Below are 264131 nucleotides of genomic sequence, written 5' to 3'. Positions count from 1 at the left end.
TTTGATGAGTTCCTAGTTTTATAGTGAATCAGCCTGAAGGTTATACAGATCTCCTGCTGTCCTAGACAAACATGCAACCAGCAGCAATGTGGTAAGGGCACTAGGGGAAAGGAGTTCACTGGAGTGACACATCACCTGGAAGTAAGGAATGTGATTTTACTCCCCTTAGGCTGCTTCAGAGGAGCTGAGACTGACCCAGGGTAGAAGGCTCCCATTCATCCCTGCAATGTAACATCACACTGAACATCCAGCAGTGTCTTGTGATTGAAATGGGCTCAAGCTGCAGCAAGCTCAGGATATACGGTTCTTCCTGTGAAATCTGCATTTCTGCATGTAGAACTGACCAGATTGCTGCCCTAATGGGGAGGGATTTGCAATTACCACACAGACTGATGGGGAAAATATGAGAGATGACAGGAAACAACCCTTCCCAGATACTCACTCTGCACAATCCAAATGCATCTGAGCTCAGACTGTAACCTAGACACCAAAGAAGAAGCAAAGAAGATAAAGTCACCTGCCAAGCAGAGCAGGTCAGACCTTAAGCTACCCTAGTTACACTGAAATTAATGCAGAACAGCTGTGCTCACAATAGTCTTTGGTAGTTCTCACCCGGACAACGTGCTGGCCACAAAACATACAGGAACCTGGTGCGATCTTGCAGGGTTCCTGCTCTCCCAAGTGATATTCACAGAGACAGTGCAGAGATCATCTGTCATCCATGGACCCAATGTGTGTAGCCCGTAAGAACCCAGAACCTGCAAGTCCGCCATCCTGCCCGAAAAGAAAAGGGTTGCATTTCAAGCCCCAAGGATCATCCAGATGTGAGCCTGACACTGTAATCATGCACAGAATTGAGAGGGCAGATCATGTCAGTGCAGCAGATAATGACATAGATGCAGTACCGATTGCCATCAGGCTGGATTTATTAATTCAGCTGCATGCCTGTGCCTTCTGTGCAGGGTCATGAATAATGCTGTGCAAAACTTGTCTGCACTGGTACTGCCGCTATCCTACAGGTCTCTAAGGTGGGCATAAAATACCAGGCATATTTAGTTTATCTTGCAGCCCATGCACTGGGTAAGGTAGGGTTTGCTTTTCAATAAGTGCTAGAGAATATCATTTTGAATGGCCTTTCCAAGGCATTCAGGGCAAAGTTACAGAGCCCAGCACCCCTCTGCAGAAAGGAATAGAAAAAGAATGGGAGCTCCCACTTCCACTGCAGTCAATGCTGGCTGATCTGCTGCCCCAGCTCTGCCCACAAAGCACCTATAATCCCCCAGGGTAAGATGTCATTACATGCAATCCAATCGCTGCCACAGCAGATGCAGTACAAGAAAGAGAGAGCTCTAACAGCATGTTATTAACAGGCCTGATGAAGAACTAACAGTCTGAGCATCACCCCACAAGAAATGTACTCAGGAAATGTAGGGTCTGATTTAAAGCCCCCTGAAGTCAGTGAAGAGACTCCCATTGACCAGTGAGTTTTGGATCAGGCCCTACAGATGCATAACATCTGTCTATGCTCACCAGATAGGAAATAAAAAGGTGGTCAATTTATTGTCAGTGTATTGGATCAGTAATGGTTGAGAAGGGAAAGGCCAATTAGATCATCCATCCAAACTGTTGGCCAGGGCACAATATAGTCCCTGTATTAAGTAGACATCAGATATTGAACTGATACTGCACGTTAGTCACAGTCACAAAGCACTGTCCTACAGGCATTACAAACCAGAAATCAAGTTGGCACATCAGTGTATGGCATTTATTTATCCCCTTATTGCAGAGCAACTGGTCCTGTGGAAGGTACCGAGCTGCTAGCCTTGGAGAATGAAGTCCTCCTCTACTACCCACAGAATAAGTGGCTGCAGTGCAGTTTTCCCCAGTCTGAGCCATGCTTTAACATGTGTTAACTCTCAACACTAAATTCTAGTGCAGACCTGCCACACATATTGGTTTGCTGAGTGTGGCTGCAGATCCTGTAAGGTTCTGGTGCCTGCAGAGCCAGTGGGAGTTAAGGACACTCAGGTGCCTTGCAGGACCACGCTATGAATGCGCATCATGTTAGTAATGATGAAGCCTGAAAGGGCTGGCGTTGTGTTCTCTGAGCTTGGAAGGCCTTGGTCCTGTTGTGGGGTTCAGTTTAACTGTGCAGCCTCTCTTCCATTTCAGTCACCTTTCTCTTGCGCTGACAGCCATCACTGTGAAGGAAATGTCCTCGTAGGGCAGCACACTGATCCTGTCCCCATCACTTGGGGTTGGGCTGATAAATATTGGCCTTCTAATTCCAAAGGCACAGTCCTCTACTGGCTTCTCCACTGGGAATCAAAACAGGAACATGTTATCTTAAAGCCACTTCCTTTCTTCTACTGAGACCCTTTTCATCCCCCTCCCAACACACTCACATCCCAATAATTCCTTTGATCCATTATAGGAGAGGACATCTATGTCTTCCCAACCCCCATCCTTAAAGGTGAACACCCTTACTGTATCATGGGAGTTAGGTACCTAAACACCTTTGAGGACCTGGGACAGCCTACCTACAGTAATACAGACATCTCCAATATCCTCCTTCCATTCTCCATCCTGATGGGCATCCTGGCTCATCTGAATATAATTCAGGATGAACACCAGAGGATATCTCTGACAGAGGATATAGGCTGACAGGAATGCTGAGCTATTGCTCTAAGTTATAACAGAAATAGATTTATTTCTATTTCAATTATTTTAGTACATAATTGATCTCCCCAAGATCCAGTAACTGATTTGATGTTTGTTCCTCAAATCATTAAACTAGTTTCTGAGATGAATGGCAGACCTTGATTCCCTCTCCCCCATACAAATTTTCTCCTCTTGTTTAAAAAACCTGAAGTGGACAAACCTGTGACATCATCAGGTATTAATAGTAACATATAATGTCATAGGCAGAAGGTGATGACATCTTAACTGGTTATTACAATAACTAAGATGTTATGAATGCCTTTGAGGTTACCTAGGGCGAGTTACCTAGGGAGGTGGTAGAATCTCCTTCCTTAGAGGTTTTTAAAGTCAGGCTTGACAAAGTCCTGACTGGGATGATTTAGTTGGGAATTGGCCCTGCTTTGAGCAGGGGGTTGGACTAGATGACTTCCTGAGGTCCTGATATTCTTTGAGTCTATTCTATGATTCTAATGTAAAATTTTGATACCACAGCTCTGCTAACAGTTCTGATGAAATACAAAGAAGATGTGACATCACATTGTGAGATAAGCAGAAGGAACTAATCGTTAGGGAGACAAATTCTGTTTCCGAATAAGATTTCCTAGTAAGTCAATGTTTGTCTGAGAAAATTCCCAATAGATAGATAGACACAGGAAAGGTGTATATATATTTATTTATTTCACAACTTGGATAGGTGATGGGAGTTAATTGGGGAAGAAGTTCCCTGGGATAACACTTCAATCCTTAGTGCACATACTTGGGACTGGCACTGTTACCTGTTAAGGTGAACTGAAGTGGGACAGAACTTAGGGCTTCGTTCCCACCCCCTCCTGAAGCATTGTATGGATGAATCTCATGCATCTCATCCTCAAACTTCAGGACCACCATTTTCCTGGGGAAATCCTCCGCCATCAGCTCCACCGGGTGGGTGCCTTCGGAGCCCATTCCATCATACATAAGGGTGCATCCTTCCTGAAGCCAAAAAAAGATCAGTCAGAAGTTGTGCAGGCTACAGAGCCTCAATTTTAGCCCTTTGGTGCCAGTCTCAGCTCACATGAAGCAATGTACACGGTGGATTGGAGCAGTGAGCATTGTGGCTGCTGCGCCTTGTGTTCATCTCTGCAATGGAGCCCATTTCAAAGACATGCAGACTAGAGCAGAAGGCCCAAAAACAAGGCTCTCAGTATGAATTCAAAGAAGTGAGAACCTGAAGGAGTGGTTAGATTTTGGGTGCTGGGCAGCGGCATTAGAGTAAACACTTTAGGGCGGGCAGTATCTTTGTGTTCTATTTGTACAGCATCTTGCACAGTGGGGTCCTGGTCCATGGCTGGGGCTATTCAGTGCATTGTAATAAAAATTAACAAATAATAATAATAGTAGCGCCTCAGACAGGAACTCTTAAGCTAAGGACTTGGCTGCTTTTTACTGAGTATATTAAAAGGCTAGTGCTATTTCCTGATGGACTCTTTTTTTAATTATATTACTATCAAATATTTAACTGCCTGAGAACTGCAATTAAAATACCATTTTAAAATGTGCATATAGAGAAACTAAAATATTAGGTTATCAGATTATTACTGTATTATTATTATTTTTTTAATTTTGTACTGCAATAACAGTCAAAGGCCCCAGTTAAGGTCAGGGCCTTGTTGTAGTAAGTACTGCACGTGTTGGACGTAGGAAGACACAGCCACCCTGCTTCTGCTTGGTACTTGTCACTTGAATGAAGATACCAAGAAAATCTTCCCCGGTTCCAACTTTACACTTTTGTCACACTTGGCCAGAATTGGCATGGAGATCTCTGGGACGTATTTCTGCTCTCCAGATGTGAACAGGGGTACCTCCTAGACTTGCCAAATGAGCTGCCACGTTGAGATGTTGTCTCTGTTCAGAACATGGACTCATCCAGCTGAGAGATGGATAAGACCAACAAGAGCTTGGTGTGTTCCATCAGAAACACTGCCTATTGCTGTTAGAAGTACTTGGTCCTGCTAGGGAAGGCAGGGGGCTGGACTCAATGACCTCTCAGGGTCCCTTCCAGTTGTATGAGATAGGTTTATCTCCATATGATAATTAAAAAAGGAGTGAACAGGTTCAGAGAAAAAATGCTCTCGAATCTCAAACCAAGCCTCTTTTGAGATTTAAACAAAGTTAAGGAAGGACCCAGGAGATCTGAGTATGATTCCTGGTGTGGTTAAGGCACTGTGGTAGGACCCATGAAAGTGGGGTTCAATTTCTGGCTCTATTACTGGACTCTCAGAATGACCTTGGACAAGTCTCTTAGAACCAGATTTGTCAAAAGTACTTAGTCACCTAAAGTCGTAGATGGATGCCTAGGGGTGTTTTCAACAGTGATTTCAAGTCCCTAGGCAGCAGTTGTGTGCCATCTGTGTGTGCAAGGCATGCATTTCATACCCTACATTTCCCCAAAATGGGGTCCAACTGGCAGCCCTCAGGCCAATCCTGTTTGGCCCCCCAAAGTGCATTGTAGAACAAAATGGTCTCCTCTGCCCAGCATGACCTCCCATGCACCATTCATGTGAGGTCATAGTGCATGGTGAATGCCATTTCGGACCCCCCTAGGGCACGCAGATGCTGGAACTAGAGTGGGGAGTGCTGCCACACCCTGTGGCTTGAAGTGGTTTCTATCATATACAGGGTTTACAGTTTGGTTCAATGGCTCTCAGCACCCCCACTATACAAATGGTTCCAGCGCCCCTGCTCGGGCATGCGAATGTAGCACTGCATGCCTTCCTGAAATGTCATGGCATGCCACTGCTGAGCATTTTGAAAATCCCACCTATCAGCACCATTAGGCACCTAAATACCTCTAAAAACCTGGCTCTTAATCTCTTGGCACCTCAGCTCCCCAGGTGTAAAATGGGGATGATGACAAGGCTTCCTTTGCCTGGCTTGTCTATTTAGATCACACAGTTTGGAGCAGGGGCTGTCTCTTACTCTGCGTGTACAGCACCCAGCGGCATGAGGCCCTGACATAGGCTGAGGCCTTTCAGTGCTACTGTACCTAATGCAACAATGATAATGTTTTGGCTGAGTGTGATAGCAGGAGCTGGCCTTTTAAGGGAGGGAGCTCCACCAGTGTTTGGTTTTCTCACGAATCATGAGACTGAGTCCCCAGGTGATGCCACTGTTCAAAGGGAGCAAGCTGATTGGGCAGGCTCATGGACTGCGGTCATGTGACTGCAGGCTAGAGGCAGGGCCTGCTATAAAAGCAGATGTCTTCCTTTCACTCTCAGTATGTGTAGGGGTAAAGTAGGGTCAGTGGTGGGGCTTGCCATAGTGTCCAGGCAGCATTGCTAGCCCCAAACATTCAAAAAGCCTGAGATTGGTTTAAAAGTGATAAATCTGGGGTGCTGTTAATTTGCCTTCTGGCTCGTGAGCCTGCAGGGTGCTTCCTTCCCATTGCTGCGTGCTTCTGCACAACTACGAAGGCTAAAAACTTACCCTTTAAAAAAAAAAATAATGAAAACTGAGAGTCTCACCTAATCACATGATTCCAGGGAGCTGGGGCTTCTGAAAAGCCACCAAATACCGTGACAGTTAGCAGCACTGCAGGAAGCTTGGGAAATGGCTGAGAGGCTCTTCTAGGCTGACTTCAGAGGGACCCAGGGAACAGGGGGCTGGAGGAAGAGATGTGGGCAGTATAGTGCAGTGTGGGGCTCAAGCCTGAGTGGCTGCCTGTAGGTAATGGCCCAGGCTGGGGCTCCCTGTATTGGTAGGAAGATGCCCTTTTCCTCTGGGCCTGAGTCAACAGCGCTGGGAAGGCCTTGGAAACAGCAAGAGGCTAGGTGGAAAATTGGTTTTTGGTGGACTTCTTGTCCCACCTCAGATGGGGTGGACTTTGTGACTTAGCTAGGTCATCTCCCTGCTCCAAGTGCACTGAAGATAGCAGCCTATAAAACAACCCAAGGTGCTGGCAGAGGGAAACCGAGGCAGCAATGAACGAAGGTAAGGGAACTTGTTACAGTGAGTATTCAAACTTCAGATAAATCCTGCTCACTCTGCACATTCTTGACTCCTCTCAAGGCGGACGGCTTGTCTGTTAGTAAGAGGAGTTGGAGTTGACCACTGATATTGTCTAAGCTGAGACAAACCTCTGTACTTTTTGCTGCTTGCCTATTACTAACTACTGTGGACTTTTACTACTGGGTTAAACAAGGTTTCAGCTGCATTTGTGTCAGGCTGCAATGACACCTCACTACTGACCACCTCAAGTTCTCTTATAAGTATATCACATCACTGGTCCCACTATTGCCTGGTTGCTTCTGCTGCTGGGTGTGAGGGCACAGGACCTACATACTTGCCTCATCCAAATGCAGAAAAGGGTACTTCTTGCAGAAAGCACAGGCAAGCTCCTCTCGACGCCCATATCGGCACCTCACTACATCCCCATCTTGGTCTGAGACACTCAGATTATACACTGTAGCACAGTTTTGGGGAACTCTGTGAAAACAAACACCATGGTTTTGAAGAACTCTCTCTACCTGATTTTGTATTTAGTTCTCCATTGAGCCCTTTTGTTTTTGCATGGCTGCCTGTGTTGGGGTTTTGGTTTTTTGAAAGTGAATGTTTTCAGTGAGCCTTTTTCAAAAATGGTCCCTATTATCTGACTAGCTGTAGTTACATGTGTATGAATGTGTGACATTAATGTGCACTGTTAAATACTTGCCACTTCCACTCCCAGAAGCGGCTGCATTTCAGTGGTGAATGGAATGATACTTCTATGTATAGTTTATAGAAAAACTTAGTAAAGCTCTTTGGGATCCTTTGAAATGGAAAGTATTATATAAATATGAGCTATCAAAGTTCTGTGTTTATGGGCCTGCCTCCTATAATAACTGTACACAGGTCTTATATAGCACTCTTAATCGGTAGATCTTCAAGCACTTCACAACTGCCAATATCATTCTCCTCATTGTACAGTTGGGAAAACTGAGGTACAGGGAGGTGAAGTGACTTGCTCAAGATCATCCAGCAGGCTTGTGACAGACCTGGAAATAGAACCCATGTCTCCTGAGTCCCAGTCTAGTGCTCTATCCATTACACCACACTGCCTTCCTATGGGTACTGATGCCTTCTTTGGGTGAAATATCAGATTTGATCTGGTGTGTCATGTCTCCCTCTACTGGCTAAATACTGCTCCCTAGCCTCCAGGGCTGACACATCTACCATGTGTGCGCACATATGTGTGAGATCTTGTAACTAGTGCTTCAGCCTACAGAGGATACACATCCTAATGCTACTAAGGAAACATGAGAGCTTTGTGGCGTGTTGGCAGCTTATCATGATGAATGCTGCTGCCAGTGTCCTGTGCTGAGATCAGAATTTCTCACCCTGTTGTATTAGTGTTATAGGAAGAAACATTTGAAAGGGGGGTGTCATGGTTCAGGGCAACTGCACCTGTATTCCCCCGCCATGGTGTACCAAAGGCACCCACTCTAGTCTCCCTGCTCCTCAGCCATCACCTGTCTTGGGCAGAGACCTGCCTTCCCCCTCTTGACTGGGGGTTTTCCAGGCTACACAGTTCCCTGCCTACACTGGTATCCCCAGCAAGCCAGACTGCCTAAGTAGACCAATGTCTGTGCTTTTGGTTTCTCTTCAACAGCTATGAGCAGTGTAGTTGCCAGTGGTTCTGAATAACGACACAGCTCTTCCTAAGCAAGCACATTTATTCTTAAGGTGAAAGCATACAGAGAAAACATACTAAAAACAATAATACGAATGCCAAAAAGCTTATCAGAGATCACCCCAACTCCAGCCTTGGGCTTGGGTACATATCAGTCCTTCAATACCCACAGCTGAGTTTTTGCTGTGGCACAAGTTCATAACTGTCTCAGATTCAGAACAGGATGAACTATCCATGATTTTCCTTTATATAGCTTGGGCCTCTGATCTGGGCTTGCTGTAACAGGGGATCAGCAAAGGTCCACACCTCAGAGCATAGCTTCAAAACACTGAATTTTTGCATGACCGAAGGTGGGGGATTGCATTAACCTCCCCCTAGATATTTCTTAGAAAATCCATTTCACACACATTATCCCAAAAGTCCATTCATGCCTGGCACACTGTTCAATACAGTCCTTTGAACATCCAGGCCTTATATCCCATCTCCTGCCTAGAGAGTTTACGTGCAATCCTGGCCCATAATAATACATAATCTTTGCATTTAGTGCAATGGACCTCAAAGAGACCTAAACTTAATTCCATATGTTGTTTCCAAGGATATGGCAGGAAATGGCCATCTCTGTCACAGGGCACAGCTGAGGAAAGCATTAGTAGATTGGACTCTGCCATTCTTAGTACCGCTTGTAGCTGACATGCGGTGTACTGAATGGAAGGGAGTTACCTGAGAGGAGGCAGAAGCGGAGTCTGCGGAGAGGTGTTTGTTGATCCTGTATCAGAGCGGGCACCCAGGGTATAAGTCATCACCATCTCAAACTGGACACTGGAGTTGTTATCCTGACTGGGAGAGAGCACAGTCTGGGACCAGCAGCAGCTGGAGAGCCTAGAGGAACACAGAGGAATGTACAAGGTGGAATATTTGAAAGCATCTGCATGATTAGCTGTAAATCAAACAACAATTTGACTTGTCCATTCCTGGAAAGTGATCTTTTCCCCTACTACTGTGTCCAAACTCCTCCTCATCATCATCATCATTGAACCATGGGGAAAGCTGTCTACATGAGAGAGAAACCTTGTAAAATCTAGTTCAATTATGTTTCCATTTCCTGTTGGGGAAAATTCTCTACAACTCTACTGACCAGTGGCTTAAAATATGTGCAAAATTTGGCCCTTCCTTTTGAAAAGGAGATTTGACCTACTTTAATATTATTTGAGTGTACTGAGTTCTCCAGACTCACTATGGTTTCTTTTCTTATTGCATTCCCGTGTCTCACTGCTGAGATGGTGTGAGCTGCTTTTGTGATGGGTCCTACAAAAACCCATCTTTCTCTGCTGCCTCTTCAGCAGCAGTGAACTAACAGGGCAGTTCTGGGAACAGCAGAAGTTAACAGGATGGGATACAAACCAAATTGCTTTGAGGTGAGATGGCTGTGGCATATGTTGGCTCCACAACAGATTGGCTGTGTTAAATTCAGCTTCATTGTAAATGAAGGGAAAAGAAACTAGGGTTTTTTTCACAAATGAAAAGGGATGTGATGGTTTTATTTGAGTTCCCTGGAGAGAGGATTAAAATCAGCTGAGTGCTCAGTTCAGTGCTACTTTAAAAATACTAGCTATGCCCATTTTCTTCCTATGATACTAGGGCCTGATCCTGCAAGCTGCCAAGGCCCAGTTATTTAAAGGTATTTAGGCTTTGCTCTGCTTTTGAAAAATTGGACTTTGTCATCTAAAAGTGTCTTAGGCCTGAGGATCTGGACCTTACATCTTGCAACGCTGAATGAAGAAATGCCTAAATACCTTTTAAAAATCTGGGCCTAAGAGCCCTCAACCCTCACTTGGGGGTTGGGAGCCCAACACTGGCTGGGCATCTCACAGCATCAGGCCCCTAGCACATAGCTGCATTAGAACTATTGGTCTCAGTACGAGACATTTCCTGGGGAATTAATATGTGATGGGCTGAGTGGTACTTCATTTCATTTCAAGCTATCCTGATGTCCAGACGGTTATTAGCCACCAGGAAGTGCTTTGGGCCCAGGGCTATTAAATGGCCATAATTTAGACTTCATCCGTATTAGAGGCAATATCTATTTATAGGAGGATCATTTTTTGTAATTGTTTCTTTATTTAGCATCGTCTGCTATCAATTATCTAGGGAGTCTGTTTGCGTTATTGCTTTAGAGTAACCTTATCATATAATAACTTTAAATTATTCTGCTGGTGACAGAGGCCAGCTCTGGAGGAGGATGTCTGCTGATTCCCAGAACAGGCAAAGTGTGGGAGACAGCAGGCAAGCATCTCCCAGCAGTGCCCTGTCATTGAGTCCCAGCTGTGCTAAAGGAAAGTGGAGTAGGAGAGGCAGCCACTCAATGCCACACCCAAAGAAGCAATGGGGGAGTGCTGGGGACCCAAGCCAGGGAGCAAAGGGGGAGCTGTGCTGCCTCCGGTCCTCCCTCACTTTATCCTTTGCCTGCCATCACTTCCCTGGGTGACTGGTTCAGTCTCTAGAGCCTTGCTGATTCTTGGCATCTGAGCTAAGGCTGCTAATTAGAGCCAGTCATGGGAGTGGGTGTTGTAACCTCTTTAGAGAAGGGACCATCTTTTTGTTCTGTTTCTACAGCACCTAGCATGGTGGGGTCCTGGTCCCTGCCGGGGCTCCTAGATGCGAGGGCAGTACCCCTGAAGGCCTGGCCTGAGATCATGATCTTGCTTTATGTGGGTCCTGGAATGGCTATTGGCAAATGGCTGCAAGTCACTATTGACCAATGCCCTAGCAGTGCAAGGGTCCAAAGTGGCTGTTGACAACCTCCTGAGCCACCCCCGGCTTGAGCACAGATGTTTTGGGGGTGTCACACTCCTTTAACACTGAGGATCTGGAAACCCTTGTCTAGGGGCTGGAATTACCTGTCTGGAAGCTGGAGGCAGTTAGTAAACCCTTTAGATTTGTCCAGCGTTAGGAGCATTTCAGGGTGTTTACTGGGGGAGTGAGTTCTCTGACATTGGATTGGAGAGAGCAGGTGGTTCTGCACTGGAAATGATTAATTTTGGTCTTGGACATTTGGAAAGCAGCTGGGAGTCCGTGGTGTGGAGATGAGAATGCTAAGATGTCACCCAGGGTTAGAGCAATAGTCAAAGATATCCTTCCAAGGTACATTTTTTGTTGCTTCTGTATTTCTTATCTATTCTAAGGCCAGAAAGGACTATCAGTCCATGTAGTCTGACCTTCTGTGTAACACAGGCCAGAGAATTTCACCCTGCCCCTCCTGTACTGAGCCCAGTCACTTATTTGGCTAAAGCCCATCTTCCAGAAAAACCAACTCCTGATTTGAAGATGACAGAAGGGGAGGAGCAGGGGGGAAGCCTAGGGCCAGGTCCCCAGTTGTTGTAAGTCTGTGTAGCTCCACTGACTTTAGCAGAGGCAGGATGACTGAAATCAGTGGAGGATCTGGCCCGCACTGTCAGAACTCCTGTTACATGCAAATCACCCCACCTCGCTCTTTAATCCTGCCACACAGTTGTACCAAGAGGAAGTGATACACAATTAGCATTCATCCCTGTCTGAGTCCCTCACACCAATTTCCAGGGAAGCTGTCTGCTTCAGCTACTCCTGGTTAAGATAGTTACTAGGGACCTTGACTTAAACCTTACTTCAAATACGAGTGACATTAAACCTAGTCCAAGTGCTGAACCCTTCCAGAGTAGCTAAAATAAAAAGTCAGTACAAGAAATGCAGTGAACCTGAACAGCCAACAGAACCCATCATGCCTTTGGACAAATATGCAAATGACAATGGGCCTGCCTTGGAACAGCTAATCACTACAATGGCCCTTGTGGCTGCAACTAGCTGTCACTCTGTGGGAGTGGAGTGGCAGTGTTTCATGCGAGCCACATTGGCTGATCATATTGTCAGTTGTCCATGAGATCCTGTAAGTGAATGGTGCAATCGTGATCTCTGTTGCCTTGTAGTCACTGTGCTGCTGTTTGGTGTCTCAGTGGATATAGGATTTGCCATCCTGCGAGTGGGGAGCAGTGCCTGATGCACCAGAAGAAGGTGGTTTGGGAGAAGGAGGGAGGGGCATATTGCTTGATATCACTGTAGCAGAATGCTGGGCACTGCTGTTTTGTATTACAATAGCACTTGCAGGCCCCAGCTGAAATCAGAGCCCCGTTGTGCTTGGCTCTGTACATACACCTAGTAGGAGAAGGGTTTACCATTTAAATAGGGAAGACAGACAGTGGGAGAAAGGGAGTATTATCAATTCCATTTAACTGGTGAGGAACTGAGGAATGGAGAGAGCAGGGTCTAGACTCAAAGACACTGAGATGTGGTGATGCTCAGAGTTGCCATGCCAAACTTTTAAGCTTGTGGAAAATAACTGCAATTCACAAAAGAGGGCACCTAAGATAACCAGTGGGAAGAGTGCTAAACCCTGTCCCTGTCACGGAGATAGGTACTCAAGTTTTGGCTGCGAGAGGCACCTCCCTCTGCTTGGGATTCTCAGCTGCAAACCCTCACTTGGAGATAGGGGCCTCTTTTTGCAAGAAGCCAGACAGGTGCAGTGGGTTCAGGGGAGGCCTTCCCTTGTAACTTTTAGCCCAGCCGTTAAGGCATTCACTTGGGATATGAGAGACCCCCATTTCAAGTCTCCCCTCTGCCTCAGGGGGACAAGGGATTTGAACACATCTCCCACCTCTCAGGCAAGTGCTCTAACCTCTGAGCTACAAGATATTCTGATATAGCCTCTCTTGACCACTTCTGTTGAAGCTGTTCCACTGAGTGACAAACTGATTGGACCACACAGAGAGAGAGAGACCAAGCATGAGAAGGCCTTTGTAGCCTGCTGATCAGAGCACTCACCTGCGACATGGGAAATGCACAATCCAGTCCTCTGCTCCAAATGGCTTCAACAGGAGAGACTGAGGGAGTGATTCCATACCCTTGATCATCTTTGTTGCCCTTCGCTGAACCTTTTCTAGTTCCACTATATCCTTCTGAGGTGGGCCAACCAGCTCTGGACACAGTATTCAAGATGTGGGCTTTGGGCTCCACGGATTTATATAGTGGCATTATATTTTTGTCTTATTTTCTACCCCCTTCTAATAGTTCCTGCCATATTGTTTGCCTTTTTGACTACTGCTGCTATGCATTGAGTGGAAGTTTTCAGAGAACTATCTGCAGCAGTGGTGGGCAACCTGCAGCCCGTCAGAGTAATCCACTGGTAGGCCACGAGACACTGTTTACATTGACCATCCACAGGCATGGTCACCTGCAGCTCCCAGTAGCTGCAGTTCACCGTTGGGATTATTTTTTCCAATGTTCATTACTTTGCACTTTTCAATGCTGAATTTCATTTGCTATGTTGTTGTCTGGAAACCCAGTTGTATGAGATCCCTCTGTAACGCCTCAAAGTGTGCTCTGAATTTCACTATCTTGAAAAATTTTGCATCATCTGCAAATTTTTCCACTTCACCATTGACCCTCTTTTTCAGATCATTAATTAATATGTTGAACAGCGCAGATCCTGGGGGGTCCATGCTGTTCACCTCTCCATTTATTCCTTTCCTTTGTTTCCAGTCTTTCAACCAGTTACTGATCCATAAGAGGACCTTCCCTCTTATCACATGGCTACTTAGTTTCCTTAAGAGCCTTTGGTGAGGGACCTTTTCAAAGGTTTTCTGAAAATCCAGATACACTATATCAACTGGATCACCCTTATCCATGTGCTTTTTGACTCCTTCAAAAATTCTAATAGATTAGTGAGGCATGATTTCCCTTTACAAAAGCCACATTACTCTTCCCTCAACATATCATGTTCATGTATTTGTCTGATAATTCCGTTCTGTGGTATAGTTTCAATCAATTTGCCTGATACTAAAGTTAGGCTTACTGGCCTGTAATTGTCAAGATCTCCTTTGGACCCTTTTTTAAAAATTGGTGTTACATTAGCTATACTCCAAACATCTGGTACAGAGGCTGATTTAAGTTACATACCACAGTTAGTAGTTCTGCAATTTCATATCCGAGTTCCTTCAGAACTCTTGGGTGAATACCATCTGGTCCTGGTCACTGTTTAATTTATCAGTTTGTTCCAAAACCTCTTCTACTGACGCATCAGTTTGGGACAATACTTCAGGCTTGCTGCCCAAACAATAGCTCTGATGTGGCTATCTCTCCCCACATCTTCAGCAAGTAAGGCAAAGGCTGTTCCTGGCTCGCATCACAAACCCACCTACCCACCCCAATCTGAGCAGAGAAGCGAACGGCTGGATTTGGCTTTTCCAACCCTCAAAGGCTTGCCTGAAGGTCTGGCTGAGGCATGCTGGTGGGGCAGTGTGTGGGCAGCTGGCCCTGCCATGCTCTGTACCTGTCAGCCAAGCACTTTTCACCAGTGCTACATTCACCGAAAACGTTAACACACACCACCCACCTTACCTCATGGGGAAGGATCCAGGGGAAGCGGGGAAGATAGCCGCCTCTCCCTCTAGCTGGCACAGGGCTGTGGAGTTCTGTAAACCTGTGGAAGGGACCCTGGAAGTGCAGTTCACAGCCCTGCAAATCCAATCTTCGGTACTGGAACACGGAGAAGCAATCCTTTGGTAATATAAAAGTACCTGGCAATGGCATGTGAACAATTAATAAAGCATCCCCTGACAGCATAAGAGACTCTTACAGCACTTCATTCCTTCACTTCCAATCTCGGAGGAATATTTGCAGAGTGGGGAGCGGGATCCCTGCCCTATGTGAAGTTAGCCAGCTATAAATTCAGAGATCTGCTGTAGCTGAGTTTTGGTTAGCAGCAGGTTGTAGATTCAGGGCTGAATTTTCTAAGCCAGAGGGCAGAGACTGGCATGTGCAAATACAGTAACTGGTTGCAGATGGGGTAAACACACATGCATTTGCCTGCAAGATGCCCATCTGGTTGTTGGCACTGGCTGGTGCCCAGTTCATGAGTGCACTTGTGGTACTTGTGCTAGCAAATGCAGTTGCCCAGGCAAATGGGCTTCTACCTTTTAGAGATCAGGCGCACACTGAACAGTCAAATGTTCATGAGATGTCTTTAAAGCAGAGGTCCCCAAAGTGGGGCATGGCCCCCCAGGGGGCACGGAGGACTGTCTGGCGGGGGCGCAGCAGGGAAGGAGCATCACTCAGCCCTTCCCCACCCCCAGCTCTGCTCTGGTCCCTCCCCCGGCTGTGCTCCCAGCTCTGCGCCTGGCCCAGTCCCCAGTCTCCGTGTGGCTCCGCTTTCAGTTCTGTGCCAGCCATGGCCGCTGGCTGCAGCGCCATTCCCGGCCCGGGGCTGAGGCTGGGGGAAAGGTTGGGAGCAGAGCCACACCTGGCCGCAGGCCCAGCTGCCAACCCCAGACTCAGCCTCAGCCCCCTTGCCCCTGTCTGTATCTTCCCCTCCCCCAAGCTGTGGCCTCATTTCTGGCCTCAGCTCCTACGGGTGGGAGGGTGCGTGGACAGGGGTGAGGGGGGTGTGACCCTCAAAAGTTTGGGGATCACTGCTTTAAAGTCATGCCATGTGCTACTGGAAAAGTTGATACATGTTCTGCAAAGTATCAGAGGGTAGCCGTGTTAGTCTGGATCTGTAAAAGCAGCAAAGAATCCTGTGGCACCTTATAGACTAACAGACGTTTTGGAGCATCAGCTTTCGTGGGTGAATACCCACTTCCTCAGATGCATGTAATGGAAATATCCAGGGGCAGGGATATATATGTGTGCTAGCAAGCAAGCAAGAGATAACGAGGTCAGTTCAATCAGGGAAGATGAGGCCCTGTTCTAGCAGTTGAGGTGTGAAAACCAAGAGAGGAGAAACTGGTTCTGTAATTGGCAACCAGTTTCTCCTCTCTTGGTTTTCACACCTCAACTGCTAGAACAGGGCCTCATCCTCCCTGATTGAACTGACCTCGTTATCTCTTGCTTGCTTGCTAGCACACATATATATCCCTGCCCCTGGATATTTCCATTACATGCATCTGAGGAAGTGGGTATTCACCCACGAAAGCTCATGCTCCAAAACGTCTGTTAGTCTATAAGGTGCCACAGGATTCTTTGCTGCTTTTACATGTTCTGCAAAATCATCCTCCAACTATGAATAATCCCCTCTGGTCACACACTTACCCCATCCCCTCCACAGCCCAGTGGGCACCGAAGCCCAGATCCTCAAAGATATTTAGGTACCTAACTCCCATTGATTTCAATAGAGCTATTCTGACATACACCAGATGAGGATCTGGTCCAGTATATTCACTGGTGCTTCATGCGTAATGTGGTTTCTCTTGATTTCTGTGCTTCATAAGCTCGGGCATCAGTTAATATACACACTGCAGCAGGAGATGCGACAGAGCCCTGCACTATTTAAAACATAGGGCTGGATGCTCAACTGCTGGAAAACAGCTTTGCTTCACCGAGACCCAGTTACACCTGGCCAAGAGCTTGTAACTCTTAAATAGTTTTGCTGTTCAGCTGTCTTCTGCTTTAAAATGACACCTCCTGCTCTTGCGAGCCCTGTAACACAGCCAAGATGATGGCTTTGTATCTTCCAGACTGGAAGAAGAGACTAAACAAACACCCATGAGAATATCAATCAGTCAGGAATGCTTCCATCCTGTTCCCAAATTGATCTTTCTAGGAGCTTATGTGACGTGGGTGTGCACACTGCTCAGTACTGGCAACTGGGTGAAATTCTGGAGGGTTGAGGTGAGCCATGTGGATAATGGATTTTTTTTCCTGTAAACAGCACAGTACAAGAGCATAAGACAAGGTGTAGAAGTGGAACAGAGGGACTCCTTTAGGATCAGTAACTAGACTGATGGGTAAATAAAGAAGATGAAGACTCCACCTGCTAAATAGAAGAAGCCTGAAGTAATGAGAGCTGGCTAAAGACAAACTGGGGCAGGCCAGGGCTGTGTGAGATAACCCTGGGAAGATGGGACCTAATCCACATGCTCCTTTTTAGGGCTGGGAGAACTTGGTTAAATTCTGGATCTAGCTGCAAAAGTCATCAAAGCTGATTTGAGCCCTGCTGTGACACAGTGATCATTACATCACAGCACTACATTGTGGTGTCAGCACCCCAGCCCAGCCAGTCTGTGCTCTGGGGTTGGGCGCCAGAAGCAGAGGGTTCTCCTTGAGTTTCTGTTTCCTCATATGGTCAGCCCAGATGGGCTGGGAGACTCTTGAGTCTGGATTCCTGAGTAGTTGCTATATTCTTCCAACTGAAAAAGCTTCAGAGCTGTGGGAGCAGCACAGTGCAGCTCTGTAATTAATCTTCCCTGGGCAGGGTCTTTTAAATCTATTACATCATTTGCATAAAAACTGCAACCTTACCAGGTATGCAGCCTGCTTCTGCCACCTGTGCTCTGGGAATGGAAGACATCACCTGGCGTTACATACTTTGTTGCACAGTATTCACTGCATAACTGATTACAATTATGGATGGGGTTTTTGAAATCCAGCCCCTGGTAATATGTATCAAAGGGGATGAAATCTCAATGGAACTTGAGCTCCTAAGACATTTTGAGTGCTCTTGAAAATCCCACCCTAAAGCTCTATGTACCAGCAAAACACAGGGTTTGATTAGGCAGCCAGTTAAATAGTAACATTATAGAATAAAGTCCCAGGAACCCCAACTGGGTTTTTGTTTAGTAACAAAAGATGCAAAATGCACTAAATGAGAAGGAACCCACCTGTGTTGTGTTCTCCTGGAAGGAGGACTGCAGGCTCAGGGAGGATCCCAGGTAAGAGAAATCCACAGAGAGAACCCTTCCAAAGGACAGCACAGTTATCCAGAGGGAAAAGGACTCAGACCTTCCCAGAATCTCCATGCTCTGTGCTGTTTGTGTGCTGGCCAGAGATATTGAGCATACAACTTCCAGATGAAAACAACAGGGACCAAGAGACTCTGGTGAAGTGCACCACTGTTGTGACAACAAAAGGAGAGAAAGGGGTCTGGCAGGTGAGCTTATGGCAGCCTCTCTGATCCATGGACCTTAACAGCTGTTTCCTTATTAAAGAGCTATTTAAGGGCTCGAGCTGAGCTCCAGCACATGGAGGCTTTTGAGTTCTGATTGGAGCAGAGGCAGTGCACGCAGCTCTGGGAAGTGAGGAAAGGAGACTGGATGCCAGCCAAGCTCAACTTATGATTTTGTTTAATTGTAAATGAGAGATGATCCAGACACCCCCATGGTGCACCACGGCTCAACAGAAGAGTCCTAGCACTGTCTATGGTCATTATCAAAAGGCAGGCTAAAGATTTTTGTGTATGAGCTGTATGATGGATGTAGCTCATGCAGCGGTGGCTTTCACGTGTCCTGGTACTGTAAAGGCGGGAGGAGGCAGAGAGAGGACACAATCCATGGTGTTTATTTCCATACAGTGCCAATTCCACAGTACACATGGTACACTGGAATAAGTATATAGCAAATCTGAGAGCAGCTTCCAGAAATCCACAATAGTAGAAGAGGGCCTGGAGTTTGGTAGGGAAAAAGAAAAGAATTGACTAGAGATTAGCCCAACCCAGAAGCTGGAAATGTGACTCTAAGGCCAAACATCACAGCTCATGTTTAGCTTCGTAACAGGCATGTAAGGGGTTAGCTGTCATGATCATTTGATTGCCCAACATATGATACAGTGACTTTGCAAAAGCTAAATTACTTGTAATGGAAAAAACATTCCTCACTCTGTTTGAAAGGACTGCAGCAATCTATCTGCAGGCTGCAGGTCAGATCTGTCACCTGAGATTTTTCTGTTCAATGTCTATTTCTATTTGAAAGAAGGGCTTAGTCATGTCCATGTGAATCCCTCTATCCTACTTTACAATGACCTTAACCCTTCTCATTCTGAAGAGCTGCATGTGATTTGATAAACAAGCCCAATATTCAGCAAGTTTAAATTGTAATCACTACATTAACTTCAACGGAGTTCTACCAGTTTTGACCAGCTGAGCCCAGGGAATGTTACCAAGGCCATTCAGTGCTCCTGTTTACCCTGTCCTACAATGCAAGGACGGTCAATGAAATAGAAATGCAATACACTGTGAACAGGGAAGAAAGAGGGAGGGGACTGGAGTGCTAAAGCTTATGGGTAACGGGGTTTCTCTCCCGACCAGTTTGACAATGACCAAATGTTCCTACATGATGACTCTGGTCTAGATGAAACACATTAGTGATTTTAATCCTGTTCTCGATGGTAAGGTGTCACACAAACCATGATGCTAGCTGGTCCAGGCAGCAGAGAACCAAAGAATGGGGTGGATGTGGAGAAAGAACTACCATTTTGTGTCTCAAGATGGTCAAAGATGAAATGCATTGTTGGGGCAGGGCCAGGAAACTTGCACTGCAGTTGTTTATGCTGTACCTCTTCCGTTGTCAGGCCCCAGGGCTCAATCCCATTTTAAATTCATTGATACATTTCTTTAAAACCATATAAGTAACCTGTGGAATCCACTGGCACAGGAACATCAAACAGGGCCTGATTCCCAGCTCAGTGTAATCAATGGTATGATTCCTGTTAACATCAGTGGGATTTGGATCAAGCCCATGGTGAGCTAGGTTCAGAGATGGATTACCCTGTTTTATGAGCATGAATAGCTCTCTCCCCTCCAGAGGAAGTAACTTGTGGAGTGCTCGGAAGGGAACTCTTCCTTCTTTTGGAAAAATGTCCATGTGCTTTATAGACTTTCTCTAAAAAACATTACTGGAGACAGGATACTAGATTAGCTGGATGAATGGTCTCTTCCAGTGTAGCAGTGTCTCCATCCTTAGTGACTTTAGAGGTAACAAGAAGGCCTTACCCTGTATGCCTTCCATACCCAAACCTCCCACTGCGTTCAAGGGTGTTAAGGCAGGTCAGATTGCATTGTGATAGTGTACCACTGTGCCCACTGGTAGGAACCAATGATTTCTTACTGCTGTGGTGCCATTAGTTTGCATTGTTTAGGTTTGTAGAAGGTACATGAAGGAATAACAGCACCATATTGTCAAGTCCTTAAACCAGTGCTCCCAAACTCTAAACCTCCCCCCCCCCCAATAGCATGGGATTCCTGGTTTGCTACTAATGGTGTGTATTGCCACTGCTTTGCTTTATGTAAATAAGACCCTCACAGCAAACACTGGTGGCTCTCAGGAGGAAGCAAGAGGAAAAGCACAACTATGATTGTGTATTTGCTCACATCTAGCTTTTAAAAATCTGTGGCCAAATCCTCAGCTTTGCTGAGCATTGTGTGTGAACAAAGGCCTCTGTCTCTTGTTGGAAGAAGTCATAATGTACTGTGTACCTCATTTATCATGTGGCCTAAGGCTATGTGTTTTAGAATCATAGAATATCAGGGTTGAAAGGAACCTTAGGAGGTCATCTAGTCCAACCCCCTGCTCAAAACAGAACCAATCCCCAGGCAGATATTTGCCCAGATCCCTAAGTGGCCCCCTCAAGGATTAAACTCACAACCCTGGTTTTAGCAGGCCAATGCTCAAACCACTGAGCTATCCCTCCCCTATATCTATCTATCTATATAAATTAAATAAAAACATTTCAGAGTTTACAAAGTAGCTTAGTAGGAACTGAGCATTACTCCCTCAATGTATATTCTAGAACTGAAGTAAAAAAACCACTTGATGAAGGAACTACATCAAAAGCAGGAACCTACTGATTTGTTTTCTGAAGATTCTCCCTCACTATAATTTAGGTTCAGCTCACTTTTTAGCAGAGGATAAACTCCATAGGTTTGCAGATGCCTAAAACCTGTGCTAGCTCTCAGAAAGTTGTCTACTTTTTTACATGACCTGCCCTGGCTTTGGTAGGCAGTTAGTTCAAGCTTGGTGCCTCTGGAACTGTGGGCTGGTTCACAAAAGGCCTGAAAGTTGTGTGTCTTGACTCAGAGGAAAACCTCATTGTCCTATTTTCTTTGAAAGACCTTGTTGCAGTGACGCACATCTCTGGAAGTATTTCTAGTGGTGTATTGTGGTAGTGTTCAGGAGCCTGAGTTATGGACCAGGACCCTATTGAGCTAGCTAGGTTCTCTACAGACACACAACAAAAAGGTGGACCCTACCCCAAGGAGCTCATGTTCTGAAGAGACCAGACAGAAAAATAATTTTTGTGTCCTGCATAAAACCTAAGTGGCTTGCCCAAGGTCATCCAAGGGAGGGGAGTGGCTTTGGTAGAGAATGGCAATAGTTCTGGGGCTTGGGAAGCTTGTTGCTTACTGTCCTGTGGGAGAGCTAAATTCCTGGGCCTTGGCTCTTGCTTGCAGGTGTCTGCCATTCTGAAATCTATGGGACTGCCCTGATTCTCAAAGTACAACCTGCAAACCTAAGGCCTGCATGATAAGAGTCCTAAATGTATTTTTAATGTTTAAGTACAAGCAGTTTGCAAACTCTCCTTTAAAAGCTTAGCTAAGCCTTCAGTTGGGAAAAGCAGTAGGATTTTGCCTTTCAGGGGCTTGGTTTTTCTCTTTTTAAGGTGTTGGCTTTTGACCTATTTATCCACAGAAAAGATACAGCAAGGCAAGCTTAACTATGCCTAGAATAAAGCTGGGATACTCAATCCTTCATCTCATGCTGAAGGGTGGCTGAGAAGGAATGCAATTTTTCCATGCAGCTCTATATATCCTCAGTATAGGCATGTGGACACCTAGGCTGAGCAGCCACTGCTTACTGCAAAGTCTCTGATCAAAGACACAGGTGCACTTGAAGTTGAGTACCCATTCTCTGCACCCAAACTAATTCATATAAGTTAATGGGAGTCTTACTATTAAGTCTCAATGGGAATTGGAGCTGCCTCTAAAAACATTAATGGAGATCAGCAAAGGCTCTAGGATTCTGAGTGTGGCTGAATTACAGAATGCAAGGAAATTACCAGTCAGCCTTCTTTGTCCATAGTGCTAGCACCTGAATGCAGATAAGGCCCAGTGAAGTTAGTGAGTTACATGTACACAGTCAGTGGAAAAATTTGGGCCCTTGCATGTCTTGTGCTGTTAGGGGTGCCTGAGCATTTTCTTCTCTAGCAGAATTGTGCTAACACCAACATAAGAGGAGCATTCCCTGCTCTGGCCTTAGCTAAATTAGGTTGTCAACCTTTTGCACAGTCACCTAATGACAACAATGACTAGTCCTGTTACTCATTGGTTTTTTTCCCCCTTGTACTGTTCAATGTGAATGCATGGGTATAACAGAGCAGAATGTTCTTGACATACAAGTTTAGTGCTGCTTCTTGGGAGGCTGAAAGTTCAAATACAATTTACTGTGTTATCAGTTTAATCAGGGAACAGTTAACCTAGGGCCACATCCTCCTGACATAACTGGACCCCTATAAACTAGTAAGGCAGGAGGCAGATTTAATTATGAACCAGAAGAGAAAAATACAGCAAAAAGGACAGGTGTTAAGCACTGATTGAGCTCCACTGAGCATTCTGCAGAGAAAACAAGAGTTTAACAAGTGTTGTAGTAGGAACAGCCCTTTCTTTAGAAGAATGGGAGTAATGCTCTTCTATAATGGCTTCATTTTTGTGGAAGGAGAGGAAATAACAGGGAGCTGTTCAAAATGGAAAAAGGAACCTTACTGAGATGGAGTAGTTGGAACTGTTCACTCATTATGCAATAGCAATGAAGTAGTTTGTTCCAGAATTTCAAGTTAATAGAAAGCTGTAAAATGAGCAGGTTGGAGTGGTGTTTGAATAATTTCAGCAGCTTTGGGGGCCTATCTTGATTGTTTAGAGTTGCATGGATTTTGAGTGTCAAGTCAAGGTTTCTGTGTACTTATAAAAAGCTTTTAAATATTTTAAGCTGTACGCAGCATGGACTGATTCTGATAACTGACCAAAAATTAGACAGAGGTAAAGTGGTAGAGTGGGACTAAACATTTGTGCTAGAATACTTGTACTGGAGCAGCAGAAGTCAAGCTTGCAACTTCGATTTAACTGACTTTCACTGCTTTGTACCATAAAATGCCTGCTCTCTTTCTGCAGGCTTCTAGTGCCTTACTGGGGTAAATCAGAGCTCTGTGTCAGCTAAAAAGCTTGTCTGAGTGACAGTAATTAGTCCAATACATAAGGAAAGGGGGTGAGGTAATGATTAGAGTCAACTGCAAATATCAGTGGCTTTACTGAATTGCTATGTAAGATTTCTTAACAGCAAGTGGGGAAAGGTCTGAGATACCACCACAGGAGTGCAGATGTTTAGGCCCTGCATTATACAGGGCCAGGACAACTGCACAGGCTGCCTCAAATGTTTGCTAGAGCTAGGGCATGTACACAGTGCAATGGAAAACTGGCAGTCTCAAAATACCCCCAAGGAATAAAATACTTGCTCTTACTGCTTCTATACCTAGCTCTGCTAATTCATTTAGGTCTGAGTGAGTCTTAACCCTATTCTTCAGCTATAGAATGGGGTAGCACCTCAGAACTGTTACCTTATACTTCTAAGTGCTTTTAGATCAGTAGTTGAGTGTAACTGTCATTTTCAGTGGAAGGAGTGAGGAAAACCTAGAGGCTCAGCTTCTACATAATTCTGAAGCTGCTATTCCATGCTTACTTTCACAGCCACATGTTCTAAGAGTACATCTCTTGGTTTGTTTCTTTAAGTCCACTTACAATAAGAGGTATTTGGACAGGCTGCTGGACTGGGATTCAGGAAACCCAGCTACAAGTGACAATTTCACCCCACTTCCAGAATGATACAAAAACAATTCATGATCTTACTGAAAATCTATTGAGTATGTGTTTGATCTTTAAAACTTAATAGATCTTCCTAGCCTGGGGCAGTAAGTTTGATTAGTTATTGTACTGGAAAGGCACTCATACATACTGTGATTTTGAAGGCTGTGTAAGTACTTCAAGGATAAAATACTTGTTTCCCTAGGATCCTCTGGGAGGTACATTTAAGGGTTTAAAAATTGTTAGCTACTTGCTGAGAATTCTAGTGAAAGTGAGTGGCTTAAGTTGAAAAGCAGCAGCAAGGAGTACAGCAATGTAAATATTGATCTAAATAAGTGTACAACAGTGAAATTCATTACATAAAGTATTTTAATACATTGCCAAAATTGCTACATATTGAAAGTCTTGTCCCTTTGCGAATTGATAAAAGCATGGAATACAGAACTCTCCATACAAAGCATAAGACTTTACATACAGATATTTGTATATCCATTTTTAATAATTCCACTCAGTCTCCACAATACAGCAGGAATTTTCGTTTCTCTACTTTCCATTTTTAGTACTGAACATTCGTTCCTAGGAAAAAGAATAATCTTCAGTTAAAATTTCCAATAGTCCTAGATAAGTCTGGAAACTGTAGTGCTTTGACACTAGACTAAGCCAGCACAATAGTAATTATGCAGTCAACATTAGCAGTGTCTACAACTGCTATGAAAATATACATGCAGATTAAGTCAAGATGCTATTAAATTCACCTAATTATTTCAACTGGTATTTTAAAATAGTTGAGACTATATAAAAATGGACCTTAGTCAACATTTTCCCCTATGCATCCTGTAAATCATAAGTGTTTTACTGCCAAAGTTACACTTAATCACTATGGAAGTACTGCATTTTAGTGTACCTCAGACACCAATACTGATATAGAATATTACTGATTTGAGGCAGAAACTTAATTTTCAGATTCTATGTCAGGAATTTCTGACAGCCATACAAACTCCTCAGAATGTCACCTGCTGACTCATCTAGCCGTAGTGCAGTCTAAATACTGCTGGGCACTTGGGATAACATTCATGTTTGTTTACATCTTGCATTAGTCAGTGCTCACAGGAAGAACAACAAGACAATTACATATACTGGGTATTCTCATTCCAATGTATGTGTTTCATATGCTATCTAGGCAGCAAACCATCTTTGCACATAGGAATGGTGACAATACTTATCACAATTTGTATATAACAAACACTGTTTTAAGAATAAAGACAGCACCACATTTCACTTGTGGGTCAGCTGGTGTCATTCTGAAAGGTCTGGAAAAGGGGCATATAAATTGTTGAATTCTATGCTGAATTACCTTCAACATTCTCTCCAATTTAACTGCATCAGCAGCAAATTTCCTGATCCCATCTGATAATTTCTCCACAGCCATTTGGTCTTCATTATGTTCCCAGCGGAATGTCTTCTCATCCATGTGAATCTTCTCAAGGTTAGATGTCTGAGCTATACAAAAAAGGGAGTTGTAACAATCTCAAAAGGCAAAATCCTTCATTCAAATACAAGATTGCTATCCAAAAATAAATGTTCCTTAAACTCCCTGATGTAGTCCCCCCTTAGCTGAAGTTTGAAATTCTCCTCCCCCTCCCCACACACACTGCTGACAAGGTTGTCAGGTTGTCTGAGACACATTTTGGGGAGTAAATCAGATATTGTTGTTTCTGAATTCTTATCTTAAGGGAAGTTATCCTGCTAGTCTAAATTTTAGGCTAGGGCATTTGTTTCTCATGTTTGTATCTGGCTCCTAGTGGCACTAAACTTTCAGCCCACAGTACAAAAATGTTACACAAGACACTGTGGGCGTGAGCAAGGACTCAAGCAAACAATTGGTTCCAATTATTCAGCAGATGCCTAACAAAAAGCTCAATTGATAACAAGCCTGCCCACTGCTTAGAGCCTTTAATAGAGCTCATGATTGCAGCTGTGCACAATTCCCAGTCTGAATTTTGTAATTTACTATTTGTTTATAAAGCTAAGAGGAAGGAAAAATGAGTGGTACAGCTACCAGGACCACATGCAAGAACCACCACAGCAAAACATTGCTAAACCAAGTAAGCTGCAACACTTTAGTACCATTTCAAGAGACTGGTTTTTAAAAACTCTGGGTTTCAAATGTTGACTGTTGTATAGGGGTATGATCTTTTCTAGCCTTACCTGAAGTCCTTCAGATGAACTCCATTCTTGCAAAATTAGTGTTAGTTTCTTGCTGGAAGGATTTTACAAAATCCTTCAAGTCCCAGGATACAAATTAGAGGTGGTTTCTCCCTCCCACCCCAATTTTTTTTTTAAATTGAAGTATCACTGTTTAAACTGAATCAGACATCTTGACTTTAATCTGGGGTAGTTACTGGCTAATGCATGCAAAAGGACCCAAGATATTAAGTAAACTGAATATAAATGGCTACATACTAGATCAAAAAGGTATGGAAAAGCCTTGATTCCCTCAACAGCAGTGCCACAAGGACTGCTGATAGCCATGGTGGTCATGAAGACAGTACAAGGCAGTTACTGTAGATGAGCCAAGTCTTACCCCTTTAAAAGTGTTTGGATGGAGGCAAGAAACATTAAGTTTAAGCTGAAGTTATGCACTACCACTTACCAAAGCTGGCTTCTTCCATATATCAGCTATGTTCAGTAGTAAAGAGGAGTCTTGGGATTATGGAACAAGTCTGTATTATACAAGGAAAGAAAACTGACTTACCATCTTTAGCACTGAGTGTGGGAGTTAGCTTGGTGTTCTCTTTACTGAGCTCTCCCAGAAGCTTAGGTGAAATGGTAAGATAGTCACAGCCTGTCAGTGCTTTAATCTCCCCAGTGTTTCGGAATGAAGCACCCATCACAATAGTTTTGTAGCCAAACTTTTTGTAGTAATTATAGATTTTAGTGACACTCTTCACCCCTATGAAGAAAACACTGGTGATTTTCAAGACAATAAGTTTTAAAATGCAAAGATTCTTAAATCAGAGAAGTTTTAGTACCCAATACTGTGTTTTCTAGAGGAGCATTCGTAAGAGAAGATTTAAAAAGTAACTTGTAGTGAATTTTCCCCAATTACATTCAGAGGCAAGCTTACCTGGGTCCTCTGAGGGCTCAAAAGTCTTCTTGTCTGTGTTTGCAACATGCCAATCCAGGATACGCCCTACAAAGGGGGAAATTAGGGTGACCCCAGCTTCAGCACAGGCCACTGCCTGAGCAAAGGAGAAGAGTAAAGTCATGTTGCAATGGATCCCATACTCCTCTTCCAGAACCCTGCAAAAAAAAAAAGGGTCACCTTTGAATGGAGGGGGAGGACAGACTCCATTCTATCTACAATCAAATTAGTTTAATAACTTCATAAAGTTAAATGTCACTAGTTAATTACTGAACTATAACATGTTATTGAGCTCAAAAGCAATGATCTAGTACTAGAATGAGCATATTTGTTCCATGAATAAAAAAAGTCTTGCTCATGTTAGATTTAACCCCACTAACTGAATTTACTGGTGCATGGTTCTCAAAACAGTCACACTGATAGGATTTTTTAAAATTTTTATGGACCAGCCATTAGAAGCATTATATAAATTAAAACTAAATGCCAGCTATAGACACTTACTTGCCTGCCTGAATCCCCTCCCACGTTGATGACAGTTTTATGAGAATGCGATCTTTACCAATTCCTGCTTCCTTATAAAGGTCAATGAGGCGCTTAGCTCTCTTAATCATTCCTTCCTTATCAAAGGACAACCTTTGAAACAAAGACATTGATTCAAGTCAAACATTCATCATCTTGTGTCTATCCCAGATCCATCTTTTTCTAGCTTCCACCAACAGATAATGGTAGACAATGATGCATGCTCTCACATGGAGTAACAGTGGCTATCAGTGTCTCTAATTTAGCCATAATAACCAGAAGAACTATCCTGCCTCCTGTATTTAAATTTAAGTCCCAATAAATAGCTTTTCTATTTGGGGCTGTAGTTAGTGACCCAAATTGTAACAGATTCTCTAGGATTAAGTGGGCCCAGAGCTCAACAAAACCAAAGATGTTTCTCAGGGAAAATTAAAGTTATTGCTTTAATTTTCATAAAGAATTTAGATGCTGAAAAGGCAGAAAAGAATCAAGGAAGTTAACAGGCCTTACCCCTTGTGCATGTTAAAAACAAAAGCCATAGTGTACCATTTTGTACATTTTGGTGGGAGAAGGGCAAAGAAAAGAAACTCAACTCTTATGTTTAAATCAGATGCCTGAATTTCTTTAAGTCCAAGAATGGTAGATAGATTGAGAATGTGATCTGTGCCTTAACTACGTCGAAGGTGAACCCTATTTACAACTGCCTTGAAGATTAACCCCATTTCATACTTAGTTGTGTCTAGCATGCAGTAAAAACCTAGACAGGCAAATTGTGACTTCACAGTTCAATTAAACAGAAAAGGTAGCGATTTAAACTCTGAACATTTCACTGTTCCTAATCTGCTGAATTTGTAACACCCTAGTTACAAGATGCCTACAAATCTTGCTCTGGTTCAGAAAAGCCAAACCTTGCATCTACTTCTGTGGACACACGACCTGGTATCCTCTTCAGTATTTCTGCCCCAAACAACACAAAAAGTTTGTCACTCGCATTTTGGACCTGTTCGTCTTCTGACCTGAGAGAATGAAAATGTAATTAGTGAAATGTGAGAGACTGCAGCTAGTATCTTAAGTCTGTCTCCCTCCACATACAGTTCAAGCCTTTAAATCAGAGTAATTCTCCCATTCCTTATTTATCCACTCTGGTCTTTTGTCCCATCTATGCTTCACCAATACTACCAGAATCCATATGCCATTTGTTTCTCCCACAAACATCTGTGCTTTTTCATGATGTTACCTATTCATGGAATGCTTTCCCTGAGCAAGCCCACAAAGCTACTTCAAAAGGGATCTAAATTAGAATGAAGACTCACTTTGCTTCACAGGGTACGTCTACACAGCATCTGGACACCCACGACTGCTCTGTGCCAGCCAACAAGCTCACACTACAGGGCTGTTTCATTGTTCTGTGGGCTTCTGGGCTCAGGCTGGAGACTGGCCTTCAGGATCCTGCGAGTCCCTCTCACCTTTCAGGTTCCTGGAGCTACTGGGCTCCACCCTGAGCCTAGAAGTCTACACAGCAGTGAAACAACTTCATAACCAGAGCCCCATGAGCCAGAGTCAGCTGGCACAGGCAAGCCATGGATTTTTCTTTGCTAGGTAGATATACCCATAATGTTTACCAGAAACTACTCATTGGGGTAGTCTTTACAGTGCTGAGGACAAAACCTCACACTGGGTTATACACCTATCACATGTAGCCTGTCCACATCTTTGCTGATGTGTATGTTGCATCCCTTTACCTACACTTTGTTAGCTAGTCTTCTAGACTAAGTTCTAGGAGCAAAACTCATGTGTTTGCTTAGGTCATGAAAAGGCCAAACACTATAGCTGCTACTGCAAATAGTTATATAAGGCATCAGCTGTCATAACTGTAAGCCCAATTAAATTAACGGTCTTACTTACCCACCAAGTTTTTTTCCATACTCAATAGCATCCTCTACTAATTCCTGGTAAGCTGGCATTTGAGCTGCAGCTAGTATCAAGGATGGGTTTGTAGTAGCATCCAGAGGCTTGTACTGATCAATTGCTACAAAAATAAAGATTGCTAGTTTAAAACAGATTACCCAGCCTGACCAATCAAGTATGATCCTACTACTGTAGGATCAGTTAACATGCCTCTTAAGCAATAAAATCTGTATCAGAGTTAAATGTTTTCTTGAGGCAGGAATGGTGCAGTTAAGAGGCTGCCTGCAAGTCTGGGGAATGGTGCCAAAAAAAGAGAGTCTATACCAGAGGGTCTCAAACTCAGGGGGTCATACTCAGAGGCTTGCTGTGTGAAAGTGGTCACCAATACAAAAAGTTTGAGAACCACTGTACAAAGCGATGACTGAAAGCTATAGTGAAAAGATCAAGCAAGGTTTATTTAGTACTTAAGCTCTACTGTTTCCAAAGAGTAACAAACCATTGGTCAAGACACTGTAGAAGTTACTTATCTATCTTAACTAGGTTTCAGGGGCCGCCAAGCAGGGGAAGCATTAGACTCACTGGGGCACAGGGCAGAAAGCCAAAGCCTGGGATTGAAACCTGGGCCCTGAGCCCCACCACCTGAGGCTGAAGCCAAAGCCTGAGAAATGTAGCTTTGCAGGGGCTCCTGGGGCATGACAACCCCAGGCAATTGGCCTGCTGGCTACCCTCTAATGTGGTCCCTGGCTTTTACATGCAGAAAAGCCATTATGACAATACAGGTGGGCCATGGAGTTTAATAGCATGTTGGGGGGGCGGGCCCTCAAAGAAAAAGGTTGAGAACCTCTGTTTCAGATGACATATGTTTACCACAAAGTGGTTTTTACTGTACACTGTCTGGTTCTAACATGCCTGAGTAGCTGAACAGTCTGGCATGCAATGTTTGACTCAAATAGCTTTATAAGCAGAGGTCACTGTAGAGGACATAAGGTATCTTGAAAAAGCTAAAATGTCAAAATTATGAAAAAAATACCAATTTGTTTTTCTGAACACTTTGCATTCCAAGAGGAAAATTTCATTTTAGAAAATTCTACTTAATTTCTACAGATAATGCTCAGAAACATTGTACAGAAAGCTACATTTTCCTAGCAGCTTCCTTTAAGTAAAGATCTTGATTCTCTGTACATGTTCATCTTACACATAGGTCCTTCATTATCTTTTTTCCAGTTTTACGTTCATCGTCTATGCTTTATCTGACAACACAATGCAACTCCAAGATGGGTAAGTACTGATAAAGCTCATTTATCCTCTTCAGCATCCTATGTATTTGCAATACACTTCTGGGTAAAGTATCTTACAGGACTCTAGCAACATATATACTGCTTGTCATGTGTTACTGAAGTCTGTACAACTCAGTTATGCTAAAGATTACAAGCAAACATATGACACTTCTGACATGTCATCTGGATATATGATAAGGACTGACTTTTCCAGTATCCCCTACCTATAGAAGCAGTGTCATTTGGCACTTTCTAGTCTCTAATTATGATGTCAACACAATTGAAGGTAGAGTTCAAAAGTTCGCTCCCTATAATAAGGGGTTACATTTCAGCCTTCCAGAACAAGTTTTCAGCAAAGATTTAAATGCGGATTCTGAATCCTGCTCACTGCTACAAAATCTGTTTAATGTTGACTGGCTGGAGAACTGTGCAGAAGAATAAGTACGTGCTGTTCTGGCCCATACTGCCACACCAACAAGAGCAGCAGACTGAAACTAGGGGTATGGCTACACTCGAAACTTCAAAGCGCTGCCACGGGAGCCGCAGCACCAGCGCTGGGAGAGAGCTCTCCCAGTGCTGCATGTACTCCACTTCCTCATGGGGATTAGCCTGCAGCGCTGGGACCTGCAGCACTGTTTACACTGGTGCTTTACGGCGCTGTATCTTGCAGCGCTCGGGGGGGGGGGGGTGTTTTTTCCACACCCCGAGCGAGAAAGTTGCAGCACTGTAAAGCGTCAGTGTAGCCAAGGCCTAAGTTTCATAATTTATCAGGTGTTCTTTGCTTTTGCTGGGAACACTGCTTTTCTGCAGATGGAGACAAGAGGCACTTGGCCCAATGTTTCACTGGAAGCACACAGATGGTCAGGACTAGAATGGTCCTTTGCTCCTTAGACCAGAAATTTTCCCTACTATATAGTGCAATAAATATTTATCTACACTTTGGAAAAAAAAAATACACACTGCTGGTGACTGGTGTCAACAACAGCTGCAGCTGAACCAGTACCAAGCACTAACCGCAAATGTAGCCAAGGACAAACTACAGAATGGTTTTAGAGTGCATGGTTAAAACTTGCAGCTAGACTGTGCTCAGCACCTGTTGCTGACTACAGTATGAAATACGTATTATCTGTTGACAAGGCTACAGAGTCAATGTTTTAAATTCCCGTACCCTCAGACATTAGATCCTAGACATTCTGTTAATGGCCACCACTAGCCATACTTGATAGTGCTGAAGATTCAGAAATCAGCAGATATTCAAGTTAATTCATGAATTATTCATGTATTAATGTAAAATATATGGGTTACATCTGGATTCAGAACACAGCATCATTGTAAGAATTAACTTTTGTACAAAGAAAAATTATGAGACTGACTTGGCTACCTCCTTGGGACTTCCAAGGCTCAAGAGAGTTAATCCCTTGTCCCCATAGCACCTAGACATCTCCTTGAGGACTGTGGCTTGTATAAAAAAGCCAAATTGGTTCAAAATTTTACATGCATTAAAGTTTTGTCCAATTAGACAAAACCAAGATATCAGGGGAATTAAAGATCTCATGTGGCTCTTGATCACCTCTGGCCAGGGATCAGAGTGGACTTGTGTCCTGGCCATCAGAGCCTGAGAAATCCTCCCTTAAAATCCTTGTGGTCACAGTAGTTGCCTTCCCCTGAAAATTGTTATGAGCCTGTTCCACTTAAACTTCTACTGCTCCCTGCTCATATTTGTACCCACTGTTCACTGCTCGTATTTATTTACTTTTAGTAACCATTCCCATCAGCAAAGTCTGCTCTCTCAGCTACCTTCAGCACTACTGAGTTCATGCTGCAGGAACCTTGCTGTGGCTGCTCTTTCTATATTCTTTTGCCCTATGGTCCTCTACCACACAAGGCCTACTCTTGGGGTCAATTAAGATGCTCAGAAGCCAGTACCCCATATCTGGAGTTAACAGGTTTGTATAACCTACTCTAATGCCTTCAAAATACTCAGTGTATTTTTACTTTGTCTTTATGACTTTGGGTCACCAATACTGAATTCCACCAATTACTTGGTCCCCTACTTTTCTGAATCTTAGGTGAAACCCAAGTACTGTACCAAAACTACTGTACTATACTCTTGGTCTTAATAGAATTCACTAAATATAAGACTCCCATTACTAAAGACCTTTGGACAAAGCTAAAACATGATTCAAGACTAAGTTAACTAAGCCTGCATATACAGATAGCCTTGCATAAATTGGGGGTTTTCTGGAATGGAACAATTGCATAACTCAAATTTTGCATAGTCGGAAACATACATGTACATTACATAAACATTTCCGCAACTTGAAAATCCTATTTCTGGCTTATGGAACTTTTTCCATAAGTGCAAATTTGCACAAGTCCAGTCTTGGCAGAGCATCTGTATGTCACTGAAGTTGGTGAAGCAAATCCTCAATTTTAAGTGTACTGAGTACACTATGTTATACAGTTTTCCTTAAATCCTGTAGCAAAACCATTTGTTTAAGATCTCTTGTACAGAAAAAATCTAGCCCCACCCTTTTTAAATTAAGCAACAAGAGTGTTTACTCATTTTCATGCTAAGTGAAACAAAATTCCTCTTACATTAACTCCTCTCTGCCTCTCCACTGTTTTGTTTCACCATGAGAAAACTATACAGGAAGCCATTAAAAAAATCAAAACCAGCCAAGTAAATAAAATGTAACAGCTTTCTGAAGAGAAATGAAGACAGCCAGTCTTGTAAAAATAAGCCTTGTTTATAAACCTATTATAAAAAATTAGAAATATTTCCAGTTAATTTACCAAACCCTGATTTGATCAGGAATGAAATATTTGAATCAGAATCAGGGTGTTAAAAGTACTTAGGGCCATTAGTTTCCCAAATGGATAATTTAAACAAGATTTATGGTACATATAAAAATTAGCTACTTGTTGATGGTAATAAATGCTAGCTCAGAGCCCTTCACTTGTTTCCAGTATCAATTTAAAGATAGCTGCACTCAGGAGTTCTGCTGCTAACAGTAACTAAAAGAGTAGAGCTACAATTGTTTACACCTTGAAACAACCACGTTTTTACATTTTAATAATGCAAACAACTTTTCAAGATCCTAGTTCAAAGGTCAGTGCTAGTAGGTCATACTTATGACATTTGTTTATAGGAGCAGTACACAGGTTATTGCAGTGAGGCCACATATTTCCAGTAACACCTGTACCCACACATACTGCTAACCATTTCATATTAGTACTTTGGATTTCTACAGTCCCTTCCATCCAGAGAGCCAGAATTATTTTACAAAGCTAATTATCAGCATGAGGCAGATATTACCCTCATTTTACATGTAAAGCATCTGGATCATAGGAAGGCTGACTTCCCAAGTGAGTCAAAGGAAGTGGGTAGAAAAGACAGTATTAAGCATGTGTGATTTCTGCTACTAGGCTGGTATTGTGGTGAAGGCCCTTCTCCTGTTGTGAAGTCTTCAATTCCTGATGCATTTATATAGTTTTGTTCTGTGTTCTTGCATTGAGTCCAACTTCTCTGTACTAGCAAATTGCACTGCCATATAACCATAGGATCCCACTGTGTCCTGCAAGACTGACCACAATTTGCAGAAGGCTCTTATCCTCTCTTAATCTGCAAACTCACCACCCCATCACACATTAAGCAACTGGGACATTTCAGTCTTTCATAACAGCACACAAGTGACAAAACAGCTTTAGGCAAAGAACTTAGCCAAGTTTAACAGAGGGTTTTTTTATTATGAGGTTATGTTCTCCAAGTAGATTACAATTTAGACCAAAATACTTAGATTATGTCTACTCTAGAGAGCTGCCACTGGCACTGCTGTACCTATACTGTAAGATCTCTTGTGTAGCTGCTCCCAGTGACATAATTAAGTCACTCCCAAAGAATAGCTATGCCAGGGGTAGAAGTTCTCAATGACATAGTACCGTGCACACTACCACTTATGCAGGTGTAATTTATGTCGCTCAGGGAGGTGGGATATTTGCTGACATAAGTGGTAGTGTAGACATAGCCTATCCTAAGTCTTCCCTTCCATCAGGGAATGATTAATTCCCACTCAATATTTCATTCTGACTACATGCTATCTCCCATTGTGAAAGTTCAGTGTTCCATTTATGTTTCGCTCACTTAACACCTGAGGCTGTTGGTGAGTGAACCAGTATTTCCATATTCACTAAGACCCCCAAACTCAATAGGATGGTTACACTTTGCCAAACAGGGAGTCAATGCGAGGAAGGGGCTATTAGTAACAAGTGACCAGGACCTTGCTTCCCCTTACAGGCAGCACCAGTTAAAGCAAAGCAAGGCCTCCACCTGCCTGCCAGACCCCGCCCCCCCATGAGGTATCCCCTGCCCTGCTGCTGCGCTCCCAACCCCCCACCACACTTCATACTGAGACCCACGATCTGAGTAGGGGGAGAGGCAGAGGCAGCCCCACCCTCCTGCCCTGGACACGGGGGAGGGAATGAGCCGGAGGGCCTGGCCCTTACAGAGCGGGCGCGCACCCTCCCGCGGCCGCGGACGAAGGACTGGGTCCCCAACCGCCTGCCTCAGGAGGGGCGGCGGCCCCCAGTGGTTCCGGGGAGCGCGCAGGTCCTGCCCAGCGATCAGACCCCTGGAGCAGCCGCCTTCCCGCCACGCCTCCCCCTCGCCAGAGCCGAGCCCGCCAGAACTGCGGGCTCCCCCCGCCCCGCGTGTGGGTGTGTGGGGAGGAGGGGGCGGGCTCGCCCACTGCCCCTGTAAGGGGGAGAAGGAATCAGCCATGGGGGACTGGGACCACCCCCCGCCCTAATGGGGGTAACGGGCCCCTCATGCCTCGCGGGGGCGGGGTGTGATCTCACCATGGAAGTCGCCGGTGTCCGCCACCACCGTGGTGTGCTGCTTAAGCTGCTCCAGCGCGGACTCCATCTTCGGCCGCTTCACGGGGGACACTGACATAATCCGCCAGGGGCACCGGCCCGGAGACCCTTTATATACCTGCCAAAGGCCACCCAGCGCGCGCCCGCCGCAGCCGACGTCCAACAGTAGCGCCAGAGGGAGGAGACGGCGCCCGCGAAGGGCGACTCCTGCGGCGACGCGCGCGCCCCCGCCCTGACAGCCATTCACGACCGTGGGGGGGGGAGAGGCAATAGCCAATCAACAGCGAAGAGAGCGGGAACTAGCCAATCAGGACAGGGGAGGGAAGAAGGCATCTGATTGGGTGAGTAGGTGGCGTGTGACAGTTAATACATCCTGGAGGCTCCTGAGCACGAGATGGTGACGGTTCACCTTATCAGACGGGGCAGGGGGGACTGTGGGGGCGGGGCGAGAGGAGAGCTACACCTGTCCCAGGAGAGGAGGCTGCGGGTCATAAGGGCGCGCAGGGCTGTCCAGGGTCTGGCCTCTGCCCGAGGGTGTCACGTGGGTCCTCCCGTAAGTGACGGGTGTGACACTGTGTCTGCTGGGGCTGCGGCTGGTGCGTGAGCAGTTACGTAGCTGCCCTGGAAGTTACCTGTTAAGGGCTGTGGCTGGGCCCTGGTCAGCAGGAACGGACAGAAACCCTGTTTTCCCCACACCAGGAAGGTTCACCTGGCTGGCTGGTGACGTGGTTGTGTGTTTCACAACGGGGCTCAGCTCACCAGCCTGAACTGGATGCTCAGGAAGGGTTGTGGAAACTTCAAAGAGGAAACAGTAACAGGAAGAACTAACCGGTAGGGGGGAGGGAACCCTACCTTGAGATACACATCAACTTTTCATGTAGTTAGGGGACAAAGAAGACACCCTGGCATCCTTCACCTACAGCAGTGATTTTCAACCTGTGGATGCCGCAGTCTATGCCCAAGATTTCCAAAGGGTTCTGCACCTCCATTAGAAATCTTTTAGGGGATCTGCAAATGAAAAAAGGTTGAAACCTACAGATCTAAGAAGTAAACAGTATGTTTACTTCATGAAAGGGGGTGTCAACCAGTGTTGGCAGAAAAATTTGGAAAGAACTCTCTGTGAAATCAGATCCTTTAGACAGGAGGATAGCTTGTTAGGCAAGGTTAGTCTCTAGAAAGTGTGTTATGGTTTTGTTTTATAGCTAACCATTTGTTTCCAATATTCCTACAATCACTTGGATCTCTGTTCTTTGACAATAAACTTATTCTTGTTTTCATTGTAAATATATCTCTGTGCAGTGTCGTAGCCAGGTGGAGGGCACAGCGGGAGCGGGAAAAAAAAAAAGGCGCCTCCTCACTGTGGTGCTTTTACTGACGGAGCGGTGCTCTGGGTCTTCAGTGGCATCTTGGCGGCGGGACCTTCACTCGCTCCGTGGGTCTTCGGCAGCATTTCAGTGATGAAGCTTCAGTGCCTCTGAAGACATGCGGAGCTAGCGAAGGGCCTGCTGGCGAAGTACCTCTGAAGACCTGGAGCACCGCCCTGTCAGTAAAAGTGGGTGGTGCCCTTTTTTTTTTTTTTTTTGCTCCTGGGTGAGAAATTAAAAAGGCTCCACTTGTGCTCGATGGGGGAGTGGCTGCTGCCCCGCTCCCCCCCGCCAGCTACGCTCCTGCTGTGGTGTTAACCAAAGTGGTGCTCCTGAGTTGAATCTTACAAACTGGTGTGCACTGCTGTTTGTTTGGGAATAGCAGGCCTGGCAACTATGTGAGTGTTCAGTGGATAAGGGGCTGGACACTGCCAGAAATGCTCCAAGGACATGAGGCTGGAGTGTACTTATCGCTACCTGTACAGCAAGAGGGAGGCCTGAAAGGCAGTGCTTTTACTGCCAGAGGCTGGGGGTTTCAGGAAGCTGATCCACTGCAGTCATGGACAAGATTTCTTACACTAAAATCAGGTGGTGGTGAGTGTTACAAACCCTCTGTTTTATTGAGATGAAAGCAGATGCTCTTCTCGATAGAGGAATGGGGAATTTGGCTTCCCATTGATGTGGAGGGAAAAGTGGTGCTCCTCCCTTCCCTGGCACCAGGGTGGTTGAATGTCCTTTTATGGGACAGGACAAGATGCCCCTTCGTTGGGGAAGATGCCCCCACCCTGCTGATGGGAGAAAGCTGGTATGCCTATGTTAGGGGTAGTGGGTAGCTAATTCTTGAGGGGATATATGGGGAAAGAATAAAGATCTATCAAAGGACTCAGAGTTACTATGCTGTTAATAACAGGTGAAGTTGCATTGGGCAATTAATCAAGTGCTCCTGTGTATTTGGTAACTTCAGGCAAGAGTGAGCTGGCATGGTGAAAGGAAGCAGATTGTAGGGAAGGCCTGTTTCAGATATCTGCCCCTTTTACAGCTGGCCCTTTCTGTCTGGCTCTGGGGGTTTGGAGCATCGCCAAGATGCAGATGGGCCATCCCTAGCCATTTTGGTGCCCTACGCAGCCCTCCTTTGAGGGGGCGGGGTTGCCCCAGGCCTCGGGGGGCAGAAGCAGGCTTGGGGGGCAGGGGCAAACCACCCCCCAGCACAAGCTGGCGGCGCATCTGGAAGCCACGGAGCGGGCTGGGGCCGGGTTGCTCCATTTCCCACCACCCAGTGAGTGCAGGGTAAGCTGGACCCCTTCTGCAGTCCTCAGGGGAAGGGGTGGAGTGTGGGTGGGGCAGGGATGGGAATAGCTGGGACTGGGGCAGAGCAGGGGTGGGGGTCATGGGGAAGAGGTGGAGCAGCTCGCAGCCTGCAGGTGCCGCCCCCACAGTTCCCATTGGCTGCGGTTCCAGGCCAATGGGAGCTGCAGAGCCGACACTCTGGGTGGGGGCAGCATGTGGAGCCCCTCTGGCCACGCCTCCACCTAGGAGCCGAGGGACATGTCGCCGCTTCCAGGGAGCCGCACAGAGCCAGGTAGGGAGTCTGCCAAACCCCTCCCCCCCAGCAGCAGCGGGGGTCCTGGGCTGTGTGCTGCCCTCCCTAGTACCAGTGGGGGTCCCAGGGTCCCCCCCCCGCCAAGCACCCAAGTTTTAGTTAGGGGTATATAGTACAAGTCATGGACAGGTCACAGGCTGTGAATTTTTGTTTACTGCCCATGACCTGCCCATGACTTTTACAAAAAATACCTGTTACTAAAACATAGCCTTAGCAATGGAGCCTCTCTTAGATACTTTGATCATACCTTTCCCTTGATTTTATCTTGTAATGCCTCATCTGTGAGAGTTGTGACAGTGATTTCCCATAATTTGCTTGATGTGTCAGAATACTCCACTGCATAAACCTCCCACTCCTTGTCCAAGACAGAAAAATGATATTGGTGAAAGAAACATTAGTGTTTTGGGATTCTCATATTTCATGATTATTGGTAGAAAACTTATACTCCTCATTGGCCACAGACTCTTTGTCAGAATCTGCAAGCTCAGGACAGGGATACCTCTCCACTGCCTGCTGTGCTCCTCTAGGTTTGGGCATCATTAGCATCAATCTGCTTGTATGAAATGCAGTACATCTGAAGCTCTGCACTTACAAATACAGCTATACTCTCCAAATGGCCTCTTCTGGAGGTGAAAGAGGTTCTTCCCTCCAAGTATCAGAGGATGCAGTTTGGATCCAGATCCTAATTTTCCCGCAGTTTGGGCTCTTTCAGAAGTAGGTTTTGCACCATTTCTAGTTTTGATTGATCATTATGCTGAAGTGGTCTCACTTTTGATCATTACTTGCTGACAAACAAGAAGAAACAGGCTACCCACAGCTCTACTGTTGCTGTACATCGACAGGCTTGCTGCAACAAAACGTTTGAAAAACCAGCCATCTGCTCCCAAATTCTCCTTTTCGCTCATATCAAGTTAAGAGCAAGAAAGCATTATAATTTAACTATTTTAATAAATCTTAAAACAGTGCATGGTTATATCATTTTATCCTTAGTTCAATCACATTCATGTACATTATAGTTTTATCTGCAGACAGTACAAATATATCAGATGCATAGTTCATATGGATACTAAACCTATGATGTGGTTTAGCATTTTAATAGTTGCTGTCAGCTTTGGCAACAATTCTTTACAGAACTGTTGAATGGACTGCTAATATAAATCCAAATAATTGTAATTGTGGGTAATTTTGTTTCCTTTATACATAAAGAGAAAAATGGTGTGTTATGGTTCTTAGCTCACCTTTTAGTTTATTTTTGTTTTTTTAGAATTCATTTAACCTGCCATCCTTAAACCGCTGTTATCATTTTCCAGTATTAATGCTTGCTTTCCCTCTACCCCAGTCAAAAGCTGATGGTTCTCTAGAAGAATGATCTCTTTCATTCCTCCCTGAACCAAATCAGTGCCCTTTTCAAATTCCAGCTACCTTGGTAAGTAACTGCTGATGTGGGAAAGAATATTATCCTCACAATCTAGTGTCTTCTCTGCACTGGTGATTTTCTCTAACTGTTGCTCTGTCATTATTTTATCCCCACTGGTGCTTATGATTGTATTGTCTAAGGCTTTATTTAAAAAAAAAAATCATCCATTTAGAAACATGTTACAAAAAACCAAATAATGCATCGGTATTCTTTTAATATCGAAACCAACTCCCGCACTTACTCCTCCATTTACAGGTACATACAGTTCAGTATGATGAATCATTCTGTATTTGATTAAATATACAAGCATGGGCCCCTTCCTGCAAAGGCTTATGCGTGTGCTTAACTTAATGCATGGTGAGTATTCCCACTGAAGTCAATGTGTGTAAACTCAGTGTAAAGTCCACACTAGTGTAAGTCTTTGCAAGATCAGAGCGAGAATTTCCATTAACCAAAGTTAATGTGGATAAAGGAAAGAATAGATCAAAGTTACTCCAGTTTTATTATTACCATCTCAGACAATGAGCAGTACCTGTAAATTTATGTATCCTTCCCACTTTGTAAGGCTGGTGAAAAAGTAAGGAAAAGGTGTATATGTTTGTTGACTGGAAATGTGCCAATTTCACTGTGCATGCTAAAATCCAGGAAATGTATTTTATACTTGCTCTGATTTTTAAAATGTGTTGTTAATTTATCACTTCACAATTACTTGATTATACGTTACTTTGGGCAGGGACCTTGGCTTCGTCATTTATATATACATAATCTCAAAGCCTGTCAGTGCAATATAGATATTTAACAGCATTAGGAAAAACAGGAAGTAAAGTACTAATAAATGTATTTGCTAAATTAAGCAATTTTTCAGACTTTTTTTCCAAATATTTTTTTAATTGTGTGTGAAATGGCCATCCCAACTTCCATTTAATTTCCTAGATGTTCACTCTTTGTGCCAGATTGTTATATTAATAAAGCAGAGCACAGGGCTACATGGATAGGGAATGGGGAGTAAGTTTTATAGGTTTATCTTCTGATTGTTGAAGTCTTGGGTTTGACAATATTGTGGTTTGCTGGTTGGGATCAATGCCAAGTCAAACTGCTGCATAGTCGCACTAGCCCGCATCCACTGGTAGCCATTGTGTGGGTGAATGTAGTTGGACACAGCTTCCCAATTGGCAAATTCAAATTATTTAAGGGTACTACTCACTGCTCTTTAGTGTTTAATTAAAACACTCCCTGTCCCTCAAAGAAAGCAGTAGCTTTATGTATATATATTTAAACAGGGTGATCCAACCCTAAAATCTGTTACACACTGTTGTAATTTCATCTTCAGATACAGACAGGCCCAGCCCTTGTTTTAAAATGTTTAAGGTTTGAGAGGAGCACAGGGGTAGAAGTGTGGGAGGAAACTTAACTGCTGCTGGGCTTTCATGAACAGGGAAACTCGGGATACTGTTGCTTAGTGTTTCTGCCACAGACAAGAAGGAAACAAGGGGAAAAAAAGCTGTAGCCTTTATGGTACAGAAACTCTAAGCATTCAAGCAGTTCTTTGTTGGGAGAATTATTTCTAGCCTTCTTTTTAGAGCTTTATCAGATCAATGGAGAGCCATATAGCAGTATATTATGAGGTTCTGGGTGTGTGTGTGTGTTTTTTTTTTAAACTTGAATCCAGCCTTGCCTCGTACATTTAGAATCCCATGAATTCAGATCCTGCTCATGCTCTGGACTGCATACACACAAAATTTCTGTATAAAATATATAGATATAAAAATAATATTTCATGCAATACTAAAACTTCTCTCCCAGCATGATAGCATATTGGTGAATGAGTATCCTCCTTATCAACAGTGTTCCAGGAATTGTCAGTTTGCTGGCAGTTATTCTGGTAGGTGATGGTCTGTAGTCTCTTTCATTTTGATCAGGGATCGGTGCTGTTATTCCCTTTTTCTGCATGACTATGACTAATAGTTGAAAAAAGCAGATAGAACTTTAAAGAGCAGAATCACTCCTCTCTTGGCGACGTTTCATAATTTCTTGAAGCTCTGAATCCCCTCCGCATTTCTGGAAGGGCAACAAAGCATAAAGAGTTTGAACCTCAAAAAGCAGCTTACAGCTTATCCTAAATAAGTGATATAGAATGCTGTCAAAGTGGAGCTGCTTTCAAGGAGATAGGGTATAAGTTAATAGGCCAGATCTTTCCATTAAACTAGGTTGATTTGCACCAGCTGAGGATCTGGCCCAGTGTTTCTAAATTGTAGTTTTCACAAGATTTCTATTGTTTTTATGCTAAAACGAGTGTTCAGCAGGCCTCTTATCTTGGTTAATATAACCGTGTTTCTTAAAATGCCGTTTTAATAGAGCTTGCTAGTATTTTGTGCTACTGGGTTCCATACTAATAGGATTTTGTGGGAAAACTTCTTACCTCCAGGAGAGATTTTTGCACTGTAATTTTACTGTATACCCTGCCTCCTTCATGACACACTTTCTTCAATTCCTCCTTATTCAGAGAGAAAAGCTGGGCCCCTGTAAGTATGCCAAGATGTTCCACAGTCCTAGAAAAACACAGGTAATGAAAGGCACGTAATACAAATGGGTCAAAAGGAGAAAAATGGAGTGAGAAGTCTATGAAAGTTTACTCTATTATGGCAGTGTCCACTCCATGAGTAGTCAACACATGAGATTAGGCTCTGTCTCCATATATATTTAATATTATTATGAAAAGTTAGCAGCCCATATTTAGTTATTATATACTTAATTATAATCTCTAGGTAAGAGGTGTTTAGGAATTACAGCCCAGACATGGGATCCAGTTCTAACCCTAGTTCTTATATTGACTCGCTCTGCAGTCTTGAGCAAGTCACTTGAGACCAGATTTTTAAAGGTACTTAGGTACCTAAAGGTATAGATGGGATCTAGTGAGATTTTCTGGAACTACCTAAGCTACTAACTAACTCCTATTGATACTAAATAGAGTTAGGCAACTGAACTTTTTCAATATCCTGCCAGGTGCCTCTCTATCTCTATGCATCTAAATACCTTTAAAAATCTGGCCCATAACTTTTCGGTGCCCCAGTGTTCCCATCTGTAAATTAACTACTTTTGCAAAGTCCTTTTGGATTCTCAGCAGTAAGGGTTAGTTAAAAGGAAAACACCTGTCATCCAGGGTCGATCCTACTGGGAGATGCTAACTGGGTTCTGCTAACCACAGGTGGCTTGCTTGATCCACCTTGGATATAAGGGAGGTGGGAGTGCTCCCCTGAAGAGGTGGTGTAGAGATTGAACAGTCCTCAGGGAGGAACTTTAGAAGTAGTCACATCTAGAGAGAAGACACCGGCTGGTATTTGTGTTACATTGATTGTCTCTTTGTCAGCAAAACAAAACCCCTGGGAGTAGTTTGGACTCTGTACTGACTGTGCGTACTGACTGTGTTAAGAGCAGGGTAGAAGTGTCGCTTGCTCACAGGCTTTATAAATTAAACAAACATAAGCATCCTGTAATCCAGTAAAAATGTCAAAAGCCTCCTTCTTCCCCCCTTTCAATGAAAGTTCAGCATCTCACATAGCAGCTGTGCAGATTTACCCTTTGCTGAAGGAATTTGCTTCCAGCCATGCTTTGACCTCTTCAGCGCTTGACTCAAACGTCAGGGGCACGCCAACTTGCTGCGTCTTCTCCACCTTAAAGTTTCTTTGGTGGGGCTGAACTTTACTAGTTGTGATCTTCTTCAGCAGCTCATCATTCACCTCATCCATATGATGGATAAGTTCTGGAAAATGAAGCACACTTTCAGGTGACAAATTAGAGACCGGAGGTGAAATTCTGTCTTAAATCACAACTAGTGAAAATCAATGGGGTTGCATAAGATGTAAATAAAGGCAGAATTTGACTCTGCAGCTCTATTAACTCTGTAAAAAAACATGCTCAAGATAGGAAATCAGGAAAACTTAATCATGTGGTTAACTTTAAAGAAGGTGCTTAAGTGCTTTGCGGGGTGGGCGAGACATGACATTTTGATCATGAAACCTGCTTCAGGAACAAAGTGTAAAGGAAACATTTGATGTGCCATCACTTTAGTAGTAACATGCTGAACCAACTGTAGGGTTCTCTCATGCCCCACAGGCCCCAAAGCTGGCGCCTATCTTTTCAAATTTCTTTTTCAGTTTTTGAGGTCTGAAAACCTTCTTCCGTGCTTTTAAATGCTGTATTTCCACAATATCTCTTCCGAGGGAGGGAATGCAAAATAACAGCCAGACACAAGTCCTTGTAGCAGTTTTAGGCGAATTTTAGTTTTCAGAAAGCTAATTGAGAACCAGTCATAGGGTCACTTGCTCCTAAGATGAGTGAGTGGTTGGGTGCAGGTATTGTGTCCATGAATCCTGCAATGCAAAATCCTAGCCTAAGTTCTAAAGCAACTCCTGGAGGGCTAATTGGAGAGTCTTGGAATAGTTGGTGATCCTGAGAGCAAGGAGACAGACAGCAGAGACGGCATTGTGTTATGTAGTTACTAGCCACCATATCAGGACTGGACATTAATGACATGGACATAGGGTAAATCCATCCTCCTGTGTCTTACCTGTCTCTAACTAATAACTGAGGGATCTGTCTCTTTTTTTTTTTTACATGGTGGTAATAATTGAATGGCGTGTATTCAGTTCTCATTGGAACAAATTGTTGTGATGAGATTTCTAGTTCACAACATGATTGTCATTATTAAAGCTGTATAATTTCCAGTTGGTAAAGAAACTCTTCTCTTTCATGGTACATAATGACAAACTTGATGGGGAACGATTAAATTTTATTTCATAAGTGTGTATTCTAAGGGGCAATATAAACCGGGGCAATATAAACCAAGCCATGATTTGTAAGGCGTGAGAAAAATGAACACATACCCGTAGACCACCTTACTTTTAGCTGGCTGGAGCTTTACTTTACTAAAGTCAGAACTGGTTGGGAAACTATTACTGAAAAGTGCTTGGTGGAAAATTCCAAAGAGCAGGATGATTCCTTTTGGAGCCAGAAGTCCAGCACGCTTTTAAAGTGATGACATTGTACATATATGACAATTAAAGAAGACCGGGGTTGTTTATTTTGCAATAACCACACACAGAATGCATGGGAGTGTGATGAGTACTACAGTTTTAGTACAGTAGAGAATATGTAAAAGAAAAGCTAAAGAAAAAAACAGTGGGGGAAGATATGGTTTCTGTAACATATAGTAGTAGGTACCTGAATGGCCACTTAGTAGGCAACTAAACACAGGGGGAGTGAGATTGGTGCAGCACACACCTTACGGCGCAGGGGGAGGAGAGGTTAAGGTGGTTTTAAGCCACTCCTCATTCGGGGCTGTTGTGGGGCCCACAATATAGTTTGCACAGTCTTGCAGGCCTGTTTAAGTTGCAGCAGCTTCCTCAGGGCTGCTCTGTGGGCCACAGCATAGCCCAGAATCTCAACAGTGTTGTGACCCTGCCTCATTGTGCCTCTTATGGCCACAGCCCTGACAGGCCCCCTAGACCAGGATTTGTACAGGGAGTCTCAGAAAGCAGCTTCCTGGCTGTCTTCCATAGTGACTGCACTAGGGGAATCCTCCCCTGGCCAGAACTAGAGTTCTTATAGCCCCTGTGTGCTGCACTGGCCCTTTTATATGGTATAAAGAGGCCTGAGTGGAGATGAAGATCTTTCCCCTTTTTCTGCTGCCTATGTCATTTTAGGTATTTAAATATGGATTTAGGTGCATAGATTTACACCCATATACACAGTGACTAATAAAAATAAAATAATAATTGGAGATATCCTATCTCCTAGAACTGGAAGGGACCTTGAAAGGTCATTGAGTCCAGCCCCCTGCCTTCACTAGGCAGGACCAAATACTGATTTTTGCCCCAGATCCCTAAGCGGCCCCCTGAAGGATTGAGCTCACAACCCTGGGTTTAGCAGGCCAGTGCTCAAAACCACTGAGCTATCCCTCCTCCTTAAGGATACTATGGAAACTAAGACAGATGAACAGTTTTAGAAAAGTAAATAAAGAAGGAGAGTGGTGAAGCACTGGAATGGGTTACCTAAGGAGGTGGTGGAATCTCCTGCCTTAGAGGTTTTTAAGGTCAGGCTTGACAAAGCCCTGGCTGGGATGATTTATTTGGGGATTTGGGGGTTGGACTAGATGACCTCCTGAGGTCCCTTCCAACCCTGATATTCTATGATTCTAAGAAGAAATCCACTAGCACCCAACACAAACAAAGGAGAGAACACACTGGTGGAAGCTTCTCAGTTTAAATCTAAGTTCCAGAACTGCAGTGCCAAGTTCTGTGGACTGTGTATTGTGAAACAATATACATGTCTGAGTTGTGGTGAACAGTAAGAACCCTGATACTATGCACTTACGTTCTTTGGCATTGTGAGGAGAGTTCCCGGCTAACATTTCACTTCCCCATTTATCACCAGCGTAGCTACCAGGAATCCTGTGGGTAGGGCTGGCAGGGCCAATTCCTCTCGGACTCAAGTCTCCTTTGTACTTCTGGTTAGAATAAAAAATAAAAGGGTTTTTATTAAGTAAAATATTTTTTCAGCATTATTGAATATTTGTCCACCCCACAACTATAGTAGATTAGAGCACAGTGGCCCAGATCCTCAGCTGTTCCGTAAACTGGTCTAGCTCTATTGAAGTTAACATGTAATTATGAGAAACTGTACTTGACCAGCTTCCATTTAATTCTGTGTTACACCATCCAGTGAAATTGTATCAAGGATCTCCATAAGCCAAGGCGTGAATATTCACATGGTATTGTCACCTGCTACATTTCTACCTCGATACAATGCTGTCTTTGGGAGCCAAAAAATCTTACCACGTTATAGGTGAAACCGTGTTATACTGAACTTGCTTTGATCCACCAGAGTGCACAGCCCTCCCCCCCGGAGCACTGTTTTACCACATTATATCTGAATTCGTGTTATATCAGGTCATGTTATATCGAGGTAGCGGTGTACCTCAGGTTGCAAGAAGGCCTCACCATTGTGTTGCGAAATCATGCCAAGCTAAATGTGATCATGTACTGTTGGCTCTGCAAAGCCCAAAGTTCATTGCTTAATGACTTGCCACAGAGCTTTTTAAAATATACTAATTTACAGTGCTGCTAACTCTCAGGATTTTATCATGCACCTTGCAATAATGAATAATTTTCTGAAAGTCTCCACTCTAGCTGTTTTGTGAGATTTTGTGAGAATCTCACTTTTTTTAAATGAAAGGTTAGTCTCCTGCACTTATGACTGTGTTGAAAAGCCAGAAAATGTGACATGAGTGGCCCCTAAGGCTCAGAATCCATACAGCAAAGAAATTGTATGATATCTTTAATAGCTCATGATTTTTAAATCAATCTCACTGCACCCCAGTCTATCTCATCTTGCACTCCAGGGTTTTTTAATACCTGGGACTGACAATACTGAATTTATTGTCTGCCCAGACCTTCCACTCCCATTTTAGATAAATAATTCATCATTTACACTAGCTTGGCAAGAGCCTTTCATTAGTACATGAAGTTCTGTGACATGGCCATATAAACACAGAAAAAAAAATCATTATGCTTAAAACTCAAAAGCATGTGAAATTCTACTGCCACTCATTTGTAAGAGATGGCATTAGATAAGGTAGGCAGGTGGCAATTTGTGATTTCTGATTGGCTAAGAATTGCATGCCTCCTATTATCTTTTTTATCCTAATTTCGCCAACCCTGACTCACTTGTGTCACTCATCTGTTCAATCTTGTAAACTCTTTGGGACAGGGACTATCATTTTGCTATATATTTATACTGTGCCTAGCACAACGGAGCCCTGACATGGTTGCTCTCATGGTTACCACTGTATAAAAGTTAATTAATAATTAGTAATAACAGAAAAGAGAACAGATGACCATGAGGATCTTGACAGGGAGTGATATAATCTAGTGGTTAAGCCACAGGACTAGGAAGTTGGAGAGCTAGATGCTATTAGCAGCTCTGTCACTGACTTGGTGAGTGACCTCTTTCTTTCAGTGGGACCACTCACAGTAGTAAAGTTAAGCACCTGCATAAGTATTTGTAGGATTGGGGCCTAAAGACCTGATTCTCAGAAGTGCTGAGCACCCACTGCTCCAGGTCAAATCAATGGGAGCTGCAGGACCTTAGTCCCCAGGAAATCAGACCCTTAAGCACCTTGGCCCAGTTTCTTAATGGTATTTAGGCACCTAATTCCCACTGATTTCAATGAGAGTTGTGTGCCTAAATCGCTTTGAGAATCTGGGGCTTTGTGCCTGTTTCCTCATGTCATTATGCCTATGATGGTCATGATAATGACCCACCCTCCCAGCAACATTACAAGGGCTAGTTCATTAACATCTCTAAATTACTTTGAGATCCTGGAATGGAAGCCTAGAGATGTGCAAAATGTCTGCAAGCTGGTGGAGGGGGCTAGCTGGCTCAGGAACAAAACCAAAGGCCTGATTTGTTATTGCCTTGCAGCTTGCACAGGCATTTCAACCAGTGCATGGTGGTTGCAAAATGCCATTGAGTCACAGCTGGTAGTGTTTTACTCCCACATTGCAATGGAATCAGTGACAACATAGTGCAGAGCAATGATGACTCAGGCCTTTTGCTAAGCGAGTATGGCTTCTCTGAAGTTTTTCTTGGTGATGTGAGACAGTGGTTCTTAGCTAGAGGTCCAGGGCCCCCGAGTAGGTTTCAGGAGGACCTCCAAGCAGGGCCAACATTATACTCACTGGGGCCCAAGGTGGAAAGCTGAAGCCCCACTGCATGGGTCTGAAGCCCAAGTCTCTGAGCCCTGCCATCCACGGCTGAAGCTGAAGCCTGACCAATGTAGCTTCATGGGCACCCCTGTGGCATGGGGTCCCAGGAAATTGCCCTGACTGCTACCCCTGAACATTGGCCCTGCTTTTATATGCAAACAACCAGTTATTGTGGCACAGGTGGGCCATGGAGTATAGTATATGGGGGGAGGGGAGCTTAGAAAGGAAAAGGTTGAGAACGTCTGGTGTAAGGCACATCTATGAAAACAAAGAAACTACAGGATTGTACATAAAGAGAAAAATTCTGTCTCAAGTTATAAGCTAATCCTCTAGGAGCTGAGTGTGGAGCTGTATCTCCTCCAAGGGCCCAGAAGCTGTTTTCACAGAGGTTTCTGGCTTTCTGCTGAACACCTAATTGGGTCTTCATTGTTTAGCTTTACTTAATCACTTCACCTTCTACACCAGCTGTGAGGTGTCTAAATAGAGCATTAACTTCCTAATAACATTTAGTTGTGAAGACAGCACAACGCATGAAAACCTATACAGACAGGGAGAGGGTGTATTAAGAGGTCTACAGGTATCTTCCCCACCCCCTCTTTTTTTTATGCCTACTGAAGCTAGCCATAAACAGAGGCTGATTATGCACTGCAGCTGATCACCAATAAAACATCACCTGACTATAGAGCTGTTCATAATCTTCCAGTTTCACCACATCCAGGATGTTATAGGGGACATAACCAGCTTGCCCACTCCGGTTTAGCAGTTTCCACCACTGCTTATTATCTTCCAACACCTGTGAGGGGAAAAAGTACTTCAGCCATTGAGCCCATCAGGCATTCATGACAAGTGCAAGGTAACAAAAGTTTCATCTTCACATGGGCTTGCAGTGGAAAAAACATACAATTATATTGGAGCTTTGTAATACAGGCAAGGAAACCACAACAGATTCATGTAACATTAAATTCCAGTGTCACATTAATAAACACTCCCTGAAAAGGATTGATAAAACAATTGTAATAGTGGTCTATTGGGCAACAATGCTGAGGAAAAATGTATCTAGTGTCCGTAGGAACCCCTAGCTCCTGCTTAACTTGCATGTTGTTTTTTAAGCTTTACTTGATGAGAGAGATCATGGTGTCCAGAAATGCTTGCCTTGCTTTTACATTTAAAAAAAAATGCTCTTCAGCAGTGAATCCTGCTGAAGATGGAAAAAATGCCTGCAGGATTTTCATATAACCTGCTTACAGCCCATCCATTACATACACAGGACATGGAAAAGATGGTATATTGTTATTAGAATATCTTCCTCTTTGCGTCATCACCTGTCTTTTCTTACAGGCTTGTTCTATTTTGAACTCCGATTAAAAAATCATGTGTGAAAACTGTCCTTAACCCAAAGATTTCTGAACCACATGCCTGTGCTTCAGTGTTTATTTGCATTAAGATTTTAATATAGAACAAGGTTTAGATATAGAACCTGAGAACAAGGTTTTAAAATGTCAGTTTTCCTAATCTACAGATTTGCTAACTCAATGTGATGCAACCATACAGTTATTCCAGATACATATTTAACAGAAGTCTGTCTCTTAATCCAATGTAGCCTTAACATGTAGACTAAAGTCATATCATGTATTTTGTGACAGCGAAGTGTATCGCAATGAGGAAGACTGGTAGTGGTTAAAAATTCTGTATTATGTTTTAGTGGAAAATAGTCCCTGAGTTCACCATCATACTGAAATTTAAGGCAGAAAGACCCTTCTTGCAGCAAACAGTGAATTTTAGTGGGGCTACTCACATGCGTAAAGGTGAGCATATTAACCAAAGATTTAAGTGCTTTGCTGCATTTAGGCCAGAGTGCTCAGTGCTTGCTGCCAGGCTGAGCCCTGTGCTTGGAAATTGGGCTCAGTATGTTGTCAGACATTGTATTATAATGATATGGTTTTCTTTTCTTTGTTGCTGTTTTTTTTAAACCAGAGTTTGGTCTCAAATTCAGCTGAACCCATGCGCTAAGGCACTGGAAAAGTACCAGCCAGCCTTTTCTTACTCAGATTTAAAGCTTACTATCCAAATGAAATGTCATGTTGCCATTCATAACTTCCAGAGGAAAACTATTTGGGATTTTTCAGTCTCTTGGTGCATCTTCTTTCCCTCTCTAGAAAGCAGGGACTATAAAAATTTGATCCTGAGTTTATTAATTTACCTCCAGGACTTCATCCTTCAGCACTGAGAGTTCATTGGCATTTCGAGCAGTGAAATCATAGCGGATTTTGGCATATTTCTTCGGCTGGGCCATCCCTTGTGCCTCAAAATTCCTTTAAGAGACAAAATGAGGTTATAATCAGGGCTCCTCTGACAGCCATGTCAATAATGCCAGTGCTGGAGGAACTGGTATTTGTAGTAACTATGTTAGCATGCAGCTGAAGAGACTGTACATTGTTAATGGGGCAATCGCCCTGGACAAGTCGCATTTACTTGTGACCAGGAAGTGAACAAATTTTCCATCACATTACAGTAAAAAGTCCTGCACAAATGCAGAGTGCAGGCTCTTCAACCAATGACCAGTGCATAGCTGTGAGGTTGATGTAAGCAGACTCATACAAAAAGACAGTTTTGTTCTCCATTTTAGTAGTTTCTATGCTGAAGTGAGGACTAAGAAAATGTTGTGGAGACACAGAAAACCCTTGAATTTACTGTACTGAAATAAAGTTATAGTAGCCAGCCAATCAGAGCATGTCAGCTGTTCATGCCATAAATCTGAGTAGACTTCATGGGCCTGATTCTATAGTGCTTTGGCACCCTGGGTAGCCATTTACACATGTGCAAAATGGGTGTAAACCACTACCACACCATACGGGGTAAATGACTTCTCAAGAGAGAAGCAGGCTCCTTATCTTGAGGGGGGAGAAGTTACCATTGTGTGGTTTTGGAGTGTCTAGTAATAATTCTTCCCCAGAAGGTTTGTTTCCCTCACAGTCCTAACTTTTGATTGGCTTATAACCAGCATGTTGTTATGGAAACACATCCTCAGTGTCATGATTTATTATTATTATTATTTATTATTATTTTATTATTATTCTAGTATGTCCCAAACCACCCCCTCCCCACTCAAAACTGGTAATTGGAAGGTCTATGCCAAGTACAAAAGATGATGGCTCTTAAGCATATATGAATAAAATGGACCATATGTGTTAGCAGTGGCCTACAGAGAGCCAGCTGTGAGGTCTGTCATAAGATGTTGCTTCTAGTCTTCCTTGCCTGGGAGAACTTGTGTTCCAGGCAATAAATTGTCATAATAATTATAGCCTTGTACAGTCTGTCAATAGCAAGTCTGTGGCGTTGGCTGGGATTTGGAATCAATTCATTGGCAGCCTGAATCTGCTAGACAGGAAAGGGAGCGGTAACCTTTCCCAGCAGTTGCCCTGAAGGCAGGGAGAGGGAGGAATGTTTTATGTTGTATTTTTGTAGCATGCCAGCAGCAAAGTGAGTCACCAGGGGAAGGGCTGGCACTTGAGGAGTTTTACTGCAGAGGAACCCACAGCAGGTTTTTTGCCCACCATTACTAAGACCAGGTCTACAGTAGAACTTTTGCTGGTATAGCAGTGCCAGCTAAGCGGGCGGAGGGGTGGGGGGTGTGTGTGTGACACACACACACACTCTTTTATACTAGCAAAAACCCTAGTGCTTTTGTTTGTATTGCTTATTTTGCTCAGGATAGTTGTATAAGACTTTTTTTGCTAGAACAAGCCGTGTTTACACTAGGAAGGTTATACCAGCAAACCTTTTTTAGTGTAGACCTGGCCCTGATTCAGGAAAGTACTTAAGCATGTGCTTAGCTGGAATCAAGGCCTATATGACTACAGCTGTGTCATGGATGCTGCTAAATATAATCCTATCTGAAAGGTGGAAGAGCTGGTAAAACAAGAGAAACATATGGATAGCGAATCTTGCTTGTGGGAGTTTACTGATAAAAGAACTAAATGTCTGTTAGAATAAATTCTTCATGCATCAAAACTTTTTAAGAGATTTCTTTTATAACTGTGGCTGCTACAAATTGATGTTCTATCAATACAACACTGCAAAATAAAAAATAATTATTCATGTACTTAACTGATTTGTAATGCCTACCAAAGAACTCCCCATTCTGGCTATAAAAGGCGGAATGCAGTGGGCCACATGCTTTTCTTGAATACAGTGCTACAATAGTGCAGCTCCTTGAGAGAGGGTTAATCCACCTCCTTGAGAGATGGTGGCAATGTCGACAGGAGAAACTCTTCCATCAACATAGGATTGTGTACGTGGAGGGCTAGTTCGGTATAACAGCATCGCTCAGGAATGTGGATTTTTCAAACCCCTGAGCGAGGTAGTTATACTGATATAGGTCTGCAGTGTAGTCCTGGCCTTAATCTACACCAGAGTTTATAATGTGTTAATTGATTTCCAGTTAATTGGAACTAGCTAACATAGTTGATGGCATTTAAATTTTCCCAAACTCCTGCATGTGAGTTGGGAGGGGGCATAGGAGGAGGGAGAGGGGGATATCACATCTGACCTTCTGGTTTGGCTCATTGGAAAAAATTCTGAATCCTGAAGTTTTAGATCTGATTCAGATCTGAGCTTTTCCAGAGTTTGGATCTGGAGGTTTCAGCGTTGGAGTTCTGGGGTTGGCCCATCCTCATCTCCATGACAAACAGTTTTTAAATCACAACAGATAAGATGTTGTGGTAATAATAATAATGATAAATGCCTAGCTGTTGTATAGAGCTGGATGAATTTTATTTTTTTTAAACAAAACTACTTCATTTAGAATATTTTGGGGAAAGTTTCAATTTGTTGATGGGGAAGGAATCTGAAACAATTTTGGTTTGTCAAAAAGCAAAATGAAAAATTCCAAATAAAAAATGTTTTGTTTGAAACGGGAATTTTCATTTCATTAAAAATAAAAAATGTGGAAATCACACTTTTTTTTTCAAAATACTGCATTGTTCAACAACAAAAATCTCAGCAGAAAAATCTTGACCATCTGTAGGTTTTTGCATGTATTCTTTCCTTAAGGTGTTTTTCCCTAAATACGTAATACCAGGGGGAATGAATGTAAAGGAGCAAACTAACTTCTGTAGCCATACAACTGTTCCACGTGAACAAACATTGCAACAGAGTATCCCAAACACAGGATAATATGTGAGGAAACAGAACCTCCACCAACTTCTTAATGTCAAGCATGATGGTCTGAAATAAAAGCATGACTGACTGATAAATCAGCTGATAATTCTTTCTCTACAAAGATGAAATACACTTGGGTGTAACCCATTTCCTTGCATATGTGCTGATTAAAATGCTTTTCAGGCAGGCAGTACATGTATGAATAATTATTTGACATCTCTGGATGTAGACAACTAGCATGAATCAATGATAGCAAAGAGGTACCAAAGGCAGTGGGGGGGGGAAAATATTTTCGTATTTATTTTTGTATTGTGATAATGCCTGAGGCCACCAATCAAGGATCAAGGCTCCATTGTGCCAAGCACCGGGACTAGTACATTACCTATTTACATGTTGAGTAACTGCTTGTGTTTGATCAGGTGTCTGTCCACGTTTTATTGAAGAGTTACGATAAGGATATCCATTGGCTGATGACAGCTGGAAAGATAAAATGGAGTCATAGTGTTACTAAAAGAGAGTAAATCTGCATCAGATACAGGAAGGTAAACTTATCATCGCCTGGAGTTTTTAAATCAAGATTGGCTGTCTTTCAAAAAGAGATGCTCTAGAGCAGGGGTCGGCAACCCCTGGCAAGTGGCTTGCCAGAGCGTAGCACCCTGGCGGGCCAGGCTGGTTTGTTTACCTGCCGCGTCTGCAAGTTTGGCCGATCACAGCTCCCACTGGCCGCGGTTCATCGTCCTAGGCCAATGGGAATGGTGGGAAGTGGCGGCCAGCACATCCATCAGCCCGCGCCACTTCCCGACACCCCAATTGGCCTGGAGTGGTGAACTGTGGCCAACGGGAGCCATGATTAGCCAAACCTGCGGACGCAGCAGGTAAACAAACCGGCCTTGCCCGCTAGGGTGCTTACCCTAGTGAACCGCATGCCAAAGGTTGCTGATCCCTGCTTTAGAGGAAGCACAAGTTATTTTTCTTCTTTGTGGCTTGTTTACGTTGTAGGGAAGAATAATTCCCTCCGCTGGGTGAAATGCTAAGGTCTGTGTCATACAGGTCAGGCTGGCTGATCAGTGTTCCCTTCTGGCCTTAAAATCCATGAATGTATTTTTGAGTTTCTGTAGTTTATTCAGATGAGTAAGAACAAATTCAGCTCTTGATCGACCCATTTACTGTATTTCAGACACCATCACAAACTACATTGTAGCACAGTTAGGTCAACCAATATCTTGTATATTTGGGAAGCACCTGATGGCGGCACTGCCACCCTTGAAGTATGGTGTGATTCCTGGGCTACTGCTGAAGAGGCCAGGATACCGTAGATGGTAACTGGATTTCTGGATTAAAATATTGCTGTTGATCATGACAGCTCCAGGGTCCAGTATAGAATAAGTCCAACATTCTCTAGCCAGAGCCTGTTATTTTCAGGAAGAATCAAGAATAACTTGTTAAGAGGGTTTCAGCAATAGGGCAAGTCAGCAAGCTGTACAGTGACAGGCCTCTGCTCTGTAAGGTGTATATGCTATGGGTAAGTCTACTCTGCAAAAAACACCCACTGCAATGAGTCTCAGAGCCCAGGTCTACAGACTTGGGCTTGCACTACAGCTATAAAAATGAACTAGATGTTCCTGCTTGAGTTCTGAAACCCACCAATGGGGGTGGGTCTCAGAGCCCGAGTCGGAACATCTACACTGCTATTTTTAGCACTGGAGTATGAGCCTGAATCTATAGAGCTGGGCTCTGAGATTCACTGCTGCAGGTTTTTGGGTGTTGTGTTGTTTTTTGTTTTTTGTTTTTTGCAGTGCAGACCTGCCCTAAGAGATTTAGTACTGGCAACAGAGAGCTAGGAACCTGGGTTCTCATCCAACCAACCCACTGACTCTTTGCATCTGATTCCCTGCTCACACCAGCATAAAACTGGTGAACTCCACTGAATTCAATGGCATTTCACTGCAGTAATGGAGTGGAGAATAAAGCCCTTTGCCTCATCTCAATAAACTCAGTAGATCTCACATCTGCATCAACCCAGCTGAAAAACAGCAAGGCTCTTGCCGTGAACCTGGCATTTGTCCCTGAGGTAATCTTCAAAATGCAGGACCAGATCTGTAGCTCGTGTAAACTGGGATAGTAGAGGATCTGGCCCGCTGGCCAAGTAAGTTAGTAGAAAAGGAAGATGACTTGAGGCATGAGACCTACCTCCTCTTGTAAATGTCCAACGTCTATTTCCCATGGGGCTCCACGGAAGATTTCCAGGGGTGGCTCCCATCCATTGCGGAATTTTGGGATGTAGGTTGGGACAACAGACTCTCTAGGCCATTCCGCTCTTAAAAGATGGGAGGGAAAAATTATATGCAGAGTCAGATCCTCAAATGGTACATTTCTAGGACCCAAGTCCCCATTGCCCTGTACCCACTGACATTACTTACATCAGTGCAGAGGGTGTAAATTGCCACACAGGTGCAGGACAACAGTGAATCAGGTCCCTAGTGTTTTAACCTATTGGACAAAATCCTGCTCTCACACTCAGCCCCCCTGAATGGGCTACAGAAACGAAATGCTGCTCTGAATTGTTCTTAGAACTTGGAAATCTGCTGATTGTCCCTTTGCCCAGCCTGACTCTTACCTGGATCTGGTCCACGTCTCTCCAATGGACTCCCAGAGCATCATCTCTTTCGGTGTCAGGTGTCCTCTCAGGAAATCTGTGGTGTCTTTAGAGAGAAGCGGGCTGACGACAGACCTTGCGAGTTCAGGGCCTCCACAGCTATGGAGGATCTAAGTCACGCACACACAATACCAGTTACAAACTTTCACTTCATGAACAAATCCCACAATCTCAAACTGAAAATCAATTTCTCTGGGTTTCTGGTTGAAACTGGGAATCCCTCATAGTATTTCAGGGCTAATAATGAGTGATATTTGCTTGAAATTGGGGCCCAGGGCCACTCCAGATTGGAACCATATTTTGTTCTCACGACCATAGGCCCAAAGTCTGAAAAGGCTTGCAATCCTCGTGAATAGTTTGAGTCACGTTCAAGTTTGTAATTAAACCTGAACCCAGATGAATGTTGCGCTGTTTCAAGGTTTGGCTGTGAATTCGTTGTGCAGTTTTGCATAGTAGTCTGAATCCCCACATGCTCTCTGCAAGTGCCCCGGGTAAAAATAGGTGATTGTTGCCTTTAAGGAAATGGGGTTTCAGTGCTGTCCTAATCTAGCAAGCTTGGCTATGTACTGCCTCTCTGACTTTATGCAATGGCTGCCGTCTTGGTCATGATCAGGGACTGCCAATGCTAAGAACACAAGACTCTATAGTTTGAACTAAAGGACTGAATCTTGTGAGCAGGAGCTGTACTAGACTATGGAGAACACACAACATGCCCCAAACAGTGGTTATATTTGCACCTGCTAGTATTCTGGGATAATGTGGGGAGCTATATGCCCACGATTGGCACTGGTACAATGGTGATCACTAATGCAGGATCAGGTTCTATGCCCCCTGTGCTGCTTGTAACTTCTTATCTTACATGAGTACACCTAATACTGGCGCACCTGCCCTTAGCCGGATCATGTCCAGTATCTTTCTGTCTGCCTCTTATTCTCTGCTAGTGTTACTTTTTACATAGGCACATTAGTAAGAATAAGAATTGTATTTAAAGGGTTACCAGTTCCAGTGGCCCAAACAGGAAATGCACTAGTTCTGAAGCACTTGGGTTCTGGATATGCTTTCTCAATTTGGCCTGAAAAGAGAGAAGACTCCCAGATTAATCCAAATCTGGCTTTTGGTTCCTATCATCTGTGATGTAGAGAGATTACTGTTTTCTGATACTTTCCCTTACTGTAGGAGACTGAGAACTAAAAAAATAAATGGTTAGCTTCCAATCATGAGACCTAGCCCAAGTGACATAATGATTTTGGGTGACTCGATTCTTTTTTCTTTTTTTCTTTTTCTTTTCTTTGGTGTCCATTTTGAGAACCCATAAAGGGGCCTGATTTTTCAGAAAGTGCCAAGCATCTGCCCTCTGAAAATCACAACCTTTCAAGGTGTTTTGAGTTGGGAACCCAAAAGCATTGGTCATTTTTGAAAACCTGACCCATAAATTCCTGGGTAGAAAGAAAGGTCTAGAACTTCAGAGGTATTTAGGCATTTGACACCATTGTGAGCTAGGTGCCCTGCAAATGTATTCAGCAAATTACCAACAGGGAAAATTCTTCACTGTGGCCTGGGTTACAGCTAAAACTTAGGTCGACCTAGCTGCATTGTTCAAGGCCGTGTGTGACATCATTAAGTCAACCTAAATCCCACTGTAGACATGCAACTAGGCTAATGGGGAAAAAATTCTTCTGTCGACCTAGCTACCACTTCTTGGAGAGGTGGATTTACTACAGCGATGGAAAAACCCCTTCCGTCCATATGGGAAGCATCTATGCTACATTGGCACAGCTGCACTGCTGTAGTGTAGACATGGGGGTTTGCACCAATGTATCTAGAGAAGTTGATGGCCACTGATTGCAGAATCCCAAGCATAGACAAGACCTAAATGCTCTGCCTTTTGAAATGGGCTGTGTTGCAAAGAAGAACAAATGCCTGGGATTAAATTATGATAATCAAGTGTATTTTTGCAGTAATCAATGGGAGACGTAGTGACACCACTTCAGTCTATACCTCCTTTATTTTCTCTCTCTGTCACAAATTGTTGGTGTTGCTACAATGGAAAATTAGATCTCTCACTGGAACTGCAAGGTACTGTGGCTCTGCGTGTGCTAAAATCCTTAATTATTTCTGCTGCATGCATCCTGTTGTGAGAGAGAGATGAGTTCATCTGAGCACAGCCCTAGGAGCCAGAAACAGCTGCATTTAGTCCCAGCTCTAGCATCAAATCCCACTCTGCGGTCTTGGGTAAATCACTTAACCTCTCTGCTTCAGTGTTTCCATATGCAAAATGGAGCTGCCCAATTCCCAAGTGAGATGTGAGGACAGATTCATGCTGGGGAAGTGCTATGTAGGTTCTAAGTAACGTTAGGCTGGCGGTATGTGTTTTTAAATATTAATGTGGAGAAGAAAATGTAAAAAAGAATTGATGTATATAAACCTACTAAGTGAAGTGACATCTCCTAAAGCGTGTGCTGTTACGCAACCTGGGATTCTGCAAATGCTGTGTTTCTATTGGGGCTAGTTTAATTTATTAATATTTTCATTGCTACTTCCCCTTTACGTTCCTTCAGGGCAGCAATTTGTGTCTACGACTAAGGGCTCATATAAACCCACAAGTTGTATGGAGCTAATCATGCCAGTATAGTTAAAGTGGTACAAACCCCCTAGCGTGGATGGAGTTATACTGGTATAAAAGTGCTTTTATATCAGGGCTTGTCTACATCAGAAAGTTGCAGCGCTGGTGAGGGAGTTACAGCGCTGCAACTTAGGAGGTGTACACATCTGCAGGGCACCACCAGCGCTGCAACTCCCTGTTTGCAGCGCTGGCCGTACTCCCGTTTTGTCTCGGGTGTAGAGGATCCAGCGCTGGTGATCCAGCGCTGGTAATCAAATATAGACACTTACCAGCGCTTTTCTTGACCTCCGTGGAATAAGCAGGTATCCCAGCATACCTGAGGAAGCCTCTGGTAATCAAGCTGGTCTCCTTCCCCGGTTTGCTCTCGCGTTCCCCGAGCAAGCAGGTCTCCTTCCCTGAGGTTTGCTGGGTGGTTCCGGGAACGCGAGAGCAAACCGGGAAAGGAGACCAGCTTCGCCGCGGTTTGCTCTCGCGTTTCCCGGAACCACCCTGCAAACCGCAGGGAAGGAGACCTGCTTGTTCGGGGAACGCGAGAGCAAACCGCGGCGAAGCTGGTCTCCTTTCCCGGGTTTGCTCTCACGTTCCCCGAACCACCCTGCAAACCGCAGGGAAGGAGACCTGCTTGTTCGGGGAACGCGAGAGCAAACCGCGGCGAAGCTGGTCTCCTTTCCCGGGTTTGCTCTCGCGTTCCCCGAACCACCCAGCAAACCGCAGGGAAGGAGACCTGCTTGTTCGGGGGTTCGGGGAACGAGAGAGCAAACCGGGAAAGGAGACCAGCTTCGCCGCGGTTTGCTCTCGCGTTCCCCGAACCTCCCTTGAAGCCGCCCAACAGCGCTGCAGTGTGGCCACATCTAACACCACTTGCAGCGCTGGTTGCTGTAAGTGTGGCCACTCTGCAGCGCTGGCCCTATACAGCTGTACTAATACAGCTGTAACAACCAGCGCTGCAAAATTTTAGATGTAGACATGGCCTAAGTATAACTATTCCCATATGGGAAGAGGAATAAACTCTACCAGTTTAAGGCACCTGTGATGCATATGGCAATTTCCTTCAATATCTTTGGGAGATCTTATTGAATTAAGTTTCAGTAGATTTGGACTCCATTGTATTGTAAATGCAAAATTTATATGTGGATGTGGGATTGTATACAAATTGTCTAGGAGGAAGACATGACCAGTGTAAACTCTGGGAAGTGTTATGAGCTTCAGAGGACTATTTTAAACAATGAAGACAAGAAGGAATTTTTGGGACAAACAAAGTTAAGTGGGTTTCCTAGAAAACACCTGGAGGGAAGTGAATGAAAATTCCCACCTCCAGACTCAACCTTTTGAAGCTACTCCCTGAGGAGAGCGCCATTGTCTGACTGATTAGCTATTCATAGGCTCTGAAGATCGAAGACCCACAGTGCACTGAAAGCTGTTATGAACTTGTAGCCACAGAAAAACTCCTGTGTGCAGTTTGAAGGGCTGATCACCTATCAGAGCCCTTGCTGGAATTGGAGGTAATCTCTGGCAAGCTTATTAGCATGTGTGTAGGTTTTTTGTCTAACTTCTAGGCACTGTAGAAATGCCTAACAGAGCTGATCCTGGTCCCAAACTGTTTACATTCTAACTGGAACATCTCAATGCTTCTGGTCTCACTTTTCCTCCAACAAAGCAAAGTTGAAGAGCCAGAGGGATTATTTCTATCAGAGTCAGAAAAATTAGCAATGGAAAAGACTTACTAGGTCACTCCTAGAGAACTGGTGCAGGAATGTTCCCTACAATATCCTCCAGTCCAGACTTTTTAAAATGACTCAAGAGATGGTACTTCCACCACTTTCCGTAGATGATCATTCCCCAATCTCACAGAACTTGTAGCTCAGTGATTTCCCCTGGTATTCAGCCTACATTTTACTTCACTTAATTACATCCCATTTTTCCTAACCTTGGCCCTCATTCTCTGGAGCAAACTAAATAATTCCTCCTCCTTTTTGTAGCTTAATCCTAGAGGCGGGGTGGAGCAAAGGTGGCTCTAAACCAGAAGTCTCAAACACGCGGCCCGCAGGCCGCCCCGCAAGGTTATTTTCTGCGGCCTGCAAGCTCCTCGCGGCCCCCCTGCCCTCCCCCAGTGTTTACCTACAGCGGCTCTGGCCCGGCGCGCACTGGGGGCAGGGCAGGCTGCCTGCCTGCCCGCCTGCCCTGCCCCGATGCTGCTCCAGGAAGCAGAAAGAAAGTGGGGGAAGAGAGGCGCAGGGGTGTGTTGCTGTTGCTTCAGGCACCGCTCCCAGCAGTTCCCCATTCCCGGCCAATGGGAGATGCAGGGGGTGTTGCCTGAAGCAACTGCAACACACACCCCTGTGTCCTTGCTCCCCCACGTTCCAGCCGCTTCCCGGAGCGGAGCAGCGTGGGGGCAGGGTGGGCAGGCAGGCAGGGAGCCTGCCCTGCCCCTGGTGTGCGCTGGGCCAGCCCGCCCTCCTAGCCCCTCCAGCAGTCAACCCCCCTGCCCTGAGCCTCTTGCCGCATTCTGCACCCTGACCCTCTCCCACACCCCTCCTGCACCCCAACCCACTGCTCTGAGCCCCCTGCCGCACCCTGATCCCCCTGCCATACCCTGCACCCTGACCCCCTGCCCTGAATCCCTGTGCCACACCCCTCCTGCACCCCTTGGGGGCAGGGAGGGGGTGGAGTTGGGGTGGGGATTTTGGGGAAGGGGCTGGTAGGGGGGCAGGGAAGGGGTGGGAAGAGGCGGAGCAGGGGAGGGGCTTCATGGAAGGGGTAGAGTGGGGATGGGGCTGAGGGCGGCAGGGAGGAGGTGTTAGTAATGTGGCCCTTGGGCCAATGTATTAGTCCTCGTGGCCCTCATGGTCATTTGAGTTTGAGACCCCGATCTAAACCTCCCTTGATTGTGGGCAGGCCTCCAGCACAAGCTAACAGCAGCTCCAGGACTGATTTAACAGCTAGACCAGAATTCTGCCCCGACCCTGCCTCTTCTGTCATACTTCCTCCTTAGCCCCTGCTGGCTGAGGGAATCAGGGAAGATTAGGGTAAATCCAGTCATGCCAGCTAAGGATTCCTGTGTTCCAGGTGAATCCTCGGCCACCTCTTTAGCACAGTTTTTAGGGACATTTCTTGCTGCCCTGGATGCACAAAGTGAGCTTTGTGGTGGGGTTTATAATCGGGCCTTTGATGTTAGTTATCCTATCAGAGTTTGCCCCAGGGCTCTTACCCATGAGTGATGGTCGCTAAGGGGAGGAGTGGTGGGGTTTGCTGGTATTGCCAGCTCATTCTCTGGTGGGGGAATGTGCATTAATATTCAGTTGCAGTAGAAAAGTCTGAAGTTGGTCTGCTAGTTGCCCTAGACTTGTTTACAGTCTGTGGTTTCTCTGCAAATAACTTCCTTAAAACTAATCTTGCTAGATCTGGTTCATTGGACAAGCTTGGTTAGAGTGCTATGAAATGACAAATTCATTCAAACAGAGTCATTACCCTGCTTTTCTACTATGTATAGTTAATCAGAATCAGCAGCATTTGGTACATCTTCACGCTTGGTAGTACCTGGCTCTACTGTTTGTAACAGGGAAACTCATCCAGAGGAGAAATGGAAAGTAAGAGCTTTATAAAGCATTTGGGGGAAAAATTAGAAGCATAGGTATGCTCAGTTACCTATGGACTCCACATGGGCCAATATTTTAGGAGGTCATACAAAGTAACGCTATACATAAAGTGTCCAATTGAATCATGTTAAAGCACAATGGTTTTTTCTTTCCTATTTACAACCTCTTTCCTTTCCTGCCCCCCATCGAAACAGAGAAGTAGAAAAATTGCATAACTAGTCAGATTTATTTAAAGGCAGCAAGTGGAAGTGTATGTGCAAAAACACTGACTTGTGCACAAATGAGTATCTAGATGTCTAACGGCCCATTTGCGTGCACGGCTGTGACAATTGTGCTCACGCAAGTGTTGGCCTGCAAATATGTACGTATTGTTGAGGGCTGGGTTAAACCTCATTTAAACTGTTGTGATCTCCACCCCTCATTTAATATAGCTTTGAGAGACAGCTGAGCTGTCCTGCTTAAGACTAAATGGGATACGTGAGCTTGCCCAGTAACACTGACCATCTGGGCGGTGCGCTCCACAGCTCATTTCCCTTGGGTAAGGGAGTGTGGATGGAATAGTGAGACAGACAGCGGCCTAGCAAGCAGTGGGTAACACAATCCTGGGAAAAGCTGAGAGAGAGAGCGTGTGCCGTTGGGGAGGTGCCAGCTGAAAGAAGTTTGGTGCTGTGAGCAAGGACACTGTCTTTTATTGTTTGGTTCCTCCTGTTTTCAGGCAACCATATTTTGTGCGTTCCATGTAATTAAACATGATTGCCTCAAAGGTACTCGACTCCATCCTTCAATTCTCCCTCCTACCAGAACAAACTTCAGGGTTGAACTTTGACTAGAAGCTCAGGTCAAAAGTGGTAACAATATTTTTGTGCCTGGACCTTCCTCCTTTTTACCATTAGAAACCTGCTTCAAGAAACATTATATAAAAGCTTTAACCAGGATTTTGTCAGCAAGTGACTATGATGCAGGAGTCTAGAATATGTCCCACCCCATCCTTGTAGTAAAATAAGCAGGAGGGAATAAAGCAGGTGCTTCAATATTATTTTCTGTTGGTTTTGAGAGATCACATTTGTTTTCCAAAGTACATGCATAGTAGTTGTGTTCTGTAGGCATACAGCACTCTTAGTGCAGCACAGAAAGGGAATGAAATACATTTGCACCTTACCAGAAGGTTGAGAGCCAGCTTGGTTTTCTGGAAGCAGTCAATGAACTCAGCCTCTGTTGGAGGCCTGGCTCTAAGAGTCAGTACCCCCTCTGAAAAGAAGTTGAGAAGAAAGATTATTTGAGCAAAGCATGCTTTCAAATTTACAATGAATTAAAGTAATTGGTTTTAACGACAAGGGGTTATTTGGCTCATTGGATTTCAGGAGCCCTAGCAGGGCAGCACATACATAATAAAGACACAGCAAACATCTTTTCTCCATGCTGCAATCTTTGCTTACTAAGCTGGAGTTATAGAATGGTGCTGAATGTATTGTTATGTCACTGAACCTGAACTTGAAGGCTTCAGGAAGTCGCCAATTTGTGCCTGCTTAGATTTCCTCCCAAGTCATTAACTGAGCCCTCTTGTTCACCCACTTGCGTATTATGCTGGTTGATTGACTATACCTGCTGGCGCTTTCTTCTTGCTCTTCTTCCCTTTCTTCCGCTGGTTCAGCTGTTTGAATGCCTCTGCTGCTTTCTGAAGCCGGGCAACAAACATCTCAATATCATCCAGAGTGCAGTTCAGGATTTGCTGTGAATGGAGCAAAGAGACAAAAATGCTGAACCCAGGGCAAAAGAGCGGCTACTGCATCAGACTTAGGAGCCCAAGCACTGAAGTATAACTTCTACCAGGGCCTCAGTCCCAGGGTCTAGTGATCACTTCCTTAGAGCCCCTGGAGGGGTTGTTTATCAAGGCATGAAATAAAGTGGAATTGATCTTTTTCTAACAGTGTGATTTCCAGGCACAAAATTCTGTGTTTAGGCACTTCTTTTCTACTGCATCTATCAGTGTGGTATCTGGCTGACTGCATGGCAACTGGAAAAAATAAACTGCATGAATAGCATCTCTGGGCCTAATCTGGGCACTCTTTTCCATATCAAGTTAGTTCCTCACTCTTTGAAAAGTCCCAACTACTCAATGAGTAAGGCAAGTACAAATGGCACAATCTGACCTATGCATCATCTTCTCTCTTGTCCATCTCCTCTTGGTGGGTATTTAGGTGCCTGTTTTAAATGATTAAATTGCATACAATTTGTCCATGAAGGACAAATTTCTTCCCTTTCTCCCCACATCGCTTTGCCTGTTATGGATGCCCAACTCCTGCTACCAACCGTTTCTTTTTCAATCTTCTGTGCTAAGATCGCTCGGGACTCTTCATGCTCCTGGGAGCTGGAGCTGCGTCGTTCAAATTCTGCCAAGCAAGCAAATGGCAGGGTGTTAACAATCAAAAGGATGAAAACAGGGGTGCACTCCCAACAAATAATAAAGGCACTGTATCCAACTGAGTGATAAAACTTGATTGGGTTTTGCATGTTAATTTATGCTGGGTTACAAAAATTTGTCTATGGGAATGCAGAGAACATTCAGCTAGGAGATCAACAGTGCTAATTAAGCCCTTCCGAGGTGTAGCACCTGTCTGCAATATCTGTGTATTGATTTGTCAGTTTGCAAATTCAAACAGTGCATGAATCATAAGAAATAGCCAGTTAGTTGTAGCTACTGAAGCCACATCCTCAGCTGTAGCTCCATTGACTTCACTGTTACTTGACTGGTCTGCTGGAGATTAAACCTGTAGTCTCTTGACACCTGTGAGCAACATAATGTGAGCTGCCACATGCACTCTTAGGTCAAGGCTGATTGAAATACACATCCACACCATCCATCAGCAGAAGCTTCTATTGTCACATGGGCAAAAGATCAAAAATACAAGGGATGGTAAGACTGAAGAAAAGAAAAGAAAAGACACAAATAAATGCAAAGGCTAGTCTGCTAGTCCCAGTGTGCCAGGATTTCTGCTTGACTGATATTTTATACATGCTTGTACAAAGATCAGAGGAGCTCTGTGCAGACTTGTACATGCTGCCTCAAGATGTAATTCTGTTTAACTTGCATAAGATCACTCTGGAGTAAATAAAAACAAAGACACAGGTAGTCCGTAGGCTTTCAGATGACAGACTGGTCAATGACATATCAGTATTTCAGAATAAGTAGTTTCTGGGTCAGCTTTGTTGTTAAAAGAATAATGACTAAGTTCAGGAAACAAGAGTTCAAAGTCTCAGAAGGCTCCTTTAGCAAGTGCCATAGGAGTTCAGACAGATTCACAGAATATATAATATGAGAGTACTGGGAGATTGTTTTGGCAGAGAACCACAAAAACTGCCTGCATATCATCCCTAATTGAGGGGATTAGGTGACTAGTTTGGACAGGTGTTCTAGAGAAAGCACTGAATTATGTCTTAATGGTGAACTGGTTCAGTGAGGCATCTACATTCAAGATATTGTACTGTCCCACTGATACATGCTGGACTCCATTTTATCTGGACACGGTCCCTGAACTTTAGCAGTGCCTGTTGATGTAGTGGACAGATTTCGAGAATTCCATAAAGCATTTGGAATGTACTGTGAAGAGCAGAGTCAAGGGTGTGTGGGTCTTGGCCATTTTATGACAAAGATGTGCACCAGAAGTGTTGCCTATGAAAAATACAAGAGGCTTAACTCTAAAATGTCCAGCCCTGTACAATGCATCTCCAGTACTAAGTGGGCCCCAGGGTGTTACTGTAAAGCAAATAATAAACAAGCATGTTCAGTGGGAGACCTAGTAGTGCATTGTCTAGTGTCTGTACACCACTGTCCTTGGGTGGATAGAATGGCAGACCTGCTCAGGTGTGACTATCTTGCCCTCTAGTGGCTGCAACCTCTGTTGTGTAAAACCCTAATAACAGCTGTTAAAGATCCTGCTTCAGGTGAAGGGACCAGAGCTTGTATTTCTGGAGAAGGTGCACAGTTCTGTCCTCATCTATGAAGGTAGGAAAAGACATACACTTGACTATGCTGTGTGATGTAGCTGGTGACTATAATCCAGATTGGCCATGGAACAGTCCCATCTGACCATAAACGTGAAGGGGTAAGTTAGCAAGGAGAGTTTAGACATAGCTGTGCTTGTGGCTGGGAAGGAGATACCAAGCTTCTCAGTGAAATTGGTATTGGAAAAATAATACAGGAAAAGCAGCAAAGAGTCCTGTGGCACCTTATAGACTAGCAGACGTCTGTTAGTCTATAAGGTGGCACAGAACTCTTTGCTGCTTTTACAGATCCAGGCTAACACGGCTATCCCTCTGATACTATAGTAAAGGAAGCAATTTGTGGAACCAGAAACAAAATGCCATTAAATGCTCTTCAGATCCTTCCTAATGGGACTACATCATAGACATTATTAGGTAGAGGGGTGGGGAAACCACAGAGATCAGTTTCACGCCAAGTATATAATGAATGATAAAAACAATCTTCCTTGGCATTTTTGAAGTCCCATTGAGATATCTCATTGAAAGAAACTGTCCCAGAAGAGGTCGGTTGCTAACATATTCCAAAGTCTTGTCTTTGCAATCTGTGGCCAGTGCCAACTATTTAGGATTTTGAGCTGTGGCCCCTTTGCATGTGGCAGTCTGCCAGCATGCATGTTTGCCAGTTTGTAATGAGCTAGTGATCTCTACAGTTTAAGGACCCATTGACATCAGTGATCTCTGCATGGGCAGACTGCTGCACACACTGACTTAATCCACCTGCATAGAGCTCTTTGCAGGATTGAGGCCTATGTCTTCACAGTGGTCTATCCAGCTAGTCATGTACCTGAGGATTACACCTGGGAAGCAAAGGGGACGCAGCTGGCTGGAGTCACATTACCGCAATGAAGTCAGCTAAATGAGAAATGTAGCATAATAAAAGATTATGTCTTGGGCCTATCATTGTGCTCCTTGGAGTGGAAGATGGATCAGGTTGGTGGTGTGGAGAGTGATAGACAACCTCTGTTTAAGCTATAGCTTGGATGGTATTTTCTGGTCTTGTGCTGCTTGGTTTGCTATGGAACAGCAGCAGCAGGTCATTTGAATTTTCAGCTCCAGTTTGCTCATGTGTATCCGGTCGTGGTTTTGAATCCTGAACAGAGTGCTCTCTGTGATGACAGTACTTCTATGAAATGTGACAGCAGCATGATGTACGGTTACTGCTCCTGGGGCTACATTTGTAAGTTCTATGTTTCTGTGCATATCTTGGGGCACCAACACCAGCTACATCATCCAAGCGTGTAATTTACATATTTGGTGTGAGAGAGCTGGAAAAAATATACCAGAATAGCTTAGGATCATAGAAATGAGAGCTGGAAAAGACCTACTAGTTTACCATGTAATGGAGATAGTAATGCTTTCTTTTTCTGTCTTGTCTATTTTGATTGTAAAGCTCTCTGGGGCAGGTACTGTCTCTTAATGAGTGTTTATACAGCATCTGCCACAATGAGACTCTGATATTGATTGAAGCCACTAGGTACTGCAATTATACAAGTAATAAATATTATTTTCCTTTTTATCCTGGAGATGTTTCTGAATCCAGGAACAAGACATTCTAAATCCAGTATGTACTGTGTACATCAGTTGCTTAAAAAATTAATCAAATTTCTATCTTCTAATCCAAGCTGCATATTATTTTCATTATACAAAGCTGATTCTAAAATACTGTTTCTTTACACAGGAGAGCAGATCAACTGTTTGTCCTCTACTGTCCATCACTGGGAAAGAGTATTTTGTCTCCTCAGGACCTTGATAAATTGGAGAATTGGTCAGCGATGAAATTCAATAAAGATAAGTACAAAGTACTACACTTACAGTATGTCTACACTATCCGCTGGATCGGCGGGCAGTGATCGATCCAGCGGGGATCGATTTATTGCAATAAATCGACCCCCAAGCACTCTCCCGTCGACTCCTGTACACCACCACCGTGAGAGGCGCAGGCAGAGTCAACGGGGGAGTGACAGCACACTCACCGCAGTGAAAACGCCGCGGCGAGGAAGTCTAAGTATGTCAACTTCAGCTACGTTATTCACATAGCTGAAGTTGCATAACTTGGATCGATTCCCCTCCCTCCCCCGTCCCCCCCAGTGTAGACTAGGCCTTAGGAAGAAAAAGTCAAATGCTGAGCTACAAAATGGGGAATAACTGTCTAAGTAGTATTGCAGAAAGGATTTGGGAGATATAGTGGATCACAGATTGAATGAGTCAACAATGTGATGCAGTTGTGAAAATGGCAAATATCATGCTGGGATGTCCAAAAAGAAGTGTCATATAAGACATGGGAGGTAATTGTCCTACTCTACTTGTTATGTCCATTTTTTGGGTGCTAAACTTTAGAAAGATGTGGGCAAATTGCAGAGTCCAGAGGAGAGCAACAAAAATGATAAAAGATTTAGAAAACCTGACTTATCAGGAAAGGCTGAAAATACAGGGTATATTTAGTCTTCAGAAAAGAAGTCTGGGAAAAGAACCCTCAGGCTGTTATAAAAAGGACAATGATAGATTGTTCTCTTTGTCCTCTGAAGGTAGGCTAAGGAGTAATCCTCTTAGTCTGCAGCAAGGGAGATTTAGGTTAGGTATTAGGAAAAACCTTCTAACTACACCTCTACCCCGATAGAATGTGACCTGATACAACGTGAATTCAGATATAACGCAGTAAAGCAGCACTCCGGGGGGGCGGGGCTGCGCACTCTGGCAGCTCAAAGCAAGTTCGATATAACACAGTTTCATCTATAACATGGTAAGATGTTTTGACTCCCGAGGACATAGTGGGGTAGAGGTGTATAAGGATAGTTAAGTACTGGAATAGGTTTTCAAGGGAGGTTGTAGAATCCTCATCATTGGGGTTTTTAAGAACAGGTTAGAAAAATGCCTGTGAAGGTTGGACTAGTTTTACTTGGTTCTCTCTCAGCACATAAGGGATGGACTGTGTGACCTCTCAAGGTCCCTTCCAGCCCTACCTTTCTACAACTTTGTGTGCAGTAGAAGCTTTGTTATCCGGTGTGTTGGGGGTGCCAGTAAGCAAAAAATTCTGGTTAACTAAGAGGGAGGGAATTTGGATGCGGGAAGGTGCTCAGGGCCAGGGTTTGGGGCACGGGGCATGTGCTCTGGGAGGGTGTTTGGGTACAGCAAGGGGGTTCAGGGCTGGAGGTTAAGGTGCGGGAGGTGGCACGGGCTTTGGGAACTTCTTTCTGAGAGGAAAATAAACGTCTTCCTGATCAAAGTGAAACGAAATATCAGGCCTAATGAAGGAAGGATGGTCTTGCGTGTAAGGCACTAGCCTGGTACTTAGGAGACCTTAGTTCTATCCCAGGCTCTGCTGCAGACCCCCTGTAGGATCTTGGGCCAGTCACTTAGTCTCTCTGGGTGAAGTCCTGGCTCCATTGAGTCTTTAATACATATTAATACTTGAATACATAATACAAATGATTATAAAATGACCTCAAAAGCAGCTTCCAGGCCTTTGATTCATTGAGCCCACTCACACTGGTCAGGTTACCAGTTGCTAGCCTGGCAGGTAGAAATATGCACGGTTGGTTGCATTTTTGAAATGCATAAACAAAGGGTGTTTGTTTTCCAGTTCTATGGAGACCACTTTGAAACTCTGTGAAATGACATTTGCTTTCTCGTGTTATGACATCAGACCCAAAATGAGTTCAGGGCATTTTTAGAGGTCCAGGATGGGAGTCAGCCTGCGTAACTGTTTGCATTAGTCACACATTCATATTACAGAGCCATTGAAGGACTCCAGTACCTGGTTCATTATGCTCTGGTGGGGGAGCCACCCGGTTCCTGTGGTTCATCGGTGAGCCTCGCATCTCGTGCTGGATAGGGATAGGAGCTGGCCCTTGAGACGGTGGGAGTATAGATTGTCGCTGCTTTATTTTCTCTTGGTTTACTCTGCAGGGTAAAGAATACAAAAGCAATTAATCCTACCACCAATAGCAACCTTTCCTGTTCTCAAGAGAGTGCCCAGTTGGAGCAGGGAAGGGAAACTCAGTCTGTGTTGTTTTGTTTTGGCTGAAATTCACCCTTGTGCACAGGGCTTGTGCAATGTTGCACCAGTGGATAGGCCACCGGCAGTGAGGATCAAACCTGATATGTCTGGATCTTAACACATGAGTGTCTCTCTGCTGCTTGAGCTAAAAGACCCACTCCGTTAGGCCTGGTCTACACGGGGAGAGGGGATGCAATGTGCATTTCTGGTAAGTTTCTATGAGTAAAAGAACATTAGATGTTAATGGATTACATTGAATTCCCTCCTGTTTGGTTTATAGCAGTGGTTCTCAAACAGGGGTACCCCCTGGGGGTACACAGAGATCTTCCAGGGGTACATCAACTCATCTAGATATTTGCCTAGTTTTACAACAAGCTACATAAAAAGCACTAGGGAAGTCAGTACAAACTACAATTTCATACAGACAATGACTTGTTTATACTGTTCTATATACTACACACTGAAATGCAAGTGGAATATAAATATTGTCAATGATTTATTTTATAATTATGGTAAAAATGAGAAAATTAGCAATTTGTGCTGTGGAATAGTGTGCTGTGACACTTTTTTGTATTTCTATGTCTGATTTGGTAAGCACGTCCTTTTTAAGTGAAGTGAAACTTGAGGGTATGCAAGACCAATCAAACTCCTGAAAGGGGTACTGTAGTCTAGAAAGGCTGAGAGCCACTGGTCTGTAGGGATCACACTTTCAGAAAAGGCTGACTTATATTGGTGTAGGCAGTTTCACCTGGTGTCTTGAAGCAGCAGAATATTTTATGATGCTAGCGGGATTCCTCGTGTGGAGCGGAGAATGAACTAGAGCCCCCTATTGTATCACAGCAGCCAGAATATCATTTGTGATTCACCAAAGTGTATTGCTGTAAAAGTTACCAAATGGCATTTGGACAGAAGGTAGCGGAATCCCGGTGAAACAAGAACATCTATCAAAGTGCCTGCAGTTCCCATTTCCAGACAGTGAAAAGAGGGATAAACTTTGAAGAAATTCAGACCCTTTGTAAATTGCAATGGAACTGAATCAGCTTACACCAGGTCTGACTTTAGCCTTTTACCTGTGTCCTCCCAAACACTTTAACTGTAGATGGACCTAAAGCAGAGCATCTAATTCAGGGGTAGGCAACCTATGGCATGCGTGCCGAAGGCAGCACACAAGCTGATTTTCAGTGGCACTCAGACTGCCCAGGTCCTGGCCACTAGTCTGGGACGCTCTGCATTTTAATTTAATTTTAAATGAAGCTTCTTAAACATTTTTAAATCCTTATTTACTTATATACAACAATAATTTAGTTTATATATTATAGATTTATGGAAAGAGACCTTCTAAAAACATTAAAATGTATTACTGGCATGCAAAACCTTAAATTAGAGTGAATAAATGAAGACTCGGCACACCAATTCTGAAAGGATGCCGACCTCTGATCTAAATCAAAGCCCTTTGAGGGTGTGTGTGTGTGTGTGTGTGTGTGTTTGTTTGTTTTAAACGGAGGTATGTGATAAACCTGAATTGCTAGATTTGAACCTCTCCTTTTAGTCTCATTTCTGGGTTAGATCCAAAACCAGGAGGGAGCCTATTTTCCTGCTCTCATTCAAATGTGACAAAATCTCCCAAGAATAGTGTGCAAGATTTCACTGCCAACAAACTCCAACTCTCATTTGACCTGGAACCCTAATCTCAAATCCCAGCCTGACCATAACCTGTTTCTGGATTCAGACTGATCCAGGACAGCCTTGTCTGCCTTTGTGTTCTGTTTTCTATGTAGCCGATGAGAGCAGGGGGCATTTGTTCCCATCTGTCTGCAGCACTTACTTGAGCGTCTGCGGCCGTATCTTCTTTCCCTGCTTGTGATCGGCGAGTGCACTTTCTATGTCCTCGTGGACCATCTCCGCCTCAAACACAAAACAGTGATCTCATAAAGGCTTTGCTTTGAATGAACTGGAGGATGTAGGTGGCATGACGGGGAAATAGCTGGCTGAGAATGTCACCGGCTACGTGCTCATATTGCATTACAAGTCAACTCAGCACTTGGCAGTTTCACTGTGTAGTGCTCTCACTGCCTCTATCTGAGCAGCCAGTGTGAATACTGGTGCAGGTGAAAGGATCCGGTTCTCAAGCAGGCGAACTAGTTTCAAGTGACTAGCTATGAAGCAGCAGGATTTGGGCAGTCTTGGACATCGTATATCCTAGGATTTCAGCCACTAGTGTCTGTGCAAACCGCTAGGGTAGTTACATGCTTACGCTGGTGATTTGCACCTTTTGATTTGGAACTAGGATACAAATTGTGTTGCCCTAGAGTAAACTGAGCTTACGCTAGAGGTTTGTATTAGTGCAGCTGAAGGCACTGCTGCTGCTGCTCACTGGCAGCTGCAGTTAGTGGGGCTGAAATCTCCGCATAGATAAGGAGAGCACTTCCTGACTGCACTCCTGACTGTGTGCCTGATGACAAAGCTACACAGGTGCATACTGGCTCTCTGGAAGAGGAAAGGATAGGATTGCAAGAGGCAACTGAGGGTCCAGAACGGACAGGGGTGCAGGGAAAACCTCCCAATAATTCCAGATATATTGACATAATTCTCTTGCGTTCCAGTTGCACTAACTTCAGTGGATCTGCACCAATTTACACTGCTATGACTGAGAAGGGGATCTCCAGCAGCAGTAAATGACAGGCCAGGCGTTGCAGTTAAGGCAGGCAGAGGGCTCTCCAGTCCTACCCGCTAAAAGGAGTGATGGGAAGCATTGCTGCTGTAATTCGTACTCTGGTGAAATGTCTCTGCTCTTAGTTTGTTAGACAGGGTGGAATGAAAGGCAATGATCAATACAAACTACCCTTGCATGACAACATTCATTGCTCTGCATGCGCTTCACCCTTACTTGAGCCAGCTTAGGATAAGCTCATGCAGACTGTGCATCTGTGCATCCAGTCTGCATTTGCTCCCAAACATGGAGGCTTGCACCATCATTTGCACACACAGTTCTGGTTTGGTTTTTTCTCTTGACATGCCCAAGCAGGGGGAAGGTTTGAAAATCTAGACCCAAGCAGCAGTGACTTCTCCCGCCTAGAGCTCCTCTTGCTTTCCCCTCCCTGCTCACCTCCACCTCGTCGCAGTTGAAGAAGTGGATATCGGGCTTGTGCTGCTCGGAGTCCTGGCACACCAGCAGGAGGATGGAGGTGTAGCGCATCTGATTCAGCACAGTTTGGCAGAGCTGGACCGTTGGCAGGGGAAAGTCCTCCAGCTCCTCCTGTAAGACAATGGGCAGGGCATCATGCAAACAGGAGTGGTGTTAAATAGCCCCTCGCCATCCCCGGCATTGCCTCATGCAGTCACTGCTGCAAATAGGAGGAGACCTCACAGGGCAGGTGCCTCCCGGCAGTCCATGTCCCACAATTCTGTGTCTGATACTGAAGACCGTCCCGTCAGTGTTTGGGGAAGACAAATGAGCCTTGGAACTAGAGACCAACTAGAAGGAGGTGGAGTTTCCCACCTTGCTTTCTGGGGATGGGGTCCCAGAGCACAGGCTGCTTCTTGGGCTTGCAACACAGCACATTGATATTGGTGCTACAGAGGTCACCTCGTTGCTGTGCTCCGCCTGCAGCAGTGAACTAGCAGTGTTGGGCTTGCGGCAACACAGGCAAATGGGGCTGGGTTGGGAGCACCAAGAGGAAGGATGCTGTTGTGGTTAAGACACTGGACTGGGACTTGGGACAACTGGGCTTTGTTCTTGGCTTTGTCACATGCTCCCTGGGTAACCTTGGGCAAGTGTGTCCCTGCCTCAGTTCCCTGTTATTAAACGGGATAATGAGACCTTCCGCCCACCTTTTAGCTTGGCTATTTAGCTTGTACGCCCTTGGGGGCAGAAAGAGTGTGCGTGTGTGCGTGTGTGCGTGTGTGTGTGTGTACACATGCACACCAGGGTATCAATCTCAGTTGGGGGCTCCTGGAGCTACAGAAATACAAATCATTAACAACGATGAATTCCACCCAAACCATTTTGTGGAATCCTGACTGGACCCATCAATCTCCCTTAGCCTGTCACTTGCACTGAGCTCTGACTTATCGTTCACCCCTGAGGGTAGCAGCAAGGAGCTGAGAGTTTGGTTAATTAGTTCAGTCCCACCTTGCTGTGCACTCAAACTCTAGAGAAACCCTTCTGTCCTATAGGTTAAAATCAGCCAGTCCCTGTTGTGGTTTTTTGTATCAATTTTTCCCAGTTTAGTAGCCCCAGAAAAGCATGTTACCCCTCCTCAGCCAGCTGGAAAGTGGCATACTTTTGAACACAGTCTATTGCCCATTTTGCATCTTGCCTTGGAGGAGAAAGTTCATGACCTACCTGTGACTCGCAGTCTAGCAGTCGGATGGACTTGTCATTCACTTGCAACAGCATCTCCTGGGCCCAGATCTTCTCTTTAGAGTTGAGCTGCATCAGCTTCCTGATGGCGTCATCCACTGTCACACTGGCTTCACTTTTATCCATGATGAATGTGGCTAAGTGCTGCGGGGGCAGCGGGGAGAACACACACAGGAGAGATGTCAGGCTAATAAGAGTGAAGGTGACCTCAAGTCAGCTTAGCTCTGCAGAGCTGTTAATGAGCCATGTCTGTCCCACACCCACTCACTACAGCACTTTGTCCCCCTTCGGTAGTGGCTAGGCTGCATAGAGAAGTTGATGAGCCTGCTACGGCCTTGGCTAAGAAGCGGATGGTTTTTTAGCTTGGGCAGTAAAGATTTATGTGCTAAATCCAGAGGTTCCAGGTTCAATCGTGGATACTGACAACCTAGCGGGGCACAGTGTTACACACACTGTGTAGGCTGCAAGAGAGATTTACAGTATATGAGAGCGTGCATCCTATCTCAGAAGTTGGGCTAGATCAGGGGTAGGCAACCTATGGCATGCATGCCATAGGTGGCACACGAGCTGATTTTCAATGGCACTCACACTGCCTGGGTCCTGGCCACCATTCCGGGGGGCTCTGCATTTTAATTTAATTTTAAATGAAGCTTCTTAAATACTTTCAAAACGTTATTTACTTTACATACAACAATAGTTCAGTTATATGTCAGACTTATAGAAAGAGACCTTCTAAAAACATTAAAATGTATTACTGGCACGCAAAACCTTAAATTAGAGTGAATAAATGAAGACTCGGCACACCACTTCTGAAAGGTTGCTGACCCCTAGGCTAGATTATGTAGGCTCCTCACAGCCTGCAGCAACTCACATGAGAAGCAGTCACATGGTGCTGTCAAGTGATGGCCTGTTCTCAATTATGAACCATCATTATGTCAGTGCCAATACCTAATGGACTCCTGAGGAAAGCATTGCTACCTGATAGGATTTCACAGCACAGAAAGGCATGTCTACATGGGAATGCTCTGGGAAAGTTAAGGCACATTAACTGAAGGCTGTAATGTACAGTTAAAGCATACATTCAGTTAATTTGACTTAACTTTCCCAGAGCATTCCCATGTAAACATGCCCTAAATTCCATCACTTGCAGATTTAGCAGGACATGTTTTAAGGCGCCAATCCAGCAAAGCACTTAAACACGTGTTTCACTCTAAGTACCTGACTAGTCACATTGTTTTCCTGGACTGCTCATGCGCTCAACATTCATCTTGTGCTTAAGTGATCTGCTGGATTAGGTCTGAAATCATTCCCAAAACTGAACACATTCAGTGTTTTCTCTCTTTTGTATAAACAATGAGGACCACGAAAGCTTATGCCCAAATACATTTGTTAGTCTGTAAAGTGCCACAAGGACTCCTTGTTCTTTTTGCTGATACAGACTAACACGGCTACCACTCTGAAATCTCTCTTTGTATAGTAGATCTCACAGGAGGAAATTTGCCCCGCACAGATGGTCCACACAGGGGCTATGCAGACACCATTTAAACCCTATGGGATTTAAATGGGATTAAAGTGATCTATAGGCTCTGTCTGGAATGTCTGTCCAGGGTCAGTCCCACCCACGCTGCAGCTATACAAAGCTCTTTACACTGCAAAGCTACCCAGCATATAGGGTAGCCTTTAACCTAACTCCTAACTCTATCCCAGCCTGCTAAATCACCTCATGTACCACGGAACCAAAATGACGCCATACGCAGTGGCATGACTTTTCCTTGAGTTCTGAGACCTTAATGGAAACTGGCATCTCTGGTTACAATAGGGGTTTTTGTAAAGGGTTGGGGGAGCTTCTGCAGGATTTAGAGTGTTCCTTACTGCTCCATTTTAGGAAGGAAGGAAGCCCCAAATGCAACGGACTTATTGGACTTATCCTGCAGGGCACACTCCTGTTTTCCTGTATGCCCCAACTCGGAATTCCACTGCATTCCTCTGCTCTCCCATGTTCCTTAGCAAAAATGCAACGGCATTCTATGGTAGTGGCCCAGATACTGCAGTAATGCTATAGTCATTCTGGTGCTTTAGATCATGAAAGTGGCCCGTGACTTCCAATGCACTCTGTAGTACCTATTTATATAAAAGGTCTCAGAACCTGCCAGATTCTGCATCCCAGCTCAGCTACAGAAAAGGAATTCTCCTTGTTTTCATATCACACCCACCCCCTTCCCACCATGTTTTGCTGTCACTTCAGCTCTGCACTGTGGCATTCAGTGCTTAATTTGTGCCAGGGCTTGCGAGAGCTGACCCCCTGCACCTCTAGGCTTGGCAATTCATAGCTCTGGCACCTCTGGGCTTGCCGTGTCAGTTATGGAAATTTAAAAAAACAAACAAAAAACCCTGCTTGAGCAGCTCTTTCATTACAAATTAAGCACTGGTGGCATCACAGGAGTTCCCCAGTTTTCCTTCCTCCCAAATCCAGAGAAACCTGCACCCAGCTTCTATAGCACTTATACACAAGCTCCATCCCTATAACAAACTGAATTCAGTCATCACCTCCTCCTGCACGTTGTGTAACTTCTATACTTTGGACTGAAGGCAGCTCTGATCAGGTAGCATAATCCCAGACATGACTGCAATTGCAGACACTTCCATCCAGGTCTAAGCACATCCTACCATTTTCGTAAGCATGCAATGAACCCATTAAACATTGCACTTGGATACAATCATACTTACTCAAGGCCTCTGAACCTTGGTGTCTACACAATTGTGCTGTACCTCTGGGCTTTAGGCTGCTATTGATGCTATGCATAAGAGAAAGTACCATGCTGGGAAGTGGAGGAGATAAACGGAGGGGAGATGTATTCTGCATAAAAATGGCATTTGTTTCCTCTAGCCTGTGAATTCCAACCTTTCAGTCAAAGTTGGTTCTCGCTCTCTTATCCTAGTCTCTCTTTACTTGCCACTGTTCACAGCCAGAACACCTGCTCTCTCGCCAGGCTAGATAATGCTTCCCAGTGACTTATCTGCCACCAGAGGCAATTGCGAGGCAATAGAAGCGAGGAGGCTTACCTTCTCTCATAGTAGTTACACACTAATGTATCATCTGGAGAGACTGTGGGGCTGATTCTGCACTCACTGGTTTTACAGGAGTGCAGCTCAGCTGATTTCAGTGCATTTGCTGCTGGTCTATACTAGCAGGAGTGACAGCAGAATCAGGCCATATGTTCTGATGACAGTGGGGGCAGGGGGTTAAATCATGAACCAAAATCAATAGTCTCCCCTGCTCTGTCCCTAGGAGTGCAAAGTGGATGATAACTGGCCCAGTCTCCATCACTGAAGATTCCTACAGTGTTGGGGAATCGCCACGAGGGTTAGAACCAGCATATCCTGGTCCTAAGAAGACAGCTTCTGTTGCAGCCAGTGGTGGAGGATTTGGGTGTGTTTGAGGCATAGTCTCTGTTCCACTCAGCAGACTGTGGCTACACTCACACTTTACAGCGCTGCAACTGGGGTGTGAAAAAACACCCCCCTGAGCGCTGCAAAATACAGCGCTGTAAAGCGTCAGTGTAATCAGGGCAGCAGCGCTGGGAGCATGGCTCCCAGCGCTGCACGCTACACCCATAAGGGATGTGGTTTACATGCAGCGCTGGGAGAGCTCTCTCCCAGCGCTGCCGCTCTGACTACACTCACACTTCAAAGCGCTGCCGCGGCAACGCTCCCGCAGCGCTGCCGGGGCAGCGCTTTGAAATTCCAAATGTAGCCATACCCTCAGGCACAACAGAAAGCTTGGGCCTGTATTCCTGCACTGAATGTTACAATGGAACCATGGGTTAGCACTGCCTGTTATTACGGCTTTTTTTCCTTGATCACTATTTAGCACGGCAAAAAGAGGGACAAAACCGGATTTTGATACAGTGACTACTACTGAAGTAATTCTAACACAAAGTGTTAGAAACCAAACAAATTCATGTGAGGAAATTCATGTCTACACTGCAAGTGAAGGTGTGATGGTAGCATGAGTAAGCATACCCGTGTTAACTTTAATCTAACCAGCATGGGTTACAGTAACAGTGTAGATATGATTGCATGGATTAGCAATCAGAGTGCAAGTCTTTCAGGTACCATGGGTATGTACTCTGGTTGTTAGCCCATGCAGAAGCTTAGGCCAGCGTATCTATGCTCCTATTGTTATTTGTCCCAACTAGATCAAAGCTAGCATGGGTATGCCTACCCATACTACAATCACATCTTCGTGGTGTAGACAGAGACTAGGGGCAGGTCTACACAACAGCCAGGATTGACACTCTGAGATCAATCCACCGGTGGTCAAGTTAGCGGATCTAGTGAAGACCCACTAAATCGACTGCAGATAGCTCTCCAGTCAGCCCCTGTACTCTACCTCTGATGAGAAGAGTAAGGTAAGTCAACGAGAGATTTTCTCCCTTTGACCCCCCCGCACCCTCCATGGTGCAGACCCCATGGTAACTTGACCTAAGGTCAAGTTATTAAGAGGTGAGGCTAGCTGAGAATCTTGGCAGCTCCCACACCATGTTGCCAAAAAGGCACAAGATGTTCTAGGAGCAAAAATAGGATTGGAAGGGGAGAGATGACCATTGTGAGGGATGGACTGTTAGCGTTGCAACAATGGCACTGTGGGACAGTCATTAGAATTCAAAGCAGAAAGAATTCTAAGGCAGAAGATGCTGGATGAGGACTTGACTCTCTCTCCTAACATTCCTTCTCCTTTTTCATGGGTAAATAGTAGGACAAATAGGGAAACCAGAGTGTTTGGAACTATCCAGTATTTTTTGAAACTATTTGTTTGATGTCAGTCATAAACTCCTCCTTATGATATGAAGATGGAGCTATTCTTGTCCAAACCCTATGAGGGACTAAATGCTTCATGAGGGTCAACATTTTGAGGGATTTGGAAACCATCAATGACATTTCAAAACTTTTTTAAAAACCAGAAATATTTTGACACAATTTTCATAAAATCAAAACATGTGGTGTAACTGTTTCTGTTTTGTTTTTTTACCTAACCAGCTCTTCTGTGGGTGAACAGTGAGAACTGAGAGTGGTCAGCACCTTGCAGAATCTGGCCCTAGCTCAGGGGAAAGCATGAGGCACCAAAAATAAACAGATGTCTGTATGTAAAATTCATAAACCTGACTGAAGCAAGATTAGAAAAACAGCTCAGCTCACTCTGTGGCTAAATGTCTTCTGCCCCTCCTGCCCACCATGAAGAGTTTGGAAAAATGGGAACTTCTGTATTGGCAGAAAAATCTGTAGCTTTTCCCAGTGCTGAGACATTTAAACCAAATGTCACTGCGCTATGGTCATCATTTGAACATTATTATCATGGGTTGGGGAGGGCAGGGTTGCCAGTCTAAGGTCAAGGTGGCAGAATAAGTAGAAGACTGAGGAGAAAAACGCATTGTAGAGCAAAACAGATTTATATCCATGCCTCATGAAAAGGCAGAAGTTCCCTCACTTGGACTGGAATTATTGGAAAACACTACACAATATTATCTGGTAACTATGGAATTAATTTGTGTGACTGCTCCATTTCCTCCAGCCAAACAACATTTAGCTCAGGAGTTTTCCAATATTCTCTGTGTTGCACTTACACCTTATCTGCTCATGAAATCTCTGTACATAACACTGGATTCTATTTTCTAGGTCTGTGCATTGCATCCTCTATTGTTCAATCACGTAGCACAGAATAAAGTTTACCAAAAGGGGGATTGTGTGGATCGGGGCAAGACTGCCCCTCAGCAGCATTGGCAGCATAGGTATATAATTCTTACTCCTTCCTTCCCATCCCACTGGGCTCCCATTCCAGCTACCCTTATAGAGACAGTATCCAGTGTAGCAATTCCAACTGACTAGTTGCAAAGACTCCATGCTTTGTCACAATACCTCCTAGATATGGCACTCTGAACCATAGATTTTTAACCCCAAGCTGTGTGTGAACTGGCCCAGGGTGGGGCACAATCCCCCTCCCTTTCTTTATGGCTCAATGGGAGGGGAATCATGAATGCATTTATTTATTTTTAATAACATGGAGTCACAGTATGGAAAAAGGTGAGACTGACTGCCCTCTAGGCAGCCACTTATACTGCTTATAAAGCTGGCCCTACACAGGGGATTGATGAAGGAATACAGAGCTCTTCACCTCTAGGTCACCCCTTCGTGCCACGGTAACTCTTCTATGTATACAGGTAGTTGGAATGAGAGCGAGAGGAGGGGATCACAAGTAATTATCTTGGATGCCAGTGCTGCGGAGGGGGCCCCTGGTCTGCACAGTTCTCCTTAGTAACCTTGTTCTGAGTAACATTAGCTGATGAACAATGGATGATCCAACTCAAAGGCCTAGAAAATAAAATTCAGTATCACTTACAGATGCTTCACAAGCAGATAAGGTGCAAGTGCAGCATAGGAAGAGCATTGGGAAACTCCTGGACTAATGTTGTTTGACTGCAGAGAATGTAGCGGTGACACAAATTAATTCCATAGTTATTGGATAATATTGTCTGGCATTCTGCAATGATTCCAGTGAAAGCCATGGAACCTTCTGACCTTTCACAAGAGGCATGCAACTAGATCTGTAGCTGCGATCTGGTATCACATAAAGAGCTGGAAAAACCAGTAACATTTTTAAAGCAATGGTCTATTTAAGCTGTAAGGGAGAAAAATAGGTTATCACTACTGCATAGACTCCCTGCAGAGCAATGAATCTCACCCTCAGAGAAGACAGTGTGCATTGTTCCTTGCTCTCCTTTTCCCCTGTTCCTTGTCTGTCAGGGTAGAATGTAAGCTCTTTGGAGTAGATATCATTTCATATTATTATTGCTTGTATTACAGTGGTGGTGAGGGGCCTCAGTCAAGGATAAGGAGCTCATTACCCCAGAGAGTTCATAGTCTAGAATTATGATGGAACACCACAGATGAATAAAATAGACATATGGTGTGCCTGGGGAGGATGAGTATGAGCATAATACATAGCAGTCACCCCTTGCCTGGCCAGCCATTGTCAGCAGTGTTCTGAAGGCAATGCATCGTGATAGAGGTGAGTCTCAAGGAGGAGGAGAAGATAATAGCTTGATGGATTTGCCCACCTGGAAGGGGTGGCATGGGAGATGTCACAAAGGTGTCTGAGTGAGAAGTGTACTACTCAGTAATAAAGGCTGGCCTCACTGATCGACTCAGGTGGCTCAGCATGGAACAAAGCTAAGAGATCCGCTGTGTACGGTGGTGCTAAAAGCCAAAGGGCCCCAAAAGCGAAGATGAGATGCTTGTGTTGGATATGGAGGAGGAGGAGGAGTCAGTGGAAGGGCTCAAAGAAGGAGGTTCATGTAGTTAGAACCATGTGCTAGGAAAATCATCCAGGCACTAGCATTTTAAATGGATCTGAGAAGGACAAGTTTGTTGCAGATGAGGTCAGAGAGGAAGAGATTAGAGGTGCCAAGGCATGAGAGAAGAGCCTAGACAAGAGCACTGGTAGTCTGGACAGACAGAAAAGCCCAGATCTTAGAAATGTTATATAGGAAGATGCAGGAAGACTGAGACGCTGCCTGGACGTGTGGGTCTAGAGGGGGTCAAGTCGAAGATGAAGCCTGCATGAGTGACTAGAAGGATGGTGGTTGTATCCATGGTGACAGAGAGTGGGGAGAGTTTGGGGAGAACAAGATGAAAAGCTCAGTTTTGGTCATGTTGCATTTAAGTTGATAGCTAGACATCCATGAGGAGATGTGAGAAAGACAGGCCAAGATGTGGGATTGGATGGAGAGAGGAAAGTGTGTAAAATCCGTAGCACTTAATAGGCACCCATTTCAACACCCCTCGAAGGAAGGAAAAGACTCCCATTGTCTTCATTGGGCACTGAATCAGGCCTGACATAAATGAAACTATGGCAGGTGCGCTCTGAGCAGCTGTTGCTGAAAGCCATGACTGGCCATGCAGTCAGGTGAGAATTAACACCCTCAGGTGTTTTGTGGTAATTATAAAATGTTATACCAAATGTTATTTCATAAAGGCAATAGTGTTATCTATATTTATGTTACTGAGGTGACAAAACTGAATTCCGAACAGTGAATTGCACTGTTTTGCAGTCTGGAATTCTAATCAGCTCTATGGCATTCATCGACCTGTTTTACAGACTTCATAAATTCCTCTGCGATTTGCTGTTGATTATATAAATATTTATTGGGGTTATAGTTGCTCATATGACTGTCATAGCATGCATTGGTAGATTAATGCCCCCACCCCCTTCCAATCATTCAGTCTTCTCTAGATACTGGACCAATTATTTTGTTTAAGCTACTGGAGAAGGGGGAAGAGTTTGCTACTGTCTTGTATTTATCTCATTTTAAGAAATTTTGAAAGCCTAAAAGCAAAATGTAATATCTGTCACCCCTAAAGTGATTCAGATCCAATATAGACTGTAGGAATGGACCATGATTGCAATTTAGTAACAAGAGTTTTATCAGCATACAAATCGCTGCTATGCATATAAAAGGCCAACTCATTTTTTATGAAAACACATGCACCTTGTGGCAATAAAACCTATTTGCTCTGATCAGCATTGAAGGTAGGGCCTCACAGCTGGGTGACATGAAACATAACTAATGGGGGCTGACCTGTGTGTCACTGTTTAAAGTCCCTTCTCTGCCACCGTGACTTCCTTTTGGTACATAACACTGTGGGGCTTCTAATAATAGCTTAAAATAAAAACCAGATTGAAAATATGGCATCTGAGACCTATGAAAAGGGATGTGAAGAAAAATGAACCTTTAGTCCAGGGGTAGGCAACCTATGGCACGCATGCCGAAGGTGGCACGTGAGCTGATTTTTAGTGGCACTCATACTGCGCAGGTCCTGGCCACCGGTCTCGGGGGGCTCTGCATTTTAATTTACTTTTAAATGAAGCTTCTTAAACATTTTAAAAACATTATTTACTTTACATACAACAATAGTTTAGTTATATATTATAGACCTATAGAAAGAAACCTTCTAAAAACATTAAAATGTATTACTGGCATGCAAAACCTTAATTTAGAGTGAATAAATGAAGACTTGGCACACCACTTCTGAAAGGTAGCCGACCCCTGCTTTAGTCATTCAGCTTATGATGTGTAGCATGTGTCTATACAAGTGTGCATATAAAAATGACTGGCCAGTGGGAAATGAAGCCATTTCAAGGTTTTATTATACTGTCATTCATGACAATATGGACAGTACAAAGTTTATACACCTCTGGTGCAGTTATACACCACACTTTTTCTAGAGTAAGGTCTAGCTGAAATTGTGGTTTAATATTCTTGTCACGTGTTAGGGACCTTTTCTTAAGTGTAAATCAAGATGCACATCAGTGACCAACTGTAAAAGTGGGGCTCTTGGCCATCAGGTTACTTATTCTGAACTTTAATTATACAAGACAAAAAGGCCCCAATCCAACAGAGCACTTAAGTCGGAGCTTAACTTTAAGCAGCTGAGTAGTATCATTGAACTCAATGGGACTGCTCAGGTACCTACTTAAAGTTAAGCAGGTACTTAAGTGCTTTGCAGGATCAGGCCTCCACAGCAGAGAGAAGGATATTCCTTTTAGTATATAGGAACCTCTGATAAGTTATTTCCTATCTCAAAAATCCATCTCCCTATTTTTCCTGCCTCATGCATTTAAAATATATGACAGGTGGCCAACTGGTTTTAGATACCTTTTTATTTCTTGTGGACTGGAAACAGTCCACGGGGATCAACCCATTTCCTCCTCCACCTGACAACCTCTGGGCAGGGCTAGATGCTCAATGTCACTTCTGCATCAAGCAGAAGGTGTTGCCCCAGCACAGCAAGAGATGCTTCCTCTACACTGTCTGCTGATTGTGTTGCTTCTGTAATACCATTCCACCTCAGGGAGCTAAGGAGCAAGCACAGACCTTTCACTTGGATCCACACATCCCATGAGAGGCCATTGGCAGCCTGCCCTTGCTTCAGCCTCCAATACCCAATTCAATGTTAAACTGGCAGGGATATCTTCTGAAGCAACAGTCTCCCTAGAGTCCCCCTAGAACAGTGTTGCTATGAGGCCTTAGCTACTGCACACAGCAGAGGATGGCTGGTCACCATTCTGCACACTTGACAGGCCATGCATCATCAGATTCTGCTGCCTGCTCTAGCTTTTTAGTTCACGTCTATGGTTTTCCTAATTTTCAACAAGTTAGAAAATAATTATTTAAAATGCAGCTTGATAGCAGTGAGATGGCTGAACCACAAACACCTGTGTTAGGCTCTCCATGTCCTCTGTCTCAGTGATTCTCTACCTTTTCCACACTGATAAGGCTATTTTGCAACAAATATTTATCAGGATGCTCCCATCCCCCTTTTTGTCTAGCCACATAAGGGAGGATGGCCATGATCCCCCACAACCTATTAATAGGCCCCAGATAGGGTCATGATGACCCTGGGCAGAATGCTTTTCCTCCCCAGTGCACCTCTTCAAACAGCACCCCGATAGTGATGGGCAAAGAACAGCAGTGAGGCTGTTATTCTCGTGTTGCCTGTAGATGCTGACCCTCTGCCTAGCAGATTGAGTCGTGGCTGGGTGAAGCTTAGCGGCTGGTGTTCTGCAGAAGATCAGACTAAATGATCCTAATGGTCCCTTTGGGCTTTAAAATCTGACATGACAGGGAGACCCAAATCTTGGTGTTATGGAGAAATTGCCTGATGTTCCCAGACAGGATCACCACCAAAATGCTACATTTCAGGGCTCAGCAGAGCAGAGATCATCTCTCTGACGAGGCTGGCTCCTCTTTTGGCAGTGGAATGTCTGTAACAATGGAAGGTGGGAGCGCTGCTACCTTGCTGTCAAACAGGTTTGGAAATAACTGAGCAGGACACACCAGGGTCAAGCAACAACAGATGGAGAGGGAGCCCCTGTATCAATCCTGGTGGGAGGTCACGCTCAGTGGGGCCCTTTTGTTCTGGCAGATGGATTTCAGCAATCACTATAGGACTCTCAATTTATAAGCTTGTGCCAATCAACCAGAGTTTAAAGTGGGGGATCATATGAGGGAGCACAGCTCCCCTTGCTTGGCTTAAGGCAGAGAGAGTGAGAGCTTAGGCCTTTTCTCTTCTAGGCTTAGGAGAACTCGACTCTCCCAGAGCTCCCCCCCTTCCTGTCTCTTCACTGGCTGGTGATGTGAGGGAGAATCTGAAGTGGGAGCAGCAGGACAGGCTGGTGCCTGGCTGGGAAGTTGATGGGTCTTTGAGTCTTTCCCGCCACTAGGCAGAGCAGCAGCATTCGCATCTGGTGGGAGGAGGATTGTCCAGGCTGGGAGGCCTAGTCTGCCTCCTCCTCATGCCTTGCTGGTTCCTCCTATGCCTTTGGGCATGGGGGTGGGGGGAGAGGCAGATCCTGTTTTACTCAGCTGTCCCTCCCCTCGGGGAGCAAGGAAGGGAGACTCTGCTGCTGACTTCCCCTCCCTTAGACAGAGTGGCCTTGTCAGTTGTCTCTCCCTTCTTGGCACTACAGAGTGGAAAGAGAGGCTGGGAGAACAAGTGTTTTTCCCCCACAAACACATACACACACACTCTTTGTCTGGCTCCAGGCCTTCTTGGGGACATGGATTCCTTTCAGCTATGCTGATTCCTTTGTTCCGTTCTCTTCCACATGCCATGTCCTATCACATGCGATGACACAAAGTCCTCTCATAATGTGATGTCAATACTTATGAGTCAAGGTGGGTGAGTTAATATATTTATTGGACCAGTTCCTATAATGCCTCAGCCACCTTGTGTCTCTGATCTCCTGGGACCAACATGGCTACAACAACACTGCAAACCTCAGTACCTATGACAATCTGCAACCACCACAATGGTTGCACTCACCTCACCTGTCTGGACCTATTTTAACCACTGGTGCTCTGGCTGTGACTTTCACAGAGGCTTACTTGGCTTCGGATTAGCAAACTGGAGCTGCTGAGCCAGCAAGCTCCAAGAGGCCTAGTCTTTGCCTTGACATCAGCCTGCCGGCCAAATGCTGATAGAGTTGTCTTACAGAACTGAAGGTCTCTAGATAAGCTCAGGGGGATCAAGCTGCTGTGACAGGCCTGAACCTTGGTAACAGGCTACCATGCTAAAACTGCTGAGTTAGTTGCTACAGAGGGCAGTGCTTTGGCATTATCTGGGCAAGCTAGAGAAACTCGTCCAGAGAACTTAGTGGTGCATGCTTGGTATTGAACCAGAATGCTATGGCTGTAATGGGGCGTATCAACCCTACACTGGTGACACCAGGGTTAAAAACTGGCTTTGGGCCCAAGAGACCATGCTCCCTCATTCTTGTGGGCATGTGCCTAGCGGAGGGAGAATATAAAAGGAAGCTGCTCAGCTCAGTGTGGGCTGGCTGAGGAGGAGAATGGATGCGAGCTGCGGACTCCTGCTGAGAAGCCACCGGGACTCCAGACCGCTGAGGCTGCGCTCCCTAGCCATGCTGCAGGAAGCCTTTCGACCATGGGGACTGAAGGAGATGATGCACTCGAGGGGATCCCAGAGATAGAGCAAAGGGTAGGAAGTGACCCAGGGAATGCATTTGGGGATATGGAGCCCTGAGCCTTGTACCAGGGTAACTGGTTTTGAAAGGCCCTAGGTCAGAAGCAGCTGGACTAGGGTGAGCTGGAGTTCCTCTACCCTCCGCACATCCACCACATGGCACCCTAGCAAGTAAGGAAAGCAGCCTACTTGGACTCTTGCCCTTGGGCGATACAGCTGCTGGCTGCGGTGGCTACTGGGTCCTTGCCATGAGGCATTACCGCTGCCAGAGAGAGGGAGGCATCTTGGACCCTGGCCATGAGGCCCTACTGCCACCAGAGAGAGGTGGTGCCTTGGGACCCCCGCCACCACTGACCCTTTGCGATGGCTCTTCAGCAAGTAGTCCACAAGGAGGTGTCTGCCGTGATGTTAGCTCAGCATGCTATTCCCATGCTCGGGAAAGCAGATATCTCAGTGAAGCACTATCACTGTGAGTCACCTGGCGCTAATGACTTTGAATGACTCTCAACTCCTGGCCAACCCCCTTGGAATAATGTCCTTTTCTACTCAGCTGGGTCAAGCATGACGGGGGGAGAGGCTGGAGCTTCACACTAGAACACTTGGCAGAGAGACAGCATATCTCAATGTCGCACGCTCAGACTGGACTCTGATGCAGTGTGAGCCTGAGTCCACACTCACAAATCTGGCTGACACAGATCAGCATGCATGCAGGACCTGGGTCCTAGGACCCTGTTAGGAGGGGTGGCTCTGAGTCATCGAATCATAGAATATCAGGGTTGGAAGGGACCTCAGGAGATCATCTAGTCCAATTCCCTGCTCAAAGCAGGACCTATCCTCAATTAGATCATCCAACAGATTTTTGCCCCATATCCCTAAATGGCCCCCTCAAGGATTGAACTCACAACCCTGGGTTTAGCGGGCCAATGCTCAAACCACTGAACTATCCCTCCCCCAAGACACTGGTCCAGCCCTGTCAGCTGCAGGGGCAAGTCAGAAGATCGGTGTAGTGCATTATGGACTTGTTAGCACAGCTGTGAGACCTGGATCCAGCAATTGTAAACCGAGGCAGGGTGGATGCCCAAGCATTGGCTCGGAAACACCAAGTCCACAAGCCTCAGTCCCACAGACCTGGGTTTACAATGAAGTGTAGATGTATGCCTGGAGACCTACTTAAGAGGGGGTGCAGCTCTGTGGAGGAGCCAACCATCGCCACATGTAAGAAGGACTTTGGAGGGCAGGAGGAACCCTGCCCAGCCTGAAACATAGACAAATCATGGAATCACGGAAGGAGGGAGATCTGTCTTAGTACTCTTGTTAGTTTCAAAGATCTCTAACTGTTGGGTGCTTTAAGAGTAAAATCACTGTGGTTTAGAAATTCCTTTGCTGTGTTCCTTGCTTTCCTGCCAGATTGTCCCTGAAGGGTTTAAACTGGAAGCCCAAAGCCTGGGTAGAATGCTGGGGGAGCATGTATCTGTGACTGGGGAGCTTGGGAAATCTTAAATGCTGGATTTAGGGTAATTGGATGGCAGAACCTCCCTGTCCCAAGGAAGAGTATCAGGCAAGAGTTCTGAGCCCAGGAGCGTGTCCTAAGAAACAGTAACTAGACTCTCTACCCAGACTCAGTTGGCTTGGAAGCACAAGTCCACTGTCAACAGACTGGTGACTGCATGGAGGGGGCCAGGTTGTAACAGTACGTTTCAATTAGCCCTCAAAAGGCATCGGGCAAAGGAAAAGATAAAAAGAACTAGCGGACTGTGTCCCAAATACTGGAGAAAGGAGAATGCAGTTCAAGAGGTTTCATTGTCAGACACTATTCATGACTTCGTGTGGGTAGGGTGACCTTTGCTCATTCATAGAAAGGCTTCTAATTGGCCTCTGAAGTAATTAGGTTCCATGATGAGTCATGCATAGTGAATTAAGCAAGGGTCATGATATAAATGAACCAGGTGTCCTTATCAGCACCCATCACTGATGCAGTTTATTGCTTATTCCCGTAAAGGCTCTGTGCAAACTCACCTGTACATGGTACTGTGATGTCTCATGCATAATTACATTGGAGTTGGAGTATTTTTTCCTTTGTTCTGAAAAAAGAAGAAAACAAGCCTTGCATTTAATGTTCATTTATCAGTGAAATAGGATCCAAGGACGTAGTTCACATGACTGGCTCTACTGCCTTTCTCACTCCTTCTGAATTCATTGGATTAATCAAATCCATTGGAAACAGGGCATGTGTAGAAAAATATATTAATCTTTATTACAGAGACTCACAAGCAACTCGTCTGGATTTTCATATTACCGGTAACTTGATTTCTGAAAGCCGAGGGCAGAGTGCTTGTTTGTCAAGGAAATGAAACTTAAAAAGCCAGATAAACTATGAGGTTATCAGAAGAGAGCTGGTGAGTTATGGCTCCCCTGCCTGAGAAACCTGGCTCAGGGCCACAAAGCAAAATTGATCTGAAAAGGAAATTATGAACACCCACCACCCTGCACAAAAACTCTACATTACAACTGGGCAAAACGTCTGACAAAACTTTTTTTTAATGCAGATTCAGGTCAAATTTACCAAATTGTTTCTGTCCAAATAAAAAAAAAAAATCAAAACTTTTTTTCTTTTGATATTTTCAAAGACATCAATAATACTTTCAATAAAATTTTGGATAACTGAAAATAGGTTTTTTTTTTTTAAACTCTGAAAAATGTACTGGGAGGGGATTTGAAAAAAAAATTTTAATGTCAGTTTTTTGAGCAGCATTAATCATCACGTTTAGGGGTTAACCTTGAGAGCTACAATAGTTACATCAAAAAGTCTTGATGCCTGATGATGCTCACATCCTCTCAATGCAATCTCATAGTGTGTAAAGGAGTGGGTTTAGTCTCCCTCCCATCAGACTAAATTGGTGTGCTTTGCATCTTTTAAGCTACTCCAACAAGCAGTCTGCGTGCATGGGCTTTATCTCCCACACTTCCATTCCTAGCCGCTGTTTTCCCTATTGTATAATCCCAAGCATTGTGGTGTCCAGGAAAGAGCATAGCTCTAGGAGTTGACAGATCTTGACTTCTAATCCTGGCTCTGCCACTGCTTGCTGTATGGCCATGGGTGAGTCACTTTACTCTCAGTCTGTTTTCCCCATCTGTGAAATGGGGATATCACTACTTATAGGGCTGTTTTGAGCGTTAATTATTTCACATCTGTCCCTTGCATTAAATATGTCAAGAAGTATATGAATTTTAAAATTACAACTTTCTAGAGCTTACCTTCCAGCTTCTGCTATTTATTTAGTGTCACAAGTGTGCCACAGGGCTTTACAAATTTAAAAAAACTGCAAGCTCCCCACCCTGAGGAACTCATTATCCAAGAATCCAGTCCAGCTCCTACTAAAGTCAACAGTAAACTCCTATAGTCTTCAGTGGGAACAGAATCAGACCATAAATTAAGGCTATGGCTACGCTACGGAGTTTACAGTGGGGCAGCTGCACCAATGCAACTGTGCTGCTAGTGCAGACGCTCTAAGCTGATGGGAGAGAGCTTTCCCATCAATTACTCCAGTCCCAGTGAGCAGCAGTAGCTATGTCAGCAGGAGAGCCTCTCCCGCTGGCATTGTGCTGTCTACACCGACAGTTAGTGTAACTTACTTATCAGCTCAGGGAGCTGGTTTATTCACACTCCTACGGAACATAATTTATACCGACGTAAGCTGTGGTGTGTGTGTAGCCTAAAAGGGTGAGTATCAAACATGGAGGAGGAAGGAGGGGATGGGATAGGGAGAGGGATGCCCAGACAAGGGGAAGGGGAGAATCATGTGCAGAGCATCTGGCTTGCTTTCACACAACAAGCTTTTGTAACAGGAATTGTGTTGCTTCATATGTTTATTTATAGACAGGCATGCACCTATCGTATCATGATCAGGTGCAGCAGTGACCACAAGGAACACCCAAGCAGAGATTAGCAGTAGTAAGCAGGCAGGGTGTTTGGAGGAACCAGTGAAAAGAGTGCTTGGTGCTCCAGAGTAAGGAGGTGGCTCCAAGCATGGACAGGAAATGGCCCAGCATCAGGAGTGGAAGGAGACAGCAAGGTATAGTGGTGCTAGCAATGCACTGAGTGACAAGACAGAGGAGGAAATGAGAGCTGAGAAGCAGGCAGGAGCAGAACTCTGCAGAACCCTGAAGCGAGGAGAAGGAAGCTGAATATGATGCGGAAGGATGGTACAGAGATTTGAGTTGGGGCATGGGTGGTGGGTTACATAGGCTGGGGGAGGCTATGCCTCCCCAAACAGCCAGGTGTGGCCCCACTCCCTGCTTATCACCACTCCCTGTGTGTGGCTCCAGCCTTCCAACCCTCAGTGCTCTGGCTGGGGAGGCTGGGGCTGTGCACCACCCACACTCTCGCACTCTGGGGTTGGAGGGGGCTGCAGCTGCATGCCATCCACGCTCCTGGCACTCCTTTGGGGCTGGGGCCGCCTGCCACCCGCCCTCCCAGTACTCCTTTGGGACTAGAGGGCTAGCCTGGGGTGGGACTGGGCCAGTTGCCATGGTGGTGGGGGCTCTGAGCTCTGGGGGGCAGAAGGGGTAGGGCCTTGAGCAGAAAGGGCGGGGCTAGGGGCTAGCCTCCCCCAGTTGGCAGTTCACACGCTGCCCATGAAGAGGGGGTTATACAGAAAGTCCAGCAAGATAAGATAAATTGGAATGGACGCAGGTGAAAAGCAGGGAGTCCCAATAGAACAAAGGCCCAATGGTCCAAGCAATTAATGTCCAAATCTACCAGTAAAGGAACTGCTTCAATGTGGACATGAGCTAATATTGCCTTTCCCTTTCTGATGACTGGGAGAAGTGCCAAGCAATGCTCTCAAACCCCACCAGCCTGGGAAACCTCAGTCCCATGGCGTCTCCCAATTCATGTGGTTGTATGCTACAGTATCTACCAAGTTAGCTGGCCAGTCACTTCTTTAGATTTTTTTCAAAATATGTCAATAGTTGAGTGCTAGCAAGAAACTGATTCAGCAGGTTCTTCAGGCCATCCTTGTTCTTCATCCATACATTACTCACAAAGACCAAACAACAGAGTTCCAGCAAACAACCCACAAGGGGAGAAGCAATTGTTTTAATCCTAAGTAGGGTACAAGTGCTGGTCCAAGAGGTGAATATAGATTGACCACTTGGTAATAGTGACCATAATGTAATTAAAATTAACATCCTTGTGGTGGGGAAGATACCAAAGAAGCCACAGTAGCATTTAACTTCAAAATGGGGAACAACACAAAAATGAGGACGCTAGTTAAACAGAAATTAAAAGGAACAGTCACAAGAGTGAAATGCCTGCAAGCTGCATGGAAACTTTTTAAAGACATCACAATGAAGGTTCAAATTAAATGTATATCCCAAATAAAGCAAATTGATAAATTAAACAGTAATAAGTTACCAGGACCAGATGGTGTACACCCAAGAGTTCTAAAGGAACTCAAATATGAAATTGTAGAACTACAGACTGTGATATGTAATTTAACACTTAAATCCGTTTCTGTACCAGATGACTGGAGGACAGCTAATGTGATGCCAGTTTTTTAAAAAGGCACCAGAGGCAATCTTGGAAATTACAGGCTGGTAAGCCTAATTTCAGTTCCAGGCAAACTGACTGAAACTATAATAAAGAACAGAATTATCAGATACATAGATTAACGTGATTTGTTGGGGAAGAGTCAACACGGCTTTTGTAAACAGAAATTATGCCTCACCTATTAGAATTCTTTGAGAAGCTCAACAAACATGTGGAGAAGGGTGATCCAGTGTACAGAGTGTACTTGGACTTTCAGAAAGCTTTTGACAAGGTCATTCACCTAAGGCTGTTAAGCAAAGTAAGCAATCATAAGATAAGAGGGAAGGTACTCTCATGAATCAGTAATTGGCTAAAAGACAGGAAACGAAGGGTAGGAGTAAATGGTCAGTTTTCACTGTGGGGAGAGATAAATAGCAGGGTCCCCCGGGAATCAGTACTTGGACTATGCTGTTCAACATATTCATAAATAACCTGGGAAAAGGGGTAAAGACTGAGGTGAAAAAGTTTGCAGATGACACAAAATTACTCAAGATCGTAACTCTTTGTAGTCTGCTTCGGACTTAATTAAGGGATCTCACAAAACAGTGGACAATAAAATGGTAGGTGAAATTCAGTGCTGATAAATGCAAAGTTATGCATGTTGGAAAACATAATCCCAACTACCTATTTCAAAATGATCAGGTCTAAATTAGCTGTTACCTAATTTACCTGAAGAAAGAGATCTTGGTGTCATTATGGATAGTTCTCTGAAAATATCAGCTCAATGTGCAGTGACAGTCAAAAAATCTAGCAGAATATTAGGAACCCTTAAGAAAGGGAAAGATAAAAGGACAAAAAATAGCATAATACCACTATATAAAATCCACAGTACACCCATACTTTGAATACTGTGTGCAGATGTGGTTGCCCCATCTCCAAAAAGATCTATTAGAATCGGAAAAGGTGTAGAGATGGGCAACAAAACTGATTAGGGGGATGGAACAGCTTCCCTATGAGGAAAGTTAAAAAGACTGGGACTGTTCAGCTTGGAAAAGAGATGACTAAGGGGGGATATGACCAAGGTCTGTAAAATCATGACTGAAGTGGAGAAAGTGAATAAGAAAGTGTTATTTACTCTTTCACATAACTCAAGAACCAGAGGTCCCCAGCGAAAATTAATAGGCAGCAAGTTTAAAAGAAACATACGGAAGTACTTCTGCACACGATGCATTGTTAACCTGTGGGACTCATTGCCAGGGCATGTTGTGAAGGCCAAAAGTACAAATGGGTTAAAAAAAGATTGAGATATGTTCCTGGAGGACAGGTCAATCAGTGGCTATTAGCCAAGATGGTCAGGGATGTAACCCCAAGCTCTGGGTGTCCCCGAACCTCTGGCGGCCATATGATGGGAGTGGATGACAGGAGATGGATCACTCAATAATTTCCCTGTTCTGTGCCAACTGCCGGTGTAACAAACTGCAAAGGCACAGTCTGAGCCTTTGTCTCAGCCCTACGATACTTGGGTGTGGTGTCCTCCTTTGCACCAAAGCCTCCTTCCCCTCTCGCTCCCAAGCAGCCACTCTGCAAAGGGAGGGGACACTGCTGGTCTGGAGTTTCAATGGCCAGGTGGTGCCTTGGTATTTTGTCCAGTGAGTTTATATGTTAAAATCTATATTTGGGATTTCTACTGTACCTGGTATCCAAGTGCCATGACTTTCAGAAGTAGGATTTGTGTCCTTCCACATCTGTGCATGTGCTACCAGCCCTGTGGCCAGAGGCACCTGTATGCTCAGGGGGTATCTTACCTCTGACTGGTTGCTTGCGCCTAATACACAAATGGAGCTGGCCAGTGCCACCACCTGCAGGCCTCTCTTACTGACAGTCCAAATCACTCCTATGCTATGGTAGGCAGCTGCAGACTTAGCTGCCAGGGCTGGTTCAGCAAGCAGAGTATGGGTCTCTCTCACTGCATTGTGTATCTCCCGTTTTCTCCTGGACTACTAAACTGTGCCCTATGTTGTTACAATACACTGTATTCCATCTTAGTGGTGTCTGAGCAATATTATAGGTTAAGCATCAACAGTGTTTGGTAATCTGTGGAAGACACTAAATGAAGTGTCCCTGCCCCAAAGGGCCTGCAGGTAGAGCTAGTCCAAAATATTTTTGATGGAACAATTTTTTTCATTGGAAAATGCAGTTTTGTCAAAATCTAAATGTTTTGTGGGAACATGGCAATTCTCAGGAAATTTTCAATGGGGACAAAGTCTAAATGAATTGTTTACTTTCTCATTTCAATAGTGTCGTAGCATTTTGTTTTGATTAACATTTCAGTTAATTTCAGTTTGCCTATTAGAATTACAATTATATTATAAAAGCAGCAAAGAATCCTGTGGCACCTTATATACTAACAGAAGTTTTGGAGCATGAGCTTTTGTGGGTAAATACCCACTTCGTCAGATGCATGTAGTGGAAATTTCCAGGGGCAGGTATATATATGCAGGCAAGCTAAGGATAATAAGGTTAGTTCAGTCAGGGAGAATGAGGCCCTGTTCTAGCAGTTGAGGTGTGAAAACCAAGGGAGGAGAAACTGGTTTTGTAGTTGGCAAGCCATTCACAGTCTTTGTTTAATCCTGAGCTGATGGTGTCAAATCTGCAGATGAACTGAAGCTCAGCAGTTTCTTTTTGAAGTCTGGTCCTGAAGTTTTTTTGCTGCAGGATGGCCACCTTAAGGTCTGCTATAGTGTGGCCAGGGAGGTTGAAGTGTTCTCCTACAGGTTTTTATATATTGCCATTCCTAATATCTGATTTGTGTCCGTTTATCCTTTTCCGTAGCAACTGTCCAGTTTGGCCGATGTACATAGCAGAAGGGCATTGCTGGCATATGATGGCGTATATTACATTGGTGGACGTGCAGGTGAATGAACCGGTGATGGTGTGGCTGATCTGGTTAGGTCCTGTGATGGTGTCACTGGTTTAGATATGTGGGCAGAGTTGGCATCGAGGTTTGTTGCATGGATTGGTTCCTGAGCTAGATTACTATGGTGTGGTGCGCAGTTACTGGTGAATTATATTATACTCCAATATGTAGTATTTCATATTGTTTTGACATTATCAAAATGATATTGCAGAAATAAAACAATTTGCTGGTTTCAAATCAAATTTATGTGGGGGAGGAGGAATGCTTGTTCTGATGGAATTTTTGACTCTTGCTGCTGATTCGGAATGAAAAGTTATCTTGGAATTTCCCATAGAATGGAAATTCTGTTTTTTGACCAGCTCTACTTACAGGTCAAATATGAGTTTCCAATCCACAGAATGTACTGATGAAAAATGACCATGATTTATCAGTGAGAACCTAATCTAATATACAGTGTTTCTAATGCACCCGTCACTACTCTCTCTAGGCACCATGTATGAAGAATCTTGTGGTTTTAACTATTGGAAAATATTAGTCAACCTCTATCCTGTGCCACTGTGTTCCCTCCCTCATATGACCTCCGGACCTCATGAGTGGGAGACAAGCAAAAGACAACTCAGGAACTCGGTAATGGGCAGTGAAGAAATCTGTGTTCAAATGTTGTTTCTAAATTCAAATAATGAGGCTATTGATGTCTTAGCACTATTCACCTTTGCAAAGGTGGGATTTGCAAATGAAAAGACAGTGGGAAAGCCGGTAAAAGTACAGACTTCACAACAAGCTTCTTGAATGAGAGCAAGGGTAGTCTTGCCACACTGAAATAGCATGCAGGAGACCTGGGTTATTTCCCCTGCTTCTACCAGAGAATTGACCCTGGGCAAGTCATTAGTGTGTCTATTCCTTCATTCCCATCTGTAGCAGAGGGTTAACTGTCTTGTCTATTAAGACCAGTCTGCATGAGAAGCTGCACCAGTTTTTAAACCACTTTAGTTACACCTGTGTGAAAGGCTGTGTGGATCCTGTTATTTCAGTTTATTTTGGTTTAGCATAAAGCGGTTAGTTATCAGTTGGGTTAAGTAACCAAGATAAGCCACACTTAAACCAAAATAAGTGTCCACGTGGGAACTTAAAAACTATTTCAAGTTAATCAGTGTTAACTTTCTCATGCAGACAGGACCTTAGATTGTAAGCTTTTCAGGACAGTAGCTTACTATGTGTTAGGGACTGCACTGTACAAACGCAAGGAGACCTCAGATCTCAGTTGGAGCTTCTAGGTGCTACTGTCATGCTAATAACAGTAACAAAATCCAGGGCATAGATGGTGCAGGTCAAACCTGAGCCCTTAACGCCGTTTTTGTTCTTTGTCTCGCCTCTCTCATGTAAACCTTTTTCCGAATTCACCTCAAGCATTTTTTTCTCCAGCCTGCCAGGCAGAACTGGCCAGCAGGTGGCTCTCTATAGCAACATTAGCCTCAACCCATGCCGCCTTCCCTAGGTGCTAACCACATCAATTCTGCTGAGGCTGAGGCTCTCAACTCACTGTGGGGTGAAGGACTGAAGACCCCTTCTTGCCATCATGCTGAAGGATTTAGCTAGCTTTGCATCACTGCTTAGCCAGGGCGGATTGGTAGTCTAATCTGGTTCCCTATAATCCATCTCACAAAACTGAGTTGGCTGTTAACCATTCTTCCTCACTAGATCTTGGTTGGGCTGGTTGTCAGGGAACCACAGCCTGCGACTAGTGTTTCTGGCTGCTTGGCCAAAGGAAGAACATTTTTAGTTTTTATTAACAACAAAGCTAACTGGTAGTGCTGGGACATCGTAAACGTCCTGAGGAAGGAACATGGAGGTGGAAATAGAACAAGATGTACCATCTTTCAATCATACCCTTGTGTGGGTTGGTGATAGCTGATTTTTAATGACTTTTTTTTTATTTTGAGCCTGGGAGGAGACCCATAAGCCTACATTACACATGTTTCCATGTGTTTTATCTCTGGAGCTACTTAACAGAGCAACAGCAGCTCCTACTGGTCCTTAACTGCTAGGTGTACACAAATAGACGAGTTTACTCTGGATGCACTGGCAAAAGCATACATGAGTAAGACTATAAATTTCAGACTCGGTATGTTTTTATAATGTTAGAACTGTGCCAGAGGTTTATTTGGAGGAAGGATGTTTTTGTGATTAAGGTGCTGATTAAGGAGAGCTGGGTTCAGTTCCCAGCTCTGACATCCAGAATGACCTTGGATAAAACAGTTAATCTCTCTGTGTCCCTGTTCCCTATTTGTCTCCTACATCTATAGAAATGTTCCGTTTCTGTTGTCTCTGTTTTAATCACAACCTGCCCCAGCTTGAATGGAAAGGCACAATGAGGCACTCAAGTTTTGTGCACAAAGTTACCAGGCTGTGGGATTAATGTCTAACCCGAATAAGACTTTTCCATAGTGGCAGTTGTATAATTCAGCATTTCTGACCTAAATAATAAAAATGAGAACACCAAATCTGTGTGGGATAAAAATCAATTTGGATCTTGGGACATTGTGTGCCTTCCTTTTAAAATGAATTTACTACTGGTGAAACAGGCCAAATTGTCAGGTCTGGAAAATAAAACTTTTTAACATTAGAACAGGTTTATCTCATACTTCCCTCTGTCTGTAAAGGTTCTAGCTGAACTGGATAAGGGCCTGCCAATGGAATAGCAGGGGGTGCTACATAAGAGGACTGAGGTGCATTGGCAGAGCTGCGGTAGGGCATATTTTGAACAGGATGGGCTGATGAGTTCAGGGAGAGTGAAGGGGCAGAGCTGCGTGGGAAAGCTTGTGCGGTGCCTGTCTTCACTACGTATGGTTCTGCATACAACTAGCTCTCCATGTGCAAGTATGCTCATCCTCTCCTCCCTTTTATTTTCTCATAGTTGTTGTTAATTATATAGCAGGGACCTCAACACCCATTTCCAAGGACAATGGTTGGTCTCTGCTGTTTCATGTGCCATGTAATATGAGCTGTACAATATGAGAGAACTCTGTTTCAAACATAAAACTAGCTCTTTTTTAGGGGAACTATTTACAGAGTTGCCATAACTGCAGCTGACTTTCCAGCCATGTGCACACAGACTGGCTTCTCAGTGCCTCCTTCAAATTCTTCCCTCCTGCAACCTGTGCTCCTTCCTCCAAATTCCATGCAGGTTGCAATACCTGCTGTAGAGAGAGGAGAGCTTAGAACTCATCATTTAGAACTTAATGAGCTATGGAATCCCAAGTCTCTGAAGCGTTTGCTGTATATGGGAAGTGGGGCAAGGCAAATCCATTATCTCACCTTCCCAAAACAAAATTTTGAAATATTTTGAGAAATCTGTAGAACTTCCTGAAAAGTTCTAAGGCTTTGATGAAACCTCAAACTTTTCTATGTTCTCCCTTTCCTTCACCAATGCCATCTGATTACTATACATCTAGGGACCCACCTAAAGCCCACTGCAATCAGTGGCAGAGCTTTCCATTGACTTCAGCTGGCTTTGCATCAGGTCCTATTCCCTGATCAGGTCAGATGTGCTGCTCTAGGACTAGCTCTACCTCTCTGCCTGCATCTCCAGCAGGGATGGATTGCTGACCAGGCTCACCTCTCATTGGAGAGGCTTTTCTTTGTAAGTACAAAGCTGTCACTTTGATAATTTATGCAGGTGCCGAACAACTCCAGGGGGCCTCTTCTGCTGTCTAATCAGTGCTGCATCTCCACTGCTCTGCTCACAATACCAAGCAGCTGCAAAAATAAAATGAAAGGAAAACCAAAACTTTCCAGCTCCTTTTGTTGATTCTCCAGGGCGGTATGTTTGTGTTACCTTTAAGGTCCATAGAACAAGGACAACCTGGCTTTGTGAGATGCTGTGCTTAGATGTCATTCAAGTGAGGATCTTCTAAAACCAACATTTTGGCAGCTGCTCAGGAGGTGGATTGGGGTGTGTGTTGTACGTACGTTTGTCTGGCTCTTTACCTTAGGCTTCTGTTTACTTCTCTTCCAAGATCCCCTTCCACCTTGCTGTTGATCCTGCCAAACCCCTCCCAACCTCAAAGTGTAACTAATCTGCCTGAAAACAGACACACTGAATGAGGAGGATGCCAATATGTTTAGTACTGGAGAATTGCAAAGCTCCCATTTGGGGCATGCTTGAGCGCTTCACTTCTGTTTAATCACAGACATAAGATTCTAAGCAGAAAGACAGCAGTAGACTGTAGTAGCCTCACCATCACAGGCCATGTCTACATAGGAAAGGTGAGTCAGTTTAATATGGGAATAGGGAGGTTAAACCAATATAGTTAATCTGATGCAAAGCCTTGTGTGGATACTCTGATTTTGGTTTAGCGTAAACTTGTTCTCAGTCAACTTATGCTGAGCTGAAATAAGCATCTCTTAAACCAAAATAGTGTCCACACAGGGACTTATACTGGTCTAACGATGATGGTTTAAAAATCACACTTTTAGGTTCAACCACTATAACAGACAAGGCTTTGAAGCCAGCAACTTTCTCATTAGTGTTTCCCAAGCTGCTGTTCGGCACAGCTCCGTCCTCAACCTGCTTAATTTTATACAGGGGAAAGCTGGACTATCCGTAACATTAGCTAATTTATCTGTGTCCTTCTGGGTTATCAGATACCTCTAATAACAGAATCCTTCGCGTTCCTCCAGCACCTTCCACTGGAGAAGTTCAAAATACTTTACAAACATTATCCAGTCCTTACAACATCTCTAAGAGGTGAAGTAGTTACAGTTTCCCCATCCGATAGGCTGTGGGAAAGAAATGGCAATGTAAGTGACTTTCCCAAGGTTACATGGTAACTCACTGTCACAGCCTGGATCAGACTCTAAGATTATGCCTTTGCTCCAGAGATAACCTGGGTTCTTACTCCTGTGTTGCTCCAACCCCCTCCCATCCACACACAAAATCCTCTCACTGGATTTAATGGTGCTTTCAACCGTAGCTAGCTGGCCTGGCTGAGGCTAGGAAATAGAGCCCGAGTGCCACTATCACTTGGGCTGGTAACCTGCCTACTTTGCAATGATAACACAGGCTGAACTTCTGAGTACTGATAGTCATTTAATGCCCTTCCCACAATGCTCTCTGTGTGCCCAGGAGGACAGACAAGTTCTTCAACAATTCAGAGCAGCTCATTTTACTGCAGTGCTGAGAACCATAGGGATGTGCCCTGAAACGCCCTAGCAACGCATACAGGTGACTGCAGCACTAGTGAGGACACAGTGACTGAGGTAAGACTTTGCAGTGTGGCTGCTCACCCCCCAAGTGCTAGTCACCTGGGTTCTGATCACCAGAGTTAACTGCAGTGAAGGCACACCCTAAATCTGCTGGCTTCCAGACTGTTGCTTTTACCCTCGCTCTAGATCTGCTAGGGCAATAATGGACTTACGGCACTGCGACCAACCCATGTGCAATACTCAAAATTATTCCTTTCAGTGCTGAAGTAAAATATTGTGCAATATCTAACCAATAGCTTGATGGCCAATAGCTTTGCTTTAAATTGCCGTTTGGGATGCTTTGGTTGCACACATGGTCTCTATTTCCTGAAACAGTCCAGGGTACAGGTGCTGCAAAAACAGTACAACCTGGAGGAAGGAATTTTTTGCATTACTGGTACCCTCTTGCTGACTGGACAGAGGTGCATCAATTGGCTCCAAAGAAGTTCTCCTGTATTCTTTGACTTGAAAGATAATAGCTCTGATGCCCTATAGGGGGCTGTGAAGTGTTAGTGAGGGGGATTGGGAAGGAAAGTCTCAGGGCTCTGAGGTGACTATGGCAAACTCCACAAGGGAAAGGAGCATGTTGATAAAAGCTGGCAATTCGTAATCTCTGATCCACTCAGCATAAACCTGCAGTAACCACTGCTCTATTTTTCCCCTTCTTCTTTACTTATGGCAACACAGTGGCGGCATGCAGTTCAACGCTTGCATGCAAAATGGCATCCGCTGTGCGGTGTGACCTGGCATATATGAGGCGTGCAAGGTCACACTATGCAGAGGATGCCATTTTGTAGAATAAAATATGCTCCTTGCACATTGGAGCTAGACTAAATCAACCTTCAGGCACAGCCAGTCCAGGGGCATGCAATGTGTGTGTTGCACACTCAGCTGGATGCCACTGTAACACACACAAAGCCAGAGGGAGACAGGAAAACAACTGAGCTGGTATAAATCCAGAGTAACTTCATTGAAGTCAGTGGAATTGCTTAAGCTTTACATCAGTGTGAGAGCAGAATTTGATCCATTCTCTTTTACTGGATGACTCCTGCCATTCATACCCAGTGCAGCATCCAGACAAAATGCAGGAGAGGAAGGATGGTCATGTGGTTAAGGCATTGGACTGGGTTGTGGTTCAATTCTCAGCTCAGCCATAGAGTTACTGCGTAGCCTGGAGCAAGTCACTGAAGCTACCTGGGCATCTGTGGGGATAATTAGGCTTCCATTCCAGCACCTTTTGTCTTCTTAATCTTTAAGCTCTTTGAGGCAGGGATCTCTCTTCCAATGTGTATGTACAGCACCTAGCACAACAGGGTCCTGATCACACTTGGAGTCTTTAGATGCTATTGTAATAGGAATAATTATTAATCAAGCATGGCCTGGGTATGTCCCAACAACCCCATTGATTCCAAAAGGCTGTTAATGGATGGTGACAGCACAGCGGCGGCTGTAAGAAATCATAATAGCAAAAAAGATTGCTATTTATTTTAACTTGCTTTGCCTTTTCTGAACTTTGGGCTTCTACAGCATTCATGCTGGTATGCCACTGGCTCTATTTCCCCCCTGCTCCTGGATATGGGGATATATTTTGTAGACTTCCAAAGAGTAACGAATTTCAAAAGCCAGAGAGCAGCCTGCTAGCGACAGGATCCAAAGAGATGATCGGTTCCCAGATATCATCTCTTTCCATTCCATTTGCATTTTTGTCATTGCTATAAACAGAAACTTAATGGCCAAGTGGCTGTACACAAAGGGCCACGCTCAGTCTTGGTGTCCGTTACATTTGTCCCCAGTCACATGTGAGATGAATGCACCCCAAACTCTCCATCCCAAACCTCCTAATCTGGTTAATTTGGCTTCCATCACAAAGGAGGCTCCCTGTCTCTTCTCTCACATTGGATTTTGCTGTTACTAGCAGAAGGCATTGAGGAGGAGAGGGAATAATAAGGGGCAGCCACAGATGCAGAAGCGTAGAGAACTGACTATTCTGTCAGCTAAGTGACACTTGCAATGCAGCCTAACCAGTAATCATATTTACCTTGCGCCTTTCATCTTGTAGCACTTTGCAAACTAGATATACAAAGAACCACTAATAGGCAGCCACCTCTAGGGCAGGGGATTGTCATGGAAATTTTAGCCACGGATACAGAGCAAATCCCTGTAAGGTTTTGAAGCCCGCTTGATGAGCAGCTTCTCTTGCTGATTGCAGAGGCCTTCCCAATGACCAGAAAATGGCCCTTGCAGAGATTCTGAGCTCAGCCGACAGGGTAGGAACCACTGAGCTCCATGCCTATTCTTAAGGAGTTTAGAAATATCTTAGGGACTTGAGGCCATGGCAGAGCAGCTGAGCTCTGTGTCTGTCCCTGCACTACTTCTAAACTCTGGAGAGACATGCACATTGCTGAGAAGTTCTGCAGGGGATAACCAGGAATCCAGTGCCATGGACTCCAGAGAGAGTCCCAGCATTCTGATCTGGCAGTGTTTCACACTCCCTTTGCACAGGTTCAGAGCGCTCATCTTGAACAACAGACTGTGATTTTAGTATTAGGGGCAGGGAGCAGGGCAACTTCTCCAGGCCATCTGAGCTATACTCACTCACTGTGGGGATGCAGTAGGCAGCAGTCCTGCCAACCCCAAAAAGTCCTACGTCAGGAGTCAGGCCCCTGAATCAGGCTTAACAATCACGAGATTTTTAAAAAAAGTGTGAAGTTCAGGTTTCTTTTATTTGCCTTCTGCTTTTTGAGCATGTACTTTCCCAAGCTCTTCCCCCATATTTTTGTTTTAAGTGAAAGCTGAGATTCTCCCATGACTCCAGGTGCTGGGTCTTTAAGGAAAAACACACCAAACCTTATGAGACTTGTGATTAAAACCGTGGAAAATGGCAGCATGAGGATGGGACCGACCTCTGAGATCCTCTGTATTCTGGGGCCTGCTAGAAGCCTGCCTAGCCTGCCTAGTGAGGCAACTTTTGGAAGCAGTCTTCTGGAACGTGCAGTTTTTAGACTTTATCAGTGTATACACTTTGTGGTAACATGAGTGTTTAGCATGGCTCTTGGCATTTATGCCAAAACAACAGGTCGGGGCACAGTCCTTCAAAGGAGGCTCACAGAGACGAAGCAAGACGACAAATGCTCTGCATAATGTTAAAACAACCATGGGCATTTTGCAGAGCTGGATTGTTAAAGATACTGATCAAATTGAATCTGCTAGTAACTGATTACTGGGTCAGAAAAGCAATCCAGTTACATATCACTGAATAGTGCTGCCTCACACACAACAGGTTAGTGGTTACTCCTAGGTCAGGTTTATACAACAAATTTCTGTCAGCCTAGCTCCAGGAGTGTGAAGGGGTGTGATTTGCAAGTGACATAGCTGTACCAGCAGAAGTCCCTAGTGTAGACACAGTTATATGAGCAAAACTGCACTTTTGCTGGTATAGCTTATTTGCTCAGGAGGGACAGAATAAGCACTACTGGCAAAAGCTGCATCTACACTAGGAGTACTTTGGTAGACTGGTATGGCTACACCAGCAAAGCCTTCCAAGTGTAGCTGTAACACACAGGTGCAGGACACAGTATGCATGGCTAGACTGCACACTGTGACATCAGTGCTCACCTGCGAGACAGATAAAATCTGGGATTGTTCAAACACATAATGAAAAGTAAATCCATAGTTGGCACCATTTTCAGGCAGGTCCACTTACATTTTATCAAGGTACCTTTTAAAGGGGAAAGACAGAAAAATATTCCCCACAATGCATTGCACCTTCTTAGAAGCAGCTCTGCAGCACTTTTTAAAAGCATCAACTCACATTTTTGCTTAGGGGACTGATACATCTTGACCTGGCCCTAACAATTCTGTGAGAGAAATTGTATATCTCTGCTGTGGTCATGCTGGGGATCTGTGCCTTGTGAAACTATCACTTTTAGTTGGTGATGAAGGGCCTGTTCCAAAACCCACTGGAAATCAATGGGAAGGCTTCCGTTGACTGCTGTGAGTTTTGGATGACGCCCAAAGGTATGAAAACTTTGTAACAATAATTATAGACAGCATGTCAGTAGCTGTTAGTTGGAGTTTCATAACTAAATTCCCGCTCCTCATGCTTTGTGTTTACCACCAGAGCAATTTCAAGGGCTCATATTCCTTTTTTAATAGCTGCAGATATAACCCACTCTGTGAGAGCAAATAAAGACAGGGCCAGCCTCCTGATTGTGCAAGGGCTTTGTGCAATCAATAACACTGCACGTCTGCCTCTTAACTTGTCACAGCATGTAAGGATGGAAGGCAGTATTTACAGTAGCACCCCATGCTGTGACCTGGGGACAAGAAGCCAAGTGATGGAAAATAACTTACTAGAGAATAAGCAACCCAGTGAAAAAAAACATCCTTGGTCATGTAAGCTTAGATACAGAGATAGCCTCCTGTCTTATAAGTAGAGCTGAATGAAAAACGGCCAGTTAATATTTTCAATTTTCTTGCAAAAAAGTATTTTTTCTAGATTTCCCACAAACATTTTGCAGGGATTATATGTGGGGGGAAAATGAAACAGAAATATTTTTAATTTTGAAACCAGTTTTCAGTATAATTTTTTTTTTGGGGGGGGGGTGGAAAAAATTTCAAAAACTGAATGTTTTTACCAAAAAACAAAAATTTGAATATAAAAAAAAACCTGTTTTTTGTTTTTAACAGCAAAACAACAGAAGGAAATTTTGACCAAAATGAATGTTTTCCCAATACTTTTCATTCCAGTAAAAAAGCCAGTGTTTGTTTTTTAAAAGTTACAATGAGAAAAAAGTCTTGCTTGTACTATTATAAAACTTTGGAAAGAAATCCTGTCCACTCCCCTTTGAACTGTGCAGAAGAGAAACCTGGGGATCAAGGCTGGGGTTGCAAGAATCAGAACAACTTCACAGGTCCACCATTACTTGAATATCTGTGATGTAGTCACAGTGGTCACTTGGGGACTACTGCCAGCTGATGGGCTGCTCTAGCCTGTGTCAGGGCAGTGATCAGGGCAACTCTGGGCAAAGAGTAACGCCACGTCCAGACTAGGGGAGGAAAATCGATCTTAGATACGCAACTGCAGCTACGTGAATAACGTAGCTGAAGTCGAATTTCTAAGATCGAGTTACTCACCCGTCCAGACGGCACGGGATTGATATCCGCAGCTCTCCGTGTCGATTCCGGAACTCCGTTCAGGTTGATGGAGTTCCGGAATCGATGTAAGCGCGCTCGGGGATCGATATATCGCGTCCAGACTAGACGCGATATATCGATCCCCGAGCAATCGATTTTAACCCGCCGATACAGCGGGTTAGTCTGGACGTGGGCTTAGGGAGCTCCCCAACCTGTTGTGCCGAGCAGATCTCAGCCGCAGCAGCGAGTCTGACCTAATATCATCCGACTGTGGCTTCAAGATGAAACAATAGGATGGATGGACTGGCTTGAAAAAAAATCAGAGCTAGAGTAATACTTTCTGGGGTTCACATCAGCTTGGATAGCTGTCCCACCAGAACCACCAGCCTTTAGAGGTCTCAGCAGATCTCAGGAGCTCTGGGGCATCTCCAGAGAGACAAGCAGCAATGGGCTGTGGAACACGGCTGAACACACACAGGTTGAAGAAAGCAGCCAGCCAGAGGCCAGGAGAGAGGGGGTTAGAACGCAGAGCCCTCTCTCCCGCTAGGGAATATTAACAGCAGGCCAGCTTCTGCCCCTGGCTACACCTGCAACTCAGTGAGATTTGGGTGTGTGTAACCGAGGGCAGAATTTGGATCATAGGGAAGTGAACAGCATTGTATTTGGCTAGAGACATTAGGCTCTCTAGGGAGGGCATACAGAGCCAGAAAACTACCCATGCCCATTCTAAAAAAGGAGCACATTGGTGAGGGACATGAGGGAGCAGCAGGGACCTGTTTGCAATTGAGGAAGCTGGAGAAAGGTATTGGAGGGAGGGAGGAAGAGGGAGAAGGCTGGGAAGCACAGAAAGCTCTTTTATGTCCTAGACTGTGTGGTGCTCCCCCTACTAACGTAAGGAGAACTTGGGTCAAACAAATACACACTTTGCTTCTACCTAGCAGCACAGAAACCAGAATCTGCTTCTGCCTGCAGCAGGCAGCTCTCTGTTCAGCATTCAGGCCTGATCTACACTGGGGGCGGAGAAGAGGGGCAAGATAAGTTGGTCTAAGTTATGCAACTTTAGCTACGAAAATAGCGTAGCTGAAGTCGACATACTTAGAGCTACTTACCGCGGTGTCTTCACTGCAGTAGGTCGACTGTTGCCACTCCCCTGGTGGAGTACCGGAGTCAACGGGAGACGGGGACCCCTGCTGGATTGCTTGCTCCGGAGGTAAATGTGGACATACCTTTCAGGGCCCTGCATTGCTTTCTGAATTCTCCCACCATTTCCCACAACCTTACTGCACAACAGCACCTACTCTGCTGCTTCACACAGTGAGCTCTCTGGGACAGAAGCTATTTTCTTGTTCCCTGTCTGTCCCTAGCATAGTTACTGGCCTTTGGTTCGGGCCCCTAGAGATGCTACTGTCATACCAATAATGGGGCAGCAGGGTGATGAACGTGGATTTGGGTGCATTCAGATACCTATCCAAGCCTACGGGAGCTGAACTGAGTACACACATGGAGGTACACCCACCACGGGCAAACAGCTAGATTACTGCCCAAAGGATGCTGCCCTCTTCTTTCAAAAAGCTCCGTTTTCAGACGGCGTAGGGAAAAAGGAAAGGGTGACTGAGGCTTTAAGAGGAAAGGTTGTCAGTAAGAGGAGAGCTGCACTGCAGCAGGGGAAAGCAAGGGGTAACGTGAAGCTGGGATCTGTGGTAGGAAAGGAAACATGAAGAGACACTGCAGTGGCCCAGCTGGATACATATATATGAACAATGTAGTCATTCAAAGCCAGTGGGGAAAGACGGAATTAGTGTGCCTCAGGCATTCCAGTGGCACAGCTCCATGAAACCAGATCAACTCCAGCACCGACTTCCACGGGGGCATAAACACACAGCAACCAGGCCCTGGGAAAGTTTAAGTGGCACAGCTTCAAAAGGCTGTCCTCTTGCTTACTATTTACACACAGTAGAGCAGTGATGGGCAACCTGTGGCCTCAGCCTAGCATCCCCAAAAGAGATTTGAGCCCCATTGTGACAGGCACTGCACAAACATAGTGAGAGACAATCCTTGCCCTGAAGCTGTTTGTAGTCTAAATAGACAAGACAGATCAAGAGTGGGAGGAAAGCACAGAGAGCTGAAGTGACTTGGCCAAGCAATGCAGGGCTCTGAATGCTGATTAGAGTGGAGAGCTGCCTGCTGCAGATTGGAGCAGACTCTTTGCTGCCAAGTGGATGCAAACAGGTTGGTAAAATGCATCCCAGGTCTCCTGGTTCCCAGACCAGTGCACTAGCCGTTGGACCCCTGATCAGAGCTGGAGGTAGGAATTGCATGACCAGCAGGTGGGAGAATGTTGCATCAATCCTGATGAGTACAGCGTTCTTGCTCCTGAGTATTGTTCTTACTGGGCTAGCCAGAAATTATCATAGTGAGACTAAAATATTCAGACCCATAAAGGTGAACATGTACAGCATCTTATTGGTTAGAGACTTTAGACACTGGGGTGGGGGGTGGGGCATATATGGAGCCAGAAAATTACCCATGTCAATCATAACGAGAGGGTAGGGAACCACTGGAGACAATGTTGTTACTTTAATTGTGCCCTATGCCCAAGGGTCTCAAAGCACTTCCCAGATATTAAGAGCCAGATTTAGCCACAGCCCTGCACTGGGGGCAGTGTGGAGTGACTCTGCCCCAGGGGAAGAGTCAGAATCCCAAGTGAGAAGTGTAAGCCCCATGGCTCTGCCCTCTCCCAGCCTCCCATGGGTTGACTTGTGCCCCAGGGGGCACATTCAGGAAGCAGTCTTTGTGCTCAGGCTGGCCACGCTCTGGGACAAATGTTTGCAACACCCTGGAATGTAACTTAGTCATGGTGTTACATATGAGAAAATCCTGGCTTGCAATTTGCTGAAAAAAGTCATGCTAAGTCAGTCAATTCCTATTAAATAATAATACTGACCAGTCATGTTACATATACAAAATGAGTGGCTGCTGATAAGCTGCAATGGAATTAGAGGACAGCAATTCTTTCTTACTAAGGAAGTGACTTATTTTTTTCTGGACCTCTGACATCATTCCTTTAAAATGATTGTTTCAACAGAGAACCTCTGCTGGCAGTTTGTTCAGTCACTATAGCCTGAATTGCAGCCCAATTCTTTTAATGATGATGACAAAAGTATGCAGCAGTGTGTATACTGACTTTTTATTCATGGAAATACCACCCCTTCCCCCTAGTCAAGTTAATGAATTGTGACAGTCACCGCTATGGATGCGGAAACAGGCATACAGAAATATTAAGTGACTAATCCAAGTCCAGTGACAGAAAGGGAAACTGAATCCTGGAATCTTGACCTAGGTGCTGAAACTGGGGGTGCTGCCACACCCCTGGCTTTAAGTGGTTTCCATTATATAACAGGTTTACAGTTTGGTTCAATGGCTCTCAGCACCCCCACTGTACAGATTGTACTCTGAGTCTTGATTCTCTTTTCAGTGCTCTACCCACTAGACACTGCTAAACAGAAAGTGCATGAATCCTCTCATAAGTGTACGGTCACAAAGAGACATGTTTTTTTCTCTTCCTTGTACCTATTGGAAGCAAACTTAAGCATGTACTTCACTGACACCTCCCCACCCATCACCATTCAGGGCAAATAACCAGGAAAGAAGGGGCCCGAGGAGATAAATGAGCTGGAGTGAGAAATTAGGTTAAGTCTCCAAGGCTCTTAATAGCCAGTGTACTTTTGAGTGCTGCATTCATTTTGTGGGATGGGAAGAGATTTCTTGCTAATGTGAATAGCAGTAACTTATCAAAGTCTGCTCTTTGGTGGTCTCTGGGACCCAAAACTGGGAGCCAAATTAAGGCCTTGATTCAGAAAAGCATTCCAATTCAAGAGAGGGCTTAAGCATGTGGTTTACTTTTAAGCATGAGCTTAAGTTCAGGTAGTGCATGTGTTGGTTATGGTATCGGTTACATCCTGAACTGGGATGGCCTTATGCTTGTGCTTAGGTGTTTTCCTGAATCATGGCCTAAATCCACTAAACACAAATGTTGGTTGAGCTCCGTTTATTGCATCAATGCTCTTTGTCTTACATTGCAGACGTTAACTACACATATTAAACCAGTGTGAAAGATGTGGAATTTTGGGGGGTCGGTGGGGGGGGCGGAGAAGAGGAAATATTTCATGAGCACAGTCGCAGTGTATCCATTTATATTCATGTGAATGTCACATGTAGTTCAGCTAAAATAATTAACAAGCCCATGGTTCTATACAGCAGATAACCAGTAACTAATGCTGAATAATCACCCCGTTGTTGTCCAGCATGCTAACTAATCAATAACTAATGGCTATTTTCTACCCAGCTTTATGAAAAAGATAGTTTCAAGGCAATTTTTAGAGCTTTGTGCTTTTGGAGCCAGAACTTTGGCTGGTGTGAATGCACGTAAGATCACCAATGTCAATGGATCTGTGCCAATTTATACCAGCTGAGGATCAACTGGGCCCTTTATTTTCACTTATGCTGCTGTTTATCAGCCCCTGTTAGATGTTAGAAAATGACATTTCTTTTATGGCCTGTTTGTTCAGTTCCACCAGTTAGTTGAACACTGATTCTCGTCCCCACCCCATGTTTATAACAGAGCTGGAATTGACGTCATTATTTTCGAGTGTCTGATAGCATGTTAGGTTCCTCAAGAGAGGAGAGTACAAGATAAATTCACAGAAGACACAAAGAGTATGTCTACTCTGCAGTCCAAAGTGAGGCTGCAGCAGGGTAGACATACCAGCACTCGCATGGATAAAACCAGCAGCGTGGATGCAGCAGCGTGGATGCAGCAGCGTGGGCTGTTCAAGCACACCAGGGACCATGGATATGTATTCACGTTGCTCGACTGTGCTGAAGTGGGCACACCTACCCGTGCTGCAGTCACACCGCAGATTGCAGTGTAGGCACACTCAAAGTGAGGGGCAAAAAGCAGTCAAAATTGGGGTAGGGGGAGGACAAAGATGATGACTCTAGGACTGTGCAGTTATTCAGTAGAACCCTGATCCTGAAAACTGGTCCATGCAAATAGACTCCTGGGCTCCACATGGGCACAGGGCTCTGCACGTGGGCAGCAAATTGCAAAATCACAACCTTGATGATCCCATTAAACATTTTGTTCTGCTCTTGAGAACCAACAACTACCACTTATCTAGCACTTTGCTGCGCTCTGCTCTGTCTAGGGAGAGGCATGTCAGCTTGGGAAAAATACGAGTTGAGCTGACCCTTAGTTCATGCACACCCAACTCAACCAAACCTTCTTTCCAATTCAGATCACTCACTTCCCTCTGCAGAGCTCCCAGCCCATGCAACTATCTGCTAGGCTCAGATATTGAACTCGAGTCTCCCAAAGGTCTCTGGCTGTTGGATAACTGAAATCAGCTTTGCTCTGAATACAGTGGCTGTGTAGCTGTGGAAACCAGTCTTGTGATCAGTCGGGTTGTAATTTAATCTTTGACCTGTAGTACATTCCACTCAGCCAATGAGGACATGAGGTCTCTTATGTGCCAGGGATCCTACAGTGGCACTTCTCCATGGAAACTGTGCTGCCAATGGATCACTATAGATTGGGTGCAGTCTGCCTCTGTTCAGAGTCTCCTGGCTACAGCACATCAACCTGTGCCTTAAGCCAGTGGTTCTCAACCAAGGGTCTGGGGCCCCCTGGAGGCCCACAAGCAGGTTTCAGGGGGGCCACCAAGCAGGGCCAGCGTTGGATTCGCTGGGGCCCAGGGCAGAAAGCCGGAGCCCCACTGCAAGGGGCTGAAGCCCGGGGTCCATGAACCCTGCCACTCGGGGCTGAAGCTGAAGCCTGAGCAACTTCGCTTCAAGGGGGCCCCTGTGCTGTGGGGCCCCGGGCAGTTGCCCTGCATTCTACCTCCTAATGCCAGCTCTGGGTTTTATTTGCAGAAAACCAGTTGTTGTGGCACAAGTGGGCCGTGGAGCTTTATAGCATGTTGGTGGGGCCTTGGAAAGAAAAAAGTTGAGAACCTCTGCCTGAAACAAAGCACCTCCAGGCAGATGGTGTCATTTGCCTAAGCCAGGCAGGTGGGAATGACTGGGCCTGTCTTTCCCAGTGTTCTGTTACAGCCTAGAAACCTTTCTTCAGTTACAAACTGCTTTTGGTATCGAGTGATCACGGCTGCCAGGTTGTCACTCCTCAAGTTAACTGTTTCATCAGCTGGTTAATCTGCAGCAGGCAAAGTGCTCAGCACTCTCAAAGCTTGAACTCCATGATAAGACAGCACAGAAACTTCTTGCTATGAGCACAGTTACAGGCTGTGAAATCCCCCTTCCATTTTATAGGCATTAGTTAGTTCTTCCCTAGGCACAAGTAGATCAGTATAGTGTACAGACAATCGGGAATGGGTGACTGATGTGAGTCATGCTGCTTAATGTACTACTGGAAGGTGCTTAGATGATCACAGTATAAGTACTTGTATAGACTAGACTATTATCTTACAGCCTGATTCAAAGCCCACTGAAGTCAATAGAGAGACCCTCCCCCTTAGTTTCAGTTATCTTAGGATCTTAGGATCAGTCCCTTTTTCCCCTGGGTTCAGTGCATGACCCTTGAATGGGTACAGTATTATTTATTAAGCCTTGAAAACAATTTAGATCAGTAGGAGGCTGCTGGCTAATGCAACCACAAAGTCAGCAATAAGCCTGTTGTGTAAACTACTCATTATTTTAAAGTACTTCCTTCCCAGCCTTTCTCTAGGGATTGCCAGGAATACAATGGATTTCCCTCAATGTCCTTTCATCTAGGTTCAGAACAGAAGCCAGTAAGCAGAGAAGCAGCTTTATTTATTCATGGTGGGCATTAACATTTAGTCAGCTGGCTGCCCTGTGCGTTGAATAAGGCAGCAACATGATAGCTACCTGTCCTCCTACCTGCTGTCTGGGTAGCCAAGGTGCGTTCTAAAAATGTGGCCAGAGACCCTTCCAGAACTTGGGGCTGAGCAAAGGAGAGACTGTGTTTTACTCTTTAAGAGTGATGACTCTGTGTTACCCATGATGACCTGGAGGTAAGCTCACCAACAGCTGGGAGCAACCCATCCACCCTCTGTTCATGCAAACTGGGTGAGGGATCGTTCATCTGATCATGGCACGGCTATGCTAGTTGATTCTGAAGGAGATGCTGACCATAAACTGTTCACACACAAGGCACATATACAGGGCCAGGTTTGCTAGTATACTCTGGATGCCTGGTGATGCAAAGCAGCCAGATTGTACCAGTGATTCTGCCCGTGGTATTCTCTTTTCCTATCCTTCCTAGGATGACCAGACAGCAAGTGTGAAAAATCGGGACGGGGGTGGGGGGAAATAGGAGACTATATAAGAAAAAGACCCCAAAATCGTGACTGTCCCTATAAAATCGGGACATCTGGTCACCCTAATCCTTCCTGTTAAGTGTAAACTTACGTGTAGGAATTCATACTAGGCAGACAGGATGAGCAGGTGGCCAACTTTACATTGTAGGAGAAAATGTAACTTTCAGAATTTCCTGACTTTTGAGTGTTTGATTTTACAACAGAAGCTGAGAATAGGTGACTGGAATGGATCACTTGATGATTACCTGTTCTGTTCATTCCCTCTGAAGCACCTGGCACTGTCCATTGTCGGTAGACAGGATACTGGGCTAGATGGACCTTTGTTCTGACCCAGTATGGCCATACTTATGTTCTTACATTCTAACATTTAATGTTGCATTAACCTCGGGATTTTGTTTGGGTTTTTTTTGCATTATTATTATTATTAATAATTATTGTTATTTTGTCAGTGAATAGGGTCTGAGTATGGATGTGTGGGAGAAATTCCTCTTAGTGCTATTAGAATCAGCCTATTTAAATCCCCATCAGATTGAAGGTAACTAAATGCAAAAAGAAAGAGGATTAATGCAACACTTGCCTCCTTTGTACAGTGTTTTGAGATTTACTATTAAAAAGTGAATTACAAAGAAGGTGATTGTCATCATCCCCATTTCACGGGCAGGGAAACTGAGGCACAGAGCAGTAATGTGATTTGCCCAAGATGATCTAGCAGGCTGCTGGCCAAGCTACAAATAGCATCTAGGTCTCCCAAGTCTGAGTTTAGTACTCTATTTACTTTGGTACAGCGCCTCTGACATCCTAAATGACATTTATAAAGTGTTGCCTATACGGGTCAATAAAGCTGGAGAGACAGGTAGGTGTCCAACCACTGAGGGTTTTTTGGCAGAAAAGTGAGCACACAGAAGGCTTACCTCATTCATATACAAGCAGTGTAGTCTAGCAGGGGGCTGGGAGGGCGGAGCCCTGGATCCTATTCCCAGCTCTGCCACAGACCTGTTGTGGGATGCCAGTACTTGTCATTTAACCTCTCAGTGTCAGTGAATTTGTAACAAGAATTGCTTTTAGGGTGACCAGATAGCAAGTGTGAAAAATCGGGACAGATGGTGGGGGGTAATAGGAGCCTATATAAGAAAAAGCCTCAAATATCGGGACTGTCCCTATAAAATCGGGGCATCTGGTCACCCTAATTGCTTTTGGGGCAGCTTCACAAAAAAGCAAGGCACTTTTCACCGAAGTGTTGTGATTGACGTTTGTTTTTGAGAACAAATTTGTTTTACAGAGAGTATGGATGCTTTGGGAGTGTTTGCCAAACCACTGGCTACTTATTTTCCATCTCCAGTTGTGGGCAGTAAAGCTATTTTAGTGCTGCCAGTGTCCCTATGGAAGGGTATAAAGCCAGTATTTTAACATCCGCATGTTGATTACCTAATAACAAGTCTCAGTTCTGTGATGCATTCACATGGTTGGTGGCAGGGCCGGTGCAACCATTTGGTGCTAGGATTTGCGGGGTAGGGGGGCGCCATTTTCTCCAGCAGCGACTGCAGCGGCCAGATCTTTGGCCGCCCCGGTCGCCGCCAGCATTTAGGCGGAGGGAGTTGGGTCAGGGGACTTACCTGCAGCAAGTAAGGTGGTAGAGGGCGGCACACAGGGGAACTCCCCACCCCAGCTCACCCCTGCCCCGCCTCCTCCCCGAGCACGATGTGGCTGCATCACTTTTCCCGCCTCCCAGGCTTGCGGCGCCAATCAGCTTAGGTGCTGGGAGGTGGGAGAAGTGAAGCAGCGACGGCGTGCTTGGGGTGCTTGTGCTCTTGCGCGGAGCAGGGTTGAGCTGGGGCGGGGGGGTGCCTCAGGGTGGAGGGTGGGCTGTGGGGAGCTGCCGCAAGGGGGGCGCCTCAGGGCAGAGGGGAGAAGCTGCCGCAGGGGGGTGCCTCAGGGCGGGGACACTGGGGGAGGGCGCAAAGTGGAAGTTTTGCCTAGGGCGCGAAACATCCTTGCACCGGCCCTGGTTGGTGGATATCTGCCTTAAGGAAAGTGGCCTTAGTACATGAAATGTTTAAAATACATTATGTTCAACTTTCAGTTTAATTTTTATTTTGACCAGTATTCAGAAGAGGCTAAAATAAGATCAAGGTATTTACTGTAGAAAGCTTTTAGACTGAAATCTTTGCACCACCAAAAACTGCCCTCCCCTAGCCAAGCTCTGGGTACCTTCAACATACAATTAAAAACACAATAACATAGGAGTTACAAAACATAACGGGGGCACTATGGCCCCCTTACACTGTGTAAAGGGGCCTTAGTACAAATGAGAATAAGGTCCAACTAGTCCAATGCATCAGCACTTCTTTTCCCCACTCAAGCACATGTTATTTAATCACTAGACAAGTGACCAATAGAATAACCCCTGCATTTTCTCCCCAGACAGAAATTAGGCCACAAATAGTCAGTGAGTGGTGCAAATAGCACTGAAATTATCTCCTCCCTTTACTTCTGTGTATTGGTCCCTTGCAGCTAATCTAAATTATTTATGATTACTTTGTTCAACACTTTATCCGCTAAGCTAAGTACTCAGCCCTTCAGCCAAGGAGGTCACTCACGGTGACACTGTCCCAGGTTGAGGTCATTTTACAGTGACAAATCTCCAGGCAACCAGTCTGCAACGGAGGTCACTCTAGAGCGACAAATATCCCAGGCACCCCGCCTGTGACCACGATCACCTTACAGTGAAAATATCTCAGGCAACCAGTAGGCAAAGGCAAGTTTCTAATCAAGTCTGAGCAACTCATTGAATTGCTGGAACGCTTTGATAGTCTACAAAAACCCAGAACAGAAGAATTGCCAGAATTCCACAAGGTTGTTTAGTAATTTTGCAGCTGGAAAGCAAAATCAGAAAAGCCCTGTTCTGTTCTATTCTGGCTTTTATATCTGCACCCATCACACTGCACTCACAAAACTAACGTTGCGTACCTGTGGCTGGATCCGGCTAATGAAGTCAGTGAGAATTCTACACACAGAAGGCTTTCCAGACCACAACTAGAGTACCCCAAACTAAAGAGCTTTTATCCTCCTAGCTGAACTGTGTGGAGGAGAAGATTTCTCTTCTCACCTCCCCTTGCTTGTTCAGGCAATCACTACATAGTGTGGACCAGATCCTCAGCTAGTGTAAATCAGCTGAGATCCATGAGTAATGTTGATGATTACTAGCTCTGATACAATGCTTTTATACGTAGGTCCATTGACTTCAATGTGGCTATGTCAATTTACACCAGCTGAGGATCTGGCCCGGCATGTTAATCTGAAACTCTTCTTGCCCTCTAGAAAATGATCCCTTTGTAAACTCTCTCTTTGAAAGCTTCAGAGAGCGTTGACTTTTCATGGTGTACTGAGTAATTAATGAGCATAATCATTAACCTGCTCACAACAATCTTTTTTAGCTTCGCACTTTTGAGAACCTGGTTGTCTGGCTAAATCAGCCAGAGAACGTTAGGGATCCTGTGGAAGTGTGTCTGTTTTGCACAGGCTTGTAACACTAGCAAAATTAATATGGGGGTGGCAGCCCCTATCAGAGTGGCTGCATTAAGTGGTTGCAATGGCATGACCACTAGTGCAGAAAGAACATGTGCCATTCTGCCACCATGTCATGAAAACCTGCTGTAAACATGATGTATAGGAAAACAGATGTCGTCTGCCTGTTTTCTGCCACATAGCACCTCAGCATGGAGAAGTATAGGAAACAGTATTGGAACAGACCCATGGCTTGTCTAGTCTGGCATCCTGCCTGCAGTAGTTTCTTCTACTGGATGCTTCGTTGGAAAGTGAGAAGCCCCTTAAAGGTGAATTGTGACGTGTCCATGTCAGTTCCTCTCACAACCGCCCCACACTGTCCTACCATGAGATACGAAGAGGAAGCCATGCAATAACGATGCCTTCAGCTTTCCCTTCTACCAATTTGAACCTGGCAGTCTTTACTCAGGCAAATCTCAGCAGCAGCCTAGTGTATCAGTGGCAGTGACTTACCGTATAAATCTTTTGCACTCATTCTCGAAGCACCATCTGCTTTGCCCAAGCTGCTGCTGCAAAAGGAAAGAAAAGGAGCAAATAAACAATAAATCTCAAAAAGTTGTGGGTTGTTTTTTTTTGTTTTTTTTTTGTTTTTTACTGGATTCATTTGAGCAACATGGAGGGTAACCAGTTGATCTGGTCTAGTGCTTGAATGGCAAACGGCGACGGGCTTTTCAAACCAGCTTAATGGCAAATGGCAATGGGTTTTTCACATCAGCTTGCGTTAGTGTGTAAGTGAGGTAGTTATCAGGACCCTGCCTGGTGAGCTGAAGGAGTATCAGTCACTGACACCAATTCTCCAGTGACGCCTCCGATTGCAACAAGCTAGGATGCCTTGCAGGAAGCTCGAATGCCATCATGTTTGCATAGTCTGTTGGAGAGATCTAATTTTTGTGAGGGGAGGGGATCTGACCTACTCCTGTTTGAGGTTTCGCTCACTCCAAGGAGTAGCCCACTGGCTTTCCCTTCAGGCAGGTCAGACCAAAAAGGGCAGAGAACCCTCTGCCTAAGACAACATATGTATGGATCTTCCACCACTGACTCTCACCCATTTTTCTCTTCTTGTTCTCCCAGCATCCGTTGGTCCCTTCTAGTCTGTAGGGGTTTGTCACAGGCTGGCTGGCCCTTTAAGGCAAGCCGGGCTCAGCCTTGCCTGTGACCAAACAGCTATTCCCCAGCTGAATGTGATGGAGACTTAATTATAACGCCTGGTCCCAGCTGTGAAGGATCAGAAGAGGACTATGTAAACAGAGCTGTGAACTCAATTCAGAGAGGAGCCAGGAGAGTCCCCTTTCTCAGAAGTGCCTGGGGAACTTAGGCTGGAGGACACAACTCAAGGAGCAGGTCAGGTTCCTGTGGGGGATTATGAGGTAGGGCCTGTGAGGAGCAGGGAGATCCCTGAGGGAGGGGACGCAGTGGAGGAAACCTGCGGCGGGGAGGAAGCAGAATAGGAGAAATTGCTGGGACCAGGTGCAGGGGGGCAGAGAACTTCCAGGTTGCCTGAGAGGGGCAGAAGAACTATTAGTCTGGGTATTTATTTGGACTTACAGTTGGATTTCTGTTACCCTGGAAAGGGGCTGAACTTGAGAGGTTTTGGCCAGACAAAATCCAAACAGCAACAGGCCATCATGAGGCCAGCACAGGTGGTCGACAGGGGGCATAAGCAGCAAAGTACCCTGCAATGCCACGTCCTGATGCCAGGGGATGCTATAGCAATGAGGCCAGCCAGGATAGTGAGCTGTGTCCTGGTTCCCCCCTCCTGGGGCAGGCAGCAGCTCAAAGTTGTGTAGTGTACTGCCACATGCACCCTGCTGTCCAGTGTTGGCTGAAGCTTTCAGGGAGAGAAGGGAGAGATTTTGTAGATCCAGGCAGAGTATAATTTGAATCTGCCCCATAGAGATTGTGGGCACCTGAACGAACCCTAGCACTACAGAAACAGGGCAACCAGACATAGGTTTCTCTTCCCTCTAGAATGTCGATCAAACCACATGGCGCTTTTTGGGAAAGCCTTGATGCATGATGGCATGCGTGAGCATGTTTGGTTTAGACTGCATTGGGACATGGCAAGGTGGAATCTTCCCTGGCCCTAGCTGGGGAGACCCAAGTAAGTGAGCAGGAGAAAGTGGAGTCCCTCTCTTAGGGGAGAACCAGGAGTGGAAGGAAATGTGTTTGTGGTGGCAGGTAATAATATATTGCAGTTCCTGGGGATGAGCCATTCAGCCAAACTTTGTCATTCAGGTTCTTACTTTGCAGAGCCAGGCTGGCTGCTGGTAGATCCTTTGAGACTCATGTTGCTGTCAAAGACATTAAACTGTAACAGAAACAAAGGAGTTGCAGTTAGCACATTCCGCATTCCACTTGTTTGACCTGATGAAATATTTGCCTGGGTGTGAACCACACTTCACAATCAGACTTCGTTCGGCATCTGGGGCTCTAGCCTTTGATTCTGTGCCCACAGTCAATAGTGTGTGCAGACAATAGTATTTAGATGCACCTAATGTGCTTCCATAACCTCTCCCCACCCCACATCTGTTTGTATTGCTATATCTCCCTATATAGAACACCTAATGTGTGCACACACACCGACAAAAGTCCTGGATTCAAATTCCACAGCAGGTTGTAGGCCCATTCCTAACCTAATGCTTTCAGTTTGTTCTTTGTTGTTGTTTTATGACTTGCTGCTGGCATTACAGCACGGTATCATTAAAGGCTGCTGCAGTGTTAGAGGTCTGTCATTTAGATGACAGATTAATCCAAGGTTCCCTCTGCTCATCTCTGCCCAGGTAGAAGGTAAAGCCTTTTAAAGCCAGTTCCAGTGCCTGAGGCTGTGTATGCGTGAATTGCTGCTGAGCTCACAAGGGCAGTTGCTGTCTCTTTACAATCTCCACACTGCTGATATCTGATGGATCTCTTTGTGCAGTGCTTTAGGGTTGCTGGAGAATGGGCTGTGCTCTATAAACCCCAGTTTATAATAATATACGGAGATATATCTATCTCATAGAATGGGAAGGGACCCCGAAAGGTCATTGAGTTCAGCCCCTGCCATCACTAGCAGGACCAAGTACTGATTTTGCCCCAGATCCCTAAGTGGCCCCCTCCAGGGCTGAGCTCACAACCCTGAGTTTAGTAGGCCAGTGCTCAAACCACTGAACTATCCCTCCCCTGTCTTCTGTTCATTTTAGGGCTGTTTTATGTGCAGTTCATACCTCCCCTGAAACCACTGCACCATGGTCGCAACTTAATGCAACCTCTCTGAAGTCCAAAGTGTTGCGTGGGCATAAATGAGAGCAGGATTTGGCCCAGGGAGTTGGCAGTTTACCTCCAGGATCCTAGAACAGAAAGCTCTAATGGGGGAGCTGACTGACAGAGGGGTCACCTTGACAACTGTAGCACTTGTGTTGCTTCATAAATTCTCTCAGAAAGCGCAATGCTGTGAGATCTACCTCCCTTTCTCCTCCCATTATAGGGCTAGATTCAATCACATCCCATCTGGTTTCTGAGGTAGCAGCCCCTGCATGCTGCCCCATCAGAAAATCCATTATTGTGGAGGTATGGCAGAGCTTTATACAAGCTCCCAGAGAGAAGCTATGTGGAGTTCTACTGAATCTGGACAAGCCATAAAATGAAATGATTTTTAACTCATGGTTGATAACAGTGGAGCACCAGGGGAATAAGCCATTGCACCCAGGAGAACAGCCAAAGAATTCATCCTGCATAATGGTCTAGCAGGAGCCTCAAAGGAAGTCAGAGCCATCTGCCACCTATTAAAACTTGCTGTTAAGGTTGCCAACTCTCCAGGATTGGCCTGGAATCTCCAGCAATTAAGGATTCATCTTTCATTAAAGATTATGTCGTGTGATGAAACCTCCAGGAATACGTCCAACCAAAATTGGCAACCCTAACTTGCTGTAAGCTCCATGCACACATGAAGGCTTCATAAAGTTTCATCTGGCCGAGTGTGGGATTCACATGCATAGCCATTGCTGGCATTTCAATGGGAGTGTCACATGTAAATTCCCTGCATTTATCTAGAGTAGAAAGATGCCACTGACTTTCTTAAAGGTGAGTTGTCATGCTGTGACAGCCACTTCAGTAACAGAGTGCAGTTACGGTAGAATGAGTGGCACATGCTAAGGGCCTGATCCAGAACTCACTGAAGTCAGTGGAAGGCTTGGGCTGCCCATCAGGAATCAGGGTCCCATTGTGCTAGGTACTGTGTGTACACACACACACACGTGCACTAATCTATGCCTGAAAGAGCTTACACTCTAACTGTGTGATGAGAGGCAACAGGTGGATTCAACAAGCAGACATGGGGAGCATGAGGTGACAGTGAGAATAATGACGAGTGTACTAAGCAGCAGTCACAGCATACCAGGTGCCGAGCCACGCTCAGGTATTTGTGGGTGTAACCCACGCTAATATGGAGTGATGCTTTGTCTCCCTCTAGTGGCTAATGAGAGTGCAACACCACTCAAACCGCACAAGCTCCTGTAATTCGAGCAGTCAGGGCTCCTGCTTTTTAGAGCCAAGGTCCGAGGGTCAGTCCCTGCAGATGGACAGGAGAGCTGGTGTTATATTAGGTTAATTAATACAGATCATCGTGCCACATTCCACCCCGGAAGTGACTTCGCTAGTTGTTGAATGATTCCCTGTATCTATATAGGGATCAGGATCAACTAAGCATGAGCTCCCAAAGTATATCTGGGGCCAAAAATGCTAATACGATCCTAAAATGCATAAACAGGGGAATCTCGAGTAGGAGTAGAGAGGTTATTTTCCCTCTGTCTTTGACACTGGTGTGAGGGCTGGTGGAATACTATCTCCAGCTCTGGTGGTGCCTACAAATCAAGAAGGATGTTGATAAATTGGAGACAGTTCAGAAAAGAGCCACAGGAATGATTAGAGAATTAGAAAGCATGCCTTACACTAATAGACTCAAGGAGTTTGATCTATTTAAATTAACAAAGAAGATGAAGGGGTGGCTTGTTTACAGTCTATAAGTATTTATATGGGGAACAAATATTTAATAATGGGCTCTTCAATCTGGCAGACAGCGGCGATCCAATGGCTAGAAGTTGAAGCTAGACAAATTTGGACTAGATATACGATGTCAATTTTTAACAGTGAGAGTAATTAACCATTGGAACAATTTACCAAGGGTCATGGTGGTTTCTCCATCACTGACAATTGTTAAATCAAGACTAGATGTTTTTCTAAAAGATACGCTCTAGGAATCATTTTGGGGAAGGCCTGTGTTACACAGGAGGGCAAACTAGATGATCATAGTGGTCTATTCTGGCCTTGGAATCTATGAATCTATCTATTATTATAATAATTTATATTGTGGTAGCTGCCAATAGCCCCAGTGCTAGGTACACTGAGAGAGAGCCCTCCGCCCAATGAGCTTGCAGTCTAAAAGAACACAAAACAGGAAACACGCAAAGAGCCCAGGGAGCTAGCAGGCATGTGTTTCAGTACTTCCATCCCTCTCATTTAATGCAGCATTATTACTATTATTTATTAGTAGTATTTAACCCTTGCCTGATTTCCCACCCCCGAACTATTTCATTATGATGAAGTCTCATGTGATTATGCTGCTAATACTTCTCACCAATAGGTCTTGTCTATATGTAACTGAGGGTGTGATGTCTAACCAAGTTAGTTAAATCTAGGCAAAATCTTCTTTTGTGAACACTCTGAATTTGATTTTAAACCTGGCTTATATCAGTTAAACTGAATTCCTTATCTGTAGGTGAAAAGCACTATGCAAGAGTTAGGGGGTGGTATGATTATTATTGAGCTAAATTGCGATAAACCGAATGTCAGGGGGTTTTAAATAGATTTACAGTTAAACTCTTTCAGCTTTGAATATAGACATGGACCAAAGAAAATGTGTGAGCACTGGGGCCTGTGATCAAGCCCTCCCCCCATTCCCCTTGTGTTCTTTCCTCTCTGGAGGGCATCTCCAAAGCCTCCAGTACTGGTGCAGCCTCCAGCTCTTGCTCTGAGTTTTGCTTGCTTTCACTTTGTTTCTCACTCATGCTTTCCTGATGAAAGAATTCCTGAAATCTCTCTTTATCTTCCTAATGGGTGCGGTTGTTTGCTACATATTTCATGGGGCGCTGGGTGTGTGCATTTTAAAAAGAAACAAGAGGCAAATTTAGTAATATGATTATTAGAACATTGTGTATCCGGATCGCTTTGTCTCTGCCACTATTTGCTTCTGTTGTTTCCTCCTCAGACCTTCCGTTTCTCATCCCCCTCAGTAGGAAATTTGCCTTTGTTTAAATCAGTATTTAAAGTAGCAGTAGATGTGACTCTGGACTCTAGTAAGGCTTTTGACACATTATATTCTTTAAGCAAACTAGGGAAATCAGGTCTAGATGAAATTACTATTAGATGGGTGCACAGCTGGTTGCAAAACTGCACTAAAAAAGTAGTTATCAATGGTTTGCTGTCAAACAGGGATATATCTAGTTGGGTCCCACAGTGGTCTGTCTTGGGACCAGTACTATTCAATATTTTCATTAATAATTTGGAGGATGGGGCTGGGGAGAGTATACTTATAAAATTTGTAGATGCCACCAAGCTGGAAGGGTTTGCAAGCACTTTGAAGGGCAGGATTGTAATTCAAAATAATCATGTTATACTGGAGAATTGGTCAGACATGAACAAGACGAAATTCAACAAAGACAAGTGCAAAGTACTACACTTAGAAAAAATCAAATGCACAAATACAAAATCGGAAATAAGTGGCTAGGCAGCAGTACTGCAGGATTTGGCGGTTATAGTGGATCACTGAGTTGATAGTGTGATGCTGTTGCTTAAAAGGCAACTATCACTTTGGGATGTATTAGTGGGAGTGTCATATGTAAGACATGAGCGGGGTCCCGCTCTGCTCAGCACTGGTGAGGTCTCAGCTGGAGTCCAGTTTTGGGCCCCATGCTTTTAGACAGATGTGAACAAACTAGAGAGAGTCCAGAGGAGAACAAATATGATAGAAGATTCTGTCTACATCACAAAGTTGCAGCGCTGGTGAGGGGGTTACAGCGCTGCAACTTAGGAGGTGTACACATCTGCAGGGCATCACCAGCGCTGCAACTCCCTGTTTGCAGCGCTGGCCGTACTCCCGTTTTGTCTCGGGTGTAGAGGATCCAGCGCTGGTAATCAAGTGTAGACACTTACCAGCGCTTTTCTTGACCTCCGTGGAATAAGCAGGTATCCCAGCATACCTGAGGAAGCCTCTGGTAATCAAGCTGGTCTCCTTCCCCGGTTTGCTCTCGCGTTCCCCGAACCCCGAGCAAGCAGGTCTCCTTTCCTGCGGTTTGCAGGGTGGTTTGGGGAACGCGAGAGCAAACCGCGGCGAAGCTGGTCTCCTTCCCCGGTTTGCTCTCGCGTTCCCCGAACCCCCGAGCAAGCAGGTCTTCCCTGCGGTTTGCAGGGGGGTTTGGGGAACGCGATAGCAAACCGCGGCGAAGCTGGTCTCCTTCCCCGGTTTGCTCTCGCGTTCCCCGAACCCCCGAGCAAGCAGGTCTTCCCTGCGGTTTGCAGGGGGGTTCGGGGAACGCGAGAGCAAACCGCGGCGAAGCTGGTCTCCTTCCCCGGTTTGCTCTCGCGTTCCCCGAACCCCCGTGCAAGCAGGTCTCCTTCCCTGCGGTTTGCAGGGGGGTTCGGGGAACGCGAGAGCAAACCGCGGTGAAGCTGGTCTCCTTCCCCGGTTTGCTCTCGCGTTCCCTGAACCCCCCTTGAAGCCGCCCAACAGCGCTGCAGTGTGGCCACATCTAACACCACTTGCAGCGCTGGTTGCTGTAAGTGTGGCCACTCTGCAGCGCTGGCCCTATACAGCTGTACTAATACAGCTGTAACAACCAGCGCTGCAAAATTGTAGATGTAGACATACCCTCAGAAGACATGAATGTCAGGAAAGGTTGAAAGAATTGAGCATGCTTAGTCTTGAGAAAAGAAGACTGAGGGGAGACATAACTTCAAATATGTAAAAGGTTGTCATACAGAGGAGAGAGATCAATTGTTCTCTGTGTCTCCTGTCTTAGTTTGCAGAAGTGGAGATTTAGGTTAGATATTAGGGGAAAAGTTCTAACTATACAGGTAGTTAAGCACTGGAATTGGTTCCTACAGAGGTTGCACAATTACTGTCTTTGGAGGTTTTTAAGAACAGTTTAGACAAATACCTGTCATAAATGGTCTAGGTATATTGAATTCTGACTCAGGACAAGGTGATGGATTAGTTTCATTGCACTGCGACCCCCTTCTGACAACAAAAATTACTACACAACCCCAGGAGTGGGGGACCAAAGCCCAAGGGCTTCAGCCCCAGTTTGGGGGCTGTAACCTGAGACCCACCACCCAAGGCTGAAGCGGTGGGGCTTGGCCTTGGGCTTGGGGCTCAGGTTACAGGCCCCCAATTCTAATGCCAGCAATTCTAATGCCAGCTCTGACGACCCCATTAAAACAGGGTTGTGATCCACTTTGGAGTCCCAAGCCACTGTTTGAGAACCACTGGATTAGATGACTTCTTGAGGTCCCCTCCAACCCTACATTTCTGTGATTCTATTATTCTGTTTTGGTGAACTATTCCAGGGTGATTTATCTGATGGTGTAGGGCAGTGTTTTTCAAAGCCCATGAATTGTGACTGCCAAGAGGGTGGGATCACAAAAGGCAATCATGGGCATTGCGAGGCATTGAATATTGATACTTTTTTATTCTTACTTTTATAATAAATGTGAGAGGGTCGTGAAAAATTTTGACTTCAGATAAACGCTTGCCAACCTGGAAAGGCAGAGCAATGCTGGTGTAGCGTATAGGAATAGTAATAACACCTCATTCTTATATAGTGCTTTTCATCTCAAAGTGCTTTGTAAAGGGGGCACATATTAGAGCTGGACGGAGAAACTTCTACAGAAGCATATTCCATCAAAATATTCAGTTCCAACTCAATCGAAATGCTTCATGAAATTGGGTTGATTTTGCTGGAATTTCCTTTCTGAAGAAAACTGGAATAAAAAGTTCTGACAATGTTGAAACGCCCCATTTCAACCTCTTTGGAATGAAGTGATTTTTCGTTTTGAAATTACTTTTTATTTTGAAATTTTGTGTTCTAATACTCAGTTAAAGTCAAAACTTAAACAACACATTTCAGTCTTTTCAAAATGAAAGCCTTTGATTGACCCATAATCAGTTTTGTTTGGAATTTTCTTTCCTGGAAAACTTTGTCATTTTTGGTTTTTCATTCTGATTTGCAAGGAAGCCAAATTTCAAAATCTCAAAAGCCTTCATGAAATTGAGTTCTGTCCTCCACATGGCACTAGTCAGTTGTCACGGAGTTCCTGGGCGATGGTCTGGAACTGCTCCCCACAAAGCCAGTCAGGATTTTGGGGAGCCTCCTCTCCCTTGGAGCAGACTGTTTCAGGGCAAGAAGCTCACATGTCTTCACCTCCTGGGTCTCTCCTTGGAGCATTCAGCATATGCCCCTCCGTGCGCTTCGCACAGCGAGCCCGCCCCAGCGGGGTCCTGGGGAAGCCACAGGGACCTGCACCCCGACTTTGCAGTCAGACGTGACTCTCAGCCAGCCAGTAAAACAGAGGTTTATTCGATGACAGGAACACGGTCTAAAACAGAGCTTCTAGGTACCGCGAACTGGACCCCTCGGCTGGGTCCATTCTGGGGGGCAGTGAGCCAGACCCCCACGTCTGCACTTCACTCCTCGTCCCCAGCCAGTCCCAGACTGCTAACCCCCTCCAGCCCCTCCTCCTCTGATCAGTTCCTTTCCCGGGCCAGGAGGTCACCTGACCTTTTTGTCTCTGACACCTTCAGTTGTCACCTTTGCAGAGAAGGGGCCCAGGCCATCAGTTGCTAGGAGACAGAGTGCCAGGAATTTAGGTGCACTGGCCCTTTGCTCTGTAGCAATCTCACACCCTGATTCCACCACTTAGATACTTAAGAACTGCATAGGGGACACTGAGGCACCAACACAGTATTCAGAGAAAACATTAAAAACATTTCCAGTTCGCCATATCAGTATCATCCACTCCCATTTGACAGATGGGGAAACAGAGGCACAGAGAATGATTTGTTTTTGGTCACAGACAGGCCAGTGGCAGAGCTAGGAACAGAATGCAGGTTTCCTGAGTGCTCTAGTCATTGGAGGTCATACTGCCTGGCATAGTATTGCTGTCTAGGGTAGTATCTCTCTAAATAGGAATATCCCTATATAGCTCAGATGGGAAGGCCTCCCTAAAAAAAGACTCATCATAAGCAGAGCAAACAGTCAAATGAAATTGAACTGAATATGTAGCCATGTTATTGGGACATGAGATGAAGCCACTCCAACCAAGCAGGCTAATGCCACTTCCCGTATAGTCCTACAATAGAAAAGGGTTGGCAGGAAGTGAATCCGTTGATTAAAAATGGCTACAAAACCTACAGATCTGCTGTAGATTGGCCAAAGCTGCAACATTTGAATACATATCTTAATTCCTATTCGTTATTTGGATAACAGTTGTGTTCAGAGGCACCCGCAGAGATTAGGGTCCCTTTGGGCTAATCTCTGTACACACATAGTCTCTGCCCCAAAGAGCTTACAACCTAAATAGACAAGGCAGATGGGTGAAGTGACTTGTCCCAGATCACCCAGCAGGTCAGCAGTGGAGCTGAGGTCTCCTGGGTCCCAGTTCAGTGCCGTATCCACTAGTCCACACTACCCTAATGTAAAGAGTTGATTGCTGCTAGGACTGAAGCAAAACTCCTATCTCCAAAATGTGAACTAGCTAAGGAGTAATGCTGAGAGCTTCACATTGGAGTTCAACCCTTTCGCTGCCAACAGACCATGTCCTTGTCTTCATCAGCCTTGGAACTGAAACGTCTGTCTGTGTGACTGGCATGATGGCGCCTATCTGATGGATCAGCCCCGAGGGGCGGATCATGTTTTCCTACGTGGAGCTGGCATATCATATTCAGTATGGGCTGGGTTAACTGGAGCAAGCACAGAAAGGGGTTAATTAAGTCAGCTGTCTGAAGCCCTTCTTTGCGTATTTTCTGGTCCAGGAAATGTTGAATTGTCCCTAAGAGATGATGCATTTTCTAAAGTCTCACCAAAGGGTGGGACTGAAATGTAATGGAAATCTGAACAGAATCCTAGTTGGGGGAGGAGCTTTAGCATGTTAGCCACTGCCATGTGATCACTCTAGCTGAAATAGAACCTGTGGGTGTCAGCAGGAGTGAAGGGAGCCTGGCATGATGTGGGCCAGCTCTCATATTGCCGTCAATGCCAAGTTCCCTCCCTCTCTTCCTTCAAAGTGGGCAAAGGAGATAATGGACACAGGCAGGAGAGAGGTCTGGGCAGTGAGAGCAGGGCTGGCACCTTCCATGGATGCTGTCAGGCATAATTAATGAATTCATAGGAAATACTTCCTGATCCTCGGAGAGAGGAGACCCTGCACAAGGACCAAATGTTATTAGTGGAAAAGAGTTGGCGATGATGAGATGTTTGTGACAGAAATGCTGCCCTTGGGGGCCCACGCATGGGGCGAGTCTAACCTTACTCTGCCTTTGGTGGCCACACTTGTGGTCAGGGCCGATAGAAAGGATCACACAAGAATGCTAGATTAGGGAAAGCCTGAGCAAATAACACCAGGCTCCAGTTAGAATCTTTAGCTGTTGATCACATGATGTTATCTCTTGAAGTGCCCAGGATAACAAAGCTCCATCTGTTCATGCCGCTGGACAGTTTTGGAAGCATATGTAGCACTGGGGAAAGTGCCTAAATGATGCCTAAATCTGCCTGTGCCCACAAGAACAGTTACAGCACAGCTAGCAGCTGTACAAGCTGCCCTACGGTGCTGTACCAGCACACATCTACCACAGCCAGGGCTGTCCATCTCCAGAGGCAAGAGTGTTGTCCCATCTTCCATGGCCTATTACATCCCCCCTGCCCCACTACTGGGCTCCTGGAAAACGTTAATGCGTTCATCCTCACAGCACTCCTGGGGGAAGTATTAGCCTTGTTTTACGAGTGGGGAGGGATGAGGCATTGAGTGACTTGCCAAGTCACACAGGGAGTTCATTGCAGAGCCAGGAATTGAACCCAACTCTCCTGAGCCTCCATCTAATGCCTTCATGATAGAACCATCTTCCACTGTTTCCCCATCATGGCTCTGCTGGGTTTGCCAACGAGAGTGCCTGTTAGTGCCAACTGCACTGTGGTTTCTGTGACATTGAGACCAATACACTAGGTACTGGTCTGAGATCACTGGTTTATTTCACACACGCTAACAGCCATGTGATGGTAATAAATTTCTGCCATTACCAACCTAAGCTGGATTTGAATATGTGAACAAGAAGTGAAGGGCTCTGTTACCCACCACCAAAAAATCCATCTGTCTAAACAAAAAACAAATGAAGAAGAAAATGATTCACATTTGTCACGGAGTGTGGAGGAGACAAGGCCCTGTACCCCCGGCTTCCTGCGATTCACTGTGACTCTCAGCCAGCCAGTAAAACAAAAGGTTTATTTAGACAACAGGAACACAGTCCAAAACAGGTCTTGCCAGTACAGACAACAGGACCCCCTTTAGTTAGGTCAGTCTGGGGGCCCCAGGGAGGCCACAGCCCTGTTGGGAAGCCCAAGCCCCATTGAGGCGTCCCTCTCCATTTCCCAGCCAGCTCTGCACTGAAATTCCCTCCAGCCATCTCACTCAGCCTCCCCCTGGCTTCTCCCTCAGCCTTTGTGTCCTTTGTCCAATTTCCGGGCAGAGGTGTTACCTGGCCTCCAACCCCGCTCCTGGGTTCTCATGTTACATGCTCAGATATCCCCCCTTCCCCAATGCAGACAGTCCCAGCAAAACTCCCCTGCAACCTTCCCAGGTCAATAGTCCCCACTCAGTATTCAAAGAACACATCAAGAACATTCCCACTTCGTCACAACATTCAAGAAAGGTCTGTCTTGTTTTAGTTGGAAGGGAAGTCAGCAGCTGCAAGGGAGACCAGCACCCAGCACTCAGGTGTTGGCCTTTGGGCAAAGAAGCAAATGTGCTTCAATCTTTTCATTGTTGTTGTTGTAAATCTTCTCTGCAACATTACGGTCAAGTTTTTCAAAAACTGTTTTCCAAAATGTGCCCCCTCAAATTTTGTTTGTTTTTCTCATGAGCAGATCTGTGGGGGTCGGTGCTCATTTTGGATGGATTTTTTTTAAAAAGTGGTGCTGATGGCTCCTGCTTTCACATGAGGGGAAGACTGGCAAACCTGTTTAAGGGGCTAGTAATTTGGTGTGCCTCAATTGTGAGGCACCCAACTTGAACTGCCTGAAAGGGTCCAGATTTTCAGGAAGTGTCACACCTCCAGCTTGTGAAAATCAGGCCCCTGTGAGGAGTCTATAACTGGACACCTAAAGACTGAAGCACTCACAATTGTTATTTGTTTTTGGAAGATCTTGGCCTATTGCTTGTGTGAGAACACACCTCGGTGAGTGTGAGAGTATAGCCAGCCTGTGTGTGTGGCACTTGGATGCAACTAGAGGAGTGAGTGGGTCCAGCTAGGAACCTGAAACAAACACTCCCTGTTCTCCAAATTAAATATTTCACATTTCAGAGATTCTACAGCAGATAAACACACAGCTAAAAATATTCCTTCGTCGTGGGGAGGTGACCGCAGTCACTGGCAGCCACCACAGTGCTCTGGATTTCAGAATGGGACAGGTGTGTCCGAAAGAACCCTAAGGCTGGGGAGGAGACGTCTCTGGGTGTCTAGTCTGAATGCAGGGAGCGTTCCTTTCATACTGACCATTCCTTTCATACTGACAGTCCTCAGAACCCCACCCAGCTCCCTCCTGGGGCTGCTCCCTTGCAGCTCAGAACCAGGAGCAAGATAGTGGACTGTATTTGATAGGGTGACAGTAGAGGATCAAGACTCTGTGATGGTCCAGGTTTGTCCCATATTAAATATCTCCCCCTCCTCCAAGGATCAGTCCATCTTCACAGGACTGGAGCAGCTCCTTGTCCCACCCCATCACACTCACTTCCCTGGGCTCTGCTGCCCAGTAGTGCTCAGCACTGACACCTCCAACAGGAGCCTCCTCAGCCCTCCCACATCAGATCTTCCCACTGACTGCAGAGTGTGAGTCGGATCAGAAACCAAGGCTGGTCTCCCCTTGACTGCACATGGTAGGGTAGATCAGCCCCCAAAATGTCTCTCTTCCACAGTTAACCTACATTGTTATGCTACTATTATGCTACCAGAGCTGAAGAATTCTCCAAAGAACCCAATACCCTCTGTTTTCTAAGCTCCTCAGAAACAATAATAAACTCAGGATTTGTACTAAAATAAAAAAAAAAAGTTTCCTGAGAAAAGGCTTAGGTGGAGTGAACTTCCCAGCATTGAAAGTAAACCACCCATGTGTTTCTCCTGGGGCTGGGTTTGGCATGGATTGCTCCCTTGGGGGAGGGACTGCGAGGTCGCTGCCAGATTGGATTAGAGCTCAGACAGGGACTGCCTCTGTGGCTGCCCTCCTTAACGTGGATCAACAGAAGGGGTTAGAGACTAAAGCCTGATCTTGCAAGCTACTGTTAATGCATTCAAAACATAAACTGATGCCAAAGAGCACCACCAGTGCTCAGAACATGCCAGTATTTGCAGAATCTTTACATGAAATTCACAAAGCGCTTGGAAGGAGTTCTATTTCCCCTCCCTTGTCAACCTGCAAGCCACACTTAATCTAGATAGATATAGCTCGAGTCCATTCCTGCAGAGTGCTGGAAGCTCTCACTGCCCAGTGAGGTCAATGGGAGTTGAAGGCCCTCAGCAGCTCACAGGTTTGAGCCCAAAGCTGGTGAAGAGACCAAAATAATAGTGTATACTACTACTACTACTACTAACAAAAGAATATTCCTGCCAGAAGATGAATCTGTCCTCAAGAACATGACAGAACTGGCTGCATGCACGTTCCCGTCAGCACTGCTGATCTATAAATGTCTGGGGAAAGTGTGGAATCTAAAAGATCTTGGGAGAAGTTTGGAGGTTGACTTCAGTGTCAGTCTGAAGGGAGAATTAGCAGAGGGCTGATTCTCCAGTCTCTGAGCTGATTCATATCATCTGAATTTACCCTGTGCCTCTGTATGAACAGCCCTGTCAAATCCAAGTTAAGGAAAAACACAGAGCAGGTTTCAGCTTGTCGTGTGTATGCTGATCACATGCCTTGCCAAGGATGCCATGTTGCACATCATCTGTACTTCTATCAGAGTTAAACAGTTTTGGCTCAGAACTGAGCACTTTCTTTCCTGGCTTTTGAAATCCTCTCCTATTCTTACTCTTTTTGTTTTCTTTCTCCATGCACTGGGCAGAAATGCTAAGGGTGAGGAAAAGCTGGTAGCCATGCTGGGCCTGACTTTCCATTGCCTGGCACCCTCAGGAGGCACTTAACCCAGAGCAAAGAGGGCGTGGAGCACGACCATTCTGATCTGGTGGCATTCTACACTCATTGCACACTGGTGTGACTACACACAGTGCAGGCCAAGGGTGAATCAGGCCCTCTCGTTGCAAAGGCCTGAAAGTGATTTTAAATAACTGGAAGAGCACAACTCCAATTTTATATGGCGTCTGACTTAAACATACCCCTTCCCCCAAGCCCCTCTGATAGGGTCTTGTTTCCTTCCATTCCTGGGGAGGCAGTCCACAGACTGCAGCGGTCATCCCTGCACTGCGTCGCTGCCTTATTCCTGCTTCTTCTGGGGTCCCTCGGAACGCAAGGTTTGAAGCCTTAGGATCCTGCCTTAATCAGTTCCTGAGGATCTAATAAGGGCTTGATGCAGGAATCTCTGGGTGGTATGGCCTGCCTGTGTTATGGAGAACATCCGCTAGAGGAACACAATGATCCTTTCTAAAATCCTGATTGCCTTAACATCTGTTACTCTATAATAATAATGAGAACTAAGGCCTACATTTTCACTGTTTTAGGGTGCCCCCTTGAGAGCCCTGGGGCTTGATTTGAGTCTGAGCCCCCACATTCCAGGTGAAATCAATGGGAGTTGTGAGTGCTCTGAAAATCAGACCCTGGGTACCTCAAGATGGAGGTACCCCATAATGGAGACACCCAAAATCAGGGGAGCCTTTTGGGAATGGTAAAAAAACAGGCATTGTATAGAAAAGTTCATTACAATCTTTTTAAAAGACCCAAATCAGAAGTGCCAGAAAAGTGGATCTGTAATATGAGTCATTGATATGGAAAAACAGCTCCAGTTTCCCCAGGCTCCCTGGGAATGGCTCAGTGCCTGTGTTTGTGGAGAGTGCCGTAGATTTTTCTTCTTGCCCAAAGCCTTGAAATGTTGTCTGGTTTTGGTTTTCCCCTCTCCCATTCTGCAGTCAGTGAATCCTGCCACCTTGCCCTATAATTAGCACAGAGTCCACAACAGATGGGAACAGACCAAGAGACCTTTGGAAACATTCCTAATCTCAGCAGCAAGTCTGACTCAGGTGGGTGGGAGAACACGAGGGCCTGATTCAAAGCTCATCCAAGTCAGCGGGAATCTTTCCATTGACTTCACTGGGCTTTGGATCCAGACCCCTTAGTGCCAGATAGGCCAGATGCTTGCTTAGGAGGTGCACTGGCGATTTCAGAGTGAAATGCTCTCACATCCGAATAGCAGAAATGGGAATATTTCTCCCTCCACTCCTGACTCAGAACCATGAATCCAGGACAGTTAATTCTCTCTTTCCAACCTGGCATTATACACTAAGGGCTGGCTCATCAGAGAAGTCAGTGGGAACAGTCTCGTTACTTTCAATGGAAGCAGCATCAGACCTGAAGTCTCAAGATGAAAAGAATCCTATACCCCCTTTTTTCCCCTCTCTGGTGCACTTTGTGTTTACATTATAAATCAGAGACTGGGCCAATCAAAATAGGGAATGGCTGTGCGTGTGAGACTCGTATTCTAATGAGTAGAGCACTGTCTACCTGCTGAGTAGCAAGAAAAACTGCAGAGGAACATAATGTTCTACTCCAGCCAAACTCCTACTATGGCACTGAATGAGGGGCTCTGTGTTCACGCAAAGTGTAGAGAGTGTCTGTATGAATGGCAAGGTGTCCATGTCTCCTGGCTGAGTGTTCACATTTGAAGAGCTTTTCCTCGCACGCACCTCCCCCAGGAGCCAGAACTGCATCACATTTGCCGTTTGGCTTCTCCAAGCTAGGATGCACTTGACTTCTAAAGCAGCCGAGAGCTATGACAAGCAGTGGCATGTATATCATGGTGTGGTCTAGTGGCTGGAGTGGAAGACAGAATGTCAGGACTCCCAGCTCTGTCACTGACTCACTGTATTATCTTTGGGTAAGTTGCTTAAAGGCACTATGCCTCCATTTTAAGAAAAGGGTATAATATACTGATCTACCTGATAGTGGGAGCTGTAAGCCTTAGTAAAAGAATTCTCAAGCGTTCTGAGATCCTCACTTGAAATAGGGTGGAATACACCCTTGATGCATTGTTATTTAATGCCCCAAACTACACTATTTAAGCACATCAATCAGAAAATGCAAAACCTTGCTTCCTCCAGCAGCTTTACTCTTAGGCAGGCTGCACATCAGTGAGAGCACTTGTCATTTAAAAGCCCACAGTCACTGCACAGTGACATGACAGATCACAGTTCTTTCCTTATACTGAGAGTAATAACTGTTACTGCAGCTACAGCCATATGGTAGGTCAGTGATTGGCTTCTTAGGGTATGTCTACACTACAGGATTATTCCGATTGTACATAAACTGGTTTTGTAAAACAGATTGTATAAAGTTGAGTGCACGCGGCCACACTAAGCACATTAATTCAGTGGTGTGCGTCCATGTACCGAGGCTAGCGTCAATTTCTGGAGCATTGCACTGTGGGTAGCTATCCTGTAGCTATCCCATAGTTCCCGCAGTCTCCCCCGCCCATTGGAATTCTGGGTTGAGATCCCAATGCATGATGGTACAAAAACAGTGTCGCGGGTGATTTTGGGTAAATGTCGTCACTCATTCCTTCCTCCGTGAAAGCAACCGCAGACAATCATTTCGCACCCTTTTTCCCTGGATTGCACTGGCAGACGCCATAGCATGGCAACCATGGAGCCTGTTTTCCCTTTTGTCATTGTCACCATATTGTACTGGATGCTGCTGACAGAGGCGGTACTGCAGTGCTACACAGCAGCATTCATTTGCCTTTGCAAGGTAGCAGAGATGGTTACCAGTCGTTCTGTACCATCTGCTGCCATTGTAAATTGGCGATGAGATGACGGTTATCACTCGTTCTGTACCGTCTGCTGCTGTCATGGGTGCTCCTGGCTGGCCTTCGCTGAGGTCGGCCGGGGGCGCAAAGACAAAAATGGGAATGACTCCCTGGGTCATTCCCTCCTTTATGTTTTATCTAAAAATAGAGTCAGTCCTGCCTAGAATATGGGGAATAAGTGTACTAGAGAGCCAGTGCATCAGAGAACCAGAGAGCACAGCCACTCCATGTCAGATCCTGCAGAAATGACGAGCTGCATGCCATTCACGGAGGATGCCCCTGCAACAACCCCACCCGTTGTTTCCCTCCTCCCCAACCTTCCTGGGCTACCATGGCAGTGTCCCCCCATTTGTGTGACGAAGTAATAAAGAATGCAGGAATAAGAAACACTGACTTTTTAGTGAGATAAAATGAGGCGGAGGCAGCCTCCAGCTGCTATGATAGTCCAGGCAGGACATTAAATGGTGGTGGGGAGAGGAGCCCAGCCTCCCGCTGCTATGATAGTCCAGGCAGTACAGAATCTTTTCTTTAGACATGAAAGGGGGGCGTTGATGGAGCTCAGCCCCCAGTTGCTATGATGAGGATGGTTACCAGCCATTCTGTACTATCTGCCGGGAATAACCGGGAGTCATTCCTATTTTTACCCAGGCACCCACGGCTGACCTCACCTGAGGCCAGCCAGGAGCACTCACGGAATGATGACGAGGACGGCTATCAGTCCTTTTGTACGGTACTGTCTGCCACTGAGGAGGGGAGGGAGGGGATGCTGCTGTTCAATGCCGCAACACCTCATCTACCAGTAGCATGCAGTAGACATAGGGTGACATTGAAAAAAGTCAAGAAACGATTTTTTTCCCTTTTCTTTCGTGGGGGGCGAGGGAGGTAAATTGACGAGGTATACCCTGACCCACCCTGGACAATGTGTTTGACCCTACAGGCATTGGGAGCTCAGCCAAGAATGCAAATACTTTTCAGAGACTGCGGGGACTGTGGGATAGCTGGAGCCCTCAGTCCCCCCTCCCTTCCTCCATGATCGTCCATTTGATTCTTTGGCTTTCCGTTACACTTGTCACACAGCACTGTGCTCTGGCCTCTGTCTATCATAGCCTGGATATTTTTTTCAAATGCTTTGTCATTTCATCTTCTATAATGGAGCTCAGATAGAACAGATTTGTCTCCCCATACAGCGATCAAATCCAGTATCTCCTGTACGGTCCATGCTGGAGCTCTTTTTGGATTTGGGACTGCATCGCCACCTGTGCTGATCAGAGCTCCACGCTGGCCAAACAAGAAATGCAATTCAAAAGTTTGCTGGGCTTTTCCTGTCTACCTGGCCAGTGCATCCGAGTTCAGATTGCTTTCCAGAGCGGTCACAATGGTGCACTGTGGGATACCGTCCGGAGGCAAATACCGTCGATTTGCGGCCACACTAAGCCTAATCCGACATGGCAATACCGATTTCAGTGCTACTGCTCTCTTCGGGGAGGAGTACAGAAACCGGTTTAAAGAGCCCTTTATATCGATATTAAGGGCCTCGTTGTGTGGACGGGTGCAGGGTTAAATCGGTTTAACGCTGCTAAATTTGGTTTAAACGCGTAGTGTAGACGAGGCCTTAGTGATGGTTATTTTAAGCTAATCATTTACCTGCATAAATATTTAATTAAAACCACTACTTAACACACGTGCTGGAGGCCAAGTTAACATGTTAACACAATACAATAATCTCTAGTTTGCCCTCGGGAGAGATTCCCTTGTGTATAAAATACCTCTGGCCCTCAACACCAGTTTGTTATCTGATTTCATAAGTGATCCATAAAGCTGCTCTTAATAGAGCTGACAGGCAAATGCATTGCCACATTCTGCTCCCCAGCAAAGGCCCTGTCTACACTAGGACCCCACGCCCATCAGATGATTTATTGATAGGGTTGAGTTCAGTGAGCTGTGTGTGACTGGGAGGCTGTTGCAATTCTTTTCCATCAGCTCCACCTGAGAGGTTGGCTTCTAAGGATGTTTCTGACACTCCCCCAAAGGTGAGTGTTAAAGCTGGACTCACTTGCCTCAGGCTTGCAAAGGGATAAAGTCTCTCCATGAAAGACTGAAACCAGGGATGGAGACGTTGCTTACATCCATTGGTTAACAGAAGAATGCCCTCCGCGGGGAGGGGCAGTAAATGCAAGGCTTAGGGCTTAGCATTAAGAATTTACAAGTGCCTGCTGGCTGGCTGGCCTGCCTCCCCGGGGGGATGGACTCTCTGGACCAGGTTCAGTGCTGACTCACACACCCTGATTGATGTCAATGGGAGTGCAGCTAGGTGCAAATCCAGATTGGTGAATCTGGCCCCTCCTACTTAAGGAGATGTTCTCCATTTCTCAGGGTCCCTTTCTTGTTAAACTGCTGGCTTCTTCAGTCTGTTGAGTTGAGAAGCCTCTGTCAGGCTCTCCCAACGCCCTTATTGGAATAAAGCTGCAAATATTCCCGTGTCTGGCCCTACAAGGGAGTAGCTGCTTCACCTGCCCTGGGGTCACCCCCCTCCCCTTTCCAGGGGGGTCTCAGGCAGTTCACAGATGCCTTCAGTTGGGATAAACTGTTGCATCAATAAATTCCATTTACAAGTGTGGGAATTTTGAGCGTTTTTTCGCTGGGGGTTGGAGGATTTAGATGTTTCATCTCTTGAAACCATGTCTGGCACTTTAGGGCTTTTTTCAGTCTGTAAGCTAACTATTGCTGTTTTCATCTCCCTCTCCTCCCGCTCCGTTTTTATTTCTTACTCACGTCCTGTCTATATATTTTTGGACACTTGCTAACAATTCACTTTGGGCTGAAACCTGGCACTTAGGAACTCAGCCGGGAGTGTCCCTATAAAACAAACAAGACATTGTTTGAGCTGGTCTGGTGGCAGCACAACCACATGAGGGGAGGGTGTGAGTCTCAGCCCTAGGCCTGGCAGGGGCTGAGAGTGCTACTGAAGCAGCCCATTCAGCCCTGAACAATGTGTGGAGTGGCACTGATGAGCTCTGGAAACCCTACTCCCCAGAACCCCTCCGGGAATCAATACATTTGGGAGCCATCCATGGCTTGGGCTTCTGTTTGACATTAGTGAGTTGGAGGAAGTCTTGCAGCTGGCTGGAGCTGATCAACAATATGCCACACCCAGCATGTACCTGTAGGGTAGCATGGCTCTGAATGATGTGGCATTTCTGTAAGGTGATATCCCTGCAGCTGCTCCTCCTGTGTGCCCGACACACTTCTGCTGTTAATATTTCATGCCTGCTAGTCTTCCTTGCACCACTGCACAAGAGGTGCCTATGACAGCCAGCTCCATTTACAGCTGCAGCCAGCGAGAATGAATGGATTTTTGTTTGGAGTCGTGTTAGGTTTCCTCACCCCTTGTGGTCAGATTCCTCCTATGGGGGTAGATGGCTCTGCAAAGGGTTGGGGAGCTCATCTGGCCAGACTGATTTGGCTGGCAGGATCAGAAGGCAGTGGGAATCTGTTGGATGTAGATTACATCCTGTGAACAAATATCAATGTGTCTAAGGGCCAAATTATCAGCTGGCATAACTCCACTGACCTAGTCCATTGACTCCTTCGCTTATGTAATTCCACTGAACTTGGCCCTCAGCATCCACAGGGGAACAAAGTCCCAGTGTTTGTGCTTGACTGTGTGGTAGATATGTGGGGGGATCCCAGTCAACACAGGAGCATAAGAATTACTATATTGGATCAGACGTGTGGTCCATCTAGTCCACTATCCTGTTTCTGACAGTGGTCAGCAGTAGAAGGTGCAGGAAACTCCACTATAGGTAGACATAGTCTAAACCTCCCAGGAAGGTCTCCTTAATCCCTAATAGTTAGAGATTGGTTTAAACCTGCAGCATGGGGCTCAATATCCCTTTCAGAATTTCTGTTAGCATTAACTATTATAACTTTGGATAGTCGTGTTATCCATGTAAATGTCCAATCTCTCTTTGAATGGTGCTAAATTCTTGGTCTCAACAACAAGCTAAACTGCACTGCCCAATTTACTGTACAAATACATGTTTTCACTGCGTTTGTACAACATCAGTTTACTGTATTCCAGCAACGTCTTCACTGTGTCCTTTCTTTCATGATGGTGGGTCAGATTCTCTGTTGCTTTACGCCAGTACAAAGGGGGTATATGATGCTAATAAGACAAAATAAAACTGTACTGAATCCAGATCTTCTGCGTTCCAGTCTTAATCACAACACCATCATTCCTCTCGGGTTTTGTAAGGAGTCTCTAAAAATATTGCTGGCAGCAGAACCCCAGTAATCCGGATCTGTGGTCGTTACTCAAGCTGGTTGAAACTCAAGAATGTCCATTCTGCAGGAAACCTTTTGAAATTTGTTTTTATTCCAAAATTAAATGATGACAAAAAAAGTCTCACCAAATGCAGTTTTTGAAAAGCTGTCATTTTGGCTCAATTAAAATGTTCCATTTCGATCAAATCAAAAAGTTGTGTTCCACTTTCAACAGGTTTTATTTATTTTTTTAATTTGTAATATCAATTTTAAAATGAGTCATTTTGAAACAAAAATCAAAATGTTCCATTCTGTTAACGTCAAAAGGGAATGTTTTGACAGCAAAATGCTTTTTTGTTTTGGTTTTGTTTGTTCTTTGTGGCAAAATTTTGTTAAGAAACCAATCAACAGGAAAACTTTCAATTTTGACAAAATGGAATTTGTCAATGGAAAACTTGTGACCATCTCTACGCATGACATCCTCTTCCAAGTCAGAGCTCCGGGAATAACTAACTTTGTTTGTTTCCAAACACAGGAATAAGAGCAACAACAGACTGTCAACTGAAAATGAGGATAAGTGAAGGTTTTGGTTTTCAAAGTGCGATGGAAGCAGAGTGCTGGCTTTCAGTCAGGTGAGTCCTATTGAATTTCATTGAAGTCATTTTATTTCTTCAATTGCCACTTCCAGCTATTGATTAAGAAACACATCTGCCAAAGGTGCAAACACAGAGGCATTGTGGTACCAGCCAGCTATGTCTGAATCATAAATCATCCCTATATGGTGCTTGTTTCAGTCTCTCTGATGACAGGAGTTGGGATTAGAACCAGAATGTGGAACAGGGATCCCATTTTCTGAAATCCTGAATTACCGTTAAATGCTTCAGTATAGCTCTACAAAGATTGCCCTCATCTGTTGCAGCCTGTCATGTCACTGTGCCGCATCTCTGTGTTAATATACAAGGAGCATATACTCAATAGACAAAGTGGGGGAGAACTAGTTCAGTTTGCCATTTAAAAGATGCTAAGGCAGGAAGGATGGGTCAGAGGTTCAGTTCCCTGCTGCACCACAGACTTCTTATGTAGCCTTAGGCAAATCACTTAGCTACTCTGCCTCAATTGCCATCTGTAAAATGGAGATAATGCAACTTCCCTACCTCACAGGTCTATTGTGAGGATAATTACATTAAAGATCGGGAGGTGCTTGGATATTATGGTAATGGGGCCATACCTGGAGAGGGAGATGGTGTGTCCAAGGCACACAGTTTGGATCTGGATCTCAACACTCCCAACACCAAAGTGTGTCACAGATTGGGCTGAACCCTAATCCCAGATTCCAGTACCGGCTGATGCATTGCCTGCCTTTGTTCAAAGCCTAGTGTATGGTTCTGCAGGTAGTTTCTGGCCATGTTTTAGTATTTGGCTCATTCTGTTAAGGAGAGTTTTTAGAGCTGTGGCTTATGTTCACACCAAGTGTGAACTGGAATGATGTTCTAATGAGATGCCCATTTCGCTCACATTTGAATTTGAACTCTGCAATCTGGTCTGCTTAAAAGACAGGCTAAAGCTCTGAATTCTCTCTAGTAGCTTGAATCTAGTGTGCAGTTGTAATGATTGGCATTTTAGTTGGCACTGAGAACTAGTCCCTGGACCTACACAACAAAGAGTGTGAGCCTCTACAGTTAGAGCTAAAGCAGAACTAGTTCCTCTAGCTAGAAGCTGTCGGAAATGTATTCTCTGTGGATCAGGCCCAAAGGGGGATGTATAACACATACTGAACAGTGAGTTACACAGTAACCAGAATGATCCCCCAATAGACCTTCCAAATGAAGTCTGTTTTCTTTGCCCTTTGTTTCATTTCACATGGAAGGATGTGTGTTGCTGGATTGGTCCAGGCAGCTTAAAAGGGCCATTTCTAATCTTAATGATGCAAAAGCATTTTAACAACCGCAGCATAAATAATTAACCTGGAACAAGGGGAAAAAAGCTGTCATTGTATTTGAGCTCTGGACCCATGTTGGGGATCTTGCTCTGTGTCACAGAACATCAGCCATGTGATTTCCTCTGGCTTCTTATCAGAGCTTTTGTTCTTGGGCCAAACAGTAGAAGTTGTGGTAGGTGCCTGCTGCAACACGCTAGCTGGCGGAGGAGGAACCCAGCGGAGTGGACAATAGTGGGCAATAGTCCAGTAGGGGTGGAAAAGTCGTCTATGCAGCACAAATACTACCTCACAGACGTAGGATGCACCAAACCCCTTGCAATCAATGAACCCATCAGGCCTTTATCAGCTTCCCCCAAGTTGTCCCCTCTGAGCTACCAGGTCTCTTGTATGTCTGCGCAGAGGCTTGGCCCTGTTTTCCAGCCCCGAAAGGTGTCACAGGTAAAGCTCTGCCTGTGGGCACAAAAGAGGAGCACCCTTGTTCGACACCCTTGTGCTAGTTCCCAGGGGACAGGTGGGCAGGGAATGAGGGGATCAAGACTGATGCTCATCTAATGGAAACACACTTTTAAAACCATGCAGGGCAGCAGCGTAAGCACAATTGGCCTATCTGAACTCCTGGAGCCGCCAGGGAAGAGCCTGGCAACAAAGACACCATTTAGCCTCAGACTGATGGTCTCCTGGAGCTGAAGGGAGAGTTAGCAGTGACTGTTTTAAGGGCACAGTAACCTAAGCCAGTTAATACAGCCTGTGCAGCCTGAGGCTAAATAGCAGTGGAGAATCTGGCTCAGTGAGAACTGTCAGGCAGTGGAATGGCTTCCCAAGGGAAGAGGCAGAAACCTCAGCTTTTGGGGCACTACAGAGTAGACAAGACAAAACCCTTTAGGGCAGGGACTGATTCATGTAGATTTTCCAGACTGTAATTAAACTCACCCAATGTTCTCTCTGAATAGTAATCAGGACTACTGTTCTTCTGCACCCCATCCACTGGCTAAGGGAGCTGTTAATAAGGACACACAGCCATGGACAGCTGCCCATAAGTGTTTTTAGTGCTTCATTTTCTAGATCATTGTTATGACCAACTCCAGCTAGGATGACAAGTTATTCACTTTGATGTAATTACTTATTAAAATTTGAACACCCGTTGTCACATGGAGACACAGCAGGAAAAGGGTCCTCCCAATCCATCCCACGCGTGACAGGATCACCAAATCAGCTGAGCACTCCCAAGGTGTCATCTGCACGCACTGGCAAGTGGTAGCTATAATCACAATACCGTGCATTTTGGTCTCTCTGTCCTGCTAAATCTGCTCCTGTCCAGTTTTAGTTCTCTTGAGTCTTAGTTGGCTAGGTTGCTGCTTATTGCAGCTAATTAAGCTTTGGTTTGTTTTTGTTTTGTTTTGTTTTTTTAAAGCAGCTGTGACCGGCAGGAGTAATTAACCTTTGGATGTTTTCTTCAATGTTGAGCCCCAACTGAGATTGATCAGTGAACTGAAATCAGTGCCCTGAGCCTTTTATGACATGTTTACTCCTCCCTTCTCATTTCCAGGGCAAAAAACCACTTTTCCACATTCCTTACATGCCAGCCTACTTCAGGTTTAATTTGAATCACATATGGTACTGCCTGGGACTCCAAGATACTGCCTGATTACAGCAAATCTGGATCTGGATACCAGCCCCGACTCTCCTCTCACTAGCATTGGTTTTGCACGGATGTAAAACTATAAGGCCAGATCTTCAGCTGACATCAGTTGGTGCAGTTCCATTGGAGCCATGCTGAGGCTCTGATGTGTAGATTTCAATAAAGTTATTCCTCGTTTATATCACCATGAAAGAGAGATCAGGCCTGCAGCCTGCTGATTTCACCCACCATGAAAATTTGGAGGTGTGCTGATATGGGATTTTCGATCAGCCCATTATAGACAAAGGAACTATCCAGTAGTGGGTCTGAATTTGGGGACAGATTTTAAACCCTCCTTGAAGTCAATGGGACTACTCACACACTAAAAGTTAAGAACGTGCTTCAGTGCTTTTCTGGATCAAAGCCTAATTCCCCAGGTAACCACACTGACATCTATGGGCCTGATTCGAATCTCACATTAGTATAAATCTGGATCAATTCTGCTGAAGTCCATGTAACAGAGATCAGAGTTTGGCCCTTTGGAGTTGAACTAAGGGTAAATCAGCATAGGCTGTGGCCCACAGTATCGATCAGAAAGGCCTTGACTATGCTAAGCACCAGCACCTGCCATCAGTATGTGAATTCCTTAGTTCCAGCAGGTTAGTATCAGAAATATTAAAGTGAGGATGTAAAGGAATCGCAGAGAAGTCCCACTTGCAGCAATTATCAAGGAGGAAGCAAGTAGTCTGATGGGTTAAGAAAATCCGCTCATGAAGTCAATAGAGCTGGACTGATGAGGCAGGATCCAGATTGTTTCGGTCATTGTTTAGGTTGAAGGTTGACTTGGGGGAGAGTTAAAGGTTGGAGTCACTAACCCAGAAACCTTGTGAGATCAATTATTTGTGAGAGAGTTCTGCCACCTAGGGCAAAAGATTCACGATAGCAGGAGCTGTCGAGAGACAAGCTGCATTTGAATGGGATCATTACAGTGGCTCTGGCTTTGGAACTAAACAGGAACCAAAACCACTGGGGCACATTTGGATGCTGGTATCTCACTCCAAACCTCCTATCACCCAACTCCCATAAAATTCAAAGAGGGTCCAGCTTTGGCCCATGTCTGTCGTTCATAAACACAGCACTTTTGTTCCTTATACCAATGAAAACCATTGTAACGATCGTCTTGAGTTGTAATGTAGCCTTCGCTACAAAGTGTGACTCAGGGACTCTTATACTTAAGCTCCAAGATGATTCCCATTCAGCTGTCCTTGGCAAAAGGAAGGTTGTCTGGGGTAGGATGTAAACTGTGCTGGTTATGGGGAGTGTTGGTCTGGAGGACTGTGCCTTTCCATTAGCGCCTTTCTTCCTATGGAGAGTATTTTACTTTTGGAGTTACACAGCGCTGGTGAATTTCACTGCTGGATGGATGGTACTTTGGTTTACCGCCATGCAAATGGACTGCACTTTACCCCTTGTGGGATATAAATCTGGACAATTTGGGACTGATAAAGCAATAAACAACTGAGAAAAAGAAAACAGGAAGAAATAATTCAGAGAAAATAAAAGAGACTATTTTGAGCTGATACCAGAATTGGGGTCCAGAGTGAAGGAGAAATTTGCTGTCCTCCTTGGGAATTTGCATTGAAAGAACAAATCCTAATGAAGCTTGTAATATTCTTTTTAGTGCCATATCCAGCTGGGTGCATTTCTCATTGGCTCTAGTGGGAGTTGCCCTCTTATGCAAAGGCTGTAATTGGTCCCTGTGGTTTAAAATCCAGATTTTCCGCTGTGTCAAAGCAGCTGTATGCTGCTCCACCAGGGCAAAGCTCCCCTAAAGCCTCTTTAACTGGCCACAGAAGGATTCCAGCCCCAGCCATGGAGGAGAAATCTTGCCAGCAACTCCATGCAGCCCGCGTGGGGAGACGGTTGGGAAAAAGGAGCATGGCTGGGACACCCCTTCACCCTTAATGATCCCTAGTTGCCATAACAACAGCTGTTGTAATTCACACCAGTTGGCCAGAGCAGAACAGCCGTGTCCCCCTTCCCCCCCCCCCCAACACACACACCTTTTCCAGCCCTACTTGGGTTAGATGCACTATTCTACTACATGGTTTAAGCAAATGTAGGGTCGAGATGGTTTGCCTGGCTGCTGTGGAGAGCAGAGCTGCTCCTACAGACATACAGAGCAGGTGGCAGGCAGCCCCAAGCATTCAAAGCAGGGAGGCTGAGAGCTACAGCAATGAAGTCATTATTTTTCTTTTTCAGCCAGTGAGAAGGCGGGTGGAGTGGGAGCAGCAGGAGTTGAGTGACCCCCATTTTCATGGTGGAAAGCCCCAGTCAGCTGTAGCTGGTGTGGGGGCAGGGCATGGTTCTGCTGGGGTGTCCGGAAAGCGCGGGCAGGAGGATTTTGGCAGCACTTTAGCTGGGGCAGGCAGGGGGTTCGCTATAGAGCCTTGGAGAGGACAGCATGACAAATCTGAGGTACAGATGCACTCAGCCTGCCTGCGGTCAGTTTCACTGGCTTAACTAGCTAGAGGCCCTGCCACACAAGTATGAAAGTGTGGGAAACAACTGGGACACAACACCTATTGTTGTAGAATAACCAGGATACCTGGACAAGCCTGAAAGTAGGGCCATTCTCATCTCTCAGGGATACATCTTCTGCCTAAGTGGGAGACCAACAGGGCCTGATCTCAAGCCCATCGAAGTCAAATAGAGTCTTCCCCTGTGGAAGCAACAGGAGCCTGCTGGTGGGAGGAGCAGACTGAGAAAACTGGTGCCCCTAACCAAGAACTGTATTTCCTCTGAAAACATCAGACCCACACTGGTGAGGAGAGCATCACAGAATGAGCAGCTTCCTTTGCCTCAGAGAATACATCCCTTGCTCTTTCTATGTGACTTTTGCTAGCAGGGTGTTAGCATGGCTGGTTTGGACAGGAACAGTTTTTCTGAGAATCATGGTATGGAATAATGACCCTCCTACTCTGCAGTCCAGAGCATGGTTTATAACGAGTCGGTCAGAAAAAATATCCCCATCCCCACAAGCTAAGGAAATGTCTCGAGTCCTGCGAGGAACAAGCCTGTTTCAGTAGTGGTGCTGTGAACACTGCTGAGCTGTAGCCCGGGGGGAACCTAAGTGCATTCATTATGCAACCAAAGCTACCTGTGTGAGGCTTCCAAATGGCTGTGCTGCATGGACACTTTCAGGGCAGATTATTTCCCTTTTTTAGTTGTGATTCCTACTCATTTAGCCAGATGACCTGGGGAAGAAAACAGATCAGCTTATCCTCCGCATCCTGCCTTTCACCAAAAGAGGATTACAAATCACTCTGCCACCAAAGAGGTGCATAATGTGAATGGAAACCATTTGCTGCCTTTCAAAGGGAAAAGCTTTCCCTTTGCATACAAATCTGGCTAGCAAAAGGGGCCTTTTCTGTGCAGTATCAGAGCAATCAGAGTTGCATGCATTACCAGCTCCCTAAGGTGCTCCAGCTGAAAGTTAAACTCCCTGTTTGCAGTGACTAGCTGTCTTAGGGATGGGTAATAGGATATATTTGCCCCAAGGTTGTCTGTTCAAATCCAGTGCAGGTAGGGTGAATTGTTGTCAGCTCCTTAAAGGTATATGAAAGACACACGAAATGTCTCAGTCTAGCTTCCAGTGGACAAGTGTCCACCCCACCACCACTGACCCTAAAATGCATCTCGACAGAGAGGCCAATGATTGAATGGGTCTGGAGACTCAAACTCCCCTCTAGCAGTGGCAACTCCCAAAGATAAGATAAATAGGACACATGGTCATGTGGGTAGGGCACTGAACTGGGAGTCAGGAGCTAAAGTTTGTTTCCAGCTTGGCCTCAGATTGCATAATGTCTAGCTCATTCTTGGCTGAGGTCCAGAGTCCCTGCTGTAATATAGGTGGGGTAGGGTTTGGGAGCTTCCACTACCTATTCTGTGGCTAGAGAATTTCAGATTAGGAGTAGCATAATCATATGCATGTTGTTTATGAAAGCTTTTCAGTAAGGCCTCTTATTACAGATGAGTAGAATGGGAGAGGAAGAAAGAGGTATCTCAAAGATCAGGTGAGAGGTTTTGAAGGCCCTTAGCTAGTAATGTGGGCACTTTGCTATCTATCTAATGAACATGGGTCAAACAAGACCTGATGTGAATACCTTGGCAAAGGAGTGATGTTGCAGTGTTAGATATGCTTTGCACTGCCATTGTGACGACATTCCAGGAAGAACAGTTGCAAAGGTTGGGCCATTTGGGTGTGTTTTATTGCAGGGTGGGAAATAATCCCTGGACATGATGTTATTCCATAAAGTCCACAGTCTTTCAAAGGCACAGCCTCTGGGGACCGTCTCTCAGAGGAGATGTTTGGAAGGCTGGCAGGTTTGTGTATATTTGGGTAGAATCAGCAGGTAGGTTTATTACAAGTCATGCTGAAATTATAAATTTGTGCAAGGTGTGAGTCAGGGCAGAATTTGGCCCTGTGCTAGGAGAAAATGGTTGTCAGCAAAACCACTTGACCTTCCTGGAATCAGCATTCACAGAAGAGAGAGAGACCAGGATGTGGGGGAGAGAGGGAGCAGAGAGAGGGAGAAAGGAAGAGAGACAGACAGGAGGACATAGCTGAGGGATTCAGCCCTGAGAGAATTATCCAGGCAATAACTCAGTGAGATTACAATTGCACTTCATTCCCCCACCATCCCAATGTGGGATTTTTTTTCATGCCCCAGAATAATTAATTGATCACATGTGGTGCTCTGGGTTGTTTCCTATAGACATTCCTCAACCTCACCGCCACACACACTGACGATACATCGATATATTTCACTTCTTCCTTAATCTGACAAAACCTCTGGAATATTTTTTGAAGCATTTGGGGCCTTTAGAACTTTGAGGCCTCTTAAATTTCTGTCGTCCCAAATAAGGAACCTGGACAGTCACAAGCCCATCTAAAGGGCTGCAACGCACAAAGGAAAGTGGTTTGTCTGATCCAAGGGTCAGATCCTCAGCTGGAGCAAATTGGCATAGCTCAATTCACTACCACAGCTGATTTATACCCATAGCAGATTCTGCCTAGTCTGTTCCTTTAGCGTGGATTCAGCTTTTAAGTGCTATACTCCAAACCCTAATGATCAGATCTTTAAGATGTCAGACAAATTATCATGCACCTGCATTAAGCAGCACCTGGCACTAGAAAGCAAAACCTCATCCCAAGCAATCACTTTAAGGTTTGTACAGTGCCTAGCACAATGGAGGGGCAGGTCCATGACTGGGGCTCCTAGGCCCTATCACTATACAAATAAAGTATCCCCATGTGGTTTCCAGTGCAGTTTGGTTCTGCTTTATCATAAAGACCAACCTATACTAGACAACCAGTTTTGGACACCAGCTGAGGATCAGGTTCAGGTCTGACCGCAAATCTAGGATGGTAATTAAATCATTTATATTACTCTAAATGTCTCTTGTTTAAATGAGAACAATATGCCGCCTGGCATGACAGTTTCTACTGCATTTATTTGCATTTCCATAGCAAAGTCCGTGGCTTTCAATCTCCCTTGTTATGACAGAGCCTTTTAAAAAGGTCCGTATCTCCAAAGAGCTTAGTTATCAGGATCTCTTTTTCTCCTGAACCATTCTTTTCTGTGCCCAAGAAAATCACTTGATCACACAACTAAATGGAACTTTGAACACACAACGGCAAGCTTTACTGAGGAATTCTTGGAGCCCATATTAGCTGTATTTATTTGACACCAAGAAGGCTCACAGATAGCTTCTTAGGTGGTGGACAGCAGTAGCCCCATTGACTTCAATGCAGGTAAGACAGTTTACACCAGTTGATGATCTGGCCCTCTCACTTAAATTGCTTACCCTGACATGGAAAGTGGCCTCAGTGCAGGGCAAACCCTGCAGTGGCAGCTCAGTGACTGCAATAGGATTTTTAAATGAGCAAGAACTGAAGGACCTGTCCCTGTTTAATCTTCCAGACAGTTCTTGGAACATTTTCAAAGCAGCCCAGCAAAGGCAGAATCACACGGAATGGCCGTAATTATAGGAGACGTAGCATCGTATTTTACTGCGTGACTGTTTCACAATATAAGGAATAATTCCCAGAGTTTAAAAATACATCAGTCGACACTTCAAAGAAATCTAGTCTCGCCAAATGTCCCCCTGAGGACATTTAACATCCAAATAAGCAAAACGGGGAGAATATATGGACAATATCTCTTGCTACAGGTATAGAATGAAAGATTTCAGAGAGCCTGTACAGTCATGGGTGAGCCCCGCAGCTCAAAAATTACTCCCACTAGATTTTTAAGTACTGTGTAAAATTGTGTGCTGTGGGACGACCCAGCAAACCAGCAAGTAGGAAAGGACCCAAATATGAAACAGGGAAAATTCCTTCCAACTTCTCCGGAGAGGAGGAAACCCCAACGTTTGTTTGCAAACAAACAGAGCGACACAAAAATACCATCTTCAGACTTCATTAAAAAGCCTCTTCTCTGCCAAACAGCCATCATCTGCCAAGAAAGTGCCACCTACTGGAGGTAGGACACTGGGCAGGAAAGAGTGAGAAAAGGAAAACACTAGGAAAACTGCTGCTTTTTCCTTTAGAGAAATCCCTCTCTTTAATGTCTCCCAGCACTAAATTCTTACCACCTTTCCCTGCCCCAAACGCACACGCTTCCCCAGCTGCATGGCCCCATTCTTTGAAGTAGGCACATGTCACAGAGAATAATGGACTGTGGAGAACTAAGAGGTGAGACTTACCAGTGCTGAGAAGCCTCTGCTGTTTCCTGGTCCCTATTTCCTCTCCCAGTTAGCTGTGCCCTGTTAGGGAAATCTCGCTGCCATTCTCCGCACACCAGGTGCCCCGCTGCTTTTCCCTCAGCAAAGTGCTTTGGCTGATGTGGATGCAGCCCCAGTGTCCCAGAGGCTTTTAGCTGAATAGTTTAACGGAGAAGGAGGGAACCCACCTAATTTTCCAGGGTGGCTCCTTTTTATATTCACTCTGCCCTGTCTTCCACTTCAGTCTCCCGAGCTTCACTGAGAGCAGGTGACAGGCGTCTGGGCAGAGGAGGAACAGCACAAGGAGGGGAGGGCTGGGAGGCAGGGAGAGGTGGAGCCACAACCAGACAACAGGTTACTGTGTAACTAGGAGCTTGAGGCCCTGGCTGTCAGGCAGCATCCCCGGAGCTCCCTCCAGTGCTGGGCACCTCTGCTGACACCTGGCACAGCGGGGGAGAGGGCTCCATGCTGCCTGGGCTAAGGGCAGGAAGGGCTTTGAGGCAGACGCTATTTCTGTTTTCTGTCATCTGGGAAGATCTGGGCAGCAGGGGGTAAGAGAATGAGGAGGGGAAATTACTGACCTGGCTGTTCAGTTGGGGGAACAAGGAGTCTTTTGTGAAGCACGAGCCACCTCTCCCAAGCTTTCCATTGGCTCACAGGCTCACTCTGTCTCCCTAGGTGTTTTTTCCTGGTTGGGTAATTAAGGGCCTCCCTGCCTTGGCATCTTCAATGTGGAAATTTGCAGTGAGGCAGAGGATGTGGACAAATAGCCTCCATTTTGGGCAAATGCACACAGGGCCCGATGCAAAGCCTACTGAAGTCAAGGGGTAGATATGAAGTGCAGGGAGGAAAGGGCTGATTCTACTGTCATGCTAGTTTTGTGCATTGAAATCAATGGGTTTACACGGGCGGCTTGGGCTCCCAGTCGCTGTTCCAGCTTCAGTGCTGTGTTAGTGTTCCATACAAGATGAACGAGCCCTGGTAATTGCACCTCCTCCTAATTATATGGGAGCCAGCAGGGGCCTGATCCCAGTCCTTGTGCACCCCTCTCAAACCACCTAGAGACACATTCTGCTCTTTTGACAAGTTAGTCTGTAGCAGCTGTGTTAGTCTGTATCCGCAAAAAGAACAGGAGTTCTTGTGGCACCTTAGAGACTAACAAATGGATTTATTTGTTAGTCTTTAAGGTGCCACAAGTACTCCTGTTCATTCTGCTCTTACTTTGCCTTTGCACTGTCATAACTAACATCAGGAGTTACTCCAGATTTACACCCAGGTAAATGAGAGTGGGATGAGGTCCCCACTGAGTTTATTGAGAATTTTGGGTGAACAAGGAATGCCAGATCAGGTCAGGAGAGAGTTTTCAGAGGCATGCAATTCACTCAACTCCTACTCTATGGACACAGAGGATCCACCATGACTGTTGAAGGGCTGATGGCACCAAGCAGAACAGTTGGGAAAAGCACTTTAGTAACGGTTCTGCTTATAGGTGACTATTTTCAGGGTTCATTAAATCTGTGGTTGGAAGGAAGGGAAATAAAACACTTGGCTGGACGGATGAGGGATTTTTTTTTTAAGTGTTTACTGGGCAAGATTTTGAGGGCATCAGAGTATATATTACTGCACCATTGGGAAGTTTGTGTATTCTCATGCTTCGGAAGTGGTATCTCCTCAGGCTCTGATCCTGGAAACTCTTCCACACATCCTAATCTTTAGGCCTGGTTTACATCTAAAACTTAGGTCACACTAGCTACATCTCTCAGGGGCGTGAAAATTTTTTCACACCCCTGACCAACACAGTTAAACTGACCTAAGCCCCCATATAGACACCTCTAGATTTATTGAACAATTCATCTGTCAACCCAGCTACCACCTCTTGAGGGGTTTGATTTATTCAGCAACAGAAAACACCCTTTCTGTCACTGTAGCAAGTGTGTACGTACAGGGCTACAGCAGCACAGCTTGTAGACATGGCCTGAGTCCCATGAGAAGTCCCATTGGTTTCAATATAGTTGGAGCTTAAATACCCCACTTCACAAAGAATGGGACACATTCCTGTCTCCATCTGTCTGGTGGGGAAACCGAGGCAGAGAGTAGTTGTCAAAGGTTATATAATGCGTCAGTTCCAGAGGTGGAACTAGAACCCAGGTCTCCGTACTGCAGGTAGAACTTTTCTTATGTTCTGGGAGAGGGATTCCTTTGGAAACCAAAAAGTCCCTTCAAATTCTCCAATGTTCCTCCTCTTCTTCAAAGGCCAGGGGAGATCCTTAAAGGATGATACAAGGCACTCCCCTCCCATCATGGGCAGACAATGCTTACCCAGAAACTATGCTTCTGTTCTGATTCTGATGTATCTTTTGGCAAAATAGGAAGAGAGGACATGTGAATTGTGCTTTCGGGTCCTCGGAGAGAAGGTGCCAATCCCGCATGCTGAGCTCCATTTGGAAAATCTGGCCACTTATTTTGGTGTCTGAATGGGAACCAAACTCTGGGAAATCTGGTTCTATATTTGTAAACTATTATTACTTTAAAAGAAGTGTCTCTGTACCTTTCCTACCAAGTCTCTCATTTCAGCTATGCAATAACACGCAATTTTAAGATAGTGCCACCAGCTGAGGGGCTGGTCAGTTCATACTGGCGACTTACTCAAACCATGTATAATGGGGGCCCGAGTGTTGACACACATTCCATGATATCACACACCTTTCTTGCAGTCAGGAAACAGATGAGCAAAACATTTGTGCCAATTCACTAGTCTGGTAGTAATAGCCTGAGCTCCTGGGGTCCAATCTTGTCACACAGTGTTTTCCTGCCCTGGCATGTTACAGGAGGGGACTTGATTTTCAGCTTTCTACCTTGCATATGTGCAGTACTACCTGGAGAGAAAACGCCCCTGCTGAGTTCTCACCAGTGGAATGTCGCATGACAAGGTGCACACAGCAAGGCTGGACTGATAGAGATTCAGTTTACTGAATGACAGTTATCGTTTTAGAAGCCCAGCTTTAAAAGAAGAATATCCTCTTTCACCACCAATACAAATAGTGAGACATACCTTGTGTGTGTATGTAAGACACACAATGATTCCTTTATTTTCCTAAAAAATGCTTCGTAAACCCTGTATATATTACAACACCATTAAAATGAAGCCACCCCTAGGGTAGAGGGCAAGAGGCAGACAGATAATAACCACCACATATAACAGGGAGGGGACGGCTTAGCCAGCTTATTGGAAACAGCCTCTACTCTTTTATGAAAAGCATCTTGGGATCTTTAATCTCGTCCAGACAGTGAATAGTACCTCCTGCTTTAAAATTTCACACGAGGTCCTTTCTCAGTAACCTGTATTATGTACCTTTGACATACTTCAGAGTGATTAATGGCTGAGTTGACCTTCCCAGGATGCACCCCTGTAGTTTCAGGGATTCTAGGGACAACACACTTTAAGCTTAACACACTAAGATATCCCATTCTGGCTGCATATGTGTGGTGTTCTGTACCTCTTGGGAACACCCTACACCCCCATATTCATCCTTATAATATAATTGTGTGGTATCCAATGCAAAATTTGTCATGTCGACTGTCTTCGGAAGGCTCATGATGCACTGAGCATTGTTGTTATAGTGATGTTATACTACCCAAGATCCACAAACCCGGAAATCCTGGACGCCCCATCATCTCGGGCATTGGCACTCTCACTGAAGGACTGTCTGGATATATGGACTCTCTACTCAGACCCTATGCCACCAGCACCCCCAGCTACCTCCGTGACACCACTGATTTCCTGAGTGGTGCATTGGTCACCTCCCAGAAAACACCATCCTAGCCACCATGGATGTAGAGGCTCTCTACACAAACATCCCACACACAGATGGAATACAAGCTGTCAGGAACACTATACCTGATGATGCCACAGCACAACTGGCTGCTGAGCTCTGTGCCTTTATACTTACACACAACTATTTCAAATTTGATGACAATATATATCTCCAGATCAGTGGCACTGCTATGGGCACCCGCATGGCCCCACAATATGCCAATATCTTTATGGCTGACCTGGAACAACGCTTCCTCAGCTCTCGTCCACTCACGCCCCTTCTCTACCTACGCTACATTGATGACATCTTTATCATCTGGACCCATGGGAAGGAGACTCTGGAAAAATTCCACCATGATTTCAACAGCTTCCACCCCACCATCAACCTCAGCCTTGACCAATCTACACGGGAGGTCCACTTTCTTGACACCATGGTGCAAATAAGTGATGGTCACATTAACACCACCCTATATCGAAAACATACTGACCGCTATGCCTACCTTCATGCCTCCAGCTTCCATCCCGGACACATCACACGATCCATTGTCTACAGCCAAGCACTGAGGTAAACCGCATCTGCTCTAACCCCTCAGACAGAGACCAACACCTACAAAATCTCCACCAAGCATTCTCAAAACTACAATACTCACATGAGGAAATAAGGAAACAGATCAACAGAGCCAGACGTGTACCCAGAAGCCTCCTACTGCATGACAAACCCAAGAAAGAAACCAACAGGACTCCACTGGCCATCACATACAGCCCCAGCTAAAACCCCTCCAATGCATCATCAAGGATCTACAACCCATCCTGGACAATGATCCCACACTTTCACAGGCCTTGGGTGGCAGGCCAGTCCTTGCCCACAGACAACCTGCCAACCTGAAACATATTCTCACCAGTAACTGCACACCGCACCATAATAACTCTAGCTCAGGAACCAATCCATGCAACAAACCTCGATGCCAACTCTGCCCACATATCTACACCAGCGACACCATCACAGGACCTAACCAGATCAGCCACACCATCACTGGTTCATTCACCTGCACATCCACCAATGTAATATACGCCATCATATGCCAGCAATGCCCCTCTGCTATGTACATCGGCCAAACTGGACAGTCTCTACGGAAAAGGATAAATGGACACAAATCAGACATTAGGAATGGCAATATACAAAAACCTGTAGGAGAGCACTTCAACCTCCCTGGCCACACTATAGCAGACCTTAAGGTGGCCATCCTGCAGCAAAAAAACTTCAGGACCAGACTTCAAAGAGAAACTGCTGAGCTTCAGTTCATCTGCAAATTTGACACCATCAGCTCAGGATTGAACAAAGACTGTGAATGGCTTGCCAATTACAGAACCAGTTTCTCCTCCCTTGGTTTTCACACCTCAACTGCTAGAACAGGGCCTCATCCTCCCTGATTGAACTGACCTCGTTATCTCTAGCTTGCTTGCTAGCATATATATACCTGCCCCTGGAAATTTCCACTACATGCATCTGAGGAAGTGGGTATTCACCCACGAAAGCTCATGCTCCAAAACGTCTGTTAGTCTATAAGGTGCCACAGGATTCTTTGCTGCTTTTACAGATCCAGACTAACACGGCTACCCCTCTGATAAGTGATGTTATAGTAATTGTTATTACAGTAATGTTATAGGTTGTAATTTCATATATATAGTTATGAGGCTGAAAATGTGTCCTCGTGGCTTAAAGCAAGCCCATGCAAAAACTGTCCAGAGCAGAGAGGCAGTTAACACCTCATCAGGGCATGTATGGAACAAACCCAGCCCAGCCTCACAGGAACAAAGGACACTGACCTAGGCAACAACAAAGGATCTGTTGGACTCTTGAGTGAGTCACCCCACTTCCTTTGGTCAGTTTGGGACTGTGATGAGGTAACGCTGAAGTGGGGGGGAGGCCAAAGCCAAGAAGGAAGAAAGAACATGATAAAAGGGAGAGACGTTTGCCATGCTCCTCCTCTCTCTTCCATCTCCATCTACAGACATCACCACCAAGCAACTGAAGTGCTGATCAAAGGGGAGAGCCTGGCTGAAGGGCAACCAGCCAGCCTGTGGTGAGAAGCATCGAAGTTTGTAAGGGCACTGGAAGTGTTAAGATCCGCTTAGAATGCGTTTTGCTTTTGTTTCATTTGACCAAATCCGACATGTTGTGCTTTGACGTATAATCACTCAAAATCTATCTTTTATAGTTAATAGATTTGTTTGTTTATTCTACCTGAAGCAGTGTGTTTGGTTTAAAGCATGTCAGAGATTCTCCTTGGGATAACAAGCCTGGTGCATATCAATTTCTTTGTTAAATTGACAAACTTTATATAAGCGTGCAGTGTCCAGCGGGCATAACTGGACACTGCAAGATGGAGATTCCTAGGGTTGTGTCCGGGACCGGAGATATTGGCTAGTGTCATTCGGTTGCACAATCCATGGAGCAACTTACATGCCAGAGGCTGTGCATGAACTGCCCAGGAGTCGGGGTTCTCACAGCAGAGCAGGGTAAGGCTGGCTCCCAGAGTCAAGGATTGGAGTGACCTAGCAGATCACCGGTCTGGGTAACACCAGGGGAACATCACACTATGCTACACATAAATTATGGAGATAGCCACATGAGTCACTGTGAAATGCTATATCCTATGACAGTGGTTCTCAACCAGGGGTCTCGGGCCCTCTGGGTGGCCATGAGTGGGCTTCAGGGGGTCCGCCAAACAGGGTTGGCATTAGACTTGCTAAGGTTCAGAGCAGAGAGATGAAGCCCCACCTCATGAGGCCGAAGCCTGAGGCCCCAAGCCCTGCCACCCTTGGGCTGAAGCTGAAGCCTGAGCAACTTAGCTTTATGGTGCCTCCTGTGGCATGGGGCTCCAGGCAGTTGTCCCGCTGGCTACCCCCTAACGCTGGTCCTGGCTTTTATATGCAGAAAAACAGTTGCTGTGGCAAAAATGGGCTGTGGAGTTTTTATAGCACGTTGGAAAGGCCTTGGAAAGAAAAAGGTTGAGAACCCTTACCCTATGGGAAAAGGTACATGACTTTAGGCTATCAGTATAGACTCCTGGGAGTGCCACTACCCTAGTAAATAATGAGTGTTTAGCCTAAAGGAAAAGGAAAGGAATTGAAAACTGGAAGGGCAAGGAGTGACTTAGAGGATTAGGAAGTAGTCTAAAGGCCTGATCCAACCTCAGTTGAAGTCAGTGGGAATCTTTTCACGATTTCAGTGGGCTTTGGATTGTGCCCTAATGCCAGAGCTGGAAATAATCAGCACATTGTGTATCAGCAAAGTCAAGAATGTGACAGCTTTGATTGTCCACCTCCAGTGGTATAAACCAGAAAATGATCACTAAGCACTGAGGAGAGTTTGGGGCTGCAGGGGCAGGCAGTTCACACCTTCATGAAATGAAATGAAATGAACTCCGGTTAAGCATGAAGGAGGAAGAAGGTAATGTAAATTTGTATCAGACAATTGTATAGAAAAGGTAGAGAGGGCGAATTGCAGTGGCCATTCTCTTATTACAAGGGGACATTCAATTAAAGGAAAGGCACCAAATTTAAATTGAAAAAAAGAAAGGCTTTTCCACACAATCAACAGATAACTTGTGGAACTGACCGCCACAAACCATTGAGGCCAAGTTCTTGGTGGGACTCAAAAAGGGATTAGAGACTTATATGGCTAATAAGAACATCCTGAGCTAGAATAGTAAATATTTAAAAAAACCAAGAGTTTGGGCAGGGATAAGAACCCTCCTGCTCTATGGCAGGAGCCATCCTCGAACTATTAGAGCTTAGGAGGGAACAGTCCCTCTTGGGGCAGGTTATCCCATAGCTCCTGAGTGCAGGGTTTCCTGCACATTCCTCTTCAGCAACTGGTGCTGCCTACTTGTCAAAGCATGTCTGCACTGGAAAGTAAAAGTGTGTTTGTAATGTAGGTAGGCATACCCATGCTGGCTTTCATCTAGTGAGGTTGGCTACCTGATGGTAGCATGGGCTTTAGCATAGACTAGCAACCAGGGCCCTGGCAGGCTTCGCAGGTTGCTAGTCCATGCTGAAGCCTGAGCTGCTGCATTTTTGCTACTATTGTTACCCCTGCTAGATAGTTTAATGGGGTTCTTGACTAAGTTGGCCCTGGTCTGATCTGGTATGGCAATTCCTATGTTCCTACAAATAAAGTGTACTAAATACCCACAAAAAGTCCTATGGCACCTTATAGACTAACAGACATATTGGAGCATAAGCTTTCGTGGGTGAATACCCACTTCGTCATGCATCTGATGAAGTGGGTATTCACCCACAAAAGCTCATGCTCCAATACGTCTGTTAGTCTATAAGGTGCCACAGGACTCTGTCGCTTTTTACAGATCCAAACTAACACGGCTCCCCCTCTGATACTAAATTCCCACAGGCAGATAAAACACAAATCTTGCTTTGTTGTCGATAAAGCAGCTGATGAGTTCTTGAGGAATGCAGAGCTTTGTTTGTATTTCATTTTTCAGTTTTATTGTTGCTTGCGAACGAAGGCAGCCCATGAAACAATAAGGCCTGGAATATCTCTCCAAAATATCTCTCAGTGCTAAAACCCCTGGAGGCTAACTTGCTTCTAGGTATTGGTCGTTTCATGCTGGCAGCAAACACCCCAGGATGGCTGAGAACAAAGGCCTTTTCCCTGCAGCATAAACAACACCCAACACTTGATCTAAGCGTCTTAAAATATGCGTTCCTCTTCATTTTTAAGGCAGTTTTCACCACACTTGCTTGGCCTGTTTCAAAAGGGCTGGCCCGTATAATTATACACTCCGGCAGGCTTCTACATTTGCAAATATTATCAGGGCTTGATTATGCCATGCCCATGCTCCAGATAGCAAGAACAGATCAAAAAGTGTGTTACTGCTTAGAAAGATGTTCTGTGGTGAGGGGCTTGGTCCTCAACAGTAATTTATATGAGTGCAAAGAGGGTATGAAATGTCAGCATGTCAGAATGGTAGCGTTTTACACCCAGTTTGCATTGATATAAATGAGACAGCGCAAGGGCCGTGGAAAATCAAGCCCCAGGAGTATTCAGGAAGGCAGTGACTACAGTGGCCAACACTGTAGGTTACAGTGTTCTTCCTCATGCTGATTTCCTTGATGAGGCGGAATTGTGGCATGTGACAGGCCCGCTGAATCAGGAAAGGAGTTTAACTATCACTGTGATCTGCTTTGTTGTAAAATAGCAAGTAAATGGGAACGTCCTGACTCTTCAAGTGCTAAGCAGAAGCATAGTTGGATCTATGAGTGTTACAGTGACACAGCTGCAGTGCTGTAGTTATGTCACTGTTGCTCCCATAGTGTAGATGCCTCCTGTGCTGAAAGAAGGTGGTTTTCCATCACTGCAGGACAGTAATCCACCTCCCTGAGTGGCTGTAATTACGCTGGCAGATGAATTCTCCCATCGACCTACCCACGTCTACACCGGGGGTTAGCTTGGCTTAGCTACAGCACTCAGGGGTGTGAATTTTTCACACCGAAGAACCATAGCTATGTCTACCTAGCTTTTAAGTGTAGATCAGGCCTGTTACTGGGCTTTCTGCAACCAAAGTAAAGGTATAAAGCAAAGCTTGTGAGCTCAGTTCAGAGAAGAGATCTAAAGTATAGCTCTCTGCAGCCAGGGGCCAGAGAATCAGACACACCCATCTATGCTCTCCTGGTTCTCCACTCATCTCTAGCCTTTTCCTTAGAGTTCATTCCTCCCTAAATCTCAGTTAGACTCTGGTCTCAACTCCTTACAGCATGTCCGCCGTGTATTGTGCTAGAGGGGGTGTGACCCAAGGACTCCATGCCAACTGGCAGAGGGCACAGGGATACAAGGGGCACAGGGATTCCAGGGGTTCATCAAAAGGGGTCATGTAAGGTCTCCGCTGAAAGCCTGTGTTACACTGATCATCATCATCGTATATGTACAGAAAATGTGTGAGGAGTTATATGGGTATATACTACCAATTATAGGGGGGAGGGATAGCTCAGTGGTTTGAGCATTGGCCTGCTAAACCCAGAGTTGTGAGTTCAGTCCTTGAGGGGGCCATTTGGGGATTTAGTTAGGGATTGGTCCTGCTTTGAGCAGGGGATTAGACTAGATGATCTTCTGAGGTCCCTTCCAACCCTAATAATAATCTATGATTCTAATCTAATCTATGATTCTAAGTTCTCTAGGTCTGTAGTTAAAAGCAGGTTACTCAAATGTAGTTTGTCTTGAGACAAACTTTTCTCAGTAGGGAATGGGCACTTATCTCCATGATGGACCACTGTGTATTTTATGTCATACAGTAGGAGTCTACTGGCATACTAAAAATGCTAATGAAGAGCTGGTGGAGACTTCAGAAGGAAACTAACAGGAAGAGGTAAACAGCAGGTGAAAGACCTAGTTGAAGGTGAACATCAGAGGTCTGTTCTGGTATATTTGGCAGTGCAGAGAGACACTCTGGCACCCTTTAGCTAGGAAGTAACCTGGCAGTGGGTTTGCAAGATGAAAAAGAGATCTCAGCCAGGCTTGGCTGAAAACACTGGAAAGAAGTTTGGGAGAGAGAATCTGCTTTAGATAGGTTAGCTTGGTTAGGTTTAGTCTCTAGAATGCATGGTATGATTTTGTTTTATATGTAACCATTTGTCCCTATCTCTCACTTTGGTTTTTATTTGAATCTTTATTTGTTCTTCAACAAACTTCCTTTTGTTTTATAATTGAACACAAGTGCTGTGCATAATGGTATAAGGTAAAGCAGCGAACTGTGGTACGCTGTTCTTTTGGGAACAGAGGATGTGAGATTTCTGTGGGTACTCAGTGATCAGGGGCTGGAGACCACACAGGGACACTTCAAAGGGACCTGCGGGCTGAGGTGCATCTCTTGTCAACCTGCAAAAGTGAAGATAGGGTTGGTGTAGCCCAAAGGAGAGTGCCTGAGTGGTTGACAGGCTGGTTGTGTAAGGGAGCTAATACCCAGCTAGTACAGGTCAGGCTCCATCATGCTTGAGGCAGGTGGTAAAAAGGTGACAGAGCCCTGGGTGTCCCGAGAAGCAACACGGGGGGATATAAAATGAATTCCCTCAGCTGGACCAGCCCAGCTATTTGTAAATCCCTGCACTCAGGGAAGGCAACTGTACTTCCTCTAAGTCAGAGGTGGGCAATTTATCGCCCGCGGGACCATTCTGCCTGGCCTTTGAGCTCCCAGCCGGGGAGACTAGCCCCCGTCCCTCCCCCGCTGCTACACCGCCACGTAGGCAGTGCTCTGGATGGCGGGCCTGAGTGCTCCTGCAGGGCAGAGCAGCAGCGTGTCTGGCTCTGGCCGGGCAGCCGCCAGACATGCTGCTCTGAGTGTCATGGTAAGGGGGCCGGGCCCGGGGGGACTGGATAAGGAGTAGGGTGTCCTGGGGCACGGGGAGCAGGGGCAGAGGTTCTGGTAGGGGTGGTCAGGGGACGGGGAACGGGGAGTTGGATAAGTGTGGGAGTCCCGGGGGGCCTGTCAGGGGGCAGAGGTGTGAATAGGAATCAGGGCAGTCAGGGGACAGGGAGCAGGGGGGGTTGGATAGGTGGTTGGGTCCTGGGGGGTGGTGGTTAGGGGACAAGGAGCAGGGGGTTGGATGGGCTGGGACTTCTGAGGGGAGCAGTCAGGAGGTGGGAAGTGGGAGGAGTTGGATGGGGGTGGGGACCAGGCTGTTTGGGGAGGCACAGCCTTCCCTACCCAGCCCTCCAAACTGTTTTGCAACCCCAAGGTGGCCCTCAGGCCAAAAAGTTTGCCCACCCTTGCTCTAAGTGGGGAGGGCTAATCCCTCCCTGCCAACATCTGAATGGGGATTATATAACCTTCGGATCTTTTCCTCCTGTCCTTAACACTGCCCTTGGTCAATGCTGCATCCTCCTCCTCCTCATTGGCATTGCAACATCAGAGAGAAACAAGCTAACAGGTGACCTCAAGAGACTAACAGCTCTGACTAATGCCAGGCACAGTGCAAGTACAGAGTAAGCTTTCCCACCCAGCTCTGCTCGTGCACTTACTATATAACCCATGCCAGTCGGTTCCTAGACTTCTGAGCAGACAATTGTGTGGTGATTTTGTGACATGAAGAGAGCTCCACTAGGGATTAGGGGCCTGATCCAAACCCCTTGGTGCCAATGGGAAGACCTCCATTGACTCCAAGGGGGCTTTGGATCAGGCCCTAGTTTGAAACCACCAGCCGCATTTGAAATGTTGACCTAAACAAGAAGATATGAACTTTGAACTCCAACACTGAAGGCTAGTGAATTAAACAATTTGTCTCCCAGCCTCTAAGATCAGTCCCTTTTAAAGGTGCCCTGCAAAGGGGAAAACAGTTGGCCTTTTACACTCCTTTCTATCAAGTAGAAACTTTTTAAAAAAAACAAAACAAAACAAAACACCTTTCAGCTCCATAAAGAATATGAAAATAGCACAAGTGCCATTTCATCCGTTAGAGGGCACCTTTAAATCTGCAGAAATAAAGTCAAATATAGGAACCTGGCCAGCCTTTTTCCTATGCTTTTCTCCACTGACTCAGAGGAAAGACTTGCAGAGCCTGAGAGCTTGTCTGTCAGTATTATTTTTAACTGCAAATAAAATATATTAATCAAAACTTGGCTCCCTCTAGTGAAAGACAGTATTGACTTGTCCGCCACCCTTTCTGTTTAACAGGATATTCCTGTTTTGCTGTTGCTGGGATACTAGAGGAAATCCAAAATATTCTCTCTTGCAATATAACTGTACATCGTGCTGTACAGCAGGTACAATGTACCAAATAAAGATAACAAATTTCTGTCCCAAAGAGTTTAGGCTATGGCCCTGATCCTGAAAGGAGCTCCACACACAGGCAATGATCTGCTTGGACAGAGCTCATTGTAGGACTGAGATTAAATATAGGAACGGGCACAGTAGCAATAGCAACCAGAGAGATGAGTGTGAGCATTATGGCTTGGCTGGCTTCATGGAACCCATGGATGTTTTGAAGTGTGAGAGGGAGAGTGCTTGGCACATGCTATCCAGGAGATTGTTCAGTGCATGAGGGTGACGTACAAGAGGGCATAAAAGCATAACTACTTAACATTCCATGGATGGTATAAATCCTCTAGTTCATATTGTCATCCAGAAACCCTGGTAATTTCACAGTCCCCTCGTACCAAAACTTTGCCCTAGCCATGTGCAATTGAGGAGAAGCCTGGCTCTCACGACTCCAGCACTTCTGTTTAAACATGCTCAAGCAATAACACACAACTTACGGAGAGAATTGCCCCCCCCCGCCCTTGCTGTAGGCATCCACAATTTCAGGGTGAAAATGAGTGAATGAGATCAGGTAAAAGATGAGATGTGACAACTGCCGAATCATGAACATGGGCAGTGGATTGAGGCTGCACTAGCAAGACAGGAGAAAAGAGGTAGTCGGACTTTTAACTCCGTCATCACTAGCCTCCCACTTCTACAATCTTGTTCCTTCTCTCTCCACCCATAGCCAATATAATCAGTGAGCTCAGCCTTTGACCCAGAGAGCTGGGTGTGCCAAGCTAATATTATTAATAGTGCAGTAGGGCTCAGAATCCCTTTCTGGAACATTAGACCCTGCTCTGAGTATTTGGTGCTGCTTGAGAGTTTAGGGTTTATCTACAAGGATAATCACACTGGCTTAACTAAAGGTGTGAATTTAAATCAGTTTAGTTAAACTCCCATGCGGTCACTTATTTTGATTTAAGAATGGCTTCAATTCACCGTAAGTACATTGGGAACAAGTTGAAGCTAAGCCAAAAATATACCCACTCTAACCAAAATACGAGTGGCGACACAGAGGATTGCCCTAGTTTAAATACACTCATGTGAGGGTGGGTCGACCAGGCCTTAGTTGACTTCTCGGGTTATTCGTTTTCTTAAGTGTTCCACGAGTTTCTTTCAGAGAGAATTTCGAAACGACTGACAGTCTGTACAGAGAATAATGCATACAGGCGACAGCGTATCACATCTATGTAGGGGCTCTACATCTATGGTGAAAAAGGTTACAAAGAGCATGGAACACCAGGAGACATTGGATGGGTACTTTATCTGCACCAGAGGGCACATGACTTTAGGCATTAATTGTGGGACTCAAGACAACACTTGGAAACAAGAGAACAAGTGTATTTAAATCATTAATGAAGTTAGACATTTGTTACCTCTAGCTGGACTAGTCTAATGTGCTCTGTTTGCAGCCACCCTTTCAGACCACCAGAGGCAAGTAAAAGAGGGAAGCTAATCCAGGAACTCAGAGTTAACTGAAAGGTGTGCTATCGCTGTCTGCGCTAATAGAGACAATCAAGTAACTGTGCTTTTGTTTACATCATTTTTCCTTTGGATTCTGTTAAGGGCCCCTATATTTCTACCTTTGCCTGAGATGGGCATAAGTAAATACCAGGAAATGAACATGCATTTATTTACACACATACAATAAAACAAGGTATAAATATGCATGGCATGCTTTCATCATGCGTAGGGTGGGTGCAGCAGTGTTATAGGTTGTGCATTTTACTTTATTAATAGAAAGTGTATGACAGGGTAGATTCCATTATGCCAGGCAAATGGAAAAGAACAAAAGGATTGCCATTTGACTTATGCAGATTAAGCATGAAAGCATTCAGTCACTCAGTTTATCTGCTGCCTCCAGGGCCGGTGCAAGGATATTTTGCGCCCTAGGTGAAACTTCCATCTTGCGTCCCCCACCCCTCCCAAATCGCATACATTATACACAATACACGGTCACAGAGTAACATGTTATAATTTAGAATTTATGTTTCCGCGCTTTAAGTTTGGCAAATTTAGAAATAAGTTCCTCCAAGTCAATGCTGTGAGCAATGTCATGTTCTATTGACAAGGTAGATAGCCCAACAAGTCTTTGTTGCAACATTGATGTTCGCAAACATGTTTTTATCAACTTGAGCTTCGAGAAGCTTCGCTCACCACTGGCCACAGAAACTGGGAGAGTCAAGAGGATGCGAAGAGCAATAACTGTGTTAGGGACACTATCTGTCAGCTTATTTTCCCATATGAAGTTCAATACATCTTGCGGTGATGGACTCCTTTGGACTCATCTTGCAATAGCTTGCAATTCACTGCACAAGTCAAAGGCATCAATATCTTTGGATTCACCATGTTGCAAAGTTTTCTCCAGATTCAAGCAATGTTCCATAATTTGCTTTGGTATTTTATTTTGCAAACTGTAAACATCATATATGAAGCCAAATACTGAACTAATTTGCTGCATCGATGTGAATCTTTCTTCAACCAAATGTATTGCTGTGTCAATGACTGCAAAGTAAAAGTTCACTTTGAATTTTTCTTTCAGCTCATAAATAGGTTCGTCATCTGCTTCATATGTGAACTGCTTCCTCTTCTTTCTAATACGGATTGGATCTGGTTCAAAAAGTGCCGGTACATCCAACTGCTCCGCAAGTTCACCTGCATCTACCAATGTTTTCTCAAAGGCTGCATCACTTCTGCGGCCCACAAGAAACTTCTTGGTTTCTCCAAGTTGATTAATGGCATCACATATATCAAATTCTTTTGCCTGAAGTTGTTTGCTAGTTATGTTGATCTCAAACAATATGTCATACCACAAAACAAGAGAAACAAGAAACTTGAAACTAGAAATGGCTTTTGTAAGAGCCTTTGCATCAACTCGTGATGTATTGCCAGATGATCCTGTCAGAGTATTGTCTTCATAGCTGTCTACCAGAGCATCACAGATGTCACCAATGAAAGCAGGATGGAAAAGCTCCCCCCCAAGAAGACCTAAGACATGATGGCTGGATACAGAAACAGACGCCTGTCCCTCACAGGCACTACCTCATAACATGCCAATTTTGCTCAGGACAGAACATCATAGAGGAATACTATGCATTCAGTGGTCTCTACACTGGCCAAGCAACAGCATGACAACTAACCTAACCAGTCCATCCAACTTTTTTGACTGCTTCTTGGGCACTGGTGAGGGGTAGCGGTGCCAGACTGAGCCCGGTGATGGGTGCACTACAAATCTACAAACTGAGGCAAGGTGCTGGGCCTAGAGTCCTGCCGAGACTGCTGTCCTGCACCAAGTGGAGCACAGCCTCCATGAGGAGAGAACTCAAACAAATATCACGCTCCTTCTGCATGATTCCCCCAAGCACTTCTTCAGGCAGCTGCTATGGGGGTCACTCACAGGCTTAGGCCTGCCTGTTGCAGGCAAAACACAGCAACAGGGCTTAAAACTCAGACAGGGCTGTCCAGAGGACTCAGGGGGCCTTGGGCAAAGCAAAATCGGGGGCCTCTTCCATAAAACATTTGCAATACTATAGTAACATGTATTAGGAAATGTAAAAAAATAACTAGTGAAATACATTCAAAAATTAATTTGTAATAATTTGAAAATAAACTAAATACATTATTTAAAAATATTAAAAGCTGTAACAGTCTGTATACATTTGCAATTACATAATGGGCAGTTGCTGGGTGATTGTGATAGTTGGTACCAATGGGCTGTCGTTGCCTGGGGGTAGTGCTGTTGTTGCCCACGGCTGGGTGGGGAGCTGGGCTCTGGGTTCAGGGATGCCCAGTTCACAGGAACTGGGCTCAGGGATGTGAGGAGATAGGGTCAGGGGGTTTCCAGCTCAGAGGGACTGGGCTCGGAGCTGGGGGTCAGGGTTGTGGGGGGGATGGGATCGAGGAGGTTTCCAGCTCAGAGGGACTGGGCTCGGAGCTGGGGGTCAGGGCTGTGTGGGGGATGGAGTCGAGGGGGTTTCCAGCTCAGAGGGACTGGGCTCGGAGCTGGGGGTCAGGGCTGTGGGGGGGATGGGGTCAGGGGGGTGCCTGGGGGCACTGGGGCAGCTCAGCTCTGCAGGCTGCTGTTCTCTCCAGCCGTCCAGGCACAAGGGGAGCAGGAGCAGGGACCAGCCAAGGACCAAGGGGGCAGGAGCACAGGCACCGGAGGCCGACCTGTGGGGAGGCACTTGCTTACCTTGCCCAATGCATGAGTGTTGGGGTCCTCTTTCTTCCTCCGCTCCCCCAGACCACTGCTGAGGCTCTTTTCTTCTCCGTGCCCCTCACTGGGGCTGATGTGGAGGCTGAGCCAGGGGGCAGCCGCCGCTTTTCTTCAGAAGCGAAGCCCTGGTGTTGCGCTGCTGTCGCAGGGCCCCTGCCACGTGCCCTAAGCAGAGCTGCGCAGCTCTGCCCAGCCGCCGGTGCCCCCGCCGGCAATGAGAAAAATTGCAGAAGGAGAGGGATTCTGAGCCTCTGCATGCAGCTCAGGGATTCCCCTGGGTCAGCGCAGCCGCCGTCAGCCCGAACCTCTGGGTTGCCGTGGCGGCGCGCTGACCCCGGGGGTGCCCTGGGCTGCTGGGCTGCCGCGGCGGCGCCCTGACCCCGGGGGCGTCCTGGGCTGCCGGCCTGCTGCGGAGGCTCCCTGACCCGGGGGGCGCCGTGGGCTGCCAGGCTGCCGCGGCAGCTCCCTGACCCCAGGGGCCCCCCGGGCTGCCGGGCTGCCCCAGCGGCGTGCTGAGCCCAGGGGCGCCCTGGGCTGCCGCGGTGGCGTGCTGAGCCCAGGGGCGCCCTGGGCTGCTGCGGTGGCGCCCTGACCCCGGGGGCGCCCTGGGCTGCCAGGCTGCTGCGGCGGCTCCCTGACCCGGGGGGCGCCCTGGGCTGCCGTGGTGGCGCCCTGACCTGGGGGGGCGCCCTGGGCTGCTGTGGCGGTGCGCTGACCCCGGGGGCGCCCTGGGCTGCCGTGGCGGCGCGCTGACCCCGGGGGCGCCCTGGGCTGCTGAGCTGCCGTGGCGGCGCGCTGACCCCGGGGGCGCCCTCGACTGCCGGCGGCAGGCAGCTGCTGCCGTGGGCAGCTCAGACTACCTCTCCAGCAGCAGTGGCTGCAACCATTTAAAAAAATTTTGGGGGGCGCCGCTTTTTGGCGCCCTCAAATCTTGGCGCCCTAGGCAACTGCCTAGTTCGCCTAAATGGTTGCACCGGCCCTGGCTGCCTCTTAGGATGCACTTCCATTGTTCTCGCATTGACTTTGGGGTGAAATCCTGACTCTACTGAAATCAATGGGAAATTTTGCCACTGGCTTTAACGGGGCCAAGATTTCATCCCCAGGAGATTTGCCTGGAGAAATGCAGATTTTGATGTTAGTTACATTGTAGGTATAATCTGGCTCTGAAGCAGATGTTAGCTAGCTCATGGATGATTTCCCTACTTTAAGATTGATCCTTTGGTGGCACGGTGCTGCCACATGGGCTCTTACATCACTGTCCCCCTGCTGCCATCAGAGCAGGGGAAAGGGTGTGTGGCTGCGCCACTATCAGGCAACACCAGTCCCTGGCTGCATTTTCAGCCCCCTGCAGTCACCGCAGCCTGGTGTAAATTAAAGCAGACCTCAGGATGCTCTCCCAGTGTACAGGTGAACTGGCTTGCACATAGAAGCAGCAAAATCAAAGGAGTCCTTTCCGCACACTCTACCTAAGCCCCCTAACTTGTGCTCTGTGCGGCTTAGCCATACTCTAGAAGCTGGTCTCCAAAATATTTTGCACTTGCAAACAGAATTAGAGTGTAATGAATTCTTTATTTTTTTTTAATTGATACAAAAATAAAACATGAATATGAAGGCTATAATTATGTGCAAAAAACCCAATGATGACACTGTTACAAAAACCCATGGTCATCTGTAAAATCTTAGCTCGCATTTAGTCAAACAGATTTTAAAATAGTGATTTAACCAAACAGGAAAGGAAAGGTATAAAAATAGATACATCATATAGAGACAATAAAAACCTTACACAACATGAAAGCTGATCTTTCAAAAGGAAAAATCAAGGACTAATTCTTATTTATAAAAAGGTCATTCTACACTGCTCTGGTAGTACAAAGGAGAGGTAACATTCATGCCCATTTTAAAGCCCTGTCCTTTACATTGCCAAAGCAGAGATGTGGCCTTAGTGGAAATGAGGAGTGGTTGGACCTGTAGTTCCCACAACAGCCATAACACAGCTCCCTTGTGCATATAGAAAACTTGATTCGGCTCCCTCGCACACTGGTATCAATCAGAATAATTCCACTGAAGTCAGTTACGAAGGTGTAAAAGGCACAAGTGAGATAAGAATAAGGACAACAGGACAAAATTCTGCCCTCAAATACAACCCTGTACCTGGTAGTGCAGAATTGATCCCACAGTATTTTTTTTTAATATAGACAGGGCTGGATTCGCCTCTATATTACTCCAGTTTTATGCCAGTTTGATTTCATTAAAATCAATGGCATTGCCAGGGCTAGCTCCAGGCACCCGCTCAGCAAGCAGGTGCTTGGGGCGGCCAAGGGGAAGAGGTGGCAGGTTGGGCACTTCGGTGGCAATTTGGCGTCGGGTCCCTTGGTCCCTCTTGGAGGGAAGGACCTGCCGCCAAAGAAGAAAGCGGCGCGGTGGAGCTGCCGCTGATCCTGACTTCTTTTTTTTTTTTTTTTTGCCGCTTGGGGTGGCGAAAACCCTGGAGCTGCCCTGGGTATTGCACCAACATACAACTAGAGTAATATGCTGGTTTATATTTGTTCTAATTTGGATACAAATATCTGATGCAGAATTTTGATTAAATACACATGTACATGTTTAGGCACAGCAGGTCAGGACATGGACCCAATGCAGGAATACGCTTGATTATGTGTGTAACCTTAAGCCCAGAAGCACTCCCATTGACTGCAATGAAATTACTCAGATTTAAAGCGGAGCATGTGCTTAAGTGTTTTCCTGAAGCAGGGCCATTGCCACTAAATGAACTACTTAGTCAAACAGTGGAACAGAGCTACTGTACAGGATATTTTAGCTGGTTATTCATGGGGGGCTGTGCTGGAGTAGGGCTATATTAAACCCTGTAATATAAGGATGAGTTTCTTCACAATATTTTACACTGGAGAAAGTGAAACCAAATACGTTTAGACTTTAAAGATGCATGTTGTCTCTTTACTGAAGAAATGTTGGAAGCAGATGTACCTTACAACTCTGAGCAGCAGAGATTTAGCTGACAAATGCAGCAATGGCTATAATCTGTAGTAGTCCCTCAAGTCCATACATAAAAAGAAGAATAGCATTAATTATGACGTCTGCTTTTAGCACGTAAGTCTCCCACACCAGGAAGTAGACAGACAACATTATGCTGCCAACAGTAATCACGAGACTGACCCCTAGTGGAACCTCTTCTTCTGTCAGGTTACCCTTTGTACCTTGAGGAAACAAAAGGGTTACATGAATCTTTGACTGTTTACAGGGACAATGTCTTTGGGCTGGTCTACACTACGGGGGAAAATCGATCTTAGATACGCAACTTCAGTTACGTGAATAATGTAGCTGAAGTCGAAGTAAGATCGAATTACTCACCGTCCTCACGGCGCAGGATCGATGTCCGCGGCGCCCCCTGTCAATTCCGCAACTCTGTTCGGGTTGGTGGAGTTACGGAATCGATATAAGCACGTTCGGGGATCGAAATATCGTGTCTAGATGAGACGCGATATATCGATCCCCGAGCAATCGATTGCTACCCGCCTATACAGCGGGTAGTGAAGACGTACCCTTTGAGAGCAGCCCTGTTCAGTAAGGGCACTTAAACACATGCTTAACTGTAAGTACATGCTTAAAGTCAAGCACATGCTTAAATGCCTTCCTGAATCGAGGCCACTGTCTGTAAGCTTAAGAACAAATCCAAAGACAGATGAGCACGGTCATTTTAACACTGACCAGGATGGTAGTTTGGAGAAAAGACAATCTGCTGGTACTCTAAGACTTGGTCTACACTACCGACTTATGTCGATATAACTACATTGCTCAGGAGTGTGGAAAATCCACACAGCACATGTGGACAAGCCCTAAGCACAACTCCTACATTATTTCCCCCAGATTAATAGAATTTAAAGTTAGATGTAATCATTACGATCATCTAGTCGGGCCTGGTGCTTGAAAGGCCATTAAATTTCACCACATGGTTCCTGCATCTAGCCTGACAACTTGTTGACTAGAGCAGAGGTTCTCAAAGTGTGGTCCACGGACCACCAGTGTTCCGCGAGCTCCATTCAGGTGGTCCACAGATAGTTCCCTCTAAGGTGTGCGGCCGCACACAAGAGAACGAAGGGCCACCCAATTAGTGGAGCCATGCAGGCATGGCTTCACTAATTAGGTGCTTGGACCCTGGAGAAGACACACATGTAAGGTGAGGTGGTGGCCTTGGGGGGAATGGGGGTAGGTGGGAGGGGGCATGGGGTGAGAAAAGGGGGTGGGGGGAATTTGGGATGTGCAGGGCTATGGTGGCCAGAGAAAGAGGCAACACTCCCCAGCTCCAGAGCTGTGGCTGTTGAGGAGAGAGAGAGACATCCCTCCTTCCCAGCCTCAGCTCTGTGGGTGCTGTGGTGGAGGAGAGACACCCTCCCTTCACAGCCTCAGCTCGGGGGCTGCCGTGGCAGGGGAGAGAGGGCACATCCATCACATTAGAAAGGTAAGACTACACATATAAAAAAATGAGTTGTGTGCTTTTATTTGTAGCACAAAAAAAGTTAATTATTATTAAGTTTTTTATATATATATAGTGCTTTTATGCAAAGCGCTTTACAATAGTTAGCTAACAGTATAAACAACATTTGGAAAGATCATTAAGTGGTCTGCCGAGACCCTTAGCAATTTTCAAGTGGTACGTGGAAAAAAAAGTTTGAGAACCACTGGACTAGGGTGTATCTTTTATAAAGAGATCCAAATACGATTTTAATATTTCAAGTAATGGAGAATGTACCACATCTCTTAGTCATCTGTTCTGATTGTTAAGTATTTTTATTAAAATTTTGTACCTTATATCCAAGCCAGTTTTAGGGTCAATAGTTTTGTTATTCATTTTTAATTGACTCAGACTTGGAACTTATTTTTCTATTTATAGAATATTTTTATTGAACAGGCTCTGAGCATATATACAGAGAATTTTCTTTTAGGCACATTTTAACTACAAAATGAAGACAATAAGCTAAATTCAGCCCTGATGTAACCTAGCTGAATTCAGCAGCAGCCCATGGTGTATGCTGGTATAAATGTCTCAAGAACACCTGGCATATAAAAAAATTAATCCTCAACCCCAACAAACACACACAACCCTTTGGACTGACTCAGTAATGCCTACAGTGGGGGTTGGAACCAAGGCTTATATGTCCCTTTATGCAGTGATGAGCTGCCAAAATATTAACTGGTTCCCTCCTCCTCACCCCACGAGGGGGTCATGCCCCCACCCCCGGGACTCCTGCCCCATCCAAGCCCCCATGTTCCTTGACAGCCCACCCCATCCACCCTCCTTCCCTATCCCGTGACTGTCCCTGCCACCCCATCCAACCCCTCCTCTCATTCCTGATGGCACCCCGGGACCCCTGCACCATCCAACCACCCCTTCTCTCTGTCCCCTGATTGTCCCTGGAATCCCCACCCCTGACTGCCCCCCGCCACGCCACCCAACCCCTGCTCCTTCCTGACTGCCCTTCCCGGGACCCTTGCCCCCATTCAATCCCCCTGTTTCCTGCCCTCTGACTGCCCCGACACTAATCCACCCCCCCAACTCCCCTGTACTCTATCCAACACCTGCTCCCTGCCCCCTTACCCCGCTGCCTGGAGGTGGGGGCCAGGCTGGGCCGGGGTGGCTTGGCCGGGGCCAGGGTTGGAACCAGAGCCACTCGGTCAGAGCCAGGGTGCTCGGCCGGGGCTGGGCCCAGGGGCCAGAGCCGGGGTGCCCGGAGCCAGGACCGAGGCCAGGCCGAAGCCGCGCCGCCCAACCAGGACCGGGGCCAGAGCCGCGCCTCCCGGGCAAGGTCGGGGCCAGGCCCAGGGGCTAGGCCAGAGCCACGCCAACCGGCCGAGATCAGGGCCGGGCCGGAGCTGCGCCGCCCGGCATGCTGCAGTCAAAGCCGGGACCAGACATGCGCCAGCTGGGGTCGGGGTCACAGTCCGAGGCCAGGCCGGAGCCGTGTGGCGCCTGGAGCCCTCCTCCCGCTCGCGCCCCCCACCTCTCTGCCCCAGCTCACCTGCGGGAAGCCGCTGCTTCCTTCTCATCCCTCCCAGGCTTCCTGAGCACACAGCGGATTCGCAGGAAGCTGGGGAGGGGGAGGAGAAGTCGGGGGAGCGTTCAGGGAAGGAGGCAGAGGCGAGTGAGGTGAGCTGGTGCTGGGGGAAGGGCAGGGAGCTGCTGGAGCTTTTTATAAATTTAAAAGCCCTTTTCGAAAAGGGCTTCTAAATTTAATAACCGGTTCCCGTGAACCAGTGGGAACCAGCTCCAGCTCACCACTGCCTTTATGCCACTCTAGTCCATTAACCCAATGCAAAGGGGCCACAGTGAAGGTGAGAGTCCCTCCTGCCCCATCCCCTGCCCTCCAAGTGTACTGCTGGAAGAAATGAGGGCTGCAAGAAGGAGGAGTGTGGAACAATTGTGGCAGCTCTAGGTTGCTCAATTAAATCTTCTGTACTGGGGAATCCCTGGGCGCTATTTCCAGCCACTTGACTGCTTTTCTGCTGCTGGAGCAGCGTAAAGGAGCCCTTCAGTAGAATCAGGGCCTCTGTGTTTTGAGCTTGATTCTCTCCCACAACATACACACTTATAAATAGCACAGCAGTACTCTAGTGTTACATTTCCAGCAGTTCTTGTTATCTGTGAATCTGTCCCTTTTTAGTGGTACTAAAAAATTATATTTAACCAATATATAGCTATTATCATTTGCCCTTTTGGCAATACAGATCAATCGATCAATTAATGTTTAACAACATACGTGTTTAACAATCTGTAAAATAACTGGTTACGTTGCTAAATCAGCAAGTTTTGACATCCACATTCATAACATGATTAATGTGTAAAGACTATGAGGCAAACATTCCATCTTAAAGTGTACAATGATAATTAAGATTAACATACCCAAGTATAATCGGATTGCTTCTAGAATGGCCATAATGAACAGCAGCGCAAGATCAAGAGCCAAGTAATTATCCGGATAACTGAAAACTTGACCTGTTGAATAACAAAGCATAAACAAACCAAAACCACTAAGTACATCAAGTCATCACAATATCACATGCACACATCTGAGTTTTGTGTTTAGAGTATGTATAAAGTAACTTACTTTTATAAATAATCATTAGAAGCGTTGCCAAGAAATAAAAGATGTAATAAAATCCATTTAAATAGAACAGGATCTGTAAGGGAACAGACGACAGCTGACGAATGTTATTAAGGATCTTTAACAGTAATGCAGTCAATCTATTTTATAAACTATCGGTCACAGCATATTAATGTCAAAATGCTACTATCCCTTATTTTCCATAGCAGTCTATGCATGTACATGTTTCTATTGGCACTTAAGATTCCAAGGTTGTTGATATAATGGAAATACCTAAAATCGGTTGAGATTCCAAATACTATGAATTTAGGACAATAGCTTTTTGGTTTCTTGTGTTTTAATACGTAGTTCTAGCTAGATTATGTGTTAACATGGCCCTCATTAGCACAGTATCTGAGCACTTCACAATCTCTAGGGTATTATTCTCACAACACTCTGGTGATCCCTATTATTCCTAATTTTACATCTGAGGAACTGATGCACTAGGCAAATAGTGATTTGCATAAGGTCACGCAGGAAGTCTGTGGTAGAACATGGTAGAACAGGATCTTGAATCCAGGTCTCTTAAATCCTTGGCTAGTGCCCTAACCTCTGGATCAGCCTCTCTCACCAATTTTCCAGATAGATCAATATTACAAGAGTATGTATGGTGGGGAAAGAGTCTTCTAGCCAGCAGGTGTGTATTTCATTTGAATTTCCTTGGTAGTCTCTTTCATTTGTTTATTATGCATCGTTTAATGCGGGGGGGGGGGGGGGACCACAGGAGCCAAATATGATCTACATTTCAAATGCTGACAACGCCTTCAATAAAATACAGGTGCCAAAATCTCTGCTGCTGTCATGGAGCTGCACCTATTTCAACTAAGAGAGAATTTGGCATGGATTTCTTCTAGTGGCCATTTAGTTCTGTTGTCTCCCAGGTTTAAGATGATATTAAATTAACATACAAATTATTTTAGCGTTCGTGCCCACCCAGTTTTGGATGAGAAACCCTGCAAGTCCTGGGCGTAGTCCAGTTCCCAAGCATGTAAGCATGTTAATTTTAATGAGGCAGAACTTGGTTTTCCTGTTTTTCTGGTTGAAGGTGGAGCAAAAATGCTGGAGAAATTCCAGTAGCAGAAGTCTTTGAAGAATAAGGTGTCTGGCTCTTTTCTTAGGAGGTTACCCTGGGGATGTGGCGGGGGAGGGAGGGTGGAGCACTAGGAATTAACCAGAGAGGAAAGAGAGACAAAGAGTGTGCTACAATGCTCTTTTGGTGCCTCTTGTCAGCTATGTAATGTCAAATCTCAGGGGTGTGTGCTGCATGGATTTCATGTGGCTCAGTCTACAAACCTAATTGTTTAGATTGTTAGTATGGACCAAACAGTCACTCCTTCCTTCTCCTCTAATCTCCCACATACACCTCTATAGACCATGGATCTATGGTGACTGTTTTTTGTTTCAACTCTCTTTCCATTACTCCTCTACACATCACTGATTTAGGGTATGTCTTCTTTCAGATGAACAGCCCCTGGCTTAATCTACCCTGGATATGAGCAGCCTCATTGCAAAACCATTCCTGAATTACTGCTCCACACTGATTCATGTGTTGCTAGGACTTCTAGGGACATATCCCATGGTTCTTAGCTTTGCTGTAAGCTGACCCACTCTATGATTCTTTCCCAGTAAACTGTAAGAGAACTTGTCTGTCCTTTTCAACACATGGGGGAGAGGGAATTTTGGGAAAGCATCAGAGGAATCAGACTATTGGCATTTGATGCGCCCTGACTGCAAAATGCGTGGGTTTACCAGTACCAGTGAAAGCAGAACCTGACAGTCAGCCTATAGCACCAGACCAGCCAGCTAGCCCAGGCTGAAAGCATAAGTATATTCATGCAAGAGGGCTTCATGTGTGTATGGGTGCTGGGGTAGCAGCAATATCCAAGTAGAAGCCTGGGATAACTCTGCTGTGAAGACATACCTTTAGAAGCTATCACCTACCAATAGCAGCTCAAACAGATGGTGGTGATGGTTGATGCCACACAAAAAAGGATACCAGAGAAAACAATGCTAATATAAACATTGTGCAAACTTATTAGACAGCGATCTTGCATGTCATCCCCAAGTGCAAGGGATGGGATGTCCACAAGGATACAACTGATGAAGTTCTTCCTGCCATCGGAGGGAAAATAAGGGGTAATTAGGAGAAAATCAGCCTACATTTTTGCTACCAACAATGTTGCAAATTGCACAAATGACTGAAATTTTTCCACATCAGCTACTTCAGATTTAGAAAATAACTTGTTTTAGGATACATTAACCCTAAAGTCATTTTGTGAAACCTTCATGGAGAGAACCCACCTTCTCTTTGAAAACTTTAAGCACTATATAGATACTAAATACTATTGTGTATCTGTACCTTCACAGCACTCATTATGAATCACCTGATGACATTTCCATTTCTGAACTGTACAAGAACCAGGGAAGCATGCGGGGGAATCAGAATGTCATCTGTTGTTAAATTACAACCAAAGGTTGATTAAGTCAAACCCACGGCCCCAACCACCACAATGTTGCCCCTATCCCCATCTCAAATGATACTTCCTTCTAACCACACTCTCCTTACAACCAGTCATTGAAAGCCCAGATAAATCCTTAACACAATGCAATTAAAAAAAAAAATGTATGAGCCAAGCAATAATTCTTCTGAAAGTGTCTAATCTAACTTCCCTGTAAACCCAAATTTAAATTTTCTTGAAGTGTGGCAGTATTGACCTAATGAAAGCTCACTTGTCCATTGTTATCCCTCTTAGCACTCCATAGGTACATACAGAATTGAGAATCTCTTGTATTATTAGCTCCATTTTTCAGAAGGCAAAACTAAGGCACTTTGTGACTAAGGCACTCATCCTACAAAGATTTATGCCTCTGCTGCTTACTTTTACACATTGACTTCAATGGAACTACTTACAACATGTAAAGTTAACCTGATGTGGAAGTCTTTGCAGGATCAGGGCCTAAGGACTGGGTTACATGCAATTTTTTTATTGATATAAATATGTCAGTTAAGGGTGTGATTTCTTACCAAAATAGTTATACCAGAATAACCTCTAGTGTGGATCGCTTACTCCTCAAACAGGAAAAAGGGCTTGTCTACACTTGAAACTTGTTTCATCTTAAGGTAGAGTATTAATTTAAAGTGCAATAACTCCATGTGTGGATACTCTTATTCTGGAATAGAGATAGCTTTTATTCTGGAATTCCATCTGTAAACAAGCCTAAGATACACCGTATGATGCATGGCCAGAAAGCATTTAGCAGCTTGCAGGATAATTGACCCGGATTTAACTTTTAGAGACATATTGGTAGATAATGTTTGTGTTTTTGTGTGTTTACATATATATTGTTAGAGGTTAACAATGTAATCAAGAGTTCCTATCTATGCTGTATTCTGTTAATTCAGACATCAAAAGGAAATATCATTTAAATGAACTGTAAACAGTGATATCACTGTATTCATCTCTCTTTGAAATGTATAGCAAGTCACCTGTGAATGGTGGAAAACAGGCAATTGCCTTATGTTAATCCATGTAGCTAATTACCGGTGATGCTTAGGAAATAGGTCTACTTCAAAGTCTCCATGATTGCCTATTGTTCACCTAAAGACTCCGAGCTATCAAAAGAAGGCCTGGTACTATATAAAAATGTCTTGGGTCTTGATCCTTTTTATCTCAGATCTGCTTGATGCTTCATGCAGGGGAAGCTTAAGTCCCAAGACTGAGATCTCGAGAGTCCCATCTGGGTCACTCTGAATATGGACATAGGACTATAGCCTTGGACTAATTCTGAAAGAACTCTTTACAACTACAAAGCTCACCATTTCTATTAAGAATCTGATCTCAGAACTGTACTCATGTCTGTATGCATACTGATATTTTACCCAATACTCTCTCTTTTTTCTTTTTAAATAAATTTTAGGTTAGTTAATAAGAATTGGCTGTAAACATGTATTTGGGTAAGATCTGAAATATTCATTAACCTGGGAGATAATGTGTCTGATCCTGATCCTTTGGGACTGGTAGAACTTTACTGAAAAATCTTATTAATCATATAATAATCTTCATCATATTTGACTTGGGTATCTGGGTGGAGGCCTAAGGCTGGGTTACTTTAAGGAAACTGTGTTGTTGGCTTCTGAGTAACCGTAAGGTATTATAGAAGCGGTTTTGTGCTGACTTGGTAAATCTAAGTATTGGAATATCCACCAGCTTTGGGGATTGTCTGCCCCATTCTTGGCAGTTCACCCTAATTGAGTAACCTCCGTGTGGCTCCCCTGGGACTCTGGTCACACACGTCTATAACTGACTCCATACTACAGAGGTTGTATTACTTTAATTATACTGGGCTAGATAAAGCAGTACAATTTTTTGCCCAAAAAAAGATCACACAGTATCAGTGAAAGAGCTGAGTATAGAACCCACAGTGCTGATTCCCAGTTCTCTGTTCTAAACACAAAACCGTATACCATTGTCATTAGCCCACAAGTAGACATTAACCATATTCCTACATTTGTACCAAGGACAAATGATATATCTAATAATCCTACTTAGCATCTATAGAATCTCAGTATAGAATTTCACCAATATTAATTGCTTATGCCTGACAACACACACTTGTGAGATAGGGTATTGTAATTATATAGTAATTCGTAATCTAGTAATAACATATCCACTCCATTATGAAACTTGACATCTAATTTTCAGTTATTCTAAATTAGTTCAGACTGCCAAGTGCAAGATCACTTTGCTTTCAATGGCCAAAATAACGATGCTTAAATATGGGCCGACTCTATCTTTGATGTAACTCCAGTGAAGACAATGGGTTTATACTAGGGATGAATCTAGCTCACTAACTCCAGCTTTCAAGAAAGGATACAAACATGGTGCAAATCCCACATTCATATATACGAGTGAGCTCTTAGGAGCATGGTTCTGAGGGCCTATTTGCATGTGCATATGCCTGAGCTGCATGTGTCTTAAGAAAAGTTTTGAAAATTGTGCCCCTCGTGCTGGATCGTGCAGATACTCCATGAGCAGAATCCCACTGACTTTACTGGGAGTTTGATATACTGAACAAATACAGAACCAGGTCCATAAAGTCTGTTCCAAACAAGTGAGTTTTTAAATGTAGCCCCTGCAAATTTTCTTAAAGAACACTGTGCGCATGCATATTTGAAGACAGAATTTGGCCCATTTTCTACAAATCTGTTTCAGGATTTAGCATTTCTGATGCCAAAAATGTATCAGGTAGCAGGTAGCCTGTCCCTATAACTAGGTTTGCCCAACACTTCCCATTACAAGACTCTGTTTTCACTTACTTATATCTTTGCCAAACTTAAACCATTCAGGTCAAAATTTTCCATGCCAGGCATCTACCTCAAACTGAATTTATTTATTTATTTTTTAATTTTCAGCTAAAATGGTGGTTGTTTTTGGAGAATGAGAGCACTGAAAAATTCATGCTGCCCATGTTAATGAACTGGTTGTAAGATTATTCTCATTTTTTAAGAGGCTTTCACACCTCCTTGCTTTGGATTGGGACTGGACATCTGACAGGGGGTCACCTGCTATCAGGAATGTGCCTTTTGCTGTTGCTGTGAAAAAAACACCCAAGTAGGACCAAGTTATGAGTCACTGAAAAATCTCAGTTCACACATAATCAACTGAGTCTTCTTGGATATTGGCTACTAAATTCTCCACAGATTTTGTTTGTATTGCGCATGCTCCAGCCCCTGGCAGCTCCCACGTATGATTGGACTGCACATGCACCATCCCCACAGAATGACTGAGCACACTCTGGGAAGCTGTGGCAATACTATAAGAAAAAATAGTATGTGACCATGTAATTAAATACGGTATCATATTGCATATACACAAGGGAGCTGAATTAAGGTTGCATGACCATCCTTAAAACTGGTATTTCCCACTTCTGAGTGCTTGACTTTGCAATGTTATTAAAAGAACATTGTTAGGCTTTTTTTTAATGAAGTACTTACAACACTGAGAGAATAGCAGGTGTAACCAGCTCTACTAGCAGCTTAGCACTCATCCACCTGCACCGTTGTTAGCAGCTGCTATAATACAGATCCTACTTTTGCTAGTATAGGAGTACGCCATGAGAAGAGGAGCCGGGAGTCTTGGGTTCTATTTCTAGCTAACTTATTAACTTGTTATGTCACTTTGGACAAGCCACGTACTGTCTCTGGGTCAAAAATCTGGTCTCAGTTACACCACTCTAAATCAAGGGAAACTCTACTGATTTGGTAAGAGTCCTTCTGGATTTAAACTGATACACAGCAATATCTGGTCCTTTGTACTTGTTTCTACATATGTAAAATGAAGATAATTTACCTATGTCACAAAGATATTGAGAGGCTTCATTCATTAGTGTTTGTCAAGTGCTTTGAAATACTCATCAGGAAGGTGCTAATATAAGTATAAAATATTGTTACTAATCAAAATGAAGGATGCCCCACTCAACAAAGGTCAGTTGGGAGGCTGGGTGTAACTGTTTACATTTATTTTATTCATATTAAATTAAAATAATTAAAAACAACATAATACTGATTAACTCACTCTAAAAGTAGCCGGGAATGCTGTAATAAGCAAATTCTGCTACTACTGAATCAAGGAGAGTTTTGCCAGTTACAAAATGTATGGCATGGGATAAAATTGTACAGATCGATAGTTAATAATGCATTCATCCCAGCTAGAGCTAGTTCACCGGTGCAGCATCTCTTTCCCTTGCTTTACCTCATTATATGTTATAGAGCAGGGGTGGGCAAACTTTTTGGCCCAAGGGCCACACTGAGGTTGCAAAACTGTATGGAGGGCAGGGTAGGGAAGGCTGTGCCTCCCCAAACAGCCTGCCCCCCACGCCCTCCCACTTCCTGCCCCCCTCAGAACTCCCCCACTCCTTGTCCCCCAACCACCCCTCCCGGGACCCCCCAGCCCTAACCACCACCTGGGACCCCCCCATTCAACCCCCCCTGCTCCCTGACTGCCCCACCCCTTATCCATACCCCAGATCCCTAACTGCCCTCGGGACCCCACCCCCAATCCAACCCCCTTGCTCCCAGTTCCGATTGCCCTGATCCTTATCCATACCCCTGACAGGCCCCTCGGGTCTCCCATGCCTATCCAACCCCTCATTTCCCATCCCCATGCCCTATCGACACCCTCACCCCCTGACAGGCCCCCTGGGACTCTCATGCTTATCCAACTCCCCCATCCTCTGACTGCCGCCCAGAACTTACACCTCATTCAACCGCCCCCTGCTCCCTCTCTCCTGACTGCCCCCTGGCCCCCTTACCATGCCGCTCAGAGCAGCATGTCTGGCAGCCGTGCCGCCTGGCCGGAGCAAGATACACTGCTGTGCTGCTCAACAGGAGTGCGCAACCCCGCCACCCAGAGCGCTGCCCACGTGGTGGCATGGCTGTGGGGGAGCGGGGACAGCAAGGGAGGGGCTGGGGGCTAACCTCCCTGGCTGGGAGCTCAAGGGCCGGGCAGGACGGTCCCATAGGCCAGATGTGGCCCGCAGGCCGTAGTTTGCCCACCTCTGTTATAGAGTATCCCACACGGAGAACATATTAAACAAAATATCCATGCTGTGTTGGTCATGTTGCCAGAAGAACTCATACAAAGAAAGCATGACAAGCTAGTCAGGATACTGACAATTCAGTTATGCTTAGTGGGATAGATTCATCACTAGTGCAGCAGCTGAGCCTACCAAGCACATCCCTAGGCGGAATTCAGCAATAATGTTAGGAGAGCTGATTGGGAAATTTTCAACTAAATTTTTTATTGGAAAATGCTGTTTAGTCAAAACTGAAACTGTCTGTGGGGAAATGGTTGGTTTTGATGAATTTCTTGACTCCAAAAAGTTGAAAAAATCCAAATAGCCTAAACAAATAATTTTTGAAACAAAAAATTCCAGTTTTCTGGTTCTAAATGACGTTTTAGTAGAAAAGCAAAAAAGTAAAAATGGTCAAAACCAAAATGTTTTCATTGACCCCAATTGAAATGGAGGGGGAGGGGTATGGTGTGGTTCATGACCACTTTCAAGCTGTTGGTCCAATTTGGGGTGGAAACATTTTTCAGTGTCTCAAAAATTTTCCTGAGACAGGAAAACTATTTCCTGCCCAGCTGTGGTTGTAAGCAAGAGGCAAGGCCCTCTGCAAGTGGTGAAGGGATGTAGCTTGCATAGATTTGAACAGGTCAGAGGGAGGCACACCAGGCAGCCCCTACCCTGAAGTGGGAGGCTGCACACAGCAGAAGGGCAGACATTGGGGGCGCTTGTGACCTCCAGTTGCTCCTCACATGCAGCTCTAGGCAGCAGTATGAGGCGGGGGAGGCAAAGCCAACCTGTCCTCTTTGCTGAGGCTTGGGATGCAGCAGTGCAGAGCATGGAGCCTCTGGCTCTAAACAGTTTAGCTGAGTTCAGCAAATAAAAGTCAGAAGCAGGCGGGCAAGGGGCACAACAAAAGTTCCCACTGGTCTAGGTCTCCCTGGTGTGGGGAAGGGAGTCCACACCACTGCAGGTCTCTCCTAGAGAAAGGCAAGGGGTGGGGAGAGAAGGGGAAAGAGGTCAGGGCAATGTGAAGGAGGGGAACCCCATATGCAGTGAGCCCCTCCTGGGCCCCCTCAATAAAATTCTGGTTGTGCCTTTGCAGCCATCTGGTACTCACAACAGGGGTATGCACTGGGGACTGGTGAGAATGAACATGGGGCACTCCTTTCTCTCCATCTCTTCCAGACACCAGCTAACCTCTGCCTCTTCCAGATACTCACCACCCACTGTCCCCTTAGACACCCCCCATCTCTCTCTCCTCAGTCCCCTGAGCTCCCTAGACACACAACAGCCCTCTTCTTAGTGCCCTGCATCCTTTGGCCACACACAGCTCCCTGAACCCCCTAGACACCCATCACCCGGACACCCTTCTCCTCTGACTCCCCTCAGGCACTGACCGCCCCGGACCCGCCCCGCTTTCCGATAGCCGCTTGCAGGCAAGGCTTGCTCAGGGGTCGAAGTGCAGGAGAGGGGCCTGCGAGGCTGTTCCGTGAGCGTGGGAGCGAGCCGGGCTAAGACGAGCCAGGGCTCACTCAGCCTGTCTCTCCTGGAAAGGAGGTCGCAGCGACCCTCCTTCTGCCCTCCCTCCCCCCGCGAGATCCCGGGGCTGACTCCGGAATCGCTTCACATTCCCTTCCCGTCTGAACGCTCGTCTCCACCCGTTTAAGTTTCACACTGACCAGCGCTGCCTCCTCCCCCCTGGGGTCCACCGGAGTCCGTCGCCGCCGTGTAGTGAACGGTACCGCATTGTCCGCGGTAATAACCCCCATCGCCTCCTGGCGCCGCGCGCCGGCTGGCGTTGATTGTCACGTAACCAGGGCCGTGCAGTAACCATGGCAACGCTGCAACAGAGGGATGAGGCCCATCATCCCGAAGGGGCAAAACCACACTGCCCCCCCCCCCGCACTCCGTCTGGCTGGGAACCGTCACCCCCGACCCATCGGCCACGGAGCTCGCGGTAACGATGGCAACGCATCCACTCACCTCTCCTAACAGCAGCCATGTCCTCCCCCCTCTCTCTCCCCTCCCTTCGCCACCCCTCAGTCCTCCAGCATCCCGGCATCCCGTGCGCCACTGGGGCTTCGGGCGCCTTCGGCCATTGCCGCTTATTCTCGCGCGCTGTGAGGGAGGAGAGGAGCCCGCCACTTCCCCTTCAGCCCTGCGGCCTTCGGGCGTCCCGCGCGCTCGGCCGGGTTCGTTCTGCTTCGGGCTGACTCGGGCGCTGTCCGTTCGGCTCCCCGGCCAGCCCAGCCGTTCGGGTGAGATCGGACGGGGCTCGGCTCGGCTCGGCTCCCCGCTGCTATGGGGACGAGCTGGGAGGACTCGGGCAGGCTCGACTCTAATCGGCTCTAGCCTCCGATCTCCTCGGGCAGGTTCGGGTCCCTCCGTCCCACCCGGCTGGGCTTGCTGTTCGGGCGACGCTCGGGTGAGACGGGCGAGGACTCGCAGGGGTTCGGCTCCCCTCGGGTGTTCGGATCGGTCCGCATTCGGGTCACCCGGGAGGGGCAGGGGATACAGTCGAGATCAGCTCCTTCGGCAGGAGCGGCACTCGGGCGAGCTCGGACGGACTCGGGACCACCCGGTCAGGCCCTGTACCGTTCTGCAGCTCGCTCTCGGCAGCGCTCGTCTATTTTCGGAAAGACTCGGGATCGTTCGGGGAAACTCGGCGCATTCAAGGTGTAGCACCCCGCCCGAGGAGCTGAGAATCGGACTCGTGTGAGATCGGAGAGGGCTCGAGCCCGCTCGGGCCGGGCTCGGCTCCTCTCGGTCCCCGGCTACGGCCGCCTCGGGCGGGCTCGGATGGAGGACTCGGACTCGGCGGCGAAGCAGCTGGGCTTGGCCGAGGCGGCGGCGGTAGCTGCGGCGGCGGTGGCCGCAGCAGTGGCCGCGGAAGGATCCGAGCACCAGCGGGCGGAGGCGGCGGGCTTAGAGGCGGAGCCCGAGGAGGAGGAGGCAGCGGCGCAAGTGACGGCAGTGACCGTGATGGCGGCGGATGCCGAACACATCGACATGGGAGCCGAGTCCCTGCCGAGCGCGGACGAGGCCGCTGCCTTCGCAGGTCAGAGCGCGGCGCATGCGCACAGAGCGGCCCGCGCGCGCGCGCCTGCGGCCCTGGCACGCGCTGCGGCCGGTACAGCCCCGCGCGCGCCGGGCTGGCAGTTCCCGCGTGAGCCAAGCCCCCGGTCAGAATTGTGCACAGGGTGTGAGCCGAGCGGAGACGGGGTCCTGGTGGTTTCACCTGCGTGGAGCTACTCCAGTAGGGTGACCAGACCTAAAGTGTGAAAAATCAGGACGGGGTGGGGGTAATAGGAGCCTATATAAGAAAAAGACCCTGGAATCAGGAGTGTCCCTATAAAACTGGGAAAGGGCCACCTCGGTTCAGCCGCACTGCTGAGCTTGGCGTGCTGCTCTCTAGCGCTTTCGCCCAGCCAGTCTGTCCCAGGATGCTCATTACCCGCGGGGTCAGCCACCACCGTGCATCTTGTCAGTTCCACAGCTCCTGACATTAAGTCCTCCCAGCCGAGATACATGGTTATCTTTGGTTTACAGCTGGGAAGCCAGACCGGTGAAGTAACTTATCCCAGGCCAAATAAATAGCAAATTCAGAATTAGAAGTAAATACTGTCAGACTCCCAACCTTTTGCTAAGGTTGCCAATTTTGGTTGGAGGTTTCATCACATGATACAGACACCAGGATAACTCTACCTTTTGCTTAGTGCTTCAGTCCACACTGCCTTCACAAAAACACTGAGGAGTCCGGTGGCATCTTAAAGACTAACAGATTTATTTGTGCATAAGCTTTCGTGGGTAAAAAAACCCACTTCTTCAGATACAATGGCAACATCCTGCCTTCACAAGTAAACGATACACTGTTTTCCCCCTTGAGTAAGAGGCTTCTTTCTGCACATCACATCTTGACTTTGACCTTCTGCTCACTGTGTGTGCACAGATCTCTCACTGGGAGTTTTGCCTCCCTAAACAAATGCAAAATATTGGAGACGAGCTGCCATGCAGCCAGGAGCGGAGATTTTAGCCCATAATCAGGCTTAATAGAATTCGATTTTAATTTTTTACATAATTTCAATGGTTAATATCAATTTTTATTTTTTATTTTTTATCTATTCAAATTTTGTTAGTTGTGAGAAATTAAGGGAGGGATCAGACGGTAATTGTTTAATGACAGTAGACATTGAGATGCAAAAAGTAAAGATTTACAACCATTAACACAAAAAATTGTGAACATTACACATCAAAGTATACAAAGTAAATATCCTTAAACTGTAATAAGCTGTCAAGCAGCATATGTCTTACTTTGACTATTTGTAAATTGCATTTATGATGAAAAAATTTTCCTTAGTTTGTGTGTGAAAAGTAAAATTGACATTTACCGATAAAAATCTAATGCATCCACAATTACCCATAATTAGCTGTCAGTCTTGTTGCGCGTCTGGGTGTTGTTTTTCATGCTTTCCATTCCTGGAATACAGAAATTGTTTTTTGTGTGTACGCCATGAAATATGGCAGCAGGATTCAGCCTAAGGGTATGGCTACACTTGCACTTCAAAGCGCTGCCATGGCAGCGCTTTGAAGTTTCGAGTGTGGTCACAGCGCCAGCGCTGGGAGAGAGCTCTCCCAGCACTGCACGTACTCCACATCCTCTACAGGTGTAGCTTGCAGCGCTGGGAGCCGTGCTCCCAGCGCTGCGGCATTGTTTACACTGAGCCCACGTCCAGACTACCCCGCCGTATCGGCGGGTTAAAATCGATTGCTCGGGGATCGATATATCGCGTCTAGTCTAGACGTGATATATCGATCCCGAGCGCGCTTACATCGATTCCGGAACTCCATCAACCCGAACGGAGTTCCAGAATCGACACGGAGAGCTGCGGATATCGATCCCGCGCCGTCTGGACGGGTGAGTAATTCGATCTTAGATATTCGACTTCAGCTACGTTATTCACGTAGCTGAAGTTGCGTATCTAAGATCGATTTTCCTCCCCTAGTCTGGACGAGGCCTGAGGCTTTACAGCGCTGTATCTTGCAGCGCTCAGGGGGGTAGTTTTTTCACACTTGAGCGTGAAAGTTGCAGCGCTGTAAAGCGCCAGTGTAGCCATGGCCTAAGTATTCTGTATGTGCTCTAAACAGCTGTTACTTTACAAATTTTGTATGTAGAATAGTTGTAACAGTGTCAGTCCCAGGATATTAGAGAGACAGGACCTGAAGAAGAGCCCTGAGTGTCTTGAAAGCTTGTCTCTCTCACCAACAAAAGTTGGTCCAATAAAAGACATTACCTCACCCACCTTGTGTCTCTACTTTACAAGTGTGTCAGAATCAGAGGACTTGTAGGATCTTACTCTGTGAAGCCGCACATATGTGCCATACAACACCCAACTTGGATTCCCTTAGTTAAGAAGCTGAGCTTTCATAAGGGTTTGTATATATCTTGTAACTTATGCATAAACAGAAGTTGATATAAATCATGAGCATCTATTAGCTTATACCAAATTTTCCTTAAGAAAGCAAATTTTTATAGACAGCAGCAGAAGAGAGACAATCTGGTAGACTTTCCATAACTAAATATGCTATCAAATTTTATGCAAAATATAATTTTAAAAATTGGATACATTCTAGCTGATGTGCTAGCTGGCTCTATCATGATATTATTGAAGTGGTAGCAATTAATTTATAGACTGAGACAGGCAGAGAGTCTGAGGTTTTCTCTTCCTTTTATCTTTATGTTTGTAAGTCAATCCCCTTTTACAGTTCTCATGCACACTGAAGCAGCTTCATTTTTCCTCCTAGTTAATCACATGCTGTTAAATACTGTCTCAGCCTCAAGAGTGTTCAAATGATAAGCCCAAGCCAGTTTTGAAGATAAATAGCAATAATCAGAATGACATTTATTTCTAGTTTAGATTCTTTGAAAAGATTTCCAGAGGTGACCTTAGAAGTGAAGTTGTGTATGTCCTCTGTGGATGATTTTATTCTCAAGGGGATGGGAAGAAGAACCTGGAAAAAAAATTGGAAATAATATAGGGCGGAAAAAAACACAATTGTATTTTCTCCCCTTTTAGCTTTAATCAGGTTCTGTGCATACAGCAGTATATTAAGTTCACTTCTGTTTTATGTTCTAGAAGTCACAACAGTAACGGTAGCCAATGTGGGTGCCTCTGCAGACAATGTCTTCACCACATCAGTGGCAAATGCTGCATCTATATCTGGACATGTGCTGGTAAGTTAAGGGGTTTTTTTGTGTTTCCTTTAAGATGTTGTGGGCCCTATGCTGATAATGCCCTATGTAATATCTCAGGATAAGTACAACTCTGATGTTCAGGCTGTGTTAAGATCAAAGGGGGACTCTTCATTGCAATATGCAGGAATTTAGCCACATAACCAGCAATAAAGTTAAGAGTTACACAGCTAGCTCACTCTGAATATGTCCTCCCATGTAGTTCTGGTGAACTGAAGCATATAGCCTTGGATTCACTGTTCTGAAGCCAGAATTTGGTTGACTTGAAAGCACACATCCCCATCTTAGCTACTCCCATGCTGATTAGAGTTGTAGGGATCCAGAGAGAAGAATCTGAGAGGCATAAAAATATCTGAGGTTTTAATTATATTAATTAAAACTCTTTATTATTTTGTAGTCTGGCAGAACAGCTCTTCAAATTGGGGACAGCTTGAATACAGAAAAAGCCACTCTGATAGTGGTTCACACAGATGGCAGCATTGTAGAAACCACAGGGCTGAAGGGGCCCTCTGCACCTCTCACACCAGGTATAACACAATCCTGCTTTGTTTTTTAAGCATCACTCAGACGAGTTAGCCTTATATTTCCTATTTCTGTATTTAGAACTAGAAACTGTCTCTTGTAACTCTTTGAAATCATGTTATAAGCATTGACTGTCACCTCTTGAAATTCTGTTGGTAGATCCAAAAGCCAAGTACTACTTGAGAGTAGAGGAAGATTATTTTTTCCCCATTTCTTCTATATTTCTTTCACTCATTTTCTCCCCATTTCTTCTATATTTCTTTCACTCATTTTTCACAAATCTCGCCTTTTCTTTATTTTTCTCATGTTCACTTGTCTCTGCATTCCACCCAGGAAAATGAATTTTTCATTGTAACTATTGATATTGGAAAAGGATGGCAACATTGATAAATTCCGTCTCCTGGTTCTGGACTCATTTATATTTTAAACTTTGCAAATGGTCATGATTCCACCAAGACCTTCTGTTGACATTTGAATGTCAAGATAGCACTGTTTCTAAAGATTATTTCTTAATTCAACTGTGTGCACTGGCAGCTGCAGTCTTCTTTCTGTGCACAAGGTGGCACAACAGCTCTTTAACATTGAAAGTCACATTTCCTAGAAACAGGATATGGAAAATACATAATATATCCATCCTCCCATAGCTATTGCAGTTTTAAATGACTCAAATAAGAACGGCCATACTGGGTCAGACCAATGGTCCATCTAGCCCAGTATCCTGTCTTCCAACAGTGGCTAATGCCAGGCGTTTCAGAGGGAGTGGAACAGAACAAGTAATCCTCAAGTGATCCATCCCCTGTCTCCTATTCTCAGCTTCTGATAAACAGAGGCTAGAGACACCATCCCTGCCCATCCTGGCTAATAGACATTGATGGACCTATCCTCCATGAACTTATCTAGTTTTTTTTTAACCCTGTTGGTGTCTTGGCCTTCACAACATCCTCTGGAAAGAGTGCCACAGGTTGACTGTGTTGTGTGTGAAGTAATGGGAGTTTCATCATTTTCCCAGGAGACTATTTCACTGTCCATTTGAACTCATTGTTAAGATACATTTCCTAATGCACACATACAAAGTGGGAAATGACTGCCTAGGAAGTAGTACTTCAGAAAGGGATCTGGGGCTCACAGTGGATCACAAGCTAAATATGAGTCAACAGTGTAACGCTGTTCAAAAACAGCAAACAATATTCTAGGATGTATCAGAAGGAATGTTGTAAGCAAGACACGTGAAGAAATTCTTCCGCTCTACATTGTGTTGATTAGGCCTCAGCTGGAGTATTGTGTCCAGTTCTGGGTGCCACATTTCAGAAAAGAACAAACTGGAGAAAGTCCAGAGGAGAGCAACAGAATGATGAAAGGACTGGAAAACATGACCTATGAGGGAAGACTGAAAAAAATGGGTTTGTTTAATCTGGAAAAGAGAAGAGTGATGGGAGATGTAACAGTTTTCAAACACACAAAAGGTTGTTACAAGGAGGAGGGTCAAAAATTGTTCTCATTAACCTCTGAAGATAGAACAAGAAGCAAAGGGCTTAAATTGCAGCAAGGGCGGTTTAGGTTGGACATCAGGAAAAACTTTCTAGCTGTCAGGGTGATTAAGCACTGGAACAAATTGCCTAGGGAGGCTGTGGAATCTCTGGCACTGGAGGTTTTTAAGAACAGATTAGACAAACACCTGCTAGGAATGGTCTAGTTGTTAAATAGTCCTGTCTTGAGTGCAGGGGACTGGACTAGATAATCTGTTGCGGCCCCTTCCAGTCCTACGCTTCTGTGATTCTACAATTTAGCCTCCTTTATTTTCTTTCTGTTTTATAACGTTATACCTAACCAGGGCTCCTAGAAGCACCTTAAAACAATCTCATTGGTCTGAAAGACGCTGTTAACATACCCTAAATTAAATTACATTATTTAGTATGATTCTCTGCTCATTATGGACAGTCATGAGCTGGCTGAGTTAATTGCATTACAGTCTGGGTGTCACAGATATTAAAACTCCAAAGCTGTGTTTGGTGGGCATTTAGTATGTTTCATCTTTCTTTTCTTAACCCAAAGGTTCTCAGTCTCCTCCCACTCCCTTAACACCTGGTCAAGAAAAAAATGGCACAAAGTATAACTGGGACCCATCAGTGTATGACAGTGAACTCCCTGTGCGATGCCGGAATATCAGCGGAATCCTGTATAAAAACAGGCTTGGTTCAGGTAAAAAGGCCCTTCCTGCCTTCCACAAGAGAGGGATGGTGATTCGTACATCTTTGTTTGGTGTGTGCTTGTTTTAATTGTGCTGCTCTTACAAACCTGTTATGAAGGGAAGGGAGAATTTCCAAGCCAGTCTTCTTTTGGATATTGCTCTTCTTGGGTGCTTTGGCCTCTTGCTATCCCACTCTGTTCCTTTGGAGAGTAGGAAGCCTGACTCCCACACAGATTCTTTGGTTGTGTCAGATGCTGAATCTTGACATACCCACAAGCAGCATAGAGGCACTGGAGCTGTCTGCCTGCAGATTCAGGCATCCATGGCTGCTCTTTTGTTCACATATGGAAGCTTTTCTTCACAACCATAAAGGCTAGACACTTAAAAATAAAAGTAAAGGAGAGCACTACTTCTGGAGAAGTTGATGGCATTTGCTTGGAAAGTTTTGTACGTGCCACAGAGGAGTGCATTCTTCCAGCTTGGATCTAGGTGCTAATGAGACTAGGATATGGAGCAGCCTAAGCACACACAGACGAACAGGAGGTGGTAAGTACTAGTTAATACAACCAAGGTCTTAAATGAGGACAATTATTCTAATAGGGTGGGAACTACTAGACTAGTGTGCCCGATATTTACATGCTATGGATTAACTGCTTCATCACCTGGTGGTTTCAGTGCTTACATCTTCAGAAAAGTGAAAAAGTTATTCTTCTCTTGTCTTGCCTTCTCTTGTCTTGTTTCAGGAGGCCGGGGCCGATGTATTAAGCAAGGGGAGAACTGGTACAGCCCCACTGAGTTTGAAGCCATGGCAGGAAGAGCCAGCAGCAAAGATTGGAAAAGAAGCATCCGCTATGCAGGGAGGCCACTGCAGTGCCTTATTCATGTAAGATCAATCCTGTGCTTGTCTCTGCTTCAGGGGAAGGGATGGCAGTGTCTGACTCTCCAATGTCCTGGCCAAATGCTTGTGTTCTGTCAAAGGGATGAGTCGTGGGGTGTAGGGGGGAGAACGCTAACCTAATCACAGGAGTATTAAAGAGAAATGATGTTACAACAGGGCACTTCATTAACAATGATTTGGTTTTGCTGAGACCCAAGGGGTAGAACCCCTAGCCAGGTTCCCAAGTTAAGTCAGTCCAAATGTTTGTTAAGCTCAAAAAGGGTTTATTCCAGTTAGAAGCTACCATGGGATAAGTTCCAGCAGTGAACTTCATATGGCAGCAATGGGGAAATGGTAGCCTTAAAGGCTCCCCACCTGTATTACCACCTTGTAATTCTATAATCGGACTTCATTTACTGTTGTTTGGCTGGGAACAAGTGGTTCCCTTGCTTCTTACTAGGTTTCTCCAGATATTTTACATCCCATAGTGTTAGAAGGGAAGCCCATTCTTTATGGACATTCTTATTAAACAGACAGTTGAGCAGAGGTCCTTTATACTATTCTAAACACATTCACCTGCCCTTTGTCTTTGCTTTTGGAGTTCTTCTTCCCTTGCTATATTCCCCACCATTCCCTTTGTTTCTGAAGAGTTGTCCTTTTTACTGCTAGGCAGGGTCTTCAGGGACTGGACAGATTCTCAGGAGAGGCCTGAATCATTTGCTAGAGTATGTTCATGCTTTGGGTGATTTGTGACTCTCTTAATGCTGTCCTGGTAACTTCCCAATTTCAGGATGGGATTTTAAATCCTCATGCTGCCTCATGCACGTGTGCCGCCTGCTGTGATGACATGACCTTGGTGAGTTGCAAGTTTACAGCCACTAATTTGAGAACTTTCAGTATTGGCTTCATGTTCTAGTGATAATCAGTTAGGCTGTCACATGGCCATCAGAGTTTAAGTCATCAGCAACCTGAGACAGGAAGGGGTTGGGAGTGTTGTGGATGCAGTGTGCTTTGGTCATGACTAGAGTAAGGAAAGGGGTAATGAAATCCCTCTGTTTGAAGTTCAGAGCTGCTCCTTAGATAATGATGGTAAGATGCTGAGTCTGGGCCCTTTTGGCTGGAGCGGGCATTTTGTGTGAAATGAGTGAGTAACATGAGGGTGAGAAGGCAGAGATTTTGTTGGTACAAGTGGGTAGCTGGTTTGGGGATATGCTCTTTGCTGAGACTGATGATATCTTAGCTTTCAATTTTGACCATCTTTAGTGCTGATTATGGAGTGACACCACCAGCTGTATTGAAAGGCTTGAGCTCAATAATACCTTAAATATTGTGCATCTTAACTGTTCTCTTTGACCTGGAGAGAAGAAGCAAATATCTCTGCTGTAGTCTTAATTGGCACTTTGACAAAGTGCAGCAGCAGGAGAGCCCAATGGTTTATTAGCTCTGTGTTCCTCAGGAAGAACTGCTACATATAAAACAGTACGCTCCCAGCTGTGTCTGGAGAGTTAGAGCAAACATGATCAAGTTGAAAAAGGACAAAGAGTCTTAATAAGAAAGCTCCTATAATAACTGCTCATTTCTCTTTCTCTCAGAGTGGCCCAGTACGACTGTTTGTCCCTTATAAAAGGCGAAAAAAAGAAAACGAATTGCCTACAACTCCAGTGAAAAAAGACTCTCCCAAAAACATCACCCTGCTTCCTGCTACAGCTGCTACCACTTGTAAGTTCCCTTCTGGAATAGACCTGCCAGTTCTTTATTAGAAGAGCATTGTCATGATCAATAAATCATATTTTGTCTTTTTTGCTCGATTTCCATATTAATGACATCCTAGAGAATCCAAACGGAAAGGCTTTAATAAATTTGATTGTTAGTTTAATTTTGGTATGTCATTTTGATTGGACAGTGAAACTAGACTGGTCTGATTAGTCAATTTCATTTCTTAGTTCTTGTGCATGAGTACAGTGTTGCAATAGTTGAGTTGCAAACGCAGTAGAAAAATGTTCAGTCTGTTTGTAGGAAAATATTTTTTTAAGAATCTTGAAAACCTTTTGTGTTTGCTAAAACTTGGGTTGTATTTTTTTCTTACTGCACGGGAAACCTGGATTTCCATTCCATCCTTGTCTTTTGGTCCAGTGGGCTATCAAAAGCTTTGGAGCCCTGGCCTCGTTCTGTAGAGGTTAGAGGTAGATTTTCCAGAACTAGGTGCCTAACACCTGTTGATTTTGACTTTCAGTGGGAGTTAAGCAATAGTACTTTGAAAATTTACTCTTTTGTGCTCTTCAGGAGACTCAGGTTCCATTCCTTATGCTGGTCTTTTGCTTTCCAAGAGCAGGCAGGGTCTGTATTATCAGCCTCACACTGTTCTTGAAACATACTAAAAGATTCTCAGCTGCTGGAATGGTCTCTGATCTGGAAGTTTTTAGTGAGAACTGCTGTATGGGCCATCTTCACCTTCAAACAGGTTTCTCAGAATATATTAAACTTAAGTTCTATCTAGATACCATGTAATCTTTCTGTATTTTGTTTCTCAGTGTTTTTGATTACCAAGATACTTGTGTGAAAACAAAGGTTCACTTTTATAAACAGTCTGCTTCCATTTCCTGATACCTTCAATGATGTCATAGTTCAGTATATGTGACTTTCTGGTCTCTTTCTGGTATTGAAGTCTCAGTATTTGGATTGCAATATTACTGAATGAGTTGGGCAGGAAGAGACATTCCCATATTGTCTGAAAGCTATTTTTCTTGGCTAATAAAAATTTTCTAACTGTCAACAATACTAAGGAAGAAAATATAGACCATAGCAGTATATGGCAATGAAGTGGAAGTTTGGTTGAAATGTAAAGCAGTTCCATTTTAAGGAAAGAGGTCCAGCATTTGGGTTGACTTGGTCTCTTGCAGAATCCTGCAGACTTCAGTCTCATGATCAAAGCCTTGTGCTCAGGGGGTTCAGAAATTGTTTTTTGTTGAACAGTTTTGTTTTAAAAACACAATTGAACACAGTTCCTGGCTCTCTGACATGCTCAAATGAGCTTCTGAAATTAAGATGAACCTATGTGAATGTTGCTAGTTGTAACCACCATCTTGTAACCGGTCCTTGCAAGAATGAGTATCTGCAGCCATTTCTCAAACTTGTGTGTGTGTTTTTGTGAAAAGATCTGTCTGAACATAACAATAGGCACAGGAGTGAGTCCAAGATGGCAGGTGAGTTCCTTTCCTTGGGCTTGATTAGGGGAGTTTAAAAAGATAGGTTTGTTTTAAGATCTTTCTAAACACCTTAGTCCACTGTCTTTGGAATTTTGGTATTGGAAGGATTTTGTGGCTTTAGCATTGCATATTGTTCGTTGTTCCTTTAAAGGGAAATACGGTAATACTAATCCAAAGAACCAAACTATAGTGGAAGTATATTGAGGTGAGTCTAGTTTCTCAGACCAGTAATAGCTGCTCTCACTAAAGTTTCCATGAATTAGAGATCTGCCTTATTGGATTTCCTAGCCCTGTTGCTTTATTTTCAGTTGGCTTCTGTGTTGCAGCATCACTTGTGTAGTGATTTGAAACGATTGTAATGCAGTAGGAATAAAACTGTGCAGGACTGATCTGGGCACCACACTTCAGAGATTAAAGTGAGCCATAACTCTGGGAAGCTGATGTGTGCACAATGAATTCAGAAGCCAAAATGAGATTTTTGTTTCCATTTACCATTCTATGCGATGGAGGTGTTATCCAAATATTGATAACACAGGTCAGTTACTGATCTGTGAATTCTGTGACTTAGGATGATTCAGAACAGGGAGATCAACAGCTAAACAACCAAGGCTTCAGAGTTGAGCACTAATTATGAAAGTGCTTCTGCTATTTCCAGTCACCGTGACTCCTTCAGGACAGATCACTACTTCTGGTGCTCTGACTTTCGACCGTGCATCAACTGTGGAGGCCACAGCTATCATCTCAGAAAGTCCATCCCAGGGTGATGTATTTGCTGGCGCCACTGGTAAGTCCTCAAAACACACATGCAGTTTGCAGTAGTGACATGTGTGGGGTTCTGAACTCCCATTGCCAAAAGAGGAAGGGCTTTGAAAGCAACTGTGAGTCTTTTCTTCAAGGGCTTAACCAAAGGGTATAGGTCATTAATTCTCTTTTCCTCAAAATGACAATGTCAGTTTGAAATCTTGTCAATTTCATAAAATAAGTTAAAAATACTGCATCCTCCTTGGTAATTTTTGTGTTTTGTACAGACACATCTTCCACTTTTTTGTTTTCTTCTTCCCCTTTTACTCTGAAAAAACAACCCCTCAAAAGGGAAAACTCTGTGCAATGAAACCGACTGGATGAAAAATGCTGTCTCATCTCCAAAGTAAACTGAAAAAATAGAAATATTTTTCCCCTACTCTTTCAATGATAATTTATGTATTACTTGAAGGCCTGCACAGTGGAAGGTAAAACAGTGTAATGAATTAATAGCTCATCTGGCAATTCAAATAGTTCTGAAGAAGGAACAAATACCAATGTTAAAAACATACCCAACCATAGCATAGTGTCTCTTGCTTTACAATTTGGATTAAATAAAGTCCAAGTTATGTGTATCCTGCATTTTTTTTTTAAGTCTTCTTTCTACGTGTTTATTGTAAAACCTAAGGTGTTTTTTGCCGCCTTCTGCAGCATGGGGTGTGGGTCGCTTGCAGTATTCTCTGGGTATATCTCAATCATTTCCCTGCAATTTCAGGGGCCTTGGGCACTGGTACATCTTGGTCCCTCCTATACTCTGTGTGTATGTCACGTAATAGTCTAGTATCCTGTAATACAGTAGTTTTAGTCTCATTTCAGTTGCTGGGTTTAGTGTGTGGGTTCTGTACAGTGTAGGTGGTCTGTGATATACAGGTCAGGCTAGATGATCTGGTGGTCCCTTCTGGTCTTAAACTCTGTGCCTCTAGCCCAGTGGCTCTCAGCCGTTCCAAATTACTGTACTCCTGTCAGGAGTCTGATTTGTCTTGCATACCCCCAAGTTTCACCTCACTTAAAAAGTTCTTGCTTACAAAATCAGACATAAAAATACAAAAGTGTCAGCATTTTACTGAAAAACTGCTGACTTCCTCATTTTACCATAGAATTCTAAAGTAAATCAATTGGAATATAAATATTGCACTTACATTTCAGTGTATAGTATGTATAGCAGTATAAACAAGTCATTGTATGAAATTTTAGTTTGTACTAACTTCGCTAGTACTTTTTCTGTAGCCTGTTGTAAAACTAGGCAAATATCTAGATGAGTTGATGTACCCCCTGGAAGACTTCTGCGTACCTCAAGAGGTACATGTACCCCTGGTTGAGAACCACTGCTCTAACCTATGCACACTATCACTACTACATACAAAAGATATACAGTCTGAATGCAACTTCAGTGGAACTAAAGTTTTATTTGTATTAACCTTGCAATGTGTAGAATAGTGACACTGAAATGTAGTTACCATACTATGGGCAAAACTTCTGAAAGGGCCTCAACTACGCTCAGAATATCTCCTGAAGTCTTGTGTGTCCACTTTTTGTGCAAACAGTTTTTTGCATGGCCAAGTCTTGGTGGGTGCAAAACTGGTATGGGACATTTACTTTAAGATATAACGGTATGGCGATAGAACATGGTGAGATAATGTTTGAGGGTCAGTGTGGTATGGTGGAGAGGGCACTGGAATGGGACGCACAAGACCTGTGTCACTCCTGCTGACCTGTTGTGTGACCTTGGGCTAGTCATTTTACAGCTCTGTGCCTCAGTTCCCCCACCTGTAAAATGGGGCTACCGTTACTAACCTCCTTTTGTAGAGTGCTGTGAGGTCTAATGATAAGTGCTATATGAGAGTGTATTATATAAAGCATATTGAAAATGAAAAATATGGTTGCATATTGTTGCTGCTATAAGAGTTATTTATTCCTAAGTGATTATTAGCTACTAGACTTTAACTTGAGTTGTGTACTGTACAACAGTTCTTTTCATATAGCAGCCTTCATATGAAGCCCCACCAGATATTTTTTCCAGAGAGAGGTAGGCTAGTGAACTGTTATGCAATGCGGTGGCTTTCAGACAGTTGGAGAAGAAACACTGTGCACAGAGGGAGTAGAACATAAGATAATTCAATCTGCCAGGAGAGATGTGAATTTTGAGCTAGATTATGCATTTGGGCTTTATTAACTTTCTCTCCTGTAGTTTAATACAGGCTTTTGCCTTCTTTGCAACATTGAGGTGCACAACATAAAAAGAGAAGAGAATGAGGAGAATAGGGTATTCTGAATCACTCTAGTACAGTGGTTCTCAACCCGCTGCTTGCGTCCCAATCAGCACACAGCTGTGGCCTGTGTGAAGTCAGGGCCATACGGCCCACATAACACATGGAAAGCTGCATATGCGGCCCACAGTGGTAAATTGGTTGAGAACCACTGCACTAGTATATTGCAAACCTATTTAAGGTGTGGTGTGAGAGATTTCAGAACCTTGCAGTTCAGCTCCATGCTCGCTTACCATGGCATAGTGTCTAGAATACAAAATGGGCAGCCAGGAGACCTGGGTTCTACTGTCAGCCCCACCTTAGAATTACTGTGTGACCTTGGGCAAGTCCTGAACATCTGTACCGTGCCATCTTTCAGAATCATAAAACCTTTATCAAGCATTTTGGAATCTTTGGATGATTTTGACAATATAGAAGTAAGTTTGGAGGGGAAAGGTGATAGTCTTTGTAGAAACCTTACAAAGTGACAGTGGAGACTCACGTGGAGTAACAGTGGATGGACTGTTTGTCTGGCAACAATGTGAAATCATCATAGGCAGCAAGTTATATGGACCCGTGGTGCCCGGGCTCCACCAATATTTCGGCTTAAATTTTCATAGGACTGACTGGGGCAACCGCCCTGGGCCCTGCGCTTTGGGGAGCCCTGTGCTTCAGGGGGACACTGGGTCCTGGGCGGCCTGGGGGGTTAGCGGGGTCCTTGCATCTGCAGCAGCAAGTGACCCAACCTGCCCTGCGCTGCTCCGCCTTGCCTCTTCCCGCTCCTGCTTCGCCCTCTCCCTGCCACCATTCCACCTTTTTCCCCTAAGCCCTCGCCCCGCCTCTTTCCTGCTTCCACTCCCTCCCCCAAGCGATGCCAGGAGCTGGCAGGGCGGGTTGGGGCCGGGTCGCTCATTGCTGCCCTGGACCCCTCATCTCCCCAGAGCGCGGGGCCCCACAAAGTGGACAGGATGGCTCTGCTTGGACCTGTTCTGGGCACCACCAAAATCATACAAATCTGGCGCCCATGCAAATCACATCACTGTTTCCGGAAGCATTCATAATGCGTATAGTTACCACAGATTTTGGAAACCCACATCAATCTAAATACAAAAAATGTCAAAGCAATGCATAACAAGTACTTTATGGGTTTATAATACCGTTTCTTCTTCCAATAGTTCAAGATACTACTGTCCAACAACCATGCCGCGTCAGTCATCCAGAACCTCACTATCCAAGTTATCAGGACAATTGTCAGATTTCACCTTTTCCAGAAGCTGCACTGCCAACTTCCCATCCCAAAATAGGTAAGTTTTGTCTCTCTAAAATAAAACACTGTTTGCAGCACCTGGGCTTACCCCATAACCTCAACTTCTTCCTTAGCTAATGATCGTACAAAGAAGTAAATTTACTCCTCTGTTACTTAGCTGGACTAAGGTTAAAAATAGGAGAGGGCAGAAATCTGTTCTTTGTAGAAGGTTTTCTACTTCTCCCTTGAAACCTTAAGAACCATTTTTTTTTTTTTTTGTATCACACAGGCTTACATTAAAATCCCACTTCCTAAATCTGATAGAGGTTTCCTTTAGCACCTTTTCACGGAGCTGTGTTTCGATGTCGTCAGCCAGGAGCTTTGCTGATTTTGACTAATTAAGTCCTGTATTTGAGATACCCTTTCTCACTCTCCAAATACAAATTCACATGCAGCTGACTCTAAAATTCCCATTCCTTTCTGTGGATCAGCAGGTTTTCAGTCACCTTCCTGGGAGGTTTTTCTTTTTTTTCCCTCAAGGTATAATCTTATGATTCCATGCCCCCAAATCAATTCTCCGTCCCTTGAGACTATGAGATATACCATCCCAGAATGATATTTGTGGTTTAGCAGGTTTCGCTGCAGATCAGGGATCTAGTCTGCTGAGGACAAAGCTGCAGAAGGCAAATCATGTTATGTTGAGAAGATAAGAATAAAGGTGCAAGATGTAAATCAGGCATTTAGTGACTTAACAAAGTTGAGGATAAGTTGGTTTGCTTTTTTGTTGTCTATTTTGCTGTATATTTTTTTTCTGTAAGTTGAATACATTTATCTCAGAAAGTTTAAATGATAACTGCATTAGTTGGAATGTGCAGTCTTGCCAAAGTTGTGTGTATGTACTTCCTGGTTTGGAAAGAGATGTAACCTTCGTTGGTATCTTACTGTGTATTGTGGGAGTTTTGGGGAGAACAGGTGGAGTTCTGCAGCAAATGCTACAAAGCTCTTTCCACATGACAACTGTGTTGTGTTAGATTGTCTGTCTCCCCGGTCAGAGTTCAAAAATAGTTTTGTAAAAACTTATTGTGCAGCTCTTTTTATAAATTGTTTTGGTTTCCTTAACTGGGCTTGAAAGTTGTAGTGTGGACAGAACATTAGAATCACACTTTAAAAAGAAAGCATAGTAGATTTTCCCTCAAAAAAAGCACATACCTAAACTTGAGTATTGCAGGAATAACAGGTGCATGCCCTGCTCTGCCTCTTATGAAAATCTAACCTTTTAATGTCAGAGACAGACAATATGGGGGAGATAATATCTTTTATTGGGCCAACTTCTACTGGTGAGAGAGAGAGAAGCGTTTGAGCTTACGTAAATACCTAAAGAAGAGCTCTGTGTAAACTCGAAAGCTTGTACCTCACTCACCTTGTGTCACGGGGTGTGGGGGAGTCCGGCCCCGCACCCCTCTTCCTGGGACCCACAGTGACTCTTAGCCAGCCAGTAAAACAGAAGGTTTATTGGACAACAGGAACACAGGTTACAGCAGAGCTTGCAGGCACAGTCAGGACCCCTCCACCGAGTCCTTCTGGGCTTTCAGGGTGCTTGGATCCTAGCTAGGATACCCTGAATTCCGCCCATCCAGCCCCAAGCCCAAACTCAAACTGCTTCCCTCCTGCCACTCCCTTCCTTTGTCCCCTTCCCGGGCAAAGGTGTTGACCTTTCCCCTCCCTTACCTAGCTCAGGTTACAGGCCCTGGCATCGTCCATCCCCTAAAGTCCTCCCTTGCTCTCCCACTCCCCACACAGACAGTCCCTACTGCATCACATCTCTCCCCCCTTCGAGACTGAACTAAGCAGGGTCACTCTGCCCAGTGACCTGGGGAAGTTCAGGGCCCCCCCTCCGGGACAACGCATCCGCTGTCAGGTTGGCATTTCCCTTCATATGGACCACGTCCATGTCATAGTCCTGCAGGAGCAGGCTCCACCTCAGGAGCTTGGCGTTGGCTCCTTTCATCTGGTGCAGCCAGGTCAGGGGAGAGTGGTCGGTGTACACGGTGAAGTGTCGCCCAAAGAGATATGGCTCTAGCTCCTTAAGGGCCCACACCATGGCCAGGCATTCCTTCTTGATGGCTGCGTAGCTTTGTTCCCGGGTTAGCAGCTTCTTACTCAGGTACACGATGGGGTGTCTCTCCCCCTTTTCATCCTCCTGCATTAACACCGCCCTCAGTCCCGTGTCTGAGGCATCAGTGAACACCATAAAGGGTTTGTCAAAATCTGGGTTTGCCAGAACTGGGCCGCTAACCAGAGCCTCCTTCAGTGCTCGGAAAGCCTCCTGGCACTGCTCAGTCCAGATCACCTTATCTGGCTTCCCCTTTTTGCACAGTTCAGTGATGGGGCCAGCTATGGCACTAAAGTGGGGCACGAACCTTCGATAGTACCCCGCCATCCCAATAAAGGCCTGGATCTGCTTTTTGGTTTGGGGAGCAGGCCAGTCTCTGATCACCTCCACCTTGGCTGGTTCCGGCTTCAGGCAGCCGCTCCCCACCCGATGGCCCAGGTAAGATACTTCAGCCATCCCCACCTTGCACTTTTCAGCCTTTACTGTTAACCCAGCCTTTCGGAGTCGGTCCAGGACTTGTTTAACCTGGGACATGTGGTCCTCCCAGGTCTGGCTGAAGACGCAGATGTCGTCAATATACGCCACGGCAAAACTCTCCATTCCCCTCAGTAGCTGATCCACCAGGCGCTGGAAGGTGGCCGGTGCTCCCTTGAGGCCGAAGGGCAGGGTCAGAAACTCATAGAGCCCCAGAGGGGTGATAAAGGCTGATTTCAGCCTGGCATCTGCGTCCAGCGGCACTTGCCAGTAGCCTTTGGTAAGATCCATGGTGGTGAGGTACCGAGCACCTCCCAGCTTGTCTAGGAGCTCGTCAGGCCTGGGCATAGGGTAGGCATCAGATACGGTGATGGCATTGAGCTTTCGATAGTCCACACAGAACCGGATTGACCCATCCTTCTTGGGAACCAGCACCACTGGCGAGGCCCAAGGGCTGGAGGACGGCTGGATCACCCCCAAAGCCAGCATGTCCCTGACTTCTCTTTCAAGATCCTGGGCAGTTTTACCAGTGACCCGAAAAGGGGAGCATTTTATAGGGGGATGTGACCCGGTCTCCACCCGGTGGACAGTCAAATTAGTGCGTCCAGGCTGGTTGGAAAACAGCTGTTGGTATAGATGCAGCACCCCCCTGATCTCAGCGTGCTGGCCCGGGGTCAGCTGATCAGAGAGGGGAATCGCCTCCAGGGGGGAACCAGCTTTTGTCCCAGGGAATAGATCTACTAAGGGGTCATCTCTCTGCCCCTCCCAATGTCCACACACGGCCAACACCACATTCCCCCTGTCATAGTATGGTTTCATCATGTTCACATGGTACACCTGACGGTGATGTGCCCGGTTTGACAGCTCCACCACATAGTTTACCTCATTCAGCTGCTTGATAACCTTGAAGGGCCCTTCCCAGGTGGCCTGGAGTTTGTTTCTCCTCATGGGGATGAGAACCATCACCTGATCCCCGGTGGCGAAGGCACGGGCCCGTGCCGTGCGGTCATACCAGACCTTCTGCCTCCTCTGGGCTCGGGCCAGATTCTCCCTGGCCAGGCCCATGAGCTCGGCCAGTCTTTCCCAGAAGGTCAGGACATACTCCACCACTGACTCTCCCTCGGGAGCGGCCTTCCCCTCCCATTCGTCCCTCATCAGGTCTAGGGGCCCCCTTACCCGCCTTCCATACAACAGTTCGAAAGGTGAAAACCCGGTAGATTCCTGGGGTACCTCCCTGTACGCGAACAGCAGGTGAGGTACGTACTTGTCCCAATCCTGCGGGTGCTGGTTCATAAATGTTTTTAGCATCATCTTCAGCTTCCCGTTGAACCTTTCCACCAGCCCGTTGGACTGGGGGTGATACGCTGAGGCCCAGTTGTGCTGGACCCCACATTTCTGCCATAAGGACCGGAGCAGGGCTGACATGAAGTTGGACCCCTGGTCCGTTAAGACCTCCTTGGGGAACCCCACCGGCTGAAAATTGTCAGCAGCGCATCTGCCACTGTGTCTGCTTCGACAGAGGACAAGGCCACCGCCTCGGGGTAGCGAGTGGCAAAATCCACCACCACCAGGATGTATTTCTTCCCTGACCGGGTCATCTTGCTGAGGGGTCCCACTATGTCCATGGCCACCTTCTGGAAAGGTTCTTCTATGATAGGTAAAGGCCTCAAAGCCGCTTTCCCCTTGTCCCGGGCCTTCCCCACCCTCTGGCAGGGGTCACAGGATTGGCAGTACTGTCGGACATGGGTAAAGACCCCAGGCCAGTAAAAGTTCTGTAGCAGCCTCTGCCTGGTGCGTCGGATTCCCTGGTGCCTTGTGAGAGGGATGTCATGGGCCAGGTGCAGCAGCTTGTGACGAAACTTCTGGGGAACCACCAGCTGCCTCCTGATCCCCCATGACTCTGCTTCCCCTGGGGGAGCCCATTCTCGGTACAGGAACCCCTTCTCCCATAGGAACCTCTCCTTGCAACCTCTCCTCATGGTCTGTACCACACTAAGGTCAGCCCGGTCCCTGTGCTTCCACAAGGAGGGATCTTTCTGCAACTCGGCCTGGAACTCAGCAGCTGGGACAGGGATGGGGACTGGCTCCCTCTTGCTGGCTGGGTCTGAGGCCGCAGCCTCTCTGAACCGTGCCCCTGGGCGTTCCCCGCTCCCTGGGTTAGGGTCCTGCACCTCGGGTCGAGTACCTTCCCCGTTGTCGGGGTGCAGTGCCCTTTGCCGACTCTGACTACGAGTCACGACCAGGGCACTCTGGGTGTTACTAGGCCAGTCCTCGAGGTCCCCTCCCATTAACACGTCAGTGGGCAAATATCGGTGTACCCCCACATCCTTGGGGCCCTCCTTGGCCCCCCATTTCAGGTGTACCCTTGCCACGGGCACCTTGAATGGGGTCCCGCCCACGCCCATCAGGGTCAGGTAGGTGTCGGGCACCATCCGATCTGAGGCCACCACCTCGGGCTGGGCCAGCGTCACCTCTGCGCCCGTGTCCCAGTACCCAGTGACCTTCCTCCCATGTACCTCCAGGGAAACAATGCACTCCTTCCGGAGGGGCAGCCCCGTGCCCACCCGGTAAACCAAAAACCCGGAGCCTGGAGCATCCACAGGTGGTATGTTGCCAGCCCCCCTTTCCTGGGAATGTAGCCCCTCCTCCGATTGGGTTTTTACCCAGTCCACCCTCTGTGGGTTGGGTCTGCTTGGTCTGTCCCTGAGCTTGGGGCACTGGGCCCGTATGTGACCTCGTTGGCCACAGCGATAGCAGCCCATGTCTTGTGGGTCCCCTTGAGTGGGTTGGAGGGACCTGCTGCTGGATGTTCCCCTTTTGGGGGGGTTCTTCATAGGCCCCGTTTGGGAGGTCCCATGATGACTCTCTCTCTGCGTTGAGGCAGGCTTGCTCCTTCGAGACTCCTCCCTGCCATCCCCTGCCCGACTGTCCACAAATTGGTCGGCCAGCTGGCCTGCGTGCTGTGGGTTCTCCGGCTTCTGGTCCATCAAGCACAGCCTCAAGTCGGACGGGCACTGCTCGTACAGGTGTTCCAGTATGAATAGGTCAAGCAGGTCCTCTTTAGTTTGGGCCCCAACTGTCCACTTGCGGGCATACCCCTGCGCCCGGTTGACCAGTTGTAGGTATGTGACCTCACGGGTTTTACGCTGGCTCCGGAACTTTTTCCGGTACATCTCAGGAGTCAGCCCAAACTCGCGGAGCAGGGCCTGTTTGAACAGTTCGTAGTCCCCTGCCTCCGCCCCTTTCAGTCGGCTGTACACCTCCACGGCTGTGGAGTCCAGTAAGGGGGTGAGAACTGCGATCCTGTCTGCAGGGTCAACCCTGTGCAGCTCGCAGGCATTCTCAAAGGCCGTCAGGAAGGTATCTATGTCCTCCCCCTCCTTACGCTGGGGCAGCAAGTGCTTATCAAAGCTCTTTGTAGGCTTGGGTCCCCCCTCACTCACCGCAGCTGGGGCCTCACTTCTCCTCAGCTGGGCCAGGTCCAGCTCATGTTTACGCTGTTTCTCCTTCTCCTCCCACTCACGCTGGCGCTGGTTCTCCTCATGTTTACGCTGTTTCTCCTTCTCCTCCAGCTCATGTTTACGCTGGCTCTCCTCATGTTTACGCTGTTTCGCCTTCTCCTCCAGCTTTTGCCTCTTTAACTCGAGCTTCTCCCTTTCATATTCCAGCCACATCCGCTCCACGGATGCCAAGCATTGCTGGGAGGATCCCCTGCTGGGGGGTGAGCTTCGCCGGGAAGATCCCCTGCTGGGGGGTGAGCTTCGCCGGGAGGATCCCCTGCTGGCCAGGGGTGTCACGGTGCCCTCGGTATACACTGGGCTCCTCCCCGCCCTTCCCCTAGGCACAGGAAGGGGGGGTCTCGGGAAGCCCTCGTCCGCCGGCTGACCACTCCCAGCGGGGACAGACACTGGTGCCTGCGCTGCATCTGCCCGGCTGCTTCCCTCAGAGACAGGGCTCCGTTCATTCATGCGGTCTCCCTGCTCCAGCTGGGCAATCAGCTGGTCCTTGCTGAGCCTCCCTGGGTGCAACCCCCTCTGCTTGCACAGCTCCACCAGGTCACACTTGCGCCGCTTGGCATACATCTTCCTGCTGGCCACTCACAGGCCGGGGTGCTCGCCACTCCCCACGGTTTCCAGGGGGACCCCTAGTGCACCAGCCCTTCGTGAGGTCACCACCTCTCTGCCAGGGTCGAGCTGCAGACTCCTCCGCCCCTGGGACCGCTCGCTGCAATCCCCCGGGGGACCCTGTTACTGCAAAGTCCTTCTCACTGGGCACACACTCCCAGGGGTTAATCACCCCTTCGTTTTACTGCTCCCCAGTCACTTACTACAGGAAGCGCCGTCCACGGGGTGCAGTATCTCCCGCCGCTGCCACCAGTTGTCACGGAGTGTGGGGGAGTCCAGCCCTGCACCTCTCTTCCTGAGACCCACAGTGACTCTTCGCCAGCCAGTAAAACAGAAGGTTTATTGGACAACAGGAACACAGGTTACAGCAGAGCTTGCAGGCACAGTCAGGACCCCTCCACCGAGTCCTTCTGGGCTTTCAGGGTGCTTGGATCCTAGCTAGGATACCCTGAATTCCGCCCATCCAGCCTCAAGCCCAAACTCAAACTGCTTCCCTCCTGCCACTCCCTTCCTTTGTCCCCTTCCCGGGCAAAGGTGTTGACCTTTCCCCTCCCTTACCTAGCTCAGGTTACAGGCCCTGGCATCGTCCATCCCCTAAAGTCCTCCCCTGCTCTCCCACTCCCCACACAGACAGTCCCTACTGCATCACACCTTGTCTCTAATATCCTGGTACTGACAGGGCTATAACAATATTGCGCCCTTTAATGTCCTCTTTGTTGAAAGAGGCATCCCAAAAAATCCTACATAACCGATAAATAGGTGTTTTTGAAAGTGATAGATTGGGACACTGCTTTCAGTTCCATTGATGTTCACTGAACTGGGATTGCTTTCCATTGGGAGAAAGGCAATACTACTGTTGTTTTCCTTAAGAATAGGCCTTGTCCCTCCTAAATATAGAATAGTTCATGTTTATTGCTCAGTAAAACTATGCTGTGCCTTCTAAGACGAAAAACACTGGCCCAGATCATTCCCTCTGCATTGAGTATGACCCTTTTAGGATCCCCCCCTCCTGGCTCCCTGGAGTTGTGGGAGTCATGCTGCTAGGTTTCTTTTAGCTGCAGTTACCACAACAAAAACTTCATACAGACTCGGGGATGTGTTATTTTTTCACTTGATTTCTCCAAGTCTGGGCAATGGACAAAGTGCATCTGCTGTCCCCTCCCATTCCTCTGGTCAGTCTGTCTTCCTCCCCTTTCCCAGCATCAGTCACAAAATGCACAGCGAGGCCGTTGCAGACTATAGAATTGTAGGTGAGACATGTTGGAGACAGTAGAGCGGAGGTAGCTGACCTTCTCCTTCCACATGGAAGGAAAGCGGTGCTTGTATGAAGGATTCCTTCTAAAGGAATGGGGAGTATTTCCTTGTTTGCCTCACAAGCTATCTTTTACACCAAAACAGCAGTTGTAAAACAGGGATTTGATTCAGTAAAACTTGACACATAGTCAACCTGTCAAGAAAAGCTCAACCTGTCAAAAGCAAACTGGGAGTTACACAGATTGGTAACTGTGATGCACTTCGCTCCTTTTAACCACTCCCTCAGGAATGACAACTGACAGGTTTTATGGTATAACTGAAGACTGGGGAACGTGTTTACTGGATTTGAAAGAGGAGGAGCTATTTCCAAAACATTGCAACTATGCAGATTGGGAGCAGCATAAGTTTTCGAGGTATAAAGTCTGAATTCTTGGCTGATACACATTTTGGGAAAATAAAAGGTTATCCTCTAGTGTATCAGGGTCCTTCCATACAGCACTAATGACCCAATGCCAGCGTAGCAATGATATTTTAGTGGATGTAGGATAAGATCTGAATATGACTGACTTGTGCCATTTATATATTTGTCTTCTGAAGTCAATGTAATTATAGTATTTTGTACAGAAAAAAGATTTATTTTCTACTAATTAGTTCCAAAAATTAGCACAGATCTTTTGAACTGCAATGTTTTGTCTTACCAGTTCCAATAATCAGTACAGAAGTTCTGGTAAAATAGATAGCACAAGAATCCATACCTTGGTTATCTATCAAGAAACTTGACCTGTCTTTGTTTAAACAGAATTACACTATTAGAAAAACAACTTTCCATCTGTACTGCTTAAAAGTATCTCTCTGAAAAAATGGCAAAAAAATGTATGTGATCTGAACATATCCCTCCTTCACAATGCTTATACCTCTTGAATTCCCGTTCTCGTTGCTGGGAGAGATCTTGGTTTGAAAATAATTAAATATGTAGGTCCTGATTGTACTGACAAGTAAGGTGGCATCTTACAGATGCTGTGTCCCTTACACTTTGGTGTAAGTTTTTCTAATATATTAATTTAGGGTGGCTTATCATTAATCGGTATTGTGGAAAAGCTGTGTACGTGGTGGGATTTCAAGAGCTTAGTCACCAAATGTTGGCAAAATGCTTTATGCTCACAGAGCTTGTGCCTGTTGAAATTAAGAGGAGATATGCTGCTGTTATTTATATGTATTGCAGTAGCACCTAGAGGCCCCAGCTGAGACCAGGCTTCAGTGGGAGCGGGAGCGGGCCCATAGTGTTCCATAGAGCCATTCTGCATAAGAATTGGTAAGGAGTATATTGATCACTGGAACGCAAATTTCCATTGGAATAAGTGGTTGATATCTTTCACTGAAAGGTGAATTTAAATTTATTGTTTAAAAGTCTGGCCCCTGTCTCAAACTTCAGCCATTTTTCCTGTGACTGGGAAACATGTAATAGCATTTTGCACTTTTCTATTGTGCCTTTCCTCTGAGTATCTTAAAGCATTTTACATACAAATAACCCTTCCAACACCCTATAAGCTCGGAAAGTGTTATCATTCTATAGATGTGGAAAACTGTGGTTAAATGACTTGTCCAGTCACTTAACAAATTAGTGGCAGAACCCAGAATGCCTGACTCCCACAACTGTGCTCTTCATCCTCCTTCTAACTGGTCTATAGCCTATGGTAGGTTTGGATAGGTGCAATTTAAAACCAAAATTAATAAGCAATTGAAAAATCACATCTAAGGATGCTCAGTGGGTTTCTGAATGGTTTATATAATTATTTGCTGCAAACTTAACGTTGTATTAATGTAGCTTTTACATTCGGGTGTAAGGAGTGGTCTCTAATACTGATCTCTTCCACTTAATCTTACACGTCACTTGTAACAGACAGAAGTTCATAGTGTCCCTTTTTAAAACAGCAGTCCCCAAATTGTTGGATGTCTCCTCCCTCCTCCCCTCCACGGGTGGAGGGGCACAGCAGGGCCTGGGCCAGCCCCATGGGGGACAGAGAGGGAGCACCACCCCCAGCCTTGGCCCCCAGCCCCCAGCCTTGGCTGCAGCTGCTGGCCTCCACCACAGCCTGGCCGCAGCTTCGGCCCCAGCCTCGGCCCCTGTTCAGGTCTCCATTCCCAGCCCCAGCTACAGCCCCTTTACTCCTATCCATGTCCAGTTCCTCCCCACCTCCCTGGCAGTCGTGGAGTGCAAACGGGAGTAAGGGGAGCACTACCCTGAAAAGTTTGGGGGACACTGCTTTAAAATGAAGCTGGACAACAAGCATACAGTAGGCAAGTACTCTGCTCTGGCTGGTTGCTGGATTAGATGTCCTAATGGGCCTTTTACTTCTCTAATTTCTGAGTCTATGAAGCCATTCAGGAAGGAGTCAAATGGACGTGTATTCATGTGGCATCTAATGAAATGCTGAGGTTATTGACACTGGAGAGCTGAAGGGGAACAGTTTTTAAGCCCTTTTATTAATTCTTTTATCTTCCAAGAAATGGATATGTAAATACAGAAATGAGCCAGCCAGCTTGTATACCAGAAGGAAAAATTAATTTCCTCTTCCCTTTTTAACCCACATCAGGTCTTTCTATTTTTTAGTGCTTTTATCAGATAAACTGAAGTCCGCGTTACAAAGCAAAGATTTGATAAAATAATTACTAGGCTACTCATATTCTTCAGTATTTGCTTTCTGTTTTGATAGAAGTCGGGCTTTGGCACAGTGTCGTGGCACAGATATTTCAGGATAGGAAGCATGTTTGCAATGCCTGTATTCACTGGTTTTGGAGTTGTGGCCTGTAATACAAGATGTTAATAACAATATTTTTAAAGTGAAGCTAGGCCTCTGCTGATCGGTTTGTAGACATGTGAGAATTTTTGTTAACTGCAAAATGATTCTGTTAGATGGCTAACTTGTGTGCATTGGGATAACTTTTTAATATATCTTTCCAGACAGATTTTGATTCTCTTTAATTCCAAAGTAGCATATAACATTTTACAGCTAAACTTTGCACTACTGAGTGGAGCAATGCGATAAATTTCTGCTCTGTCAAAATTAAAATTCAAATCTTTGCTTCTCTTTCGGGGTTTGAGTCTATTGATTAAATATTGGTCTTTTCAGAAAGGAAGTGAATGAAGTTTGTAAACATTGACTGGCATTTACTGAGTCTTATGCTAACACCGAGAGAGCACAAATACTTCCTATTAGATAGTGTTATCAAATGTCAAACTGTAGTCCTTGTTGTGTAGAAAATCCAGCATTGGAAGAAGTTGTTAGCAAACAATCTCTTATGAAAGAGGGCAGGTCTCCTTTCTGTCTGTAAATACAAATAGTACTGAGATTATAGTGTGCAAACATCTGTTTAATTTACTGTCTTAATAAGGACTTTAGGGCAAAATGTCAGTTATCTGCTTCATGTTCCTACACTTGCAGTGCTACCTGTTAGTAAAGGTCACCTGTCCAACATACCATATCATACAGTTGGCTACTTCTGATTTTCAGGAAGTACTAACCTCATCTAAATTCATGGAAGATTTGTCTTGCTCTTGTTGTTTGTATATCAAGTGATAAATTATGACCTGAAAATTGCTAACATGCTATTGCATTTATTTCAATCCCTGACTTACTGAATATTCAGTATTCAATGCAGTGAAATCACTGTTCTTGAAAAGAACTTCATTAAGTCGAGGTTCACTACAATCAAAACTGCATTGCACACATTGCTGCGCTATACTGAAGCAATTGAGGACTTTGTTTAATTCAGTACAGCCCCAGTTCAGGAAAGCACATAAACCCATTCCTATTCAGGACAGCACTTAAGCTTGTGCTTACTTTGAAGTATGTGTTTCGGGCAGCGGTTCTCAAACTTCTGTACTGGTGACCTCTTTCACACAGCAAGCCTGAGTGCAACTCCCCCCCCCCCCCCGCCAATAAACTGAAAATACTTTTTTATATGTTTAACACCATTATAAATGCTGGAGGCAAAGCGGGGTTTGGGGTGGAGGCTGACAGCTCACAACCCCCTATTTGAGAACCCCTGGCTTAGGGCATAAGCCCATGCATAAAATGGACAGAAATGCTTTCCTGAATTGGGACCTATAAATGGTGTTTCACTGTATTTGAGTCTCTTATAGCTAGGTTCCACTGTGCTAAGTTCTGTTTTCCCAGTCTAAAGCAAAAGAGGACAAAGACTTCTTTTCCCTGGCTTTGCTTTCACCACTGCTGAAGAGATCACAGCCTCCTTCGGGAAATTAGCTTGACAACCTGAAGAGGGCTGTTAGTATCTAATGACTATATCCCTATGATTCCAAATACCTATGCTGAGTTTTTCAAAGTCCAGTTCCCATTAAAGTTACAGGGAATTGTACATCCAGATCCTTTAGATGCTTTGAAGATTTCAGTCCTCATGTGTTGCTTTATTTTCAAGAACTTCCCCCGTAGTAAACTTTCTATCATAACTCTAGAGCTGATAGCCACCATTTTAGTGAAAACAATATTTTGTACCCTGCAGCAGCATTTACTCTGACAAATACTCTCTTCAGAGCTGAGCTAACCTTCACAATGCTGCTGCCCTAGATGAAGACTTAGCCTGAAGTTGTTACCGAAAGCACCGTTACGTTCAGGTGTATTCATCATGCAGGAGGTAGAGGAGGATCTGCCTATGCCAAATGGAGAGAGAAACTCGGTAGGGAGAGAAATCTTATTCTGACCCTTTTCAAAGGCTATCATCAGACAGTGGTGGGAATTGAAAACACCGTTATTATGTCCTTAACACTGTTATTTCCAGCTGTGTTGGACATTGCTCTGTGACCAATGGTATTTGTAGAAATGCTTCTGTCACTAGTGTATAAATGTGCCATTGTATGTTTTTTAACAATGATGGTATTTACTAGAGCTGTCAAGCGATTAAAAAAAATAATCACGATTAATCACACTGTTATGCAATAGAATACCAATTGGAATGTAGTAAATATTTTTGGATGTTTTCTACATTTTCAAATATATTGATTTCCTTTACAACACAGAATACAAAGTGTACTCACCTTATTTTTTATTACAAATATTTGCACTGTAAAAAAACCAAAGAAGTATTATTTTTCAGTAAATCTAATACAAGTACTATAGTGCAATCTCTTTATCATGAAAGTAGAACTTACAAATGTAGAATTACATAAAAAAACCCCATCATTCAAAAATAAAACCATGTAAAATTTTAGAGCTTGCAAGTCCACTCAGTCCTACCTCAGCCAATTGCTCAGACAAACAAGTTTGGTTACAATTTGCAGGAGATAATGCTGCCTATTTCTTGTTTATAATGTCACCTGAAAGTGAGAACAAGCGTTCACATGGCACTGTTGTAACCGGTGCCACAAGATATTTGCGTGCCAGATGCTCTAAAGATTCTTATGTCCCTTCATGCTTCAACCACCATTGCAGAGGACATGCTTCCATGCTGATGGTGGGTTCTGCTTGATAATGATCCAAAGCAGTGCGGACTGACGCATGCTCATTTTCATCATGAGTCAGATGCCACCAGCAGAAGGTTGATTTTCTTTTTTGATGGTTCGGGTTCTGTAGTTTCCCTATCTGAGTGTTGCTCTTTTACGGCTTCTGAAATCATGCTCCATACCTCGTCCCTCTCAGATTTTGGAAGGCACTTCAGATTCTTAAACCTTGGGCCCAGTGCTATAGCTATCTGTAGAAATCTCACATTGGTACCTTCTTTGCATTTTGTCAAATCTGCTGTGAAAGTGTTCTTAAAATGAACATGTGCTGGGTCATCATCCAAGACTGCTATAACATAAAATATATGGCGGAATGCAGGTAAAACAGAACAGGAGACATAGAATTCTCCTCAAAGAGTTCAGTCACAAATGTAATTAATGCATTATTTTTTTAATGAGCGTTATCATCATTGGACCATGTCCTCTGGAATGGTGGCCAAAGCATGAAGAGGCATACAAATGTATAACATATCTGGCACGTAAATACCTTGCAACGCCAGTTACAAAAGTGCCATGCGATTGCCTGTTCTCACTTTCAGGTGACACTGTAAACAAGAAGCAGGCAGCATTATCTCCTGCAAATTGTAACCAAACTTGTTTGTCTGAGCGATTGGCTGAAGTAGGATTGAGTGAACTTTTAGGCTCTAAAGTTTTACATTGTTTTATTTTTGAATGCAGTTTTTTTTTGTACATAATTCTACATTTGTAAGTTCAACTTTCATGATAAAGAGATTGTACTACAGTACTTGAATTAGGTGAATTGAAAAATACTACTGTTTTTTACTGTGCAAATATTTGTAATAAAAAATAAAGGGAGCACTGGACACTTCGTATTATGTGTTGTAATTGAAATCAATATATTTGAAAATGTAGAAAACATCCTAAAATATTTAATAAATTTCAACTGGTATCCTGTTGTTTAACAGTGCGATTAATTGCAATTAATTTTTTGAGTTAATCACGTGAGTTAACTGCGATTAATTGACAGCCCTAGTATTTACATTTGCTTTTTATGCCTAGTATAGTCATAGGTGTGTGCTTTGGCAATGGCAAGCTATGCTGGGGATTACAATTGTCAAAGTTAGACTCAGGACTCACAGTTTGTCAGACCACTCTGTTTTATTAGTACAGCGCTCTGCTAACAACACCCAGATAATGTGAGCACCATGCAAGACACAAACTATCTTATTTATACAGATAAAAGGACGGGAACTAAACAAAGGGACAAAGAGAGCAAAACTGTAAAATTTACCTGGGGCACAGCATGCATATCCTACTTCCTTACTAACTCTTATCAATCTAAGGCTAATTCTTCACCACTTGCCCTTAAGTGGAGCAATTGTTTTACCTTATGTCTGCATTCCTGACACCTGGATTGCAGCATTTCAACTCTTTTGCTTAAAGGTACACACAGCATTTCTTTAATCCTTTCTATTTTTACAATATAATTCATTCTACTTTCGCAGTCCCTCCTTTTGGTCAAGCTACGCCATGACCAACATTTTACTGGGTTCCACATATTAACCGTTCTTTTATCTCTTTGTTCATCAGCAATATTCAAAATTATTATATTAGCAGTCTGTTTTGGGGCATTCACTGGGGTGACATGCCTTACACAATTCTGGATACAATAGGAGATTAACTGAAAACATACTAAAATCATTAGGATTCCAAACAGGATAGTCCTGAAACAACCAGTTTTCTGTGCCAGATAAATTGAACAGGTTACGTAGCCACTTCCATAAAGAACTCGGCTCTTTATGGGGGAGATGTGTGATTTGTTCCAAGTGGCTAGCTTGACCTATTATCTCATTTTGTCAGGTATAAACACACAACATTGTTTTCCAATGAGAGCACGGGTCCCTCCTTTGGCCGCCAGCACTATGTCCAATGCCTGACCCAGTTTTGGAGGGTCACCTGTCGGATCACCCCTGTTTCTTTGGCCAAGGCTCTTAAACTTTCTACAGTTTTATTTGCCATTTTTTTTACTACTGCTTGTAACCTCAGGAGCCTTTTTGCATGGTATATTACTCCCCCAAGTGGGATAAAGGAACTGCCAATAGCCTCTTCCCAGGTGTCATTGCTGTTCCATATTGTGTTAAACGGATGAGGTCCTCCAGTGAGGTCTGGGGAACTGAGTGGGATAGCCAGGACAGGAACACCAGTTTGAGAGTGGGCTGGGATGTGGCTGCAGACCAAGCATTTAGAAATATTAAGGGTCTGCACTATCCACACTTGTTTCTGGATAAAAGAATTGTCATTGTGGACTCCCCGGACCTTAAGACACCAGCAGCCAAGGAATAGGCGCCACCAGAGGCACATGTTGGAGGCAGGGCCCTTCTGGTTCTGACAACCTCAACTGAGGGAACCGCAGTCACAGTTTTACGTCCACCGGGCAGAAGGCGCTAGGCTCGCTATTGCTTCTTCTTGGGCCTTGCTTTAGGTCATCATCTGCTTTTGGGAACCCTTACGAGAGCATAGATTGTCAGGTATTGCAGGCTGTTCCTCTGCATCTTCTTCTGGAGTCAAAATTGACTCTGACTCTGCATGGTCCTGGGGTGATGGTTCGTTTGCTGGGGGGTGGTGCATTCTTACACTGCGAAGCACGTATCCACTCTGTGATGCCAGACAGTTTAAGAGCCATCTGGCTAGTAAGCAGTGCCTGATGATTCTTTGATGTTGTTTAAGTCTCTTTACTACATCTTCCTTGACTCTGGCTATAACAATGGCCTTCACCCTTATTTTTCCTGATGCATACATTCCTCATTCACACAAACAGACTGAGAATACAAACAGCAGTATTTTATGTTGAGCCAAAAGGCATTGCAAATTAAACCTTGCTGAGTTTTACAATCAATAACCAAGACAATTTACATTGAGACCCAGGCCTTCAGTGTTTCTCTAATTTACTTAACAGAGGGTACGTCTACACTACAGGATTATTCCGATTTTACATAAACCGGTTTTGTAAAACAGATTATATAAAGTCGAGAGCACGCGGCCACACAAAGCACAATAATTCGGTGGTGTGCGTCCATGTACTGAGGCTAGCATCAATTTCTGTAGCGTTGCACTGTGGGTAGCTATCCTGTAGCTATCCTGTAGCTATCCCATAGTTCCCGCGGTCTCCCCCACCCATTGGAATTCTGGGTTGAGATCCCAATACATGATGGTGCAAAAACAGTGTTGCGGGTGATTCTGGGTAAATGTCGTCACTCAATCCTTCCTCCATGAAAGCAATGGCAGACAATCATTTCGTGCCCTTTTTCCCTGGATTGCACTGGCAGACGCCATAGCATGGCAACCATGGAGCCCGTCGTGCCTTTTGTCACTGTCACTGTATGTGTACTGGATGCTGCTGACAGAGGCAGTACTGCAGCGCTACACAGCAGCATTCATTTGCCTTTGCAAGGTAGCAGAGACGGTTACCAGTCGTTCTGTACCGACTGCTGTGCCATTGTAAATTGGCGATGAGATGACGGTTATCAGTCGTTTTCTACCGTCTGCTGCTGTCATAGGTGCTCCTGGCTGGCCTTCACTGAGGTCGGCCGGGGGCGCAAAGATAAAAATGGGAATGACCCCCTGGGTCATTCCCTCCTTTATGTTGAATCTAAAAATAGTCAGTCCCGCCTAGAATATGGGGCAAGTGTACTAGAGAACCAGAGAGCACAGCCGCTCCGTGTCAGATCCCACAGAAATGAGCTGCATGCCATTCTAGGGGGTGCCCCTGCAACAACCCCATCTGTTGCTTCCCTCCTCCCCCAACCCTTCTGGGCTGCCGTTGCAGGGTCCCCACCCCATTTGTGTGATGAAGTAATAAAGAATGCAGGAATAAGAAACACTGACTTTTTAGTGAGATAAAATGAGAGGGAGGCAGCCTCCAGCTGCTATGATAGTCCAGGCAGGACATTAAACGGTGTGGGGGAGAGGAGCCCAGCATCCTGCTGCTATGATAGTCCAGGCAGTACAGAATCTTTTCTTTAGACATGAAACGGGGGGGGGGGAGGGGCTGATGGAGTTCAGCCCCCAGTTGCTATGATGAGGATAGTTACCAGCCGTTCTGTACCATCTGCCGGGAATAACCGGGAGTCATTCCTATTTTTACCCAGGCGCCCACGGCCGACCTCACCTGAGGCCAGCCAGGAGCACTCACGGGATGATGACAAGGATGGCTGTTAGTCCTGCTGCACTGTACCATCTGCCACCGGGGAAGGGAGGGGAGGGGATGCTGCTGTTCAGTGCCACAGCACCGCGTCTACCAGCAGCATGCAGTAGACATAGGGTGACTTTGAAAAAAGTCAAGAAACAATGTTTTTCCCTTTTCTTTCACGGGGGGGGGGGGCCGGGAAAGGGGAGTAAATTGACGAGATATATCCTGAACCACCCCGGACAATGTGTTTGACCCTACAGGCTTTGGGAGCTCAGCCAAGAATGCAAATGCTTTTCGGAGACTGCAGGGACTGTGGGTTAGCTGGAGTCCTCAGTCCCCCCTCCCTTCCTCCATGAGCATCCATTTGATTCTTTGGCTTTCCTTTACGCTTGTCACACAGCACTGTGCTGTGGACTCTGTATCATAGCCTGGAGATTTTTTTCAAATGCTTTGGCATTTCGTCTTCTGTAACGGAGCTCTGATAGAACAGATTTGTCTCCCCATACAGTGATCAGATCCATTATCTCCCGTACGGTCCACGCTGGAGCTCTTTTTGGATTTGGGACTGCATCACCACCCGTGCTGATCAGAGCTCCACGCTAGGAAAACAGAAAATGCAATTCAAAAGTTTGCTGGGCTTTTCCTGTCTATCTGGCCAGTGCATCCAAGTTCAGATCACTTTCCAGAGCGGTCACAGTGGTGCACTGTGGGATACCGCCTGGAGGCCAATACCGTCGATTTGCGGCCGTACTAACCCTAATTCGATATGGTAATACCGATTTCAGCGCTACTCCTCTCATCGGAGAGGAGTACAGAAATCGGTATAAAGAGCCCTTTATATCGATATATAGGGCCTAGTTGTGTAGAAGGGTGCAGCGTTAAATTGGTTTAACGCTGCTAAAATCAGTATAAACGTGTAGTATAGACCAGGCCATAGACACAATAGAGAATCCTGTCTCTTACTAACTAAATCTTAAAACAAAGAGTTAGAGAGGGCCCAATTTGTAATGCATATGGGAAAACAGAATCTTATAGTCCCAGAGGGTCATTTCTTTCTGCTATTCAAAAAGGGTGGCTAGCAGGATGAAATCAAATTATGCATTAATTCTCATGGAACATTATAAAATCCTTTTCCTACATATCCCCCTTTTGACACTAAGATTATTAATCGCTAGTGTCACTTCTTATTTAGTCCATGTAATGGAAACTGGGAGGTGAGTTGGGCCTTTGGCTCTAGCTTTGCATACATTCGTTTTATCCACCAGCACATTTTAAACATTTCAGTTAAACACATACAATTTAAAACCAAAAACAATTAGAGGTAGTATCATTAGTATGCCAGTAGTTGTGGGAGACCATCCAGAAAATATGTTATACCAATGGTAAGCTGTTATGTCTTTCTGCAGTGGCAATTCTTAACATGTCCCCATTTGCATGTATAATATGAATGGTCCCGTTTCCCACATTGTTTTTTTTTTTCCCCTAGGAACTATGTTACCTTTTTACCTTTTGACAGATGATTGGTAACTGTTTGCCATTCAGTGCCAAGATTGATAGAGAACTCAGCTAAATCAGTGTTTACAGTAAGCTGAGACTTTCTTTTTTTGTTGTTGTGCCAAATAATAAATGTGGTTATTGGTAAACACAGTACTTACATTACATTTATATTTGTCTTCTGATGGGTTGCTAACGTTTTTTTAAACACTTTTCCCCAAGAATTAACACATACACATAGCCCATTATATAGTACTTTGGATTTTCTGAAAGACAAATAACATTTTTCTGCTCCTTTTGGGGTGGCATTGATTGTTGCTTAAAAATTCCATTCTTTTACAAATACCCTTGTTGATTGCAGGCAAAACAGATGGATTACTCCCATATTTTCCTGTGTTTTGTTTTTTTTTAAATAGGCAGGCCAGGTTTTTACGGCTTCTACTTTTAAGGGTTATGGGGAAAATATTCCACTGTTTAGTTATTTTCCTCTTATATAGCAGACCAAGTTTGTAATGTTTTTCCTACTGTGTTAAGCTTTAAGTTTATTCTCAGGTAATAGCTGAGAAGCATTATTACCATATTACCTTAAAGGAGTTTTCCAAAAATCATACACACTATACGTTGTTACAGGGGTACTTACTAACATTAAATTTATTTCAATGTTTAATATTAACAATAACATTAGCATTAAATCTATTAAAGACATCTTGTTATACCATGCCTTTTATTTAGGCAATTTGTTTGCTGACCAAGTGTGTTTTTTATTTGCAGCTTCTTTTGTGCTGGCAGTTCTCACCTTTCTTTATCAGTTAGGTAATTTGCATCAACACAGACTTGGCTTTTGGATTCAAAGCCATCAGCAGAGCTCAGAGGCTCTATCTTAACACACAGGGATCTAACACAGCCTATTGCAGCTCTTTTGGAGCCCTAATAGGATTTTAATTCAGCAGAACATTTCATTTGCATTTCTTTTACCCATTTCTACAATATACATTGCACGTCCTAGGGAAAATGCACATTTCTTCTGTACTATAACTTTTTAAAACATTAGCCATATCAATTTTTACATAAGGTGTAACCGTTTCTTTTGTTCCTAGAGTTTTCAAGTACCCTTATCAAAGTGACAGTCTGATTATACAGAGCCGTCTTAAGGCTCAGTGTTTTTAACATTGCTGCTTTTTGTTTTGTACACCTCATCTCTGCTGTTGCCTCAGAGGGGCACTGTTAATTTCTTATTCTTTCACTACAGCTCTTATCTGCTATTGTTACAAAAAAAAACAACCAAACAAAAAGACTCCAGAATCTCTCCCTATTCTCCTAATTTTGACTGCCCTATTGCAGCCATGACTTGGTCTTTATTTAAAAACATTTTAAATTTTGTAAAGAATCAAGTTACCCCTTAAGGGTTAAATGCTAAATCCCAAAGCCAAACAACACTAATTACCTGGTGTCTTGCAAAAAGGTCTGCCAGTTTGGCAACTTTGAATTAAAGAGTCAAATGAATTTTTAGTGGCATTAAAAACAAAAACAAAACTAATTTATCTTACACCTAAAAAACAAGAGTTTTACAAACCAGATGTGCTGGTTTAGATTCTTAGAACTTTACATATTTTTACAGACAAATAAATAGATACACATTTTCTTTTCTTTAACATTCCTTTACACTGCTTTGTTTTTACATAGCTGTATGTATATTTGGATTATTTACAGGCATTCTTTTGGAAAAGGGCCCAAACCAAGAATTCTCTCTCTTTAACATAGTCCTTTTTAACATTTTCATAAAGTTTAACTGCTTAATTCTCTCCAGCCTCTGTAGAGTTAACTTTTCACTCTCTTTCCTTAAATCACTTGTTTATCACCCAAAATGACACCTTTATCACCTCAGATTTCACGATTTTAAGTATTGTTCCAGGGGTTCATGCCTGCACTTACTGCTTATCTTACTCCTGACACTATGCCCTTAAGGCTTCCAACCTGTTTTTCAGTTTCTTAATCTGTTGCTTGCCTGCTTGTCTGGGCCCGATCCTGCTTTTTTTTTCCCCCAATGAACCATTTTTGTGAGTGATATTTTGAAAGAAATGTTCAAGGAAAGGGACCAGGAAGGGTGGGGGCTAGTTGAGGAGCCCACCCTCCGTGCTGAATTGGTAGTGGAACACCAAAGAATCAGTTTTTGAGGCAGACAACAAAGGGAAACAGAACAAGGGGCTTTTTGTCCTTTTTACAATGAGATGGGAGTATGAAGGGGGTTGTGATCGATCTGGGGTTTGGAGAACGGGGTAAAGGGGAGCGCTCAGTCTGGTGGTGGGAGAGGAGGCTTTTAATAAAGCTTTTAACTTATTATTTGAATATTTGAGAGAGGCAGGTTTTGATTTTGTCCACCTACAATTTGCCTCTTCCCACCACTGCATGAAACAATTAACCTCTCCCTTAGCCAATTTAGTTTTAGGTTGGCCAAGTTTGTCCTTTAAGTCATCCTCTCGGTCTTTGTTCCAAGATTTTAACAGTGGCCACTGAGTTTTGGGATCCCCCTGAGTTAGCCTAGACCATTTTTCCAGAAATTTACAGGAGTCCAGACCCTTTTTACAGGAGTCTGGACCCATCCTAAATACCTAAGTGAGCCGGCGTTCGTTTAGGGAACTGTCCTGACTTAGACTTCTGGTTACCCATACAGGAGGACTTTACACACCAATTGCACAAGAAGGAAATTCGGGTTCGTCAGAGTGATGCCCGGTGCAACACACATAAGGAGCCCACAGGCTACTGCCTCAATCACCCTTGCTTTCACTCCAAAGGTTTCACCCAAGGTGCAGTGCGGCTGCAATTGTGCAGATTCCACTCACTCAGACCGCGGGGACAGGAACCCCTTGGTCGGCCGATCCCCGGATGGAGACAGCACCCAGACTCAAACACTCCACAGGGAGGACGGATAGACACAGAGACAGGACAGTCCTCAGTCTGGACAAAACACAGAAATAATTACCTGACCAGATTCCTGATGTCAGATCTCGTGATCCCTACCAGAACAGAGTGGGAACCAACAGGTTCGATGGCATAGATTTCACTGTGGCCATGCGCCTTTCCATTCTGGTGTTGTTCCGCTCGGGCCAAATGCCCAGGTGCCGGCTGCCATGGTCATCCTACAAAAACGGTCAGGAATCACACAGCCCCAGTGAAGACGGTTGCCATCTCAGTGAGACCTCCAAATTGTCAAAGTTAGACTCAGGACTCTCAGTTTGTCAGACCACTCTGTTTTATTAGCACAGTGCTCTGCTAATAACACCAGATAATGTGAGCACCATGCAAGACACAAACTATCTTATTTATACAGATAAAAGGGCGGGAACTAAACAAAGGGACAAAGAGAGCAAAACTGTAAAATTTACCTGGGGCACAGCATGCATATCCTACTTCCTTACTAACTCTTATCGATCTAAGGCTAATTCTTCACCACTTGCCCTTAAGTGGAGCAATTGTTTTACCTTATGTCTGCATTCCTGACACCTGGATTGCAGCATTTCAGCTCTTTTGCTTAAAGGTACAGACAGCATTTCTTTAATCCTTTCTATTTTTACAATATAATTCATTCTACTTTCACACTAGCCTGCTAAAGCTGAAGCCTCTGCTTGCTTGCTTGTTCTGTGAATCCTAGTCACCATGGGTTGTTTCTTTTAATAGCCAAATATAACAGCAAGAGACTTTGTGAATATATTGACAGGGAAAAATTCTTGAAATAGAGTACCAGATTGTGTTGCCACACGTTGATAGCTAACAGATCTGATTGAGTAAGGACATTTTTGGGTGGATTTTTAGATGCTCATTCTAAAATGATTAAAAGGAGGATTCCTCAAGTTGAGTAAGATTTCACTGGGAGCTGAATGTGTTGAAGAACACTATTTGTGAAACTGTGCAATATAACAAAGGGGGCACTTAATCGTCCCTTCTAGCCAGTGAGCAGCTCTGACGAGGTTCCAAGATGAAGGTAACTTCAACAGCACAGTGCATTCAGGAGTGTATCCAATTGAAGAGGAAGCCAGAAATCTGTGACAGTGCTGAAAGTTATTGGATCTAAAGAGATGCAAATGAGAGGCTCCTGGGTGCACTCAGCCAGGTCACAGGTGGCTGTGGATTGCAAGGTATCATGTGTAACTGAATGGTTCATTCCGAGCTAACTTCAGTGAACCAGTGGAATAATGTTTAACAGTTAAAGTAAACTTATTTCAGTACTGGATGCCCCCCATCCACAGCCTGATAAAAGCAGGAGCGGCTGTTTACCTTGTAAATCTGGGATTAATTCAGTTTTCATCTATCACTGCAGTTCATTTGGCCGTTTTTGACACCCCTAGATACTCTTCCTGTGACTGACACAACAGAAATACATATATGGATAGCTAATGTATTTTGAAAGTTGGTGGGATTTTGCTAAATTCCTTTGTAGGCCTTTTTAGCAATATGGTAAATATGAAAAAGTCATGGCAAGGAGCAAAGAAAAGTGATGTTTTGTTCTTTCTAATACACCTTTGTTGTAGCATGTGTGCCTGATTTAGCCATAATTAGACTCCCAGAGAGATTTAGAATATAAATTTTGGGATGGTGCAGCTATAGTCTATATTAATCTCATATTTTGATTAAACATTCCATGCTACAGTGAATGCTAGTGCAGCCAGGCTCCCACATGTTAAATGAGTCAGTTTGACATTGTGAACACTTGCAAAAACAATGCGTAAGAATTTGTGGTCCCTGCTTTGCTTTGGGTTAGTTCAGATGACAGTGAGTGAAGAAGGAATATGTGGCAGTGGGGCATTGCCTGACTGCCTGAACGTAGTTTCCAGATGTTCTTACATTTAGGGATATTTTTCAAAGGTATAGAATGGTGTGTGTGTGTGTGTGTGTGTGTGTGTGTGTGTGTGTGTGTGTGTGTGTGTTTGTGTAAATGTTTTTTTAATGGGAGAAGGGGTTGGCTGCACTCCTCTGCAACACAGTCAGCCTTAACTCTCTCCTAACTAATTTCTTCATGTGAGAATAAGGCAAATAAGGATAGTCCTGGCTCTTGCATGTGCTCCTGCTTATTCATGGCTCTGTAACATATGATTGCACTTCTCAGGTCACAGCCCCATCTGCTTATAACAAATAAAACTATAACCTACAATTCGAGCCTGCCTGTCCTTCCGGTTACCCAGTGTTGATGAGATTTTGAGGATAATCATTTCTCTGTACCATCTGTAAGCTAGAAGGGCTCTTGTTGTCGTCCTGTTCCTGCTAAGGTGGCTCACGTGGCTGATTCCACATGTGAAGCTAGGAACAAGAGTCTATGCCATCTGAATAGACACACACAATCTTATGTGACCCTGCTCAACTCATTTTATGAAGGGCATAGTTACAGACTAGCATTCTCAAGTATGGATCTCTGATATTCGTCACCTACTTCCATTTTAGGCAGTTAAATAAGAGACCTGATTTTCAGAGGAGCTGAATACTCCCAACTCCTACCGACATTAACGGAGCATCTCTGAAAATTAGACCTTGCTTACCTACTTAAATATGAATGTAGGTGGTTAACTTTCAGCATGCTCCAATTTCAAATATTTTGGCTACAGTACAAGTCTGCCTGTCTCATTGCACCTTTATCCTCCTCCATAAGGTTTCTAGAAGAAGTCTGATACTTTCCAAGAATGGGAATTTCATCCCTCAAAGAGCTTTTCAGTATATTCAGGGTCCTGTGGATTTTGTGGCCAGGGATTTTTCTCAGAATTATGCTGCAGAGTTATGTTCTGGAATCTAGGCTATCATTTAAAACAACAGCAAAAAAAAAAAATGTTTCTAGCCCTCATGGTTGTGAAGCAATCCTCTGAAATGTGAATCAGATGTAAACAAATGCAGTTTGTCATCTTGAGTTTTGCAGACAGCCTGAAACAACAGCTGTGAGCGTGAACTACCTCCACCACACACATATATCTTAATACACCTCTACCTCAATATAATGCGACCCAATATAGCACAAATTCGGATATAACTCAGGGCTTGGCTACACTGGAGAGTTGCAGCGCTGGTGAGGGGGTTACAGCGCTGCAACTCAGGATGTGGCCACACTTGCAAAGCACAGCCAGTGCTGCAACTCCCTGGTTGCAGCGCTGGCTGTACTCCTGGTCTGCCTCGGGTGTAGCAATTCCAGCGCTGGTGATGCAGCACTGGTCAGCAAGTGTGGACACCACCAGCGCTTTTATTGGCCTCCGGGATATAAGGAGGTATCCCAGAATTCCTGTCCACAACAAACCAGAAGAATGGCTGAACTCCGATCCCCCGTAGCTACTTGCTAAAAAACAAACACAGCTGCTCTGTGCTCCAGCGAGCCAGCGAAGGCAGGAGAATTGCTTTGGAATGTTCAAAGCTGTTTGCTTGAGGAGAGAGGGGGGAGGGGTAATGTTGAGCAACTGTTTATGTGGTCTGACGGCTATTTAGGAGTGCATAATTAGCATTTAGTGAATAAGAGACAGGTGGGGGAAAGGTCAAAACTTTTAAAATGATTGAAGGTAGGCACTGTGTATCTTCCAGTCCTTACAACTTGCAAGCAGGGAGCTGAGAACAGTGTCAGCTCCAAAAATCCACTCTCTCTGTCTCCCCCACGCTCCCTGTCACATTCCACCCCACCCCCCTCTTTTGAAAAGCACGTTGCAGCCACTTGAATGCTGGGATAGCTGCCCACAATGCACCACTCCCAACAGCGCTGCAAATGCTGCAAATGTGGCCACACTGCAGCGCTGGTAGCTGTCAGTGTGGCCACACTGCAGTGCTGGCCCTACACAGCTGTACGAACACAGCTGTAACTACCAGCGCTGCAGAACTGTAAGTGTAGCCATGGCCTCAGTAAAGCAGCGCTCCGGAGGGGCGGGGCTGTGCATTCCAGAGGATCAAAGCAAGTTCAGTATAACGCGGTTTCACCTATAATGCTCTAAGATTTTTTGGCTCTCGAGGACAGCGTTATATCGAGGTAGAGGTGTATGTAGCTAACTGAGAAACTCAAAGATGACAAATATCAACCTTAACTATTTTATTGCTGATCATTGTAGCAGAAACAGCCAATTAATGTGCTTCTCTTAGGGCCCCAATCTGTCTTCCATGCCTGCCTAGGTTCCAAAAAGCTCATCTGTCAAGTTTGACTGCATTAGGCTTCACTAGAGTAGCACTGTAGCTAATTCCTCCTCCTAATAAGTCATAGGCTTTACAGACCCTGAGTTAAGTGTTTCAAGAGCATATGTTCTTCATCCCTCAAGTTTGAAAGCTCTACAAGGGATCACTACACACCTCTGTCACTGCTCTGTTGGGAGGCTTAATTCTATTTGTTTAACTGGGTCTTGGTTAGATTGTACTTCTGGTTGAGATATGAAAAGAAGCATCTTGTGGAGTTGAAACACTTCAATCCAGTGTGCTTTGTTTTGTTTTCTTAATATTCAGTGTTGACGTCCCTTCCTGCCCTGGCTGTGCCACCTACTACCCCCACCAAAGCCATATCCCCCTCAGTAGTGAATGGACTAGAGATGACAGAGCAACGGAGCTGGCTATACCTGGAGGAGATGGTCAACTCCTTACTGAACACAGCCCAGCAACTGAAGACCCTGATTGAACAGGCTAAACAGGCCAGCTCCTCCTTCCGGGAGGCTGCTGTTACTCAAGCGAAAATCCAAGCCGATGTGGAGAGGAAAGAGGTAACAATGCTGGAGGAGATGACATTGCTTGAGTCTGTATTATCTTTGTTTATGACTACTAAGTGAGCAAAGTGCTACCTTACTCAGCTTCCCTTGTGGTTGGAGTGAAAGACTGACTAATGAGCATAGTCTCAGAAACCTTGAGTTCTATTCATCACCCCTGCAGCATCCATCCTCGTAACTTCTGTTGAAGTCACTCAGTTACTTGTGTCTTGTGGTGGGGGAAGAGGACATTCTGGGATTCTAAGAAGCTGAGGGTGCTATGGAAATAGTTTAAACTCTTGCTTCAATGATCACAGATTCTGAGCCCTGGCATCAAGGATCAGTTGGTGTCTGGGAAGGGGCTGCTATGTTCATGCAAGACCTACATACCACACAACTAAGAAATAACAAAAGCTCCGACTGCTTAACTAGACAGTTATTCTGCTTTCTTTATGGCAAGCTAGGAAACATTTAAAAGATGCTACTCAAGCTGCTGACTTCCTGCTAGAGGAGCAAGGGATGGGGCAGTGGCGTGTTGCTGAGTGAAGTGGGTTGTTTTGTTTTGTTTTGGTTTTTTTTTGGGGGGGGGAGTTTACATTGGACATAATGTTTATTCAGCAAATTTGTCTTATTTACTGTTGAGATAACAAAGTGTAGCTAGCATCTGTTGCCATGGATACAAACTTCTGGTACTCTCAGAGCCATTGCTGACTCCAGCCCTGTCGGTCTCCTAGATAAGGGTGTAGAGAGAATCCATGAAAGACCGTATCTGGCAGGACTTTGATGCTAGAGAGGAGAGCTCGCAGGATAGTCTGAGCAGGATTTTAGTTACTTTAACAAAACTGAGTTGTGTTTGTACTGGGAAACAGATTATTCTTTCTTGATTAACACATACATGGGGAGGGGTGTTAAGTCTCCACTTCATTCCACCTGGTGTAGTCTTTTACACCTGTTCACAGTGGGTATCAAATGCTATTTTTCTGATTTAGCACCCATGTTACAAAGGTGTAAGGACTACACAGGGTATGAGGCATTGGAGAATCCGACCCACAGGTCTTTGAGGAGATATGTTGTTTGCAGGCACAGCTGTTTTTGTTGTTTTATAATTTGTTGTCTGTTTGTTTGTTTTCCCCCTCTCCAGTTTATGCCCTGTCTTCCCTCAGGGCTCCCAGATGAAGAAGGCTGGTTGGGGCTCTCATTAGAAGGCCATTGATGCTACGCACACTTTATATAAAGGCATCTCTGATGGCAATACAGACTGCTGCCCTCCCACCAGGGCCGCGTTTACTCACTTCACTATGCTGCTCCTATTCTCTGCTGGCACAGGAAGTGAGAGATCAAATCCAGCTGCTGCACAGCAGTTCAGAGTGCTAATTTACTGTGAGCCTGTGTGAGAGAGTGACTTTTTCTCAGTAACATACACCCCCAGCTGTACCATCTCTGGCACTTGTATTCTTATTTTGTAATATGTTATTGATACTTGTGCTGCTGAGTGGGACTATATTCTTTTGAGAAATTGTGTAGGTGGTGTGGTCATTTGTATTGACCCTTAATAACAATTGTAAAACTCTTACTTTTTGTGGCTGCACAGATCCCTTTACCTAACCAGAAAAAATACTAATTTACTTTTGGGCCTGCATTACCAGAAATGTTGAATGTAGTAGCTGTCTCACCTCTGTTCAGGATCACCACCAGTTTTGTGCAATCTCTTTGCAGTGTTACATTTTAAGTATTTTGAAATGAAAGATCTTTTCATTAGATAAGAAATGCAGAGCAAGCCCAAATAAGGGATTAAACCAGAACAGAGCTATGGTGTCAGATCTTCCTGGAATATGGATTTGGCACATAGGATTAAAGAAAAAATCTGCTAGATTGGAAATCAGTCTGCTTCCAGTAATAGGTTGTTCAGTAACAAGCTTTGCTGCTACAGCTGTTAATACAAGCTTCACTCTTTGCACATCTGCAGAACTGTTGCTCAGTTCAGCAACCTGACTCTTATATTGGCATTTGACACCTTATATGTAATGCGTAGTTTAGCTGATGTGTACATTCACTGGCAGGAGAAGAAAGCAAACTGGAAAGCTTACCCCATATTACCTTTGATATAGTCTTTTGGATAGTGAGAAATAATGAAGCCGTGTTGAGAGCCGGTAATCGTGTATAACACATAGATATCACTATTAAAGACTGGCTGATCCTTAAATATTGCAAATGAACCATACAGTTTCCAAAGGACCGTAATTTCATTGGTGTTGCTGAAGGGAATCAAGCTATGCCATGTACAGTAAAGGGGTATTTGCTTTTCTTGTGTTGAGATCTGTATAGTTCATAACCATGTGAAAGACAGACTTCCACTTCCAGTCCTCATGGACTGAAAGAGAGATTTGTGCTGGGGATAGGTCTTCATTTGTTACTTGACCATTGGTTGAAAAAATGTGTGCAGTCAAATTATTGACATAGACTTTCCTTCTGATAGGCTGTAGTAATGTTACTGTCTGATGATGGTTCATCTGAGTCTCTGGAATGCATTTTTTAAAATCTTTTTTAAGAGGGGTGGAGGTTGCAGAGAGAGAATTTTTGGGAAAGGGGACTTGCTAAATGTAGCAAATAAAAATATATTCAGCATTGTGTCATATAAATTGATGAAAGCCAGCAAAACAGGCTTTAGGCTGCAGTTCATTCCTTAAATTGGTCTGTTGTGTCTGAGTCGGGCAGGAGTGTTAGATCACTGGGCATACTTAGGAACCTGTGGCAATCGCTAGACACTAGGTCGTTCAAGTCAGTGTGTGGGTTTAAGGCTGGACTGTAGAGCTTTCCGGAAAAAAATTCATCCAGATACAGTAATGGAATATATATGTAGACAACACACATTCACATATTTAAAAGGAATATTTGAGAAGCCATTCCTCTATCATGTATCTCCCAAATCCTGTGTTCAGATGTTTGCCTCTGACCAATGATAGCATCACAGATCTTATGCTCATAGCAGGAAAATGAGGTTTAGTTGTTTGTGAAGCCCTCAGCTGTTACAATGGAAATGTAGAATCACAAACTCCAAACTTGTAAGCTGAACATCTCAAATATTTTCTTTCAAGATATAATTGTAATTTTTAAGTCTACATATATGTTCAGGGACTAATTTTCACTGTCCTTTTGTTTTGTTTTTGTTTTTGTTTTTTTAGTTGATATAAATTGGCTTAAGAAGCATGGTTTGGTGGGTAAAGTGCAGGACTGGGAGTCTCTTCCAGTTCCAGGTTCTATTTCCAGCTCTGCCACAAATTTCTTATGTGACCTTGGGTAAGTCACTTAACTGCTCTGTGCCTCAGTTTCCTCATCAATAAAATAACAATAGTATGTACTTCACAGAGATTTGGTGAAGTCTTAACAAGTGTTTGAAAAGTTTTGAGAGAGCCCTGGATGGAAGGCACTATAGAAGTACAAAATATTAATCCAGGCCATTCCCAACCATTTTTTGAATCACACCCCACCTTAGCTCTCTCTCTCTATATATATAATATATTTAACTTGAAAATCCACCCTTTACAATAGCAAGAAGGATACTGCCACCTACTGTTGCTAATGTGTTTGTTCCGGTCAGATTACTACTTCATCAAAATACATGTCAAATGGTACTATAAGAACATCACTTACCTTTTAAAATGGAGTGATGCTGCAACCCTGTACACCAGACTATAAATCCACTCACTCAGATTTGGCTCAGCCATTCCTCCATTATGCCAGCAAGGAAGGGTCTCTGCCGTCCCATGCCTTCCAGCTCTGGTCGGAGGAGAGTGGTTCTGGACTCCCCCATGTTGCATCCTCGCTGAGTTCAGGTGTTCAGGTTCTCAAAAGCGGGGGGAAAGGGGGAGGGAAGAAGAAGAATGGCTGTTTGGCCCCCTTATCTCTGGCATCCATGGCCTTGCCCCCTAAAAAGCCTGACACCTCCCTCCCCCTAGTGAGAACCTATGTATTAATCAGACAAGTTTTTTTAAAGCTGAAAAATAAGATTCCACCATTTACTGTCGCATCCCTACTGTAACAGTAACTGCTCCAAAGGAACTGTCTCAATTTGCACACGGGAGTGTCTCACGCAGGTAGTACTGCATCAGTGCTACAAATGGTTAGGGTATGTTGTCAGTCTATTAGAACCATTACAAGTTCACTGTAATGTGGTGTTACTGGTCCAGAGCATTGATACACATATGCAGTGTTGATCATGTCTGAGTTTCAAAGTTTAAATAACTCCAGCATTTTAAAACTAATGAAACCAGTGTTAAAAGCCACTTTTTTATGCATCACCCCAAGGATTTTCTAAACTGAGACCACTTCTACTATCTTTCTGCAATCGGAGACCCCCCCCCAGAACTAGTCCCAGATATGACACTGACCTCTATTTTAATGCTTTGGACCTCAATGCCCATAAGACACACCCAGCATATGTGAACATTTGGTGTGCATGCAGCTGATACTTTAGTTCTGTGTATGGCTCTATGTTTTCACATGGAAACACCAGACATCATTTACATATGGTCAGCTTATTGTGAGTGATAGACAGATCTATGTTTTGGCTAAAAGTGATCTCACACATTAAAGAAAATTCTTTTTATCAACTATTGGTATTTCATGTGTTTGTATAAAAATGAAAGTATCTCAGTATTTGTGTTTTAAACAATAAAATATTTATTGGTATCCAGGAAGTATGATTTGATATTTCATATTTTGATATTCCTGTTTTTTAGTCAAGTAAAATTCTCAGCCACCCTTATTGAAAGACCCTTAAAATAACTACATTTGGTTGGTCACTGAATTCTGGTTTTACTGCATCTTTTTGTTTAAAAAGAGTAGGGTGATGGTGAGGGATACTCTGCATTTAAAGGTTGAGGATGCTCAACATTTCATAGGAGGTGCTTAGTATCTTTCAGGATAAGCCCAAAAGGAATGGTTGAAAGGCACAACTTTACACAAAGCCCGAAACGCCTGCAAAATCTAATATTTTTAGTGTTTGTTAAGCTGCCATTTAGTTCCAGCAGGTTTTAGAGAACATGTAAACCCACCAAAAATCCTTTCCCATATTCTGTGCAAAACAAATACTGTTTAAGCCATTAAAAAATTCCAAGACCCTAAGCCAAAGATATGCATATAAAATATCATTCCTCTCTGAATTAATGTAGAAAAACAATAGAAAAAGTCCCATCCTTTCAATATAACAGTGCTAGAGGGGATACTACTTTTAAGGACCAGGCTGAAGATTAGATCATTTAACAGCTGGATTATCTGAATTGTTTTCCCAGAAAGATTGAAACAGTTCAGGGCAGGAGGGCATGAAATTTAAATGGAAAAGGGGCAGGCATTTTAGGAGTCTAGCTGTACACAGAAAGTAGTTAGTATATGGATTATGCTACATAGGACAATAGGTGCAGTTCAGATCAGTGGTTCTCCAAATTTTTCTGGAGACCATATTGTAAGAGAGAGATTCTTGCTCTTGGTTCAGTTCCACACCCAATTTCCCTCTGCTTGGTTCTGAAGTGTCTCAGTTTCTCCAGACCGCTGATGTTCTGTGGCCCATAATTGGAGGACTCCTGATTCAAATAAATAAAATGGAGGTGAAAATAACTTCATCTGCAGACTTCAGGAAGGAGTGGGGACTGGAGGAGTACCTGACAGATGTGCTTCCTGATGGCTATCCTATAACTCTTAACTGAAAATTAGACAGGGAAGAAGTCCTCCGCTATGGAGCTCACAGCCTGTGGCAGCCCCTAGAGCTAGAATTCATTGGCTATCAGCATTGTGCATCCGTTTGTGTGACTGTGTAGACCATTGCTATGGGGTTTGTTGTGGCTGGTTGGGACTGCGCTTGTGTGTGCATGGATTGGAGGGGAATATTTAACATGCATCACTTAATCTCAAAAAAGATATAGTGGAGTTGGAAAAGATTCAGAAAAGGGAAACAAAAATGATTAGGGGTAGGAACGGTTGCTATATGAAGAGAGATGAATAAGACTGGGACTTCTCAGCTTGGAAAAGAGACAACTAAGGGGGAATATGATAGAGGTCTGTAAAATCCTGACTGGTGTGGAGAAAGTAAATAATGAAGTGTTGTTTACTACTTCTCATAACATAAGAACTAGGGGTCACCAAATGAAATTAATAGGCAGCAGGTTCAAAACAAGCAAAAGGAATGCACAGTCAACCTGTGGAACTCCTTGCCAGAGGATGTTGTGAAGGCCGAGACTATAACAGAGTTCAAAAAGGAACTTGATAAGATCATGGAGGATAGGTCCATCAATGGCTATTGGCCAGGATGGACAGGAATGGTGTCTCTAGCCTCTCTTTGCCAGAAGCTGGAAATGAGTGACGGGATGGATCACTTGATGATTACCTGTTCTGCTCATTCCCTCTGGGGCACCTAGCATTGGCCCTGTCAATAGACAGGATACTGAGCTAGATGGACCTTTGGTCTGACCCAGTATGGCCATTCTTATGTTCTTATGTTCTTAATTGCTGTCATACAGATCAGAGCATTAGGTGCAAATAATAATAATAATAAAATAATACAATTACAGAAGCAGTATGGCATTTTCCCACACTTCACGTTAGCTAATTGTTATTATCATAGGTAATTTGCCTTCCACTTGATACTAGAAGCCCTGTTTTAACCTTCCTGGAAGAACATGCATTTTCTTTCCAGTATGATTCTTCGCCTTTTTGCGCAAATAAATATCTGGTAAGGTGGCAAAAGAGCAAATACTAGCTAGAATGTGGAGGTCAGACACAGATTCTCAGCTGGTGCACATTGACATTCCAGTCTGTCTCAAGACTTGAGGTCACTCTTTGCCCAGGAAAGGTCATTCTGCTTAAAACTGACTCCAAAGTAGAAACAAAATCTCTAAGTAGCAATTATTTTTGCTGTTCCACTGAGGTTGCCTTTAGCTTGAGCAAAATTTTGGCATCAAATTCTAAGCAGGAAATTGTATGTATTAAATTCTGCTGCAAGTACGACTCTGTTTACTTGTGTCTAAGCATGACTAGAAGTATTAAAGATTCTGTGCCTGGTACTTTGCATGCTACATAGACAGATTGAGTCTCTTAATTTAATAAAGCCAGAGCTAAACCAAGCCCCTTGCTATAAGGGGTGAGATATTTTCATCTATTATTCTTCAGCTCCCAAGAGTTTCTTAATTTGATTTCATGTCATGGTGACTTAAGGATTTCTAAGGTTGTGGTTTCACAGGAACATAAATGCCTTGATGCCAGGTCATAAAGATGATTTGAAATTAAGCCCTTAATCTGTTTAAGCGCTGGGGACCTACTCTCAGATAAACCTACTTTTCTTTATGGTGGTATATAATGGGTTTTTTTAAACTTCCCCTGAGGTTTAACTCTGGGTCAGTACTGAATCTAATCTGGTTTCATTCCTTCCTTATGTGGGCCCATGGGAGGTTGGGGATGGGGTGGGGCGGGAAAGAGAACATCTGTTGTACTCAGAAACTGATTGGGGGGGGGGGAGGGACTCAAAGTCCCCTGAGATACACCCAGTGCGAACTTCTTTGGAACAGGTTACTTCTTGTATGCCAGCAAATATGAGACAGCAGAGCAGATGGCTCTAACACTGCCTCTCAGAGAAACCAAGTTACAGACCTGGCCTAATATTTAAAAAAATCCAGCTTGGCAGTCTGTCCTTGCCAAATGTGTCTACTTGGTTAGTGTGAAGATTATAATAAATCCATAGGATTTTGCATGCATGTTCTTTTACTTGACTAGATTGGCCTTTAGTTCTACTAGGGTAGCTGGACTGCAGTGGAGCCTTTACCCCCACTTTTGTTTTTGTATTTTGGGGGCAGGATTGCACAGGATTGTCAGTTCTGTTTGAAACATTTATTTTGTCTGTTTTTTGTTTTCCTGTTCTCATTTATGGGCTATTTCATTCCTCCAGAGTCTATCTGGTCTCCCTGGGTACGTCTACACTGCAATAAAAAACCCGTGACACAGCCTCGGCAGGCCCGGGTCAGTTGATTTAGGTTTGTGGGGCTAAAAATTGCAGTGTATACATGCATCTGAGGAAGTGGGTATTCACCCACGAAAGCTCATGCTCCAAAACGTCTGTTAGTCTATAAGGTGCCACAGGATTCTTTGCTGCTTTTACAGATCCAGACTAACACGGTTACCCCTCTGATAGTGTATATGTTCAGGCTCAGGCTGGAGCCCAGTCTCTGAGACCGTCCCTCCGCATGGGGTATCAGAGCCCAGGCTCCAGCCCGAGGCCAAATGTCTACACTTCACTCCTAGCCCATGTCAATTGCCCCAGGCTCTTGAGACTCAGTTCGGCAGGTTTTTATTGCAGTGTAGATGTGGGTTTTTAGTGGTCTGAGGGAAATTTGACTCAAGTTAGTGGTCATGAAATGCCTTTAGCCGTATACCATTGTTACCCGCACTGCTTCTTCTGGTAAGTGCCATGTCATGCAAGACTAAGCCCTGGTCTACACTTACAATTTACATTGATCTAGCTACATATGTATAGGAGTGTTCACACCCCTGAGTGCTGTAGTTAAGCCAACCTAACCTCCAGTGTAGACATGGCTAGACTGATAGAAGAATTCTTTCATCAACCTAGCTACTGCCGCTCGGGGAGGTGAGTTATCTAAATCGATGGAAAAACCCCTTCCATCAGTGTGGGAAGCATCTATACAATGTCATGCACCCCTAGTGTAGACATGCCCTCGGACACCCTGTTAATGGATGAGCTCCTGTTTGGGTGGAGGGGAGAAGTGGGATTGCTTTAACATTGCCATTACTTGACAGTTAGGCCTGGTCCACACTACAGCATTAAATCGATTTAAACAGCGTTAAATCGATTTAACCCTGTAATCGTCCACACTACAAGGCACTTTAAATCAATTTTAAGGGCTCTTAAAATCGATTTCTGTACTCCTCCCCAACGAGAGGAGTAACCCTAAAATCGATATAGTAATATCGATTTAGGGTTAGTGTGGATGGAAATCGAAGTTATTGGTCTCATTATTTTACTGAGCTACCCAGAGTGCACCACTCCAGAAATCGATGATAGCCTAGGACCATGGACACACACCACCGAATTAATGTGCCCTAGTGTGGACGCGTAAAATCGATTTTATAAAACCAGTTTTATAAAACCGGTTTTAATAATTTCGATTTTATGCTGTAGTGTAGACGTGGCCTTACATGAGCAGTTAACCAGGATGTCTGATCAAAGCAAAGCATCTTGGGGCAGGCTCTTTTGTTTATCTCGAGTGGACCCCACAGTGTCACCTCCTTTTAAGGAATGGTAATGGCTCATTCAGATGCCCCCAATCCAGTAGTGGAGTAGAATGAGCTTAAGTAATGGTATCTTTATTATTTATATTACCATCACGCCGAGACACACTTATCATTTGATATAAACAGCTCCCTGTGCTGCCACACCTCACAACCATGATGCATATACTAAGTAATGGTGCCAATGTCTCTTTCATTGCAGCAATATCAAAACCAGTTATTTCAACAAACGGAAGATGTCGATGGTAAAACAGAAATCATCATCAAGGTAAGAACAAAGCTGCTGTGGCAGCCTTGAAATCCCAGCTGTAAATGTCACATGCTTTAAGAGTGTTCTTTAGGTGTGTACTTGCTTCTTTGTCCTTTCTCAGTTAAAGATACAGGGCTTGTCCTCACAAATACTTACTGCGTGCTTTGTGGTGCAACAAAGTGCACTAGGGAACTTGTAGTGTGCGTCAGCTGGGTCCACACAGACGCATGGTGTGCGACACAATGGAGCGCAGTGAGTGTTTGCATAGCCATGTCTATCAGGTTTATTTAATTTCTCTCTGAAGTATCTGGTTTTGTCCTCTAGCAGACATAAGGATATCGAGCTAGATGGGCCAGCAATATGATCTGGCAAATCCGGTGTTCCTTTCACATGGCTTTTCATGTTCACAAGCCTCATTTCACCACTGTGCTCTGGCCAGACAGGCTGAACTGAGTCCCTCCGCAGCTGTGTTAGCATAGCAGGTACTGCTGGTCTCTCACTCTGTGAGTTGGCCATCACCTTTACATCTCTCTACATTCCTGGCAGCTTTGGGAGTAGGGCTTTGAGTTGGGATTCAAATTAGATCTCCTCATTAAGAGGACACAGCATTGTCTCTGGACGACTCGACAGGCCTCTCATAATATATGCTCTCTGTGTATTAGTGTATTTTTCAGTATCTCATAGTACTGTGTGTGGTAGTGACTAACTTTGCTAAGGATCAGTGGGGATGAGTTCACACAAGGTGTGGGAGCTTTAACTCTCTCCTTGGTTTTTATGCATTTGTCTAAATATTAGCACTCTCTAAATATAGTTTTATTGCACTGGCTTTATTTCTAGGTATGCAGAAAAGATGCAAACAGACAGTGTGAATCAGCTGAGTGTTAATAGGGGCCTGAATGTTAAATCAGTTGTGCCTGAAAATGAGAGGAAGCAGCTAAACTAAATATGGCTTATGTTAATGTTGCCGCAGTGTGACAATATATTCACAGCCAAGAACTACTTCCTGTGATGGCATTACACTGCTGCTCCGACTTGCTAATGACATGTCAGTAATTTGATGAGTTGGAAACTGAATGAGCTGTAAAAATGTACCCTGACTGCCTGGGTTAAATGGTCCTCCCACGTAAATATACAGTAACTCCTCACTTAAAGTTGTCCAGATTAACCTTGTTTCATGCTGATCAACTAGGAACATGCTCGTTTAAAGTTGTGCAATGCTCCCTTCTAACGTGTTTGGCAGCCACCTGCTTTGTCCACTGCTTCCAGGAAGAGTCGCCCATTGCAGCTAATTGGTGGGGGCTTGGAACCAGGGTTGACTGGTAGCTTAGCCACCAGCCTGGACCTGGTACCTGCTGCCACCACCCAAAAATTAGAGTGTTTTGGGGCACTCTGGTCCCTCTGAAAAACCTTCCCTGGGGACCCCAAGACCCAAATCCCTTGAGTCTCACAACAAAGGGAAATAATCCTTTTTCCCTTCCCCCCTCCAGGTGCTCCTGGAGAGATACACAGACACAAGCTCTGTGAATCCAAACAGAGTGAATTTCCCTCTCTGTTCCCACTCCTGGAAACAAAAAGTACTTTCCTATTCCCCCAGAGGGAATGCAAAATTAGGCTAGCAATCCAACACACAGATCTCCCCTTGACTTCTTCCTCCCACCAATTCCCTGGTGAGTACAGACTCAATTTCCCTGAAGTAAAGAAAAACTCCAACAGGTCTTAAAAGAAAGCTTTATATAAAAAGAAAGAAAAATACATCCAAATGTGCTCTCTGTATTAAGATGATACAACACAGGGTCAATTGCTTAAAAGAATTTTGAATAAACAGCCTTATTCAAAAAGAAGACAAATCAAAGCACTCCAGCACTTATATTCATGCAAATACCAAAGAAAAGAAACCATAGAACTTACTATCTGATCTCTTTGTCCTTACACTTAGAAACAGAAGATTAGAAAGTAGAACTACTTCTCCAAAGCTCAGAGAAAGCAGGCAGGCAGAAAACAAAGACTCAGAGACTAAATTCCCTCCACCCAAAGTTGAAAAAATCCGGTTTTCTGATTGGTCCTCTGGTCAGGTGCTTCAGGTGAAAGAGACATTAACCCTTAGCTATCTGTTTATGACAACTGGTAGCCCCCTATCAACTCCCTGCTCCCCTAAATTCCCTGTGCAGCAGTTGCCTGTAGTTCAGCGGGGAGGGAAGGAAGAGGGGAGCTAATGTCAGGGTGTCTCCCTCCCCCCTGCTCCTCCACCCCACTTACCCCATCTTCCATGGAGCAGGAGGGACAGATCAGGACGGAGGGAGCTTGCAGCAGCTGCCTATCAGCAAGTTGATCTAATTAACAGGAGAGTGTACTTAAGGGAAATGCGCATATCTCCCTCCATTCCTGCTGCCTTGTGTAGAGAGAGAATTAACCCTTGAGGGCTCAGCCAATTGCTAGTTCATCATTTAGCAGTAAGGGAAATATCCCATCCTCTGACTCCTCCACCTCAACCAAGCTTCACAATCATCATCACTGTGTACCAGTATTAAATTGTTTGTTTAAAACTCATACTGTGTGTGTGTGCGGATAGATAGATAGATAGATATAGTCTTTTGTCTGGTGAAAACAATTTTCCTAGAACCTAACCCCTCCCCCATTTACATGAATTCTTATGGGGAAATTGGATTCGCTTAACATCGTTTTGCTTAAAGTTGCATTTTTCAGGAACATAACTACAACATTAAGTGAGGAGTTACTGTAAAACTCATTTCATTTTTAATTGGAGTTTTACTGAGATAAAGATAAAGTAATGGACATCAAAATATTTATGAAACTAGGTGTTGGAGTTACATAATCCATTCGTCCTTTCTGTATGAAGAGAGATGGTGCAGTTACCTCCAGGTTCTGGGTCTGTGCTTCTAAAATAGCCTTCTTCCCTCTGTCTCTCTTTCCTGTTAGGAAATTGCTGTTTTGATCATAACAGCAATCATGTTCTCTTCAATCAGTAAAGCAAGGAAGGCAGAAAGTCAGTCCTCATTTTGCCTTCATGTGCCTAGATGTTGCTTCCATAACATTCCATGTATGCGGGACCCCTCTTCCTCTTGTGAAAATCAGGGAAAATTAAATGTGGTGTGTGAGCCAGCTATTTGAACTTCCATGCACATCTTTCTATCACAGTCAGAGCCAGCAATAAACTGGTGTAAAGGAGCTAAGCACACTGGTAAAATACAAGTTTTTGTTACATATCTGTAATGAAAATTGGGGAGCCCAGCTGGGGGTTAGAGTATATCTGTGTGTGAAGGCTCCCCGAGAGCAATGCATACTTAAAACTTACCTGGAGCTAATTCAGATGACGTTTCCTTTTCTAAGCCCTGGTCCATTCTTGTTAAACCTGAGTTTATCTGAAGGCGGCTGAAGGGTTAAACTTCTGCCTAGAGAGAGACTGTAAAGAGCTTGTTAGTGGATTCTGAGAGGAATCCACTGTAATGAAGAGTTGTATATACTATTTACCTCCATTGGCTGACTGCGTGCTCAGATACATCAGGTCAGCTTAAGTAAAACACGGTGGGGGGAACCTGTGTGTGATGTATTGCAAGATTTCCCCAGTGTCCCAGGGTCTGATTCATAGCTTTGTTTGCTCTTCAGAAAGGCAGAAGGATGGAATACTAGGAAATCACTATGCTGGCTCAAAGTTGTTTTGCTTTCTGAAGTGACTTAGGCTAAGATGGAAGGGAGAGTGGATTTCCAAAACTGTTCCCTGAGGGCTTGTCTACATCACAAAGTTGCAGTGCTGGTGAGGGGGTTACAGCGCTGCAACTTAGGAGGTGTACACATCTGCAGGGCATCACCAGCGCTGCAACTCCCTGTTTGCAGCGCTGGCCGTACTCCCGTTTTGTCTCGGGTGTAGAGGATCCAGCGCTGGTGATCCAGCGCTGGTAATCAAGTGTAGACACTTACCAGCGCTTTTCTTGACCTCCGTGGAATAAGCAGGTATCCCAGCATACCTGAGGAAGCCTCTGGTAATCAAGCTGGTCTCCTTCCCCGGTTTGCTCTCGCGTTCCCCGAACCCCCGAGCAAGCAGGTCTCCTTCCCTGCGGTTTGCAGGGTGGTTCGGGGAACGCGAGAGCAAACCGCGGCGAAGCTGGTCTCCTTCCCCGGTTTGCTCTCGCGTTCCCCGAACCCCCCTTGAAGCCGCCCAACAGTGCTGCAGTGTGGCCACATCTAACACCACTTGCAGCGCTGGTTGCTGTAAGTGTGGCCACTCTGCAGCGCTGGCCCTATACAGCTGTACTAATTCAGCTGTAACAACCAGCGCTGCAAAATTGTAGATGTAGACATACCCTGAGCCATTGTGCTGCTTTTTCCTTTGCACTGCTGTGAGCTTCAGCCTGTGTAACCAGACTACTGTTTGAGTTGAAAGCATCTAGCCTTTTATCATCCCTGACCTGGCCACTCTGTCCTTTTTTTTGCAGCAGTCCTGTGTAAACTGTGGTCGGGAGGCAATGAATGAGTGCACTGGATGCCATAAAGTCAATTACTGTTCAACTTTCTGCCAGAGGAAGGTAATGGATTCTTTATAAGTCACAGACACCACCATTGTCTAAAGGCAGTCAGCATAGCTGGCAAAAGAGGTGCAAGCATATACTGAATACCCCCAAATAAGCAGGGTAAAGAGGGCAGGCCAGCATATTAGTGTGTGTGAGCTTGTCTTCTAATACGAGTCTACAGATTGCAGACCTGACAGATCACTGGCTGCTGTTCACACTGTAACCTCAGCAGGCACTCAGCATTACACCCATGACTGAGAACATACAGGCTGCCTGTAAGAGTGTGGTCATTCTTCTTGTTGGGGAGTTTTTCCCGCATTTTTTAGGTGGTTCGTGTTTTTTTCTGTTTACTATCCCCAGGGTCTGTCGCCTCTTGTAAGTTTGTCAATCATATTTTTTTTTAAAGACAAATTTACAACTGGGACGTGTGTGTCCCTATAGGCAGCCTGCCTGCATGTTCCAGTGCTGAGCTGTGGTGGTTGTGACGTCACCAGCAGAGAGCATGCTGGGGCAGTGTACCAAGCAGACCCTGCCAATCAGAGAGAAGCCGCAGTGGAGGTGAGGAAAATGAGACCATTTTCAGTGAAGTTCTTCTGTTTATGTGCATCACTTATCTGTATCGCAAAAACTAAACTGTCCTTTAAAAAGAGATTAAGAGTAGTTAAGAGTGACATCCCTCATCATGCAATCCCTAAAAAACAAAAAAAAAGGCAATAAGTTAACTGCTCCCTAATGCACACACAACACATTTCCACTGACTGCAACAGACTCTGCATTGTCATTAGAAACCTCCTTCAAGTGCCAACTGATAAAGGAAACACACCACACAACACATTAATCTCCCTCGTGATGTAACACACAACCTTCATTGCACCCTGATGCATGCCCCATGCACACTTAACCTGTGCCCATGTGTCAATTACGTGTTCATTGATGTTGCCACACGCCCCTGTTTGTAATATTTGAAGAGGGTTTTCTAAGATTGGCAACTCGCCTGTTCAACGTGACTTTCCAAGGTAAAATGAAAATCCAGGTAAGGCCTGACACGGGTCCTGACCCCCCTCACCAAGTGAACTGTCAGGAGCGTGAGGCTGTGACAGCTTGCATTTTTCTATTCAATAAACCTTTTGTTGATTTTTACCCCAAACAGGTCTCTGTTCAAACTGTGGGGAGTGTGGCCCACAATGATTGGCTAACGGGGACAGGTTTCACTCCATCAGGGGTGGCGAACCAAAGGGGAGAAGTCTGAGTGTCTGGGAGTTAACAACATAGGGTAGATGGATTTGGGGAGATTCTGGATCAGAAGGGCTGCAAGGCATAGCTAGGCTGGGGGATGCCAGGATCAGGTCTGTATGCTTGTAGGCTGGCTGCTGTTGTCAGGGCTCTGAGTCATAGCAGCATCACACTGAGGCACTCAAGGTGACAGGGCAGGTGCTGATATAACCTCTCACTGGTCTGAGTGATCCCCAAAATGTCACAGAGGCACAGAAATAACATTTAATGTATACCCTCCCCTGGCTTTTCCTGCTTTGTTAACAAGTTGCCAGAATACATTGGTCTGTGGTGTTACTGATACTGTAGGTAGCATGAGATCTCTGCCATTGGTGATAATACAAATACATGGATTGTGGCATGGTTAAAGCAAACCAAGAAATAACTCAGGATTTCCCAGGAGGGAAAAACAAATATGAAAAGGTGAGGTGGTCTTGTAAGACTTTTAAACCAACCTTAGATAATTTAAGCACTATACCCAGATGTACAGACACCCTTGTCTTAACCTATGTATTACACAATTTTAACATTAGTTTTAATAAAATTTTCAAATCTTCTGTGCCATGTGTTCCTCACATTCTGTTTACTGGCACATTCTGTACCTATTTCTTGCCAGAACTTAAAGGTGAACCAAAAATTTGATTTAGCCAAAGTTATGTTCTTGGAGCATGTCCTAATTCAGTCCAGTTGGTTGAAGTCAAATGCAGTGAGAATAAACAATCAATTTTTTTAATCCTAAATAAATTAATGCTCTTCTTGTATCCTGTTTGCCTGGTTTTGATTTGAATAGTAATTACTGCTGCATTTTCCACTTAGAATGCAATTGTTAAAATAGTCAAAAAATGAATGAATGTTTAGCAGAATATTGCAGCAGAATCTAGATGTCATTTTCTTGAGAATCTCAGGGCAGCAGTCCCACCAGATTGCCTCAATGTAACACAAATAACGTGACACAAGCTGTTCAATATAAAATGTAGGCAATACCGAACAGTCACAATTTCACTTTCTTGCTAGACAGTGCAGGTGCTTGCTCCAAACGAACAAAACACCTCGCATGCTGCTGATGCTGAAAAAATAATACAGTAGAGTAGTTTAATCCAGCTATTGATAGCTGCAACCCCAAACTCTGTCTTCTCTTGCTGGTAAATATTAGACTAGTTCATTTATGATCTGCCTCTTTCCCCTCCTGGGCTGTGATCCCATCACATTTCATTAGCTAAGCAGGTTGGATTTGATCAATATCTGAATAGGAGACCAGCAGGTGAGAAAGGATATTATCAGAAAGGGGTATTGGCCAAGGCCAACTTTCCCCTGTTCATAGTGAATCAGTGCCCTAGCACAATGCTAGAAGTGTGTTGGGTTGTTTTTCAGATGCAGGTTACAACCAAGGTCCTCACCATTTTGTGATAATTAAAACTCCTGACATGTTTTTCACAATGGTGAGGTATCTGACTTGTTTCCTGACTAAATTCCAATTGGGGGAATTGACCCTCTGCCTATTTAAATTCCCTTTGTGATTTTGGTTGGACACTTTGTTCCTTATGTCCTCTCCTAAATTGATATTGTTTTCTGTGCACTGTTAAAGCAGCTGCTGCATTTCACCCCAGTGTCAGGGGAAGCGGTTCCTTAATACAGTTTATAAAGCCTGATAAATATTTAGAGATTCTTTGAGGAAACAGACATTCTATACAAATAAGTTATCCCAAGTCCATATCTGGTGCTACTTCTGTTGGCTTTCACGAGATCATACCGGGTACATCTACATAGCAGAAAAGACCCACAGCGATGAATCTCAGAGCCTGCATCAGCTGACTTACACTTGCACAGCAGGGCTAAACAGAGCAGTGTAGAGGCTCTGGCTGGAGCCCAGTCTCTGAAGCCCAAGTTAGTTGAGCTGGGCTCTGAGAGTAACTGCCACAGGTTTGGGTTTTTTTTTGCCATTTAGATATACTCACAGTCTCCTGATGCTCTCTTTTTTCACATTCTCTCTGCGTGCTCCTTTGCAGGATTGGAAGGATCACCAGCACATGTGCGGTCAGTCGGCCACAGTCACAGTGCAAGCAGATGAGGTGCACGTCACAGACAGTGTCATGGAGAAAGTCGCAGTCTGAAAAATCTACTTCTGTAAGGTCCCAGCAAAGAACAAGGGAAGGTGCTTGGCTGGATCAGCAAACTGGATGGGAGCTCATATTGTTGGGTGTCTGGAAACTGAACTCTTCTCTTCGATGAGCTCGTCTTATGAAAACGCTTGAGCACTGTGACATCATTTGCATTTTGGAGGCCTACACAAAATTGTAGCAAAGGAGACACTAAAGATACGTGATCTGGGAAAAATAACTAGACTTGCTGTTCAGGAGACCACCCTCGTTTTCAAGAATTTTGGACTGTAAAGTTAAGCTTTCAAGACTTTGAAACCCCTCCGTTGCAGATTATGTTAGAGCCATTTCTCTTGGGGGCCATCTACAGTGGTTGGAGTGAAAGTTACGATGTGCCAGTGTTCCATTTCGCCCCATGCCACCCTACCTCTCATTTGAAAAAACAAATCTTCCTTCATTTGTTTAATTTAATTGTCTTTAAAAACATACATCATAAACTATAGTCTGTCATTAGAAGCCCTTTTTCTGATTCATTTTTGCCTTTGCCTTCAGGGCAAAATTTTACATATTGGAAATTCTGCACGTGTTTATAGACAGAAGATGTCATATTGTTAAACAAAATACAGTGAAATCATGAAAATGCATATCTGTAACATTCCTTTTACGCCAAGTGTATTTGCCAGAGCACTGTTAAACGGACGGCGTGGACCTATTTTGCTCAGCACAGTAAGATGAAGCTTCATGACACTGGTGTTTCTCAGCTGCCTTTTTGTGGCAGCTGTCTTGCCAAAATCAGATCTACCTGAGCCAAAGTAAGAAAATGGTTTCTTTCCTGGCATTAGTGTACTGACATCGGGGCTTCACTGCAACTATTAAAACAAAATGCTGAATGGCTAAGTAAGTGAAATAAGTCTCTACCAAAGTGGCCAATTCAACTAAATCTCTTTTAGTGACTTAGACTAGCCAGGCTAAGTGTCCTGGACTCCCTGCTAAGAGTAATACACTGAGCTGAGGCTTGCCGCAACCCATGAAAACTCTTTCTCAGGGATTTCTTTGATCCAGGCCTGGAACCTTCTACTGATGTGCTTTAGCCATTGTTTCTGTTCATTGAACATGAACTAGTGTCACTCATCATAGGGCTGATGTCCTGGCTTAAAACTGAAGCACAGTTCCAGTCAGTAGACTGACACATGGGCAGAAGTGAGGGGACTGATGCAAGAATTGTTCAGTGGAATTCCATGACCTGTTACGCAGACTAGATGATCATAATGGTCCTTTCTGGCCTTAGAATCTATGAACCCTTAAGTTCTTCTTCGAGTGCTTGCTCATATCGATTCCAGTTAGGTGTGCGCTCGCCGTGTGCACGCTCGTTGGAAGATTTTTACCCTAGCAACACTTGGTGGGTCGGCTGGGTGCCCCCTGGAGTGGCACCGCTATGGTGCTGGATATATACCCCTGCCAACCCAATGGTCCTTCAGTTCCTTCTTGCTGGCTACTCCGACAGAGGGGAAGGAGGACGGGTTTGGAGTGGATATGAGCAACACATCTCGAAGAACAACAGTTACAAAGGTGAGTAACCGTCTTTTCTTCTTCGAGTGCTTGCTCATATCCATTCCAATTAGGTGATTCCCAAGCCTTACCTAGGCGGTGGGGTCGGAGTGAGATGTTGCAGAATGCAAAACTGCTGAGCCAAAGGCTGCCCCATCTCTGGACTGTTGAACCAGAGCGTAATGAGAGGCAAAGGTGTGGACTGAGGACCAGGTAGCTGCATGACATATCTCCTGCATGGGTACATGAGCTAGGAAGGCGGCAGATGAAGCCTGAGCTCTGGTAGAACAAGCGGTGAGGTGGCTCGAGGGAACATGAGCCAAGTCATAACAAGTACGGATGCACGCTGTCACCCAAGATGAGATCCTCTGGGAGGAGACAGGTAGGCCCTTCATTCGGTCTGGCTCTAACGTAATCTGCCTGGACTCTTGTACCCCCACACATACCCAGCCCCCCCACCCACTGCCCTGACACCTGCACCCCCTTCACATGCCCCCAGCCCCTCCACCCACTGCCCTGACGCTGCACCCCCTTCACATTCCCCCAGCTCTCTGCCCTGACTCTTGCCCCCTGCACATACCCAGCTCCCCCACACTCCCTGCACCCCCCACATCCTGACTCTTGCACCCCCACATTCCCACCTGCACCCTTAGCACCAAAGGAGAGCTGCCCAGATAAGTGCCCCACACCCAAACCTCCTGCCCCAACCCTGAGCCCCCTCCCTCATTCTAGCTCCTGGCCAGACCCTTCACCCCCAGCCTTGTGCTCAGTGCACACCCACCCTCAGCTCAGTGCAGAGAGAGGAAGAGAATGGGCCAGACCAGAGAGAAGGTAGGTACCCACTGTATGTGGGCAGGGCCGGGACCCCAGACCGGCACTGGGCTGAGCGGGTCCGGCAGCCGGGATCCCAGCTGGCAGGAGCTGGAGGATGGAACCCCTGAGCGGCAGTGGGCTGAGTCGCTCAGCCCACTGCCGGTCTGGGGTCCCGGCTGCTGGCCCCGCTCAGCCCACTGCCGGTCTGGGGTTCTGGCTGCCAGACCCTTCCCAGCTGGGATCCCGGCCGCATGCCCCGCTCAGCCCATTGCCGGCCTAGGTGAACAGAACCCCAGGCCAGCAGCGGGCTGAGCGGGTCAGTGGCGTAAGATCAACATTTTAATTTAATTTTAAATGAAGCTTCTTAAACATATTGAAAACCTCGTTTATTTTACATACAACAGTAGTTTAGTTATATAATATATAAACTTACAGAGAGAGACCACGTAAAAACCATTAAAATGCATAACCGGCACACAAAACCTTAAATCTGAGTGAATAAATGAAGACTCGGCCCAGCACTTCTGAAAGGCTGCCGATCTTGGTTTGGAAGATAGTTGTGATGGAACATGGAGCCTGTTCCCATAGGAGGAGGACTGAAATCCAATGCAGGTCAGTGGTAGTGATTATCAGTCGCTAACTGACGGCTGGCTGGCGGTCTGCCTGAAGAGAGTCATTGATCTCAATCCAGAATATAATGGGGAAAAGGAAATATTCTGTGACTTCTCACAGTAATTGGAGCATATTCAGGTTGGCTTGGCTTGTTCCTTTTCAGGATCTAAACCATGCTTGGTTCCCATTCTTCTTCGGTTGGTTCCCCATCTGCTTAATCAACGCAAAACTTTTTGAGATACTTCTGAGTTCACTAGAGCAAAGTTGTGGCTTCAAGTTAGTAAAGCTCTTGGTCAAGACATTGTTTATTCTGCCAAAATAAGATAAAGTGCAACTGTGCCTTTCCACAGCGTCTCACACCAGAGCACAGAAGAGAGGCCTTAGGTAACAGGAAGATTAGTTTGAAAATAGCACCTTTGAGTGTTGGTACTGAAGACAACACATGCACTTGAAATAACTATTTTCATGGCTTTTTTTGTTGTTGTTTTTACCCCTGTCAGGTTCATTATATTGTAAGGGACTTTATCCACCACCAAAGAGAGAGAGAGCGTTTCCTACTGCTATTGTTGGAGGAATAGACCCATCTGTTGTGATTTACAGAGAAATATAACTGTGTAAGGAACTGCAAAATAACCTTTCAACCAGGCTGTCATAATATAATTCCCAATTCTGGACCTTAGCGTCCAAAATATGGGTATTAGCATGAATTCCCCTAAGCTTAATTACCAGCTTAGATCTGATAGGCTGCCACCAATTAGGACTTAGAGTAGAGCACCTGATCGACTCTAGTCTCCCCCAAAAACCTTCCCTGGGGATCCCAGGACCCAAATTCCCTGAGTTTCACAACAAAGGGGAATAAACCATTTCCTTCCCCCTCCGGCAATACAGACTCAAGCTTCTTTGAGCCTTAACTATGAGAAAACACTTAAACAGGTTTTAAAGCAAAGCTTTTAATAAAAAAGAAAGAAAAAAGTAACAGGTTTATCTCTGCACTTTAGATGGTAAAAAGTTACAGGGTCTTTCAACTTATAAACAATAGAAAGAAACTTTCTCCAGCAGAAACACAATTTAAGCTACTTCCAGCAAGTACACATATGCAAATGAAAAAGAAAACAAAAGACTATGACCGCCTTTTTTACTTACAATTCTGAACAGATAAGAGACTGTAGCAGGGAGATTGGCAGAAACCTGGTTACACCTCTAGCCCCGTCCAGGACTCAGAGAGAACAAAGCCAAACCCAAAACCCACAAACAAAGGCTTCCCTCCTGTTAGGTAATAAAGCAAGTCCTCACTCACCTCTCCAGCACCCGAGTTCGTGCGGAGTTGGTATGGGGCACACAATTCTGTCAGAGACCAGACACCAATGCGTTGATCAACGGGCTCACACTATCCTTAGCTCTAAAAAGCTTTAGATTAAGTGTGGCCCCTTTATTAGGGGTGAGCATCAATATTTATACACAGAAGTAAACAAAGTGATTAACAAAAGATAATGGTCATGCATAATTAATCAAGATTTTACAGGAAAAGCAAGTTAACAAGTAAATGCATAGAGATAAAGGCTAATGGCTACTAGGGAAAGGGGGTGTCATGAGTAGTTTGCAGGTCAGTGCTTTGTTCAAAAGGGTTCAGGAAGGATTATGCAGAGACAGTCAGTCTGGGTGTGTTTTGGCTCCCCAAAGTCCACCAAAAGTTTAGACCCAACATTCCTCCATTTGTAGCTTTGAGATAACTATTAATCAAAAAGCTACACCCTATTTTAAGATCTCAAGGGCCGCTTGGCAATTTTAGCCTGGGCCAATTTGAAGAGAGTAAGGCTTTTAGCTGAAGTGGGAAAAGAATAAACTGACTTACATGAGTTTATGAGGGAGGGGACACACTGAATACAGCAACACAGTATTATAAGGACTACTATGGCCCCAACAACACCCACCAAGAGTTTTTTTTTTAACCCACCCAAATCCGGGCAGCCAATTTCATAAGGCTCCCCACCAATCATAAGGTGGCTGGCCAGAGGAGTAGTTTTTAGCCATTTCCCTTAGGTGTTTGGTATGTTGAAAAGTGTTAGAGTAGGTGTCATTTACAAAAACACAGCATTCTTCATAAGCAGAAAATAAACTAAAAAAGCATAAAAAAAACATACAGTTGTCAGAATAAAGGGTCCTCTCATTTTTTTTTCGAGTCAATTTAAGTCTAATGTCTGAGAGAGGTAAGCTGGTCCACTGGTCGAAGGCAGTGTCCTCAGTGGTGACAAGAGCTGCTGGTCCGTCACTGTGGTCCACTACGGCTAGCTTGACGTGGGAGTGGTGGATCCAAGATTTGCGTCCTTCCAGGAACACTGCAGTCTGGGTTGTTAAAAGAACCTGGTGGGGTCCAGTAAACCTTGGCTGGAGGGTGTCGTCACGAACGAACTTTTTGGCCCAGACGAAGTCCCCTGGTTGGAACGGGTGGATCTGTTCCTCCAGCGGCACGGTCTGGGAAAACTGCGAGGCTTTCCAAAGGGTACGGAGGCGAGCCTGTAGGGAGAGAAACTGACACGCGGTTAAATGATCCCCTCCCAATAGTGAAACATCAGCACGTGGTAGCGCCCCGCCTTTGAAAGGGGGGGTGTTCATAGAGCAGTTCAAAGGGGGATAATCCCAATGCGCGGGTTGGGCGAGTACGAAGGTGAAACAGGACCAAGGGAAGTACCTGAGGCCACTTTAATCCTGTTTCCTGACAGTATTTAGCCGATGTAAACTTAAGTTCCCTATTTATACGCTTAACTTTTCCGCTAGACTGGGGGTGGTAGGGTGTATGAAAGGAGTGTGAAATGCCCAGTCCTTGTTTTAAACGGCCAAGGACATGACCAGTAAAGTGAGGTCCGTGGTCTGAGTCGAGCACAAGAGGGATGCCAAAACGGGGTACAATGTTTCTAAGGAGAATTTTCGCCACTGTGGCAGCAGTACAATTAGCAGTAGGAAAAGCTTCGACCCAGGAAGTCAGAGGGCAAACCAAAACAAGGAGGTGCTTTTTTCCAAAAGCCTTTGGCATATCTGCAAAGTCAATTTGAAGATGTTGAAATGGAGCAGCAGGCGGAGGTTTTCCACCCTTAATTTTGTTAAGAGGTGGAGCAGGTCCATTACGCTGACATGTGCTGCATGCTTTCACTATTGATAGGCAATAGGGTTGAATGCCTGGAGCATACCAAAAGCGAGCGATGGTGTTCACGAGGGCGTGCATGCCGTAGTGACCCCCTTTATCATGGTGCCAGCGAACTGCCACGGGGTGTGTGGAGCGAGGGAGGCAGGCTCGGCCATCTGGCATAAGCCAGGTCCCTTTGACCAGAGTGGCCCCGAGGCTCTCCCACGATTGTAGTTCAGCAGCGGGTACTGGTACGGTGTGCGGTGGAGTAAAGGAGGAGGCTGCAATAGCCAATGTGGGCATGGCTAAAGGTAAGGTGGCAGCCTTCTTAGCGGAGGCGTCAGCCAGGGCATTCCCACGGGTAACGGGGCTACTATCTTTAGTATGGGCCCGGCAGTGAACTACAGCCAGGACAGAGGGTTTTTGGAGGGCGTCCAAAAGCTTGTGGATGAGGGGGAGGTGCTGAATGGGTTTACCGGCAGCTGTCTGGAAACCTCGAAACTTCCAGAGGTGGATATGACAATGCACAACTCCAAAAGCATATTTGCTATCAGTAAAAATGGTAACGGTCTTACCAGCGGCCAACTGGCAAGCTCGGGCCAGGGCATAGAGTTCAGCGGCTTGGGCTCCCCAGTTGCCTGGCAGTGAGGCGGCCTCTTGAATGTCCCATTCAGAGGTGACAGCATAACCAGTGAAACGCTTGCCATCAACATAGAAGGAGCTTCCGTCCGAGAAGAGGATGCAATCGGGGTTGTCCAGTGGCACGTCAAACAGGTTGTCTCTTATCTGTAAGATGCTGTAAACTACTTCCACACAGTCGTGCTGATCCTGGAGGACTGGCAGGTCAGGAAGCAAGGTAGCTGGATTAAGGGGTCCACACCTTTCAAAAATTAGGTTAGTGTCTTCTAAGAGTTCGGCCTCTAGCTGTTGCTGACGATGGGCCGAAAAGACTTGGGTTGTGCCCCTACGCAGAAGGGCTGACAAGGCATGAGAGGTCCAAACCGTGGTAAAATGACCCAGGGTTAGGCTCTTTGCCTTTGTGATCAGCAGGGCAGCTGCTGCCAGAGTTCGGGTGCAGGATGGGGTTCCCTGAGCGACAGGGTCGATTTGCTGAGAGTAAAAAGCAAGCGGGAAATGGTGGGGCCCGCTCAGCTGGGTAAGGACACCACTAGCAATTCCGCCCCTCTCGTGGACAAAAAGGTGAAAGGGTTTGCTGTAATTGGGGGGGCGGAGAGACATGGAGGAGGCCACACTGTCCTTGAGTAACTGAAAGGCTTGAATAGTGTCCGGGGACCACTGCAAAGGGTCAGGAGCAAGGTTAGCAGTGAGTCGGTGGAGCGGTTTGCTTAACTCCCCGCAGGACGGCAACCAGGGGCGACAGAAGCCAATTAATTTTAAGAAACCTCGAAGTTGTTTCTTGGTGTTCGGTAGAGGGCAGTTTTGAATAGTCTTTATGCGGGCTGGGTTCATCTGTCTTCCCTCTGGGGTTAACAGGAAGCCCAGATATCGGACCTTTTGTGAGACCCACTGAATCTTTTTAGGGTCTACCTTGTGGCCTCTGGTGTGTAGGTATAATAAAAGTGCCTTACCATCGATGCGGAGGGCAGCTTTTTTCGCGATCACCTAATAGGATGTCATCTACGTATAGGACCAATGTGGATCCCTGCGGACTGGTGAAACCTTCCAAGTCGTGGCGGAGGCACTGGCTGAAAATCGTGGGGCTGTCTCTGTAGCCTTGAGGAAGTCGTTGCCAGACATAACTTTGTCCCTCCCAGGTGAAACCAAAGAGATACTGAGAGTCTGGGTGCACAGGAATGCTGAAAAAAGCTGATTTTAAGTCAATAACAGTGAACCACTCAGCATCCCAGGGGATTTGGCTGATGATAGTAGCTGGGTCAGGAACTACTGCATGAAGAGGGACCACATACTGATTAACAACTTGTAGATCCTGTACAAAGCGCCAACGAACAGGGTCTCCGTCCTTTTTAGGAGGCTTTTTGACAGGCAGTATAGGGGTGTTACAGGGAGTGCGCTGAGGGCAGACTAGCTTTTGTGCAATGAATCCCTCGATAATGGGGCGGATGCCCTCCCGGGCTTCCAGCAACAGGGGGTATTGAGGGACTGACGGGGGGGTTAAGGAAGGCTTCACCTGAATCCTTACGGGCTCTGCCGAAAGGAGCAGGCCAACATCAGTGTCAGAAATTCCCCAGAGGGTTGAAGGCAAGTCAGTGAGGTCAGGGGAGAGAGAGGGGGGTGTTTCCCAATTACCCTGAGTAGGGGCCGAATCTCCTAACACTGTCATCAATAATCCTACCCCTTCAGGAGTGCAGGTTAAAGTAGCCTCAAGCTTACAGAGTAAATCCCGGCCCATCAAAGGGATCGGACAAGCTGGGGAAAAAAGAAAACGGTGAGGAAAACATTTATCAGCATAAATAACATTCAAAGGCAAAGTGAGTCCCAGAGACTGTGGGTTGCCCTCCACCCCAGTCGCAGTTTTAACCTCAGAGGATAGCCAGGGAGAGGGGGCATGATTTAAAAGAGAGAAAGTAGCCCCAGTATCAATGAGGAAAGAGACAGGCAGTCTCTGGACTGAAAGGGTTAAACGAGGCTCTTTGCTGGGAGGGGAGAAAGTGAGAAAGGAGCCGGCTAAAGACATTAAGGAAATAAGACCATCACATTGTTTGTCTTCGCCCCCGGGGTACGAGGCTGAGTTTGCTGCGGCTGCTGCTGTTTCCCGTAGTTGATCCAGGCCTGGGGAATGGGCTGAGCTGGTGGTGCACCTGTAAAGGCATCTCTCTAACTATACTTTTATTACTCGCAAGAGATTTGACGGGGACATCCTCTGGGCTATCCTCAGGGGGGGGCATGCACCCTGCTGTATCTGTTTGGACATTAGCCTAGTAACCACTCCTCCCGAGGTTTGCCCCTCCATTTCCTCCTCATCCTTCTGCAGAAATTCCAATTTGGGATTCTGCAGATTCCCCTCTGCTACATGGAGAGAGTCCCCCTGCGGAGGAATAGGGGCAGGTGCAGAGGGGACCAGCTGACGAGTCAAAACACGCCGTGGTCTACACCCTTCATCGAAATAACCTGGAGGGGGTTCACTCTCGGGAGAGTACCTGACTGCCATAATTTTTAAAGATTTCCACAGCTCTGCTGCTGTGTTCCAACAAAGCCAGTAACATAACTGTCCCGGATGGTCTTTTTCGATCTGGCTCTTTACTCCTCTTAAGGCAGCCTGTTCGAAAGAGCCATACGAAGGCCACCTCATCTCCGGGTCGGCCAATACCGCGGTATACCCAGTCCAATTCCTTACACATAGTGTGTACAACTTCTTCCTAGACATTCCTGTCTGTACTGGGAGTTTCCCTTCGTTCCATAACTTATTTACAATCCCCAACGGACTCTCAAGAGGCACGCTAGTCCCTTGACCCATGGTGTCTGACAGGAGCCCTCCAACTGGCGTTTATCCTGCTGTCCAATACACGACCCCTCAATATTGAATTGGCTGGGAGAAATCTCCTGTGGCGCCTTGCCAATTCATATATGAGTGGTCTGACCACTGGACAGAGGTACCGCACCAGAAGGAATCCCGGACGAGCCCCCAAATTGTTAGGTAATAAAGCAAGTCCTCACTCACCTCTCCAGCACCCGAGTTCGTGCGGAGTTGGTATGGGGCACACAATTCTGTCAGAGACCAGACACCAATGCGTTGATCAACGGGCTCACACTATCCTTAGCTCTAAAAAGCTTTAGATTAAGTGTGGCCCCTTTATTAGGGGTGCGCATCAATATTTATACACAGAAGTAAACAAAGTGATTAACAAAAGATAATGGTCATGCATAATTAATCAAGATTTTACAGGAAAAGCAAGTTAACAAGTAAATGCATAGAGATAAAGGCTAATGGCTACTAGGGAAAGGGGGTGTCATGAGTAGTTTGCAGGTCAGTGCTTTGTTCAAAAGGGTTCAGGAAGGATTATGCAGAGACAGTCAGTCTGGGTGTGTTTTGGCTCCCCAAAGTCCACCAAAAGTTTAGACCCAACACTCCCATGAGATTTTAAACTATTTTGTCTCCTGATTGGTCCTCTGGTCAGGTGTTTGGGGTCCCTGTTTGTTAACCCTTTACAGGTAAGAGAGACATTAACTCCTAACTATCTGTTTATGACAGGGGCAAAATGTAAACTGAAGGTAGTGATAATTTGTAAGTAAAAATCTTTACTTACAAATTATCAGTACCTCCAGTTTACATTTTGGCAGAAACATACATATTCGAGCACGTAAATGATGGGATTTTTGTCTTCCTCTGATGAATCAGATATTGGTCACTGATAAGATATGGGACTTGTGGGCTGTTCTAATATGGAAAATCCTACATTCTTATGAACTGACAGCACAATGTAGCTTTTATAAGTGCCTTGTTATGCCCCGTTGAAAGGTTATTTTGCAGTTCCTTACACAGTTATATTTCTCTGTAAATCACAACAGATGGGTCTGTTCCTCCAACAATAGCAGCAGGAAACTATTTCTCTCTCTGACTTTCTGAGAGGAAAGACCACCAGGGCCATTAATTGTGTTTGTGGGACTTTGACCATTATCTGATGAAGAGTAAAAATGGCTCATTTTAATGAGGCTTAAAAGGAGCATTTAGCATATGTGGGAACTACATGTTTTCTGTTCCCATCAGATCTCCCATGATTGGTGAGAGACTCTGGCCTTTATCGGATGGGGACTAAAATTCCAGCTTATTCATGTGAGGTATAAGATTGTCTATTCATTTGTAATATGATGGAGGATGAACCCAGCGTGTCAACGTAGAGCAACTGGAAAAGTGGGCAGAGCATGATAATTCTGTGTTTATGCAATATGTATATTAAGGGGTATAGCGTGAGCCAAGCTGAAGTCCGGAGCATCCCTGTTTGTGAGAGCCCACAAAATGATTTCCAGGCATAAAACTGAGTATTTGGCACGTCTAGGCTATTTGATTTGTCCTTGCAGTTGAAATGCAGGCACAAATGGTACCCACCGATGGGTCTCAGGGAGCCCCCCCTTCTGAAAATCAATTTCTAACTGTGAAGAATTCTTTCCAAGGTAGTGAAATAAGTGCTTCATAGAGCATGTGAGGTTTTTAGGCTCTTGCACCCTTATCCAACATGTTACACAAATATTTTGAATATGACTTTTTCATTTTAAAATGCCCAATGCACTGCTAGAGCATACTGTGCTTTATACACCAGGTTTCAGAGTAGCAGCTGTGTTAGTCTGTATCCGCAGAAAGAACAGGAGTACTTGTGGCACCTTAGAGACTAACAAATTTATTTCAGCATAAGCTTTCGTGGGCTACAGCTCACTTCTTCAGATGCATAGAATGTGTGTTCCGTTCTATGCATCTGATGAAGTGGGCTGTAGCCCACGAAAGCTTATGCTGAAATAAATTTGTTAGTCTCTAAGGTGCCACAAGTACTCCTGTTATTTATACACCATGGTTTTCAAAAGTAACTAGTTATTTGGAGTGATTCAGTTTTTGGGTCTCCAACTTTAGACACATTAAAGGGTTCGGATTTTTCAGCCAATGTGTTGTGTCTACTATCTGAGGATCAGACTCCTTTAAGGCATCTGAAATCGGGCATCCAAAACTGAGTCATTTTTGAAAGTCTTGGCCATAAAATATAGGAAACGTCCTACAGCTGGTCCAAGTTGGATAGTTTAAAAAGAGCTTTCTCCACGTTAGCTTAGCTATTGTATTGTCTAATTTTTGAGGTCTTTAAAAGAGTCAGTTTCTGAAAATTCCTCTTTGTCTCTTCTAGTTTTCTTAATGTTAGATCTGTAGGAGTGCAAAGCTCACTCCTTGATAGTGATCGTAAAATGGTTTCTTCTTATACTCATGTCAAATGAAAACCTTTATAATCTAAGCACAACAAATGTGCAACAAGGTGAAAATAAAAATGTTCTACTGTTTTGCCCAAACACACTATATCAGTAAGATATTCTAATTTGTTACCATGGTGTAAATCTGGAGTAACTCCACTGTATTCCATGACAATTATACTCTTGATATACAGTGCTGCCACTGAGCAGACTTTGGTCCCTGTTCATAGTTACGTCATTTTAACTCCATGACTGATTTATAGCTCTTCATTGCTTGGTTGCTTACCTGTTGAGTATTGCAGTATATTTCAAATGATTTAATAATATCTTGAATTTGCCGAGCCTTCCCTGCAAGAACAGAGGCTCTCTGCACATGTGAATTCAACTTAACTTGACCAAGGTATTATCCCTATTTTATAGATGGGGAAACTGAGGCACGAACTTTGCAACTTGTCCAAGCTAACATCGTGTATTAGTGGTGAAGCCATAGATAGAATCCAGTGGTGAAACTGAGGCCCTGCTGAAGTTAATGGCAAAACTCCCATTGACTTCAATGGGGCCAGGATTTCACCCTTGGTGTTCTGACTCACCCCCATTCCCCTGCTCTAACCACTTGACCCCACTGTCTCCTCTGTCTTTTTATTGGTAAACTATTTTCATATCCCTTCATTCCAGCCCCAGTTTCCTGCTTTCCCCTGCCAGGCTTCCCACAGCCCCGAGTTTCTTATTTCCAAAATCATTTGAATTAAAAGGCCGGAAACACCAGTCAAACATCTAATCTAAACTCAGCGGGAAATAACGCACGGGAGATGCTAAGCATTTTCTGGAACACTTGTGGCACTGCATGAAGTCCCTCCTGCCGGGATGTTGTGAGGCTGCACACACAGATTATCTCAGCCGCTAGAATTAGCTGCACATAAAGGCACCTGCTGTGTTGGGGGAAGCTGACAGGGACACGAGTGTGTCACTCAAATTGCAAAAGGAAAATCTTACCACCACTCCCGGCATGCCACTAATGACTGCAGCGCCTCTGCCCAGCTTCAGGCAACGAGGGAATTAATTCTGAGGCTGCTATCAGAGTGCTGGCGCACGGCAAAGTGGGCCAAACTCTCTCCAGCCCTGGGAGAAGTTAATAGAGTTGCACTACGGATGGATTTGGCCCATTGTGGCTCAGGAAGCAAGTGTTCTTGTGGTACAGTGGAAGTCTGCAGCCAAAGCAGCATAAGAGCCGACATGGCCCTTCAAAGTACTTTGGGGCCCTGCCTGGGGAAGCCTGTGTTGGGAATGTGGATACATCTTTCTGTTTTTTTGGTCTGTTTGGTTTTTGTCTTTTATGATTTTAGTAAGATCCTTTCATGGGCCACAGTCGAGCTTCTCCTTCCAAGTGTTGAAAAATCCCATTCTGCAGTGGGAACTGGCTGAGGCATGGCTGGCTGGTCTGGTTTGCCACCCTTCTGCTCTGAGATGGGTTCCCAGCATGAGGGCTAAGAGGGGGGAGCAGTGGGGAAGAATGTCCTGGGATTCTGTCAGCAGCGAGTGCAGTGAGGGGTGTGGGGGACAAGGGAGGGAGTCCGGACAGACTCTGGGACACAGCGTGGGAGTTAACAGAAAAATGTGTCGCAGCCCACTCAGAACGGTAGAGCTGGCTCTGCTCAGTGAAGTGTTCAGCTCTTCCAGTGCGAATGCAGCAGCTGTTACAAAGGCCTCCAGCTGCTCAATGTGCATTGAGGGTGCACCATGCTATCTCCCCCCCTTCCCCACCCCCTGGTGGCCACACTGGTTGCTCCAGCTGTGTGAAAGGAGGAGAACTGAGGCCAAACTGGTACAGGGAGAGGGCCTGAAGCTCTCTGTCCACACACCCAATGGCCAAAGGAGAGCTGCTTCCCTCTCTCACCCCTCCCCCAACAGGTAGGTGAGAGCACCTCCATCCTGTGTTCGCTTCCCAACCCTGCCCCACAGGGGACCCACGCACAGGACAACCACCTGCCAGTTCTATGGTGAGGAAGAGGAGCCGTCTCAGTGAGGTACAGGGATGGGGGAAGCATGGTGGTGAAGGGATATTAGGCCAGGGATAGGATGGCAGAGTTGCTGGATATGTGGGGAGGGAGGATTTGATGATTAGGGATGGAAGGTCATGTGTATCCCTGGCTGAGGGGGCAAATTGTTAGTGTCTAGCCGTAACCTCGCTACGGAAGGTGATGGCTGTAGTGTCTTCAAACTCAGCAAAGACAAAGACCAGCCAGGGGAGGGGAGGTAAGGGAAGGAGCTGATTTCCAGCTACTGCTTTACATTGCAAATTTGAGGTTTTTCAGTCTGCCTCTCTGCGTTGTTCAGAGTTTGCATCATTTTAAGCACTGTTCTGGTCACTTTTAAAAGTGAGCTGCAAAAATAAGTAAATGGGCTTGTGCCCTTTTTTTGTGCTGCTTTAGGATGGATAAGCAAGCTTGAGTTTAATGAAGGGGAAAAAAGTGCTTGCTTTTTACAGTAGAAAACGATGACAGGAATTCTCCTCCAACTTTCCCACTAATGGGAATTTCATGCTACCTCCGTGTCAGCTGAACCAGTGCTAGCACTGGTGAAAGTGCAAGTGTAGACAAGGCTTTCTGGATCATGAATTAAACTCTGATAGGGTAGCCATTGAGAGGGGCTGCTGTTTTTAGTGGACATAAAACCTTAATGCCCATTTAACTCCAATGCCTAATTAACACTAGTCTGCATTAGGTGTTCAGTGCTCCTAGCCCCTTCCATTAGGGTGTGAATTTGCCCAATGAATCTCCAAAACTCTCCAGCAAAGGCAGAGGAGACCAGATGTGACAGTCCTGATAAGTATATGGCATAAAAAGAAACTTTTCAGGGACTGAGCGTGTTGGGAGTAATCCCTGGGGTAATCTGTTATAAAAATGAGAGAATTGGTTTATCGCTGAGCCTGGCCCTCTTTGCAAAGCTGACAGCTAATTAGAAAAGAGCTTTAGCTAGCCTGCAAATTGGCTTTCTTCCACTACTTACCACCCCTGTGTGTTTGTCAGGAAGCAGCAGGGTCCCTCTCATGAGAGAGTTTGCTTAGTATTTCAGGAGCTCATTAGAAAGAATGGAAAATCCAGCTGTGAGAGTTCAGGGGAAACAAACATCTGGAGTCTAATGAAAGGCAAAGCATTTAACAGCTTCATATGCAACAGGCTGCTGGCTGTGGTACTGACTAAAATCCTCTCTGGGGCAGGGCAATTCCCCATCTCACAGAAGCAGAGCCCTTGTATTTTGTTTGTTCTCCCTTTTATGTCATTTTCAGTGCCCAGAGCCTAATGCTCAGCATTTATAATCATCACTCACACGCACGGATGTAGAACTGATAAATGAAATTGTTTTCAATTGTTCACTTTATTAATGTAACTTCTGTTCACCATTCACTACACTTGCCTATACTGTAACTTCTGTTCCATAGTGTAATTCAAACCCCATTTTAAAACACTCACTCCATTTTGTAAAAGCTTCCTCCAACCTTCATTTTTGCAAACCCTGCTGTAATCTTATTAGTTTAATTTAGATGTGTGAATGAGGTATGTATGAATGACGGAATCAACCTCCAGCCCCAGCCTGTCCTGATGAGATAAAGTTCAAATACCAACGGCTGAAGACCTAGACAACAGCCCTAAACAAAGTAAGAAGCATCCACCCTAAAAAGAAAAGGACAACAGAACAACAGAAGGAAGATCAAAGCCAGGTCCAAGGCTGAAAGTCACGCCTGCAATTGATGGGTGATCAATCTAAACCCAGAGGCAGCGTGACACAGCAAGACCTATAGACTTTGAATCCAAACTAAAAACCTATAAAAAAGAAGGGTGAGATGAGAGACTCTGGGTAACATTCTGCTGCCAACATGGAAGGACATCAGTGCCTGCCCAACAGAGATCCAGCTTGTCCTTGTGCCTGGCTTTCCTGGCCAGTTAGCAGCCACAAGCTACGAACCCAAGCTGCAAAATCAAGCCATGAACTTAAGCTATCTTCAGGACTGGTAACTATGCAGCAGCTGCAGAACACCTGGTGAATGTGTGTGTGTGTGTGTGTGTGTGTGTATAGGTATTAGGTATAATGTGTGTGTATCAGGCTGGTAACTATGCAACAGCTGCAGAACATCTGATGGATGTGTGTGTGTGTGTATAGGTATAAGGTATAATGTGTGTGTATAAAAATTAGGATATTAGTTGTTAGTCATAAATTGTTATCATAATAAATGTGGCATCTTTGCCTTGTCCCCTTTAATAAGATCCTGCTGGTTTTTACTGGTCTAATATAATTGGTATAACACGCACACTCTCCATGCCCCCTGCCTCCAGTGAGGTAACAAGGATTCTCCCTCTTTCACAGCTGGGGAAGTCAAGGTATAGAGAGGTAATTGTGGGCCAATGTTCAGTGGTGTTGAACACCTGAAGCTCCCATCGAGTTCAAAGGAGAACTTGGGCTGCTCGACGCCTCTGGTAAATCAGGCCACCATAAGGGGTGTGTCAGTGTAAATCAATCAGTGACAGAACTGGGATTAGAACTGACCTGTTCCTGGCTCTGTTTGCTAGGGCACAGCTCCCTGACACTGCACTAAGTGGGCTGTGCTGAATCTGATGTTGCTCTTTTTCATGTTTTATCTCCTGTCAGAAACCTTGAGTGATGCTGGAAGACCTGGTGCCAGCTCTTGCCAAGGCTTTAGGCCTCATCTAAGCACAGAAGAATGCATTGCTGGAAACTAGTCTGTTTCACCCATGTGTTAGTATGTTTAAGATGGGGATTGGACTTGTGACAGTGTGATATGCTTTGATATGCTTGTAAGTTGCTAAGTTAATCTCACTTACAATGTCTTTATTACATGCTATAACATAATATTTAAATTTTTGCTTTGTAACTATGAACCCCGTCAGACAAGCTTATCTCCTGCCCATCAATACTAAATGGGTCATTCTGGGACATCACACCCATATAGAGAGGTGCAAAAGGGCTCCGCCCATCAGCTTGAATTCTGGCAGAAGGCAATACAAATAGCTGACAAGAAAATTTTCCTCTCTCTTTTTGCTGTTTGGACTCTCACAGAGCTGGAGCTACAAAACCAAAGCAGAGATTCCCCCCCGCAGTCAGTCATGCAGAGCTGACAGATTACTACAACTCTGTCACCTTTTGGAACCTTAGACTGTAACTCATTTGTGTGTATATTAGGGTTGTTGATTAAGCGTAGTTAACTCACACAATTAACTCAAAAAATTAATCGTGATTAATTGCACTGTTAAACAATAGAATACCAATTGAAATTTATTAAATATTTTTGATGTATTTCTACATTTTCAAATATATTGATTTCAGTTACAACACAGAATACAAAGTGTACACTCCTCACTTTATATTACTTGTCATTTTTACAGGTCAAATAATGAAATAAAAACAAAATAAATCGTATTTTTCAATTCACGTCATACAAGTACTGTAGTGCAATCTCTTTATTGTGAAAGTGCAACTTACAAATGTAGATTTTTTTTTGTTACAAAACTGCACTCAAAACAAAATATAAAACATGAGTGCCTACAGATCCACTCAGTCCTATTTCTTGTGCAGCCAATTGATAAGAGAAACAAGTTTGTTTACATTTACAGGAGATAATGCTGCCCACTTCTTGTTTACCGTGTCACCTGAAAGTGAGAACAAGTGTTTGCATGGCATTGTTGTAGCTCACGTTGCAAGCTGTTTATGTGCCAGATGTGCTAAAGATTCATATGTCCCTTCATGCTTCAACCACCGTTCCAGAGGATATGCATCCATGCTGATGAGTCGGATGCCACCAGTTGAAGGTTGGTTGATTGGTGGTTCCAGTTCTGTAATTTCTGCATCAGCGTGTTGTTCTTTTAAGGCTTCTGAAAACATGCTCCACACCTTGGCCCTTCAGATTCTTAAACCTTGGGTTGAGTGCTGTAGCTATCTTTAGAAATTTGATATTGGAACCTTCTTTGTGCTTTTGTCAAATCGGCAGTGAAAGTGTTCTTAAATCACATACACTGGGTCGGCAGCCGAGACTACCGTAACACAGAATATATGGCAGAATGCGGGTAAAACCATGGAGCACGAGACATACAGCTCTCCTCCAAGGAGTTCAGTCACAAATTTAATTGATGTATTATTTTTTTAAAAAGCATCATCAGCATGGAAGCATGTCCTCTGGAATAGTGGTTGAAGCATGAAGAGGCATATGAATGTTTAGCATATCTGGCACGTAAATACCTTGTAATGCCAGCTGCAAAAGTGCCATGGGAATGCCTGCTCTCACTGTCATGTGATGTAAATAAGACGTGGGCAGCATTATCTCCTGTAAATGTAAACACAGTTGTTTCTCTTATCGATTGGCTGAACAAGAAGTAGGAGTGAGTGGAGTTGTAGGCTGTAAAGTTTTACTGTTTTATTTTTGAATGCAGTTATTTTTTGTACATAATTCTACATTTGTAAGTTCAACTTTCATAATAAAGAGACTGCACTATGGTTTTTTTTGTGAGGTGAATTGAAAAATATTTTTTTGGTTTTTACAGTGCAAATATTTAATCAAAAATAAAGTGAACACTGTACACTTTGTATTCTGTGTTAATTGAAATCAATATTTTAACATATAAAAAAATCCAAAAATATTTAAATAAATGATATTCTATTATTGTTTAATCATGATTAATTGCTTGATAGCCCTAGTATATGTTCATAGGATCACAGACTTTAAGGTCAGAAGGGACCATTATGATCATCCAGTCTGATCTCCTCCACAATGCAGGCCACAAAATCTCACCCACCCACTCCTTTATCAAACCTGTGTCTGAGCCATTGAAATCCTCAAATCATAGTTTAAAGACTTCAAGGTGCAGAGAACCTTCCAGCACGTGACCCATGCCCAAGGCTGCAGAGGAAGGCAAAAAAACCCCAGGGCTTCTGCCAATCTGCCCCGGAGGAAAATTCCTTCCGGATCCCAGACAGGGCGATCAGCTAAACCCTGAGCAGGTGCGTAAGACTCACCAGCCAGACACCCAGGAAAGAATTATCTGTAGTAACTCAGATCCCACCCCATCTCATCACAAGCCACTGAGCACATTTACCGCTAATAGTCAAAGATGAATTAATTGCCAAAATTAGGCTAGCCCATCATACCATCCCCTCCATAAATTTATCAAGCTTAGTCTTGAAGCCAGATATGTCTTTTGCCCCCACTACTCCCCTTGGAAGGCTGTTCCAGAACTTTACTCCTCTGATGGTTAGAAGCCTTCATCTAATTTCAAGTCTAAACTTCCTGATAGCCAGTTTATATCCATTTGTTCTTGTGTCCACATTGGTACTGAGCTTAAATAATTCCTCTTGCTCCCTGGTATTTATTCCTCTGATATATTTATAGAGAGCAATCATATCTCCCCTCAGCCTTCTTTTAGTTAGGCTAAACAAGCCAAGCTCTTTGAGTCTCCTTTCATAAGACAGGTTTTCCATTCCTCGGATCATTCTAGTAGCCCCTCTCTGTACCCATTCCAGTCTCAATTCATCCTTCTTAAACATGGGAGACCAGAACTGCACGCAGTATTCCAGATGAGGTCTCACCATTGCCTTGTATAATGGTACTAACACCTCCTTAGCTCTACTGGAAATACCTCACCTGATGCATCCCAAGACCGCATTAGCTTTTTTCACAGCTGTATCACATTAGCAGCTCATAGTCCATCCTGTGATCAACCAATACGCCGAGGTCCTTCTCCGCCTGTTACTTCCAACTGATGCCTCGCCAGCTTATAACAATAGTTCTTGTTATTAATCCCTAAATGCATGACCTTGCACTTTTCACTATTAAATTTCATCCTATTACTATTACTCCAGTTTACAAGGTCATCCAGATCTTCCTGTATATCATCCTGGTTTGCCTACTTTAAGCTTGTAATAACTATAATTTGTTTTCTTAGTTAATCTTTTGTTATTTACCGGGCTTGCTACAAGCATTGTCTTTGGTTTGAGTTCAGTTGACCTGGGATAAGTGACTGGTCCTTTGGGACTGGGAGTAACCTGACTATTTTGTGATCTTTGGTGTCTAGCAACCATCTATTACTAAGGTCAGCTTGCCTGCGTAGCAAAATAGAGTGGAAAGCACAAGGGGTGTCTGTGACACCTTAGTAGGACTGTTAAAGTGCTTTAGGAGTTCACACATTTCACCAACCCCATAACATGTAATTATAGAACATACAACCAGTTTGGGATCCCTGCCCTGCTTCTTGACAGTCTGCCTTGAAACTGGCAGGAGAATCTGTGATTGGACAGATGGATGCTGGCTGCAACAAAGCAGATAGTTTCACAATGTGGCTAAGAATCCTCCCTGGAGGCCTGTCATTGTGCAGTGGGGCTGGAGGGCCCCAATGTAGCAGAGAGCCAGAGGGGACCAGGATTTCTCCAGGGGAGCAGTAGCTCTGTTGCTTTTGAGGGCGAGTAGTGTTCACCTTGCTCTGCACTTTGCCAGCTTCACGTCTGGCACAGCACGGGCACTAACTATGCTCCCAGCGAGCAAGGAGTGCTCAGCCAGAATGG

At 45.1% G+C, this 264131-nt stretch overlaps 4 protein-coding genes and 1 long non-coding RNA gene across 10 annotated transcripts; 2 read left to right on the top strand and 3 right to left on the bottom strand.

The window, feature by feature from the left end:
* Positions 1-24344: 24344 nt before the first annotated feature.
* Positions 24345-35884, bottom strand: TALDO1 (transaldolase 1). Its single transcript, XM_050952932.1, has 8 exons — positions 35700-35884; positions 29563-29686; positions 28566-28673; positions 27640-27771; positions 27121-27296; positions 26749-26946; positions 25348-25493; positions 24345-24569 (listed from the first exon to the last, which is right to left on the bottom strand). The coding sequence occupies exons 1-8, from the start codon at positions 35794-35796 to the stop codon at positions 24537-24539; spliced, it is 1014 nt and encodes a 337-aa protein (XP_050808889.1). The 5' UTR covers positions 35797-35884; the 3' UTR covers positions 24345-24536.
* A 3725-nt stretch (positions 35885-39609) lies between these two features.
* EPS8L2 (EPS8 like 2) lies at positions 39610-174310 on the bottom strand. Of its 3 annotated transcripts, none has more exons than XM_050952855.1 (21): positions 174218-174310; positions 119832-119896; positions 118042-118097; positions 89859-89923; positions 75282-75443; positions 74043-74192; positions 72762-72841; positions 70694-70839; positions 65209-65288; positions 64501-64627; positions 64058-64146; positions 57677-57751; positions 56641-56789; positions 56214-56340; positions 54406-54500; positions 51064-51175; positions 49537-49656; positions 46471-46603; positions 43675-43858; positions 42518-42647; positions 39610-42156 (listed from the first exon to the last, which is right to left on the bottom strand). In XM_050952855.1, exons 2-21 carry the CDS (start codon positions 119873-119875, stop codon positions 42085-42087), a joined length of 2196 nt encoding a protein of 731 aa, XP_050808812.1. In that variant the 5' UTR covers positions 119876-119896; positions 174218-174310; the 3' UTR covers positions 39610-42084. The 3 variants fall into 3 exon arrangements, with proteins under 3 accessions (XP_050808812.1, XP_050808810.1, XP_050808809.1); XM_050952853.1 differs by lacking the exon at positions 174218-174310 and adding an exon at positions 150647-150747; XM_050952852.1 differs by lacking the exon at positions 174218-174310 and adding an exon at positions 150441-150744.
* On the top strand, positions 107723-178425 carry LOC127051114 (uncharacterized). The gene is made up of 3 exons (XR_007774394.1): positions 107723-107879; positions 140648-140744; positions 178134-178425. It is a non-coding gene; the product is annotated as an uncharacterized LOC127051114 (long non-coding RNA).
* On the bottom strand, positions 168853-184432 carry TMEM80 (transmembrane protein 80). Its single transcript, XM_050952969.1, has 6 exons — positions 184011-184432; positions 183707-183868; positions 176554-176570; positions 174423-174516; positions 174218-174310; positions 168853-170516 (listed from the first exon to the last, which is right to left on the bottom strand). The coding sequence occupies exons 1-6, from the start codon at positions 184087-184089 to the stop codon at positions 170311-170313; spliced, it is 651 nt and encodes a 216-aa protein (XP_050808926.1). The 5' UTR covers positions 184090-184432; the 3' UTR covers positions 168853-170310.
* Positions 184433-184714: 282 nt separating this feature from the next.
* DEAF1 (DEAF1 transcription factor) lies at positions 184715-244503 on the top strand. 4 transcript variants are annotated; one of them, XR_007774377.1, is made up of 14 exons: positions 184715-185085; positions 188162-188259; positions 188675-188804; positions 190852-190998; positions 191731-191870; positions 192655-192720; positions 193457-193583; positions 195726-195854; positions 199293-199421; positions 225937-226187; positions 229352-229466; positions 235663-235728; positions 240162-240251; positions 243515-243613. XR_007774377.1 is itself a non-coding variant. In XM_050952869.1 (14 exons), the coding sequence occupies exons 1-14, from the start codon at positions 184827-184829 to the stop codon at positions 243617-243619; spliced, it is 1854 nt and encodes a 617-aa protein (XP_050808826.1). In that variant the 5' UTR covers positions 184715-184826; the 3' UTR covers positions 243620-244503. The 4 variants fall into 4 exon arrangements, 3 of the variants coding, with proteins under 3 accessions (XP_050808826.1, XP_050808827.1, XP_050808828.1); XM_050952869.1 differs by lacking the exon at positions 229352-229466 and adding an exon at positions 240678-240794 and having other exon boundaries at positions 243515-244503; XM_050952870.1 differs by lacking the exons at positions 195726-195854; positions 229352-229466 and adding an exon at positions 240678-240794 and having other exon boundaries at positions 243515-244503.
* Positions 244504-264131: the final 19628 nt, after the last annotated feature.

The sequence above is a fragment of the Gopherus flavomarginatus genome, chromosome 5, assembly GCF_025201925.1.
Source record: "Gopherus flavomarginatus isolate rGopFla2 chromosome 5, rGopFla2.mat.asm, whole genome shotgun sequence".
NCBI classification, from domain to species: Eukaryota; Metazoa; Chordata; order Testudines; family Testudinidae; genus Gopherus; species Gopherus flavomarginatus.
This window is presented reverse-complemented; position numbering and strand designations above follow the sequence as displayed.

Bases quoted from the DNA above. Each gene is read 5' to 3' on its own strand.
- TALDO1 (XM_050952932.1), bottom strand. From the start codon at position 35,796: ATGTCAGTGTCCCCCGTGAAGCGGCCGAAGATGGAGTCCGCGCTGGAG. The intron at 28,674-29,562 runs GTAAGTAAGACC...TCATTCTCTCAG, and splicing joins TATGGAAAAAAACTTGGTGG to GTCAGAAGACGAACAGGTCC. The intron at 27,297-27,639 runs GTAAGTGTCTAT...TTTTTTTTGCAG, and splicing joins GAGGGGATTCAGGCAGGCAA to GGTTCTGGAAGAGGAGTATG.
- EPS8L2 (XM_050952855.1), bottom strand. From the start codon at position 119,875: ATGAGTCTCAAAGGATCTACCAGCAGCCAGCCTGGCTCTGCAAA. The intron at 89,924-118,041 runs GTAAGTCACTGC...TTCTTTTTTCAG, and splicing joins GAGTGCAAAAGATTTATACG to AACAAAGGAAAAAATACTCC. The intron at 65,289-70,693 runs GTACTGGAGTCC...CTTGCTTGGCAG, and splicing joins ACCAGAGCATAATGAACCAG to AATTTGAACGACGCAGCTCC.
- TMEM80 (XM_050952969.1), bottom strand. From the start codon at position 184,089: ATGCCGGGATGCTGGAGGACTGAGGGGTGGCGAAGGGAGGGGAGAGAG. The intron at 174,311-174,422 runs GTAAGTTACTTT...GTTATTCAACAG, and splicing joins TCTAATGATTATTTATAAAA to GTCAAGTTTTCAGTTATCCG. The intron at 170,517-174,217 runs GTATGTTAATCT...TGTTTCCTCAAG, and splicing joins AGCAATCCGATTATACTTGG to GTACAAAGGGTAACCTGACA.
- DEAF1 (XM_050952869.1), top strand. From the start codon at position 184,827: ATGGAGGACTCGGACTCGGCGGCGAAGCAGCTGGGCTTGGCCGAGGCG. The intron at 188,260-188,674 runs GTAAGTTAAGGG...ATTATTTTGTAG, and splicing joins CTATATCTGGACATGTGCTG to TCTGGCAGAACAGCTCTTCA. The intron at 199,422-225,936 runs GTAAGTTTTGTC...CTTAATATTCAG, and splicing joins AACTTCCCATCCCAAAATAG to TGTTGACGTCCCTTCCTGCC.